Source organism: Neltuma alba, unplaced genomic scaffold, assembly GCF_004799145.2.
Source record: "Neltuma alba isolate B1F8T4 unplaced genomic scaffold, ASM479914v2 tig00011850_pilon, whole genome shotgun sequence".
Lineage (NCBI taxonomy): Eukaryota > Viridiplantae > Streptophyta > Magnoliopsida > Fabales > Fabaceae > Neltuma > Neltuma alba.
The window spans coordinates 355738-630550 of record NW_021636455.1 but is presented as its reverse complement, the minus strand read 5'-3'; the positions used below and the strand labels follow the sequence as shown (position 1 = coordinate 630550).

General features: G+C 36.2%; 38 protein-coding genes, 1 non-coding gene and 2 pseudogenes across 66 annotated transcripts in view; 24 read left to right on the top strand and 17 right to left on the bottom strand.

The window, feature by feature from the left end:
- LOC114718435 (probable small nuclear ribonucleoprotein G) overlaps positions 1-459 on the top strand; it is a 2215-nt gene extending 1756 nt beyond the window's left edge. For all 3 annotated transcript variants that reach the window (XM_028903739.1, XM_028903740.1, XM_028903741.1), the window contains 2 exons: positions 1-16; positions 110-459. The exon at positions 1-16 is cut by the window's left edge and continues 106 nt beyond it. In XM_028903739.1, coding sequence (XP_028759572.1) covers positions 1-16; positions 110-169 — 76 coding nt within the window. In that variant the 3' untranslated portion in view covers positions 170-459. The remainder of the gene's footprint in view (positions 17-109) is intronic.
- Positions 460-1265: 806 nt separating this feature from the next.
- LOC114718553 (probable polygalacturonase At3g15720) lies at positions 1266-3280 on the bottom strand. Its single transcript, XM_028903909.1, has 7 exons — positions 3140-3280; positions 2873-3013; positions 2572-2754; positions 2233-2440; positions 2060-2141; positions 1799-1907; positions 1266-1701 (listed from the first exon to the last, which is right to left on the bottom strand). Exons 1-7 carry the CDS (start codon positions 3278-3280, stop codon positions 1354-1356), a joined length of 1212 nt encoding a protein of 403 aa, XP_028759742.1. The 3' UTR covers positions 1266-1353.
- A 2746-nt stretch (positions 3281-6026) lies between these two features.
- LOC114718432 (putative pentatricopeptide repeat-containing protein At1g12700, mitochondrial) lies at positions 6027-9349 on the top strand. Its single transcript, XM_028903736.1, has 2 exons — positions 6027-8435; positions 8933-9349. The coding sequence occupies exon 1, from the start codon at positions 6408-6410 to the stop codon at positions 8262-8264; it is 1857 nt and encodes a 618-aa protein (XP_028759569.1). The 5' UTR covers positions 6027-6407; the 3' UTR covers positions 8265-8435; positions 8933-9349.
- Positions 9350-10362: 1013 nt separating this feature from the next.
- On the bottom strand, positions 10363-12849 carry LOC114718552 (probable polygalacturonase At3g15720). The gene is made up of 9 exons (XM_028903908.1): positions 12841-12849; positions 12641-12760; positions 12298-12378; positions 12014-12151; positions 11640-11822; positions 11344-11557; positions 11167-11248; positions 10840-10948; positions 10363-10698 (listed from the first exon to the last, which is right to left on the bottom strand). The coding sequence occupies exons 1-9, from the start codon at positions 12847-12849 to the stop codon at positions 10363-10365; spliced, it is 1272 nt and encodes a 423-aa protein (XP_028759741.1).
- Positions 12850-13803: 954 nt separating this feature from the next.
- On the top strand, positions 13804-17182 carry LOC114718433 (heat stress transcription factor A-5). Its single transcript, XM_028903737.1, has 2 exons — positions 13804-14222; positions 15722-17182. Exons 1-2 carry the CDS (start codon positions 13977-13979, stop codon positions 16946-16948), a joined length of 1473 nt encoding a protein of 490 aa, XP_028759570.1. The 5' UTR covers positions 13804-13976; the 3' UTR covers positions 16949-17182.
- A 1378-nt stretch (positions 17183-18560) lies between these two features.
- Positions 18561-19618, top strand: LOC114718541 (protein RALF-like 24). The gene is made up of 2 exons (XM_028903895.1): positions 18561-19111; positions 19343-19618. Exons 1-2 carry the CDS (start codon positions 18748-18750, stop codon positions 19438-19440), a joined length of 462 nt encoding a protein of 153 aa, XP_028759728.1. The 5' UTR covers positions 18561-18747; the 3' UTR covers positions 19441-19618.
- Positions 19619-24519: 4901 nt separating this feature from the next.
- On the top strand, positions 24520-27409 carry LOC114718540 (protein ACCELERATED CELL DEATH 6-like). Its single transcript, XM_028903894.1, has 3 exons — positions 24520-25535; positions 26065-26606; positions 26704-27409. Exons 1-3 carry the CDS (start codon positions 24740-24742, stop codon positions 27337-27339), a joined length of 1974 nt encoding a protein of 657 aa, XP_028759727.1. The 5' UTR covers positions 24520-24739; the 3' UTR covers positions 27340-27409.
- A 1193-nt stretch (positions 27410-28602) lies between these two features.
- Positions 28603-31054, bottom strand: LOC114718526 (adenosylhomocysteinase). The gene is made up of 2 exons (XM_028903872.1): positions 30264-31054; positions 28603-29659 (listed from the first exon to the last, which is right to left on the bottom strand). The coding sequence occupies exons 1-2, from the start codon at positions 30972-30974 to the stop codon at positions 28913-28915; spliced, it is 1458 nt and encodes a 485-aa protein (XP_028759705.1). The 5' UTR covers positions 30975-31054; the 3' UTR covers positions 28603-28912.
- Positions 31055-35010: 3956 nt separating this feature from the next.
- LOC114718511 (serine hydroxymethyltransferase 4) lies at positions 35011-37811 on the top strand. Its single transcript, XM_028903852.1, has 4 exons — positions 35011-35763; positions 36375-36765; positions 36864-36965; positions 37392-37811. The coding sequence occupies exons 1-4, from the start codon at positions 35086-35088 to the stop codon at positions 37634-37636; spliced, it is 1416 nt and encodes a 471-aa protein (XP_028759685.1). The 5' UTR covers positions 35011-35085; the 3' UTR covers positions 37637-37811.
- Positions 37812-39458: 1647 nt separating this feature from the next.
- On the top strand, positions 39459-43914 carry LOC114718547 (Werner Syndrome-like exonuclease). The gene is made up of 6 exons (XM_028903900.1): positions 39459-39840; positions 41058-41237; positions 42704-42834; positions 42942-43103; positions 43397-43507; positions 43642-43914. Exons 1-6 carry the CDS (start codon positions 39555-39557, stop codon positions 43711-43713), a joined length of 942 nt encoding a protein of 313 aa, XP_028759733.1. The 5' UTR covers positions 39459-39554; the 3' UTR covers positions 43714-43914.
- Positions 43915-52762: 8848 nt separating this feature from the next.
- Positions 52763-54642, top strand: LOC114718534 (UDP-glucuronate 4-epimerase 6). Its single transcript, XM_028903882.1, has one exon. The coding sequence runs from the start codon at positions 52947-52949 to the stop codon at positions 54303-54305; it is 1359 nt and encodes a 452-aa protein (XP_028759715.1). The 5' UTR covers positions 52763-52946; the 3' UTR covers positions 54306-54642.
- A 9368-nt stretch (positions 54643-64010) lies between these two features.
- On the bottom strand, positions 64011-66163 carry LOC114718424 (glycine-rich RNA-binding protein 2, mitochondrial). The gene is made up of 5 exons (XM_028903726.1): positions 66075-66163; positions 65260-65403; positions 65104-65172; positions 64445-64551; positions 64011-64351 (listed from the first exon to the last, which is right to left on the bottom strand). Exons 2-5 carry the CDS (start codon positions 65381-65383, stop codon positions 64208-64210), a joined length of 444 nt encoding a protein of 147 aa, XP_028759559.1. The 5' UTR covers positions 65384-65403; positions 66075-66163; the 3' UTR covers positions 64011-64207.
- Positions 66164-75243: 9080 nt separating this feature from the next.
- Positions 75244-77829, top strand: LOC114718551 (myb-like protein X). The gene is made up of 3 exons (XM_028903907.1): positions 75244-75324; positions 75407-76460; positions 76719-77829. Exons 1-3 carry the CDS (start codon positions 75244-75246, stop codon positions 77204-77206), a joined length of 1623 nt encoding a protein of 540 aa, XP_028759740.1. The 3' UTR covers positions 77207-77829.
- A 2978-nt stretch (positions 77830-80807) lies between these two features.
- On the top strand, positions 80808-89281 carry LOC114718533 (myb-like protein X). Of its 2 annotated transcripts, none has more exons than XM_028903880.1 (4): positions 80808-81009; positions 81485-82299; positions 86669-87740; positions 88051-89281. In XM_028903880.1, exons 2-4 carry the CDS (start codon positions 82222-82224, stop codon positions 88536-88538), a joined length of 1638 nt encoding a protein of 545 aa, XP_028759713.1. In that variant the 5' UTR covers positions 80808-81009; positions 81485-82221; the 3' UTR covers positions 88539-89281. The 2 variants fall into 2 exon arrangements, with proteins under 2 accessions (XP_028759713.1, XP_028759714.1); XM_028903881.1 differs by having other exon boundaries at positions 80808-81274.
- Positions 89282-94356: 5075 nt separating this feature from the next.
- Positions 94357-97277, top strand: LOC114718495 (protein ECERIFERUM 26-like). Its single transcript, XM_028903827.1, has 2 exons — positions 94357-94880; positions 96171-97277. The coding sequence occupies exons 1-2, from the start codon at positions 94449-94451 to the stop codon at positions 97059-97061; spliced, it is 1323 nt and encodes a 440-aa protein (XP_028759660.1). The 5' UTR covers positions 94357-94448; the 3' UTR covers positions 97062-97277.
- A 3221-nt stretch (positions 97278-100498) lies between these two features.
- On the top strand, positions 100499-107509 carry LOC114718494 (uncharacterized). Of its 3 annotated transcripts, none has more exons than XM_028903824.1 (14): positions 100499-100666; positions 101144-101245; positions 101703-102623; positions 102954-103054; positions 103159-103273; positions 103535-103612; positions 103806-103898; positions 104006-104089; positions 104889-104987; positions 105210-105272; positions 105736-105766; positions 106354-106400; positions 106603-106661; positions 107005-107509. In XM_028903824.1, the coding sequence occupies exons 2-14, from the start codon at positions 101192-101194 to the stop codon at positions 107225-107227; spliced, it is 1968 nt and encodes a 655-aa protein (XP_028759657.1). In that variant the 5' UTR covers positions 100499-100666; positions 101144-101191; the 3' UTR covers positions 107228-107509. The 3 variants fall into 3 exon arrangements, with proteins under 3 accessions (XP_028759657.1, XP_028759659.1, XP_028759658.1); XM_028903826.1 differs by having other exon boundaries at positions 101124-101245; XM_028903825.1 differs by having other exon boundaries at positions 100499-100678; positions 101125-101245.
- Positions 107510-112918: 5409 nt separating this feature from the next.
- LOC114718571 (chaperone protein dnaJ 20, chloroplastic) lies at positions 112919-114903 on the bottom strand. Its single transcript, XM_028903927.1, has 2 exons — positions 114328-114903; positions 112919-113427 (listed from the first exon to the last, which is right to left on the bottom strand). Exons 1-2 carry the CDS (start codon positions 114781-114783, stop codon positions 113278-113280), a joined length of 606 nt encoding a protein of 201 aa, XP_028759760.1. The 5' UTR covers positions 114784-114903; the 3' UTR covers positions 112919-113277.
- Positions 114904-119225: 4322 nt separating this feature from the next.
- On the bottom strand, positions 119226-126262 carry LOC114718517 (uncharacterized). Of its 5 annotated transcripts, none has more exons than XR_003737828.1 (10): positions 126065-126261; positions 125257-125953; positions 124300-124734; positions 123613-124132; positions 121646-123060; positions 121515-121575; positions 120847-121435; positions 120368-120444; positions 119981-120124; positions 119226-119484 (listed from the first exon to the last, which is right to left on the bottom strand). XR_003737828.1 is itself a non-coding variant. In XM_028903861.1 (7 exons), exons 2-6 carry the CDS (start codon positions 125780-125782, stop codon positions 121541-121543), a joined length of 2931 nt encoding a protein of 976 aa, XP_028759694.1. In that variant the 5' UTR covers positions 125783-125953; positions 126065-126261; the 3' UTR covers positions 120684-121435; positions 121515-121540. The 5 variants fall into 5 exon arrangements, 1 of the variants encoding a protein (XP_028759694.1); XR_003737829.1 differs by lacking the exon at positions 119226-119484 and having other exon boundaries at positions 119780-120124; positions 120847-120984; positions 121139-121435; XR_003737830.1 differs by lacking the exon at positions 119226-119484 and having other exon boundaries at positions 119780-120124; positions 120847-121341; positions 126065-126262.
- Positions 126263-130601: 4339 nt separating this feature from the next.
- On the top strand, positions 130602-150744 carry LOC114718516 (small subunit processome component 20 homolog). Of its 4 annotated transcripts, none has more exons than XM_028903856.1 (31): positions 130602-130917; positions 131459-131581; positions 132303-132460; positions 133019-133063; positions 133315-133393; positions 133481-133554; positions 134337-134443; positions 134718-134900; positions 136757-136960; positions 137472-137688; positions 137775-137846; positions 137937-138274; positions 138600-138807; positions 138947-139190; positions 139271-139610; positions 140123-140303; positions 140414-140554; positions 140767-141028; positions 141156-141614; positions 142365-142828; positions 143326-143462; positions 143549-143730; positions 143816-144196; positions 144527-144652; positions 145552-145617; positions 145692-147505; positions 147602-147881; positions 148385-148615; positions 149174-149698; positions 149810-149942; positions 150235-150744. In XM_028903856.1, exons 1-31 carry the CDS (start codon positions 130864-130866, stop codon positions 150489-150491), a joined length of 8085 nt encoding a protein of 2694 aa, XP_028759689.1. In that variant the 5' UTR covers positions 130602-130863; the 3' UTR covers positions 150492-150744. The 4 variants fall into 4 exon arrangements, with proteins under 4 accessions (XP_028759689.1, XP_028759690.1, XP_028759692.1 ...); XM_028903857.1 differs by having other exon boundaries at positions 134718-134891; positions 150235-150491; XM_028903859.1 differs by having other exon boundaries at positions 137937-138270; positions 138611-138807; positions 150235-150491.
- A 3585-nt stretch (positions 150745-154329) lies between these two features.
- Positions 154330-157903, top strand: LOC114718519 (probable magnesium transporter NIPA2). Its single transcript, XM_028903866.1, has 9 exons — positions 154330-154555; positions 154638-154841; positions 154953-155009; positions 156082-156172; positions 156317-156477; positions 156603-156730; positions 156817-156954; positions 157118-157210; positions 157289-157903. The coding sequence occupies exons 2-9, from the start codon at positions 154715-154717 to the stop codon at positions 157460-157462; spliced, it is 969 nt and encodes a 322-aa protein (XP_028759699.1). The 5' UTR covers positions 154330-154555; positions 154638-154714; the 3' UTR covers positions 157463-157903.
- Positions 157904-160484: 2581 nt separating this feature from the next.
- On the top strand, positions 160485-161973 carry LOC114718521 (chalcone synthase 1-like; annotated as a pseudogene).
- A 2158-nt stretch (positions 161974-164131) lies between these two features.
- Positions 164132-168877, bottom strand: LOC114718518 (uncharacterized). 3 transcript variants are annotated; one of them, XM_028903862.1, is made up of 12 exons: positions 168670-168877; positions 168481-168580; positions 168337-168400; positions 167833-167934; positions 167653-167735; positions 166806-166904; positions 166527-166606; positions 166272-166449; positions 165904-165959; positions 165340-165435; positions 165034-165214; positions 164132-164367 (listed from the first exon to the last, which is right to left on the bottom strand). In XM_028903862.1, exons 1-12 carry the CDS (start codon positions 168690-168692, stop codon positions 164242-164244), a joined length of 1188 nt encoding a protein of 395 aa, XP_028759695.1. In that variant the 5' UTR covers positions 168693-168877; the 3' UTR covers positions 164132-164241. The 3 variants fall into 3 exon arrangements, with proteins under 3 accessions (XP_028759695.1, XP_028759696.1, XP_028759697.1); XM_028903863.1 differs by having other exon boundaries at positions 166806-166895; XM_028903864.1 differs by having other exon boundaries at positions 166806-166895; positions 167671-167735.
- Positions 168878-171821: 2944 nt separating this feature from the next.
- Positions 171822-175419, top strand: LOC114718429 (E3 ubiquitin-protein ligase complex slx8-rfp subunit slx8). Of its 2 annotated transcripts, none has more exons than XM_028903733.1 (5): positions 171822-172171; positions 172916-173168; positions 173268-173352; positions 173899-174017; positions 174937-175419. In XM_028903733.1, the coding sequence occupies exons 2-5, from the start codon at positions 172950-172952 to the stop codon at positions 175150-175152; spliced, it is 639 nt and encodes a 212-aa protein (XP_028759566.1). In that variant the 5' UTR covers positions 171822-172171; positions 172916-172949; the 3' UTR covers positions 175153-175419. The 2 variants fall into 2 exon arrangements, with proteins under 2 accessions (XP_028759566.1, XP_028759565.1); XM_028903732.1 differs by having other exon boundaries at positions 172912-173168.
- Positions 173105-189448, top strand: LOC114718427 (beta-galactosidase 9). Of its 2 annotated transcripts, XM_028903729.1 has the most exons (20): positions 173105-173115; positions 177059-177313; positions 178357-178452; positions 178577-178689; positions 178901-178967; positions 179400-179492; positions 180082-180225; positions 180365-180453; positions 180919-181024; positions 181587-181674; positions 181783-181904; positions 182993-183196; positions 183444-183676; positions 184389-184504; positions 186066-186163; positions 186367-186477; positions 187354-187461; positions 187980-188185; positions 188354-188702; positions 189103-189448. In XM_028903729.1, the coding sequence occupies exons 2-20, from the start codon at positions 177131-177133 to the stop codon at positions 189244-189246; spliced, it is 2670 nt and encodes an 889-aa protein (XP_028759562.1). In that variant the 5' UTR covers positions 173105-173115; positions 177059-177130; the 3' UTR covers positions 189247-189448. The 2 variants fall into 2 exon arrangements, with proteins under 2 accessions (XP_028759562.1, XP_028759563.1); XM_028903730.1 differs by lacking the exon at positions 184389-184504 and having other exon boundaries at positions 186061-186163.
- On the bottom strand, positions 189395-197614 carry LOC114718428 (eEF1A lysine and N-terminal methyltransferase). Its single transcript, XM_028903731.1, has 16 exons — positions 197213-197614; positions 196218-196319; positions 196041-196107; positions 195128-195309; positions 194721-194981; positions 194357-194440; positions 194241-194288; positions 194076-194140; positions 193310-193358; positions 192428-192692; positions 191974-192095; positions 191673-191753; positions 191463-191537; positions 190620-190798; positions 190323-190473; positions 189395-189974 (listed from the first exon to the last, which is right to left on the bottom strand). Exons 1-16 carry the CDS (start codon positions 197573-197575, stop codon positions 189777-189779), a joined length of 2292 nt encoding a protein of 763 aa, XP_028759564.1. The 5' UTR covers positions 197576-197614; the 3' UTR covers positions 189395-189776.
- Positions 197615-204397: 6783 nt separating this feature from the next.
- On the top strand, positions 204398-211318 carry LOC114718409 (probable sucrose-phosphate synthase 2). 3 transcript variants are annotated; one of them, XM_028903704.1, is made up of 12 exons: positions 204398-205160; positions 205850-206082; positions 206505-206568; positions 206663-207361; positions 207660-207788; positions 207870-208001; positions 208089-208265; positions 208349-208402; positions 208493-208555; positions 208810-209754; positions 209843-209964; positions 210788-211318. In XM_028903704.1, the coding sequence occupies exons 1-12, from the start codon at positions 204882-204884 to the stop codon at positions 211068-211070; spliced, it is 3180 nt and encodes a 1059-aa protein (XP_028759537.1). In that variant the 5' UTR covers positions 204398-204881; the 3' UTR covers positions 211071-211318. The 3 variants fall into 3 exon arrangements, with proteins under 3 accessions (XP_028759537.1, XP_028759538.1, XP_028759536.1); XM_028903703.1 differs by having other exon boundaries at positions 204399-205160; positions 209837-209964; XM_028903705.1 differs by lacking the exon at positions 209843-209964.
- A 963-nt stretch (positions 211319-212281) lies between these two features.
- Positions 212282-214848, bottom strand: LOC114718550 (cation/H(+) antiporter 5-like). Its single transcript, XM_028903906.1, has 3 exons — positions 214672-214848; positions 213482-214492; positions 212282-213391 (listed from the first exon to the last, which is right to left on the bottom strand). Exons 1-3 carry the CDS (start codon positions 214846-214848, stop codon positions 212282-212284), a joined length of 2298 nt encoding a protein of 765 aa, XP_028759739.1.
- Positions 214849-216370: 1522 nt separating this feature from the next.
- Positions 216371-220781, bottom strand: LOC114718426 (actin-related protein 2/3 complex subunit 4). The gene is made up of 8 exons (XM_028903728.1): positions 220538-220781; positions 220327-220392; positions 219986-220038; positions 219721-219748; positions 218666-218740; positions 217801-217905; positions 217348-217437; positions 216371-216788 (listed from the first exon to the last, which is right to left on the bottom strand). The coding sequence occupies exons 1-8, from the start codon at positions 220742-220744 to the stop codon at positions 216699-216701; spliced, it is 714 nt and encodes a 237-aa protein (XP_028759561.1). The 5' UTR covers positions 220745-220781; the 3' UTR covers positions 216371-216698.
- Positions 220782-221082: 301 nt separating this feature from the next.
- Positions 221083-221175, bottom strand: TRNAY-GUA (transfer RNA tyrosine (anticodon GUA)). Its single transcript has 2 exons — positions 221139-221175; positions 221083-221118 (listed from the first exon to the last, which is right to left on the bottom strand). It is a non-coding gene; the product is annotated as a tRNA-Tyr (tRNA).
- Positions 221176-222100: 925 nt separating this feature from the next.
- On the bottom strand, positions 222101-227063 carry LOC114718572 (TBC1 domain family member 13). The gene is made up of 9 exons (XM_028903928.1): positions 226601-227063; positions 226379-226471; positions 226046-226150; positions 225118-225267; positions 224514-224612; positions 224276-224404; positions 223830-224009; positions 222871-222987; positions 222101-222546 (listed from the first exon to the last, which is right to left on the bottom strand). Exons 1-9 carry the CDS (start codon positions 226913-226915, stop codon positions 222385-222387), a joined length of 1350 nt encoding a protein of 449 aa, XP_028759761.1. The 5' UTR covers positions 226916-227063; the 3' UTR covers positions 222101-222384.
- Positions 227064-229822: 2759 nt separating this feature from the next.
- Positions 229823-230668, bottom strand: LOC114718446 (small ubiquitin-related modifier 1-like). The gene is made up of 3 exons (XM_028903756.1): positions 230586-230668; positions 230212-230361; positions 229823-229949 (listed from the first exon to the last, which is right to left on the bottom strand). Exons 1-3 carry the CDS (start codon positions 230640-230642, stop codon positions 229863-229865), a joined length of 294 nt encoding a protein of 97 aa, XP_028759589.1. The 5' UTR covers positions 230643-230668; the 3' UTR covers positions 229823-229862.
- Positions 230669-232035: 1367 nt separating this feature from the next.
- Positions 232036-233180, bottom strand: LOC114718450 (probable xyloglucan endotransglucosylase/hydrolase protein 23). Its single transcript, XM_028903762.1, has 3 exons — positions 232846-233180; positions 232566-232759; positions 232036-232462 (listed from the first exon to the last, which is right to left on the bottom strand). The coding sequence occupies exons 1-3, from the start codon at positions 233113-233115 to the stop codon at positions 232063-232065; spliced, it is 864 nt and encodes a 287-aa protein (XP_028759595.1). The 5' UTR covers positions 233116-233180; the 3' UTR covers positions 232036-232062.
- A 1236-nt stretch (positions 233181-234416) lies between these two features.
- Positions 234417-237240, bottom strand: LOC114718451 (mediator-associated protein 2). 5 transcript variants are annotated; one of them, XM_028903765.1, is made up of 5 exons: positions 237087-237240; positions 236552-236688; positions 236061-236145; positions 235813-235899; positions 234417-234990 (listed from the first exon to the last, which is right to left on the bottom strand). In XM_028903765.1, exons 2-5 carry the CDS (start codon positions 236678-236680, stop codon positions 234617-234619), a joined length of 675 nt encoding a protein of 224 aa, XP_028759598.1. In that variant the 5' UTR covers positions 236681-236688; positions 237087-237240; the 3' UTR covers positions 234417-234616. The 5 variants fall into 5 exon arrangements, with proteins under 5 accessions (XP_028759598.1, XP_028759599.1, XP_028759600.1 ...); XM_028903766.1 differs by having other exon boundaries at positions 236552-236715; positions 237087-237224; XM_028903767.1 differs by having other exon boundaries at positions 236552-236683; positions 237087-237223.
- A 147-nt stretch (positions 237241-237387) lies between these two features.
- Positions 237388-240361, top strand: LOC114718457 (general transcription and DNA repair factor IIH subunit TFB5). The gene is made up of 3 exons (XM_028903776.1): positions 237388-237527; positions 238795-238846; positions 239997-240361. Exons 2-3 carry the CDS (start codon positions 238809-238811, stop codon positions 240172-240174), a joined length of 216 nt encoding a protein of 71 aa, XP_028759609.1. The 5' UTR covers positions 237388-237527; positions 238795-238808; the 3' UTR covers positions 240175-240361.
- Positions 240362-242238: 1877 nt separating this feature from the next.
- Positions 242239-249284, top strand: LOC114718449 (UBX domain-containing protein 1). 2 transcript variants are annotated; one of them, XM_028903760.1, is made up of 12 exons: positions 242239-242490; positions 243137-243281; positions 243639-243734; positions 244274-244350; positions 244535-244614; positions 245262-245322; positions 246857-246924; positions 247011-247092; positions 247332-247412; positions 247513-247590; positions 248357-248476; positions 248877-249284. In XM_028903760.1, exons 1-12 carry the CDS (start codon positions 242323-242325, stop codon positions 249051-249053), a joined length of 1233 nt encoding a protein of 410 aa, XP_028759593.1. In that variant the 5' UTR covers positions 242239-242322; the 3' UTR covers positions 249054-249284. The 2 variants fall into 2 exon arrangements, with proteins under 2 accessions (XP_028759593.1, XP_028759594.1); XM_028903761.1 differs by lacking the exon at positions 242239-242490 and adding an exon at positions 243029-243047.
- Positions 249285-249306: 22 nt separating this feature from the next.
- On the bottom strand, positions 249307-252935 carry LOC114718447 (pentatricopeptide repeat-containing protein At4g13650). Of its 2 annotated transcripts, XM_028903759.1 has the most exons (3): positions 252573-252935; positions 251610-252481; positions 249307-251522 (listed from the first exon to the last, which is right to left on the bottom strand). In XM_028903759.1, the coding sequence occupies exons 1-3, from the start codon at positions 252792-252794 to the stop codon at positions 249383-249385; spliced, it is 3234 nt and encodes a 1077-aa protein (XP_028759592.1). In that variant the 5' UTR covers positions 252795-252935; the 3' UTR covers positions 249307-249382. The 2 variants fall into 2 exon arrangements, with proteins under 2 accessions (XP_028759592.1, XP_028759591.1); XM_028903758.1 differs by having other exon boundaries at positions 249307-252481.
- Positions 252936-254481: 1546 nt separating this feature from the next.
- LOC114718448 (purple acid phosphatase 15-like) lies at positions 254482-257986 on the top strand (annotated as a pseudogene).
- An 81-nt stretch (positions 257987-258067) lies between these two features.
- LOC114718454 (PLASMODESMATA CALLOSE-BINDING PROTEIN 3-like) lies at positions 258068-260140 on the bottom strand. Its single transcript, XM_028903771.1, has 3 exons — positions 259600-260140; positions 259451-259484; positions 258068-258646 (listed from the first exon to the last, which is right to left on the bottom strand). Exons 1-3 carry the CDS (start codon positions 259940-259942, stop codon positions 258415-258417), a joined length of 609 nt encoding a protein of 202 aa, XP_028759604.1. The 5' UTR covers positions 259943-260140; the 3' UTR covers positions 258068-258414.
- On the top strand, positions 258600-271920 carry LOC114718453 (uncharacterized RNA-binding protein C1827.05c). Of its 2 annotated transcripts, XM_028903768.1 has the most exons (12): positions 258600-258611; positions 264720-264725; positions 268936-269059; positions 269343-269452; positions 269550-269664; positions 269740-269795; positions 270327-270374; positions 270454-270551; positions 270882-270951; positions 271055-271165; positions 271311-271362; positions 271527-271920. In XM_028903768.1, exons 4-11 carry the CDS (start codon positions 269357-269359, stop codon positions 271356-271358), a joined length of 642 nt encoding a protein of 213 aa, XP_028759601.1. In that variant the 5' UTR covers positions 258600-258611; positions 264720-264725; positions 268936-269059; positions 269343-269356; the 3' UTR covers positions 271359-271362; positions 271527-271920. The 2 variants fall into 2 exon arrangements, with proteins under 2 accessions (XP_028759601.1, XP_028759603.1); XM_028903770.1 differs by lacking the exons at positions 258600-258611; positions 264720-264725 and having other exon boundaries at positions 268807-269059; positions 271533-271920.
- On the top strand, positions 265832-266872 carry LOC114718455 (protein YLS3-like). The gene is made up of 3 exons (XM_028903772.1): positions 265832-266294; positions 266374-266487; positions 266573-266872. The coding sequence occupies exons 1-3, from the start codon at positions 265952-265954 to the stop codon at positions 266704-266706; spliced, it is 591 nt and encodes a 196-aa protein (XP_028759605.1). The 5' UTR covers positions 265832-265951; the 3' UTR covers positions 266707-266872.
- A 942-nt stretch (positions 271921-272862) lies between the features above and the next one.
- On the top strand, positions 272863-274263 carry LOC114718456 (uncharacterized). Of its 3 annotated transcripts, none has more exons than XM_028903774.1 (2): positions 272863-273448; positions 273940-274263. In XM_028903774.1, the coding sequence occupies exon 1, from the start codon at positions 272944-272946 to the stop codon at positions 273445-273447; it is 504 nt and encodes a 167-aa protein (XP_028759607.1). In that variant the 5' UTR covers positions 272863-272943; the 3' UTR covers position 273448; positions 273940-274263. The 3 variants fall into 3 exon arrangements, with proteins under 3 accessions (XP_028759607.1, XP_028759608.1, XP_028759606.1); XM_028903775.1 differs by having other exon boundaries at positions 272865-273448; positions 273996-274263; XM_028903773.1 differs by having other exon boundaries at positions 272871-273448; positions 273973-274263.
- The last annotated feature ends 550 nt before the right edge of the window (positions 274264-274813 follow it).

Sequence of the window (274813 nt, the reverse complement as noted above, 5' to 3'; positions counted from 1 at the left end):
TGATATAGGCATGGTGGTAGGTTCTTATTCTTTGCATTTTATGTTTCATGATCGGCGTTCAAGATGCAGGCACCAATAAAAAGTTTGATGATTTGCTCTGTTGCTGCAGGTTATCAGAGGAAATAGTGTGGTCACTGTTGAGGCACTTGAACCTGTGAACAGGTCATAGGGACTTATCGGGTTTGCATATGTTTATGCTTTCAAAATGCGTTTGCTTAGGCAATGTGCTTCTGAGTATGACTTGTAATGATGGATCTTGAGAGAGCCGTGCTGGCCGCCATTAGTTGTGGATGCTCATCTGCTCCTTTGGATTCACAAGGAACTCATATATTGAACAATTTTCATTGGTAGAAGGATTTTGTAAATGAAAAGAATGGTACCCATAAAATTTTCTCATGTCATGGTCAGAACAAAAATGCAGCACCTTCATTACAAAAGGATACTTAAATTTTTTGCAAATTGTTGATTTTATGAAATGTAAGTTTTGGAATACAAGGGGCTAGAGCTCATCTGGTAATAAAATTGAAAATAGAGTGTAAAAATGTGAAAGGGTATAAATATCGTTAATGTGACTGATAACAGACGGAAAATTTAAACAAAATTTATAGACCAATTTATCTTAGAAATTAAGTATCTTAAGAGTATTTGAGAAGTTTTTAGAAAAATAAGTTCAGAGAAGTTGTCCCTGCCTGAGTTTAACCGTATCTTTTTGTGAAATTCCATTTTTTGCTATAGCGTGGTGGTCAAAGTACCGATCCATAACAAAAGACTTACGTGGGATATGATATCCCATTTACGTGTCCTTGGCCCCAAAAAAAAAAAAAATCCCCCATTTGCATAAGGCAATTCTCATAGGGGCAAAGCTCGATTATCTACCGGCTTTTGATCTTCTCTTTCAGATCCTATTCTCTGGCATTCTTCCTTTTTACAATTAATTAATAATTAGCGTATTTTTAGACAGTTTTTTTTTTTTTGAGTGCATCAAACTAATCTTAACCATATTTAGTGATACTCTTATTTAATATACAATATACTCTCTTGATTCATAATATGGGAAATTAGTTAACTTTTTTCTAATTCTAAGAAATAGAAGTTTAGTCATTAAATGTCTTAAAATGATAAAGTTACCTACAATGTTATACTTCTATTATCTTGCCTCTCTCCTATATTTTATAAGGGTGAATGTGGAAAAATAACATCAATTATTGTGTTTTATATTTTAAATTATAATTTTATTTTAACCAATGTCTTATGTTATGGAGCAGAGGAAGTACATGGCAATTTATACATTTTGAAGCAACCGCTCAGCCAGGTATTTTAAATCATTCAAATATGGAAGCTGCAAAAGAAGGGTCAGGTCAATAGGCATTGAGCTTGAGGAACATTAGATGGGGAGCTTTTGCCATGAGCGTTTAAGCACGACGCATCTGCTGTTTTTCCGGGAACAGAAGAAGTTATATGGATTTGATCCAAGACAATGTTGGTGCATCCTATGACTCGGTCGCACAATAATTGGATCGCATTCTCACTTGCCGCAGTTCCTTGAAAATTCCTAAATGTTACGTCGCTTACCTTCACTGCTTTGTTGTCGTCATCCTTCGGAGAATAAGCTCTATAATTCTGGTCGATAATCACCGGGTGTTGAGCTTCTACCAGTATCATGTCCTCAAATGTGATCTTTCTGGCAAACCCGGATCCTCCCTTATCATGAACAAAACACAAAATATGTATATTATCTGGTCAATGCGTGATCGTATCAACCTCCCATTTATGTCTGATATAAGAATGCATGGCATACCTTCCATGTCTTGATTCTTGCTCCATTTGAAGTTCTTGTGAAGGTACAGTTTCGGACATGGATCTCTTCCACTTGGGCATAACTTCCATCTTTTCCCAGGCTTCCAATGCTAAAGAGGCACATTGACCCGACAAAACATACCACAGAATGAGTCTTACAAATTTTTTTTTTTTAACAAGAGCAGGTTTTTTTTGGAAGTTTCAATGAAGGAAATAAAGAATAGGCCAAAAAATAAACAGAGATGATTGAAACCGTGATCACCTTATGCCGTGACCAGGCCCACAAAAAATACCGGTAATGTTGATGAAGGATGAACCTCCATCGATGGCGATGCAATCATCACCTGCAACAACAGAAGAGCAGGATAAATTAGGAACACACACGTGAGTCAAATGTGGGAGAGGGTAAGTGAATTAGTTAGGTTGGTTAGTTACCAAGTTGCATGGAAGAATGTGCAACAACAACGTTGGATGAATTTGCTATATCAATGCCGTCAGTGTTAGGGCTATCCTGAGGGGCATCAAGGCGCACATTGGATATATTGGAACCCTGGCAATCGTCCACGCTTATATGACCACCTGGACTGTTGACCACACGAAACCCCACAAGTTCCAAAGAAGCACACTTGTGAAAACTCAAAGCCTGCACCATTTCATCCCACTAGTTAATTTACAATATAATTCACTATTGTTTAAATTTGTTGCCTTTGATTTGATTTGCTAATTACTTCGAATATAGTATCCGAAGCAGAGGGTAAGTTTATAAACTTATACCTGCGGCCTTTGACATTGGTTCTTGGCAAAACAGTCCCACCACGGAGCACCTTGGCCATCAAAAGTACCATTTCCACGCACATGAAGTCTATATACCTCTAAGAATCGAATCCATGCGTCCATATCATCGTCTGGCCATTTCCAAGCATTGACACTTGCAGGAGCAATTATGGTCCCATTAATCTGGCAACATAAGAGAAAAAAATAAATACGTTGTGACGAGGTCCAGCGCTAGTATTCTGCATCTGGAAGTGTTGGGGTTGATCAAATGAAAAGGAGAAAATGTGTTTAATTAATTTACCCAGAAATAAATGGATGAAGGCTTGCAAGGACCCTGAAAAAGCACAGGTTGCAACATGAAGGTTTTGCCTTCAGGTATTAAGAGGGTCGAGGGCTTGCCTTGGGTTGAGTTACAGACATTCGTCCATGCTTTGAGAAAAGCCTTACAAGTTGTCACAAGACATGACCAACAAAAATTAATCAGCCAAATGGGCTATAGTACGATGAGATTAGTAGATAGAGAGTTAAGATTATGTAGATGAAGTTGGCATTTTCAGGGATTACATACTTGGGAATCATCAGTTTTGCCGTCTCCTGCAGCACCAAAATCAAGCACATTGAAGATAGGACCAGGTTGAGCTGTTATTGTTTCAGGGAAGAAAGGCGAGGCAACAAAGCATAGAAAAATGATAGCAATTAGGCCCTCCATTTTTGTTTTGAATTGGAGAAACTGTTGCAGTTCAAATCATGCGACCATCCGTGATGGAAGTTTGTGTCTATAACAGCTAGTGGGGAAAAAGAGGCATTATTACTTGGTATTTCTTGTATGAATGCTTTTGGTAATTTCAGACATGTTATCCTCGCATAGGATCATGCTTCCCTATAAAACACTGGTTTTACCATCTGATGCATTTATATTTATTCCTCCGGATCTTCAATTTGTTTGCTCAATCTTTAAGTGCATTGCACCATTTTAATGATTCGGTTCTTCCTACCTTAGCCATTTTTATACCTTTAATTTGAGAAATAAACAAGTGGTATGGATTAGTATAATCTCATCTTCAAGTCGTGCCTTGATCTTTTATCATGTTATGTTATCTTCATGTTTCAATTATTCCTCCAGATGCATATTTAACTATTTACGCGTCAGCTTAATTAAGCATTATTTAATACCGATAATTGTCTACTATAATTGGTTTCTTGTATTTATTCGCCTTCCTTCTCAGTTCATATATGCACAGAGTTAATTGGAAGATGATTTTGAGAAATAAAAGAAATCCATTATCATTTAAATGCATGAATTAATATCTATTTATTCTAGGGGTGTTCAAGGCCGGTCCGTCCCGGTCGGCCTGTTCTGGTCCCGGTCTTATTGGGACGGGACGGATCTGTCCAGAAATTTTTCGGGATAGGACAAAAAAAGGACCGGGATGGGACGGGACACGGGGCAGGATTGTCCTGTCCCGGTTCCTTTTTTTTTAATTTTTTATCCTATTTATATAATATCATTTTTTTCATATTTTTTTAAAGATTTGAGACTATTGTATGAAACTATAGATATATTTATTTAGAGTTTTTATATTTGTTAATGATTTGAGATTATTGATCATTAGAATTTTTAGCAAGTTTTTATTGTGTTAAAAGCTTTTATTTAGAGTTTTTAATGATTATTATATGTAATATTTTGAGCTTTTGTTTAAAAGTGCCCAAACAAATAAAAAAGAAAATAAAAAGATGTTTTTATAAGGTTTAAGCCCAAAAAAATATAATTAAAAAAATCAGATTTTTTAAAAAAATTTAAAAAATTTAAAAATACTTCGGGACGTCTCGGATCTGTCCCGTCCCGTCCCAACCGAGACCGGGACAATCCCGGGATGGGCCGGGACACGGGACAAATTTTTTGTCCCGTTACTGTTCATCGGGATAGAACCAGGACGGGCTTGTCCCGGTCCCAATCCGTCCCATGAACAGCCTTAATTTATTTATTATTTGGTTTATTATAGCTGGTTGCTAGTTCCTATCTTTGCTGTTTCTTATTTGTCTTTGTTATGGCTTTTGGAGGTTTTTGTCATCAAATGATGATCCACTTTTTAACAGCTAAACCCTTGTTTGTAGCAAGGATATGATAAGGTATACGGGTAATGATGAAAATTTCACTTAGCATCCTTAATTATTATAAAAGTCCGTAACTAATGAACAAAACTTCTTTAAATAGTGACTTTTACTAAGGGTAATTTTAAAATTTTACAAGAAATAATTAATTTTATTTACTTCTACTATTTTGTGTAAAGTTGTTATTAAGTGCTTATAATAAGGACGAAAGGTTGGCCCAAAAAAAAAAGGACGAAAGGGAATAATTTGTTAAAGTATATTATATTTTTCACGATATAATTTGTTATATCAAACTTCTGTTCCATGATATTATTAAGTGAAAGAAGTAAATTTGTAAAATGAGTATTGTACTCAACTTTTGATTTTTGAAATGATAAATTAATTGTGAATTTATGTGTGAAATAATTAAAGGGAAAATGTTAGAGAAATAAAGTCCGGAGACAAATATTCAACGATATGACATCATAATGAAGGTAGAAAATGTTAGTAGTCAACTATATCAACTAGAATTAGAAATGATTTTTTTAAAATGATTTTTACGGATGACTCAAAGTAATAGACAATGAAATGGTATAAGCTTTTAACAAAAATTGAAAATAATTAATATTAATATTAACATGATATCCTATCAAGGTCTTGAGATACTGTCAGCTTCGCAACCTTGTAAGTAATTTTCTCCTTCCACTGGGGTGTTTGGATAGAAACTAAACCATGGTTTCAGAAGTGCTTTTACGGATTACGAAGTAAATATGTGGAGGAGGTTATCTCATTTTGCGGAAAAGTGATTCTGAAACCTTGGTTTTGGTTTTGCCAAACACCCCCTAAATTTAACTTGGTTGTTAAGTGAGCTCATTGTTTTTGAGTCATTATTATGTTTTTGTTCAATATGCTCGAGTGTATTGGGAAGGCCTAAAAGAAGTTTGGGCCTAAATGTAAGAGTATAAAAATAACCTACAGTAACCATCCGTACTTATATTATTTTTTCACTTTCATAGTTTGTAAAATTTGCTATTAAAATTTTATAATCAAGTTGTAATTCTCATATTCACTTTCAATAATCAATAATCGATAGTTAACGTATTTGATTTTGTGGCATAATTAATCTCAAATAGGATTTACTAGATAAAATGCCAGTTTTAATTAATCTAAGCAATTTTAATGATAGAGTAATTTTCGGGGGAGGAAAAGCAAAAATGCCTTTTAAGAAAGCAAACCAAATTTGTGATCCCAAAATCCAACACGTAAGTGAGGCCTGCGTCTTCAAGCTAAACCCACCTTAAACCCACGTTGATGCGCTCTCACTTTCAGACTTTCAGACTCTCGGAAATCTTTGCATTTGCTCTCCAAGTTTTACCAGCCGCTCTCTGTCTTGACTCTTCTGGAAATTCCTTGGCTCGAAGAATTTGGAGCTCAATTCCAAATCCGCTTGCTTGCAGAACCAAGTCAACTCTTCTGTTCAGGGTAAAAATGTATCCCTCATTCTCCCTCATTCCGCTGGGTATCAAGGAATGAGCCGCCAACCCTGAAGAAAACCCTAGAATAAGTGCGGAGACATGTCGAATGTGCGGGTTGAGTTCGATGATATATTGCCTAGCAATTTTCTGTTCATTTCGATCCTTGCGATGCTTCGTAAGCGAAACGGTGGATCCTTGCAATTCACCCTCTTTTGCTTCTCGTCTCTGCTCCTGAGTTTTAACCCTATCGTATTGTAAGACCCAGAGCTGATGTCTAATCCCATTATACGAAGAACAGCTTTCTTTCCTTGGTTTCCTCTTCTTCTTCACGAGATGGGTGTTACTGCTCATTCCAGAACTCCCGTTTCTCCATCATGTCGTTCCTTTTACTTTCCATCTGCAGTCATCTCTTATTGTTGTCACACTTATTGTACCACTGTTAATGCTACAGAAACCGATCCCCAGTTCTTAAGTTTCATGAGAAGTCAGTGCTGGTCCGGACAATTGAAAAATGTTGATACTGCCGTAGATTTTTTTCATATGATGGTTAGGATGAAGCCTTTGCCATCTGTTTTTGACTTTACGTTATTGATTGGGGCGATTGTGAAGATGAGGCATTATACAACTGCGATTTTATTTGTTAAAGACTTGTATTCTTTAGGTATAAAAGCTGATGTCTATACTCTCAGTATTGCGATAAATTGTCTTTGCCATTTAAAGCAGACAGGTTATGGGTTCTCAATTTTGGGGACAATGTTCAAAGTTGGTTTGGAGCCCACTGTAGTGACATTTAATACTCTCATTAATGGACTTTGTGAAGAAGGCTACCTGCTTCATGCAATAAGATTGTTCGAAGATATGGAAAAGGTTGGGTATAAACCTGACATTCAAACCTTTGGAGTGGTAATAAACGGATTGTGCAAGATTGGTGACACATGTGCTGCTATTAAGTGTCTAAGGACGATGGAAGAGAGAATCGGGAAACCAAATGTTGTAGTTTACAGCACGGTTATCAATAGTTTGTGCAAAGGCGGATTGGTATTTGAGGCTTTAAATTTGTGTTCCGAAATGATTAGCAAAGGTATTCGACCTAATCATGTCACTTGCACCTGTTTAATTCATGGTCTTTGTGATTTCGGTAGGTTGAAAGAGGCTATTGCAGTATTTAATGAGATGAGGCAGAGGGGAATCGTGCCAGATGCACAAACATTCGGTATTTTAGCAAATACATTTTGCAAAGGGGGAATGATCATGGGTGCTAAAGCCATTATGGGTTTCATGATTCATATGGGGGAGGAGCCTGATGCTGCCTTTTATAGTTCATTGATGGATGGGTATCGTTTGCGAAATCAAATGAGTGAGGCCATCAAGGTATTTAATTTGATGATTAACAGGGGCTGTTTACCAGACATTGTAACTTATAGTTCATTGATTCATGGATGGTGTAAAGGAGGAGATATTGATAAGGCCATGCATCTCTTGGATGAAATGATTAGTAAAGGATTAATTCCAGATGTTGTCACTTGGACTACTCTTATCGGTGGGTTTTGTGAAGCAGGGAGACCACTTGCTGCGAAAGAATTATTTTTTAACATGCACAAATATGGCCAAATGCCTGATCTCAAGACCTTTGCTGTAATGTTGGATGGACTATGGAAATGTGGGCTTCATTCTGAAGCAATATCACTATTTGATTCACTGGAGAAGAGAAATTTAAATCTTGATTATGTGATCTACTGTATTATGCTTGATGGAATGTGCAGTTTTGGAAAACTCAATGCTGCACGGGAGCTCTTTTCTAGTTTGCCTGCCAAAGGATTTCAATTGGATGTTTATGCTTATACTGTAATGATTAAAGGTCACTGTAAAGAAGGGCTACTGGATGAGGCTGAAAACTTGTTAACAACTATGGAAGAGAATGGCTGCTTGCCCAATAGTTGTACTTATAATGTATTTGTCCAAGGACTACTTCTGAAAAAAGAGATTACAAAAACAATGAAGTACCTTCAAATAATGAAAGAGAAAGGCTTCTTTGTGGATGCTTCCACCACAGAAATGCTTATCAGCCGCATATCAACTAATGAAGTAGACAGTACCTTTCGGCAATTCTTGACGCAGGAAAAATAATGCATTTGAAGATTGGCTTTAGAAGTCTGTTTGAATCTAACCTTCAAGTTGATTATCTGATAAGCCTTTACAGTTGAGGCGTTACATGTCTTCTGTGCCTGCTATGTTGAGCAGCATAGCATGCTAATGTGAGAATCACGAAGTCATGAATACAGGGCATTCCTTTTAACAGTAAGTTCGTGGACGTCTAATTGCACATGTTATTCTGATAGATGTTCAGATGATTTAAAATAGCTCAGGCATTGACCTATATGACATTTAAAAATTAGGTTTTCACTTGCATTCTTTAGTAGTTGATTACCTGGTTTACATGTAGAGATATTTTTATTGGAGAGTCTTTGATTAACAATTTATCCAAAAATTCGGATATTGACAGAGCACAATGACATCTTGTAATTTATACAGCCAACTTGACCTAATAGGATAAGGTTTATTGTTATTGTACATTTGAAAATATTTTTCCTTCAACTTTTGAGAGTTAGTTAACCATCCGTTTGAAAAGTTATCTCTATAGGTTTAGCAGTGAGAAGAAAAATACCTAGGAAGCATTAAGTGGGTGCTTGCTGCCCTTTCTGCTGATCTTTTAACTGCAGTCTTGAACCTTCAGCAGATTTATAAAGAAAATAAATGATTGTTTGACTCCTGGTTCTTTTTTCCTTCCTCCCCAGATTGGAAGCTTTTCAACGCATGAGGAGGCTACTGGATGAGTTATGTCATCCACACCTGTAAGACATGTTAGTCTCAACAAAACTTGTTCCGCACCAGGCAAATATGCCCCGTAATTTCGGTGACTGTAGTTTGCGAAGACATCAACGTAAACTTGTTTGGTGTTAAGGCGATCATCCCTTGCCTTCATGCTTTGGAAAGCTTGACTTGCTGGTGACATTGAAAGCATATGACACTAATGTTAAATATATTATAGGGAAAAATTTGTACAGTTGTCTTATCCGAGCATGGTGCTGCAAATTCTTCAAGTTTGTGTTTTCTTTTTTGGTTTTTTTTTTTGGGGGGGGGGGGAGCGGTGATGGTACATGATTTATGAGCACACAAGGGTCATGAATTATTTCGTGTCATGAACAAATTTTTATCTTTAATTTGAAAAATAAACAGTGGATTTTTTAAATACATGAATTAATTCTCATTTTTTTATTACATGTTGGGTATCCTAGATCTACTGAACTGAATAAACAATGACTAGTGTATAACGGTCAATTTTGCGTCATATGGTTAACATTGCATATGGATCGGTGGAAGCTTACGTCAGAATATTAAACGAATTCGTTCCGTTAAATAATACACCCGGGCTTTTTAAAAATATATGCTTAGTGTGGCAACTCGCAACCTCTTAGGTGGGCCGGTGGGTAGTGTTACGGTTCATTTGACGCACAAAGCGTGAGTAAAGGAATAAGAAAATCAAATAGATTAGTTAATTATTTTAAGATACTCTTATATAATATAATATTATATATTAATTTATAAATTAGGTAAATTAATTTGAAAAATATAATAAATATGAAAATAGAGTAAACTAAATTTCTATACTGTGAATTCAACCCTAAACTAGTTCTTGTGTTATGAATAGAAAGTAATAGCTTATTAAGAGGGCAAAGGGAAGAGAGAATAGAATGATGCATTTCATTTTCTTTTTTGTTTTTGATAAACAATTAAATCTTGATTAATCACAAAAGAAAAAACCCTTAACATTACAACCTATAGCGCATCTTAAAAAACAAAATTAACCTACATATAACTAATGGGAATTGAGTTTAATAGATGAGACTAGAATGTGAGAAACCAAAATTAGGATCCCGAAAACATTCGTTTATCAATGTCCGTGCCTCACTTCAACTTAGTAACGGATATAACTTCATTCAATTAATATGATGCCATATTTTACTTAGATAATTCAGCCAAGTGTTGATTTGAGTGGAAAATATAGGAAATAAGTGTGTAGGGTTATGAAGTTAAGAGACATGGATATTCCTGGAAAGTCCATGCTATTATTAATTGCCATTAACAAAGCTGAGAAAATTGTTATTTAAACCCCATATGAGAGGGCTAAAGCTGCTATTTTAAAATCAAACTGAGATATCCGACATCAGACTTTAAGACAATCTGTATCAGGGACATTTGATGAAGAACTTGTGCCATGAGCATTCTCGCAGGATGCATAAGTGGCCTTTCCAGGTTGAGAAGAAGTTATGTTAATTTGATCCAACACTATGTCGGTGCAATCTCTGTTGACGTCACACACCAATTGAGTTGCATTCTCAGTAGCCGAAGTTCCCTTAAAATTCCTATATGTGATGTCACTAACTTCCACTGCTGTCACTTCATCTACTCCCCCATAGTATTGGTTTATAATTATTGGTTTCCGAGCTTCCACCAGTGTTATATCCTCAAATGTGATCTTCCTGGCATACCCATATCCTCCCTGCTCAAGAACAACTCATTATATGCATATATTTGATCAAAACATGATTGGAAGCTAATACTATATGTCAGTCTTCCATTATATCCGAGATATTATAACCATGCATGTATTGTTATATATAATATACAGATAGATAGATACCTTCCATGTCTTGATTCTGGCTCCATTTGAAGTTCTTGTGAAAGTACAATTTCGGACGTGGATGTCTTCCACTGTTGCATGAGATCCCTGTGGTCCGAGGCTCCCAATGCTATAAATAAGTTTACAAATGCATTAGTTTGTTCCCCAACACATAACAGAGGGGTCTGTTTTGATTTACTGAAGAAAACAAGCAAACTTTTATATGTATATACACCAACAACACACACCATAGACAGATAATACAAGTTTATTGAACAGAACCAAGTCTTTCTTTTTTGGTTGAGTTTCAAAGCAGGAATGTTGAAGGAAATGATGAATAATAATCACCTGATGCCATGACCAGGTCCACAAAAAACACCAGTGATGTTAATGAGAGATGAACCCTTATTAATGGCGATGCAGTCATCACCTACGGCAAATTATGAAGAATAAGATTAATGATTAATACATTGATATCTGCGGAGGGATAAAGATTCAGAAGGTTCCAAGTCGATGAACAGTGACCAGTTTCAATATTGGAATCCTGAATGATGATGTTGGAAGATGTGGAGATATCAATCCCATCAGTACTGTTTGACCTCTCCTGAGGCGCAACAATGTTCAAATTGGAGATGTACGCCCCGTTGCAGCAATCTAAGTGTATATGAACTGCTGGGCTATTTATATGAGTAGGCTCCTTAAGTTGTAGATTTTCACACCTGCGAAAACTCAAAGCCATCTGCAACATTTCATCACATTAATTTTCACAGAATCATTCAAATCTGTTAGCTTTATGTGCAGAAGCAGGTTGTGAGACTTACATCAGGCCTCTTACATCGGGATTCATGAAAACAGTCCCACCATGGGGCACCTTGGCCATCCATAAGTCCTCTTCCATTCACAAGCAGCCCTTTTATGTCACTAAAATGTATCCACCTGCCCTTTTTGACTCCTTCCCATTTCCAATCGATCACTCCTCTTGGCGCAATTAACCTTCCTTCAATCTGCCAACCCATAACGCTCAACCTTCAGCCTCATACCTTCAAATCTACTCTATATATACACACGCACAACTCTTCTTTTTCTGGGTTATATTATAACTTTACAAAAGAATATGAAAATGCAAAGAGTCAACTATCATATGACAGAGTTGATGAAATGAAATGGTGAAAATGCATTTAAGTTTATTGTTTACCTTGACGTTAATGGTTGAAGACTTGCACTCACCCATGAAAGTCACAGGTTGCAGCATGAATGTTTTGTTTTTAGGAATTAAGAGGGTTGGACTGTCTTGTGTTGCTTCACAAACATCCTTCCATGCTTTGAGAAAAGACTTCACAGGTTCCCAAATCATTCATATTTAATTTAGCCAGCAATTATACATTATCGTCATAATAATAATATGGCAGCTAGCAGATGGCATATATATGCTATAGCAGAAGAGCTTGTCACATTAAAGATGGTGATGAAGTATGTTACTTTTGAATCATTAGTTTGGCCATTCGCAGTAGCAGCATAATCAAGTACATTGAAAGTAGGATTATTAACAGGAGGCCCATTCTAGCACACAAGCAACGTGCATAAACTTATATATACTTAGGTTGGTGATAAAACAGAATTTATAATGGTAAATGACTCCTTTTTTTTTTTTTCCCCTGCTTCCATTTTGCCTTCAAGTAATGAAGATTTTGACCACCCTCAATTGGCAGTTGCCCCAAATTTTATTTCCACGCGTGGCATGTTCATATTAGTAAAATCTCCAATTAGATTTCTTTCCTTTGATGGTTTATTTTTGCCCTAATCAACATTCATAAATTATTACCAATGACTGGATTTTCACATTCACATCTCCTGGTGTGATTCTCTCTTTGATTTCTTTGCATTTTGACTTTAAGTCCTTGGCAGAACTTTTATGTTGCACCAATTCCTTCAGGTTTAATGTCTACATATACAGATATGAAATTTCAAGGTATGCTATATCCATTTTATTTAAAACGTTCACTTTTCATAAGTCAGACATACCATTTCCATCCATGCAATTTCAGAAATAAACAATCATGAGTCTGCGGTTAGAAGCATCCACTCATTTTTATTTGGCTTTTTTATCATACTCGTGTTTGGCAGCACCTTTGTTAAAAAGCCTAAACCATGGTTGTAGCAGAAGTAAAGCCTTTGGCAGCTTATGCTAAAGTCATGGTTTGAGTTTTGACCAACCCTTTGATTCATAAAAGCAAATAAAATTCTCACGTTTCAACTATTTGTGCTGAGCTGCCGTTGAAATTTGCTCACTCCCCCCGGGGGCAATTTTCCACAGTCATCGCCCTCACCATCATCCTCTTTCGCATTCTACTACTTTTCCTTGTTTGTTATTGAAAAAACAGTTATTTATAATGTGCAACTACAATTCAAAATCTCAACACATTCGTCCATTATACAATGTTAGACTCCGTGATACAATCACTGGCATACGTTTTATTTATTCTAAATAGTTAGTCAGCACTGTTATCATGCTTAATTTTTCTAGAATATATTGATTTATGGAATAGTAAATGAAAGAAGACAAATTTGTAAAGGTGATGTAAAGAGTGATTCCGTGGTAAAAACATTTAATGTAGATAAAAAATTTACAGTAACTATTAAACTATTTTCTCGGTATCCTATAATAAACTGTACGATTCATAATTTTTAACATATTTTTTAAACATATTTCTTATATTTGATATTTCTTTTTTTTTTATAAAATTATATTTTTTTGGTACAATGATATAATTATATTTGATATTTGTAACGCCAATGGTGTTGGTGGATTTTTCGTCTGTTCCATTTTTCTTTTAATTATCGCGATTTGGGCGCAAATTTGCGAGCTTTAGACAAGAAAAAGCGCCACCTACCAAAATCAGGTTTTAAGAAAAAAAGAAAAAGACAAAAAGGCCAAAACTAGATTGGCAGGCAGCGCACGGTAAGACGAAGTTGAAGTCAACTTGCTCTCATCTCTCTCTCGAACCGTATCCGTCTTGGGATCAGACGTCGTTGTTGTCCAATTTTTACTCATTCTCCGGCTCTTCCCATCATTTCTCGCAGTTCTCTCTGACTCTTCTTTCGTCTTTTCAGAAGATTCAGAACAGGTTTCCGGAAGATCTATTCTGATTCTACCCGATATGGACGGAGCGCCATCTTCGTCCGCCGGCTCCGGCGCTGGAGGCGGCGGAACTGGAGGTCCGGCACCTTTTCTTATCAAGACCTATGAAATGGTCGACGATTCTTCCACCGACGATATTGTATCGTGGAGCTCAACCAACAACAGCTTCGTCGTCTGGAATCCCCCTGAGTTCGCTCGTCATCTACTTCCTACCTATTTCAAGCACAACAACTTCTCCAGCTTCATCCGTCAGCTCAATACCTACGTGAGTATAAAGCTTACGCCTTCCGCGATAGCGGATGTCCTAATTATTCTTGAATTCAAATCAGTTTCAAAAGTTCATGAAGTCGATGGTTTTTTCTGCCCCATTTTTTATTGCTCGTACAATTCAATAGTGCAGGTCGTCTTTTTTTAGTCATTGTTGTCAGGAAGTCTTAAATTAGCTTCCTGCTCAGCAATTGTACCTTCATTTCTTATGGAGCATCATGGTCTCTTACTGATAGTCGGATGGAGTGCCAGTGTTTGGTGGTTATTATTTTCGTCTAGAACGGGGCTTAATCCTCTGTTAAACTTAAATTCCTTGACATCTGAATCTAGTGAATAGTTGCTACTTGTTTTAGCCGTGCAGTTCACAGGGTTCACAGTCACCCATTCAGTCAATGTGCATAAGTATATGCCTAGGCCCTGGACCATCAATTTCATGGTATTGTTAGTTTGGAGTTTAATTTGTGGGTAAGTTGGAAATTTGGTTGGTAACTTTGCAATATTCACGAATGAAAACGTTTGGAATTGTATCAAATTGTCAATATCCACTGTAAAATGGAGAGAGAGGCTCTTGTACAGGTTTCGCCCGCTCCCCCTAGCACTCCAAACCTCCCATATATGTTGGTTTTTTTTTTCCCTTTAATTTTTTATGGGTTTTTGACTTTGGAAAAGATTTTTTGCTAATCCTCAACCTGGTCCTCCAGCCCTTGCCATTCTTTATCTGCCTCTTGTCTGGTCCGGTGGTTCATAAATTTATGAGCATTTTAATGGAAGATTTATGCATTGTGTTTGCTGCCAGATCTTTGTTTTCTTGAAAGTGAAAAAGGCTTGAACCAGTATGAAGTTGGTTTCTTTCTTTGCATATTACATCACTTTAATCAATGATGACTTGGGTAAAATACTATAGGTTCTTTAGTTCTTTTGCAGTGCATTTGTAGAGTGCCAATCTTCAACTATACAGGTGTATACGGTACTTTTATCAGTTATGGTCCCTTCTAGTTTTTTCTGCAAAACAGCTTATTTGACGCATTTTGACTTTACTTAGAGGTAGTAGCTTATATCAACACAGGTGTTGTTGTGTTGTCATTGCTGCCTGCTGATGTGAAAATGGCTGGTTGTTTCTCACGCTCGTACGTCTACCAAGTTAGCCAATGTGTTAAGATTGTTTCCTCAATAGAAACCAGAAAGGGATAAAAATAGAATTTTAGGTGCGATAGCTTGAATAAAATTGATTGATGTTTTCATCCGAATTTCATGCGTTTCTTTTAACTTTTATTTGCATATACTTTTAAAATTGACGCTACCTCTTCATTCTAGATATTCCTTAAACCTGCCTCCAAGAAATTCAAGATAGATTTAAAGAATTGATTGATTCATTAAATAAAGATGCAATTGATCATAATTAGCCTTGTTTTCTCCACTTTTCTAGGAGAGGGAGTTTGTGAAGTTGGGGCCTCTTAGGTAACTTAATTTGTTCATTTGAATGTATTTTACTGTCAGGGATTCCGGAAAATACATCCTGAGCGATGGGAGTTCGCGAATGATGATTTTGTGAAAGATCAAAAGCATCTTCTCAAGAATATTCACCGCAGGAAACCTATCCACAGTCACAGCCATCCTCCAGGCTCTGTTGTAGACCCAGAACGGGCAGCATTTGAGGAAGAAATTGAGAAACTTGCGCGTGAGAAATCTGCTCTTGAATCCAACATTGTCAGATTTAAACAACACTCAGCTGTGAAGCTTCAGCTGGAAGATCTATTGCAGCGATTAGACAACATGGAGAAGAGACAGAAGAATTTGCTGAACTACTTAGAAAAGGCTCTTCAGAATCCTTCTTTTGTTGAACATCTTTCACGGAAACTTGATTGCATGGATTTATCAGCATATAATAAGAAAAGAAGATTGCCTCATGTTGATCACTTGCAGCCAGTTGGTGAAAATAACTTGGTTGAAAATCATAGCAATTTTAGAACAGAATTTGGCACTGTTTTCCACCAAGATTTCTCAAATAAACTCAGGTTGGAGTTATCGCCAGCCGTTTCAGATATGAATTTGGTATCACGTAGCACTCAGAGTTCCAATGAAGACGGGGAAAATCCACAGAAGAGGCTATCTGAAGGAACGCCCAAAGGAGTGCAGACAAGAACAACTCTTGCATTCGCACCTGAAACATTAGAGCTAGCAGATACTGGAGCATCTTTTTCGTTCAAGATGGATTCATGTCCATCACAGCGAGCAACAACTGCTGAGAGCACAAAACTGCACTCTTTGCATCTAAGTAATGAAGAAGGTGACAGTCATATATCCTGCCATCTAAATTTGACTCTGGCATCTTCTTCTTTGCAAGTCAACAGAAATCCATACTCGGCTAGATCACCGCAGATAGACTGTCAGGAAATAGGCAAATTGGCAGAATCAAGATTTTACGAAAACGATAAAGATTCTAATAGTGGAGTTCCTTCAACGAGAAATCCAGCTCATGAGGTTGCCAATTTAACTTCCTCACAGTCAAAGGAGACTCCGAGCAGCAACCAAGCGCCACCGGCTGCTCCAGCCAGAGTAAATGATGTGTTCTGGGAACAGTTCCTTACTGAAAGACCCGGTTGTTCAGACAATGAAGAGGCAATATCCAACTATAGAGCAAATCCATATGAAGAGCAAGACGAGGGCCGGTCAATTCCTGGAATCTCCAGAAATGTCAAGAATATGGATCAGCTCACACTTTGATCATGCTGTCCTAGATCCTCCGTCAGTTTTAGAGAAGTTTCCCCTAGATGGCATGTGAGATTTGCATCATAAATATAATATAATGATATGAACTTTTAGCAGTTGGATCTGAGTCATAGTGTATATTAGCTGCTTGGGAAGTTTTGCAGATATTTTAAGTACTGAACGATTTCCTGCTAACTATGCTGACTTCATCCACAAATCAATGAAGCACTTAATACTGTTAGTTAACTATGAATTAATTTTAAGCTGAATGTGCGAGTGTTATTGTGACTGAGTTGGTTTGGATCTTGATTTGAGAAAGTTCTTGTCTCCTCGTGTGCTGAACTGCCTGATGCTGCCTCTCTACATTGTACTGTGTCTGTAAAGTAAGATGAATTTTACTTCACAGTTCCTTTATTCAAGAGTATTTTGATATGCTACGTGCAAATCAAGAGAAACTGTGCAATCCGATATGAGCAATCTAAAAACAAGCGAGAAGCGTGCACTTGATGTCATCTTGCATTAGAATTTGTTTTATTGTGAGATTTTTTAGTGATTAAGGGTTTGTTTGGTTTTTTGTTTTTAAAAACAGAAAAACAAAAAAACTTGTTTAGTAATTTGTTTTTAGTTGATTGTTTTAAAAAAAACAAAAAAAAAGTAACATGTTTTTAAAAACCAAAAAGCTAAAATAATTTTTAAATGTTTTCTTATTTTTGTTTTTGTGTTTTTTATTTTTTGTTTTGAAAAGTTTTGAAAAATCTTCTTCTCTTCTTACCTACCATCCACCACTTATCATTAGTAAAGATAACTATCACTTACCATATATAGTTTTCTATATTTTTTTTTAAAACATAATTTTTTAAAATTATTATCCAAACAAATTCTTTTGTTTTTTTTTTTCAAAACTTATTCTAAAATTTTTTTTATAAAATTATTTTAAGAAGAAACCAAACAGACCCTAAATTATTTATATACGATTGCATAATAATTTTGTTAGTGAAATAACATCATCGTATAAATATACAAACAACCCGAAGCTGCATTACTTCCTTTAATTCCTTGCAATTTTTTATATTTAAATTCCCCCACATTTTATGACAATATTTAACTATTAGAAAGAGATATTATTGAGAATTTTTACATTATTCTCCTCAGTGTATTTTACAGAGAGAGAGAAAAAATCCAGTCTAAATGAATTTCGTGATGCTATGCTAGAATCAGCAGGGTTTGGATTAAATATTTTGACAATAACAAGCAAGCAAGACCAATGCTTAAATTAAATGTATGGAAAACTATAGAAGGCAATTTCTTAATTCTTGAATAAAAAGGATGCAAAGAATTCAATGTTTGAATCACACTATCACTTCCGGCCCCCACCCAAAAAAAAAAAACTAAAGAATCACGTTGTCAGTGCTCATTTGCATGATGATTTTCTTCGCTTTAAAAATATCGTCTAAATTTACTTATTTTAAAATTTCATCTATAAAATAACTTATTTGGGGAGTCAACAGAATATAAAATATACATATATATATATATAATATTTTGGGAATTTTTATCACACAATATATATAGAAAGTTTTGTGAGGAAAACCAGGCATCTTTAATTTGGTTGAGTTGCTTACAGTGCATCACAGCACTACAATGGTGGACTAAAAAGTGGAAACCTGTACAATTGCCTCTGCTGACTGCTGCTTAGTGCTTGCCAATTTATGACTCACCAACCCACCAAAGTCAAAAAAAGGTTCTCTCTTTCACAAAACTCGCAACAGTGACAAATCTGAAAACCCAGAAAGCTCCCACTCAGAAATCGAGCAATGTCCCAAGCCTCCTTCATTCTCTGGACTTGTCTCTGCCTCTCCCTCGCTTTCCAATACACCCATCTTCCTCTCTGCGACGGCCTCTCCGTAGTTGACCTCAATTTGCTCGAGCACGGCGAATTCCATGTTATGACGAAAAGGGTTTGCGCCAAAAGCATTGGGGAATGCCTCACAGATCCCCAGATGGATTCTGAAACCAATAGGAGACTTCTGGCGGTGCAGAAAAGGTACCTTAGCTATGAGACTCTCAGGAGAGACATGGTTCCTTGTGATAGGGCCGGAGCTTCTTACTACAATTGTCGCGCTACTCAAGCCAATCCCTATAATAGAGGCTGTGAGGTCATCACTGGCTGTGCCAGAGGTATTAAAGGAATCAACACTTGATCAATTTCATACTCCTTACTGTGGATTCGTGAAAACGAAAGTCGGTCCTGTCAATGTACGTTCTTATTTTCCCCCTGATTTTCTTCCTATCCTGTTGGTTTTGTTTTAAAAGACTCCCTGTGGTTAATATCATGGGTTTGCATTTGGAAAGCATATGATTTGTAGAATATAATAAGGGATCTAACTTTTCTTTCTTTCTTGTTTTTAGTAAATGACTGCTTGCAACATTTGTGCCCTAGAGATATGTACGTTGATTTGCTAAATTGCCTTCAAAGGCCCCATCAATTGGAATCTCTTTGCCAGTGAAGTTCCCTTTTTTTTTTTTTTTTAACTCTTGTGAAAGTCGTAAGACACAGTTTTCCGCATTCAGGAGGATCAAAAACAGTCTTTCAGCTTTCAGGAACGGAAATTCCATCCAGAAGCTCTTGAGAGAAAGTGAATAGCCTGGATTTCGATGAGAGTTGTTAGCTTAAAAAAGTGAAAACTACTTGTTCCAATTTTACTGTCGCTATCTCCACCCTGCTAACCATTTATTTGTTCTCACTTTTCACTCACCTCTCATGAATTCACTGTTCTCATTTCCTAAGCCGTCAATTTTCGTTCTCCTCCTAGACATCCATGATCCCTCCTACATCTGTGTCATATTCATTCATTTTCTTGATTATTTTCTACTGTCACGAAATGGAATATAAATTTGGCGTGGTTTTTCTCTACGAAATGCGTTTCTTCTTTTCCGTTAATAATTGTTGACTCCCAGTAATAGATAAATTCTGAGGTAAGGTTTATCGTTGGCATGCTTTGCTTTAAAACTTAATTTCACCTCAACTGCCTTAGGCAAAACCTCTTCACAGTTGCTTTGTTAATTTGATATAGGAATAGAGATAATGGGTCTTGAGCAGGTAATTGAAAATTGATGTGACTCGTAGTGTTCAATACCTGGCACGTTGAATTGCTGATCAGGGTGACACTTGTTGAAACTAAAAGCGGCTTGAGATAATCTCAAATGATTCGCACAAACCTTCCTCCGTTTCGTTGCAATTTGCAAATCCCAGGGGTTACTGCGATGGGTTGATGATTCACGGAGAGATGCCCCAAGCAAATCATAAACCAATGCGAGAGCTCGCTCGCTCGCACGCATCAGTAAGACGGCAGAGACGGGAGGAAAAAGAAGGATGAGGGGAATGATGAAATCTTAAAACGAAACAGATTCAAACACATAATCAAATCATTGAATGAAATTTGCATGAATATAAATAATTTAATTTCAATTTGACTGATAAGCATTCACTTTCAAGCCAAACAATGGAGCCGAACGGCATTCATAGAAACTGCCGTGAATGAAACATTGACCTAAGCGGTCAACTGAGTCTTTGAATTCAATTTTATTAACTTCAAAAGTTATGTTACGTAAATTTAGGGGTCTTGCAAAACTAACCAACATTCAACATGACCAGATTTTTTACCCCAAAAAAAAACAACATGACTAGATTTGCGTTTGATCGGTATGCGGGTCGGGTGAAGAAGCGTGACACAGAAGCAAATATTTTCGACCGTGGATATGTTCTTGTTATGAAAGTTTGTTTACCCAAAGTTACTTTAGAAAAAAAAAAGTATTATAACGAAAAATATTAAAATGAAAAAGAAAACCTTTTTTCAGAAAACTGTTTTTACTTAGTCACAGGTATCCTCTTATTAAAAACAATATTATTCGACACATTATTAGGCACAAAATATGAACACTTCTCCCAATAAAAATTTGAATATTGGTTAACATCTTAAAAGTTTATAGTAAACAATTCCTTATTTGGCTTGTTTTGAATTATAAATACAAGAAATAGAGGAATGCATATACTATCTCTGATTCTTAATATAAAAACTAGTTTGACTTTTAATCTACTCAAATTATTTAACTAGCTCTTATATTAAAAAAATACGAGTTAGTATAATCCACCAATTGCAATTCCCGTGATGCGGCCATAAATGGGTTTTTAAATGGGGTTGAAGTCCATTGAATGCTCTAAAGTAGTGATAAAGCATCTTTCGTCCTTGACAGATCACAAGGTCAGAAAAGCTATCATCAACCTTTACCCGATTGAGAAACCCAGAAACGTAATTAGTACAGAAACTAATGGAGACTACAGTTAACTTGCCTTTTAATAGAAGTGCTATGCTCTTCTCTTAAGACACTTTATCTTTAAATTTTCTCTTTCAAATAGAATTCATCTGAAGCATTGAAGAAAGGAAGCATTTGGCTTTCCCTTCCCGTACCGCCGCTGTTGAATATTTTTATTATCAGGAATTACATTTCTTCAAGTCTCTCACTCTGTTTTAAAAATCCAACACCGCTTTTTCATTTATATCAATTCAGTGGTTGAATTAGATATGAGTCTCGGGTGTTGCGTGGAATTTAAGATGAACTTTATTTTACCAGTGTGGCATTTGATAAATTTTATAAATTAATTAATGGTTTCCATGCATAAACATGAATTGATTTAATTTGGATTTGAGTTAAATGTATTTGATTTGTAATACCTCACATAATTTTATCCACATACATGATAAAATACTACCTCCGGTCCTAATTATAAAACCTAATTGACTTATTTGAGAAGATTAAGGAAGTAAGTTAAGTTAGTTATTTGTAATAAATAAGTGTTGTCATTCCTAAAATATCTTGCTAATTAAGTGTATTGGCTAGAACTATCATTATTAGAAAGATTATTTTGGAAAAAAATGTATAAATATAAGAGACAAAATGGATTGGGGTCTTATAATTAGGACCAAACAAAAAGTCAAACGGGGTCTTATAATAAGGATCGGAGGTAGTACTTCATTTAAAAGTATGTATGTATTTCTAGCATTCAAAACAGGTCCTAATTTCAAAATGTTTTTCTAACATAACTTATCAAAATAACCTATTAAAATCTTATAGTCATGTCAAATAAAAATATAATAGAACATGTACTTGAAGAGCACAAAAACCTTCACAGCTCACTCTATTAGTGCATTCCCTGGATTCCTACTTAATCCTTCGCCTAAAAATGTTAATATAAAAGATAAGATCTAATTCTCAGTAACGACTGAAATTCCAATCTATACAAACAAACCATATATGATAAACAAAAATCCGTTTACATGTGTGTGTATATTTGTGTATGGAAACCAAAAATTTATACATTCAACTCAATTTCACTTTTAATTCAACAATATGCCAATAACAATTTTCTAATATATCCAAAAATAATGCAATATGCATTCCTCTTTATATCATCGTCTACTCTTATATCTCTGGTTAGAGCCATAAGCTAACATATAGTCTAATAGAAACTAATTCATTTTACTGGATTACACTAATCTCACTAAAACTGGAGATATATCTGGCTAAAGATATAGAGCTTGAGTTTGGACTATAGCTCCTCTCTTTTGTAAATAAAATAAGAAGGTGTCACACGTTCTATAACTCCAATGAATTCCCGGTCAAAGAAAAACATGAAAGAAGAGGCTCTGACAAGTGTCATCCATTGTGTATCGAGTGATGGCATACCACGTAGTAATTTTATATCCATGCAAATCTCATATGCAAATAATGTTACATCAGAAGTATGTCCTTAAATATATTATTAAAAATAAGATAGCAATAAAATTTCTATATCAATAACTATCAATATATTTAAATATTGATTATAATTAATAGCAATAAATCTTAACAAATTAAAGTAGCATATTAAAATATTTATTTGAAAAGTTATATTACATACATATATTTCAATATTGTATAATAAAAAGGAAAAATCACAAAAAAAAGACCTTGAAATTTAAAAAACACAGATAAAGACCCGTCACAACTTCACTATGGGTTTTGACAACTTCATGAGATATTATTATTGTCAAAAGCGATATTGAAGTTGTCACTGGTCTCTATCTGCGTTTTTCAAATTTCAGGATCTTTAATTACGATTTTCCCTAATAAAAATTAGTAAATCCACAATATAATTATATACAATTCATATATACATGAAAGAATTTTCAAAGTTACCTGTTACTCTTTATCTCACAAATATTCACATAATGGTTACTCCAAAATTCTCAAAAGTCTACAAAATTGTATATAAATATTTATTAACATATAACAAAGCTCTTCTAAAATTCTAAGGCTACCCTCTAAACTAAAATTACAAAAAATATTTATAATACATACAATATTATTTTGGAAATAAAATTTTCATACGAGACTATTTAAATTTAATAACTTAAATAAATATATTTTTATTACCCAAAATCTAAATATTTTATATTAAGATTCTCAATTTACAATTTTTCAAGCCTTCAAAAATTATTTCAATAATAGATCTTTAATTTATTCAATATTCGAACCAATTAAAACCTTAATAATATATTAAATAATTCAAATAAATTATTTAACTTAAATTTAATCAGTAAAAACATTCTATATGTATTTGAACAACAAATTTTTCAACTAAAATTTGAATTTAAAATTCTCAAAACAATCATTAAACAAATATAAACCAATTAAAATTCCTTAATAATGTATCTTTAAATTTTTACAGTCATATATTGTTAAAACTTTATATTTACTCCATACCCAAATACTCCCTCCGTTCCTTATTATAAGAGACACTTGATGCTTATGCCATGTTCCTATATATAAGAGACACTTACAAGTTGTCTCTACTTTTTTGTGTTGATTTACTATTTTACCCATATTTATTATCTCCAACTCACACTCTCTCTCCTTCCCACTTCTCTTTCTTTTAATAATTTAATTGTTCTCTCTCCTTATTAATGAGGGCATTTTTGGAAAAAAATTATACTTTTTATACATTAATTGTTCTTAACTAACTTTAATTATTTTTTTGATCAACGTATTTCGGTTATTTGTCTCTTATAATAAGAAACGGAGGGAGTAGTAAATTTTTTTAAACTAATAATATAAAGCTATAAATATATAAAAAAATATTCATAAAAGATTTTACAAAAAGAAGTATTTTTATACCTAAATAATCTTTAAAGTTTGTATTACTTTTCAAAATGTTAACACTTTTGCTTCTCCTCACACTCTCTCTTCCCGTGCCTTGCCCTCTCTTTCTACCTCCCGCTCTGTCTTTCTCTTCTACGTTCACTTCCTCTGGCTTAAAAAAATTATTGGGATGAGAGTATTTAATACCTCCATGTTTAATTCCTTCTACTATTCCTTCGTATTTTTTCCACTTCCATCCATTCCTTCCCTTTTTTTCTTTCTTCATTTAATACTCCTTTCCCAAAATTGTTCCACCTTAATTACCTTTCTTTACCACCCCCACCCACCTTGCCACCGTCGGTGGAAAGGCGGGGTGGGTTTTTTTGTATATAAAATAACGATAAAATATTATTTTAATTATTTTTTAAAAAATATAGTATGTTACATGATTGGCCTTCCCATCACGAGTATTCCTTTCGCGTCACAGGAGCCGGTCCACAGCAGCACACTACTTTGACTATAACGTTGACCCAGAGGTCAACTAACAAAAATCCAATGCAACTATGCAAATGGAATTCCACATAAACCTACCACATTTGGTTGTCTGGAACAGTGGAAGGAAGACATATGGATCAAGTTCAAATTCCAATTCAAGGTGCTGAAGCAGAAAACTGGAGTGAAAGATCCAATCATCAGTTTCAGATCCTGAAAGCACACCAATTCTTTCTTACTCACTGTAAAAATCCACCTCCACAACCAAAGTTCCTTTGGGAGAAAAACACCCAGCTCTTATTTGAACTGAAAGGGGCTGTTCAAAATGGAAATATACAAAGGTTTGTTGACATTCTGGAGCAGGTATGTCTGGAGAAGAAGGTACTTTTGTCTACCATATTTGATCAAGCGATGCCAGCAGGTGATTCACTGCTTCATGAGGCTGCCTATTTCGGAAGAGAAGACATTGTAGAACTGATTGGCCTACACTTTCCCCAACTTCTCACCCACAGGGACATGAAGCTAGGTGATACTCCACTTCATGTTGCGTGTAGAGCAAAGAGCTCACAAGTTATCAGCATCGTTCTCTCCCTGTGTAGTGTACATGCACAAAGATCGGTATCTTCAATGGAGATGGTTAATGGAGATGAACATATCATAACAAGATTGGCCAATAAATATGGAAATACTGCTTTGCATGAGGCTGTTTGTAAGAAGAATGTTGATGGGGTCAAACTTCTCTTCACTGCAGATAGATATGTGGCCTATTATTTGAACAAGTCAAGTCAGTCCCCTTTGTATTTGGCAGTCCTGAACGGAAATAAGGAAATAATAGATGTTCTGTTGGAAGCTCCATTTCCGGGTGACAAGCTCCTCTCAAATTGCCAGGGAATTTCTCCTCTGCATGCTGCCATTGACACAAAGAATGGAGGTACATCTATTTACTTTCTTTACTCTGTTATCTGAAAAATAGGTTTCCTGTCTTTATCCACTCCCTCTTGATCGTATGGTAGCACTGTGCATCGTTTCTACAAATATAGAGGTAGAATTCTGCTTTAGCTATAGGTTATATGACTGTCCTTCAAGACTATGAAATCTGAAGCATTTTAGTCAGCAGTGTTATAAGTGCCATTAACATCAGTCAATCTTGGATGTACAATTCAGGATTTTCAAGTTTGGGTTCAATTAATTATAAAGCTAATGCTATCATTTGAATGCGCTTAGTAATCTTTTTGTCATGAATTAACTTTAGATTAGGAATTTCTTTGGCAAAGACACAGGCAAGTTATCAGATTCATCTGACTGTGCAACAGTGAAACTAGAAGTAAACTATTCTGAAAAATCCTATTGAGTACTGACATTAGAGACTGGTGTTTTCTCACTTTAACGTGAGACTCAAGAGACATCCCTCAGACAAATTTTCAATTATACTTTCAAAACAACATTTTCACTGATTGCAGATTTGATAAAGGAAATAGCAACAAAAAAAACAGAGCTAATGTATTTACGAGACGAAAATGGAGGAACTCCTTTACATTATGCAGCTTCTACTGGTTACGTTGAAGGCGTTCGTATCCTGCTAAACAAATCTCCTCTGAGTGCATTAGAACAGAATGCAAAGGGCCATCTTCCTATTCACCTTGCCTGCAAATGGGGTCATCTTAAGGTAGTCAGGGAATTTCTTGGACGAGAATGCGCCGATGATTCTAGATTATTGCTCAATCGTAAAGGTCAAAATGTTCTTCACGTTGCAGCAAAGAACGGACGACATGATTTGGTGAAATATCTATTGAGGAACTGCAGAAGAATTGATATAAACGAGAAAGATCAAAAGGGAAATACCCCATTGCATTTGGCTTCAGAAAACTCTTTCCCCAACATCCTTTTCTCTCTGACACGGGATAAGAGGGTTGATGTAAATCTCATCAACTATAAAGGTTTGACAGCACTTGATACACTTCTGTTAGAAATGTATCGTGAAACACCAATTTCACTAATACAGGTAATGTTAGATAATTATAACTAACTTTTGTTTCTATAGATTCAGGACTTGTATGTACACATGTTCTAATATTCTCACATTTTTTATGAACATGTAGTTCCTGTCCAAAGCCATATTTGATTCTGTAGATGCACCTATAAGTGACAAGGCAAGAAGTATGATTCGTGAACGAAGAAAAGCACCAAAACTGAAATGGATAAAGCAGGGAGCAAACACACTGATGCTGGTGGCTATTTTGATAGTAACAGTGACATTTTCAGCTGGGTTCACTGTGCCCGGCAGCGTTCACAGTTCTGAGGATACTGATAAGGGGATGGCAGTGTTGGTTAAGAGAGCAATGTTCAAGACATTTGTGATTTTCAACACAGGAGCCATGTACTGTTCTACACTTGGATCACTGCTTCTGATGTGGGCACAGTTTGGTGACTTTTATTTAGCGAGAAGTGCATTTTTCTGCGCGTTTCATATGGTGGGTTTAGCTCTGGTGACGATGAGTTTAGCGTTCGCCGCAGCAGTACGTCTGGTTGTGACCAATGTGTCATGGCTTGCTGAACTTGTAACGTCTATTGGAGTCATCTTCTTTTCCTGCATCTTAGGTCATTACGTTTCGGCTATTTTCCTGCTAGGACTCCACGGTGGTGTACTCCGCCGCCAAGTGAGCGATGTTTTTATAAGGATTTTCATTTTGGTGTATGAAAGAACTCCCAAGATAATGTCTAGGTTCGAAATTTAAGTGTATTTCAAAATGGATTATTGAGCTTCTCTGCTCTATTTCCAGACTAATCAACACAAACACTTGCATATATCGAGTTTTCTTCCTCAGAACTCACAAGAGATCCAAGGTTAATGTTGTATGCGTTACTAGCTACTGCGAGCACATCTGCACAGAAATAGCTCTATCATTCTTATTGCTATGGTGGATATGAGAACTGATGTTTTAGATTATATATTTTCGCTGAAGAGTGATGGCTGTCGAGATGATAAGAAGTCATAAGCATCTCGGGAGAATGAGGAGATTGCGATTCATATCTGACCAAGACTAACAGAAACAAAAAGAATACATCCTTCAATTTTACGGCGAAAGAGAAACATACCAACGACAGGGCAGGAAGGAGATGGCGATGTAGAAGTCATTGTTGTCACTCGTCTGAACCAATGATCGAACAAGTTACTGCAGTCTGCAGGCTGTTGGCGTCGAATGGAGAAGCTTGAAAGCACGGCGTGGTCGACCGTCCCACCGGGGTTGAAACGGTGCGCATTAGCGGCCTTGGTTGTCCATTAGCATCATATTTGGAATGGAGAATTATCGTTGAAAGTAAGGAGTCCTTTTGCCTTTTGCCAGCTAAAAAGGAAAGAGTCCCATGTTCTTGCGACATAAGGACTACCAGGCAAGACAGTTATTCAGGAAAAATACCACACTGAATGACCAGGGATGAGAGAATTGGTTAAAAAAAAAAAATCAGGTAATTTTGCTGAATGACCAAAATATACCTAGAGAATTTGACTCCTCCCTTGGGACAAAAAGGCGACCGCTCGGCGACATTGATTGGATAATTATTTGTGAAAATCCAATATACTTTTATTTCGAGTTTCGCTTTTTTGTGCTTCTGAATTATGCATTTACAACACAGTACAAGATCTTTGCCCCTCCAAGGAGCTGGATATTTTGGGCCTTTGTTTCGTATGGTTCAGGAACAATGCAAGTTTTCTTCACTCTCCTCTTGCCCGGTCCTCATTCTCTCTTACATTTTTGCTTCTTCTATTATTTTTTGTAAAAAGAAAAACGTAGAGTTTCTTATGAGACAGCGATGATTCGGAATTTGGGATTGGAGCACGGAGGAGCTAAACCATTGCAACTTTATCAGTTTTTATCATTTTCCCCAAGTTCGTTTCCGAACTTCAATATACTTCAATTGTGACGGACTTTTGCAGAAATCAGAACACCAAATGATATCAAAATACGATTCTAAGAGCAATTTAAGTTTACCAATGGAAATAAGAGGCAGTAAATAACTTTTGCTTTTTTCTATTCTTTTTTTCTTTCATGTTTTGGAGATCGCAACGATACACAAATTATATAATGCTAATCAACCGTAACCAGACACAACCCCAACCAAAACCTTATTCCAAACCTAGTTTGTCCTATCTGAAATGGACCAATAGGTTTCCTTTCCCATACTCTTACCACCCCATCATCAGAATAGAAATCCTACGAAGTTCAGAAACCTATCATTCTCCCACAAAAAGAAACAATCAAGCCGAGCGGTCAGCGTCCCTTTTTCTCGCAATCTAATGTCCCGGTCAGCTCAGTACCTGTAGTGAGCAGGCTTGTATGGACCCTCAATGGGCACGCTGATGTAGTCAGCCTGATCTTTCGAGAGCTTAGTAAGCTTAGCTCCAAGCTTGCCAAGATGAAGAGCAGCAACCTTCTCATCCAGGTGCTTAGGCAAGACATAAACCTTCTTCTCATACTTGCCAGTTGCCTTCTCCTTCCACAACTCAAGCTGAGCAATGACTTGGTTGGTGAAGGAGCAGGACATCACAAAGCTAGGGTGCCCTGTGGCACAACCCAAGTTCATCAAACGACCCTCCGCCAATACAATGACGCCTTTGTTAGTGTCAGGGAAGACCCATCTGTCAGTTTGAGGTTTAATGGTGATACGCTTCACACCAGGGTATGTCTCAAGCCCTAGCATATCAATTTCGTTGTCGAAGTGGCCGATATTGCAAACAATAGCATTGTTCTTCATTTTCCTCATGTCAGAAACCATGATAATGTCTTTGTTTCCAGTGGTAGTAACGAAGATGTCAGCCTCGGAAACAACATCATCCAGGGTCAGAACTTGTAAACCTTCCATGAGAGCTTGAAGGGCACAAATGGGATCAATCTCTGTCACAATCACACGAGCTCCAGCCTGCTTCAAGGAAGAAGCACAACCCTTACCAACATCTCCATACCCACATACAACAGCAACCTTCCCAGCAATCATGACATCAGTGGCTCTCATCAATCCATCAGGAAGAGAGTGGCGGCAACCATACAAGTTATCAAACTGTCATCAGGAAGATTCAATCAACCAATTAGTTGAAACGGAAAATGACAAGCATGAAGCAAATTATATTGGGAACTGGATACAACAAGCCCATAGAATCAATAGTAACCCAATGGTAAACATTCAAGCCCATCTCGTTTTCATGAATCTCTTCGAAAGAACTTAATCATTGTTAACTTGCAAATTACAAAGCCTAGCAACAAATACATGACAAAAAGCCAGTTACATATAAAAATATCCATTGACTTTATACATTTCACAAACTATTTTTACCGTAAATATCAAACACATTGTCTTATAGATTCGAGATTTAATCGGTCAACTGTATATTGCTTTCCCGCCAGTTTATCATACTGTTAATACCTAACTTCTGCTATGCCTAAGAAACCTCAGCAAATTGTCAACCGCAAATGGATGCATACAAGCCCCAGATGTCAGAATAGATATGATCTCCTAACAACAAATGAATACAGTTATGCAATGCATAAGGCCTAGACATCGTTAGGTCCGAATAACCAGAATGTATATTGATATAGCGAGAACGAAATCCCAGATATAAAATCATATGCATCAGAATCAAGGAAAAGGATCTAGAAGAGCTCACCTTGCTCTTCGTGACAGAGTCGTTGACATTGATGGCAGGGAACAACAACGTGCCATTAGCCTGCATCTGGTACAGCCTCTTGACACCAGTGGTGGTCTCCTCCGACACACCGACGAGTCTCTGCTTCATTTTGTGGTACCTCTTGGGGTCAGTCTTCAACCCATCCCTGATGATGGTGAGAACAATCTGAAACTCGGCATTGTCCGTAGAAGCCGGATCTGGCAGCTGGCCGGTCTTCTCGTAGGCCTCTTCGGCCTTAACACCCTCATGGATCAAAAGAGTAGCGTCACCGCCATCATCGACAAGGAGATCCGGCCCACCGCCCGGACCCCAGTCGAGGGAACGCTCAGTGCACCACCAGTACTCCTGAAGCGTCTCCCCTTTCCAGGCGAAGACGGACGCGCTGTCGCGGGCAATAGCGGCGGCGGCGTGGTCCTGAGTGGAGAAAATGTTGCAGGAACACCAACGGACTTCGGCACCGAGAGCGGTGAGGGTCTCAATGAGGACGGCGGTCTGAATGGTCATGTGAAGAGAACCGGTGATTCTGGCGCCCTTGAAGGGTTGGGAAGGGCCGAATTCAGTACGGCAGGCCATGAGGCCGGGCATTTCGACCTCGGCGAGATCAATCTCGAGGCGACCGAAATCGGCCTGAGACAGGTCCCTGACCTTGTACTCGCGGCCACCGGTGGTTTTGTCAACCAGCAGAGACATGGCTGCGCAGAGAAAGGAATGGGAAGTGAGAAAAGGGAGGGAACGGAATATGTCAGCGTCCCGAGAGGAGAGGAGGAAGTGAGGGGGGCTCAGAGCAAGGAGAACGGGGAGAGCGAGCAGGGTATAAATAAGGTTCGAAGGGTTGGAATTGGACGGACGGTGGAGATCCCTTGATGCGCTTTCCAGGTAAGAAATTAGGTGTGCGGAATGATAATAATGGTTATTATTAATAAAGGAAAGAGGTCGGATGCTATAACTGGGTAAGAAGATCCTTGGTTTTTGGCAGAGAAGGTGCTCTTAAGAAATGGGAGGCCTTTTAGCTTGCGAAAGTATACACACGTCGTGTGTGCGCTCATTGTGCTATTTATTCGCATTTAAGTTTGTAGTTTTACCGTTGTCAAATGAGATCTGTGCTTCACGGGAACTATTTGGGTCAAATTAATGTGGTAAATAGCCTCCAGAAAATTAGGGACGGAGTCAGGAAGCCGAAAGGGAGATGTATTGCGAAGCCGAGACCTGCGCGCAGAGCCACGATAGTATAGCTCTTTTTTTTTCCCCCCCAATTATGAAGCTTTTACAAGTAAGTAATATATTAAAATGTCATTTACTTAATGGTAGTAGGTGATATGATGCTTAGCGTCAACACCTGAAGCCTGAAATGAGAAGAACGAGTGTGATGGGGACGGGGGGTTGGTGAGCTTGTGATTAGTAAATGCACAGACGTGGAAGCAACCCCCGGATGACCTCGTCACGTCATTATATAAATGAGTTTTTATAATTAAAATTAGAAGAAGTATTACATATAAGGAGAATTATAGTAAAATCTCAATAAAAAAATAACTACTAATAAATCTGAATGACGAGTTATAAATTATATTTTTTATTTTAAGACTTGTTATTATAGACTGTTTAAATTGTTATTAAGATTTTTTAATAATTATATTTGTTTTTTAAGACTTTGAGATATACCCTAAATAAAAGTCTAATATAAAATCTGAAGCAAATATAGAAAGTTAACTATAGGGGGGGAGAAAAGATTAACGATGGATGGATGGCGGGGCCTGCTCATGTGATGCAATTTGCAGTTTGCAATTTGCAACTATATATGCAAAAGAACCCACCGACACGACACCAACGCCCGGGATATGAGAATATAGCAGCAATGGCATGAAAAGAAAAATGGATGGGAAGAGGACTCACAAAACAAGGGGCTCTCGGGAAGAGAGGAGGACACACACACACACACCCACCATAAAAGGAGCCAATGCTGGGGGGATTATTCAGAGATCTAGATCTGAGGTCGAGGAGTTTAGTGGTGGTGACAGAATGCGCAAGTGATAAAGTGATGAAATCATAAATGAGAACACACGCCAAATTCGACTGCACATTATCATATGAATATTGGTGATGTTTTGATTTGATGCTCCGTCCGCTTTTTCGTAATTATATAATAAGGACGTCTAGCATATTATGCTTCATAACATAACATATTTTATCTGAGAAACATTAATTTTGTTAACATAATATTACTAAATGAATTAGTTCATTAAATTCCTATAACTAATGATTTTTATTGAGAGTAGTTTTGATATATTTCGTAAAAAAATAAGTCATTTAATTAAGTTCGTTAATTTATGTAAAATTCTGCACATGGTTGGCCACTGTAGGCAGGTGAAGTTGGCGGAGGGAGTGAGTAGAATATGTAATAATTCAATTGACGCAAGAGGATTCAGTGATGGCATGGCATTAAGGCAGAGATGCCAAACCGAAGCCGATCGAAGAGAGGAAAGAGTATAGTTAGTAATGAGTTGGTCCACACATGCATATATGATATAAAAAGGGACGGCTTCCATATACGTTGCCCTCCTCACCTACTCCCATTCCATATCATATCAAATGGATTGGCCTTCGCAAATCGCAATGGTTACTGCTAATCTTCCTTCACTCACGGCTACCTGGCCGCATGTTTCTTTTGTTCCCATGGTTTGGGTTAATTAAGCACCAAAATTGAAGGGGGCCACGCAGTGGTTGGGAGCCTCCAAATATTGGTTTTGCGCTTCCTCAGCTAAGAGTAGGCCACCCAACCCTTAGCCTTCCTTATTATGTGTCCACGTCAATTTCCATACATACGCTTTGGGTCCACAGAGGGAAATGAAACGAATAAAAACGGAGATAGTGAAGCAGTTCGAGTGACAGGTACGTGGGATTTGGAGAGCCAGGGGCGGAAGGGGGAAGGCACTGGTGGGATTCTGGGGTTGGTGGGGGTGAATTGACTGTGATGCCCCCACCAACTCCCCCAGTGTTTTCGAGTGTTGAATAATTCCCCACCAAACATGGCCTAACGCACCACCAGATCTTACAGCGACGCCATCTCATCCCTGCTTCCCTTGCACCCTCTCGTTCTCTCTTTAATTGCATTTTTATTTACAGCGACGACGTTGCATGATTTAAATTATCAGCGCCAGCGTGCCTATTTTATATTAGTATTTGAATTGAATTCTCATCACTATATTCACAGTCAGATATATATTTACTAATAAATCATTCGACCTGTTTCATAAATTCGTGAAATTATTAGCTATACTGTCTTTCGAATTATTTGTGAATAGAACTTTTGTTACGATATTTATAATTTGCAGATATTAATGTCTTGATATTGATCATGATAAGTTCCATTAAGAACGCTGCAAAAGGGTGTTTGGAAGTAGCCAAAAGTACTTTTCAGAACACATTTTCGTAAAACGAAGCAAATTTCTCTATTATTTACTTCATATACTGTAAAAACACTTTTAAAATTATAGTTTAGTTTCTATCAAATACCTTTTTAGATTATGAGCATAATAAGAGAGTGGCAGGGGAGAAACATATATATATCAAGAACTCGTAGCAGCGATGTGCAATATAATGCCAGGGAAAATACATTTATTGACATGCATGCACGTCGTTTGACTAGCCATTTTAAAAAGGGTAGAATTTTACTGCCAGTCGACTATAATTTCGTCAGCATTTATATATTACATATTGAAAACTCGACTGCACCTTTATTTAATCACACGGTCGTATATAAAGCATCTGATCTCCCTCATGAGCATTTAAAAAAACAAATTCATCCGTCATGTGACAATTTTCATACTGTCATATCTATCGTGTAAATTATGAATATAAGAATTCATTTTAAAAAAAGTTATCAATAAAAACTGCAACAAAAATCATATGAAGTGGCATAACAAGGAAGCAATATATGTATATATAAATATGATAATATCGTCTAATAAGAAAACGAATCTAATTAAATCCAAATAACAGAAAAATGTTGAGCAGCATTATATGTACGTAGTCAACAAAGACCGCGCGCACAACTTTGTCTTTGTGTGTTTTTAATTAATGGGTTATTGTTGTTGAAGGGCGTCATTACCTACCCCCGATCGAATGCCCAGAACCAGGAACGATGACGCTTTCTAGTTTTCACATAATGACCTCATGCCTGCAGCAACGACTTCCAACCCCATGTTTTAATTTGTTGGCAGCTTTGCAACTTTATTGTCTAATATAATCCTTTCTATGTGTTGTGATTTTGTTTTGGGTGCCACACCAGTGTGTGCTTCATCGCCCCTGCCCATCAAAACTCGTATCATGTTCAAAATTGTTACATGTTTATCAATTTCCCCGAAATTCCACTTCATGGGTGTTTATTATCGGTCATCCAAATACTTGCGTTTTTAACCATTACATGTGTAAAATCATTATATTCACAACAACATCATTCAGCGCGTACCGGTATATTACAGTACAGACATGTTAATTGATATTCACGTATATTATCATCATCATCATTATTGACAAAACAACATATTGATAATTAGGAGTACATGCGAATAAGCATGACCATGAAATCGCTACTCCGATGCGGCACCCTGCCTAAAAGTTTGATAATTTCACCCGCAATAAAAAAAAAAATCTTATCGCAGAAGGCTAAAACCGTAAATTTGTGTGGGCTGGCACTCCTTAATAAGCGCCAGATCCGCCACCACATCACTCGTGCCTACCTCCTCTCCATCAACGCTTTGCTTTCCCCTCTCCGCATTCTCGTTCTATTTCCCCCTCTCCGGCCATGGATCCCGTTCCAGTTTGGGGAAACACGCCTCTCAAAGCTGTTGACCCTGAAATCCATGACCTTATTGAGAAGGAGAAGCGCCGTCAATGCCGCGGCATCGAGCTCATTGCATCTGAAAATTTCACTTCTTTCGCCGTCATAGAGGCCCTCGGCAGTGCTCTCACCAACAAGTACTCCGAAGGCATGCCCGGAAACCGTTACTACGGTGGCAACGAGTACATCGACCAAATCGAGAATCTCTGCAGGTCCCGTGCTCTCGAGGCCTTCCACGTCGATCCCGCCAATTGGGGCGTCAATGTTCAGCCGTACTCCGGTTCCCCGGCGAATTTCGCCGCCTACACGGCCGTCCTTCAACCCCACGATCGCATCATGGGGTTGGATCTGCCCTCTGGCGGTCATTTGACGCATGGGTACTACACTGCCGGGGGGAAGAAGATCTCTGCAACCTCCATTTATTTCGAGAGCTTGCCTTACAAAGTGAATTCAAGTACTGGATACCTGGACTACGACAAGCTGGAGGAGAAGGCCTTGGACTTCCGGCCCAAGTTGATCATTTGCGGTGGAAGTGCATACCCCCGGGACTGGGATTATGCGAGGTTCAGGGCGATTGCGGATAAGTGTGGTGCACTCTTGCTCTGTGATATGGCCCACATCAGTGGTCTTGTTGCTGCCCAGGTCAGGCTTTTCTTTCAGTGTTATCTCCCCCCCCCCCCCCCAAAATTATCTGTGTTGAGCTCTGATTAACCCTTGTATTACTCGACTCTGTTTGTTTGTTTCTGTTGTTTGCCTAACTTTTTATCGCTGGTGGCCGAACAAGAAATTACATGCTGGTGTGATTCTGATTTGCATCGCTTCTGCGAAGGAGCTCTCTACTTTAAATCTTGCTTTGTTTTTACTTTTTATTGCCTTGTTTCATTGCTTGTTGAAAGAAAAGAGAATAAAACAAAAGACGAAAGTGATGGTGCCGATCTACGCTCTTAAATATGCATAGAGCAAACTTTTTATTCGATCTGTACTTCTTGATCTATTCATTACATGAATGTGTGCCTGTTAAATTGATACCGGATGTGCATATGATTAGTTGCCCTTTTAATAGCATTTTGATAACCAGTGGACAGTTTCATACTCTTGTTACTATGCTGGTGCAATTATATTGGAGATACGGCGACCAATTGAACATTTCATTTATTTATTGAATCTTTGCTTCAGAAGTATCTTTGATCAATTATACAAATCTGGAAATTTGTGGTCTCACGGTCTCAGTGATTACTTCTCTTTTGTTACAGGAAGCTAATAACCCTTTTGAGTACTGTGACTTGGTCACGACAACAACCCACAAGAGCTTGAGGGGTCCTAGGGCGGGTATGATCTTTTACAGGAAAGGACCAAAACCACCCAAGAAGGGCCAGCCTGAGGGTGCGGTTTATGACTTTGAAGACAAGATCAATTTTGCTGTCTTCCCCTCCCTCCAGGGCGGTCCTCACAATCACCAGATTGGTGCTCTTGCTGTTGCCCTGAAACAAGCCATGTCACCTGGGTTCAAGGCCTATGCCAAACAAGTTAAGGCCAATGCAGTTGCTCTTGGAAATTTCTTGATGGGCAAGGGATACAAGCTTGTCACTGAAGGAACTGAGAATCATCTTGTCTTGTGGGATCTCAGGCCTCTTGGTTTGACCGGTAACAAATCGTTTCCTCACTAAAGTAGCCAAATCACTCGGTAAAAGTGGTTATCTATTTGTTAATGCAATTTTCGTAACCAATTTATATACTTGCAGGCAACAAGGTGGAGAAACTTTGTGACCTTTGTAACATTACCGTGAACAAAAATGCTGTTTTTGGTGACAGCAGTGCTTTGGCTCCTGGAGGAGTACGCATTGGTGAGAATACTTATATGAACTTGAATTTACAATTGATAATCTGAGACCATTCTATACCGATGGAAGGAAGATGCATACTTGGAAAACTATGTTATGATTATTGTTTGAGGAACTTGATTGAGTTTGTGTTTCTAAGTACTTCACGTGAGATGTGTCAATTATACCCAAGCTTTCACACAGGCCTGATAAAGCACCTCATAAAATTACATAACGTCTTTCACTAGAAAAGCCAGTGTTGGAAGTAATTTAATGGCAAACCCATTTTATTTGTTACTGATGGTTTTGGTGGAAGAGTGCTTATGCCATGGGATTGCCAAACCAAACTATAAAGATACGACAGTGTCTGTGGATGGATGATGTTAATGGCTTTCATGTATTGTGTGCCTGCATTATAAATGAGATATTGATGGAAGGGTCGGTTTACAGGTGCCCCAGCCATGACTTCAAGAGGGTTGGTTGAGAAGGACTTTGAACAGATTGGAGAGTTCCTTCACCGTGCAGTGACTCTGACACTGAAGATCCAGAACGAACATGGCAAACTTCTGAAGGACTTCAACAAGGGCTTGATAGACAACAAGGATATTGAAGCCCTCAAGGCTGATGTGGAGAAGTTTGCAGCCTCATTTGACATGCCCGGCTTCCTAGTTTCTGAGATGAAGTACAAGGATTAGGTTTCAGTTTTAGTCATACAACTATTTTCACCCTTTTTTGGGTTCCATATGCGTTGACTGAATGTTCTTTTCAATTCATTTAAGTTTCAAGTCTCTGTTTTGTAAGCCTGATATCATATTGCCTGAAGAAGAATAATAAAATATTAAATTTAATGTAAAATTTTGTTGGAAATTTCAAAAACTAGTTTTTTTACCGCCTGCAAATATAGCTTTTAGCAAGAACGATTATTTTAGTGTACTCATTTGTTCGTAATGAATAAAAGTAATCGTTCAATATTGTCTGGGATCAGTTTTGTTGTAGCTTGTCTGTGAATGGTACCTAGTTGACCTTCCCAGATTCGCTGTGGCTTTGTCTCTGGTTCCACAGAGGACCGATACTTTACAAAGCACGTGTACTTCAAAAAAATAAACATATTGAATACATCAGGTGGTTCTCTGTCTGAATGTGCGTGTGATACTTCGACATATTCGTCTATTTGCAATGCTTTGCATTTGTCGATATCAATTTAATTTTTTCCTCACCTTTTGGATTTTGAATGTAAGAGTGAAAGGGGGGGAAAAAAAAGTCTTGTGCGTTTGCAGTCATTTACGAGGTAATCATTTACATTTTTTGAGGTCCAATAGCAGTTTATGACAAGCTGATTCAGTGGAATTTGTTTCTGACCAAAGGATCCAATGGAATTGAGCTCAAGAAAAAAGAATAAAAGGTATGAAGGTATTTTTTTATACAAAGACAAATTTTATTCAAATAAAACTTTTACAGGTAAAAAGAATAAAAAATTTATTTACAAGTTTACTGTCTTGCCGTCTTTTACACTGTAGAAGGAATCTATATACTATCTCCGATCCTTAATATAAGACCCTGTTTGACTTTTATTTTGGTCCTAAATATAAGACCCCAATCCACTTTGTCTCTTATATTTACTCAATTTTTTCCAAGATAATCCTTCTAATAATTATAGTTCCAGTTAATACACTTGATTAGCAAGGATATTTTAGGAAAACCACACTTATTTAGACAAATAACTAACTCAACTTACTTTTTTAATCTCCTCAAATTAATCAGCTGACTCTTATAATTAGGACCGGAAGTAGTATTTATCACGTTCATGAATGCATATTTAATTGAGCCGAATGACTAAGATACAGGGAGTTGGGACGGATCAGGTGGTGCTGAGCCTAGGAACATGTTGTTTTAATTTGTTTGGGCTTTTGTCCCGTTTTTCACCCCAAAAAAATAAAATTTATTTGTAAGTTATAATTATTTGGAAGGATTCAAAGAAAATATTTTTGAATTTCAAAATTTCAAATCATTTTTATTTACTATATCTTAATAATAATTGACAACATTTGAAAGCACATGACAACACATATTTATAGTCATTCTTATTTGGGATTTTGAAATTTTTAGGGATATATTTTTTGGGATTTTTCTTAATCATTTTTTGGTATTTATAATTATATTATAATCTCAATGTTATGTGTCGATATTGATATCAACATTTGGTCGCTGCACGATAAGCTTTATAAAACTGTTGAGACTTCAGTAGTTTTCGAATTACTTGCACTTTTTCTTTTACGGGGAAATGATTCAATCGCATTGAAAGTAATTTTTTTTGTTTGACCAAAATGTCGAATGTTCAAAGAATTGCAAGGAATTTGTTAATCTTTTTAATGAATTTTGACTTAATTATTTGATGAATATTGTTGGCGAGAAAAGAAAAGGAATGAAATCAATGGAATCTTTATCAATAAAGAAGTGATAGATTATTGCGTTGCATTTTGGGCAAAACAGATGCTAATGGCAAAATTCAAATGCCGCCCCTGATTTCCATGCCTAGTGATTTACCGCGCTGTGCTTAGGTTTGATTGTTCGAACAATTCTCGGAGGAATGCTTCCCTGCATCCACTACACTGCATGACCAAAATGGAAAGCCGAGAGAGTCTTTCACGGTTCGCCTCCTTCACTTGTGACTTGGAAGATGAACCTTTGTCGGAACAAGATCTACATGCCATCCAAGCCATCGAGGCTCAATTTCAATCTTCTCCGCCAAGCAAACGTCCTCTCGATCCCTCCCAAGATCACTGCGTTCCAGGCACATCCACTCCCGCCTGCGATTCTTCCCGTCGCATCCGCCGCCGTTTGCCTAAATCTCTTGTCGCTCTTCAACACCCTCTTCCGTTTTCTTTGTCACCTTGCCAAGGTTTTCTTTTTCTCTCTCCCTCAAACTCGTTTCACTCCTCGACTTCATTCTTCCTACTTCCATTTTTATTGAAAAATGTTGGTCACGAGATTCTTTTTCCCGGGGGTTGTTTCCGGGGTTTTTTTTTTTTTTTTTAATTAAGGCCAATCTCTATCCAGCTCCGCAGCTTCGGTATCTCGCTCAATTTTTATTTTTAAGTCAGTTATTAGTCATTTAACTTTGCTCAACTTATATAGCGAGTATGTTCTATTTATGATGAGGCATTGTTTGTTTGATGCCGTTCGCAGGGTCATTTTTTATTTGAATTTTGCAACAAGTGCAAAGAATTTCTATGTAAGTTAGCTTAGAGCGCCCCCCGGGGGGGGGGGGGGGGGGGAAGGGACTTCTTTTCATTCTTAACAGAAAGGGACTTATTTCATTCTTACTTTCGTGGCTTCTAATTTATTATAGACAAAATGTACGTTACGCTAGGATCACAAAGTTTCGGACATTATATCGAACTAAACTCAATCACTTCATGTTTATTCCTTCCCTGCTGATTCTTTCCTTTGTTATCATGTTTTCAGCCGTTTTCTTTATTGAACTGCTCCTCTTATAGTGCTTTTAATTCTTGGCCTTCATTTGGAAATCATGTTATGGAAAGCCAGAATTTCGGGCATCGGCTTGCACCATTCATTCATTTCCTTCGGTTGTTGAAAGCGCATGATATTTATGCTCATATTTGTGCTATGGGGAAATGTACTCCACTGTTTACGACAGATGCTAATGGTGCATCAATAACCATCTAGTGTAGCTTATTCATCTTGGAATTATGAGCGCTTTTTTATTTGTCTTTTAACAATTGAAAAAATACGCCTATAGTCTTCACGTACTGGTCTTTGACAGCCTAAATCTCATTTCTCTGCCCTTAAGGAAGGGGGGGTGTTTCAACTGCAGTTTATTTTCAAAGGACCTCTTATTCTATCTACTATCTATTATGATGTTTTGAAAGGACCGCCATCTGATTATACAAGTGCAATGTCTCAATAGTTCTGAGCTGCTTGTGTGAGTGCGGAGTGGGGGAAACCTCTAGATATTGCTCACCTTGCGGAAGAGCCTTGATACGTGCCTTTTCTTCATCCCTGAGAGTTGCATCTTAAATAAACTGCTAAAATGAGCTTTATGTTTCCTCTCATTTTTCTGTTCGGACTAGGAATATTTATATTATTCTTTTACAGGCTATTCGAAAATGAGATTACCTATAATGAAGTTTGCTGGCAAAATCATGTACAGTAAAACTGCCAATGGTGTGGAGAAGGCTGCACTGGAGCTCCTAAATGGGCTGGATGCTAAGAAAAAAAACATGGAACAAATTGTACTTGGGCTTGACATTGAGTGGAGACCGTCGTTTAGAAGAGGTCAGTTCAGCTGTTCCTTAAGTTCATAATTTTTCTGTTTGCATTAGGTCTACAAAATTTGCCGCATTTACATCTCTATTGTTACATAATTTGTAGACCTAGGATGGAGGGTTGACGATTGATCTTGATATCCCATGAGCTGCTGTCATGCACGTAACTGGTTTCTTATTTAGGTGCATTTAGCGTTTTCCTAGAACATCGTAGGATCACACTCCTTGGATCGTTTACGTTTAAGGTCATATTCTGCTGATTTTGGGCTATTATATTTGCGCTTCACTGTTATATTTGTTATGTGACATTAAAGAAGGGGTATGATCCAACTACTTTAGCTGCTCTGGGAGTTTGTTTTGCTGCAGGTTTACTGCACTGTTCCCATATTGTCCATTCTCATAGTCTTATAGTTTGCAGTTTTCTTTAGTGAAAGATCGAGAGGGATATTCAAGTGTTGCTACTCTTAACGAGATTTTTTTTTTTGCGAGATTAGCTGACAAATTTATTTTAAGCATTCCTGTAATATTCTTTTTGGGTTATTCCATATTCATCTAGAAGAAAAGTGATCAGTGTCCTGGCCTCTTCTCCGTAGCATCTCAGACGTCCTTTAGCAACAAGGCCTGTAATTCCCTCAAATATGCTTACCATCGTCACAACACATAACTCCTCCCCTTTTTTTTTTTTAATGCAAAGGAATAGGCAAAGACCAAGCCAGAAACCCAAGGACTAGAAGCGAGGGCAATATGCCCTATATGAAGATCGCCACGCATGTAACTGCGGAAGTCCCTTTGCCTTCTGCATCTCCATTGCTAAGATGTGAACCTGCTTTGTGTCCATTTCCTTCATGTTGGAACGACCCACTCTGATATCACTGTTATGAAAGATGGGAGAGAAAGAGAAATAGATGGAACCTTTGGGGGGGGGGGAGTAGAGAAGTAGGAACTCAAGTTCTTCTACTTATTCAGAAGCCTGACACATGAGGAGTGAAGGATCCTCACATGCCTTTTATGGGCGAAGTATGATCCATAACTGCACCATTTAATCACAATTATGACATGAGTAGTCCTGGAACTTCCCTCCAAGCATTAGAAAATGTAATATGATTATAATTATAATTTTGCAATATAAGTCTCAAGATTTACTGCACCAAGTTTCGAACACTGACTTTCTTAATGTTGTTTATCTAAACTGGAGAAGAACTAGACTTGCAACGCTTTCCGATTATTACTCATGATTCATTCCTGTGAAGGCCCTTTGGACTTAAAATGCAGAGAATATACTATTGATTACTTTGTGTTGAAAATCTGTCTTCGCACAAAATTTGGTGCTATCTTGGAAATTAGGTTGTGTTCCTGTGGTGATATTTTTATTGGTTTAAAATGATCAGTGTCATCGTTGCTGCCCTGAGAAAACCTTAATTCTATGAAAGAGAATGTCACAATTACTGAATCAATATTATGTAAAACTTTCCATAGGTGTTCCGAATGGGAAGGTAGCAGTGATGCAGATATGTGATGACACTGATCGTTGTCATGTTCTACATATAATCCATTCTGGAATCCCACCAAGTCTTAAGCTTTTGCTTGAAGACCCTACAATTTTGAAGGTTCATGAATTTTCAAGATGAAAGCTTTTTCTTTTTCTCGTTTTGATCTTTCTATTTAAAGGCATTAATTATTAATTGTAACTATTAATACAATGGTATATGCACAGGCTGGGGTTGGCATTGGCGGTGATGCTCGCAAGTTTTTTAAAGATTATGAAATATCTATCAAAGGTGTAGAAGATCTTTCTTTTCTTGCAAAACAGAAGCTAGTTGGAGATATTCAGAGCTTTGGTCTTACATCATTGACTGAGAAACTATTATCCAAACAGGTTTGTTTCAAATCCGGTCTCCGTAATCCAGCCCAAAGCATCAAACGTGTTGTAAAAGTTGGAATTCGGATGCCATTTTTTTCATTGATGCATTTTTTTAATGCAGTCTTCTATGTTGCGTAAGCCAACTAATTATTGCGAACATACATTTTGTCATCATTTTCTAACGAGTCCCACATGTAGACAACAAACATGCAATTTGTGGGTTTTGAACCGGTGTGATCTTTACCTCCACAGTCTATGTATAACTTTGGAACATTCCAGTTGACAACATTGGACATGTAAATTTGCAGCTGAAGAAACCCTCCAAAATAAGACTGGGAAATTGGGAAGCTCTTCCGTTATCGGAGCAGCAACTAGATTATGCTGCCATTGATGCTTATGTCTCTTGGTATCTCTATCAGGTGAATACCAAACGCCACTCAAGTATTATTGTGATTCGATGCCACTTAATGTTGTGTTCTAGTCATATCATCGTCACTTTACAGTGGATATCCATTCTATCATAAAGCAGAAGAGTTACTTTATTCTAATGCAGGTGATTAAGGAACTCCCGGATCACCAACTAGCTGCTGTTGAGGGGAGAGTTGAAGATATAAAGCAACAATGAAACGAAATTGTTTGATCATCATTACACATTCCATTCAGTATTAATTTATAAACGTATAGAAAATATCCCATTTTGGAGACATTTCTCAGCTAATTGAAATCGAAATAGCCGTTACATGTGGCTATATGTATTTGTCTGTTCAGTTAAGATCTCATGTGAATTACTTTTATGGAAAGCAAATAATTTGGAAAAAAATACCCATCTGAAAAATCTTGAAGTTATGCGTAGGGGCGATTGAAAAAACCAGGGGGCGTAGCTAAACACTGTACACTCATCACATCAAAGCATCTAAAGGGCCCAGTGTCATCCACGTTTTGCCCCTCAAAATAAAAGGGTCCTGTTATTTGTCGTAAATTATAGTCAGACAATTCACATCAGTATTGGCATCAACACCAAACACCTTGAAAAGACCAACCATAAATTGCAATACGCACTTTAAAGACGCAAAGATAGCCACTGCCCAAACCAAATATCCAAAAGCCAGGTGTTAGAGGATATAACGGTTTTCAGGTGAGCCGAACTCTCCTTTAAAGTCCAGGTTTATAAATTGCAGTTTGTGATTATAACGATGAATCTATTATTCAAGAGGATATTGGTAAGAACGAAGGAGCAAAGACAAGAATAACAAGAACGAGATAAAAGAATATGTGAGCGAGAAGTGATAATACGTTTCTCAAAATTTGAAATGAGGTGACAATTGGTGCGAAGTCTAAGAAAGGGAATACGATTGAATGGAAAGGAGTATGACATGAAATGTGCAAATATTTTTTTTGGGGGGAGGGGGGGGGGATGAGAAGCCAACAAGTAGGGTCAGTGCGCGTGAAGTGTAGAATAAGTTTGATGTGGAAGCCAAAATACTTTATTTGATCAGTGTGAATGGCAGGAGAAGTACATTTGAAACTGATCATGAACCATGATATAATGAATCTGATGTCTCTTTAGCCAATTATACATATTGGGTGAAGTGGGTGGTCAAAGATTTGGATATACGTTCTCAGGTTGGCATCCAAAGCCTGCGGAAGGAACTAGAAACAGGGAAGTTTTGTGGGTCAGTTTAATCACTTTTTGTTGTTGTTAATAACGCCATTCTAGTTGCTTTAAACATAAAAGATCAGCCGGAGAATGCAAACGAACTGTGTATTCATAATTTCAGAGCTAGCTACGATAGTAACAGGTTTGGCGTGGTAAAAACTAAAAAGAGAAAGATTGGTTGGCTAAAGGGAAAAGTTAAAAATGGAAGGAAGCGAAGACGGGAGGGGTGCCGACAGAGAGAGAAGGATGGTGGAGGGCATTGAGAAGAGAAAACGACAAATGCAACAGTAAGTGGAAACGTGTTGGGAAGTGAGACGGGGAAAGTGAAATGATGTGTGGCATTTATATGATGACATTATCATACTCATAGATATATAGAGTATGTAGGAGTTACGTGAATGTGAATGAGCTCAAAAGCAACCAATTATTAGCCACGAAACTCACCCTCGTCGCTCTCAATCGGCCTCACCGTAAATCTGCAATAAATTTGAATCATCCTTTGCTTTTACTGCTCTGTTGTGATTCAAGGGAACAGCAATATGCTCACATAGATAGATAGAAAGGCTTCATCTGCTTCTCAGGTTTCCAGAGTTTAACAGCCCTAAGGCTTCCCCACATTCACATCCATCCCTATTCATTCATTAAATCTCTTGGCCATTCACATCAATTAATGCATTATATATTGACAGATCCTTTGTAGTGTCCTCCAATCCATCACGAACTCCTCTGCCCCTTCTCTGCATAATAACGTGATTAGCCATTGAGGTTTTCTAATTTGGTAAATTGGATTAATTTAGAAATATTAGTTGGAAGGAGCCAAGACTAGAGAATGGATAAGTGTTGGAGGAAAATGGAGATCATTGGAGTGGTAAGTGTGGAAGCACAGAAAGAAATGCGAGTGGAAGAAGCCAACCGAGTCTTTCGTTGCCCCTAAAATGGATAATAAAGTCAAATGTGGCCCCACCACTCTGTCGGATTTTTCAAAAAGCAGCTTAAAGGCCAAAGCTTCTAATTATTATTATTATTTTTTTTTTGAGTTTTTGGTTTTGTTTCTTACTGAAAAACGAGGACTAGTTTTGGGCATAGAATCTGTGAATTCACTTTTAAGCTTGATGCGGTGGTTAAATTTTGCAAATTCAACAAAGGACAAACGTGTTTCCACCAAGCGGCGCTTTCCGTGAGGTTGATTCAACAGAAAGCAAGACCTAAATATATATAAAATATTTGTTTCAAATTTGTATGTTTTGATGCAGCAATTCACATAATAATAATTAATTAATGGGAACCAAAACATACTTAACCCCACTTAATTAGGATCAGCAATCCAATTCAAAAGAAAACCGCAACAAAGTCAAAGGTAGCTCTGCGTTGTGTTACTTTGGCTGGAAGTAGATCCATTCTAAACACAAGTGCCGACTAAAATGGGATTTAAGCAAAAAGAAAACATTTAGAGGAAAACATTATTAATGCCCCATGAAAGGCCAGACCCAATTAGAATCAGACTTTTGTGACCCCAGTGAATGCTCTTGTGCTGCGAATAATGCATGATGAGATTCGCAGTAATCATTAGGTTGCTCAATTCCCATGTAATTCTTCATCAGACTTTATATTTTATTGGTTTGTCTTGCGATTGATGAGATATTTGAATAAACGAAATCGCATTAAAACGAATATGGATTGATGATTCGCACAATATATATATATATATATATATATAATGGTCTTCATTATTGGTATCTGTGGTCTCAGACATTCCCAAAGCCTAAAATATCAGCAAATTAAAGCCCAATCAATGATTTCGTGAATATACATACATATATATGCCACATTATATATATTTGATATATTTTACTCAATTATATACTCTAGATATAAGATTCTAATTCTCCCTGTTATCTCTCAGGTTTATAATTTTTCACAAATTATTTATATTAGTTACACAAATTAAAGGAAGATTTTTATGAATGGACACATTATTTAATTGATATAAATTAATTATCTAACTTGTTGAGGCAGTATATTAATTACCATGAAAAACGAAGAAAAGGAAGTGGTGGGGATGTGATGAAAATGGGAAAAAGTTAAAGAGGACACGGCCCTCCACAAGGCACCCGATGCCCTGTGTGTGTGTGTGTGTGTGTAATAGTACGTGAAGGTTCCTGGAGATTTCGCATATTGTTGGTGAGGGAGTGGGCCCATCCTGCAATTCAATAAAAGAGCCCCACACATACACGCGCCTTTTATCTATTACATCATCCTTCATCACTTCTCTTTATCAACACCAACTCAAAGCGGGCCTCCCTCTTTTACACCCAATGCTTACTAAAAACACACATCTGAACTGTGGATTATCAGCCTCAGAGTGGCCTCATTAAAAGAGTGTGCCAACTTAATGTTTTGAGATGCTCCTGCAAGCAAACTATATGCTACCTCCCATACTTAATATAAAAATTTATTTAATTTTTTTAATTTTAAATATAAGATCTTAATTTATTTTATTTTTTTATATTTATCTATTTTTTAAATAGTTATTGTAATAATGGTAGTGCTATAATCAATACACTTGATTGGTAAGAGTATTTCAGGAAAAATAAAATTTATTTATTACAAATAACAAACTTAACTAATTTTTTTAATCTAATCAAATTAGTCAACAAGCTCTTATATTAAAGATAAGAGGTAATATGTTTATAATAATAAATATGCATTTAAATATTTGGGATTGGTCATCTGGATCAGTATTAAAGACAAGGGGTGTTTGAATAAAATCAAAATCATTATTTTAAACATGTTTTTTACGGTGTACGAAGTAAATATGTGAAGAAATTTGTCTTGTTTTACAGAAAAGTGCTTCTTGGTTGCTTCCAAACACCCCCATATATATGTGGAACACACATCATTTCAGCATTGCATGTGCTCCATGTGAAACCCTTATGTACGTGTAATCCGTCCATTACCCTAGCATGCTTTCACTTCATATTTTGTCCCTTTTTTCTTGTTTGTTTTACATCTTTTTTAAATTCCACATATTAAACTATTTAACATAAGTTAAATTTTGATTGTGGACATTCATCTTTAAAATAACTCTCTCATTCATTCTCTTCCCAAGCGTCTACCTCTACGTATTAGATATATATATATATATATATATGGATTTTTTCTTATGTGATCGATCTCGTTAGATATTTATTATAGTATTTGACCAGATGAACGGAATATCAATAAGAAAACACGCACAATATTGAAATAAACTAAACATCAACTGAAGTCAAAGTTTAATTAACTCCATCTTCCTGCCCCAGCACCGCTGATCCATGTATCAGTACGGGACTACCAATCATTAATCAATATTACTTTAACAGCGTCTCAATATATAATATCAACTTATTCAAAAAGCAGTGCGTTTTATCAATTATAATCGGCGTATTGCCTCTAAAGTAAAGGAAAAAAATTTAAAAAAAAAAAAGCAGAGAGAATTATAATTTTTTGGAATATAGAGAATTAAAAGAGGAATGTAGAATATAGAAAAGTGGCTCATATTGATCAGTGACTTTCGGAGGCGTCGGTGATACCTAATCACATGCAGTGTTTAGTGCTGCTCCCTCCTTATTATCCCTCTAATCATTCATGCTTCCATCCCGTTTCTATATCTAAACCCTTTCAAATGATATCCCTCTCTCTCTCTCTCCATATATATATATATATATATATTGATATTATCATACATCATCTGTCAAAAATCAAGTGAACTTAATGACTGTTAAGACGCTTTGCTTGCTTGCTTTCTTTCTTTTTTGTGGTTAGGCATATATATCTTTTTACTATTAGAGGTAATTCAACTCGAGACACTGTTTGACAATAAATATGAGTATCTCTCTTAAACAAAGATTAAGATCTTGATTTGTCACATTATGAGGCACAGTTCCTGTTAATTGATGCTTTGCTTTCTATACACTTCCTTATGACCCTTAATCAAAACACACGGCCCATGTGTGTCCACTACATCATTCTCACTTGCCATTTGTGTGTGTTTTCTTTTAATTTGTCTATTACATGTCTTCATCATAGCAGAGTTGCACTTATAAGACATTTATGTATTACACACCATCCAATATAATATCCAATATTTTTTTAATTACTAATCGATTGACAACTGTAACGAATCAAGAAAATTCTAATTGAATTGATCTGCTGCAACACAAAATTGCGTGGATATGTCTTGATGTGGTAAAATACGCACGCACACATGTCGTCGTCTTCAATCGATTACGACGCAAATCTATCAATCACTTATATATCATATTAACTAGCATGCAAGTAAGCAAATCAGCTTTAATTTCTCCTCCACACACCCCTCTTCCATATTCGCTAAGTTGTCACTCTCTTTCAAATAGAAAGTTAAATCGCACGCAGTCTATGTTTTTTTTTTTGGTACTCTTCCTTTTGAAAAAAAAAACAAATGGCCTTAATCAAAGCATGCAAAGCACAGATACAAATATAAAATTAATGTTGGGATGTATATAGTAAAAGTTGAATCAATGCACATCAGAGTTAGGGATTGTATTAAACTTTGACAGGGAAGGTTGATATAAAGGAAAGAATATGAAAAATATGTAGGCCTGTGAAAATGAACGAGTGATCTGACGGCCTACTTACTTCAACGTACATGGATGGATGTCCAATGAAACTGCCTACGTGCTATTTCTCATTAAGATTCGTAAACGAAATGTAATAAATCAATGACAGATGCTGGGATCAAGTTATTATTATTGGAGGCAATTAATTAATTAAAGGCGAAAATGACTCCAAGCGTGTGTGTTAATTAATTGGCCTTAATCAGCACGCATCCATGCTGATCTCTTGCAATTTATTACTTATAGACAGATCATAATATACAACCTTCGGTCTTAATTATAAGACTTCGTTTATAGTCAAAAAACCATGTCTTATAATTAGGACGAGAGGTAGTACTTGTATTTTCGTTCTGATTTATTTATATTACCTGGTTTTAACTGATTCTATTTCTGTTAAGTAATTTGAAGTTTTGAACTGCTCTTTCATCTTCCACAGTTACTATATATTATTTGGATATGCATTAATTGATCAGATGTTACGGACGGACGGTTCTTTAATATTCCATGCCCTCTATGTATGTATGTCTCTATGTCAATTGAATGCGAATGAAAGTGCAAGCTAAGTATGATAAGCTAATTTTATATGTAATAATAAGTAACTTGCATTTGTCGCAATTATAATATTAATCTCTTGTTTGGTTCAAAAATGACATTCAGGTGTGCGTTGAGCTTAATTACGAGTTGCAAGTGTCTATATTACCCTTATGAACAACTGTGCATATGTTTTCCATCCTCCAACTTTAAAGGGTCACTCAATCTAATTAATTAGAATCCAAATCATTAGCAAAAATTAGTGTGCTTAATTAATTTGCTGATTTGAGCAACATGAAAAGCATTCGTTTGGGGCAAACATATACATATATACGAGGGAGGTGGCTAAGTTGAGTAATAAAATGTAGTCGCACCGGTCAGTTTACATAATTGATGCTTGCTAATTACCACCTCCGTTTTTCAGTATAAGATCTTATTTGACTTTTTATTTTAGTCATGAATATAAAACTCAAATCCACTATGTCTTTCATATTTATTCATTTCTTTCTAAGATAGTTCTTTTAATAATGATTGTTCTAGCCAATAAACTTGATTAGCAAGAATATTTTAGGAAAGACAACACCTATTTATTACAAATAACTAACTTAACTTATTTTCTTAATATACTCAACTTAGTTAACTAGCTTTTATATTTAGGGCCGGAAGTAGTATAATAGATATGGGAAATTTATGCTCTCCAATATTTTCTCTTTTATTAGTACGTAGCGATTAATATGATACGCATCAGCAAGAAGGGGAGCTTCAAGTAAATTTGAATAGTCTTTAATTTTTAATATATTTTGATTGTCAAATACAATTAAAATGAACCCATCTAAGTTGCTGTTGAATTCAATTTAGCAACAATATATGGTCATATCGAAGGTTGACTTGGTATTTTATTATTTTTATTCAACAATGCAAATCATATATATGACCATACATGCAGTTTGGCATGATTATACTATATATAGTATACGAGTGGTGAGTTTTGCATATGTGATGAACTCCGATTCTTTTTTGTTTTATTCCCACCCAAAAAAAAAAAAGTCAAGCTATCGACATCAGTTATGTTGAATAAAAAATTAAATAATATTTGGGATGCAAAAAAGTGCTTTTTTTGGGGGGTAAATATGCATCGAAATTAAAAAAGAATTTGGATCGGCGTATTTATCAGATTATTTATTATTTATTAAAAAAAGACCTTGATGTGTATTCCTAGTCCTATTTATAATTCACTTTTATCATATTTCACATAAAACAAAAAAAATTTAAATTTCATTAACTGTCATTTAAAATTCAAGTTTTTTTCAACTTTATCCGTATTTAATATACATTATACCTCATGTAAACAAAATCAATATACTAATAAATGAGAGGTAAAATTATACATCCATACAAAAAAAAATTCTTAATATCCTATAAATAGAAACAAAAAGTATATTCTCTTCCTGTCCTATAAATAGGACCAAAGGAGTATTAAACATCACATTTAACCATCACATTAATTAAGTTTGAACATGAAGCAGGGTAATTGTGTGTGATGGTGTAAAAATAATGTGAAAGGGAAGCAGAAACAAGGTGATGGTTGAGTGAAAAGGAGGACTAAAAACGGGAGGGGAATGATTAATTGGATTAATAATAATGCAGAAGCAGAGAGGCGACCAAGGAAGGGGGTGTTTGGTGTTTTTGCATGAAATAAGGAGGGGGCGTCATTTTAGGATTAAGACTCCCAAACTCAATCCCGCCCAATCTCCAGTCCGCTGATGTCCCTCCCCTGCATGCTCATCAATCCATTTCACAATTAAATTCCTAATCCTTTTATTATTACTGTCGGTGGCCCCTCATCATGACGCCTCATGTCATATCACTTCCCGTTCAATCTAATCCCACCTTCGTTGTCCACCTCCTCCTACATTCGTTATTTGTGTGCCTAATTATTACCTCTATTTGTGAATTCGGTCCGACATTGAGAGCGTTTATCAGCTGCTGATGTTAAAATAAGACATATGAACAGTGAGGTCGGAAGCGATGCAAAGGGAAGGGGTGGGGGGTGGCCTAATAATAAATTAATGCCAAGGGGCCAAACTCCGCGGGATGGGTCATGCCAATGGTTTTACCCCTGCAATTAATTATTATTATTATTGTTATCTTCAAGCAGTTAATCTAACACACGTATGCCTTTCTTTTATTAAACAAAAAATGGGTGAATATAAATAGGAATAGTGAGTGACTATGTAATTTATAGCACTCGGGAAATCAAACTTCACAAAAAATACAAAAAGTGGGAACACGGGATCCTCACATGGCCTCCCTGTTCTTCGCTCATCCATAGCTGTCCGTCTCCTTCCCCTCTCTCCCTTCCTTCTCCCCTTTTTCCTATTCACTCCGAATATGCAAACACATCAGAATTAAGTTACTGTACTTTTTATGTCACTCATTCACCCAACCAAAAAAAAAAAAACTATTTTTTATATCACCCAATATAACTTTCCCCTCAATTTTACATATTTTTTTCCAATGGAAATAAACGTATGTGGGAATGTGGGATTAAAATTGTTTTGATGCCGACATGATGACGGAGTAAATTTGTTGACATGACTCCATCACTTCAGACAATTCTTTTACTTCAACGCCAATGGGCAATGGTTACTTTCAAATACACGGGCGACTTCCGTGATCTATCCCTGTTTCTGGTTCTGTATTCTTGTAGTACATATTATGATTAATTATAATTATGAAAAATGATTTGCCAAAATAAAAACAATAGAGGAACAGGAAATACAACTTCCCATCGGTGTGACAGTGAGAAGAGTTAATAACAGAAAAAGGAAGTGGCCTCCAACCATCCCCCCCTCTCTCTCATCGCCTCTGTCTTTATATGACCCCTCTCATGCTGCTCTCATCTTCAGGGCTCTAACCTCAATTCTCTCTCTTCTTCCTTGGAGCCCCCCCTCCCTGCCCTGCTGATCAGCCCTTTTCATCTCCATTCCCATTCAAATCCATCCCTCTTCACCCCACCGATCCTCATCTTCCGTAATGGGTTCCCCGCCTGACACCAGCAAGACCATGAAACTCGAGCGTTACAACAGCTACCTCCGCCGCATCAATAACACCAAGCTTCTCAATGCTTCCTCCAAGCTTCTCTTCCGCGCCACTCTCCTCGTCGCTCTCGTCCTGGTCTTCCTCTTTACCCTGAATTACCCCCCTCTTTCCGACACTCCCCCCCACCATTTCCACACCCGCCACAACTTCCTCTCCTCCGCTTTCTACGGCGCCGGCGCCGCCTGGGAGAAGCAGGTCCGCCACTCCTCCGCCCCTCGCCGCCCCAATGGCATGTCCGTCCTCGTCACCGGTGCTGCCGGCTTCATCGGCTCCCACTGCTCCCTGGCCCTCAAGAAGCGCGGCGACGGGGTTCTCGGCCTCGATAACTTCAACGACTACTACGATCCCTCCCTCAAGCGCGCCAGACAAGCGCTTCTTTCCAAGCATCAAATCTTCATTGTCGAAGGCGACCTCAACGACGGGCCCCTGCTGTCTAAACTCTTCGACGTCGTTCCCTTCACGCACATCCTCCACCTCGCCGCTCAGGCCGGGGTTCGCTACGCGATGCAGAACCCGCAGTCGTATGTGAGCTCCAACATTGCCGGATTCGTCAACCTTCTGGAGATCGCCAAGGCGGCGAATCCCCAGCCCGCCATTGTCTGGGCGTCCTCGAGCTCCGTCTACGGCCTCAACACCGAAAACCCGTTCTCCGAACTGCATCGGACCGATCAGCCGGCGAGTCTCTACGCCGCCACCAAGAAAGCCGGCGAGGAAATCGCCCACACTTACAACCACATTTACGGACTCTCCCTGACCGGACTGAGATTCTTCACTGTGTACGGCCCCTGGGGCAGACCCGACATGGCGTACTTCTTCTTCACGAAGGACATACTGCAGGGGAAGACCATCGACATCTACCAGACGCAGGAGGCGAAGGAGGTGGCGCGTGATTTCACGTACATCGATGACGTGGTGAAGGGGTGCGTGGGGGCGCTGGACACTGCGGAGAAGAGCACGGGGAGCGGGGGCAAGAAGCGGAGGCCGGCACAGCTGAGGGTGTACAACCTGGGGAACACATCGCCGGTGCCAGTGGGGAGACTGGTGTCCATCCTGGAAGGACTGCTGAGCACAAAGGCGAAGAAGCACGTGATCACGATGCCGAGGAACGGCGATGTGCCGTACACGCACGCAAACGTGAGCCTGGCTTACAGAGACTTCGGGTACAAGCCCAGCACGGATCTGGCGACGGGGCTGAAGAAGTTCGTGAAGTGGTACGTCAGTTATTACGGGATCCAGTCGAGGGTAAAAAAGGAAAGCCACGGGAGCCACCAGCAGCCCGGGGAATCCTCGTGATTATAGTCATCCCATCATCCCGGCTTTTCTCTCTATATATAAATATTTTTTTTTTACTGGTTAAATTATTGCTTTTTCTTTGTTTGTGGCCGGGTTCAATGAAGTACCCTGTGAAGAAGACGGTGTAAAATATTGAGGCATATATATAAGATTGGCAGAGAAGGACGGAAGGGAGATAGGATGGAGGCGAGGATGTGAGAGGGGCGGTGGTGTAAGTAATAATGGCGGGTGGGGTCTGGTGCGAAGGCGGTCGATCTCAGCCCTCTGATTCATACTCTTTTAAGAACATCACAGAAAAGTAATTGCAACAAAATTATTACATGAGTTTCAATATTCATTTGCTGGCCCTGTTATAACATTTTGTTTTTCATTTATTTTGCAAAGGTCAATTTGGCTTAATTTATGCCTTTTGCTTTTTGGTGGATTGTCTTTGGCTTTTGGAGATGCCTTCCTATCATGATGAATATAATCAATCATGCCCAGCTGCACATTCATCTATAATTCATACATACTGGCTAATTCAATCTATGTACGTTTGTGTGTGTGTTGTGATGAAACACCACATGTCATGGGGTCGTTGTGGTATTTTGCAAATTGTATGAAGTGGTAATGTTAGTAGGGAAGCAGATAAAGAGTGAGAATGTAAGGCTGAGGCATTCATTAAACTGAGTTCTTACATGAAGAGTGTTGGTTGGGATAATAATGATGATGTTGATGCATGTGATGAATATTAATTATGATGCGGGAAGGCGTCAATGCTGCAGGTAACACTGATCATCAGACATCAGTGTCAGTGTTAAGACTAAAACATACCAAAACAGGAAATAGAAGGAAGGAGTTTCAGTGAACATCATTAATAGATAAGGCTGAGTGTGGCTGATTAATGTTGGCCGCAAATCAAACTGTGGGGGAACTCATCAAGAGGCATATTCATGTGGAGTACTGTACATAGCAACAATAATGGCTCATGACTCAACAGGCTAAGCACCCTATAACTTTACGCTGCCTTCATTATGCATTCATTTTAAGTTTATCTTACATATTCTTTCTCCAAATTTTATAAGCCTGCCTTTTTAATTTCTTTCAATCGAGCTTATCAAAATTGTTCATTTCCTCTTCTCCTCTCTGATTCTCCCCCAAGTGAGAAGAATTAGAAAATGGTTCGCACTATCTGACCCCAAAAAAAAAAAACCAAAGAAAATGGTTCGTACTTCCATCTTTATGCCTTATAAACTCACACACACACACACACACACTTTTGTTTCTTTTTTGATTCCGCAAACATGCATCCATGTGAGTTGCAATCATGGATTCCCCACTGTTATATCTTCTGCATCTATACATATTCCCAACTCCAGCTCACAATAACGACACACACACACATCATAATTCCGCATAATTTGTTTTTTTTGTATATATATTTAGTCTTTACAATTCTTAAAAACTAATAAATTAACGGATTCAATTTTAGGAACTTATGTAATACTACCTCCGATCTTAATTGTAAGAACTAGTTGACTAATTTGAGAATATTAAGGAAAAGAAGTTAAGTTAGTTATTTGTAATAAATAGGTATTGTGTTTCCTAAAATATCCTTACTAATTAAGTGTATTAGCAGGAACCATCATTGTTATAAAGACTACTCCCTCCGTTCTTTATTATAAGAGACAAATAACCGAAGTACGTTGATCAAAAAAACAGTTAAAATTAGTTAAAAACAATTAATGTGTAAAAAGTATAATTTTTTTCCAAAAATGCCCTCATTAATAAGGAGAGAGAGCATGAGAGAGAACAATTAAATTATTAAAAGAAAGAGAAGTGAGAGGGAGAGAGAGTGTAAGTTGGAGATAATAAATATGGGTAAAATAGTAAATCAACGCAAAAAAGTAGAGACAACTTGTAAGTGTCTCTTATATATAGGAACATGCCATAAGCATCAAATGTCTCTTATAATAAGGAACGGAGGGAGTACCTTGAAAAAAATACATAAATATGAGAGACAAAGTGAATTGATGTCTTATATTTAGTACCAAAATAAAAGTCAAACAAAGCCTTATATTAAAGACTAGAAGTAGTACTAATTACTTAACACGTTGTCCAAACATTTGAAATGGATATTGGTGGAGTCAATATGCATATTTTCAAACTATAAACAAGAATGCATGAGATTGTTGATGCCAGTGAGAATGAACGTTCCGTGGGTGGAATTCGGATGATTAAAAAGGAACAGAAATGCTGGAACAATTTTAATAAATAGCGAAGACGAGGCAGGCACATGTAGAGAGAGCATGGGGCGGTGTTTGGTGGAAATAAGAATCTGTGATGATGTTGTTGTCCAATACACGCTCTCAACTTCCAAGTCAAGCAAGTATATGCATATTTATTTAACAAGTATATTTTATTTATAATATTGAATTAACATATATACACATATATATTATATTATATTATATATTCAACCAAATAGCTCAAGACTCACTGAGATCGGTGGCGTTTTGTAATATTCGAGACAGCGTCATCCATCTCTGGTTCTACAATACAAATTTATATGCATCTAAATCTGAGGTGAAATCTAGCCAGGAGCGTATTTTCATTTATATTATAAAAATTCGGAGTCGCGTGAGAGAGGTCAATTAGCAGTTAAAACCATGAGGCCTTTTTATTTTATTGGGAGATTTAAAATGAGATCCCAAAACAATATAATGTCTAATTAGTCTCAATAACAAGCGAGTAATTATTATTTATTATTCTAAAACTTATTATTACATATTACTCTATTATTATTATGACTTTGTAGTAATTATATTCGTTATTTGAGACTTTGTAACAATCCTTTCTAGCATAAGTAGAGATGTGCTAACATTATATGAAAAGAATAGAACAAAGACACAATCCTAACAAGCTAGCTATCTCAATTAATTGCGAATCATGACTAATACAACTTTTTTTTTTTAACAAAAAAGGTTAATTTATTTTCATTGATTATCATCGTTGCTGTTGTTGTTATTATTATGATACATTTCACTTCATCCAAAATTCCACCCCTACAGCTGCATTCTTTGATATCCCAATACAAAATTCACTTCACTCACCACAACTTTTTGTCACCCCCTCAGTATTCACTATCCAAAGTTTATTATTAGCTCTGGTACTAAATATAAAAGTTAGTTAGTTAATCTGTGTAGGTTAAGAAAATAAATTTAATTAGTTAGTTGTAATAAATAGGTATTATCTTTCTTAAAATATCTTTACTAATCAAGTATATTGGCTAGAACTACCATTATTAGAAGAATTACCTTAGAAAAAATATATAGATAGGAGAGACAAAGGGGATAAGGATCTTATATTTGGTAACAAAATAAAAATCAAATAAAGTCTTATATTAAGGGTTGGAGGTAATATTTCACCGACTTGTGTTGCCATTGTACTCATTGATTTGTTTGTTTTTTTGTCAACATTTGACTAATTGAATTTTGAATATATAAAAATTGTGTGAATGAATCTCAATTTATATTTAAAAAAAGGTCCGTTTTCAATTTCCTTACATTAATAATCCAAAATCTCAATATTTAAATGTTCCGTGCAAAAAATGATAATTTAATTTCTCACCAATAATAGAAGATAAAAAAAAATATTTTTTTCTGTCAACCAAAAGGAGCGATTATCCATTGCATAGTACCCAGCTTACCTCTGATTCATTTTTTTTCATTAACGAAATATTCACCTGTAACTGTACGAATCATGATGATTGTCATCTCCAAGCCCTCCATTTTTAAAGGGGAAAAATTGATTAGGGTGGGTTAGGCTTGTGTCTGTGTTCAAAATTTAGCATGAATCTCTAGAGCATCAAAATCTTCTATTAATGACATTCTTTATTGTATTTGATAAGTTTGTTGATATATAAGATCATTTCCTACATATGAAAATAACAAAGAAATATATAAAATCAATGTGAAAATAATCATGATACATTCACTTTAAAAAATAGCAAAAATAGATAGATACCGTTAATAATAATAAATCTATGATGGAGATGATAAAAACAGTGATACCGTTTATATTTTTACCCAGTTTTCAATTTCAAAACCGACAAGTGTTGCTTGGTTCCATTATCAGAAGAGGAATTGGTACAAGCCCATTATAAATTTCAACACTCATTGCAGATACTGGCCGTCTAACGTAACCTAAATTTGATTATCATAAAATGAGAGTCAACAGATTAAGTTAATTGTCTATCATTCATTAAAATCAATTAAATTTAAGAAGTAGCTAGGGACATATGTCTAATACTAGATATTCAGATTTACCAACCATCTTATGAGTTATGGCCAATCTATCAATTCAATACCTTCCTTAATTGTGGCATGGCATGCGCCATGCATTAATAGAGAAATTAAAATTAAATGCATTTGATGTTTGGTGGAACATGAAATCAAGTTTAATTTACAGCATCATTGGTCCCCCAGTTTTCCATTCAATACATACGTACAGATACAATTTTGTCTCCCTGCACTTGATTCACGAAGCACATCAGATTGATAGTTTAGAAGAATAATCCTAAAATATTAATTGCTATTGAAACCCCACCTTATTATTCCACTATTTTTTTTTGGTTAATTAGGTTTTCATGCATGTTACAAAATTTTTTCAAATCTTTTATATTAAATACACACACACATCTAGTGGAAACACCACCACTTATAATCACCATAGTATCAATAGAACTGTACCTAATTTAGGTTGGAATTTTGACTACAATAATTTAAGCTTGCGTCGCGAGTAAAGGAAGATTCCCTGGCAAACTTTTGTCTAATTAAAAAACTCAGCATCACTTCAATTTCAAACTCCATTTAATGTGTGTGTGTGTGTGTGTGTGTGTGAAGGATCAAACTAGTTGACTATCCGGTAATTATTTCCAATTAAATATCGAATATTTTAACGATGGAGTTATGAGTATTTATGTGAAGAACGTGGCTGAGACTCCCCAGTTCATCTTCTTTAGAATGAATGTATTTATTAGCTAGATTGAGAAAGATCTGAGCACAGAAGAAAGTTGTTGGATCTACAATTAAAGTCAACCTTGTTAATATTGACCCAAAAAAATCTTTTTCAATAACTCTTTTTGTTTAAATTAATTGTACATACATTCGTCCAGGTTTATTAGGATTTTTAAAACTAGAAATCATAGCATGTACAATGCACAGGCATAATAATACGAATATTCATTATTCAAGCAAGAGATAAGTCATATGGGTCCATATCATATCATAATCAAAATAATATATAAATAATGGCATGGGCAGCAAAAAAAGATGGAACCCAATATAAGCTAAATCTGTTAAAATAAAATATATCACATCATTATTAATTAATTTTTGATATTATTAAATAGAGTTTACAGATATGATTAGATTACATGAGGAGTGCATCTTTCCATATTAAGTCGGTGCATTCTAAATTCTGTATATCGGTTACAGCATACTCTCTCAAAAGAAATGAAACCTAAGTTGAGTTGAGAAAATAACATTCAAGCAAACTAATTCGATATATCTGTTTGGAAGGTTATGTTCGCAATTAATTGAAGGATCCCATTGGTAAGGAAGCAGGATTTTGAGATTAATGTAGAAGCTACTTAATTTGGTAATATAGACAAGATTAATTAAGAAGCTCTTAGTGAGAAAGACATGATAACAGAAACAAAAGGCAAGAAGAGACTAATTAGAGAGCATGGAAGTGATTTTTTTTTTAAACTCCTTTGGAGCTCTCGGTGTCCGGAGGTTTTGTCTTTCTAAATCTTATTACCAGGTACCCCAGCAAACGACTAATTCAGATCAAGATTTTTTTTTATCAGAATCTGTGTGTGTATGACGAGAGTTCCATGAATCCAGCTCAATGGCACAAAGGGAAATGAGTATGAAATTGAGGGCCAAAAAGTTGTGTGAAGCATGCAAGCGGATGAGATGACAAGTGAGAAAGATGAGTGGATGGTGCATATGCAATGTGGTGATCCCAAGTGTTAAACACTGATTGGTACTAAACAGAGAGAAGGCTTCTTGTTTGGCTGTGATGACTGATGCTGCTGCTACCAGACAAACTATGTGGGACCAACCACGTTGTGATGAAGCCAGTTTGATGTGGATCGTAGTTTCGTGTGCGGTCACAAAAGGAGGCAAACGAAATCCCCAACCCATGAGGCGATAAAAATCTCACATAAAAAATGTATGTGGCAATATGGGTCTGGGGTATTTAGGTGTGATTTGTCGGTGTTTGACCAGTTTCACATGTTTAGAACCAATCACCGACACACACAGCAGGCCATTCATACGAGGAAAAGAACGCTCAAACGCAGACACCCGTACAGGCAAATGGGGAAAACATGAGAAATCTACAGCTGACATCGTCGTACAAGGACAAAGCTGCCAAAGGGTCCTCTGTTCATTTAGCCGTATGTGTTGCTACGGGATTCCCTCTTCATTCAATTTATTTGAGGACAAGTCGTCAATTCTCAAGACCCACAGGCCCACGTAGTTATATTATTTGCATGTTACGTTGTAAATGATGCTGTTTTATCTCACCCATGGAGCACAAATTAAGTTCCCATTGCATTTCTGGAAATGGGTGTGCGTGTGTGTGACTTGTATCTCACACCGCAAGAGACATTTCAACGGCAGAATATGAATGGAGTCAGATATGGTATCAATAAAGAATTCTGTGCCGATTACATCTAAAATACCATGTTTCTTCCATGGTCTTGGTGACAAGTCTGGGTTTGCTTTCATTTACTTATTCTGTTTTTCTTTTTCACCCTCCCGTTGGAGGTTCACCATCAACTTCCTTTTTAATTGGGGAAAAAAAATGAAATCATCACTTTCGAATTATCTTCAGAATAATTTGCATCGATTTTTTAAGGAATTAACCAGAAAATATGTGAGATTTCTTCCTAGTTGAATGATAAATTCTTAGACTTTACCATTCCGTTGGAGGTTCACCGGAAAACACTTGGGTTTCTCATTGCACTGAGAACTTTTGGAGCGAGACTCTCAGTATAGCGCGTGTATTAACTTACGAAATTAGAAAACGAGCCGGGTAATGGTTAATCATTAATTAGTAAATAATATAAATTGCTTTTATTTTTTCTTTCCTTTTGTGCATAATATATGATAGATTTTCCACATGACATTAAAAACATGAGGACCCATATCACCGAAAAGGAAAAACGAATCGGGCTCATACATCTCACCTGACAAAAAATACGAATTAGGAGGGCAGATATGAGCCCAGACTTGCCCGTCCTTCATGGCAAAGCCCAGACTCACTTATTTAACCCAAAAAATCCAAGGTTCAATGCTTCTCTTAGAAGCAGTGTTTTTAAAACCGGATCGGACCGGATGGTCAAACCGGTCCAGCTGGTGACCGGGACACTTCTCGGCTCGTTTCACATGATTCGGCCGCTTTATCATTTGAGCCGCCTTGGACCGCTTCAAGCCGGCCATTTAACCGGAAACCGGAGCGGTTTTTGAAAAACTGGCCGGCTCAAATTTGTGAGCAGGGATGGAGAAGAAGAAAGAAGACGCAGAAAGCTTTTTTGGATATGAATCTTATTCCCATCCTTTGTCCCTTCAAGAACAGCCATGGAGTCGGTTGCTAGGCTAGAAGAAGATAAGAAGCTTACCTTGGGTGCCCGACGATTCGCAAATCTGGACTGTAAATAAAACCTCCCTAGTCCATAACGAAGAAAAGAAGACGACGTGCAAGTGATGGAATGGAAGTAGGGGAGAAAAGAAAGTAAAACCTCGGGAGTGGAGATAGAGAAGCGTGTTTCGTACACAGACGCAGTTCTTTTTCGGGCCAACACGCAAAGGTAGATTGAGCAAGGATGACATGTACTATAAATGAGTATTAATTAAACCTTTTTTTAATGTTATTTTTCAAGGGAAAAAATTAAATTAATTGTGAGATAAAGTTATTTCTATTGGTACAAATTGCAAAAGTTAAAGATTTACTATACTATATATTAAAAAGGCTATAAAAATATTTGGTTTTTTGACCAGCGGCTAAAAAAAAAATATTTACGTTATAATATTGTAATTATTAATGATTATTATATGATTAATATATATAAAATATGTAATTTATCCTCTAAAATCATTCTTATTTAAGGGATAAAGTGAGCATACCAATAATTAATAGAGACAAAAATAAAAATATATATAAAAAATTTCAAATAGGGTATTAGTGTCAATGTATCATGGACCTTCATCCCAAAAAAAATTTCTTATATATAAGATTTAAGAAAGTATAATATTATTTTTATTTAATTATTATGTTCCGGTCCGACCGCCGGTCCGACTGGTTGAACCATAAGAACCGTGAACCGCTCGTTTTTCCGGTTCAATTTCCGGTCCGGCTTTTAAAACATTGCTTAGAAGTATAACCACTGTCAGCCATCAGTCCGTTCGGTTCGTCAAAAGTTGTCACGCGAATGCGAATGGAAATGTAGTGTAAATGAGAATGGAATCCGACGGAGTGAGATAACCATATGTCATGAATAGGATTATATTTTGATATTGTATTAGAAAATAATGTCCTAAGATATTAAAATACTAAGATTTAGTTGACTAATTTGGAGAGATTAAAAAAATTAGTTAAGTTAGTTATTTGTTGTAAATAGATATTATCTTCCCTAAAATACCCTTAATCATGTGTCAGAATTATAAATTAATAATAACTTCTTAACATATATAACTACTATATAGAGATTATTTGAAAAAAAAAAAGAGTAAATATTGAAGACAAAGTAAATTAAAGTCTTATATTTAAGATTAAATTAAAAATTAAAGTAATCTTGTATTAATAACCTTAAGGATTTCTCACGTTTTGAACACACGTACCTTCGTCTGATTATGGGAACGATATGGGCAAATGAAGAGCAAAACGGCGTGTTCCGGGAATCTCGTTCAATTCACTCCTCATCATTGACATTTTCTCGTACCATAGTCATCAACATAACAAGAGTCAGTGAGAATTTTTATTTAAATATAAAATCTTAATTCATTTTATCTTACAGATTTATTATTCATTCTTTATGTATATTAAAAAGATTAATAATACTTTTTAAAAAAATTTAATTTATATTTATTACAAATAACTAACTTAATAAATTTTTTTTTAACAAATTACTAAAATTACTTAAATAGATTGACATATGAATTACCATGGTCTCATTATTCCGTCCCTCCCATTTCACCACCATTCTCTCTACACATCGAGCAAAGCAGCATATGAAAATTGGCGGGCGGAGGCAACGTCAGGCAGCCAACAACAACGGGCACGGATCCAAGTGGAAGCATGTGCTGCTTTGCACCAAGATTATACATGCGTCTCAATGTACGTGCGTGTGATTCTGAATCCCATTCTTACTCACCCCCGCTCCAATGCCTCAATGATTCGCGTATTCACCCATTCAACCAATCAATCTTTAAGCAAAAATCCGTTAAAAAAGTTGCCAAGATCCTTTTGCGTAATCCAATGGAAACGCGCGCACCACTTCATATTGGATTAGAGAATAAGAAATGTTTCCTGTAGCACGGGACAACAGCCGTCCAATTCATAAGCCTCTAATCATCACATTTGATAGCAACAGCAATAACGATTGCTCGCGTAATTTCAAATGTGATTCGTTAACAAGATTCTTTTTTTTTTAGCTGAGATTCGTTAACAAGATTCAAATCAACAATTATCTGAACAAAAAATACCATTCGAGACAATGCGTCTGCATATGAACTTCCACAAATTTTAAAAGTTTAGGTGCTGAGTCACATAAACTTGACTAAAATCAAGTAATTCACGAACTAGCTAAACATAGCCACAGTTAAAGATCAAAGGGATAAGGTGGGAAATTTTTAGAAGGATTGATTGCCAAATCCTCCATCATCCCTCCCATTTCCACCAAAACCACCACCATATCCGCCGCCGCCACCAAAGGAACGAGGTCTAGCCGGTCTATCAGTTGCATAGCTCACCCGAATGTTTCTCCCATTTAGCTCCTGATGAACCAGACCACGTCAGTCAACAATTTATCACTAGTAATGAAATTCAACACGAATGATGTTTTTTTTGGGGGGGGGGGGGGGACCAACCTGCCCATCCATTGCAGAAAGAGCTGAACTTGCAGAGTCATCACTGGAGAAATTAACAAATCCAAACCCTCTTGACCTTCCAGTGTCTCTGTCAGTTATAACCCTTGCTGTGAAACAGAAACATGAATATCAATACGCCTAATAAACCATGATAGGACAAGGCAGACAACTATTACAACAGGCAAGGGGTCTCACCTTGACTCACGCTCATCCCATTCTTACTACACTATAACCAAGAAAAATGAAGCACTCACTTATCTCACCAGCTCCAATTACCCATGCCCGCAAGAAGTCATTTTCATAAACTCAGAAATATGCATGTCAGAACCCTGCTACATTGGTCATATCCTCGTGAAATACCCCAGTAAAAAAATAATGGTACCAGTGCCTTAATAACTATTCCTACATGGACAAACATCTAACGGCACATCTGAAATGACTTGTTATCAAACAGCAGCTGATCTCAGGCAAGGAGGCTGATACTCAATTATAAATAAAATAAGTGATACAATATAAACATGTACATGTAACAGAAGTGCGACATGCAAAAACTTAAGAACAAAGAAATCTATACAATTTCTCTGATCTTCTAAGATAACCCATACAGGATGTACAAAGCTTCATTATGTGCACAAACTACACAAAGTAGCTTAACTCACCCTCAACCACATCTCCAAAGCTAGCAAATGCATCCCTGAGAGATTGATCATCAACTCCATAAGAAAGGCCTAAACAATAGGAGAGTACTGGTCAGAAAATTTGCATCCATATATGATGCTTCAATCTAAAAAGAACCATTCAACGATAACCAATACCGCCAATGAAAAGCTTGGAGGAGGACATGCAGCGAACATAATTGAGCATTGATGCAACTGGTACTTGTCTGTTTTGTGCAGCACCCTGCCTTAAAAGATTCCCAAGCTTATTGCAAAATGCCATTGTAACTAAAAGTTTATGGCCTGAAACAACGAACAGAACCAACATAGCATTTAGCAGACAGACCAAAAACAAAGCACTGTCAAGCCAGCCACAGCCCACAGGCACCATGAACTGGTGAGCAAAATAAGCAAACGAGATAGAAAAATAAAACGGCAATGTCTGAATGACAAAACAAAGAGATATACAGCCAATTCGGGGAAAAAAAAGTAGTCTTAGCAAATAAAACCCTAGGACACTGTGAATATCCCGCTCCTCTCCTTGAAGCTAGCCCAACCGCGCATCGGCCGGGCAACGCCTAACTGTGTAAGCAACTATCGACGAAACTTCAGCGTCGCATCGACAAGAAAATAACTGAACCTAGGACTCACATCTCACCCAGCCGAAAGTAGCAGATAAACGAGTGAATAAGTGCGAAAACATACCGACCGATTACCACCAAACAACTTTCCAAAATAGCAAAACAGAATAAGATAAATAGTCATCCGGATATTAATTAAATCACATTAAACCCAAGCAGACTAGAAACAATAAATAGATTAACGGGGAAACAATAAAAATGCGATGAGAATGAATCCAAAAAATCAGAGGAATTCAAAGGAATGACCGAAGAAAAGTGTGCACATAAACGCATAAAATCGTTCGAAATATAGAAGGGATATCTACGAGATTGATGACGCCGGAAGGGGCTTACCACAGAAAAACGAGGACCGGGATTTGATGGAGAGCTTCAAAGAATGGAAGCGGCTAGGGTTTAAGCTTGAAAGCCGAAGAAGTGAGTGAGGAATGAGGGAGAGGAAAATATCTAGCATTTTATAGGATGAGGGGTTTTGGAGGATGAGATCACACACGGTCCACCTTAGCTACAACCTCTCTGATAGAGGGATTGGGGAATGAATGTGCGTCCGTCGATGTCTTGAAGAGATACAGCAACGGCTGTCATTTCAAAACAGGAGTAGGCTGTGACGCAGGTGATACTGTCTTCGTACTTATCCTATTCTTTTTTTTTTTTGAGCTGAATCGTACTTATCCTATTCGACCTGCGATTTTTCCAATTTGAAGTTGCATTGCGCATGCGGGGCCCCGGTGCACCACTTCTTTTTTTTTTTTTTAGTAAATCACATTTTCTTAAGTCATCTTTGTTTTTTGGACATTATAAAAAAATAACTCAACGATAATATCACACTTTTTCTACGGTGACTTCTCGCCTTGTTATTTTGGAATGAAACTCCTAAATAAGAGTCATTAGACATAAGAGTTTGATTAAGTACTTAAAATATTTGTAATTAATTAAGGATATTAAGCAAAAAAACGCATCAATCATCAATAATTTAAATAAAACAAGTTAATTATAAAACATGCACGCAGGAGATTATTTTTCGGGGTAAGGAAGTTTCCGTATGACTCGATGGAGCATTGGATAAGAATGCCCGTTTTGGAGGAGCCCATGGCAACACAAGAAAAGGAAGAAGCTAGCCCATCAAAGAAGAATGGACTCAGTGCTCTTTTCTGACATCGGAATATTGTGGGTTTTCTGCAGGTATGCGATGTGCCGATGCACATGGTCCAATTACTCGTTTGGTTGGATGCATGATTTTTTTTATTTTTAAAAAAGATGTTTGTGAAATCCAATTCAGTTTCCACAACTCTTAATGCAATTCATTGGGCAACATTTATTTTGCACACTCAGCGGCAAGTTCTTGCGAGTGCAGCTTATATATTAAATGCATGTATAATTTAAAAGAAAATTTAGTTAAAAGTCATTGTTTCAAAATTTAAGTGGCTAAAAAAACTTAAATTTGAATGAGTACAACCATAACTTGTAAGTGTAATTTTTTTTAATTGTATGCAACATTTATATATATACAGAAGTCAATTATATGTGGTGAAAGATATGTTGCATATAACAAAGGAAAAGTTACACTTACAGGTTATAACTGCAAGAGCATTTAAGTTGTCTCAGCCAATTAAGTTTTCCAGTAGAAATTTGTTTTACTAAAAATGGATTCGCGTTTTTTTTACCTTTTTGGTCTGTTTTTTAATAAGAAATTCTGAGCTAATTTTGATGTTGTTGAGATTGTGTTGTGTGTGATGGTGGAAGGCGGCAGAAGAGAGTAGGAGAGTGACACGTGTAAGGCAATAGAGGGGAAGCAAAAGGATGGGGTGGCGCCCCCTGGAAGCGCAGCGGCAATCAACTCACATGGGCTTTGCCGCTTTGGCGTTTTTCCTCCTTCCCTCCATCCCCACCTTCACTGCTCGCGCGTACCTCCCCCCCTGTTAGCTGCTGGCTTCCAAGTTCCACCAATCATATTCTGCCCCGTCTCCATTGCCCCCTTACAAAATACTACCTCCGGTCCTAATTATAAGACCTAGTTGACTTATTTAAGGAGATTAAGGAAGTAAGTTAAGTTAGTTATTTGTAATAAATAAGTGTTGTCATTCCTAAAATATCATTGTTAATTAAGTATATTAGCTAGAACTATCATTATTAGAAGGATTATCTTGGAAAAAAATGCATAAATACGAGAGACAGAATGGATTGGGGTCTTATAATTAGGACCAAATAAAAAGTCAAATGGTGTCTTATAATAAGAATCGGAGGTAGTATAAGGTATGTACATAGAAGGAGCTTTGTCCCAAATTAAATAAAATATGCTTATAAATACTTATATATAAATGGTGCCCAACAAGTGCTTAAACATGACTAGATCACAATTATTTAGTGTCTGTTTAGTTAGGTTGTGGGGTTTCAAATAAGTTCGTTTGAACTTAATTAAGTGATCATAGAGTTTATTTATTTTGTTAGGCTAAATGTTTTGAAATCTTAATGAATCGTGATTTTAATTCTGATCACACGCTTGAGTAATAAGAGTTTCTCCTAACTACCCCTTGTTAATAATAAATATCAAATTAAAATTATATTTAAATAATAATAATGATCTATACTTATAAAAATTATATTTCTCCCGCTTTTTGATAATTATGTATTTATAAGTAAATTTAATAAATAAAATCAAATTTAATTCACATTTTCGATATCACTCGTAAGAAAAGGTATCCAGACAAAAATCATAATTAACTAATACTCTTCCGGTCCTTATTATAAGACCCAATTTGACTTTTTATTTGGTCCTAATTATAAGATCCAATCCATTTTGTCTCTTATATTTATGCATTTTTTCCAAGATAATCCTTCTAATAATGATAGTTTTAGCCAATATACTTAATTAGCAAGGATATTTTAAGAATGACAACACTTATTTATTATAAATAACCAACTTAACTTACTTCTTTAATCTCCTCAAATAAGTCAATTGGGTCTTATAATTAGGACCGGAGGAGTATTACTTTTAATCAGTGTTATTTATAAAAATCATGATCATATAAAATCAAAGCTGTTCACTGCTAATCTAAGCGGATACTTTTTTCTGTTAAAAAAAAAATCCAAGCAAGTACTTAGTATCCTCAAAATAATCTTAAAACTTATTTCTTTAAATTCACAAAATTTTAGTCGTTAATTTCAAGTAAAATTAATTTCTTTTTCATCAATTGCCATGAATAAATTAGCTCAGTCTCCCATGTATGCAGATTCTTTTTCAACTCAAAAACTACGAACTTTATATGCTAAGTCAAATATTGAGATCAATAGTAGTGTTTTAGAAAAAAAATACTTATTTATAATAAATAATTAACTTAATTAGTTTTTAATATTCATAAATTATTTGTTTGACTAATAGATATGGCATTTTACTTGATCTGATAACCCTTGTAACTCGCCGTTCGCGTTGGATTAGGTGATACGAACATGGTCCTTTTTAAGTTGAATAAAAACATTGTCTTTGATAGATTTATAAAGTGTATTGATTATTTGATTATATTGGAGAGTCATAGGAGTTCTTGTCAGATTTACGTGTCACTTTATTTGAGATCCTTTAAAGAGGTCACATGAGAAAAAGTTCATATGCAATCAAACAAGTGAGGGAAAATATCACTTGTAAATCCACGAAACAATCAAATGAAGCCTAGTCCACAAATGAGCCACTAAACGAATGAATTTCATGACAGAGAAGGGGGAAATTGGACGCACTGAGACCCTTTAACGTGATGGTATGAACAGTGTATGCGCCAGAGAGAAAAAGAGCATGTTCAGCACGACAATTAATTAAAATGAATATGGATACAGGTTGTGCTATATGAATGCATGAACGAAAGTTCAGTGCTAATATTTACCTCAGTTCGCATATGTATCAATTTAAACTCACAAGTCTCAGATGATAACACGGATTACTTTCTAAATCGTCCATTTGCCGAGAGCATAATTAACTGAACAAAACTGACAAAGACAGTTCTATGTTTAAAATTCAAGGCTGTTGTGATGTGTACACATACACACACATATTTTGGCACCAGTTGTGATAGATATTTGATATCTAGACACATCTTTCTCAACAACAAAGCCCACACCCCTGAGATGGCTGGTTTAAAAGGAAAAAAAAAAGAAGAAAAAGGGAGAAAACGGTATTAAGATTTTCTTTCTACGGGTTCAATTTGAAGTTTAAACCCTCGTCACTATACTATAATTTGTTTTCACGTAATTTTCTTCTTTATCTAAGATATTTGTTATAAATAACGATGAAAAAGAAAACAATCATGCATTTAGAATTTTATTAGTCATGTCTTTGGATGACTAAATAATGCAGTCTAATAAAAGGAATCCGTCCCTTACAACAATTCAAATTAATATTTAAATTTTTATTAAGAGAGGTGTTCATATTTAGTATTCTATAATGTTTTGAATATAACTGCTTTTAATTAAAGAATACTTACACCTACCCCAAAAGATAAAAAAAACAGCGGAACATTGTTAAAGGGTGATAGCTCTATAGCCAAAGTGTCGAGATGAGACAAGGCGCAAACTGGGGAAGAGTTCAATGCTCGCCTTTTGTTGTCCAAAGTGGAGCGCATTTTGGTGCCTAGTTCTGAGTTTTGCGCATAGAAGAAGGGACTACCATGCTCCTTACTCACTCTCTTTTTTCTATTTCATCATCATTTCCTCATCTCTTCTTACTTCTTAGAGGGTATTTAGATGAAAATCAAATAATAGTTTTAAAAGTAATTTTACAGTATATAAAATTAATATGTAAAAAAATTTATCTCAATTTATAAAAAAAAATTTAGAAAACAGTTTTGGTAATAGTTAAACTAACTTTTCTCTTGACAAAGAGTTGGTTCGGTACCATTCTCTGGGACGCAAGGTCCGGCCCGATCTGGCCCCAGGTTAGTCTAAGCACCCGACCTAGTTTGTTTGTTTGTTTTTTTTTTTGGGCAGGACCAAAGGTACCCTCCCGCGAGATTTCTCATGCCCCGGCATAACATATATAATATTCATGTCGATTTCATATGGACGGATGTTCCTGTTGCCCTTTTTACCTCTATCCGCGCGTGAGAGAGATCTTGTACCTCCTGCCATGGGCACCTCGTAGTGGACAAGATATTCTCTCCTCATCAATTCCCTTGAAACTTCTCTCTGTCAATCCTATTTCGTTTTTCTCTCATCCCAGTTTTCCTCTTGACGCTTCGAATCAAGTTCCATCTCCCCTTTTGATCGATACCGATTTTTACTTGGGTATTTATTAAAAAAATAAAAAAGGAGTATTTGATTCTTTTTGTTTCCCTCAATCTGGGCACTTTTTCCACTGCTTTTTTTAATACATTTTTTCAGAAATAAAACTAGGGTTTTCTCTCGGGGTCGGTATTACTAAACTTGTGTCGCGGATTCTCTAGGGTTTTATTGGATCGTAACTGGATACTCACTCAATTCGAAAATTTCTGTTTGATCATAGCAGAAAACTTCCGGTTTGATCAGCTTACTCCGCATCAGAGCAGAGGAGTGTGCACCAGGCTCATTGTCTGCGGGGTTTGCGTGAAATGGGCATGCGCACTGATCTTCTCAGAGATTTGCAGTGTAGATTTGGAAATACACTGATTGAGCATTTGCACTTGGCGATTGCCTAAGATGGTTTTTAACATTGAGCATGGAAGAAGATTGCTTATACTAATTGATTAATTGTGTTGGTCGGGATCAAGACTTTGAGAAGTCAATTAGCAGTTTGAGTATTTTGGTCTTTACTGGGTGATGATTTTGGTATTGGACAACGGAAATAGGAAGCAGCGGATGATTCTTTATTGGCCTCCAAGATTTCTAGGAGGAATTGATTGATTGCAGTACACCGTTTCCAAATCTCAAGAAACCTTTTGTATTGACTTGGTTTCGGCTCAATACATTTACATTTACCGGGTTGTGTTTTTATTAGTCCGGTTCAGTGATTGCAGTGCAGCACATTGATTTAATTCAAATATCGGAAATATTCAAGTGAAGTAAACGTGGGTAGTTTCTCTAACTTTTGTCTGTTGGCAGTAAGAAGCTTATGGAGGAATACTAAAGTTGGAAATGAATGCATTGACATGGTGCATGGACAGGAGCCTTGTTGCTGGTTCGTTCCCTCACTGGAACAGCACAACTGTGGAATAATTGAAGCATTCTCAATTTCGGAAGGATCATACGCTGTGTATATCAGGATTTTGTACAATGTCGCGGTGCTTTCCATTTCCTCCACCGGGATATGAAAAGAAGGGGAGAATAGATGACGTAGACCTATTGAAAAAGGTTGTTATACTTTTCCTGTATTTGAGAGTGCATATATTTGGGATAACGGTAATTGGGATGCAAAAATGATTTTCTGGTGAGTTGCAGGGTTTTAACGTCCATTGACAATATTTCTGCTGCGTCTGAATTAAATCTGAAAATTTTTTCATGCATTGCTCCTGTGCAAGTTAAGTTTGTGTAGAACCAGTTATAAGATGGCTGAGGACGTAGAAAAGTTGAAATGGCATCTATCACAGTATATGTCTGAAAGGGTTAAAAAAAGGCCTTGTAAGATCTTTGTCTGCTGAGTTCAATTAGTGTTTGGTCTGCATAGTTAAGATGGCTGGAGGCTAATATAGCAATGGTTCTTTTCTAGTTATGATTAGCTGTGATTATACGTTTTTGGTTGATGGAAGATGGTTATTGGAATACAAAAGCGGGTCTGACTGCATGTCATATTAAATGATGGGTCTAATTTCATTTCATATTATAAGTGATATTTGGATTTTCTATGTGATGCTCAAAATTTGGACCTTGTGATCTGTACTATGACTGTATTGGCATACAAGTTTTTAAAAGGACAAATTTGAGCAAATCTGCCATTGCTCATGAGGCCGGAAGGATAACATGATAATTCAAAGTTGACATGCTCAGCTTACTTTTTTGACACTGATTTTATGAAATCTGATCACAATATCGGCTAGTGCTTAATATTTATTCCCTTAATTTAGTCCATCTGTGCTTCCTTGGTAGGATTGTTGATCTATTGTATGTGTAAAATCATATATTATATTCCACTCCCGGTAGAGGTGAAACAATCTTCGTGCAATCCGAGATGTCTCTTATAGCTTAATTTTGTGATTTCATGTAAAATTGTTTTTGGTTTTCTGACAACCTGCATATGTAGTCATGTCAAAGCAAAGTCTTTGACATCAGTTTTGTGTCATCATCAGTATATTTCAAGTGGCAACTCTGGCCAAAAAAAAAAATGGCAACTTATCTAGAACCTCTTTTCAATTGAGATCATACGTGATAATTGACGCTGGTTTCTATAGAGAGAGTGAGAGTGAGTACGAGTATGTATAATGCGTGCGCATGTAAAGCTTTGGACCCTTTTTCTACGAAAGGGTTCTAACTTCTGAGGCATCAGTATACCTGCATGCGTTTGTATTCACTTTCTGAAGTTATGAGTTGCGAACTTCATTGACTATTTATTTATTTATCTTTTTTTTTTTGGGGGGGGGGGGGCTTATATGGACCGGACTTTTTTTCACTGCTTGGAAATATTTTTTTAATATATTCTTATGGAATAAGCAATTACATGTCTTGAAAGCCCTTTAGGTTGGCAAAGTTCTATCTGATTGAAATAATCGTAGCTAGTTAGAAATTTCTAATCAAATTGACATTGTGAGGAGAAGTAAATCATTTGTCCTATTGGATATGGGAAGTATTCAGTGCTTTCCTTTGTGTAAAATATATATATGCATATGCATATATAGATAGATTAGATACCCTTTAGGAATAATGGTTTGGGTGAGGTAATATTTGGTACAAATAATTTCTGGTTGTGTCAGTAACATCCCGATTAATATTTGATCAAAATGCATAAATTCCTTTTTATGCAAGACAAGCAAGCTTTCAAGCTGACATTATTGGAAGTAACATCGCTTGGCTAGATGGATGACTAGCTCCCAGAAGCTCTTGGAGCAAAAATTTGTTGCAGATGTTGGTTGTGTGCCGTGTGCGCCTATTTGAACATTCTTCTTGCACTTGCTCATTTATTTGTTCAGATGATTTTTATTTTCTTGCTTTCTGTTCGTTACAGAACAAAGCTTAGCTTGCAAATGTTCAGGTTGCTTGCCCAGAATTCTTTCTTCCTAGGCAGTTTTGATGATTAGTTATAAAAATTGTAAGCGTTTAATGATATAATAGGGACAAAGGCACCTTTTGCAGAATAATGGCCATGTTTTGTGGTTTAAGAGTACACACGAAGGAGGTGTAGTTATGAGCTGTCCATGGCATGATCATTCTAGTCCTATTGATGGTGAAATAACACCAGTGAGGTTCAACTACAGTTCCAATTTAAAGATATCATGTCTTACCTGTTTAACCTGAACTATCTAAGGAAAAGTCAGATGCAAATTCTTATCTTAATTGTGGTAAAAAATGTCAAAATGACTACTGTCATCACTTAGGATGTTGGCCAAAATGTCCTCATAATGTTCTTGACTTGATAGTATCTTCATGCCTGCACTCTATTGATTTTGCATCAGCAAGAGTCTGACTTGTGAAATTAAGATCTCTGATCATTTTATTGTGTGCATCCATGCTAAACATTTGCTTAAAGAACTAAAGGGGAGCTCCTTGACAATTATTTTTGAAGTTTTTTTTTTGTCTGATAACTGTAAGTAGGTATGAGCTAATATTGATTTTTGGATGTCCTTTCGTATCACTACTCTGAATTTTTTTTTTTGGTTTCTAGTTGGGTTATTCTTGACCTGCAGAATCTGTGATGATTTATTATTTATAGTCATTATAATAATCCTTACGGAATCAAATGAGGTTTCAAAAATACGAAACGAACTTTTTGGCCTGGCTTTCTGGCAATTTTCTTTCCTTAGATATCAAATGTCTCATTGCCCAAAGATCGTTGGGTAAGGGAAGACTAACGAGAACGCTCAAATGGGGCCTTTTGGTCAACAACTTATTTAAGGATTTGGTTGTTGATGGGACACAATAGTATTGTGCGATTTATGTAGCCAACCCCACTTAGTGGGATAAGGCTGCTTGTTTCAAATTTCCTCACCCTGCCTCTTTTTGTACTTTTGGATAGAGTTCTCATTCTATTTTTGTAAATAGTGTTGGTTTTTCCTGCAATTGTGTTGTTAATTTATCTCACTTCTGCTCATGTTTGAATTAGGCAAATATTTTACCCCATTAAAGAATCTGTAATAATTAATTAAGTATGCTCTGATGAGTAAAGTGTCAAAACATTTTCCTATGGAGAAGTGGCAGTATGTGGTCAGAATCCCACAGAAGTATCTAAAAGTGGCCTAATAAAAATGAATAGATTGGCTTGGTGACCTGATTAGAGTTTATTTGCGTATTGCTCTGTTGAAGCTTCTTGCATTTTTTTTTCCGGAGAAAAAATGCACTGTCCATTGAGTCTGATGTCACTTGTTTATATAGATAAAATTTAATATTTACCTCCAGTGACATGATCCTCTCTGAGCTTATGTATGCTGTAAAATGTTTAGTTGCCGAAATCATTGCATTTTGTGCCTTTTACTGCGATACTGTGAAGTGGTTGTGGATTAATTTATTTCTTCCCCCATTTGATAATTATTCTTGATATTTGTTTTCCATCTGACGGTTTGCAGGAAAAACAAAGAGAAAAGAAACATAAAAAAGAGAAGAGGGAAGGTAAAGATAGAAGAGAGAAAGAAGGAAAGGATGGAAAGCATAAAGAAAAGAAAGATAAAAAAGAAAAACACAGAGATAAAAGGAAAGACCGAGACAAGGAAAAGGATAAGGATAAAAATAAAAGCAATACTGCTGATGAGAAGGGATTGCCAGCACAAACAGAAGGTCCCAAGGCAGTTAAACTCATCCAAAAGGAAATTAAGCAAAAGGATAGCAAGGGTATTTTGTTGGAGGAGAAACTTTCTAAACATTTTACAGATAATGGAGAGAAGGCGAGAGAGAAAAATAATCACCTGGCTGAGGAGAATAAAGATTCAAAATTCCTTAAGGAGCTGGGTAGGAGGATTAAGGAAGATGATGGGGTAGCCAGCAATCAAATGGGTCAGGAGTTGGGCAGGAAAATTAAGGAGGAGGATGGAAGGGCTGATAATCAGTTTGTTCAGAAGTTTACCTTTGCGAGCCAAAAAAAGGATGAGGGGACTGCTAGGCTGGCAGCAAAGGATAGCAGTACCTGGCTTGATGGCGAGGAAAAGATCAAGGATAAGAGTATTGATGTTAAGAAGATTGATGGGCAAGGATTCTGGGCCGAGGCCCGACCTATTGAAAATGCAACACTCCAGAATCATGCTGGAAATTTTCATTCCCTATTTGGTGAAACGCCCAGATCTTTGGAGAAAAACTTTAACAGAAGAATGGAAGCTACAGCACCAACAAGAGAAACAAGTAAGGAAAAGAAAGATGATAAACCAGGAGACAAAAGGAAGGATAGAGACAAGAAGAAAAAGGGGCATGGGAAGGACAAAGACAGGGATAAAGAGAAAAAAAGAGAGGAGAAAGTGAGGGAGCTAACTGAACATAAGAACAAAGAGCAAACTAATTTTAAAGTTGGTAACAAAGGTCCTATGAGTACTAATTCTTTCCCACAGATTACCAAGAACAGCCATGATAGTATTGTTGGTGGGGAATACCTCAAGAAACGGAAGGATATGGAATCAAATGGAATCCTGCATGGTGAGTGCATTTCATGACAAATCATATTCTCATTTCTCCTTAACGAGACCTTTAACCCTTTTGTGTTTGAGTAGTATTTTGTTGACCTCAACTCTGGATACTGCTTCCTTCAACAGAGTGTTGGGTTTCCCGTGGTGTTGTGTGTGTGTGTGTACTGAAATTCATTGTTTTCAATAATGTGGGTAAATTCTTTTCCTAGATCTGCTATTGCCTCACATGTTTGTCGTTAACTATTTTTTTTTCTTCCTTTCCAAACAGCCAGTGACAATTGGCCTAGTAAGTTGTCTAGACTATCCTCTTCCCCTCATCCATTCACGGAGAATGGAAGGATAGTGAAGCCTTGCCAAAGTTCCATTCTGCATCCCTCTGATGGTCCGGTAGCAGCCACCAATTTTAAGGTTGATAACAAGGAGCACAAGAAAAATGGCATCATTGGAGTTCAGCCACCTGCATGTTCCCCAAACAAGCCTATCAGTGCTAACGTGGGAGCTGATCCTGTAATTGAAGAATCTTCTGCAAAACCGCCCCATCCAGATTCAATGTACCTGAGCCAGGCATATTCAGTTCCCAAAATGGATGAGCGTCCTGATTTTGATGATCAAGAGTGGTTGTTTGGCAGCCACAGTTTACAAGAGAAAAAGCCACAAGCAGAGTCTTCAAGGCCTGGAGGAACAGTGCAGGTGTGGGCAGAAGCTCTCCATATAGAGCCAGATGTTTATGCTCTGCCATATGTCATTCCACACTGATTGGTTTTTGAGCTGCTATGGTACGGCAATTGTATCTGCAAATGGAGCCCTCCATTTTCTCAATCCCCATGGCAGAACAGCAGCATCAGCGTCTAGAAATAGATTCTGAGATTCTCCATTGTTATTTCACTCTTTGGCAGCAAGTAACGATTGACCCTCTGCGTTGATCTTAAAATTGTTGGGATGAAAACTTTTGACTTCATCATCTTGATCAAAGGAACTTCTGTCATGAATGGTTGGGTGCCCTGGTGCAAAGCCTGCAGGCCAAGATCTGGGGTTGCCGTTCGTGCTTCACACATCTTAGTACGATGACTTCACAAAGGCAACTGCAGGTTTCTGAGAAGGGTAGACTTGAGAGCCTGTGCTGCTTTGTTGTCTATTTTTGGTTGGAGCTGAGAAGCTCTTTCTAGTGGAACATTGGAATGTAAGAAAAACAGTCTAGATGTGGCTTCTGCAGCTCCGCCGCAATTTTGATTTGTAACATAGAACCGTATTTACAAAAATATGTACGATAGGAAGAATAGTAGTAGTCTTATTCATTGTTCAGTTTCCTGTAATTTCTGTTATTTCCCATCATTTTGCTCACATTTATGATGTTAAATGAGGAAGGTTGAAGGGGAAAACACGGATGGTCTTCTCTTTTGCACCCTAACAAGCCATAGGAAGTTTGATGTGGTTGTTGAGTCAATATACTTGTGTTTCATTAAAATCATATGAGCATTTTGTATTTAGGGTTTGGCATATGGTAGTAGAAAATCGGCAGTTATTGATGCTATTGGATTCATTGCTCCAGTTGAGGTCGTTATTTCATTATTGTGCATTTTTATTCACTTAAAAACGGCACGCTGGGTTTTTTTTGGTTTTGGGCTTTGGGCCCCCAACTTGCACCAAGGAAAACAGCACGCTTGCGTTTCGACTTCTTGACAAAGATTTTGACACAAGCCAGGCCATACATAGAGGTCCATGTTTTTCCAAATCCACTGTGTTTCATTTTGTGGAAACTAATTTTTTTCAGCGTTTGAAAGGCAAAAGGCCCTTAAATTTTGATATAATCTATATATTGATTAAGGAAGTCATTATTCTTGGGACTGAATAATAACTGATAAGCCCTATTTATCTAAATCCGTATACCGTATCAGAGAGGAAGCAAAGGGATGGGGTGGTGCCACCTGGAAATGCAGCAGCGGCTGCCCACTCACATGTGCTTTGGCAAATGGCGTCTCTCCGTATTTTATTCATTCCCTCCATCACCACCTTCACTGCCGGCGCGTGACTTCCACCTCTCTTCCTTGCTCCTATTAAATGATTTATATCCTCTCCCTCAACGCCCGTTTTCTTGGTCATTCCCTTTACAATGTTAGGTGATGTTTAAGTATTGTGGAATTCAATTGAAAATAGTTCTTTAAATATATATTTTTAATTCGAAATTTCCAACCTTTATTTTGAAGAAAAAATAGTTTCTTTGTCTTCAATCTTTGTAAACAAAACATCTCTCTTTATTTTATTAATTTCAAAGTTACCTTAAAAAACTCTCTTTAATTTATTGTGTGCAAATCTAGTATTCATTCAAATCGCCCCTTAAAATCCTTATCTGTTGAGTCAAATAATAAGGAAAAATTATTTTGTTGAGTGATCTTAGAATTGTATGTGATTGCAGTCTTCATGTAGACATTAATACGTTGACATTTATAGATTCAGTTTTGATGCGCATTGAGATACATGGCTTGTTAATATTTTCGCTATGTTTAAACGGGCAAAGGTCTTGTATATTGAAGAGGTATACGAGCACACATTAAATTTACATCTTTGTTTGAAACCTTTTAAATAAATCATCCCAGAAAAAGTTGGTACGTCGTTTTTGTCATTGATGAAAAATTCCACTTAAAAGATAGTATGTTGAAGTGTGTGTGAGACGGCAAGAGCGAGCATTTAATGTAACCATTGAAGTGAATAGGGACAGAAGTGGGGTGACATATTTACACAAGCGAATGTTTAGTGATATTTGCTTGTCTTGATCTACATATCAATTGAAACTCAAAAGTTTCAAATGACAATTTTTGAATACCTTCAATATATTGTGAGTAAAGTGAACAAAACTAAAACAAAAATACTATATAAATCGTACATTTTTAAAAGCATTTAAGGTATATATTTGTTCGTAAAATTTTTACTCAAAAGTAATGTTACATTAGATTTTTTTGTGTGTTCAAAGTTGCTTGGGAAATATGAAAATAAAGTAATGTTATCCTTTATCATTAAAAAGTTAACGTTAATTTTTTAATGAGGCGTGACAATATCTTGACGTTTTTTTGAATTTTTAGGATGACATTGAATTAAAAAAAAACTCCTAAACAACAATGCTTATAAAGAAAAATTTTCTCAGCAAATTTACAAATAAGCTCTTTTAAATTAAAGATTGTTAATATAAATATTGGTTCATAAACTGAACAAATACATCCTTCTAACAGTTAGGCCAACTATATTGGCATGATTGATTAAAGAGACTCAGGCCAAGAGAACAACAAATGTCATTAATTTCATTTAAGGCTTAATGATGGGAAATTTAAACCCTCGCTGTACTAGCATATCAGGGATATGAGCATGCCTTTAGAATTATTATAATGTATCTGCATGGCTACATACACGAGAGGGGGGAAAAAAAAGTTCAAATCGTGTTGGTTATAACCCTTCCTCTTTTGCTTTGCATGTATACACAAAATCCCACAATACAACAAATCCCAAGTACATGCTAAAATTGCAATGAAGGATTAACCTTTGCAACCAGCGATGATAAACAAATACTACCTCCAATCCTAATTATAAGAGTTAGTTAACTAATTTGATGAAATTAAAAAAAAAGTTAAGTTAGTTATTTGTCATAAATAGATGTTGTATTTTTAAAATATCCTTACTAATCAAGTTATTGGTTAAAACTATTATTGTTAGAAAACTATCTTAGAAAAAAATATATAAATATTAGAGACAAAATGGATTGAAGTTTATATTTAGGATCAAAATAAAAGTCAAATAAGATACTACATCCGGTCCTAATTATAAGAGCCAGTTGACTAATTTGAGGAGATTAAGGAAGTAAGTTGAGTTAGTTATTTGTCCTAAATAGGTGTTGTCTTTCCTAAAATATCCTTGCTAATCAAGTGTATTGATTAGAACTATCATTGTTAAAAGGATTACTTTGAAAAAATGTATAAATATGAGAGACATAATTGATTGGGATCTTATATTTAGGACCAAAATAAAAATCAAATAGGATTTTATATTAAGGATTGGAGGTAGTATTATATTAAAGACAGAAGGTAGTAAGATTTATGTCTATGTGTATACAGTGTAAAATTTGTAGCCAAAACTGAACAGATAAGAATCCAGGAATGTATCTTGGGGGGCAAAACTCAACAGAAAGCCCTTTTTTTGGTTGTAATAACATAATTTGAAGTTCTCATTAATATTCATTGAAGGAAGAATACACATGCGGGGCCCCACAGGGATTCGTTTCTGAGGGCGCATGAGACCCGGCTTCCCCGAATTGCCCCTGCTCGTCGCGTGTAGCTTCCGAACAAAAACCTATTCAGGAGTGAAAGGAGAGTCTCTCTCTCTCTCCTCCTCCCTCTCTCTCCCTTGAAAGAAAAGAGAAGAGAAACAGAAACACCCGCACACAAACGCAGACTTACCTACAAAGAGAGGTCACAGACAGACGCAGGAAGAGTGGGGAAGAAAAGAGAAAGAAAAACCCAGAATCTAGCTTCGGGAGCAATTAGCTCTAGCATACTACCACACCAACATAAAAAGTACTCTCCCGCGAGATTTCTCATACCCCTCCTGCATAACATACATATATTCATATTGACACAGATATATGTTACGATTTATCTATCCGTGCGAGAGAGATCCTGTACCTCCTACAATGCCCACCTTGCAGTGGACAAGATAATCTCTCCTTGTCAATTAGCTCCTGACAATCCAATTTCGTTTTTTTTCTCATCCAAGTTTTCCTCTTAACGCTTCGAATCAAGTTTCTTTTCCCCCTTTTGATCGATACCTATTATTACTTGGGTATAAAAAAAGAGTATTTGATTCTTTCTATTTCCTTCAATCTGGGCCCTTTTTCCACTGCTTTTTCGAATGCATTTTTTTTCAGAAATAAAATTAGGGTTTCCTCTCGGGGTCGGTATTACTAAACTTGTTTTAGTGGATTTTCTAGGGTTTTATTGGATCGTAACTGGATAGTCACTGAATTCGAAAATTTCTGTTTGATCATAGCAGAAAGCTTCCGGTTTGATCAGTTTACTCTGCATCAGAGCAGAGAAGTGTGCACTGGGTTCATTCTCTGTGGGGTTTGCGTGAAATGGGCATGAGCACCGATCTTCTCAAAGATTTGGAGTATAGATTCGGAAATACACTGATTGAGCACTTGCACTTGGAGATTGCCTGAGATGGTGTTTAACATTGAGCATGGAAGAAGATTGCGTGTACTGATTGACTAACTGTGTTGGCCGACATAAAGACTTTGAGAAATCATTAGCAGTTTGGGTATTTTGGCCTTCACTGGGTGATGATTTTGGTATTGGACAAAGGAAATAGGAAGGAGCTGATGATATTTTATTGGCCTCCAAAACTGCCACGAGGATCTGATTGCAGCACTCCATTTCCAAAATTCAAGAAACCATTTGGATTGACATAGTCTCAGCTTAATATTTTGCAATTACCGGGGTCGTGTTTTTATTAGTCAGGTTGAGTGGTTGCTGTGCAACACATTGATTTAATCAAATATAGGAAATATTCGAGGGGAAATAAACGTGGGTAGTTTCTGTAGCCTTTGTTTTAGCGAGTAAGAAGCTTATGGAGGAATACTAAAGCTGGAAATGAATGCATTGACATGGTGCATGGACAGGAGCCTTGTTGCTGGTTCGTTCCCTTACTGGAACAGCACTACTGTGGAATAATTGAAGTATTCTCGATTTCTGAAAGATCATACACTGGGTATATCAGGATTTTGTGCAATGTCGCGCTGCTTTCCATTTCCACCACCAGGATATGAAAAGAAGGGGAGAACAGATGACTTGGACCTATTTAAAAAGGTTATTATACTTTTCCTGTATTTGAGAGTGCATCTAATTGGGATAACGGTGACTTGGATGCTAAAATGATTTTCTTGTGAGTTGCTGGGTTTTTAACATGTATTAACAATATTTTAGCGGAAACTTGATTTACTTTTTAACAGGATTCGCTACTGCGTCTCGATTACCTTTGAAAAATGTTTTATGTATTACCTCTGAACAAGTTAAGTTTGTGTAGAACCAGTTATAAGTTGGCTGATGATATAGGAAAGTTTAAACGGCATCTACCAGAGTAGGTGTCTGAAAGAATAAAAGGTCTTGTAAGATATCCGTCTGCTGAGTTCAATTAATTTTCTGGCCTGCTCAGCTTAAGATGATTGGAGAAGCAATGTCTCTTTGCTATTTTATGAAAAGTTGTGATTTTACTTTTGGGTTGACGGAAGTTTGTTATTGGAATATGAAAGCAGGTCTGATTGCATGACATATTAAATGATGACTCTTTTTCATTTCATAAGTCTCATATTTGGATTTTCTATGTGATACTCAGAATTTGGACCTTGTGATTTGTAGTATGACTGTATAAGACATACGAGTTTTTTAAGGACGAAGTCGAGCAAATCTGTCAATTGTTGACGAGGGTGGAAGGATAACATGATAATTTAAAGTAGACATGCTCAGCTTCATTCATGTATTTCACACTGATTTTTATGAAATTCTTCCTGTATATTAGTTAATGATGAGAATTTATTATTTTAACTTGTCTATTATGTTGTAATGCTGTGATTCCATGTAAAGATGTTTTTGGTTTTATAACTTCTTGTACATGTTGTGGCAAAGGAAAGTCTTTGACATCAGTTTTGTGTCAATATCAGTATTTTTCTCATGAAACTTTTCTAGAACCTTTATTATATTGAGATCTCATGTGATAATTGATGATGGTTCGGGGAGGACATGTTTATGTTCTGACTTCTAGTATGAGAGTTCGCGTGCGTGCGAGTGCATGCGTGTATGTGCATGTGCTCCATGCACATTTAAAGCTTTGGAGCCTTTTTTCTGTGGAAGGGTTCTGACTTCTGAAGCATGAATATACCTGCTTGCATCTGTATTCACTTTCTGAAGTTATGAGTTTTGGACTTCTTTGGCCGTTTATGTTTTTAGGGGGGGGGGGGGGAATCTTGTATGGACCTGATTGTTGTTTGATACAAGGAAATATTCTTTGATATATGATAATGGAATAAGCAATTACGTGTCTTAAACTTGAGAGTCCTATAGGTTGACAAAGTGTATTTGATTGTGGTTATTATAATCAGTTAGAAATTTGTAATGAAATTGAAATTGTGGGGAGAAGTGAATCATTTGTTCATTGGATATGGGAAGTATTCAGCGCTTTCCTCTGTGGATGATATATATGTATGTAGTATATACCTTCCTAGAAACAAATATTATGCCTAAAAGGGGTATTTTTGGAAGTAAGTATTACATAGAAATTTTTATGAAGACGTATTTAGGGACAAAAGGAAGATTTCTTGTTTTTTGAAAACTTTTGTGTGCACGTGTGTAACCTACCCTTTAAGAATAAGGGCTTGGCAGAGGTAATATTTGGTTCAAATTGTTTCTGGTTGTGTAAGTAACGTCCTGATTAATAGTTGATCAAAATGCATAAACTCTTGTTATGTAAGATAAGCAAGATTTGGAGCTGAAATTCTTGCAAGTAACATGGCACAGTTAGATGGATGACAAGCTTCAAGAATCTCTCGAGCAGAAATTTATTGCAGATGTTTGTTGCGTGCCCTGTGCTCCTCTCTTGAACATGCTTATTATAGTTGCTTATTTATTTGTTCTGATGCTATAATTTTTGCTTTCTTGCTTTCTATTCATCTTAGAACAAAGCTTAGCTTTCAATTCGTTAGGTGGCTCACCCAGATTTGTGCCCTCCCAGGCTGTTCTTAAAATATATATATATAATAAAAGAATTTTTAATGAAATAATAGGATTAGGACAGCTCTTTGCAGAATAATAGCCATATTCTGTGGTTTAAGAGGACACGAAGCAGGTGGTAGATATGAGCTGCCAATATGGTATGATTATTCTGGTCCCATCAATTGTGAAATAACAACGGAGATGTTAAAGTACAGTTCTGTTTAAGAAATATCATGTGTCTTATGTGGCTTCAAAAAGGCCAAAATGGCTACCGTCTTCACTTGTGGCTTTGGCAAAAGTGTCTTCAGATTTGTCTTGACTCATATGCTGTCTTCACGCTTGCACGCCATTGATTTTGCATCAGTAGGAGTGAGAATTTTGAAAACTAAGACCTGTGCTCATTTGATTATAGGCATCCATGATAATCATTTGCTTAAAGAACTAAAGGAGCTCTCCTTAACAAATATTTTTGAAAGCTTCTTTCCCCTTTTTTTCCTTTTGGTTATTTGCCTAATAAGTGCAAGTAGGTATGAGCCAATATTGACTTTTGGATGTCATTTTGTTTTGCTAGTCGGATTTTTTTTTTTTTTTTATTTGGGTTATCCTTGACCTGCAGGATCTGTTGTGATTTATTACCCATCAATAATCCTAATGGAATCAAATGAGGTTTCAGTAAATGCAAAATGAACTAACTTTTTGGTCTGGCTGTCAGGCAACATTCTCTCCTTAGATATCAAACGATTCACTGCTTGAAGATCACTTTTGGCCTTTGCTCAAATTTCCTTGCCTTGCTCTGTCTTTTTCTACTTTTGAATAAACTTCTCATTCTATTTATGTAAATAGCGTTAGGTTATCCTACAATTCTGATTTTAATTTATTTCTTTCCCATTCATTTCGAATGGCCATAGATTTTTTTACTCCCATAAAGAATCTGTCATAATTAATCAATTATGCTCTGATCAAAGTGTGAAAACATTTTCCTGTGGAAGAAGTGGGAGGAAAAATGGCCTTAATAAAATGAATAATTTGGCTTGATGACCTGATTAGAGTTTATTTGCTTATTGCTCTTTAGAAGCTTCACGCATTTTGTTTCGGAGAAATAAATGTTGCATCCATTGAGTTTAATGTTACTTGTTTCTGTAGATCGAATTTAATATTTACCTTTAGTGACGTGGCCCTCTCTGAGCTTACATATGGTGTAAAATGTTTAATTGCTGAATTCATTGCAGTTTGTAATCGAAGATTGTCTAGATCGGATTAAGAGAAGTAAAATAACCAATTGGGGAATGCACGCTACTTGATAAGTTCAGGTTGATGTGTGCTGATGCCTTTCTAAAAACGATTGATATTAAATGACTCAGGAACATGAAAAGTGAAAATCTAGAGAAGTATGCCTGGGGGGATGGCAGAGTCTTAGCGTGGAGTGTAAAGTTAATGTATGGATAAGAAATGTGGTGGATGGCCAATGGAAAAACCTTGTCATGGCCAGTTATATTATATGCTGTTAAGTTTTAGCTTAATAAATGAATAACATTACTCATTGCTCATTATCTTCTTTGAAATTATGAAGATAGGCCCTATTAGATATGGAAGATCCTCTGAAGTGTCTGGTACTCTCTAAAAATGGAATGTGCATAGTAGATAACCTCACTTGTATAAGTGTTTTATAGAATAGGAGTAACTGGCATATCCAGTATGAATTTGAGAAAATTAATCCCCTTGATGCATCAATAATCAACAGTGAGCTCTTCTTCCCATCGCTTAATTGCAACCAATTCTAAACTAAATGAGAAGTTTTCTTTCTTTATTTGTTTTTTTTTTTTTTTTGTGATGCACGATAAATATTCTAGGTTTCTATATGGCTTAACACTTTTATGGATAGATGTTTTTATGTTTGTTTTTTATTTAAACATTGGATACATTGTGGTCTGCCGATCTCATCTGGTGGAGTTGTGAGTTGCTTGTTGTGACTAAGAAGATAATTGAGCAGCTAGTTTGCTGTTTGCTTTCTGCCTTAATTTGTTCCGATGAATATGATGAGTATCATTTTCTTGTTTGAGAAGATTTTGGTACTCTGGAGGATGTTCTACCTGTTATTGTTGGAGTTTCCTGGTTTATTTGTGGGTCATAGTGGGCTATGCAAAAATCTTTTACTTCCAGGAGTCTTTTCGTTAGGATATTTGAGAGAGGGGGACTTCACTTATCCAACGGGTTACGTATAAAGAATAATAATTACCATGATTTTGTGGTGGTTGGTATCTAGTGGTATAAGGTAATGGGGATTGCTGTGATATTTTCTCTTCAATCTGACAGCAGACTGCTTAAGTATGCTTGTCTATGTATGTTTTCCTTGTGAACATGATTTTATTGTACTTTTTACTTGATACAGCCAAGTGGTTGTATGTTCATTTATTTCTGTCCTCATTTGATAATTATTCTTGATATTTGTTTTGTGTCTGATGATTTTCAGGAAAAGCAAAGAGAAAAGAAACATAAAAAAGAGAAGAGGGACAAAGAGAAGAGGGAAAGTAAGGAAAAGAGAGAGAAAGAAGGAAAGGATGGAAAGCACAAAGAAAAGAAAGATAAAAAAGAAAAACACAGAGAAAAGAAGAAAGACAGAGACAAGGAAAAGGAAAAGGATAAAAATAAAAACAACACTGCTGATGAGAAGGGATTCCCTGGACAAACAGAAGGTCTCAATGCGGGTAAAGTCATCAAAAAAGAAATTAAGCAAAATGATAGGAAGGGTATCTTGCTGGAGGGGAGACTTCCCAAACATTTTGCTGATAACAATGGAGAGAAGGCCAGAGAGAAAAATAATCACCTGGCCAAGGAGAATAAAGATTCAAAATTTCTTCAGGAGTTGGGGAGAAGGATTAAGGAAGAGGATGGTGGAGCTGGCAATCAATTGGGTCAGGAGTTGCGCAGGAAAATTAAGGAGGAGGATGGAAGGGCTGATAATCAGTTCGTTCAGAGGTTTACCTTTGATAGCCAAAAAAAGGATGAGCCGACTCCTAAGCTGCTGCCTAAAGATAGCAGTACCTGGCTTGATGGCAAGGAAAAAATCAAGGATAAGAGTATTGATGTTAAGAAGATTGATGGGCAAGGAATCCGGGCTGAGGCCCGACCTATTGAAAATGCAACAGTCCACAATCATGCTGGAAATTTTCATTCCAGAGTTGGTGGAATGCCCAGATCTTTGGAGAAGAACCTTAACAGAGCTGTGGAAGCTACATTGGGAACAAGAGAAACAAGCAAGGAAAAGAAAGATGATAAACCAGGAGACAAAAGGAAAGATAGAGACAAGGGGAAAAAGGGGCATGGGAAGGACAAAGACAGGGATAAAGAGAAAAAAAAGGAGAAAGTGAAGGAGCAAACTGAACATAAGAACACAGTGCAAAATATGTTTAAAGTGAGCAACAAAGGTGGCCCTATGAGTACAAATTCTTTCCCACAGGTTAGCAAGAACAGCCAGGAGAACTCTGTTGGTGGGGAAAACCTCAAGAAACGGAAGGACATAGAATCAAATGGAATCCTGCATGGTGAGTGCTTTTCATGACAAATCACGTTCCATTTCTCCTCAATGAGCTCTTCCAGTTGTATGTGAATGCAAATAGGGCATTTAGTGTTTCGAGTAATATTTTGTTGACCTGAATACCAGACACTGAATCCTTTGACTTAATGTCGGGATTCCCTTGATTTCACATGCACGCGTGCACACACCAAAACTGTGTTTTCATTAATGTGGGTAAATTCTTTTCCCAGGTCGTGTGTGCTCTTTCTGATTTGTTATTGGCTCACAAGTCTATCATTAACTTCTTGTTTTGTTTTGTTTTTTGTTTTTTTAAACAGCCAGTGACAATTGGCCCAGCAAGTTGCCTAGACAATCCTCTTCCCCTCATCCATTCACCGAGAATGGAAGGATAGTGAAACCTTGCCAAAGTTCCATTCCACATGCCTCCGATAGTCCAGTAGCAGCCACCAACTTTAAGGTGGATAACAAGGAACAGAAGAAAAATGGCATCATTGGAGCTCGGCCATCTGCAGATTCCCTAAACAAGCCCATCAGTGCTACTGTGCCAGCTGATCCTGTAAATGAAGAAACTTCTGCAAAACCGCCCCATCCAGATTCAAAGTACCTGAGCCAGGTATATTCAGTACCGAAAATGGACGAGCAGCCTGACTTTGATGATCAAGAGTGGTTGTTTGGCAGCCAAGGTTTACCAAAGAAAAGGCCAACGGGGGAGTCTTCAAAGCTTGTGGGAACAGAGCAGGTTTGGGCGGAAGCTCTGCATATAGAGCCAGATGTTTATGCTCTGCCGTATGTCATTCCATACTGAATGGTTTTTGAAGCTGCAAGTGATACGGCGATCATATCAACACATGGAACTCTCCATTCACTCAACCCACATGGCAGGACAGCAGCATCTGTGTCTAGAAATAGATTCCAAGATTCTCGATGCAGTCTTCTGTTTCTTCATTCTTTGGCAGCAAGTAATGATTGATCGTGTGCTTTGATCTTTGAAATGTTGGGATGAAAACTTTTGACGTCATCTTGATCTTATACTGAATGCGAAGGAACTTCTGTCATGAATGGTTGCGTACCATGTTGCAGTGCCAGCAGGCCAAGATCTCGGGGTGCCGCTCTTGCTTCAGATATCTTGGTACAGAGATGGCTTCACAAAGGCAGCTGCAGGTTGCTGAGAAGGGGAGACTTGAGAGCTTGTGCTGCTTTCTTTTCTATTTTTGGTCGGAGCTGAGAAGCTCTTTCTAATAGAAGATGTAAGAGAAACAAACTAGATGTGGCCTCTGCAACCCCACCGCAATTTTGATTTGTAACATAGAACCCCTATTTACAAAAATATGTGCGAGAGAAGGAAAAGTAGTAGTCTCATTCATTGTTCAGTTTCCTGTAAATTCTTAATTCCCATCATTTTGCTCACATCCATACTGTTAAATGAGCGAGGTTGATTAGAAAAAACGGATGGTCGTCTCTTTTGCACCTAGCAAGTCATAGCAGGATTGATGCAGTTGCTGATATACTGATGTTTCATTAAAATCATATGAGCATTTTGCATTAAAATCTGTGGGGAGCGGGAAATTTCTTGAGAAACCCGAGCTTTTATGCAAATTTAAATTCTATTATAAGCTTGGGAGAGGGAGGCTGGCCTTGTTAACGAAGCCCAAAATATTTCCCCTCTCTGAGGAGGCCACTGTGTGCGCTCCTGGCAACCCCGCCTTATGTGTAGCCTACCAGCCTACGGCTTATATATTTCTTTTGTTCTTTTGTTTTTAATTGAAAATAGGAAAAATTTTAGAAAAAAGAATCCTAAAATTTTCATTTTTAATTTAAGCACTTAAAAGTTGAAAATGACCAAAAAGAAAGTAGTACTTGATCTGATATTTTACAAATATAGTTAAATAACTAAAATGTCTTTGGGTTAGATTTGGTAAAAAAACTATCAAACTTGTCATTGTCAGTATATTTCTTGTTTTTGGTTGTTCAACACTTATTATTATCAATTCACAATTTGTTAATAAATAATTTGTTATTACTAATATATTTTTTATCATTTGTTATTCAATATTTGTCATTGTCAATACCAAACTTATTAATAAACTTTTTGATATAAAGGTATTTTAGTTATTTAACTACATTTGCAAAATACTCCATCTGACATCACTTCTTTTTTTTGTCATTTTGAACTCCTAGGTGCCTGATTTGAATCATCATATTTTTCAACATCTTTTCATTTTCCCTTGAAAATATCCTTTGCAGCTGGGAAAACTAGTTGCTTTTTTTCAGGATATGAAAGATAAAAGGCAGTCTATCCTTTTGAATATCTTTATACGATATAAAAGTTTAACAAGTGAAATAATTATTCATGTTTCATGAATAATGAGATTTATTCATCTCGTTTCCTATGATGCATGAGACCTACATTAATTTTATAAATTTGGACCGTGAACAACATACCAAAAAAGGGACCTCAAGAAAACCAGTATCCTTGATCCTAAAATTTTAAACTGAAGAGTATTTAAAATGATAATTGTCTTATAAAAAAATTATTTTTGATTTTTATTAGAAATCAGATAAAAATTCATTACCAAAATTTTAATGATAATTACTAGTAAAAAATGATAATGATAATTGAAATAATGTAACTAATAAAAAATAATGATTATATAAGCTAACGTAAATCCTAAACCATAAACCAGAATCCATGATGACGAAAAGCAGATCACTCGCTCTAGCGTTTCCTAAGAAATAATCTTCATGTGCAGCTACTTTTGCATATGATGGGTCACTTGCATTCATGGTGCTCTTCAAAGAAAGCTCAATCGATGAACCCACCGCAGTCAATTATTTGTCCATCAAGTACCCTACAAATTAAGGACCCCCTCCCCGTAACCTGAAAATATCTGAGGCTACCGGCTAAAAGGGTCGGATTGATATTTGGGGCTGGAGGAAGATATTTACAGAGTTAACAACTGATGGGATTCCAACATGTTTCTCTCTGCGTGTATCAGTTATAATAATGAGATTAAGATAATTAGTTTGGAAACCTTTACTAGGGACCCCTCAAAGGGGCCGTTGGGGAACACAAACTCTCACATTCATGCTGTATAATTCAGTGCTGATTCAACCGACTTCACACAACTGGGACGCGGATGGGCCACCGGCATGGTTATAGAATCTCAGTAACTCTTTTTTAATTTCTATTTAATGTACACTGTGTCCTATGAATATAAATTCTATACAATAGCAAATGGAAGACATAATCATACATTTATATGAGAAGTTTAACGATATGACTTATAAATATCATTAAAAAAACACTTCTTCTTTTTTTCCCTTATAAATATGATGGGAGTACATTCGTACGTAGGAGCTTTATTTATATATGTCGGATTCATGACTTGCGTCTCTGCTTGGTTGACATACAAACATGAAACGTCAATTCCTTTATATGTGTGTGTGCGCGCGCGCGCGCGCGCTAATTATAGTAACTGAGACGTTCTTTTTGTATATGCTGTGCATACATACCATAAAAGAAATAAATGTAGGATTAAATGAACGAATAAAAATTAAATTCCTTGATCGCTGCAATGCAATGGGGAAAGCAAATGTATTATGATTTGAATCCATGAGTGGCGTGCACTGTGCAGAGACCGATTCTTGAAGGCGGAGACAGTTCTGCAGTTAGGAGAATGATGTTATGCCAAGTCATAAATTATTATCTGTGTGGTGAGCTGTAGGTGGGTAGACAGTTATTGTGGTATTTATGCTTCTCCAGTTCTATTATTTATGTTATATGGAACAAAAATACTATACTCTTTTTTCCCGACAGTCTGAAAGAAACATATATATGAATTGAAATTTGACGTGATGGAATCAAGGTAGACCATCTTTTACTTATTCTCACATTGTTCAGATAAGGAAAGCTTTAATGCGCATATAAACTAAAACACGGAAGTAAACGGATGAAGACAAAGGATGGGACCTGGCCAATAATTAAGCAGTTGGAATGAAAATATAATGTCAGCTTATTAAGAGATTACTTAGAATAGCTTATAAATAGTTTTTTAATTGTAATTTACGAAATAGAAAGTAAATATGTAAGAAAATTTATATCTCAGCTTATGTGAATATGCTTATTGATCATGAATCCAAGCAAGCCCTAAATTTTATTTTATTGATGGTTTCTGTGACTACCACTAAACTCACCAGTCAGTCACCATGGTAATATGCCTCTTTTTTTTTTTTTTGCATTTGATAGCTGAGATTTTTTTCTAGGGAAAATTACTATTAGATTCAAAAGAAAGAAGATAATTACTAAAAAATTTCAATAATAAGTGAACAGTTAAACATATTTTTTATTTTGAAACTTTTCATTGCAAGTTCTAAGTTAGCATTATAGAATTGACAACATTTTTCAATTTTGTTTTCATTAAAGTTTTCTCTCCCTATACTTACAAATCATTCTCATATCTCTCCGTCCTTTCTCTCTTTCTAAAAACTCATTACAAACTTGTCTAAAAATTAAAGAAGTTTCTTCTTTTGCCCATACTAAATACATTTTTAGAAAATATTTTTAATTTTCTGCATTAACATTAAATATGAGTAAAAGGAAAATGTTATAACAACTAAATCTATCGGTGCCTTATAGAAGAATCCTTCCTCTAAGTGTGTTATAAATAACAAGACTGGAGGGAGGATATAGCAGACGAGGGTTTTTTTTAATCATAAATCTTAAATTAAATTAAATATCAGTCTTCTCAATTAAAAATTATTTTTTTCCTGAGAAATGATATGAGACTAGTACAAACATGCACAGCTTATTTTAATTTTATATTTCATGATTGATTTAAGAAAACATATAAATATATGAATAGAATGCTCAAAAGCTGAAAAGTGAAGGATGAACTAGACCTCTGCCTGAATGAGAGGAGCCCCATATTTTGAAATGGAGGGAAGGATAAATGCATAGCATAACTATTGGGAATTAATCCGCAGCGTATGGTGGTTGAGATATTCGGATTTCATTTAATGACGCAAGTTGGCTCTGTGTCTATAGTTAGCTCGTGAATCCTCATTCAAAGCCAGGGCCCTGCTTTGCTCCGTGCTTTTCTTCTCTTTTTTTCTAAAGAGGAAATTGTGTTGCTATCATATTTTATTGTAGTTGACTAAATTGTACATTACTGTATATGCTATCATTTTTTGTTTAAGAGTCATACCTAACTTTCCACCATTTTATTTTTGTGATGATGTTACGATCTCATATGCAAATTAACTTAACTAACTTACCTAACTTTTTTAATCTAATCAAATTAGTTAAATAGATATTATATTAAGAACTAGAAGAGTAGTAGCTACTAATCTTGTGGCATCACATAACTCGTGGTTCCCATTCATGTTCCCAACAATAATCCACACAAAATATATACTAGCTCCGGTCCTAATTATAAGAGTTAGTTAACTAATCTGAGGAGATTAAGAAAAGAAGTTAAACTAGTTATTTGTCATAAATAGGTTTTGTTTTTCCTAAAATATTCTTGCTAATCAAGTGTGTTGATTAGAACTATCATTATTAGAAAGACTATTTTGAAAAAAAATACATAAATATTAGAGACAAAGTGGATTTAGATCTTATATTTAATACCAAAGTCAAACAAAGTCCTATATTAAATATCGGAGGTAGTATTTATTACAATTTCATACATAACTCCATTGGAAACCACCCTTCCCCGCTAAAAAAACTGCTAGCATCATAGTATAATAGTACCAGTAGTGTTGGATGGTCTGCGTTTTATATACAACTCCCTTATTCTCCATATAAGACATTTTCATCACGTATTATACATTGAAATTAAAAAAATTTTAAATCTCATTAATTATATCTTAAAATTTGATAAATTTAATTTTATCTCTATTTAACGTATACTTTGTATCTCAAAAAGTACAGGTATATACCCACACAAGAATGATCTCGCTAATTATGTGAAAATGAAAATAATAATATGATTTAGAGAAGACAAAGTAGCAAAGTCTATCTTATAAATGGAGGCAGATGAGTGCTGTTTTTGCAAATTTTAATATTATTTTTTTATATTAATAAAAATAGGATATGTATTATGTACAATTTTTCCCCCCAAAAACTGTCAGAAACAAGAAATCCGGGGCGGGGCGGTAATGAAGTGAAATGATTAGATACTCTTCTTATCCTTAATATAAGACTTATTTAACTAATTTGATTAGATTAAGAAAGTTAGGTAAGTTAGTTAATTATAAAAAAGATGACATGTTTTTCCTAAAACACCATAATCATCTTTCTTAATACCTTTCTCCTTCTTCAATTTGATTATGATTGAGAAAAAATTTATAAGATTAATTTAGAGAAAATTGATAAACATAAAAAATAAACCTTATATTTAAAACTAAAATTAATTTAATAATTAAGTTCTATATTAATAACAAGAGTATTACCGCAAGCTAGAGAGACGAGAACGATGGAGGAACTCAATATTTAAGGCTAGCGTGATCACTAACAGTTTCATTTGTACGAACCAATAGCGAGCCTACGCATAGTGACGTCCCATTAATTAAAAAGAGCCTAATTCTCCTTCTTAACTCTCACTTTCTGCTATATAGGTATATTTCTCACTGCGCCCCCTCGTAACTCCTAGTGATATCTATCTTCTTCATCGTATATTCCTGACTCCTTTTTCTTCCTTGTTCCCTCCCGGCCATGGTGTTCCCTCAGGAAGAAGAGAGCTTGGTCTGTGATATCGAGCTCTCCTCCGTCGGCCCCGCTCGCTCCTCCGGCACCGATGTCTTCCACAGCCCTACAGGCCTGGACCTGGCCATGAAGCTTCACTACCTCAGAGTGATCTACTTCTTTAACAGCGAGGCCGTGCGAGGGCTGAGCATCATGAAGATCAAAGAGACCATGTTCAGCTGGTTCAACCACTACTTCATCACCTGCGGGAGGTTCCGGCGGTCGGAGTCCGGCCGGCCGTACATCAAGTGCAACGACTGCGGAGCCAGGTTCATCGAGGGTAAGTGCAAGAAAACCCTAGACGAGTGGCTCCACATGAAGGATTGGCCTTTGCACAAGCTCCTCGTTTCTCACCAAGTTATTGGTCCTGAGTTATCCTTCTCCCCTCCCGTTTTATTGCAGGTAAGTAGTATGTATGTGGATTATTATCCCTTCAACTTAATTACTCTTCCGATCGTAAACATAAAATCCTTATACACACTGTATAAGGGTCTTATATTTAAGATTAGAATAAGAAAAGTAATTCATTAGTTATGACTGTTTGGTAATATCAATCAACATACTACTTTTGATCCTAATTATAAGATTTCGTTTATAATTTATGAGGTCTTATAGATAAGACGAGGTGGTAGTAACTAAATACTATTGCTAGATCAATGGATGTGGATCCTACAAAATGATAACCTGTAACTTTAAAACTTATACTAACCTGTACTTGTTTTAGATTTTGTTCCTGTTCAATTATTATTGACGCGGGGGTCAAAATTAATTTTTCTCGTAATTAATTAAGATCTTGGATGTTTGATTCTCCCAGCTAAATTTTCATCCTGCGTGCCTTCGTTTTCGTCACACTACTATAGCATGTGCGTGGGCGCTTATTACGCCTTTTCTTATTTGGGAAAAAAAAACGTAGTAGTAAACCGACTTTTTTTGGGGGGTTGTCATTTAATCTGACCTTGAAATGATTAATTAAGTCGAGTTACGCGCCTTTAATGCACACACGCACAAGTGTCCTCGTGGGCCAGTGCATGAATATTTAAGAGTCGTGCTTTATTAGACAGACATTATCTCCTAACTCTATTTATGTATATATGAAGCTTGTACACTTTTATTGGTTGGCATCCTTAAAAATTGGATTGGTTTTTCCTTATTTATACTTTGCCATGACTAGTACGTACAACTCCAGCAAAAGTACATGTATCGTTTATTTTCTACTAGCGTAGTACGTACAATCTATGATAGATAATGCATAATCTTACGCATGCCAGACTTCATTTTAACATGATCACGGGTTAAACATGACATAATTACATCGTTTAATATTATTTTATCATTGATAATCTGACCATATATGGTATGGTGCCCCATATGTTTCCTTAATTACCCATTATGATACCTAGATAAGGTCGTCTTCTTTAAGCCATGATGAATGTGCCTTTCATTCATTTATTATTTTACTGTCCTCGAAAAAGAAGCCCCACCTCATGGCAGTCGCTCTCACTCGCGCACAATTTTGCATATTTTAAATTTATAACTCAGCTTTTTATTTAATTATTTTTTAAGAAAATTCAGGCCAAAAAAAATATTTTTTAAGAAAATTACTCATTATAAATTTATAATAAATTCATCACGTAAAAGATTGTACCTAACCATTGATTTTTATCATTTTGTGTGCTCAAATTTCTTCTATAGGTGACTCATTTCAAGTGCGGAGGGATGTCATTGGGCTTAAGTTGGGCCCATGTACTGGGGGATCCTGATTCGGCTGCTGACTTCATGAACAGATGGGGCCTTGCCATGGCGGGTTTGGGCCTGAAGCCCATCAACATTCCGCGACCAATCCCAACAGCAGCCCCAGAACCCCACCCCCAGTCACCATCCGGACCGGATCCAATCACCTTAAAACGGGTTGACCCGGTGGGAGACCACTGGATACCCGCCAACAACCGCAAAATGGACACATTCTCCTTCCACCTAACAAGCTCTCAGATGAATTACCTTCAAGCACAGATCTGGGGTCCTACTATTGACCAAACCCCTCCTTTTGAATCTCTGTGTGCCGTGATTTGGCGGTCCATCGCGGAGGTCAGACGAGGACCCGGATCTGGATCCGAACCAAATAAAGTGACAGTATGCAGAAAAGATCCATCTCGCAACAACCACGACGTACTAGGCAACAAGCAGATCATAAGCAAGGTTGAAGCTGAATATTCAATAGTTGACTCAGATTTGAAGAGGCTGGCGACGATGCTGGCCGATGAAGGAGTGGATGAGAGGAAAGAGATTGAGGAAGCAGTAGATAAGGATGATGGGGTGAGTGATTTCTTCGTGTACGGGGCAAACCTGACATTTGTGGACTTGGAAGAGGTCGACGTGTACGGATTGGAATTGAATGAACATAAACCAGAATTTGTATACTGCAGCATTCAAGGTGTTGGAGATGAAGGGGTTGTTTTGGTGCTTCCATGGCCAAAAGGTTCAGTGAGGAATGGTAGTGAAGGTAGGTTTGTGACGATCATATTGCCGGAGGATGAACTGGGAAAGCTCAAGTCTGAACTCAAAAACAACGGTCTTTTGCTCTGACGCTGAGTTCATCTGCGTGTCTAAGTAGTATCAGTGTGCCTGTTGTTGCTTTGTAAGTGCTTATTTGCGCTATCAAAAGAGTTGTTGTTTTAGTACTAGCATGTACTTGTGCTTAATGATGAGTATTGAATAACTTGTTTTCCTATTCTCAACAACAACAACAACAATAAAGTTTTTTTCACGCGTGTGTAGTGTGCATACCTTAATTAGCTTGCAGATCGTGTTTTTCTCTTGTTCTCTAATTCCTTTTGTGGGATACGTTTTCCTTTTTTCCAAAAAGGGACAATAACACACACACACACACACCAAGCCTGTTGGTGAAAAATAATAAAAGATTTAAACACATGATGTAATCAAAAAAATCCTATAAATAAACGTTAGATTAAGTAATGTATTACTCAACAAGAAATGAGTAGTGGTTATTATAAATCATCACACACATATATATGGTATTAATTATATTTGTTCAAGATTACCCCTATTTAAAGTTTGATGTACGTGGTTTTTCTTTTCAACCTTTCAAGATGTAATTCATGATTTTGAATGATGCTGAGTTTAAAAAATTTTCATTTTCAAACAATTTTAATGACTTAACCACGCATCTCCTTATAGTTTTAATGAAATGTGGTATCTAACAACATTTAATATTTTATGTTATTGATAATGACAATAAATAGATAAATAAATTGGGAACCAAGTAAAATATGTGTTGATTCATCCGTTCGTTCAAATGCAGGAAGGGAAGTTGGTTACACATAACATTGAACATTTAAATACAAGCATATATATAGTTAGCAGCAGTAAAAAAGGACGGATACCAAACCCTTGTGTCTGGTTTTAAAGGAGGCGTGGCCGATGCATATGAGTTGAAAGGCCTGAAGGATAACATCACATAAATAAGAACAGAACAGATGGGATGGGATTTATATATACAGCAAGAAAATGAAATGTGATTAGATACATCAGGTAAGTGAAATCAATTATTAATTAATGACGGCTTAATCACAATCACTAGCTACTTTATTGCTTGAAAAGGCAACTTGAGATGATGAAGACGAAGCACTTGTTGTAACTTATTTAGAATGGAGGACCATGATATGATAAACGCATCAGAGACTTGGTGATGATCGACTATGGGATTACGCGTTTGTGGTTTTGGGTCAAAAGGATGTGATGTGGCTTGTTATGACAAAGAAGTGTAGAGGACCATGCATGCATGGGACAAATGATTTATGAACTTAATTGTTAGTTTAATTTAATTGTAGGTGACAAATCCCCTCCATGATCTATTTTATGGTGGTTGGTTTGATAATTAATTACAATGCCAACCCTTAATTAATTCATTTTTTGGATGCATCTATGATAATTGACTAAGTCGTCCAATTGCTCCTGTTTAATTTATATATACGTCGGTCCGGAAATGATTTTGTACTATATGAGCGTCATTTCAATAATTAATATTAGTTATTTGGATTTAGATTTTGTTTTTAATTATATATGAGTGAGGATTTGTATACTCTTATTTTTTGCTTTATAAAGCTTCACGTACAAATGTCTGTCTATAAGAGACCTGAATCCAACCAACTCAAATTCGTGTAATCTCCAAAGAGACACTTGCAGGCGTTGTTAATTAATGGCGTGATTAATATTACTATGATATTTCGAAGGCTTGCGCATCAGATTTTGGAAATTAAAGTAAGTGCCCAGAAGATGCTTCCTTTTCAGTAGTAAGGAAAGAATAAGGTTAATTTAGTTTGAAACTTGAACTTAAATTTCTTCCCGCGTGCCATACCCTCAAAGAAACTGATTAAAGTCGACAGAATATTTCTCTCCTGCTTAATGGGGATATAAGTAAAACATTGTAAGAAATGCTTCAAATAAAAGTAAATTATTCCTTTATAATTACGGCCAAAGATTACACTCTTGATTTATTTTTCATAGAAAAATTGGAGGGTGTATTTGCAGAACTGCTGAACTTTCAGACTTGTAAAGTGGTTGGGTTGCTGCAAATTCATGATATCTTTAACAACTAGTTCAGATATATTACTATCTCCCCGGTTATTTATAAATGAGGTGTTATAATTAGGATGAGAGGTAATTTTAATGATAATTTATGACTCTTCATTTTTCCCAGTTGATTAAGAAAATCTGAGATGTTAGATGTGGTTCATTTGTAATCTTTACGGATTTTTTGAATAAATATTTATATGTTTAGCATCGTCTCGTAATTATTTTAGTTAAGAATATGGGTAATTAACTTGCATTCAGCAAATATACCACACACACATTTGTATTCATCCTGGCATGGGAAAAAAAAACCATTGTTACACGTCTCAAAACAAACTAATCATAATTCATCGCAGGATTATAATTTTGTGGTCCAATTTTTTCCATGAGCCAGATGATAATTTGTTAGAATAAATTATACTTCTCCGGTTCTTAATATATGACCTAATTGAGGAGTTAATATTGGTCATATATGCAAACTTATTTTATAGTTATCAATTTTTTTTAAACTAACCCTATTGATATTCTTTAACAATAATCAAGTAAGAGAGGAAGACAGAATTAAGGAAGATGCTCATAGTGTTTTAGAAAATACATATCATATTAACTAATTTAACAGATACCTTTAATCTACTGAAATTAGTTAATTAGGTCTTATATTAAAGACTAAATGAGTATATTTCTCTTGATCAATTTCACCGATATAAAATTATTAGGTACACGTTTATTCTGTCTTCGGAGCATACACCTTTTTAAACACATCTTCTAAAATACTAAGCTACTAAGCATACATCTTCAGCTATCTTAACTATGCATTTTTTTAAAACAAGTTAATTGTAAAATATTTTGGTGGTACTTTTTAAGAAATTAAACTAAGTTATAAACTTATTTTTCAGAGGGAATTATACCTACGTTTGCAAAAATATTTTTCAAGAATTATTGCATTATATAAACTGAAAATCAAATTCGTTCTCTGTACGCCCCTGTTCTCCACGCAAATACTATGTGGGTGTATGTAAAGACCAGACGTCAAAGGAGTCAACCACATTAGGTGAACAAAAAGGTTTAAATACTACTACTACGTTTATAATTTTAATTCTTATAAAAAGTAGTACTTGATTCTCATAGAAGATTTTTCTTGCCCCAGAAGGTGAGTTTTTTGGCCTGAAAACAACGAAGATGAGTTCATGTACGATAGATAAGCGTTTAATTTAAGTAGATTGTCGGTATTTACGAATATGACGGGAAAAAAAAAGGGTGAAGTACAGTGCGAAGAGCCAACGAGCACATAGATCCAAATGAACTTAAAAAAATAGTGGTGAAGGAGAGTTTCTTTTATTTATGCGGCTGCGGTTTATATAAAGTGATATTTGGGGGATAAGGACAAAACCAGAATGAGAATTGGGATCAGTTAGGCTTGTTCCACCATAGCCTCTGTTTCGCTTGGATAACCTTCCAAATTATTGCGCACAAAAAAAAAAAATCATAAAAAATAAATAAATAACAAAACAAAGAATATTGTTCTCGCTCGCAAGAGAAGAGAGGAGGAGGAAGATCGGGCGAGGGGGAGAGAGAGCTGGGTGATTGTAACAGTCAAGGTCAGTTCTTTCTTTTTTCATTTTAATCTCCGAAATTTGAATTGGAGATCGATGCATCTTTACTTTGATTGAGAACCATCATTAACATCAGTATCGGGTTTTAATCTTTTGATGACAAAAACTTGCACAGAAATGATCTTAGATAAAATGGGCTTGTGGGCAATCACTTCCAGCTGCATTTGAAATGAAAATGAAATTTTAGAGCGTTTAAATCAGAAACAATTGATATGTTAGACTTGTTATATGGCTCGTGAGATTTTAGAGTGACATGCATTCTGCTTATTTTTGTCTGTAAAACGGAGATAAGCAGAAAAGAACTTAACTTTAAAGTGTACCAGTCCGTTTTAAGTCAAATTTGAAGTTTCAATTTGTTTGGTTCTTTTGTCTTCGAATCACTTCAATTCGGCCTCCATTTGTTTGCTTTATGGTTTATTATCTCCCCGGTTTATCCTTGTAGGCCTGTGTTATTTTCAACAGAAGAAATTAGTGGCTTGATATGTCCTTGGGGCTTTATCATTCGTCAATATGAGAATGTTGCCTGTTTGCTCAGCCACCCCAAGCTATTCATTGTCTTCCCAGGTGAAATTTAATTCCTTTAATCGTAAGATTCTGATGCTTTCTTTCTACAAGGTGATTGATTTCACATGCAGGTTCCTTAACAAATGAGATGAAAGAATTCGATATCAATGCCTAAATGGCTCAAACACTATCCTATAGTAAAACAATATCAATATTCAAGATATGACTTGTAACAACTACTAGTTGGAAAAGTTAAAGAAAGAGAAAGGCTTGGGAGGATTGTATTCTCATTGGAGTGCAGTCCCTTTGTTGTGAAATCAGTTCAGGATCATTGAACCTATAAAGTAGAAAACAAGAAATGCTTTATATTCTTTATCGGTGTGCTTGGAAATGTATTGTTGAATGAAAAAGAGAACAATCTGACAGTTTGGTGTTACCTGTGAAATTGAGATCTGTGAGTATCATTTTCTCAGGCCAATGAGCAGTGGTATTCACCTTGTAACAATGAATCTTGCAGATTCCATTGTATGGGGGATCTGTGTGTCCATTGCAGAAGGATTTTGAAGGTCGATGCACTGTGGATGATGTACATCTGGGTTTGCAAAATGGAACCCACTCCCTGAGGAATCCATATATTGCACAAGCTACAAAGTCTATCTACTCTAGCATTGCTAATAGTGCCGAACAATCGGTGTATGTGGAGTTCCCTGGCAGATTTTCCTGTCCAAATGAATCAGGACAACTTGAGTGCAAATTTACGAACACATGGAATTATTCACCAGTGACTGCAAGTGGACACCATTCTCTGACTAGTGGAGAGCTTATATATGTTGAAAATTATGATTCATCATCCGTCCAAGAGAGATTGATGGAAATAACTGAACAGTCAACTGAAGGATCAGAAACTTTATTAAGTACTGACATTGTGTCAGAGAAGCTCATACCTATGCCTGAATCAATTATAGTGGACAATGAATCATTAGGCAGCACAAAAGCAAGTATTGGTGATATTTTTTCTGGAATTAGCAAGTCATTTAATGCATCAATTGATGAGGGACAAAATGCTTTACAAAGTTCACTTGATACGGGCACTTCTTTGATGAGATCTATCATGGAGAATGCTACTAAGTCTGTAGACAATGCTTTTGGTGAAGCCTTTTCTTCTGTCAATCAAACAGGAGAATTAACTAATAAGAAATTGAGTAGCTTTTCAAGTGATCTAAGTGGAATCACAAGCAAAGTACCTGCTTTTGCTATTGACGTGTTGCGAAGCACAATCATAGTAGTGGAGAGTTCGTTAATAAATGGGGCTTCCTATGTTGTCTACCTATATGGTTCAGCCAAGGAGCTTCTTCCTGTAGGAATCAGGGATGCAGTAAATGCATACGAATCTAAAGCTTCTCAAATATTGAGGCCAATTGGGTCTGCATCTCAAGAGGTAACATTTGGTGGCTTTATAAAGTTTTTATTAGGGTTGCCTACTCTTAAGCCTTCCCTGATCCTAAGCCTTAGCTTAACTGGCCTCTTTGATGTGTGGTTAATGGTTGTTTGAACCTAGATATATGAATTATCAAATTAATACTATGATTCCTAGCTGGTCACTCACCTCCTCTGCCTTGGCAAATTTCTTTGTTGTGACTTGCAGTGGAAATCTCCCATATTCCATCTTCCAAATATGCACTGTCTGATTTCACAAACTAGACTAATTTGTTAGAATTATTGCAGCATTCTCTCTATTATAGGATAATGATTTATGTCCCATCAGCAGATATTCACAACAATTCATTCATTGGAGAAGAGTCTTGGCTTGGATCCAGATGATCCAGTTGTTCCATTTGTTGTTTTTGTGGGATCTTCAGCCACAATATGGTATGAATGTGTATTTTCCCAAAGTTCAATTTTTTGCTTGTCTATATAGGAGAATTAGATATCAATGAAGAGGGCTATCTAAAACAATTGTCAGATATGTGCAGGGCTGTCTATCGGTTGTGGGCATATGGAGGTTACTCTGGAGATTTATCTCCTAAATCAGCTTTGGATCTCTTGTCTGGGAATGAAAATGCTGCACTTATAGACATTCGAAATGAGGCAAGTGATGTTTAATTTTCTTGCTTGATAATCTATGGATTCTGGAAAAGTTTTAAAATATATGAAAGAAAAGTCAAGTCACCCTTGTCTCCTGATGCCCATTCTACCTCTTCAATAAATCTCTTTACAAATTCAAATCATGGTCCTTTTTATAAAGGAAGCTTTCTGTTGTGTTTGTTTAGGTTTTGACCAATTTTTTTATTTGATATCATAATTGATTTAATGTCTTATTGTTTTTTTCTGGTCATTTCCATTCTGCAGGATCTGAGAGAAAAAGATGGCATTCCTGATCTTCGACGGGCAGCACGGTTTCGCTATGCGAGTGTAACTCCACTAGAGGTTAGTTTTCATCACTATATTGTTAAAAGTAGGTGGCAGAGATGATTGTCACATGGTGTTGTTTTTGTTAAATTGAATCGTTAAACAAATCCAGAACACTAGCCCGTGCTTTATGGATCTAGATGTATTAGTGATCTGGGATTAGTGATATTTGTCTACTAACTACTAAATGGACATATTATCTTATCTTCAGGTCGATAGTTCTACTAGGAAGTTGTTCAAGAGTGAAAGAGACCTTAATGACTCCATGATCGCTGTTGTTATTCAAAATTTGAAGATTGTAAAGGTATGTAGACTAATGTCTCTGAAGTTTCTATCTGTTTACTCATCATATGTGACTGGGATTTGACGTGTGGAATGGTATCTAAGAATGTTGTTTTCTCTTACCTGTAGGACAGTTCCAAGGTTATAGTCATGGATGCTGATGGTAGTCATTCTAAAGGCATTGCAAGATCCTTGAGGAAAATAGGGGTCAAGGCAAGTCTAACTTTGCCTTCTGAGATAGTTCTGAGAAAATTTTAATATGGGTTCCCTTGTGATGAAGATGACAAGACATTCTTTTTATCCTTGTTAAACCCTCCTTTGTGTTATGATATTAGGGCCTGGGTAAAAGAGTTCATTGAAATTAAAATCTGTCTTTGAAGGCAAGGGTTGAAGATAACTGGCCTGGGGAAAAGTATTGTAGCTGATTGAAGAGGATTGGGATTATACAACACAAGTTGTTGATGTGGATGTAAGATGAAATCTTGATGATCTGAGTTTAGGGTAGAAGGAAAAATTGGGACGATAATTATATACTCTACTACCTTAGTTAATTAGTATGAGTAAGCTGGCACGCTCATGAATTTCGGTAATCTAGGGGATTGGGATTGTACAAGCTTTTTTATGTGCTTGTCAGCTTGCTGCTAATTGCAATTTCCTGATGAATGTACCATTTCTACTCCAAGTTATGGTTCAAAGTCTTGATAGTATTTGTTGCGTTGATTTCCTCCTCAGCAGCAACTTTGTCATGCATATATATTGCTATTAATTACTTTATTTTTTTGGTGAAAATAGGGCTAACTCAGACTGCAAAATTAATAGATAGTTATTTGGGAGATCTTATTGACAATGCTCAAGCTGACAATGACTTAGTGCTAACAGTGCTTTCTTAGCTGTAGATTATAACCCTTGATTGACCTAATGAACAAAATGTTCAATTACTTAATCTTAACCTGTGAAATCTAATCAATCCAAATCTTGGGGTATGATATAATAACTCTGCATGATATTACAGACTCCATACTTGGTTCAAGGTGGTTTTCAGTCTTGGGTGAAACAAGGCCTCCGCGTCAAGGAACTCAAACCTGAGTCAACGCTTACCTTACTCAATGAGGTATTACTCAAACTGTTGCTTTATCTATGTTCTTCAGTTATACCAAATTCAGTTATCTACGTTATCAAAAACAATGGGATGAAACTTCTATAGGGTTGGGTACATATGTGTGTAAATAAATAATTTTATTTTTAAGATAAACATATTGTTAAGCTTGCTTCATTTGGTAACAATTTACATTTTCTTGGAGTTTACATTTAAGCAATTATAATTGATTTACAGGAAGCTGAAGCAATTCTAGAGGAACTTAGCCCTTCTCCTTTGCAACTTTTAGGATATGGTGTGGTAAGTGACTAAGTGTAAAGTTACCTGTAACAAATCTTTTAGTTTTGTAAACAGTTATGTGCCACTTTGGTTGGATTTTGAGTATTTAAAGTTACCATAATAAGGATGACTAATTGTGGTCATTTTATTTTCCTTTTCATAATAATGAAGTTGAGCCAAATTTTTTTGCAGGGTAACCTGTGTTTTTCCAATACAACAAACAACTCAAATGAAAAAAGAATTTGGCTGTTATAGTTGATTATGTCATTTATTTTTGTTTGCTCTACCAGTTTCGGAAGTTAGCTTTGAGTTTCTTTAATATATAATCAATGGAATTTTAACAGATTATCAACTACCATCTTTAGTAAATATTTCGGCAGTTTTTTCGTTACCATGTAGAATTCTTCAATTTGATTTTGAAGCTATTGTGTTGCATGCTATGTTATTTGTTACTAGCTACTGAATACGACTGCTCTTGATTCAGGCTGTTATTGCAGGCTTGTACGCATTATTAGGTGTGTAACTTTTCTCCCTCAAGACTATCAATTTGTTGAGTATTGGAAAATGGTGATCCTTAGGATTACAACTAAAATCTGCTCAAAATATTCTTCTAATCAAGGGTCCATTGAAATCCTAATACTTTGAGGGGTCTGGGGATGGCATCAGAAATCAAAGTTCTGGCCCCATCGTCACTACCTCATAGTCCCAATTCATATTATCATGAAGTCCATCCATTACAACTATCTGCTAATCGAATGCGATCTGACTAGCTACTATATTCAAGTAAAGGCATCTAATATGGAGCTTGCGCCCGCCACTGCCTTAAGAATCACAATATCCTACATGTGCTATCATAAAATTTGTTCATCATACATTTTTTTCCCCTCATTTCTTGTAAGGCTAAAATATCTTGTTGCAAAGTACCCTAGTTTGCAAGGCATCGTTGGAGCAGAAAAATTAATTTGAAAGAAAAGAGGAAAAATTGTGATTCTTCTTATATCAAAATCTTATGTCTCATCTATGATATTGTTCATCATCTCGAATTGAGATTAAGCTACTTAAAATGCTCTGACATGACAAAGTATGATCTCTTTGGTCACAGAGTGGGAGAAGACATTACAGTTAATTGGTGTTTTTGGCCTCAGCCTGGTATGCATTATTCTTTCTGCAACACCTTCGTTTAAATTCTTTCGATGCAGTTTTGTTATGTGTGATCATAATGAAACCTTTAGGAGCAAGTAAAATGAGCTGGTTAGAAATAGCATTTTTGCTGACCTTATGTTGTTCAATTATGATTTCCGCCTTTATGTTCTTCTCGATTCCTCATAAACATTCGCTGTATATTCACCAGACAATCTATCAGAGAGTGACCTCATATGAAGATTCTGAAGATCTTAAGCAAGATGTCAGGTTAGTATACCTCATAATGCATGGTTGGTCATATGTGCAGTCATAAAACATCTGTCACGAGCTTTCCAATTCTTATGTTATGAATCTGTTGTCTATAAATTAAATTTTATATCTGGATAACTAGAGATTGTTACATGAGACTCTGGATTTTTGATGGGCGAGGTCAGCCCTGAATTGTCTTAACCTAATTTTGCATTGTATAGACATAAAATTCATGATTTGAGGCGTCCAAAAGATGGAAAATGATGAATTTTATTGGAAAACAGACAAATAATGGATTCTGAAATTACGAGCTTTTAACTGATGAAGACTGAGCTTATTATGTTGCTTTGTTTTTCAAAAGGTTGTTGCTTACACCTGTGAGGCTGGGAGTTCAAGCGGTTTCATGGATTTCTGGAAAAGTAGAAACGAACCGCATAGGGTTGCCTACTTCGCCTTCATCACTAGATGTTCAGAACCGAGTTTTGCAGGCGGCTGCAAAGCATGAATCTCAACCATCGGATTCTGGAAGTATCCAAGATCCATCTGTTCCTGAGCCATCACTTCCTCTCAATGAGAATGCATGAGTTTATACGGACGGATGGTCATGTGCTAACGTGAGAAGAGGGATAGTCACAGCAAGTTAACTTCCATGACTAATATTTTGCGACTTGACATTGTACGACCTTTGTAAGCATCTTTTAAGGTGATTCTGTACAATTCATTGGATGGATAAACAAGTTCTCTGCAATGTATTATGTATTTACCACTTAAAGCACTAGCTAGCACACCCTATACGGTGGAGAACTATAATTACATGACAATCTCGTGTTTAGAGTGAGAAGAAGGGAAAGTTCAACTTATTCATTCCTCATTATTTGGAGCCATTCAGGAAAATATGAAGAGCATGAAGGGTTAAATGAATCAGTTTTGTATATTCTAGAAGAATAAAGTATTCTGCACTTCAATAATCATAGACAAGTACAAAAGACGAACTCTTTCCTTGCGGTCCTAACTTTCACAACACATGCATACTACTTAAACTCTGATTTGAAATCAGCCTCAAAGCAACATGGCCATTGTTTTGCAGCTCAGACCAGGGGTTTCCCAGTTGAACCTCAGGTGATGTGATGATCACGAAACTCCCTTCACATCCATTGCTGGACAGAACCTTTTGGCCGTGGAAGCACCAAAACCACTGACAGTTCCTTCATCTCTAACCCCTCGAATGTTAAAGAAACACACCGCTTTAAAGTAATGAAGCTTCATGGCCAAGTCCAGGCCACTAGGGCTGTGGATGAGGTCCGACCCACTTACCCGACGACCGATTCATATATATACCACCACAAATCGAATGTGAGTATTAAGATGATCTTTGGCATTCCAATTACAATGCCGCGAGTTCAAGATTTACTGTGATAACATGAGAACAACAAAGTTGCGTGAATCACACTTCCATATGTTTATTAAATAGCTGAGAAAAACGGATGAGGAATCTTTGACTATAATGGAAGTATAACTCTAGCTATTTAGGTCCCGTATGGTGCAAAGCATTGAAAATGAAGGATAGAGATTAGGATTGCAATTAAAAATAAAAATAAAAAAGTCTTTAATATGAGTAATTGCTTGTTATATGGGATTAGACAAACCTATAGAAATCGGATTGGAAAATACCACTTTCCCCCATAATATTCCTCAATCCTACATACATGGGTTTGTCTAATTCCATAGAACAAGTAATCTCTCATGCTAAACACTATTTTTTCAATCTCAATTTCAATCCCTATCTCTTATTTTTAATGTTTCATACCAAATAGTACCTCAATGCAGTCACACTTTCATTATCTGACTAATATGGTGTTGTCGCCCCCAACTGACCAAAAAACTACTCTCTCTATCCCTCTTGAATCCTAAATAGACAATAATCACATTTATATAATTTCTTACTTAAGTTTATCCTTATTGATTGCATGGATCAAAATTTTTTTCCATCAATAAGTAGTCAATAGATAATAATCAAACGGAACGTTTCAGAAAAACTAAAACATATTTATTATAAATAATTAATTTAACTTATCTTTTTAATATTTATAAATTAGTTATTTAGTTCTTATATTTTAAGGCGGGTAAGCCTAGCATCGTGGTAACAGGAGCAATACAAATTTCCTAACTACCTCCAGCTATTATTAACACCAACTACTATTCACTTCACTCACACGGCTAATTGTGAATCTGGCTGTGAATGAAGCGGACCTCCTTCACTCACCTGGAAGGAAAATACTAATAAATTTATCGAACAAAATTCAAACAGGACCTTAGTACGCGGAGTACATCCTAACATGCGTCTGATTAATATTAGCTTAGACGAGATATTAATACCAACTAATCACGCGGAACAACCTAATTGGCCAAAAAACAATAGTAACAATCTTTATACTTGTATAACTGAGCAAATGCATTATCATATCAAAGCATATTTGTTGATGAGCCTACTACCTCGATTCTAAATATAATAACTAGTTGGAGATTTAATCTGATTCTAAATATAAGACCTAAATCTATTTTGTCTCTTATATTTATTTATTTATTTCCAAAATAGTTTTCATAATGATTGCACATATTAAAAGGTTTCTATTCTAATGCATATGATTAATAAGAATATTTTAGGGGAAAAAAAACAACACCTATATATTATAAATAACAAACTCAAATAATTTTTTCATATCTAAAAATGAGTTCTCCAAATCTTGTATAAGAACTGAAAGTAGTATTAAAATATAAAATTGTGCGAGAAGAGCATAAATATCTTTTACGTAGACCTGAAGTTGCACTGTCGAGGGAATCCAAAAGAGTTATTCTAAAAGTGTTTTTAAAAATTATTTTTTTACAAATTAAGGCAAATTGTTTTATATATTTATTTTATATACTGTAAAATTACTTTTAACATCATAATTTGATTTCTACCTGAATGTCTTTTAAAACGTGGATTTGACGCAGAGGCAAAATTATTGCTTGAACTGAAACTTGAAAGCGGAAGATAAACGACCAGCGAGAAAATGGTTAAAGGAAAGAAAAAAAATGCCACCAAGACAAAATCAGGAGTGGGCGCGTAGATTAACAGACCCCAAATTCTAACTTAAAGGTGCATTCACATGCCAAAGCAGTGGCTTATCCACGTTACTGACATGACATTATTTCCCTAGTTGGAGTTAGATCAATTACCTAATGCTACTAACAAATTCAGAAAATAATAAGACATCATTATCTCATAATTCATTAGGCAGCACAACAGGAAAAGAATGTCGCCGCCATAAATGACAAATTGAAGGTAAAATGAAGATGGTAAGAAAAAGTGACTTCTCATCTTTCCACTCCACTAATCCGCTTAGTGGAGAGATTAGTGCCACTGCGGAGTGTTGAATTGAATTTGATCATTTTAAGAATATAAATTAATACTCCTCCATACAGCCTAATTCAAGATTTAATGCTGGTCTTATATATAAAATCTATTTCACATGTTTATTATTTTTTTCTAATTTAATCTTATTGATATTCCCTTAACAATGATCAAGTAGGAGAGAAAGAGAAGGAATAAAGGAAAATGATTAAAGTGTTTTAGAAAAAACATATTATATTACTCCTCTGGTTCTATTTACACAGCAGAGACGAGATATTTTTTAGTCCTATTTATAGAATATTAAGAGAAATTTTTTGTATGGATGTATAATTTTTACTTTTCATTTACTCTTGTATTGATTTTGTTTATGTGGGGTATGATGTATATTAAACAGAGATAAAACTAAAAAGTTATTAAATTTTAAATGAGAGTTAATGAAATTTAAGTTTTTTTTTGTCTGTGTCAAACATGTTAGAAGTAATGTACAAATAGGATCAGAAGAATAACTAATTTAGCTAATATTTTTAATTTATTTAAACTAGTTAATTAGATTTTATATTAAAAAAACAGTATGATTGAAATTTGCTCTTAACAATTCACAATTACCCATTAATTCTAGAAGCAAGTGGAAAAAAGGAGGAGAAACAAGTAGAGTGTCGGCTGCTCCACTTGCAGTGTGGGGTGGAGTCGAAACAAACAACACCACTAATCAAATCCCAATACATCTCCATCTTTCACCATCACTCCCACCAATTAATTATTCACTTTTTTCTCTCCATCCACCCAAATTCCGCTCTTCCGAAATTCAACCACCGCCCCCAAAACAACATCCTCCCGGGACGTCTCTCCGCTTTTTGTAGTATACACACTACAAAAAACAAATATTATATTTAAGATCGGGGAAGTATTATTTTTTTAACATTTTTTCTCTTGTTTTTTTTTAATGTTAGTACTGAAACACTATAAAAAAAGATCTTATATTTAGAACCGGAAGAGTAGTTGAATTTCAAAATTCCAAACAAGAATTATTACAAAATGTGTTGTCATTTGCTTTTCAAGTGTAGTTATTTTTTTTACTAGTGTAACAACCAATACTGATTTAGAATTTTGAAATTTAACAGACATTTTTTTCAAAAGAAAAACCGAGAGAAACTTTTTATTAAAATTTTACTAGTGAGAAGGACTTAAAGTCTAAATCAAAATACCATTACTCTGTAAGCACAAAACTAATATTTTCTATATATAAAAATTTATCAGTTCCTTTTTCACTAGCAAATTTTTTAATGAATGATTTTTTCCAATTCTTTTTTCAAATAGCATAACGATTATTTTTATATTTAATACTCATAATAACATATTAAAACGTAATATCAATATGTAATATTTTTAATATTTATTTTACCTGTTTTTTTGACAATATTTTTTTAATAAAAGAATGCATTTTATTAATGGAGTAGCTTTATTTGACAATATTTGTTATGTCGAATACTGTTGACGATAATGTAAAACACGATTTTTAAATAATGAGATTGTGCGTTGCATGAAGTTTTAAACCAGCTATACTATTCATAATTTATAAATATGCAATTTACTATATAATTTGTATTTTATAATATTATCATATTCCATTTTATCAGATCCCTTCAAATATTATAAATATTTTTTACGATTGAAATATCATTTACAAAGTCATAAGGACAAGTTATTTTTGTATAGGGCGTACATATACATATCCAGTTATTTATGTGTGCACATATACACAAACATGATGCATATATGTTATACTCTCCCCGGAAAAGCTTCTTCTGTAACTTATGCAGGTTAAATGTGTTTCATATATGCAACAACTAACGGAGTAAGATAGTGTGCGCAGAAGGCAAATTGAGATGGTCAGGTTAGCCGGTATTCTCTCCGTCTTCATTCTGACTCTAATTTTCTTCTTCATAAACTACGAATTCGATTCTGTTTTCTGCATTTGATCCCTTTCTTTTTTCAGTTTTTGTTGTTAGACAATTTTGTTTGAGGTCCTAAATGTGACACCTCTTTATTCAAATTTTAATTATTGTATGTTGTGTGAGAGGCTAATTTTTTCTGTTAGATTTAATCTTCAATTTCTTGTTAATTTTTTTTTAATTTTTTCTAGTCATCGGTATACTCAAATTAGAAGTAATCCGATTCGATAAACTGTCGAACACTAAATATTAATATGTTTCTAATAGAGTGCGTTTGACTTTTTTTCAAAATTTTAATTATGATGGAAAAACATTTTATGTTGGTGGAAATAGTCCGGTACAACCACACCCCTGACAAAACAACTGTGATGCCAAGTTTCTAGAATATTTGCAGATTCAACGTAAATTATTATCTGACGTGTCTCTGCTAATCTCGTCCTAATAAGGTAAAAACCCTTCCTGAGCCGAAAAGACAACTCACCAATCACCGAACCCTATCCTCTGCTCTTCTTTCCACTACAGTCCACGCTCCAGCGACTCCAATATGTCCACTGTTTTTGACTTTTTCAACCCCCCCCCTTATTAATCTTGTATTCCCCTAAGTGATAATTTACAACTATGCACAATCAACGCAACAATTTCAAATTGAATTCCCTTTAGTTAATTTGTTGGTTACACAGTTTTATTGATCCCACGCAAAAAAAATGCTGTCTAGACTCTAACAATCAAATTTCTTAACAATTCTTCCTTGATCTAAGTTCATCCGCTTTTAAGCTTTAAATTTGATTCTCACATGATTCTATAATCGCTCCCCAGAAGGTCCTGCTTTTCAATCTGAAACGGTCCGATTATGTTGCTAATTAATGTATGATCAATTTAATTATGTCTCGACAATCGAAATGTTCTGATCAAACCACCAAGGACAGTCCTGACATGAAAGGGTCGGGTAGACTGCTGACAAGCCTTTCTGATGCAATAATATATACAATCGTTGCGTTCAAAGCCAGAAGACTAGGCTCATCAAATTGAGAAAAGTAAAGCTCCATGGAAGCAAACATGAAGATTTCTTGCAGGCAACGGCTTAAACACCGACCAACAGATTCGGAGAATCAGGACTTTATATTAAGGAGTGAGAAAGAGATAGGAACAACACTCAGCTACTAGTGTGAGGTGAATCCGACACAAATCTCTATCTCACTGCCCGATTTATCTTCCTTCTATACAAGGAAGAAACTAAGCTTATATCCACCTATAAGTATGCATATTCACACAGAGAGAAGCTAAGTAGTTATGATTCGTTACACGATTCTGCCCTTCGACGACGCATTCGAGCGGCCCACGACATATTTTCTTCATTTTCCTTGAGCTTGCTTCTTCGATTCAGCTCTGATAGCTGACTTTGCCAACGGGCTTTCCACTCACTTCTCTGTTCGATTACCTGACACATCCCAAAACCACAAACTCAGATGATTATATATAGAATATTGTAATAGCATCACGCACCCCGCACAATGAAAGGGACAACTGGGCAACCTAATTGTAATAAGTTTTAAGATTCATGTCCCTTCAGCATACAAAAAGCTCCAGCTACATCATCACCAATAAAGAAATAACAAGATCATCGATTCGTATCATCACAAGATATCCTCAATTGTCATTCTCTAATTTTTAATGGCCGTTGACATTGTCTGGTGTGCGTGTGTGCGCGTAGGTGCGCGAACGACATAGAAAATAAGAGGCAGAGCAGCTCAATTCTGCGCTAATAATATCCACAAAAAACAAAATTTGATCAAATCACTATCTATCAATTTTGTATAAATCTTCTGTCAATTAATGCAGCAAAGGTGTCGCACTTCTTGTGGGGCAACGAAACAAGAGCACGGTTTTATCTAAATCTAAAATTGATGCCAAAAAAGAGGCACTTGTGTCTTGTGACATCCACAGGATTGGAAGTCTTCTCTAACCTTGGCCACAAATACTCAAAACCTTCTCTCCAGTGGAAGAAAACCACCAGAAATTTATGCAGCATAAATTAAAGAACAAGGGAAAATCCCCAAACAAATTTCCAGCTTTCAACCCAATCAAGGTATGATTCCTAGCGACACCGAACATAAAGGACGAGGGGCATGAACAGGACCATATGACCTACCCTCTCTGACCAAAGCAATTAACACCTAAACTAACCGTTACAATCAAATAATCAACCATAGCAAAGTAAGAGAAAAATCAACCCAAAATATTAGGACAGCCAACGAGCCGTGACTATAAGAAATTCAAAAGGGGGCAAGAGAGATAAAGCCATAAATAATACAAAACAGAAAAAGCAAGAGTATAATACCTCGCCGTCGTAGTAGCACCGGCGAGCGGAGAAGGCCAAGTGGATCCCTCTGGCCATGTCTCTATCATACATAGCTCTCCTTCTAGGATCAGACAAGGTCTCATAGGCCTCCTGCACCTGAATGAACCTCTTCGTATTCTCCTCCACCCGATCTGGCGGCGACACATCAGGGTGGTACTTGAGCGCGAGCTGCTTGTACGCCTGCTTGATCTCAAGCAAGGACCCAGATTCGGGAATACCCAGAAGCTCGTAGAAGCTCAACTTGGAGGCCTTGGAGGCCTCGGCCACATAGCCGTCGTTCACAGCGGCTTTAACTCTCAGAGAGCCAAAACCGCCGGTTCGAAAGGGGAAACTGAGAGATTTGTGATTGGAAGTGGTGTTGGAGGGGACAGATACAGGTGCTGGGGAGAAGAAGCGGTAATCGCTTCCGGGAATAGTCACGACATGGCACCGCATCTCTCTTTGCGAACGTCTCAATCTCGTTCCTGTGATCCCCCTTACTAGAGTGACTGTGCGCGATCCGAAAGTTTCGGTCTTTATAAGGCTCAGATTTTTTTTATCTCCTTGTTTTCTTTGTGTTCATCATCCCTTCGGCGCGCCATACTTATAACAGACGGAAAGAATATTGTGGACTGTATAATTCCGGAGCTTCAGTGAACATTATTATAGGTTTCAATAAATATAGCATATATTTATATATGGATTTTAAAATTTAATATTGTGATAAAAACTTTATTAATTTTTTTTTTAAACGAAATCAACATTATCACTGGCGTTTTCTTAAAGAGAAGTTGTTGGTGATATCAAGCTCGTATAAAAATTTGTACAAAAGAGTGTCTGATAAACAATCTGTTGGAAGTGAAAGGGAAAAATAAAATTGTGTGAGAAATGAATCCGCTTTATCCTGGATGGAGAATAAGAAAATGAAGTGTCATTGTTAGAGATAAGAAAGTTTAATAGAAATCAACAATCAATAAAATAATTACAAAGTATACAAAAACGATTTGTTGGGATATCCATTACTCTTAGAGTCCTAAATATAAGACATATTTTGTAGTATAATTTATACTACAAATATATTAATTAATAGATATTGATGAGGAATACAATTATCAAAGTTCATACTGAACAAACTATCAAAGATATAAATGAGGAATGCTCCATTCGGTCTTTATTATAAATTTCAAATAACTAATTTGTGAATAACAAATAATCAATTAAAATTAGTTAAAAATAATAAATAGGCTAGAAATATACTCTCTTTTTTCAAATATGCCCTTATAATATATAAGAAAATTGGTGAAAAGAATGGGTGGGAAATGTGATAAGAAAGAAATAATTAAGGACAACATTAGAAAAAACATGTTAAATGTTAAGATAAACGTAAATTAAAACTTATAAAATAGACCACACATTGTCTCAGATTTTAAAACTTATAAATAGAATAGGATTGAATAATGTAATAATCCATCAGGCAGTTAGACACGTGTTAAAGTGTTGACTTTGGTGCCTTTCTTAAAATCAATTTTCCTATACTAATATTGGACCTATTTGGATAACATTCAAAAATATTTTTAAACACGTTTTACATAAATCAAGATAAAAATCTTCTCATATATTTACTTTGTATTTTGTAAATCATGATTGAAATCGGCTCACCATTGGTGGTCAAGAGTTTTCAATTAATTTAAAAAATAATACTACCTCCGATCCTAAATATAAAAGCTGGTTAACTAATTTGAGCAGACTAAAAGGGTCCGTTTGGAATGGTGGTGAGAAAAACAGCTTATTTCCAATCTGACTTTTTAGAAAAGTAAGATAGGGTAAAAGTTAAATTGGATAAGTTGAATTGTGTTTGGATTGGATTTTGAAAAAGCCAGTTTGTAAAAATGAGATTGATAAAAGATTGTTTGGATTATGATTGAGTAAAAATAAGTTTATTTGTAAAATTATCAAAATGGATGTGAGTTTTAATAAATAATGAAACATGATTAAAAAATAATTTTACATAACACAATGAATTTAAATTAATTTAATATGAAGAAGTGAAATTTAATGAGTGAACTAAATTTTAAAATTTAGAAAAATGATTAAAAAAAAGCACTTTAAATATAAAGTGAAACATGATAAAAAAAATAAATTGACATAATATAACAAATTTAAATTAATTTAATATGAAGAAGTAAAATTTAACAAGTGGATTAAGTTTGAAAACATTATAGAAATGAAAAAAAAATAATACCCAATATATTTATTATTTTATTTTCTGAAATATACTTTATTGATTTTTTGAACGTCCATTCTTCAAGTTTGATCCAAAAACATAAGTTAGAGGCACCCAGCAAAACATATAAACTAAAGCATCAGGAAGATCTTTTTGCTCATTAGTGAAGGTGGCGTTATTCTTTGCCAATAACATCTCACCACGTGTCTCAGTATAATTGGCAAAACTCGTACCATTAAGCTTCTGCCCACAGTTTCATAAGCTACTCTTCCTAGCTTTTTTAACAACTCACGGTCTGGCAGTTTACTTCTGAGAATAAGCCCTCCCAAACACTGGATGAAGTTTCAATGACATGAGGCAGTACTTTGATTGCTACATGTATAAAATTATGGGCCTGAACCAGCAGGAGCGTTTAATTACCTTCATTGCCCTTTTGTACTTCTCGATCCCTTTTCCAAAAAGGGTAAAAAAAAAAGGAGCCTGCGAAGGAGCAGTACGGTGGTTTCCTCTGTGAATCAATCAATGGCCTTTCTTCTGAACAGGGGCTGCCAAGTGGACAAACAAACATCAGGACAAAAAAAAAACAGAACACACAAATAATGTTGTTATAAATCATAATGATTGTTCTCTACGTTTGGAACCTGTCTATGAACGTGAGGAGGAACACGTCAACGAGGCCAGTAAACCAAAATTGCAGGTGCAGGCAGTTGGTTGGAATTAAGGCACCGGTGCCTAGTTTCCTTCCGCAACTTGAACTCTTCGTTTTCAACTTCTTGCTTAACTCTAACCAATATGATATAAAACCATGGTTTGGAATATAAAAAATAAATAAATATAAAAGATAAAGTAGATTGAAATCTTATATTCAAAATCAAATTGAATATCCAGTTAGCTTTTATATTAAGAACAAGAAGTAATATTAATTAATTATATTTTTTTATATACAACTTATTATTTCAAACAAAAATATAAAATAAAATCTATTTTTATATAATTATCATATCAAATTAGATCCTTTTTAGTAAGTTACACATGAAAAAAATAATTATGATAACAACCACTCAAACATTTTTACTTTATTAAAATCATTTTTTTCACAAAATCTATTTTTTCAAAATCTATTTTTTAGAAGCTATTCTCCAAATCATGATTTGGTTTTATCTAAACAGTTCCTAAGCATGGCAAAAAAATCGCTTTAATTCCCGTTCGCACAATATGTCAATATGATATGCTGTAAGGGAGGCAAGGCAACGCTTACATGTTACATCAAACCCACAGTCGGCACCGCTTCATTTGCGTTGCAGCATTATTTTGCAGAACCAAGTTGTATCAAATGGAAATGTAAGCTGTGCCGAGTGTCCACCATAATGGATTCCGAAGTGCGCATCAAAAGGCAAAACTAAATTGTCAAAGGAAAATTAATTTCTGAGAGAAATGCCGAAAATGGGCCCAAAAAGCCGGGAAATTTTGCGTGTTCATCTGATTATCCCATTGCTAAAGCAAAGGACGCCGTCCCTTAAAGCCGACAATAAAATGGACCAAATAAAGTAATTGAGTTAATTGACTGACCAACCAAAAACATTTAATGTATTGACTTAGCAACATGCTACTTGCGCCGAAGCGACTTTGATGTGGGGACGCAGACCCTTTCTTAATTGTAAATTTAACGAACAGAAATTTTTTGTGGGGACGCAGTATGAATATGGTTTAGGCCACTTGCATCTATTAGGCTCACAACAGTCCCATTATTATTACCTTCTTCACCATCATCATCCTTATCCCCGTCATTATCTCTGTCGTTGCCGTCATTATCAACAACGTTGGGCTGCCATAATTTTGCCTCCATGTCATTGTCCCTGATTACGCAATATCACTGTAACTTAATTTTATTTTAATGCGTTCCAAATCACGTCACATAAAATAAACCACCCCTCCACGGGACATCACAAGCATCAGTTTCTTTTTTTCCTACTCTGGTGAAAAAAAAAGTTTCTTTTTTTCCTACATCAAAATTCTCTGATAAATTATACAGTCCACCACTTGACATGTTCTTCTCAGGGGAGGAACCTTCAATTCCCAAATGGGAATTTTCTTAGATTTATCATTTATGCAGCGTAACTGATCTAATAATTTGACCTTCCCCAATCCACCAGAAATAAAAAAGAAAGGGAAGCTGAGCATGAACACAATCACGTTAATTTGGATCTGAGCATTAAACCATAGACTCACGGGGCCACCTCTCTTTCCACAGTACCAAGAGTCAGGACTAATAAAGCAAATATTCGACCCCAAGAAAAAAACCCCACACCCCGGCCATGGCAATTGGGTCCTCCCAAGAGACTTTCAGGTTCGAACACTGCCATGATTATTCCAACAAGGGGCTGTCAATAGTAAATTAACCCCAAAACCAACAACCGGCCGCTTGGGGTCGGTTACTTAACCTCAATTTCCTGGGATGACCCACAAGTGCAATTGCATACAGAGAGTCGCGACGGTAACTTACTCTCAACGCATGTGCCGAAATAATTATAGGGTGCTCTTGGATTTTTAAAAGCTAAACGATTACTACGGGCAAAATTGACGATTCTCAACTCTCCTTAATATACACTTTCCACACTTCCACTACGTTCTTCTCTCCAAATTTCCAAATTGCATCCTCAGGCAGAAACGTGTATGCGGGGCCAATAGAAACGTTAATTATTTTGAACAACTGCTCCAGCTGAGAACAAAATCTTATTTGATTGATAAAAGCTTAATCTGATTGCCAGGGAGACATACAATCGGCATCTCTGACAAACAACTGGTTATTAGACAAAACATTGAAAAAAAAAAAGGAAAAACAATTAGAACTGCAAAGGTCAAACTTCACACAATCATCTGCAGATGAGATTCATTGCAGCTGCTCTCAAGATCATTCATATCCACAGCTTATCCTAACCAAGACAGGTAAAAACAAGAAACGGGAGGGTCGGGCCAAAGGAGAAAAGAATAAAAGGGGGAAATTACGGTTGTCATTCAAACAATTTTGTTTTCCTTTCCTTTTTTCGTTTAAAATAAAATCTCATTTGCATTCAAAGGAACAGGGGAAAACAAAACATGTCTGTTTTCCAGCTTCACTGAGCAACAAGGCCACAGTTCAATACCTTTCCCTTGACATAGTTTTAAAAAATAATAATAATAATAACTCGATGAAATCATTAAGTGAAACTATCTGATACCACCAATATGTAACCAAAACCAAAATTTAGGGTATAAGACAAACCATCAATTTGAGTAGAATAGCATAAATAATTAATGAAGTGTGTAATAAGCTGACAAGATCAAGCTAATGCAGGAATATTCGAATACAGATGTTACTGGTAATTGGGATTGAATACGCTCCTAAACAACTAGTAGAACTCAAACCCAAATGGTTTAATGGAGAATTACCTGTCAAAATCAACATTTCCATTTCCCATTTACTTAAGTAATGTGTAACAGCCAATTTGCTCACATGCAACATGATGTAACTCATTGCAGCAACATCTGGTTTCACTTGACCTTGTGTGATAGCTTTACCTATTATGACAATTTCTTGGGAAGAAAGAAAAAGAAAAAAATGGAGAAAAAAGAAAAGAAAAGAAAGAAAAAGAAACAGATGCAGGACAACATAAGGAACCAGATGATGGTAAAAGCATTGGCAACAATACTGAGAGTAACAGAACTTAATGCAGACTAAGTAGATTCAGAACTCCAACTACTTTCAGCGCTTGACAGAAAAAGGGGAAAAAAGCGGAGATATATGCTCTAAGCCAAGAGCATCAGAATCTATCATACCTTCATTTACACAAGAGAAAATCAACCCAGCAAAATTGTATCTCAAAAAGCTCCAACTGAGTTCACTTGAATATAACCTGCATTTGTTTGGAGTAAATGAAAGGGATCCTATGGTTGCCAATAGTAAAGGACTCTTGCATCATATAACAAGCAAATTCCCAAAAGGGCATAGAATCTAGCTAAAATACCAAGACCAGCGATAGAGTGGGCAAGGTAGCTTATGTACAAGGTTCAACTTTACACATTATGGCCACGCTAATATAAGCCCACTAAGCTTTGGATAAGTCAAATGAGGATTATTAATCAAAAGGGTTTCCTTGCTAAATAATAAAATTACTGAACGGCATATGCTATGAAATTTCAGATTCCATCACATTCTAAAATCAAAAAATACATGTCAAGATCCTAACACTGTAATATGACCTTACATTAAATGAAAAGGAGAATAGTATATTTAATAAAGTAACAATCAAACATACATCAACCAAGCAGTAAAACAAGCATGTTATGCGTGTTGCATGGTTGATCATTAGACATTGCAAAAGCAGGACGCTTCTTGAAACCTTAAACCGTGTCAACTGGTCAAGGATTTTATCAGTGATCTGTTCCACAACCACCTGCAAAAAAGAAATAGACAAAGACATCCATAAAAACCAACACAGAATATTCCCAAGGCCAAATCAAACAGTGGAAGCATCTCCCATGTGATGTGAGCTTGTCCTAAGAAGTAACAGTTCACTCCTCGGAAAGAACTCGTTCATGAAATTTGACCTCCCTAAATCAGAATGTGGACTCATCAGCAGCCATGACTATTGCCTCGTGCAGAAATCCTCAATCATAGACAATCATAATTCACGTCATGATCTATCAGGAATTATCCTCTGTCGATCAGAAATCATAACCATCAAGGTTGACGCAGCTCTCCCCCACATGTCTAGGTGAAGAAACTAAATTACTTCCATCTCCCAGTACTTCTGAATCACAAATACAATAATACAGGTCTTTTGTCGTAGTTATTCCTCATAAAAACCTAAGTTGAATCTTCAAAAACATTTTGAGGCCCCACTCCTGAAAGCCACAAAAAGCAACTGAGCTTTAGGAAGTCTTATAAGCATAATCATTTTTTTTCTATATTCATCTTCATTACCTGGTGCGCAAAGCTTGTGTTCTTCATTATTCAGTTCCCATTCTCTTTCCACTTAGATCCCCTGCAACATATATGATTCTCAGATCTCAAAATACTCAAGTAACATCAGCAATTGACAGGACATATCATACCTGGGTTATCTTCTGCTTTTGCATTTTCAGTTGGCACCGCCGAGTTGCAGCTTTGATTTGACGGGACCAGCATCTGATCATCTCTCATGTTTGTTGAATTCTTCACGTCTATAATCACTTCCTGCATGGTATCTTCACGAAGTTTTGAATTTTCATCACTATGTCCATTCTCCTGATCACTCAAATGATGCTCACCTTCTCCACATCCAAAACCAGATGGGTTAGTGTCTTTAAATTCATGCCCCTTGAAACTCCCTGGGGATAACCCACTCCCATCACATTGCCGACAACTTTCTGACACTGATTTAGACAGAGATTCTGCTGGATGCTCTAAATTTTCATCTCCTCTTCCATTAGAGCAATCCTTTCCCTCAGGTGATTTTGATTTGTAGTCCTTTGTGTCTTCAAAACTGCCCTCATCAAAATTTCCTTGGGATGTGCCTCCTTTGCCATGCTTACGATCTACTGATGTTGACCTTGAACTCTTTCTATCTCGATGCTTCGCTTTCTTATCTTTGATTTCACCTGATTTATCTTTAACACGATGCTTTGCTTCAACAGATTTTGACCTAGACTTTTTAGTGTGACGATGTTTTCTGCTCTCATTCTCTCTTTCAGCAGTTGGACTCTTATTTTCCACAGATCTAGATCTAGAATGCCTTTTTTCACGATGCCTTGGTCTTCTATTCCTGCGTTCATCCACCTTCTCAAGAGAATGGTAATCGCTGTCTAAAGATTTTGACCGGGACCGCCTCCTGGACCTGGATCTACTTTCATCCCCCTTTCTTGGGGATGACCGGCTTCTTCCATGAGGCTCTGGTTCCACTGACTGCCGCCTCTCTCTATGTTTAGATTTTCCATCTGTTTTATCAATATAATGATGCTTATCCTCAGCAGATCTTGACCTGGAGCGTCTTCTCATTCTTAGTTTGCTCTCATCATCAACTTGAGATGACTTGACTCCTCTGTGATGACTTGGAGAGCCAGAACTACCACGTGATGACTTTCTTGGAGATGACCTACTTCCTCTGTGATGACGTGGAGAGCCAGAACCAGCACGTGATGACTTCCTTCCTCTATGTGGTGAACTTTCTCTGCGTTTAGGAGAAACAGAATCAACTCGATATGATTTCCTTGAACGAGGGCTCACGCTCCTGCTCCTGTTTCTTCTCAAACTAGATGAATGATGATCATATGATCTATCTGAATCCCGTCTTCTATATCTATCACTGTTTTCCCATTTGTCTCTATAAAACCTCCGTTCCCTTTCAAAGATTGAATAATGATGGGATCTCAATGGTGACCTAGACCTACGGTCCTTTGAATAGGGGGGGGAGTAAGAAGGAGATTTCCTCCTTCTTCGATGATTGACAGGAGATCTAGACTTTGATTGTGATCTACCACGAGAAGGTGACCTAAAAATGAGAATTGCATTTTCCAGATTTAGATGAGAAGTTTGGGAAAGAGTCATGAGCAATGATTAATAATAAATACCCAAAAATATCCGCGCCTTAAAAAAAGCATGCTATCATTAGCACCAAAAACAGCATTTTCACTTAACAATCTCAACCAGAAAGTACATTAAAATTGTACTACCTTATCTCAAGTATTGGAACACTGATATAAGCCAGGTTCTGCTTAATCAAAATCATAAGTAAAATACAATGCACTAAATTATGCAGAAAAAATGGATATCAAAATGACCGATTGCCGCCAACATAAAAAAGGAATAACTAAAAAATAGATTAGAGAGGGGAAGGGAAGGAAGAAATGATACGATGACTGGATCAGATTCATGGCGGAGCATTTATAATGAGAAGCATAAACTAGTTTGCTAAATTTGTGACTTCAAGAGCTCATAAGTTTCAAGTAGTACATGGCTAAATCATGCAGAGAACAAGGTAGATAAAGTATCAACAAAAAATATATATATTCTCATTTTGAAAGCATTGACAGAGTTATCAGACCTAGATTTCTGCTTTGCATCTTTCTCTTCGGTCTCATGGCCATCAGCTTTCAGTTTCTTACTTATCTCTGCAGCTCGGGCTGCTGCTAACTCTGTGGCAGATTTCATAGTTGCGGCTCGGTTAGCAGCTTGCTGTGCAGTTAAAGATTGTTGCATGAGCAATGCTTGCTGGAACTGCATCTGTTGCATAGCAACAGCTTGCTGCATCATCAAAGGAAGAGAAGATGAGGACAGTGAGGAATTCGATACAGATGGCTTCTGAGGAAGCGATTTTGCCATCTCAACATTCAAAGGGCGTCCCCCAACATCTATGTTATTCAATGCCAGAGCGGCAGTTGCTTCTTCAGGTTTTGAATATTCTATATAGGCAAAATGCTTTGAATCAGTGATTGTACATTCTACAACAGTACCACAGAAGCCAAAGAGCTGTTTCAGCTGATCCACTGTAAGAAGTGGACTGAGATTGCTAACTTGAAGAGTTTTCTTTAATGTTTCAGCCTTCCCGGCCTTGTCAGGTGAACCTAAATAAGAGAGCATAATTAATCGTGAAAAAACCATAGAACATAATAAAAAGAAACAAAAAATAACATCAAATAACAGGAAAGGAAAGTTCTTGTCAATGCAAAAGCAAAACCAACAAACTATGAGTAGAATACTACCAATAGGAAACAAAATAAATATAGCATACCGGCAGAATCTTTTACTGACTGAGCTTGAACCTGAGCTGCATGGGCTTGGAGGGCTTGAGCGGCAACTATCGCCTGAGCAGCAGCCATTGCAGCAGCAGAAGGTGCCATAGGAGCTTGGCTAAGTGTCCCCATGGAGGTTGTAGCAGCTAAGGCAGTCATGAGCAAATTATGAGGGGGGTGATTCAATTTACAATCAATTTTCGCACATTGTCCATTGAGATATTCTCGACAAACTTCTCCCAGTGATGCCCCTATTCCTGGCAAAATAGCTCCTCCGGAAGCCCCAGCAACAACACCTGGAATCATTCCTAATAACCCTGGAAATGCACCTGAAACAGATCCAGAGTAATTTGGCATGTTGGGCATGGTTTGGTTGACCAGATTGGGAAAGTTGGATGCAGGAGCTAAACCCAGGAGTCCTCCATTATTATTACCTACAAAAGAAAGAATTGAAGTCCAGAAAATTGGCGAGTTTAAATGTAAAATCAACTTGAGATAACTTGTGCGGCAAAGAATCTTCTTATATCCAAAAGAACAAAGATGAAGAATTTGTGATGCTTTGCACAGATAGAGACCCAGTTCAAGTATGATTAAAGTAGAAGTATAAAGCAATACTTACACAAAAAGAAAAAAAAGAAAATTCCCATCTATAAGTAAAATATATCTTTCACCAATACAAAATATAAAATCTATAACAAGCCACATTATTCATAAGTTATGAACAATATGGCCTCAGAATCTACACAATTTCCGGCTCCACATCTAGTTAGTCATCCATTTTTATTTGGACCATTGTAATCCTTATCATCATTATCTCTTTGAATGGCCTCTCAAGTTCTATCCACGTGTATAAAAGTAGAAAGCAGGCTAAGTTGTAGACCTACTAAATAGAAACAATCAAACCCAAAGTGTGCACAAGTTGATCTAGGGAAACGAGGACGGAGGAGAAAAGATACCTGCACTGAAAAACACAGGGAATGGACTGCCCAAAATTGGCTTGCCATTACACTCAACACTGACCATGTAGTTCCCTCGTTTTGGCACAACATAAGTAACAGTGTACGTTCCATCACCCATATCCTTGACAATCCCCTCTTGCTCCGACCCTCCAACACCCAATCCCGGGAAGACCTTGACCTTCACCTGGGCACCCCCCGTGGAAATCTTCCTCCCATCAGCGTCCTTGGTCACCACCATAAATGAGGATGGAGCACATGCTGTTCCCCCTGCAATCCCAGTACCAGCTGCTGTGCACTTTGCAGGATCCACGGGACCAATTGGCTTATTAGCCAAGTCCTCGAATTCCTCCGATTCACTGTCCGATGGAACAGTATCCTTTTCGCGATTCTTATCAACCCCTTTGAACGTGGCTTCAAAAGCAGCCTTCGCTGCCGCAGCCTTCTCGGCTTCACTCTTCAGCTTCGCCTCCTCTGCTTGCTTCATCCAAACCGGCTTGGCAACCGCTGAACTTCGGTCAGCCATAAAACCCAGTTTGGACAGAGTGAAGAATCTAGTGGTAAACTAAAAATGAGAGCCCAAAACCAAATCAATGGGAGACACTTGTTATTCAATTCAACTCCCTCAGCCAGACCCACAAGTAACCCTCAAATTCAAACAGCTGGGAGTCAAGATTATGCCTCACTTTCTAAAGAACTGCAAAAAATTGTAGATTGGTGTTAAATTCGAAGGTATTTCGTTAAATAAGACAAAAAATGCCCAAATCATGAGATGTTAAAAAGGTTTCGCTGGTTTGGAAGAAAATACAAGGGAACATTTTTCCTGCCCAGAATTCTAAAAACATTAAATCGGCAGACGATTAGAAATTCCCAGTAGATCGGTAAACAGGAAGGCAAAAGGAAGGAGGAGGATGATGAATTTTTCTGGCCAACCAGGGGATAGCGTCGACTCCAGAAAGAGGGGCCGAAAGAGCAGCCGCGTTGGAGGGGAGCGTATCTCTTCCTCTGCCAGAGTCGATTGTGGCTTCGAAATAGGTCATGGTGCTTTTGTTTTTTGTTCCCCCACATAGGTGTTAAACCAAAAATTCAAAAATGATTTCTAGTGGTGAGAAAAATAATTTTTATCTCGACTTTTACATACATAAATAAAAATAAAAATAAATCAGTGTAATATAATTCATATTTAGATTAATTTTTGAATTAATATAATCTTTGATCCTTTAAATTTACTCTCATTTTAGTTTTAGTCTTTTAAGTTTCAAACCATAATTTTGATATTTCAAGAGATAAAATAGTCTAAATTTTTATTGGATTATAAGAAGCAATGTTTTAAATAAAAAAAAAATTTGAAAGACTAAGACCTATTATTTAAAACTTAAAAAACAAAAAAAAATCAGAGTAAATTTGAAAGACCAAAGTTTATATTAACCTGTAATTTTCATAAAAAAATTAGAGGCAGTTTAAAACTTATTTGAATAAGTAAAAAAAAATTTATATGTGAATTTATTATACATATAAATAATATGCATAATTTGATAAATTTAACAGAAACACTAAAATTAAAAACATAAAAATAAAAAGAGCTAATATATTATAAGAAACGATTATAAATACTAAAAAAACACTTAATTAGACATATTTGGTGTAACTTAAAGTATTTAGTAGCACGTTCAGTATTCTAAAATATTTTTTTAAGTATGTCCAGCATTTTAGTTATATTTAAGTACATCTAATATTTTAAAATATTTTTTAGATGCATTTAACATTCCAAAAAAAATTTGTTCATCTAATACCTTAAATTACAAAAGGTAAAATTATACTAAAAAATATGTTAGAGTGCTAAATGCGTGTAAAGAAATATTTCAGGGTACTAAATATGCCACTAAATATTTTAAGGTGCCGGATATATGTGAAAAAATTCTTCTTGATGCCGGATATACCATAATCTTTTAAATAAATAATGCGAAGTATGTCATATTCTGTCCCTTTTATCACTGCTTGTTTTTTTCTCTCCACGTTATTAATGAACTTTTTTCATAACGCACCAAAATTTAACTTCAAACGCAACTCGTGATGAGGCTCAGAAGTTCATTTGAAAAACCACAATGTCAAACATTTACATATTACTGCTCTCGTCTTTAATATGAGACATATTTAACTAATTTGATTAAATTAAAAAGTTGGTAAATTAGTTAATTATAAAAAATATGACATGTTTTTCTGAAACACTATAATCATCTTTCTTAATTTCTTAATATCTTCCTTCCTTTTTCTACCTAATTATAGTTGAGGGAGTATCTATAGGATAATTAAAAAAAAATGATAAATATAAGAAATATGTCTTATATTTAGAATAAAATTAACTTGACAATTAGGTTATATGTTAATGACCGGAAAAGTAGCTTATTGCCTAGAACACCATGGTCTCCATTTTATCAGGCATGCTTGGAGTTCTCATCAGAGATCCAAATACACTATAAGTATCTAGCCCTATATTTGGCATGGGGAAGAAGAGGGGAGAAAAAATTTTCATGAGCTTGATTTAAAAATTTAAAAAAAGGGGTATATAAAAATTTAATAAAGAAAAAATATAAAACAAAAGAGTGATACAGATTAATCAAAAACTTTTAATTCCATTCTATTACTTTTTTAAATCAAACTTATTAAAATTTTCCCCTTCTTCCCTCTTTTTTATTTCCCTCGTATTAAATAGACTCTAAGAGAAGTTTGATATTCACTTATGTAAGCACTTTTTTAAATTGTTTTTCGAGTAAACCAAACTAGAACTAGTAAAGCGGGCACGCACCAGTCAATGAGCTATATATTTGTGTTACTATCTCTGCAATATATAGCCATATATTTAAAAACTGATAGTTGTGGGTGAGTTAAAAAAAATAAAGCTCCAAACAATACTCTAATATGCCACTATTTATTTATTTCTTTGATACAATATTTATTATTTTTTAGATAAAAAATTCTTATTATTGATATGGGTTGGGTTTTAAAATATAAAATATTAAAATTGGACTCAAGTAATAAATTATAATAAGATAATGTAAATATTAATTTATATATATAAATATAAAAACAAGTTAGCCTATAGCAATGCGGGGATGAGTTGGCATTTTGCCAATCTAAGCTGCCAGTTTTGGTGGGTTGGGCTTGTGGTCCCAGTTCGTATTACCAGCTTTAAACCAAACACTGTTTATGTCATGCTACTAATGTAAAAAAAAAAAAAACCAATAACAAACAAATAATTAATAAACGAGGCGATAGCAATCTCAGTGTTTACTTTTTTTCATTTTTTGCTACACAATATTTACCTTGCTGAATAAAAACTTGGACGAACTATCTACTAATGGGATTGATCCTTTATATTGATGATGGATGTTGCTAGTGCTGTTGATGTATTGCATGAAGGTTGCCTTATCTTGTTTAATTAATATGTTATGTAATGTTGAGCACAAAGGGAAAAAGGCTTAGGCTAAAACACATATTTGATCTTTTAATTTTATATAAATTCCAATTACTCTTCTTAACTTTAAAAAAAGTATGTTTTTAGTTATTTAATACTAAAATTGTCAGTATTAATCATGATTATTTTGAAAATCAACATTCAAGATATTAGTAGTCTTTTTTATTAACAATTTTAAAATTGAATTATTCAAAATATACTTTTTAAGGTTAATAAATTAAAATAAAATATTAGATAAGGTTAAAAAAATAAAATCACTTCGTAGTAACAAATTTATATACTTATGTTTTTCACAACATTTTTAAATCAAGGGACAGCGCCCCAACCCTTCAGAGCAGAAAAAGCCTGCCACCCAAACAAGTGGTGCGCATGATATTATATTTAAATAAACATACATGATTCTTGTGTACTACATATATAGAGTATAATATAAAGGAAAGCATGTCTCTTTTTGTTCGACTTATCTTACTAATTTCATCCTAAAATTAATAAAGTAAGAAATGATATATTTGTCAATTTTTGATTAATTTCTTTCCCTTCTCATTCCTTTCAACTAAACGAAAGAATCCGCACTGTGAGCACGGCATGCTCATCCCCAAACGTTGTTGTTTGGAAAAGATACGAGATACTCCTCCTCTTTTTTTAAAAAAAATCTATTAATTTTACTTTTTTATTTATTTGAGTTAATTTGTATCTAACATTCTAAAATATTTTTTCTAATTTAATATCCTAAATTAATTAATTTTTAATGAATTACATATCTTGAAATATTTTTCCGTAACAATTGATATCCTAAATTATTTTTTAATTAATCTATCATCTCGAAATACTTTTCTAATAGCAGCCACCCAATATTTTAAACTAATTAATTTTTAGTGTATTCATTATCTTGAAATATTTTTACAGTAATGCCCAATATTTTAAATTAATTATTTTCAGTGAATCATGCATCCAGAAATAATTTTTTAGTAGTACCTAGTATTCTGAATTAATTAATTATGATGTATTCGGCATCCTAAAATATTTTTTTAGTAACACGTATTATAATGAAAAATCAATTAATTTAGGATACTGAATGTTACTAGGAAAAATTTTTAAAGTGCTAGATTTAAGTTAACATGAATAAATAAAAAAATTAATAGAAAATATTTATAAAAAAAAAAAGTAAAAGAAGAAGGTATCTTATCTCATCTCCAAATGACAGTGTTTGAGAGATGATCATGTCGTGCTCAGAGATTTGCTAAGCACGACGAGCGGACTCCCAGACGAAACCATAACCTCCTAGGCCTTTCACTGAACCAAACACAGCGCACATCTTGAGTTTCATCTACATACACAGCATCGTGTGGAAATTAATGCTAACCAATGCGACCAGACAGTGCACTTTCAATTAAAAAGGTTCGGACTTGTTTGCATGTGTGGTTCACATGTACTTATAAATATTTTTGTATAAATTAAGACAAAACTTCATTCATATATGTACTTCTTATTATGTAAGAGTCCATTTGGTAGTAATGATCTGGAGGAAAGGGGAGTAGATAAATTTTTTTGATGAAATTGATTTAAAATTTTGAATTAGCAGGTTAAAAGCTTTTAATTAACCCTTTTATTATTTTCTCACATATTTTTTATTAAAATTTTATAACCCTACTTTACTTATTTTTTAAATCGGTTTTATTAAAATTTTCTCTCTTTTCCCTTCTTCTCCAATTCCCCCATTCCGAAGGAAATCAAGATTGAAAAACTATCTTTAAATTTGACTAAAAGCTAATTATTAAATAATTTTTTATTTTTTAAAAATAAAAGATGATAGGGCGAAGTAGCCGGGTTCAAACCTGTTCTCTGCTCGTGCTTTATATTTGCAGGGTGGGGAACTTGGTGTTGCTGCTCAAGAGTGGCGCGCCCTCTCTTGTATGGAGCCGTTGTTTCCCTGCCTTCACTCATACCATATCTCTCGTGCTCTCGTATCATCCTCTCTATCCAAAAGCCCTTTCTTTCATTCACTACTGCACTAGTCACAGCTGCCCACCATAGTTTATTTTTGTCCATTTGCTCGCTGCACCGCCTTTATTGAGTAATCATTACCCAGCCGCTGCACTCAGACGCACACATCTTCTCTTTCGTCTTCAAACATGGAAACGAGTGTCAAGTCTCTTAACAACTCCACGGGGCGCCGCCGATTTGTTGTAAGTTTTCCGTATCAGTCACACAGTGCATGCCTTCTGCTCTATTTGTTCTTTCCAGTGGAAGCCACTGGTGATAGCTTTTTCCCCTCTAGTTAATGGTTCATATAGGTTGCTACACGAGCTAGAATCCAAAAAACTCTGTGCCATGAGCAAAAGTTGGTTTTTGGTTTGGCGAAGATTAATGCCTTCTGCTTTTGTTTGTGATTTTCATGTCATTATCTAATTATTTTGGTAGTCTGCTAAAACCCTGAACCTTTGTTCGAGGCAATTGATTTTTTTTGCGCTTATAGTTGGTTCGTTTTTATTTTGATGTTCGGTTTACGAGAATGTACAAGGTATACTCATGTCTTTTATTTGTAGCTAGACATATCTTGCTTTTGAGATTTGGTGAGTTATCTATTTACTTTTGGTGTCCTTTAATATTGAATCTGTCACTTCTATTAGAAGAATTTCTCATATGTTTACTCTGTTCTATTCAATTTGTTTTTAGTTGGCCATTATTTTGGACTAATTGTTTGGCATACTTTCCTTTGATGTACAGTTTAAGAAGTTCTACGAGAGAATAAATGATATAGATATAAACGTCTATCGGAGTCTTGAAAAAGTCAAATCTGAGCCTTCAGAGGGTTCCTCCTTCTTTAGAGACTGCCTGGTAGAATGGAGGGTATGGTTTCAAATGCAGAGCTAATATATCTAATTTTTTTTTTTTTTGGCTCTTTGCGCCAAAGGTTATTGGTTTTGTTAGATGCATGCAACTATTGTAGTATTGTACTGCTTTTCACTGCTTTGTATGGTTTGCATACTATATGAGGTAGAATTGGAATGGGAATAGAACTAACTTCCTGTTCCAATTTTATATTCCTATGAGAGTGGAATGGAATTTTGTTTCTCTTATGTTCTGTGCATGGAATTGGCGCAGAATGGACTCATATGGTGACTAAATGAACTAAAAAATTTAGTATTGACTCATTATTGGTTGAGATATATAGCAAAATCACCACTCCTCCTTCCGGATGGATCAGTGATTCTAATCTTTGGGGGACGTGGAATTTCACAGACCGTGTGTGCCTCTTTCCTTTACCAAACTGAGGAATTACAATTTCTTGGGGGTGGAATTAGAACTTGTGTCGACATGTGTACAAACATGCTCTTTCATATAAAATGTATTTGGGTAAATATGCTTTCAATATTATTATATCCCATGTTTTTCATAAAATTTTTTGCAACTGAATATTATCCTTTTCTGCTATTCATTCCCCTGAACATCTGCTGAATTAGTTCAATGTCAACTCAATTATTTTCCCTTTTGTTTTCTAATGTGCACACATCATTTGCTTGTTCATGGCTGGCAAATTTTTTTATGCGCATTAATTATCGTGAAACAGGAGTTGAATACTGCTGAGGATTTCATCTCATTGTATGAAGAAGTTATGCCCTATACACAAACATTGCCCTTGGTACTATTGCACAAAGAATCTTTAATCTCGAAACTTCTTTCTAGGTTGCAATTAAAAGCAAGGTTATCACTTGAGCCGATTTTCAGGTGTGCGATCCCTTTTATGCATTGCTTCATTTGTGCAGTTGGGCATGTGGATTTGTTTAGTGATAGAAAGGCTATTACAGATGTCATTGTTTAAAATTTTGAACAAGGCATCATTTTGTATTAATAGGACAAAGATCTTTTTTTTATTGACAATTTTGGTCTCTCTGACTCTAGTTTGTAATTGTAATTATTTAGAACTTCACATGGTGTTCAATTGACTAGGGATTCTGTTTGGGCCACATTGTTTTGGTTGGAGTATATGTGTGTATATTACAGAGGATAGGAATGATTTCTGTCTTACGACATACGTCAACACAGTCTAATATCACAATCTAGCCATAAAAGTAATAGTAAAAAATGTTTCCGACAAATACCAGTTACTTGCAAAAAATAGTTACTGCTTGTTTTATGCTTAATTTTCTGATTTCTTCAATCACAAAACCTTTGACCTAGATGACGACGACGGACCAGATCTTATTTTATTTAGGCCTCTTTCTTTCTATCTTATGCTGTCTAATTTTGCACTTCTTGGTGAATTTTAAATTCTTTTTTCTGTAGGTTAATTGCAGCTTTATCTAGAGATCTTCTGGAGGAATTTGTTCCGTGAGTTGCTTATCTCTTGGACTGGATTTAATTCAGTGAATGCGTGTTCTTATAACTATAAGGCTTCTGTCTTCTAGAATTTATTTTAATTGTCAGGTTCCTGTTCTTTTATTGATAGTAGGCTGTGATATTGGTTGTGAATATCCTTTTTTGCTTTTTATGAATGATTTTTAGTGTGGTTTCCTGTGCTTTTCCTTTCATTAATATTCTCACATTGCTTGCTTAGTCACTGTGCATCTTGATTTTACCAGGCTTTTGCCAAGAATTGTTGATTCTTTAGTATCTCTCCTAGAAAGTGGTGCTGATAGAGATCCAGAGATCATTGAGTGGGTAAGCTAACATCTTGGATGTTTTCTTATGAGGAGAGTTATGTGGCTTGTCATTTTGAGAATGCTAAAACTACGTTTTGTTATGCAGATGTTCATTTCATGGTCACACATAATGATGTATCTGCAGAAGTATCTGATACATAACACATTACATGTGCTCAAGTGAGTGATGAAATTCGATTTCTGTATACCCATCCAATTAAAATATTGAATGTTTAGCAAATGCTGATTTGTTCATTCATATGTTTTTTTTTGGGTACTTTCACCTCATTGATAAATGCCAACTTGATTAACGTTTGTGCAACTCAATGGACTAAGATGGAACTCTCTCAGTATTGGAATGTTATTAACGTTGATTACCAATATCAATATTATTGCTCTGATATTCTCCTAGTGGACTAGGTTGACATAGCATATTGGCTTTATTTGCTTTTATATCTGCATTAGTTTTTTTGAAGCTGTTCTACGCTGTATGATTTCCCCATATCTTGCTGAGACAATTGGTATATAAATTGCAGAGCTGTTGCGATCTTTTCCCGTCTGTGTGGAACTCTTCTATGAATAATAAAACATGAAAATTATCCTCCATGCTTACTCACTCACTAAAGTTAGTCACATTCATAAGTTGCATTAACTGAATTTGACAAGATACCGTGTAGATAAAGCCTTCAATTCCTTAATAAACGTAGATGATTGTTGTCTCATTTCAATTTGATGTGCATGCTTATCTACACGAGGTAGCTTAGGGCACATCAAAAACTTTTATGGTTCGGAAGAATTAAATTATATTTATATGTCTGTCACCAACGGGATCATACGATTATGTTAGCCAACCATATTTCACTAACATGAAAAGATCTTTGAACTGCGTAATAAGTGGATATTATGCACAAACTTTATTTATTGAACTTTCAAGTTTCTTCTATTTGTTTTGGCACTTCAAGGGTCACAGCGAAACTGAGATATTACCCAAAGGAGTATATCCAACAATTCATGGCTGAGGCTGTGTCATTTGTTCTGAGAAATGCACCAGATGAACATCTTAAGAGAGGTAGTGACCCTAGCGTTTTTTTTTTCTATCTTCGATTGCAGACCAATTGGGAGTGAACTGTTTATATCTCTCAAAGGCTTTAACTCTATCTTTTCTTTTGTTTTCTTAATCGATCTCAAAACGTTTTATGACTATTACACTGACTTCTAGTTTGATATTGGTATGTTTAGTTCTCATTCTCCTTTTTTTTTTTTCCAAATAAAAATTTATGATTATGATTTGGAGATTCATTTTTGGATGGTTGTAAAGCTTATAATACTGATGGATTGGGCAGGAATTGGAAAGATCATGCTGGAAGCGGTGAAGAAGCTTTCTCCCTGCAGAGAATTAGGTGTTCAAGCTCTACTTTATCATGTTATGACAGTTTCTTCACTAAGACTCCATTCAAAAGCAGAACGGGTATTGAAACTGCTGACAAGCAAAGCAATATATTCTATTGGTGATAAAGGTAACCAAGGCAAGCTTGCTTTCTACTTTATATTATATATATTTATAATTTTTTTGGGGAGGGCCATGCATCTATGTGTGTCTATGTGTCAGTCTCTGGTCAATGGAATTCATGCATTTGTGCCTGTGTGCACCTGTTTATCTGTCTATTTATTGATGCATGCATCTCCTCATCTGTGCTTGCGTGCATTTCTCTATGGGTAAGTCAACGGAGTGGGTGCATGCATTTGTCTGTGCATCTGTCCATCTTCATGCGTGTGCATCTGTGCATCTTCATGTAAATGCATCTATCTCTAGTCAAACGAATTGTTGGTCACAGTTTTGAGGCATTGTTGTATATGCATATGTTGATATGTTATAATTTGACTCTGCTGATCTCAGGATCTCAGACATAGTTCAAGTTTTTTACTTAGTAGTTGTTGGCTAACTGTTTAGCTTCATGGTAGCATATAAAGAACTTTTTTTTTTTTTTTTTGGGGGGGGGGGTAGAATGTGAACTCATTGATGCTGGATTGTGGTGTATATGGTTAGAACAGAGTGCTTAAAGTGTCATCCATCTCATTTTCTCTGATAGTTATTTTTTTGTTCTCCTGAACAAATGATTGTTCATTTATTCATATGGGTTCCTTGCCTTCTTTTCTTGTTTTGTTTTCTCTTTTCTTTTTGTATTAATAGAAATTGTTTTTGATAGTAAAATGACTGTAGAAAAAAACTTGGGTCCAGTGTAGTAACCAGCCACTTAAATGTAATCCTAATTACCTATAAAAGTGAGGAAAAGCCGTGAACCCATGCCTGAGATGGCTTACACACATTTACATGGCGAGGAGTATGAACACACATTTGCTTCTTCTCATCTTCATTGCTAAACCGAATTTTGCTCTCTTCTCTAAATTGAGATGGCTTCCACACCTATGTCCTTGCTCAAGTTGAAGAATGAAACAGTGATGAATGTTTGTTGGGAACTTGTCAGTCTTTGTGATGAGGATTAGCTAGAGTCTGACAGTGGTGGCCTATTAATCCTGGTGATCTTGTGTTTTTTTTTTCCTTTTTTCTTTTGTTGACAGTTTAGGGTTTGATAAGGGTTTTTTGATGTTTTGAAATAATAAAAATTCAATCCCATCGATTTTATGCCGAACGATGACAATACAAGGATTCCATAAACTTCTCTGACATGCCAAACATATTTTTAAATCCTGATTCCCATTCTTTTTCTTTTTTCAATTTTTATTCTTTCTCTATTTCACTTCACTCAAAAAGGTTTCTGGGAAACCAAATGGAGCACAGTATTTGCAAACTCTTCTTAGCACATAGTTCGCAACCATTAATTGTTTGAGTACAAAAGTCAGTTTAGTTGGTGAGAGGATGTTATTGATACATTGCGTGTAACAAACATTTTGAAGGTTTGTATTGTTGATCTGACTTATCAGCCCTTCTTTTCTCTAGATACCTTCTCAACTTCAATCCTTTCCATCTTTGTGTGATAAATACAAGACTATCAAGTTCTAATATTATGTCTTCCAGATAAAAAAATTTGGCCTATAATTTCATGATTAGAGCACTAGTCAGCAGTTGCCGCCGCCGCCACCACCAATATTACTGGTGTTATTATTCTAATTTGAGAGCCTACAACATTCTTGTTTCTATAAAGTTGAAACTCTAAAATTGATAACATGGCAAAATTAAATATGGATTTTTATGGCGTCCTGCAACTTTTCTGTCCTTGCGTGTTCTCCCTTAGGTTTTTTGATGGATTCTTTATAGTTGGCTATTGTGGCTGTTTGTAAATATAGATAAGTTTTTCAACGATTTTTAAGATTTTTATTGTGTTGGTTCATTACTTTGACTATTGCTCTCTCCCCTATCCAGAGTCAGGTACTGTGCTGAGAATCATACAATCTGTCTTTGAGAAATTATGTGAGATGATGGAGCCTGACGAATTGAATTTGGTCTGGAAATGCTTATATGAGGAGGTTGAGGATTGTGCTTGTACTGGAGGGATTTCACATTTAAGATGCCTTCTATCAGTGCTAATTTCAGCAGTAAAGGTGCATAATGGACGAAAAGTTTTGGGTGAGTTAATATATACCTATATATATATACACATATGAAGTATCTTCTGCTTTGTATATTTTAATTAACTATAAAAAAGAGCAGTTCGGTGCACAAGTCTCCCACCAAGTGGGGTTTGGGGAGTATTAGATATATGCAGCCTTATCCCTGCAAGGGGAAAGTCCGTTTCCAAGATGTGAACCTAAACCTCTAGGTCACATTGAAGCAACTTTGCCATGCTCCGAGGTCCACCCTCTGTATTTTTTTAATTAACTATATTACTTAAAAATAATTTATGCACATTATTCCCTGTGTATTTCGTAATATTTGTGGCTCATCAAAATGTGCTGGTGGAATAGGCTAAGGTGCCAACAGGTTCCTTCAAATTCTTCTTGTAATTTGTGTTTGTGCTTGTGTGCACTCGTGGTTGTGTTTTCCCAGTTTGCATTCTTATTAGTGTATTTATTTTTGTTTTAATTGTTTATAGAGTCTGTGAACAATGTTCTAATATTATTTGCCATTATATTGCCAGATTATAAACCTATGCTTGAACTAGTCTTGTTGCTTGTGCGGAATTACATCAAACCTTCAGGCGTGATTGAGTCCCAAGATGAAATACCTCTGGTTGTTGACGAAATTTTGAAATTAATGTTGTGTATTCTTAATGGACTCCGTGGCTGCAATGACAAGTCTGTAATATCTGAGTGTGCCTTGCAGTGGTCTCCTATTTTTAAGTTACGAAGCTCTAGGTATTGACCGGACTAATGTGTTTGTGATATTGGCTTTTTCTTCTGTTTGTTTCTGTTCCTTCTTGATGTTTTTATGTTTGTTGCAGTATACTTCATTTTATTAGGGAGTTGTTACCTATGGAACATTGTTTGCATGCATTCAGTGGGGGCATTATAAGGTAACCTCAAAACTATATAACTATGCATGGATCTTTTATGGTTTGGTTCTTTGTAAGTGTGATATTTAACTTCTATAACCTGATTTTTAGTGCAATAGATGATTTAATGGAGAATTCAGAGGAAGAAGTAATATATTTGTTACAGTCCTTCGGTGAAAAAATGCAATTAAATTTACGGAATGGAGACTTTGTGGATAGTGCAAGTGCCAAAGCACTTGCAAGGATTTCCAGTCATTTGCAAGGAATCATCAATAAAGCAGTAAATGATATTGCACATTGTGATATGTCATGCCAAATTGATGAAGGAAAGTTGGCACTTCTATGGGGAGCTGTTAACTGCTATTCCCATATGTCCGTTGTCAAGGCCAATCCATCTTTGTTAGTGGATCTTGTCGATGCAGTAGATCAGCTTGTGAAAGTTAAATCTGGTACCATCTCGATCCTTCATTCGTAACAGTTTACTTCTTCAAAGAACAACTTATTTGAACCTTGTGCTGTTAATTATATTGATCAGAAGGTGAAGACATGGTGTTTGCTATTATAATTGTGGATGGGATTGATCCATACCCTTAAAAAGAAATCTGGCCCTGTTTATACATCACAACAGATGCATTGATTTGCTGCTATAATAATTCTCTTTCTGATTCTCATGTTTTTCCTTTTAACCTTGTGGACAATAAAATGGTAGAGTTTCTTATAACTTTCTTGCTTCTGGCTCTTTTTCTCTTTTGATGTAGTTTTTCTTAATTGCAGATGCTGTTTCCTCTGGCTACATTGCAGATAATTCTAAAAAAGCTTGGGAGAGCATTATAGGTGCTGCATTAAGTTCTTATAACAGCCTATGTCACAACAGTAGCTCTGGAGTTGATGCGACTGAAAAGTTTTTGAGTCTTGCAAAAAGCTATCCATCATCTTCGCAAGTGCTGTCAGCTGTTGCTGATCATTTGGAATTCAAGAATGGGTAAGTGGATTTGTGTTTATAATTAAATGTTTGTGGATATACTTGCATATCTTCTTTCCGTGCTTAGTGTTCAGCTTTTGCATCTTGTTTTTGTGACAGTCAAAGCTCTGTTCTTATCACTCTATCTATTGAACTTCAGTTCCTCTTTAGAAGAAGCTGGCTGTACAAAAGTTCATTCAGAGATTGAAGATAGGATTGACAGTGTGGTGACCATATTTGCTGATAATCTGAGCCATTCAGATAAGGAGATTCGCATGTCAACTCTCAAAATACTCTGTCACTATAAATTTCTGGATAGGGAAATTCCTTTAATAGAGCATATGGCTGAGAAGAGAAGGAAAACTGAATTTTCCCATATTCCCAATGTGGGCTCACCGAGTAATGTATGTATTCTGTATTCTGAGCTGTTATCTTTTTACTTCAGTTTCTGGATAATGGTGCCCTAATGTTGGTGATAGAACAGGTTCTTCAGCTCCTCCTCTCAATTGAAACAACTCCTATTTCAATTGCTACCAGCAGATGCATTCAACGAGTGATATCCAAGATCCAGATGGACCTATCTGCTGGAAGGATCTCTGACGTTTATGTGCCCCTTGTTTTGAATGGATTGCTTGGCATCTTGCATAATCGTTTTAGCGACCTCTGGGATCCTGTGCTGGAATGTCTTGCAGTCTTGATCAGTCAATATTTTGCTCTTGTGTGGGATACCTTTGTGTGTTATCTTGAACGTTGTCAATTGATATCACAGACCTCTTCTGTGGGAGGTCATTGCGTGAATGCTGTGTTGCCTGATAAGCCAACTGGTATTGTCCAACTTGATTAATACTTTTGGATGCTATATTTATTTATTGAAGTTTGTCTCATACATTGGTGCACGTGTAAAAGAAGACAAATTTCAGAGTGGATGATGCTACAAGAGTACAAGGCATCCTTCTAGAAAAGTTAAACTATCTATGTACAGCAGAAACACTATGTTTAGAAATGATGCATGCAACTAATAATTGATAACTGAATCTGTCTTGATTCGTTCTGTGAATATTGCAGTTGATTTAATTAATTTTATACTTAATTTTATTGGTCTTCTCTTCTTGCCAACTAATTATTACTTATAAATTATGTTTTGGCTTTGTGGAAATTTAATGTTACAATCATTAAAGATAAACTGAGAAATTCATTGTGTTGCTATTCTCGGGCCAATGAACCCTACAAAATAAATAATAGTATCAGGAATGGCTTATCCTTGTGCTTTGTTTCAAGCTTTAGCTGCCAATCTGCTTTCCTTTTGATTCATTATTTAAGCTCGCTTGTTTCTCAGGTCTTTGTGACTATTTCAAACAATCTGTCAATTGTGCTTCTGATAGTACTCCTTCCGTAACAATCTTGTCATTGTTGCTGCAATGTTTACAAAAAATCCCAACTGTCACTGAATCCCAGTCTCGACAATTCATTCCGTTATTCCTAAAGTTTTTAGGATACAACACTGATGACCTTATGAGGTATGTGGTTGATTTTGTCCCTTTATCAGTACATTTTTTGAAGTCTGAATATGTTTTACTCAAATTACCTAGTTTGAGAGTTTGTTTTTCTTTGTTATATGTCATTACAGTGTGGGATTGTTTGACAATTATGCTTGTAAAGGCAAAGAGTGGAAGGCTGTGCTGAAAGAATGGTTAAACTTGTTGAAGCTGATGAAAAATCCCAAGTCATTTTACTGTAGTCAATTTCTTAAGGAGGTTTTGCAGAACAGGTTAATGCGCACTTTTTTTTTTGGTGGCTATCTAACAGTTTCATCTCATTCAATTTCATCTAAGTCATTGGTTACTCGCAACCTCATGTTGGATTTTTTTTGGTACTACTTAACAATTGTATCTTGCACAATCTCATACACTCATCATCTACTTGCTCACTTTATATTGGATACCTGCCTACTCAAGACATTATTTTTTGTGCTTTTGGTAGGCTTATGGAAGAAAATGATCCTGAAATTCAAGTGAAAGTTTTGGATTGCTTGTTGACTTGGAAGGATGATTACCTTGCACCATATGATCAGCATTTGAGAAACTTGATCAGTTCAAAATATTTAAGAGAGGAGTTAACAACATGGAGTTTATCTAGAGAAGCTGGCATGATTGAGGAATGTCACAGGATGCATCTTGTTCCACTAGTTATACGTCTTTTGATGCCTAAAGTCAGAACGCTTAAGGAACTTGCTTCTCGAAAGGTATATTTAATATGAATCTCTGTGTTGGTTGCTTTCGTTGGCCTCAAACAAAGGCACTGATTATTTGGATGTGCATTTTATTTGGCTAGTTCTAAACTGATAATTTATTTTCTTTTTATTTTGATAGAATACAAGCATATATCACCGGAAGGCTATTCTGCAATTCATTGCTGAAGTTGATGTCAATGAGCTGCCAATTTTCTTTGCATTAATGATAAAACCATTGCAGATAGTAAATAAAACTGATGGACCTGCCAAGTTGTTTTGGACTCTACCCGGAGGTTCTGTTAGTGAGTTTCAAACGTCATCTTTGTTAGAGTATTTTACCTCAGAAAATATAGCAGGGATTTCATTGAAAAAGAGACATGCTTTTCTGCATGTTATTGAAGATGTCCTTGGTGTTTTTGACAAATTGCATGTTAGACCTTTTCTTGATCTATTGATGGGATGTGTGGTTCGGGTATTGGGAAGCTGTGCATCAAGTCTTGACAATGCAAGATTGAATGAATTCCCTTCAGATCAAGGCGCTGCTAGAACTGATTCGTCTTCAGAAAGGGAAGATGTCACTCCAGTAAATAAAAACCTGGTAATGTTTTGATCATCATCACTGTAGAAGGTTTTTTGTTTTGAACTTTTCTCAGTTAACTTTGGTAATTAATGAATGATGGCTGGCTGATGTTGGCCTCAATAGCAGTAAGTACTATGTATGTGTGTGTGTACATAAAATTAATTTTTGTATTATCCTGTCAATATTTCTGTGGAAGTTTTACTGGCAGCAGTGTGATACGTAATGGCTTGAATCACTATCCCCCTAGTGAAGTGGGAAACCCCTATGCGGATATTCAACTTGACATTCAAACATCCTTGTATGATAAACCTTTCTGCAATTTTTATGAATTACAGTAATGGGAAAGAGAAGCGGACTATGCTCCATTTTGCTGTGGCATGGTTGTAATTCATCGATAACTATATATCCCCATCTAATCTATGATGCTTAGCTAGAAACTTTCCCTTGAGGGTGCCCAAAGAAAACTTAAGACTGCCAAAGATAACAAAAAGAATTCTATCTAAAAAGGAAGCGCTAAAATGGGATTCTAACCACATCAGTCCGTCTTAAAATATTCTATTGAACATTTTTTATTGCGTTATTCATGGCCCTTTCCCTCACATACACATAGGCTAAAATTTCCCTCATATTTTAGAACTATAAGTTTGTAACATTTAACTTTGTAATTATCAGCATATAATTCTGTATGGGAATCTATTATTCTCTTCCAACCTTGTAATTTTGTTATGTTTTGTTTAGTTTCTTTTAACCTTCAATTTATATGTGCAGACTATCACAACTTTGAAGCAGCTCAAGGATATGAGATCTTTGTGCCTGAAAATTGTTGCATTTGTTCTTAATAAGTATGAAGACCATGAATTTGGTTCTGGTTTTTGGGACTTATTCTTTGCCTCAGTAAAACCTTTGATTGATAGATTCAAGCAGGAAGCTGCTAGTAGTGAGAAACCAAGTTCGCTTTTCTCTTGCTTCGTGGCCATGAGTAGAAACAATAAACTTGTGTCTTTATTATGCCGGGAAGATCGTCTTGTATCTGATATATATTCAATTCTCTGTGTCAAATCAGCTTCTGAGCCAGTTATAGTTTGTGTTCTTAAGTTTGTTTATAACCTATTGAACCTTGACAATGAATTGGATGATGAAGACAATCCTGCACAAAGAGTTTTATATTCCAACATTGTGGGACTTGTGGACAGCTTGTGCTTTCTGTTTGGAAGCGATACTACAGCCAAGAAGTATGAGCTCATCTTACTGATGCGCCTGTGTAGTTCATTATAAATATATCTGATGTTACACATTGCTTCCATTATCTGTTCTAGATGTGCAGTCAACTGAGATTTCTGATGTCTTGTTACTAGTTAAGTTTGTGAGATCGTATATTCTGCCATTTTGTGTGAAATCAAGTACCTATGTTGTGGATAATAGGCACTTGAGGTTGAATATTTGAGATCTGGAGAGAGATTTTAATATCCATTGTTACTATATTTTCAAAGCTAGAAATATCACTTACTCTTCCTGATAACATTCTAAAGGGGGAAGAGAAGAAAAATATTTAGGACATGTATGAACGGGAAACTTTCATCATATTAATAACTAAAAAACAAATACAATGTCCTTTGATTGCACTGTTTCCATATTGTGTCAGAAAGAAACAGTCTCCATATAATCATTAAAAAAGTCAGATTAGATAATTTGAACTTCACTCACAGTGTTTTTCTGTTTTTAATGGCAGAAAGCTGGTCAAGTCTCCTGGGGAAATGGTATTGAATATTTTAAAATTTTTGCCAAAGTACATCAAGGATGTAGATCTGGTAAAGCAATTTGTTGATATTTTGCTTCTGTTCATCGAGAAGAAATCCCTTACTCCTGGTGAGTGCATATCGTATATTTTCTGGTTTTTTGTCCCCCCAGACTGGATTGCTGCTTTGATATTGAAATTCTCTTGGTTGTTGTAGATGCCTGTGCTGAGGTTTTGGAAGTCATTCAAAATTTCATACCAATACTGGGAAATAGTTGCACTACTAAAATTCTGAATGCTATCTCTCCTTTATATATATTGGCGGAGCTGGATATGCGGTTGAGGGTTTGTGATCTTCTTGATGCACTTGCAACATCTGATACGTCTGTTCTCTTAGTGGTAAATTTTACCCCCGTCACTTTATTTGACAGAACTCTATACATTGTGAATTTCTGTCATACTCTGCTATTTTGATGCAATGCAGGCAAAGCTTCTTCGCCAGCTTAATGCAACATCTTCGATGGGTTGGCTTAATCATGATGCAATTCTAGAGGCTTATGAGAGCATTAATACTGACTTCTTCGGAAAAGTTGAGGCTGATCACGCATTACTTGTTTTGTCACACTGTGTGCATGACATGTCATCTAAAGAACTTACATTTGTGGTTAGCGCCTGTGGTTCTTTGCTGTCCTTTGTTGATTTTTCTGCCCTGATCTTTAATAAAGAAGGAAACAGTGACGGAGAGTTGTCTGTAATGAGAGACACTGATGGTTGTTGGACAAGATCATGCATCCAGCGTATCGCAAACAAATTTCTTTTGAAGCATATAGCTGATGCAATGGATGGAGCACTTTTTGTTAGAAAGGTTGTTCTTAATTTTATTCATTTTTATCGTAATATTTTATTATGAAATTGTGCTTTGTAGATCTCCAAGTTATATAAAGTTAGATACGCAGGTGGATATATCAGCAAAACTTTCACTTCTCTCCTCTTTATAATTAGTCCTTAGCTTTCCTTCTCCCTTTGTCGTCATGGTCTAATTCATTTAGACATGTGATCATGCACCTTCTTAGTTCCATGCATTGTGGGGTTGGGTGATTAGACCATTCACAATTATATATTAATTAATCGTATTCTTGTATTTGTTTTGTTTACTTGTTTGCATTCATGTGTATGCTGAACAATATTGTTTCAGGGATGGATAAAATTGTTGCGTCAAATGGTGTTAAAGCTCCCAGAAGTGTCAAACCTTAAATCCCTTGTGGCTCTGTGCAGTGAAGATGCTGAAGTAGATTTTTTCAATAACATTGTTGACCCAAAGGTATGTTTCTGTATTAAGGTGAATTTTGCTTAGTTGGCACTCTCGATTTCCTTGCTTTCATTTGTTTATATAGGCATGAAATTTTTCATTTCCAAATACATTAAGCTGCATTAAGTATTCAGGGTTCCTACTTCCTAGTTACTCCTTTGGTCCTATTTATAGGGTATTTCCAGTGTGTTTGATACAGAACAAGGAAAACCTTAAAATATATTAACTCTCCCTTAAAATATAACAACTTTTCAATTTTATCGCTATTTAATATATGCACTTTTTTTTCTTCAAAAAAATATCTACATTATAATAAATGAAGAACAAAATGGTACATTCATGTTAAAAATTAAATGAGGTGACTTATAAATTGGACCAAGAAAAACCTTTCTGCCTTATTAATAGAACAAGAGGAGTACCTGTCATTCATCTTTTTGGTGGACTGGATCATACATGGATGGTAGCTGGAGTTGGTGGATCTCTTAGAGTTTCCTCATCTAGGATCCCTAGGGAAGAGGATTAAGTTTGCCTTTGAGAACAGCCTGATGCACTACCTACCTTCAACTCTTTGGGCGACATGCAGCAAAAAGAAAGAAAATCCATGGACTGACCCCATTGTCTCCACGCCATAGGAACTATGAGATCACCCCAAGGATGCCTTCATTTGTTTATGTAGGATGAAGAATTTTCATTTCCAAATATGCATGATTGTTTCAAGCCTAAATCATTTTATGCTGTTTTTCTTTGGCATCATTATCCACTGTAATGCTTACTTCATCACTTTACTAAACTGTTTTACTTTGTTCACCAAAAAAAACTGTTTTATTTGTTATTCAGTTATTACTTTCTATATTTTCATAGGTATTTAAAATGACGCTACATCTCTTAAATTATTACATTTGATGCTGCAGATGCATAGGAGAGTAAGGGCTTTGTCACGGTTTAGAAATGTTATCAGTGCCAACAAGATGTCCGAGGTAATGGCTTTTTCCTATGATATGGATGAATATTCTTCTGCCATTGAATTTAATGTGGTATTGGTTACTTCTAGGGCATCATCAAGAAAGTTTTTTTGCCTCTCTTGTTCAACATGTTATTTGATGAACAAGAAGGAAAGGCTGAACATATGAAAAATGCATGTATAGAGACCATTGCTTCTGTGGCTGGCCAGATGGAATGGAAGTCATACTATGCATTATTGATCAAATGCTTTCGGGAAATGTCCAGAAGTCCGGACAAGCAGAAAGTGTTTATTCGGCTGATATGCTCTATTCTGGACAGATATCATTTTTCAGAAATCTCTTACCCTAAAGAACCATCATTGGGTGCTGATTCTGATTTTGGGGCTGCAGTCACTGTGTCGTCTGCTGAGTTAGGGGACTGTAGTACTTCTGTTGTGGACAGAGAGATACAGACTTGTCTGTCTGAAGTTGTTTTCCCAAAGATACAAAAGCTGCTAAATTCTGATTCAGAAAAGGTCAATGTGAATATCAGTCTTGCAGCGTTGAAATTACTCAAGTTGCTTCCGGGGGATGTAATGGACTTGCATCTTTCAAGTATTGTTCATCGAATTTCAAACTTCTTAAAGAGTCATCTGGAGAGCGTTCGTGATGAAGCTAGGTCTGCATTGGCAACCTGTTTGAAAGAGCTTGGATTGGAATACTTGCAATTCATTGTCAAGGTTTTACAAGCTACCTTGAAGAGAGGATATGAACTTCATGTGTTAGGCTACACATTGAATTTTATTTTGTCTAAGTGTCTTTTGAATTCAGTAAATGGAAAGTTAGACTATTGTTTGGAGGATCTTCTTCGTGTGATAGAGATGGATATTCTTGGAGACGTTGCCGAAGAAAAGGAAGTGGAAAAGATAGCGTCAAAGATGAAAGAAACCAGGAGGAGAAAGTCATTTGAAACCTTGAAATTGATAGCCCAAAGCATTACATTCAAAAGCTATGCATTGAAACTTCTTGCACCAGTGATGGCTCATATGCAGAGGAACATCACACCAAAAGTAAAAGCAAAGTTGGAAAATATGTTGCAGCATATAGCTGCTGGTATTGAATGCAATCCATCAGTAGCTGAGACTGATTTGTTTATTTTTATTTATGGCCTTGTTAAAGATGGGACTAAAGATGAAATTTGTCAGCATGAGAATAAATTAACTAACACGGTGGATAAGGGTTCTTGTATTGATGGTAATAAAAAGTCTACAGGCCGTGGAGTTGAATGTGGCTCATTATGCTCGCATCTTATTAGGGTGTTTGCTCTCAGAATATTGCATAAACATGTTAAAGGTATGAAACAAGATATGAAAGATGCAAATATGCTGTCCCTATTGGATCCTTTTGTCAGGATACTAAGCGATTGTCTATACTCCAAATATGAGGATATTTTGTCTGCCTCCCTTGGATGTCTTACTATATTGGTAAGGTTGCCCTTGCCATCCCTTGAATCCCAAGCTGAAAGAATAAAGGCCGCCCTGTTGAACATTGCACACACTACAGTGAACTCTAACAGTCCTTTAATGCAATCATGTTTGACATTGCTGACTGTGCTTTTGCGGAGCACCAAAATTACACTTACATCAGACCAGCTGCACCTTCTAATTCAGCTTCCATTGTTTGTTGACCTTGAAAGGAATCAATCTCCTGTGGCCCTTTCACTCCTCAAGGGTGTTGTCAATCGTAAGCTTGTCGTACCTGAAATTTATGATCTTATTACTAGGGTTGCTGAGCTGATGGTGACAAGTCAATTGGAATCAATTCGCAAGAGGTGCAGCAAGATTTTGTTGCAATTTTTGCTTGATTATCGCCTTTCAGGAAAGCGCTTGCAGCAACATCTAGATTTCCTTCTTGTTAATCTAAGGCAAGTGATCTAGAACAGTCAACATGATGGTTGGTTATTTCAGCTTTTTTTTTTACCCCCAGTATTCATATGGTTATGAATATTTAATCTTTGTAGGTATGAGTATTCAACTGGACGGAAATCTGTTCTTGAAATGATTCATGCTATCATAGTCAAATTTCCCAGAACTGTTTTGGACCAGCAATCGCAGCTACTATTTGTCAATTTAGTGCTCTGCTTGGCCAATGATAGTGATAGTTCTGTTCGTTCTATGAGTGGGGCTGCTATAAAGGAACTCATGGGTTCAGTAAGCCCAAATTCACAAAACTCCATGCTCGAGTATGCTTTATGTTGGTATTTGGGCGAGAAGCAGAAACTTTGGGGTGCTGCTGCACAGGTAATATCTTCTTGATTATAGTCAGTCATAAATTTAATATAAAGCATAGCTTTGGGGCTCCCCTCTCATTATTTCACCTTATGCATATAAGTATCTGATGCATTATGTGCTAGGAGGCATTCAAGATGATTTATAGAAGCTTTCTAGGTTAACTTGTAGTTCGGGTGGACGTGTCTTTTTTGTGCTCATAGAATTTATATAGAGGTAGATGGGTTGTTTTATGTACACTCTCTGTCTTTCAAGAATTGCTTTCTGCTTTGTTATATTGACATAGAATTTATATAGAGGTAGATGGGTTGTTTTATGTACACTCTCTGTCTTTCAAGAATTGCTTTCTGCTTTGTTATATTGACCTTTTTTTTTTTTTTTTTTGTTTCGCACCTGTTTGTGTAATTTAATTGCAAATTCTGTTATGTTCTGTCTTAGGAGCTTTTGTTTTTGCACATACTTCTTTATGTTCTTGAGTTTATTATGTATAATGACATCTAAATATGTTGCTACAGGTTTTGGGACTGCTGATTGAGGTATTGGGGAAAGGATTTTATAGACATGTCAATAGTATCTTACCAGTGGCTCATCGCATCTTACAGTCTTCTATAGAGGTAATCGCTGACAGGAAGGTTGACTTTGCTGAATCTGTTATTCCCCATTGGAAGGAAGCATACTATTCTTTAGTTATGCTAGAAAAGCTGATTCATCAGTTCCATGAGTTGTGCTTTGCTGGGGATCTCGAGGTAAATCATCAACAATTTTTTAATGCATATAAGGATTTAAATGGAAGTATGCATATTTCTTTCCTTTGATTCAAATACACCCGTATGTGTCATTGCTTTCAATTTTGTTTGTTTCAATTCATTTTATTCCTCTTTAAAATGAAACCAGTTTCGTAAAAAGCTTTGTCATGAAGAAGCAGTTAAGATTCGGTCTATTCATTTGATAAACATTTTGATCAGTCTCATTACTGTTTAGCTCTTTTTTTTTTTTTTAAAGCATTTTTTAAATTACTAATAAGAACATGTTTTAGTAGAAAGATAATGTTGGATACGCACATATTTTTAGCTGATCGTTGGGAAAGAACAGTTTGTGTTTCAAATCAGGAATTTCATATTCCTGACCGTCTTGCTTGAACAGAACATTTTTTGCTAACACTTGGAAGCAATTTGTCTTGGCCAAACAAAAATTCTTAAAAAGAATTTCCTTTTTAAAAAATTAGCAGTATTTTTCTTTTTGAAATTTATGCCAAATCGACTCTAAGCCTCCATGGTCCTCACATATAAGTGCACAAATTTCAGGTTATTTGGGATGCAATATGTCAGATGCTTTTGCACCCACATTCATGGATACGCAACAGATCGGTCCACCTCATAGCTCAATACTTCACACATGTAGTTGATGCCTGCAAAGAACATAATCAAAAGTCTTTGGCAAGTTATTATCTTATGAGTCCTAGTAGACTATTTCATATAGCTGCTTCGCTTTGCTGCCAACTTAAAACAACACTCATGGAGGGTGCGGATGCCAACCTGATGAACCAAAGTGTTGTCTTTGCCGTTTGCGGGGTCCATTCTGTGATGGGACAAATTGCACCTGTAGATCCTTCTGCATTCTGGTCTTCTCTTGAGCAGCATGAGAAAGACCGGTTCCTTAAAGCTTTTGACTTGCTTGATTCAAAGAAGGGAAGGAGCTTGTTCTTACCTCAGACATCTCCTGTACATGAACAAAACAACCAGCAGAGTACAGGTAGTATCCAACATGTTCTCGTCTCAGCAGTGCTCAGGAAAATGGGAAAAATTGCCCTTCAAATGGAGACTTACCAGGTTTGTATGCAAGTTATGTAATTTCTTTTTTTTGCCCCTTCGTTTTGTGTGTATTACCTTTCTCTTGACAGATGTGCCTACTAGCGAAATTACTTTGATTTTTGAGTGCAGATGGGAATAGTCTTCAACAGTTTTAAAAGTATAATGTCACAGATTAGTCAGGATGACTGTCTGCATTATGCGTCTGAAGTCTTGCTACCTCTGTATAAAGTCTGTGGAGGACTTGCTGGCAAAGTGATCCCTGGTAGGTTCCTTTCTTCCCTCCTTTTAATTAATCTGGAGAAGTAGGAAAGCAACGGAAATTCCATTGTTTCTTTGTATATTTTACTTTTTCTCTGCGAGCCAGACTCTCACTTTCAGCTTAAGTGATTCTGAGTTTATCTTTTATTGAAAGAAGCAATGCGTCTAGAGTGCAGGCATGCTTGGTCAGAAATTCTGGTGGGAAAGGAAAAATCACGATTTATGGATCCTTTTGTCTTGTTTTGTTATGCGTTGTTTATTGTTATTTAGTTGATTAATTTTATCCTCATTACCAGATAATATGAAGCAGTTAGCGGAAGAGAGCCTTGAGAAAATGCAGACCATTTTGGGGACTCAAAACTTTGTGCAGGTGTACAACCTTATCGGGAAGAAGCTAAAAGCAAAGAGAGATAAGAAGAAACAAGAGGAGAAGATCATGGCTGTCATCAACCCGATGCGAAATGCCAAGCGCAAGATGAGAATTTCTGCCAAGAATCGTGCCAATAAAAAGAGAAAGATTATGACTTTGAAAATGGCCAGATGGATGCATTAGTTTATTTCAACTTCAAGGTTAGTATTCTTTTGCAGGTCATGTGCAGCTCCCAGTCTTAGGATAGTACTAGTTGCGCATTAAAGCAACAGCCTTTTTGTTTCGGAATAATTCTTACGATCCTTCTATTGTATATTCTATTATTGAGTTTCGGATGCTTGGCCCGCTATATACCATTGCGTCTATTCATGTAACCTCATGCCCTGAGCATTTCATCAAATATGAAATGAAATTTCTCTTCTTGATTTTTTGAAAACACAATTATCCTAAGTTTTACCATGATCTGGGCTTTCTTATCCCTTACCATTAAACAAACCCGAATCTTAAGGTGATGATTATAATTATATGGGTTAAAATCCAAATAAAAACTAAGCAGTTGATAATATAATTCGTCAAAGCACATTTAATCTCTTCAATTCACGTATTTTTTATTTGATTATTTGATTTAAAAGTCAATAAACTTAAACTATTTAATATTATTAAAAACCCATCATTTGGGAAGTAACTAGAAATTTGCCATAGGCCAATCACAACATATTAAAAATGTTCCGTATTTCTTGAGCAGTATGAAATATATCTAAATAATGTTGAATTATTGAGGAAGTACTTAAGATTTGGATATCAAACAGGAATATCCTCTAAAATTGACAATCTAATAGGGATCATAAGTTTATTTATTAATATGATACTGAAAATATGATGGTTACGTGGTCGCATGTATGTGTCGATGAATTCAATTATCCCACGGCAATTCAGGGCCCACGCGACACGGATTATTAAATCTAATATTTGGTTGTCCTACATTATCTTCCCCTTCGGAAATTATTTGCTCTCCACGTAAGCATATGCTCTTTTTTTTTAAAAAAAAATTGTGATCTTTTAATTTTTATCTGAAGCCTGCCGGCCGTATCTCCTTTCTTTTGACGACGTCACGTGATGCCCATGTTCATGTACATTTAACTTTTACTTTGACTAGTATGCTAACTCTGATCCTAAGCCTCATTTATCATTTCCGAACAAGATTTTATAAATAGGATTAGAGGTAGTATATAGTTTGGTAGCATCTAAAAGAGGTTAAATATTACTAACCTGGTTTTAATAATAAGAACTAGTTGACTAATTTGAGGAGATTAAGAAAAGAAGTTGAGTTAGTTATTTGTAATAAATATATATTGTCTTTCTTAAAATATTCTTATTAATTAAGTGTATTGGCTAAAACTACCATTGTTAGAGGGACTACCTTAAAAAAATGCATAAATATGAGAGACAAAGTGGATTGAGGTCTTATATTTAGAACTAAAATAAAAGTCAAATAAAATCTTATACTACCTCCGATCATTAATATAAGACCTTGTTTGACTTTTATTTTGGTCCTAAATATAAGACCTTAATCCACTTTGTCTCTAATATTTATATATATTTTTTAAGCTAATCTTTCTAACAATGGTAGTTCTAACTAATACTTTTGATTAGTAAGGATATTTTAGAAAAGACAATACATATTTATTATAAATAACTAACTTAACTTCTTTCCTTAATTTTTTCAAATCAGTCAACTGGCTCTTAGTACTAAGGAGAGGAGGTAGTAGGTTTTACATTGTGTCAAAGTTAAAACTTTGTACAGGTAGAGGGGCGTTAAAAAGAGACGGAAAGAAAAAGATGTTAAGCTCCTGGTCAAATGTGCAATATTATGTTTGAAGTGGTTAAGCATTGGGCATGAAATAGCAATTAATTGTTTGAAACTTTACTGTATTTTGAGTCGTTTATATTTCTTAAATTATTTACTGATAAAATAATATCAAATCGATGATTAGGCCGTACATCAAATCGCACATTATTGGCAATCATACAAATGGAGTGTCTTATAAAATTCTTCAACCTCATTTATATTAGGGAAAATTGCAAAAAAAGACCTTGGAATTGCAAAAACGCAGATAGGGACCCTTGACAACTTCACTTTGGGTTTTGACAACTTCAGGGCATATTATTCTTGTCAAAACCCAAAGTGAAGTTGTCAAGGGTCCCTATCTGCGTTTTTACAATTCCAAGGTCTTTTTTTGCAATTTCCCCTTTATATTACTTTCGAAATAATTTTTAACATTTATTCTAGTCATAAATATAAGATCCTAATTTATTATCTCTTACATTTATCTATTTTTTCAAAATAGTCATCATAGTAGTTGTATAGGTTAAATGTTCTATGAAATGATAGTTCTAACTACTACACATTTACACCTATATATTATAAATAACTAACTTAATAAATTTATTTAATCTAATCAAATTAGTTAACTAACTCTTATATTAAAAAAATACTACCTCCGGTCCTTAATATAAGACTTTGTTTGACTTTTATTTTGATCCTAATTATAAAACTCTAATCCACTTTGTCTCTTATATTTATATATTTTTTTCAAGGTAGTCCCTCTAATAATAGTAGTTCTAGTCAATAAACTTGATTAACAAGGATATTTTAGGAAAAACAACACCTATTTATTACAAATAACTAACTTAACTTTTTCCCTTAATCTCCTCAAATTAGTCAACTAGTTTTTATAATTAGGATTGGAAGCAATATATTACAAGTCACAACAATTGCCAAGCGTGCATTTAGATGCAATATGAAACCAAGCATGCGCCTAATCTAGCCAGAAATAATTAAAGCATGTTTGGACATTACACTTGCGTTTAACTTTTTGAATTTGACTAACAAATTCTTGTGAGAAAGAGAACCTTTAGCAGAAGTTTTTTTTTTTTTTTGGAAAAATAACAATTAAATACCTTCTGAATTTCAAATGACAAAATAACAAATAAGGCATCCAAATAAATAAAACAATAAATAAGGTATTAGGTACTAATCTGGAATTTTGATTTTTGGTCTCAAAACATGTTGCAAAACCTATTGACGAAATAGTAACTCTCACTATGAAAGTTGTAAATCTCACTATGTGTTTTGTAAAATTCAGCGTGGAATTGTATTATTTTTTTACAGAAAAGTTGCCCAACTTCTCAAAACAGGTTGCAAAACCCATTGACCAAGTAGTAAATCTAACTATAAAAGTTGTAAATCCCACTATGTGTTTATAAAATTAGACAAAACTTGCCCAGCCCTTCAAAACAGATTGCAAAACCTATTAATGAAGTAGTAACTCTCACCATGAAAGCTGTAAATCCTACTGTGTGTTTTGTAAAATTCAAAATCAAAATCCCAGATTGGTACCTGATGTCTTCTTTGTCATTTTATTTATTCGGATGCCTTATTTGTCATTTTGAAATTCAGAAAATATTTTATTGTCATTTTTCTTTTTTTGGTTGCTTGAAAGTTGAAATGTAGCCTACCGATTTTATATGGCATCCCATATAATTAAAAAGGTGTTTTGATATAAGTGGTGAACAATTTCTTTTTACATATACTTTTGTAAAATTATTTCTAAAAAACTAATACAAGCACATGAACAGACCAAATTTAACTTCAGATAAAAAGAAATGGATGATATGGTTGGGGGTTCAAGGCATGAAGAGGAAACAAGCTCTCGATAACGGCGGTGGAGATATGGTGAAAAGGGGGGGAAAACGGAATCAATGTTCCTCAATAGTTTCCTTGGATCATAATCATTATCCGAGAGTGAGATTCGAAGCCAACGGTCTGGATTATGCATAGTCCCCGTGTGAATCCATTAATATTGGGTGGCATAATGGGATCCGTCGATTAAGAAAACGGCTAAGATCACAAGCGAGTAAGAATATATATCAGGGAAAAAAAGCAGCAAATCTGGATCCGCGGAAAACTTGTTAAATTGTGGCTGTATTTTCCCATTTGTTCGTGGGATGCATATGTAACGGACTTACCGTTGCGTCTTGCTCCCACCTCTACGTTTCTCCTCGTGCCCCTCTTCCACCACCCGCCCTGCCCTTCTTTCTCCGACTGGCCTTCGTTCTTCCTCCGCCTCCTCGCAACAGCTACCTGAAGAACCCTGCTCCTGTGGTTTTCGATTCACAAATGCGTTTTTCTCTTCTTTTCGGCTTACTGTTTATCGCTTGATATCTGTTTGCAGGGTGCCAAGAAGGTATGCTCTGTTTGTCAATCCTACCTTGTTTTGTTTTTGCCCTTTTGGATTCTTACTTTTCATTTACGTGCCATATTTGAAGAACTTCTGCTCATCTTGGCGCTGCCTGCAATCTTCGGCGAAGAATCTTTGGGTGCTGTTGTTCTTTTTTCGTGATATATGGGGATATCGTCTGACAACGTAAAAGGCCTTGTTCTCGCTGTGTCTTCGAGCGTTTTCATTGGGTCTAGCTTCATTATCAAAAAGAAGGGTCTCCAAAGGGCTGGGAATACGGGGAACAGAGCAGGTTCACCTTTTTATTTATATATCTATTTTTTTTTTCATTTTCTTGCTATCTTTATTAAACACAAAAATTTGCCCTCATTTTCCATTATTTCGTGCTCTTTAATATAATCAGCCTCTGGAGGCCATGCATACCTGTATGAACCATGGTGGTGGATGGGAATGATCACAAGTAAGTGAGTTTTAATCGTCACTGGTTTTTACAGTATTTTATTACGTCATGTGGCATTGCACAATATAAGGGTGTTTTCTGTATTTTCCAGTTAACAAGTTCTATTATAAACAGATTTCACGCTTTTCTTCTAATATTAAAAGGTTCAAGTGTTACCGTAGCTCTCGTGTTTCCAATTAAGTAAATTGTTTCCTTGCGTGGCCGAAAGACAAGGATGTAAAATTTCCCTATATTAAGTTCAAATGAGTGCCCGCAATCATATTCACTTGTGGCCTCTGAGGGGTTGGACTAGAGTTATAGAAACAGTTCAGTCCTTGAAACTTTTACTTCTCTGACTGAAGCCGCGCGCGGGAAGATGGCTATTTCTATCATTTTATTACACATATATAGTGAATTCCTCCTACTTCTTTATGTAGCATAAGTTATTTCTGGTAAGGTTCTGTTCTTGAAATTTTTATATTGTTGCTCAAATAAAATCAGAATAGTCGATTGTTTTTTTTTTTAATGTAGACTTTAGATGTTGTTTACTTTTCCACTTTAGATGTTGTTTACTTTTCCAAGATGAGAGGAAATTGAGAGATGCAGTGTGAAAGAGGAAGTATTATATTGCATTGCCTTTACTTTGTCCCCCCACCCTACAAGACTATGCATGAAGAAGACTACTGATATACACAAAATCAAACTTCACTACATGTTGATGCCAAATGGATCCTAGAGATTTTCAAGAGATTAGCTCAATTAATCCGGAGCGGATTTCTTATTTTTTCTATAGATAGAGGATAGCTATGAATTATAAACTTCTAATCGGTTCCAACATGTTTGCATGAAGTACTGTGCGATACCATAGACTTATGTTTCTGGTCAAAGGCCAGGTGAAAAGGTGGAGAAGTGGTTATTACGTGTTTGAGTTTTATTGTCAATGGAAAAGATTCCAACACCTTTCGAAGTGCTAACTGCTATCAGAATTCTGTAGCCGTAAACATGTCCTTTGCTTCTGAACAACTGATGCACATAATATTGGAAGGACTAATCCTATGGATGATGCTAAATTCTGTGGTTATGTTGTTTCTAGTGATATTTGGGGAAATCGCCAACTTTGCGGCTTATGCATTTGCTCCTGCTATACTTGTAACTCCTTTAGGAGCTTTAAGCATCATTTTCAGGTAACCAACGGCATTCCTCACAGTAAACTGTTAAGAACCCTTTCTTTTTTTTTCTTTCGCTTTGACCCATTGTAGATGTGCATTTTCAATCCTTACCTTCAATTGGATGCGCCCATCATGAAAGAAAACATTCACAATGCGCAGTGCAGTGCTAGCTCATTTTATCCTCCGTGAGAAATTGCACGTGTTTGGTCAGCTTGGATGTGCTCTGTGTATGGTGGGCTCTACAACTATTGTTTTGCATGCACCGCATGAGAGAAACATTCATTCTGTTAAGGAAGTGTGGGAACTCGCCACAGAACCAGGTATATTTTGTGCCTTATTTTTGTTTTAACAACTTCTTTTCACAATTAACAAATTCAGTTAGGTCCGTAGTATACATCTATTTCATGCTAAATCTAGCTAACAGCAAGAAATTGTTCACGAACAGGCTTTCTTGTGTACACTATTGCTGTTGTGATTGCTGTTTGTGTTCTTATTTTCTGGTATGTGCCACGTCATGGGCAGACGCATATGATCATCTATGTCGGAATATGTTCTCTCGTCGGCTCTCTTACGGTACGGATTAATTATATTTTTGAAGCTCACCACGTGTCATGGCTACTGCCGGAAAACCTATCCTCCCCTTGTTTTAATTTGTGCAGGTTATGGGCGTGAAAGCTGTAGGAATAGCGCTGAAGCTTTCATTTGAAGGGATGAATCAATTCAAATACTTTGAGACCTGGTTTTTCACCTTGCTTGTGATAGGATGTTGTCTTTTGCAGATTAATTACTTGAACAAGGTAAGATGCATCATATCTATTAGTTAACAGTTAGTTAATGGATTGTTACTGTCATTATGCTACGTCCACAGTCCACAATTGATCAGGCCAGGTAGACTGGAAACCAGTAATATGCTAGAGTCGTGGTTTGACTTTCAATTTCATTTTGGAATAATTTTTGCAGGCTTTGGACACCTTCAACACAGCTGTCGTATCACCAGTTTACTACGTGATGTTTACAACATTTACTATACTAGCCAGCGTAATCATGTTCAAGGTGCGTGCCTAACGCTCATTACTACACACTATTAGTTAGCATTCTCACTGAGCTAGTTGGTGGTGTTGTTGGATGAAGGAGTGGGACTCACAAAATGCATCTCAGATAGCAACAGAGTTGTGTGGCTTTGTGACAATATTAGGGGGCACCTTCCTTCTTCACAAAACCAAAGACATGGGGTCCAAACCCACGGAACCCAGTACTCCTAATGAAAGTCCTGCCATCTCGTACGAATCTTTCACACGAGCTTAGATAGCCTGAGAGAGTTTTTGAGCCAGTCTTTGTTTCTCATGGACCAGCAGCAGAAGCTAGTGTTATAGAAAGGACATCTGATGAAAGGTTTTATTAAAAAGAATTGAAACCGCAGGGCCAGAGTGGCGGGACAAGAGAGAGAGCACCTTGTTCTCTCTATCTCCCTCTCTCTCTCTAAAAATGAACAGGGAAAGAGACATCTTTCGTGTTCTTGTACAAGACTTCAGCAGCAACTGTCTCACAAATGTCTTTAGGGATGTTGATCACAACATGTCATTTAGCTCTCCTCTAGTCCTCTTTGTGTCTTTTCTCATTATTCTTCGTTTTCTCGAGGGATTTGAACTGAAACTGGCACGTGCGCGAAGGGCTGTTTTTTTTTTTTTAATAATTATTTAAAGAAACAAAGAAGCCGATGCAGCGCAGCAAAGGGCTTCATTTTCATGCATAATCATTAATAAGAAAAAAGAAACAAAGTAGAAGGCATAATAAAACTATCATATAGAGAATTCACATCATCTCGTCGCATAGGGACTAGACTAAGCTGTTTGTCACTGAACCAATTATGAATCTATTAACTTGTTAACTAGCAAGCAATGAATCTCCAAACTTATAGGAGAAACATATATGTGCCAATAAAAATAAAAAAAGATTAACTACTGATAAGTCTTATCTATTTGCAAACATAAAGTTTAACACTACATTCGGTTCTAATCATAAGATCTTATTTATAAAATGAATCTTAAAAAAATAATCAGTTTCTTTATTTAGGATTTATTTTTAATTTTCCCAATCTTATAACTGCTTATATTTTTTTATTAATTAAGTAATGCGAACTTTTGTGTCTCTCTTCCATTTGTGTAATATTTAAATATTCCGTGATTATTATTTCAATATTTTTAATTACATTACATTTCCTCTTCTATTTTCAACCAGAACCAGATTTACAATTTCAAACTCGTCACCACTTTCATCTTTACCATGGATTAATCAAGATTTGGACATGGATGGAAGTAGGCGATGAAGAAATTTCCAATGACACAGAATTATGTGGAAGAGATGCGATGGTCTGTGTCTCCACTATTCCGTGATTAGGAGCAATGAAGCAATAATGTAAAAAGGTCACAAAGAAATTCTTTTTAATTCTTCAAGATAAATAACATTTTTGAGGGATTTTAGATTAAATATCTCTCTGTATCGGTCCTTCGGGCTAATTTTCTCCTATATTTATTTACCAGTGTTTTTTCAATTGCATTTTAACGCTCACAAACCTCTTTTTCTGTAAGAAATTTCAATAACTAGAAATAAAGGATTACTACAACATAGGAAAAAACGGAATCGAACCTCCGCGGCCAGAGCCACGAACAATCAACCACTCCGACAACGCAGCAAACCACCCAAATTACTTTTATTATATTAAATTAGATGGTTCTGTGGAAATATCGCCCTCCCGATTCCTGCGCGAACCTGCATCAATCCCTCCCATATCTCCCCCCGTTTCCTCGAGAAAGTCACTCTTCAGCACTTCCGCTGCTCCATCTTCTTGCTGCAAGCGTCACTTGAGCTTCTTGTGATTTATTCACCATCACAGAAGGTAAGTGCCATCCATTTGCTGCTCTCGTTGTTGGTCGTATTGAATTGTGGTGGTTTCATTTCTATTATGCTATAAAATTCTATATCCGATAAGCCTGTTGTCTTCGAGGAGGATCCTGGGGTCGGTTCCCGATGGTGCCTCCAAGAAGAAAGAAATGGACCGAGGCTGAGGAAAAAACCCTAATTGATAAGTATGGCGACATGGTTGCTGACGGAACACTCGCCAAGATGAAACCCCGTGAGAAAAAGTTCAAACCCATTGCTTGTTATGTCAATTCGGTTCACCATCTTCGCGATCCCGTTGCCTATCCCTGGCAGTGGACTTGGAAGGATGTGTCCACTAAGGTCCAGAACATGAGGCACCAGTTTTTACTTGTCAAGCAAAAAATTAAGAAGCCTGAGTTTTCGTCAATGGAAAACTCTGGTGGGGATTCCAATGGGAATGAGTTTGATTGGGTTGAGGGTCTTACCCATTGGTCTAATTTTCTCAGGTATAAGGAGGTTTTCGGTGATGTGGCTCTTGGTCATAGTAATAACAATGAGTTAATGACTTTGGCAAATGGGGATCGTGAAAATGGAGGGTTTCTGGGGCACAGCGGGACGATGGATATCATTGAGTTTGGCCAAATAGGTCATTCAGGGGAAGGGGACTTCACGGCTGGGATTGATGGGGTTGAGAATGAGGTAATGAATTTGGGTTTTGATTATGATGCTGAAGAAGGGGTGAAGTGAATATATAACGGAAGTGATCGATTGAGGGAAGATGCAGACAATGGTTATGTGTATGAAGAAGTGGAATTGACTGGGTCCAGCTTAAAGAAGAAGAGAAAGGTGGTGAAGGGGTTGGAAAAAGGCATGGAGGATGCTTGCAAGCCAACTTGGTCAATTGAGAGAAATGGAGGCTCGGTTTGAGCGACAAGAGATAGACAGAGAGCGGGAGAGGCAGAGGAGGGAAAACTTTCGAATTGAGCTTGAGAAGCAATGGGAAAAGAGACTGGAAAAAGAGAAAAGGAGAGGGAGGAGAGGGAAAAAGAAAGGGAGAATTTGAGGAGGCAGAGAATGTCTGAGTGGGAAGCTATAGAGAAGGAGAATGAAGTGATAGAAAGAAAAAGAAGAGAAGCAGAGTTAATATATGAAAGGGACTGGGAGGAAAGAATGAATAACAAAAGGTTAGAATGGAAGAAGAGGATTGATGATATTTTAAATCAGCACCGTGCCGAAATGGGCCAGATGCAAACACGCATACTTCATGAACAACAAAATCTTACTAGCCAATTGCTTGGTATTTTCTCACAGTGGACTGCCCAACCTGCTGGTTTATCTGATCATACTAGTGCTAGCAACCATTATCTTTCACAGATGATGCAAAACTTGCATCATGTAAATGGTGTAGTTCACGGTGACACTAGGGTTGAGGGAGATAATCAGAAGATCAATTCATTGTTGATGGATAATGCATCTCCTTTGTTGCTTGCGGCTACACTTGGCTATCTAGGGTCTTGTGTTATGGTTACGAGAAGTAGCCGAAAGGGCACAGATTTGCCGAATGCATTATCGAGTATATTCTTCCATTAGGTGAGACTGTACACATCTAGTGTATCTTGTAACTTGTAATGGTTTTCTAGTCATTTTTACTTATATTTTTATGTAACTACCTCTGTTCTATATATAAAAGAAGGCATTTAGTTCTCTGTTTTCTTTCTTTTTTTCTTTTTTATCTGTACTGAGCCTGAAATCATGAGCGTAACGTCATTTTGTTCGGTCTTTTAAAATGCTTCTGTTCAAACTCTTTATTACGCAACAACCATAACGCACCTGCAGATCCAAGAACGGATTTTGTAAAATCCGTTGTGTGCAGGAAACCTAAAATCTCCTTCAAACTAGGGCCAAGTTTTGTAACCCCTAACATGTGTGCTTACATTGTGCCCTCAATTAATGCTAGACAAGACATTGTGGTTCTGGAGGTCCCAAGGCTGGGAAAAGAGGCGGCAACCAAGGCCATTAAAGAATGGGGTCAACCCAGATCCAAAATTACTCACTCACTCTTATGCGCCCATGGTGTCAACATGCCCGGAGCTGATTATCAGCTCGCCAAGCTCTTGGGCCTTTGCCCGCCCGTGGAGCGATACATGATGTACCAGCAAGGCTGCTTCACCGGCGGCACGGTGCTCTGGTGGGCCAAGACTTGGCTGAGGATAACCAAGGAGCCCGGGTGCTCTGCCGTCGCGTTTCGTTGGCCCAGTGATAACCATCTTGATGGCCTTGTGGGCCGATCTTTGTTTGGTGATGGAGCGGCAGCGGTCATTGTGGGCTCCGACCCGATTCCACGAGTTGAGAAGCCCATATTTGAGATAGTATAGACGGCCCAAACCATAGTTGCTGACAGTGAAGGGACTATTGATGGGCTTGTTGGGGAATTGGGCTTACTTTCCACCCTCTCTTTGATGCTTGCCCAGAGCATTTGAGATCACCGGTGAACAATGATTGTAGTGGAATTAACTCAAGACATTTTGTAATCTGGTAGCCCTCCTTCAGAAACAAAAAAATGAAAAGAACATTGAGAAGGCCTTAGGGGAAGCATTCAGGCCATTGGGAATTTTGATTACAACTCCTTTGGATCGCGCATGCAGGTGGCCCGGCCATCTTGGACCATTCGGGCCACCCAACATATTCTTACTGAGTACGGGAACATGTCCAGTGCTTGCGTGTTGTTAATCTTAGACGAGATGACATGAGGAAGAAGCCGCTGAAGATGGGCTTAAAACTACGGGTGAGGGGCTTGATTGGGTGTCCTGTTCGGATTTGGGCCTGGGCTCACTATAGAGACATTTGTGCTTCATAGTATAGCTTAGGGGTGTGTATGGACTAGATTGGATATAGTTTGTTATCAACTCAAAGTCTGGTCTAGTAAAGATCTCGGACTGAAAAAGACAGTCTGAGGTCTGGTCCAGTCCAGTACCAACCTGAGGTCGATTGGACTGGACTTTGATCCTCTTGACTGCTTAGACCAGTCCAGGCAGTTCAGAATCTAAATTTATTTTAAAATTTTTTTTTTTCTTCAATAGGATACAAGATTGTAACTTACTATATAAAATTTTGCAAATATTTCAATTTAAAGTTCATCAAATTTGATCATTTCCTTTCAATTTCCCAATATGTCATGTTTTATTAATTAATCCTCATTAATATAGATTTTATATTGTAAAAAATATATATGCATGCTCTTACTTAGGAAGTCAATAGATAAATCTTGATTATTTGAATAGACAAAAAACTTATATAGAAAAATTAAATCAAATTAAGATTATATAAATAATAATTTTAAAAAAAACCGGGCTAGACTGGACTAGATTAACTGGTCTGAGGGGCTAGTCCCTAGTCCAGTCAACCAAATGAGACCAGTCCGGTCTAGTCTAGTCCAGTGTTATTTTGAGCCAATTTTTTCTGGACCATACTGGACTGCGTTTGCTTGGGTTAGACTATCGGGTTTTTGCATAGCCCTGGTACAGCTCTCTAAAATGCGAGATTATTTCCGATAAAAAGATACCCGTACCTAAAAAAAAGTGTTTTTTAACCAAAAAAAAAAAAAAAGCTGTGTTTGCCACGTACAGCAGCATCCTCACAATTCTTCTGTTTCGTTAAATTATATATATTTATTTCAGAAATGCTTCTTCAGAAGCTGAATAATGTTATTTCTTACAGTCTAATTTTCATTACAAATTTGTCAATCAATTCTGTAACCTGCGAGTGAAATATGTAAGGGATGATGTATAACTTGAAATTTTGTACTGCATTACGAATTCTCACTGAAAGATTTTAATTTGTGGAGTACAATTTACCTATTTCTGTAATTTTATTATAAATTTTTTTTAATTGAGATGACAGCGAACTTGTGAAACATTATGAAACAAATTAAAGATGATGTTTAAGAAGAGTCTATCGTTAATAAATAAGTATTTTAATTCAATTGATTGCAATTTTAGTACCAAAGAGATTTTTTTTTAAAGCAAAAACAACATTTTAGGTGGCAATAAAAACCCAATTTAAAATCACGTTTTATATAAGTTGAGATAAAACTCTTTTCATATATTTATTTCATATTTTATATTTTATAAGTCACAATTAAAATACTATTTATAAGTCCAAAATGTTACTCCCAAATGATCATCTTCACAGCCCGATAAATAGAACACAAACATCTCTTTTCACATATTTATTTCATATTTTATATTCTATAAATCACAATTAAAATACTATTCCCTCTGTTCCTTATTATAAGAGACATTTGATGCTTATAGCATGTTCCTAAATATAAGAGACACTTAAAAGTTGTCTCTACTTTTTTGTGTTGATTTCCTATTTTACCCATATTTATTATCTCCAACTCACACTTTCCTTCCCACTTCTCTTTCTTTTAAGAATTTACTATTGTTCTCTCTCATGCTCTCTCTCCTTATTAATGAGGGCATTTTTAGAAAAAAAATTATACTTTTTACACATTAATTGTTCTTAACTAATTTTAACTGTTTTTTTTATCAACGTAATTCGGTTATTCGTCTCTTATAATAAGGAACGGAGGGAGTATTTACAAGTCCAAAATGTTACTCCCGAATGATCATCTTCACAGCCCGATAAATACTCCTCCGGTCCTTAATGTAAAACCCATTTAACTAATTTGATTAGATTAAGAAAGTTAGGTAAGTTAGTTAATTAGAAGAAAAGTGACACATTTTTCCTAAAACACCATACTCATCTTTTTTAATACCTCATTTCCCTCTTCTATTTGATTATGATTGAGGGAGTATCTATAAGGGTAATTTAGAAAAAATTGATAAATATTGTAAATAGATCTTATATTTAGGATCAAAACCAACTCAATAATTGGATCCTATATTAAGGACCGGAGGAGTAGAACACAAGCATCGTAATTATTTATGAATTAATTAAATTCATAAGTTTATATATTATTAATTTGAATGAACTCTTTTCCATGCTTGGCCGTTAATTGATGAATCGTTCAATCATCAGGTGTGCCGGTTCAAATTGTTATGAATATTGGCTAATACACTTACGGAAGTATGCTTGAGCAAAAGGAAAGATTTCAAGAATATGAACGAACGATTGGTGATTCAACAGACCAAAAGCAAATAGACTCTAGAGGCATGTACAATCTGAAAGTATCACAAATATCAATGGGCCGAACTATCTTCGGCATGAAGGTCTGACTGCATCTGTTCTATCAGTATCTTTTCAATGGCATCCACGAAGCTTGGTATATTTTGCCGAATATGAGAATCTGATGAATTGGCTAACTTCTAAAGAGTCAAAAGCCCCACGCCAAAAGAAAACACGAGAAGTAAAAGAGAGAAAAAGTCAGTAATCTTGACCATTTCCAGTCGACAAGATTATGATCAGCAGTCAGAATAGCACTAGAAGGCGTGACAAAGAAGATTCAGAGAAGTCATCTAGAGGAAAGACCACCTATCAAGTATTTGAATGCAATTAACAAGGAGTAGTTAAATAAATCATACCATGCCAAGAGCTTATAACTCACATGGCACCCCACACCTCCCATAGAGGAGATTGTGGTTTTCATACCCCATGTTGCTAGAATAGAGGTGGGTGAGTGTGTGATGGGTGTGTGGGTCCCCTCCTCTATGGGAGAAGGGGGTGTTAAATTGTCTAAATAAAAATAAACAAAAACATTACATGAGACCGGAAACAAAAAAAAAAAAAAACGATGAGCAACACGGACACAATAATTATGGGCAGATTTTGAAGCGTTTCTGGCTATCAGAAGGCATGAAAACGACATAGTGGTATTAGCTACTCTGATTTCAGTAGGTCTAACAGAATAGAAAACAGGAATTCTCTGAGATCAAAACTCAGCACACTAAGAATACCCTTTTACAACCAAAAGCAAGAACAAAAATTTCAAGGAAATCATTAAAAGGAGGGAGAAAGGAAATGATATCGCTGACCTCAACTTTGCAGAGAAAACTTAGAGAAATTTCCTTCAGATTATCTGATCCCGTGAGAGATATAAGCTTCAATGGAGGACCATACAGCGGCCAATTTTGAGATACCTTTATGAATGCATCAATTCCTCCAGCGACATGAGCCACTATAATTTCATCTCTATCCAAGTATTCAAGCGAATATCTGTAGTCGAACATAAAATGAAGTACGTTTCAAATCATAAGGTCATTGTATACTAAAAATCGATCAAAAGAATTAAGAGCCAAATTTTAAGTACACTAAAACTAGGCTTGCATCAAAGGTCTCACCTTAATTTGTTAGCATCCTTTACTGCAAGACGCCTAAGTGAGCTAAGTATAACTCTATCTTGCACTTTTCTTATAAGCCACTGCAATGAAGAATTGCTGCACAGTAAATACAGCACAGTGAAAATAATCAGATCTAACTTTCGCAAAATCTGACACAATAGAAAGCATTTTTTGTCCTTCACTCCAATTCTTTTTTCTTTTTCTTTTTGTGTGAGTTTGTGTTTGTAGTTGTTTCACTGAAGGAAAGTATTTGTTTATACTTTATAAAGCATAAAGTTGAGACTTGTGTTAGGGTAGTCAACTTTCTTTGAGGTCATGATTTTTTTTTTTTTAAAAAGAATAACCAGTACGACTCTTATGCATAATGAGATCTGATTTGGTTAAGAAATTGAAAACAAACGTTATCAGCTGATACATATATTTAAATACAGCATTGAATTGACTTGATTATAATCTTATTATCTTATAGGGAACTGAGAGAATGATAGCCAAGAATCCATAGATGTAAGTTAGGGCAGCAAGGAATGGAGCAGAAGCGAGGCTGAGAAAAAGAACAGAGCAAACCTGAGAGATTTTGCAGTATCAACAATGTCGGTCACATATATATCATTCGGAAAAACCTATATAACAAGGATTATAAATTAAAATTGAAAATAAATGGAGACCAAAAATTTAAGGCAAGACTCTAAGGAATGAGTATAATCATATAATGTCACAAAAATAAAAAGTATAACCATATCACACATCCAGCAAACATAAATTCAACATGCTTTGTCGCTCAGCAAGCCCAAAAGGCTTTGCATGAGAGCATGTCAAAGATATGGATAAAATCAATCCCAAGCTTTTACAAACAACTCAAGTTTTTGGGGCGACAATCCTTGACAAATGTTTAACACAGCCACTTACAAAAGCAACCACATATGTTTTGATACCTGAACATTCTTTAACTTCATAGTTCCTTCTAAAACTTCGATTAATAACTCATGGTTCACTTCAGTTGCATCAATGTTTGGCATGTGGGTTTGTAATGACAACCTGATGCAATTCTCATCAAATGCAAGCACTTTTAAGCCCATCAGTGCATCCTCAATCTGATCCACCATATCAAACCTAAACAAAGGAACAAGGATAAGCATGTCAAGATGTATACAAGTATCTAAAGTGTACGAGGAGGCGGACAAAATTACCAATTGACCAGATGCTTAATATCCTGCAGAGACTTGACATTTGACTTCATTTCATCAATCTTATTATCAAGTTCTAATAGCTGCCAAGAGGAAGCAAAAATTTATTCTTTAGAAAGAATTAAAAAAAAAGGAAAGTCATAAATGCTAATTAACTACAGAGAATCACTAGAATAATAAGAACCAGAACAACAGATCACCGATTGTTTAGTCAATATATCTTACAATCTCATACAATCCTCAAGAAGCAAACAGAAAAGTAGTATGATTAGTTAAAAAGACCTCTAAATTATCGTCTTCATGTGCAGTGGTCAAACTTGACTGGTTATCGTCTAGCATATGAGCATCAACACCTTCACTTGCCCTTGCAGTCTTTAGATCCTCGTAATATAATGAACCAAAGCCAAAATATGATTACTACAATGAAAATCTCATATGCCTCACAGGCAAGATTTCAACCAAGACTGGAAAAATTGACATGTTTATTGTACAAAATCACCAATTGCTATAACAACGCAATGACTTAATCAATCAAGCACAACTTGAAGTAGGTTCACAAAGTTCATCTAAATCATTGAAAACAGAAAATGGAAATATAAAACTATATGATCAGCACCAAATCCAAAGTAAGAACAAAAGAAGCCAGAAGGATTGGTATTATGACCATACAGTCAACCGCTGTCATTCTATAGGTAATTTGGATCGTTGGTGTAAATATAAATGTTTGGTATTCTATCTAAATTCTGACGTCGCTTAAATAATTATTCACTTGTAAAGAGGCATATTTATAAATCAGCAAAGCTATTACTTCTGATTGTTTATACTGTTTGGCATCTGTTTTTAGACGCCAACCAGATGTCAACCCCATACATTAAACAAGTCTGATAAATCAATTACACTGTTCATGGCTTATGAATAGTGTAGCTTGTCAAAAATATGTATTTTATATTTTATCCAGAAGATGCTGCAAGTGTATTCCTTTCAAACATCAAACAGAAAATTTGATTCCTGAAAGCATATCATTGAGAGGATTTCATTTCAATGAAGGATAAAAAAATGCCGCACTAGGTTTCAATTTAAGTTTACAGCTTCTTAGTTGACCAACAAGAGTAAAATATAGTGAATTCACCTTCAATCGACAACTAACCTTTAATGTGGCATAATCTAAAGAGCATTTCAGTTCTTCAAGTTTAGCCTCCAACATGTGTGAATCTGGAAAATCAAGAAAAGTAAATGAATGACAAAAAGAGAGGGGGGGAAGGAGGTTCCATCTCCTGATAGACATGCAAGACACAGTCAAAGGCATCACCTTCTTTCTGCATTTTGGTAAGCCGCTCAATCTCTTTAGCTATATTGGAGCTTTCAACTTCCACCTTGTTATGTTCCTCCTTCAAATGCTCTAAGTAAGCATCTGTGTGAAAACCGACCAACTTATAAAATCTCACCATGAATTTTGTAACTCTCTGCTTCACCTTAATTCCCCCTCTAAGGTTCCACGCGTAAGCGTCAGGGTGAGAATGGAACGACGGAAGTAAAATATCCAGACTCAGATGGCACAAGAAAACACAGCAGTGCTTTCGAAGTCCATACAGCTGAACTCGATTACCAAATTACTAATTCTAGCGGACTCTAATCTATTGAACCGCCTCAGGAAAAAAGCTACAGAAACAAGAACAAGAAAGGCGAAAACCCACTCCTTCAATGAAGGAAACCCGATGGGAAGGCTGCTGAAAGTCATATACTATACCCGCTATACAATTCTGCAGAGAAACTTGTCTCACCAGAAATTCAGAAGAACTAAAAGAGTACTCACCTATATCACCATCTTCTAAGAAACCCACATCAGAGCACTCGGACACAATCTGCTGTATTCTGCTCTGTAAATAAGAAAAACACAATATAGTATTTAGTGACCGGGGAAGAGACAAAGAAAGCAATGCTAATAATGCAACGATACCTCCAATTCAAGAGCAGAATCCTGCAGTAATTTCTCTGTGTCCAGAGAGTTTAATTCAGGAACGTCTTCGCCGCAACACTCGTGAAGCTCCTTTAATCGACTGAAAGAAAAGTATGAAAAAGAATAGCGAGCAAGTAAGAGGAATTGCAGGAACCAAACAAAAAAAAAAAACAGAAGAGGGAGAACGACCTGCGAAGGGCGGGGAGCTCCATGGGTGGCAATGACGATGGAATGGATTGAGATTGTTCTGCAATTTTTTATGGAAAATGCAAATAATTTAACTCAGTGGACTCTCGGCTGTAGCGAAATGTCTCTGCGATGTCGAACTGCTAGGGATCACTAGAGGGAAATTTGAAACCGAGGTGACGCACGCTCTAGTTTGCTCTGAGAGCTCGACCAGCGGGTGCCCTTGCTAGTTGCCAGTGAAAATTGGCGCTTTTCTTCTTTTCTTCCCTTGAAAATTCAAACGAGCCTTGATTTTTTTTTTTTTTTTTTAAGCTACGATGGGAGGAGGGTGGACCTTGATGCCAAAGCGCAAAATGACAAAATGAATTGGATTTGGATCCTTCGATTGGGGTTAGTTGCAGGAAACTTATTTTTTGGGCATAATCCCGTCAGTGAAATAGGATTATAGAGTCCATCTATTTCTAATCTCCAGTGAAAATCGAAAAATTGGATCCATTTATAATTCTCCGTTTTTATTTGAACCCAATTGAAAGAATTCAGATTCACGGGTTATTTTAAGACAAAAATAATGTTGAACTTGAACATTGGCTAATGGTTATCCATTTTAAACAGGACCCATTAATGTGATAAGTTATAATTACCATAAAATAAATATTTTTAAAGAAAAAGTCAATACAAACAAACAAAACATACAATGTAACCAAAACAACGACGCAACCATTAAATTCTACTATTATATATTAAAAAAATTATATAAAGATCGATATGAGTATTTATTTTTAAAAAATAGACAAAAATTATGTTGATAACCAACAAAGCGATATTATTTTTTAATTTTATCATAAATAAAATTAGATGGATCATTATACAAACCATGAAATTATTATTATAAAATCTCAATGCAAATCATTATAGAATGAGTTAAATCTACAAAACATCCACTTATTTTATTTTAAGTTATTTTTGGCATTCATGTTGGGATTAAATCAAATTTTGATAACTCTCAATTTTATGAATTGCTTCTTTTTTTTTGTAAAATTATGATAACACTCTCTATAATTGATCGAGAGGTTTTCTTTAACTCTAAATATAAAGTCTCAATTCATTTTATTTTTGAATTTGTAATTTTTCTTTAAGCTGTCCTTATTAATGTTGCATATTAGATAATGTCTCGTTAATTGGATAATTTCCAATGCAAGATAATTAAATGAAGAATTTGAAGAAAATTAAATTACAATTTTTAGAAATAAGTAACAATTTAACTGATTGCTTTAATATGTATAGATTGACTACATAACTCGCACATTTAATAGCAAAGGAGGTCCTTTTCAGTTATATTAAAAATTTACTTGAAAACATATAGTTGCACTACATCCTGTTCTTAATATAAAATTTTGTTTGACTTTTATTTTTGTCCTAATTATAACATCTCAATCCACATTGTTTTTTATATTTATGCATTTTATTTTAAGATAGTCCCTCTAATAATGGTAGTTCTAGTCAATAAATTTGATTAGTAAAGATATTTTAAGAAAAACAATACCTATTTATTACAAATAACTAATTTAGTTGTTTTTAATCTCTTCAAATTAGTTAATTAACTTTTATAATTAGAACCGGAGGTAGTATGTAGGAAGAAATATGGAGTCAGCTCCTTCCACTGAATATCACCTAAAATCTGAAATAGATTTTTTTTTTTCTCTTGTGGTTTGTAAACCCGCCTCTAAGTAAACATGTATCGAGATTAGCTAATCTTCAATGGTCGCACAGAACGAAGGGTCTGGTTCGTTTGTGCAGAAGTCTAGCTGTGTGTTGGAAGTATGGTGTTTCCTTTCCTCTCCCAACACAGTAGTAAACTCAATTCTAGTGTCAATAGCCTGTCCTGAGCATCTTCTCTTTATCGCAACACAGGGCAACATTTTTTGCCACACCTTTCTCAATGACAGCAAAAATGATCAGCCCACGTGTTGGGAGTCACTTTTGCATAAAAAGTCCCCTTTAGTAATTACTGAGTTTTTAATATGTTTTTTATTAAGAAAAGAGTGTTTTATTATCAGACAATTATCAAGGTTTATATTAGCAGGGTTACTATTTTGTACATGGCTGAGTTTTCATTTGAGTATCACGTGATAACTATCATAGTTTCTCCTCCTTCCTAAGCCTATTTGGTGACGCATCTATGGTTTCTTTCGACGGCCTCTCAGTGTAATACAATTGGTTTCTCAATTTTATTTTAACTTAATCAAATATAAAATAAAATCCAATTTCTCCTAATTTTTCCCCATGATGAGCGCTTCATTGTCACCATTTCCGGTAACCTGACAGGTCCAAGTCTCTATAATTGTTTGTTTGCTGAGCGCTGCTGCTCCAGCCCTGCGTAGCCGCTACTTGGAACTCCAATATGCTTTCCCCCTTAAACTTTAATTTGGCGGGGCTTAAAGCCGAAGTCAACGTTTCACACCGTCCCATGCAATGGGGGCAGGTACGTTGCCCTTTTATATATATATCAATAAATTAAAAAAAAAAACATCTTCACTTATAATTTACATTATAAAATAAATTTTATACCATCTCTAATTCTAATTATAAGAATTAGTTGACTAACTTGATGAGATTAAGAAAATAAGTTAAGTTGGTTATTTATAATAAATAAGTATGATCTTTTTTAAAATATCCTTAATAATCAAGTATATTAGTTAGAATTATTATTTTTTAAAAAAAAAAAATAAATATAAAAGATAAAGTGAATTAGAATCTTATATTTATAATTAAAATAAAAATTAAACGATTCTTTAGTATTTAGAATTGAAAGAGTGTAATAAACATGAGGAGGCAGGTTAACTCATGATAATGTTTTGGCCTCGAAAGCTCATGATAAAGTATATCGTAAATTTTATTAAGTTAAGGTTCATTCATGTGAAAACACATTGGAGTTCGTTCCTAGAGTCGGCTTATGTGTATTGACGTTTGACAGAACCCCCTTATCTGGTCAAATCTCAGCTTAAAGCAGAAATGAATCTTTCAAAATTTGTTTGAAACGAAATTACGTCGTTGACTTTACAGCGTGGTGCCCCCAATTAGGACATGGATGTAATAAAGAGGAAAAAGAAAATGCCAATTTTCCATCGGGGCGCTGGGCTGACTTCTGCAAGAGCGGACATCAAAGCGCAAGCATAGATGATAGATGGATAGATACATGCCATAAAAATAAACAAGAAAATGGAGAGAGAAAGAGCATTGAAACGGCAAGAAAGAAGGTATTTCCAAAATTGCGTGAAGGCAGAAAAGCAAGGCAAAGGCTGTATGGTATTCTCGATTCAAATACATTCACACATGGAAAGTTTGAACTTGCCATTATTATTAATCTCTCCCTTCTCGTTTCCTTTCCGTTCTCCTCGTCTTCCTAACTCTTCTATAAGACTCTTCTTCTAGCACTTGCCGCCGCTCCGTCTCTTCTCTTCGCCTCTTCTTTCTCGCGACTCGGCTGCTCGTTCATTCCGCTCAGGTACCGATCTTTCTTCCTGGTTTTATTTGTTTATATGCCTCTGAACTGATATAAGGATGACGGACTTTTATAACGTTCTGATTTCTCTCTTGCTCTTTATCTGCCTCTGCCTCCCTGTAAGACACCTTGCCCTGTTACGGACATTTCTTGCATAATTCTTCTAACTGGGTTGTGAAATATTCGAAGAACTTCTAGTTCTCCCCGGACTGAAATTTTTAGCCTTACATTCGTCCTAAAAAAAAAAAATTTAGCTTCTTGTACGGACCTTAAAAAGGTTCTCGCCACCCACTCCTCTTTATAAGCTCTCAATAAATCTGAAGAAGCTTTTTTTACCCGGGGGGGGGGGGGGAATCTTAAGAAGCTTTGCTTTCTTTCAGAACAGAAGAGGACATAACTTGTAAAATCAACTATATGTATACATTCCATCTAACTCTGGGGAATTCAGTTGAAATGGCGTCCGCTTCATGATTAACTCTGAGAAGCTCATAGAAGTTCTTAGTTTGTTTTCCTTCATCTTTTTGCATTCATTAAGTATAAATTGCAATTCGAAAAGGGTGTTATTGAAGTGTAGAAAACATTAAGGATTAATCATGAATAGAACCATTCATAGTACAGGTATAATGCATGTCTCTGCAAATAAAAAAATTATAAGCATTTTTTAACGAAGTGAATTGAGGAAATTGAGGGTCAGCTTAAGTCTTCACTTGGCTTACGATAATGCACATTTATGGATGATTAAGGCAGCTAGGATTTGCATTTCCGAGAGCTCAGTTTTAATATGAGCAGCTCAGGACCTCGGGAAGGCCAAGAGGCTGCTAGAGATTTTCAAAATCAGCAAATCGTGGTTTTTGACTTGGACCTCAACCTTCCTCTTCTTGAGGAGAGCCTGGATGCAGCAGCTCAAGGATCAGCCCTTGGTAATGAAAATTTGCAGTTGCAGATAGGTGATGCTGAACTTGATGATGTTGTTATAATATCCCCAAGAAAATTTGAAGAAGTATGCTATCCTTTATTCAAACTTCGGTTCTCGTCAATTCTACATGAAACTACAAGTTGTTTTGAATTTGCTTCTTATAGTAAGCTCTTTTCCTTTTAGGCCAAGAGCAATTCTCGAAGAAAAAATGCTTGTCAAAGTTATGCGGTTATACAAGTGTTTGATGAATATAGAGGAAACATTTCAGGTTTGTTAGATTTTCCGTACATAGTCATTGTTTTGTCCTGCTCGTCTCATCCTGTAGTTTTATCGTATTTAACCTTGGTGGTTGTCCCCTTTTCTTTTCTTTCTTTCTGTCTTTCCGTTTTTTTCTTGGGAAGGAGGCGGCAGTGGGGTGATATTGGTGTAATAGGCTAGACTTGTATGGCGTTAGAAACTGCCCTTTATTTTGATGCTATCCGATTGTATCTTCAGGAAATTTTGTTTAGTCTTACACTTGACTGCCTGTTGTTTTCTCCTTCTCAATCTCCTTCAAATGATTGTTTTGGTTCGAAATACTCTTTGATTTTTTTCTTTGGTTCAAAGGGTACCATTCCTTTTTACCTTATTGAATCTTTCTCTATCCATTTCTCTCCTTAGTGCCTCCCTCTTTGTTTGTGAAGGGAAAGAAGCTGCTGGTCATAAAGCATTTGGTCATTTGTGGAAGTCCTGTGAATGTTGTCATATGACCTTGATAGCAGTACTCTTTCTTCTTTTTATGAGAGGTTCACTAACAGATTTTCCGGGTTTGCAGAAGTGACAGCTGATGCGGTTTGTCACTCTATTAGTGACAACAGACACGAAAATCCACAAAACCAAGCAGTTGTGGACTGTGAGCTGCACCTAGGTGTGAAAGACAGTAGGGTAGCCAAGGTAGCATATGCTGCTTTTCTTTTATTATAGCCACTTATCTCTAGCCTGCGATTGTTTCTTTTACATCTTCAGCATGCAGATAATTGCTGGCAATTATCTATTTAGAGATCATCCCAGATTCTTCATGGACTATATTTTACTTGATTATGGTAATTGTTCAGCTGATGGCCTTAGATGGGTCATTTTAGGCAGCTAACTATTTTCAAGTGTTGAAGTCTTATCTGACTGGAGTTCTAGGAGTGCATCTTCACCTGCTTATTTAAAGTGAATAATGAAGACATTGGACTGCTCAAATGATTAATTTCACACTGATCTCGGAAAACAAGTAAACGAATACCGTGTGCCGTTCCTCTGCTTTTAATTGATTCCATTTTCTTCTTCAAGATAATTCAACTCTTCCCAGCTAAAGTGAACTATGTGCCCTTTAACTGGGAGAAGTATAATTGTGATTGGGAGATGTATAATTGTGATTTTACCAATTTTTCCCGGAAGACTAGTAAACTTATTAGTTTTTTTTTCAAATTCATTTAGCATAGTGTTAGTTCTTCCTTCAGCTGGCTACCATGTATCTGTGCATTTTTCATGTACATTTGATTTTATGACTGCGGTGTTGCTAACTTTGGCTACTCACTCAACATATTAAGAAGCTGAATGTGTGATATTGGTAGTCAATAGTCAAACCAGGAGCCTAGGACAATAGGAAACTAAAACCTATATTTTCTAATTTTAATCTAGGAAGAAAGAGGGGGTGTAATTGCTGCTGTTTCTCGGCCTTATTTAAAGTTTGGTTTGGTCTTTGGTGTCTGACGAAAATGAGATATTAATCATAGTGCCTACTTGTATTTGATCCTTGTGTCTGACGAAAATTGAAATGGATATCATTTGAATTTTATGGCTGATTAATGTTGCTGCTCGTCAGGTGCTGTCTCCGCGTGAGGTGCTGCCCGAGGAACCCACCTTCAGCTGCACAATTTGCATGGGCCAGCTGATTGAAGAGACATCAACTAAGTGTGGCCACATTTTCTGCAAGAAGTGCATTCAGGCAGCCATAGCTGCTCAACACAAATGTCCCACCTGCAGGCGTAAACTCAGAAAGTCTGACATGTTTAGGGTTTACCTTCCAACAGCTAACTAGTGAATTCTCTTTCATAGGAAGATTTACACAGCTTATGATTAGAAACCCAATTCATAGTAAAGTATGATTATTATTGCTGCATTTGGTGTTGGCCAAAAAAGGGGAGGGGGGAAAGACTGCGTTTAGTTACAGGAAAGCGGACTATAGTATACGTACGCAAATTCAATGGCCGGATGTAAATGGGAAGCTGATGATCAAGATTTCTGATTTGATTCTCTTGTTGCACAACGCATTCTGGTAATCAAGTGATTGAAATTTTCTGAGGTCTTCTAAAGAGCACTAATTTTCACTAATTTGTAGCTTTTCTGGCCTATGATAAAGTTCTGGTTATGGTTTGTTGTGGTTAGAATTAAATTCCTAATTCTCTATGTGCACAGGTACATCCTCCTTTATGCGATATCAAGTAAACTGTTACTTTCTTGTCTAGGAGACTAGGAGTTTATTTTTCTTTCATTTTATTTTAGCATTTATTCCATTTCAATAGACTTTCCGTGCTTGTTTGTTGATGTGATGGGGAGACTCCTGTCCTGCGTAGTCTCCCATTAATTTCTTTTTTTGGTTCAGGTTTTTGGAATTTATAATTAAAAATGTAAAATGTTAGACTATATTTGTTAAAGCTTGGAGTAATATAAATAGAAAAGAAAATTAATTAGGGAAAATTAAGAAATTATTGAATTCTTTTTGAGTAATATGACGCTTCGTAAGGAAGATAAAAAAAAAAAAATTGTGTAACATGCACAATTTTTCTTTTTGTATATTTATAGCCTTCGCAACATGCGGGAATATTATTATGTAGCATTGTTATTGTAAGTGGTATAGTTTGGATAGCTGTTTTGAGAACGACGTTCTACCTAGCTGCCTTCTCCAGATACAATGAGTCTGATGGAACACAAATACGGTCAATTTTTTATGGCCGGAGCGTACAAGTTTCCGTAGCTGTACCCTTTTTCCTGGCATAAATAGATAGAAGACTTCAATTTCGAGTTATTCGAAGTTTCATTTCACTAAGTGGATTAAATTAATCATGTTGGCGAAATAGCATTTCAATTTAACTAACTCCGCGTTGCTCCGTCATTTACAGTATAAAACACATCACAAAATTTGTATCCATTAGACTAGATTACCACCTATTACTGGTGGCAAGAGTGGGAAAAAAAAAAAGAAAGAAAGAGTGAGATTGCTATCTATTACTGTTGTTCTTGGTTTTGTGGCACCTTTAATGTTGTGTGAATCATGTCCCATTGGGGAAAATTGAAGTTAATCGGAAAGCTTTAAAATCAAATATCCGGCTACAGTGAATAAAAATATATCTCCATTTATTTTTTTCAAACCCCATAAGAAGAATTAATTTTTCTGTTCTGTTACTTGTCTACTATTAGCTGAATTGCTGGTAAAAAAAAAGAGCTGAATTGACTTTGGCGTCTTTAAATTTATACGGAAGTGATGACTACGGAGCATGGCAAAATGAGTTCTTAATTCTGACACCACTTAGAAAACCCAGGACAAAAAGGCAAATGATAGCATCATCGAAAACAACGTAAAATTTATTTGGTTTTGTTCGTCGAAAGCTTTACTTTTTTTTTTTTTTTTGCTTTTAATGGAGCACGTTAAAAAATGTTGACTTTTGTCGATGTCATGATTACAGATGAAATTATTAAGATTTTCTATTAATAATAACAGGTTTATCTGTTTTTTCCCACGTATTTATACGGTCTGCCGTTACGGGTACGGCCTCTTCGGTCAACGTTATGACTACAGCCTAAGCGAAACGCCGAAATCTATTTATATCAATTCATTTTTTCCTACACTTGTCGGATTATCAATATCCGACGTCAATTCCTATTACTAGCTGCAACGCTGATCAGTAATCACTATCGGATTCCACTGGAACACGCTTCTTCTCTAGCTATATCCACCAACCTCGCTCTTTGTAGTCTTCTCTATCACAGCGTCGATCTCTTCTATCTTCTCATCCAAAATGACTCCCAGGAAAGGATTGTTCTATTTCCTTGCTCTGTATCTATCAATGCACTCTGAGTTAACAACCGCGGCATTCTTCAAGCCCTTCAATGTCACCTACGATCACAGGGCTCTTATCATCGACGGGAAGCGCCGCATGCTCATCTCAGCGGGAATTCACTATCCCCGCGCCACTCCCGAGGTGCGCTACTAACTTCCATGGCTCGATTGTGTTTTGAGAGGACGGAGCATATGTACATGGGCGGTCTTCTGTAATTCACAGAGAATAGCATCCATGTGAAATTTAAAGAGGGCACCTAGAGGTTGCTCCCGTTCTGTTCAATCGCATAATCTCAGCCCCTGTACTTTTTTCTTTTTCTTTTTGTTTTTTTTTAATATTGAAGTTGCATTCTTCAGTGCTTCTTCTCCTCTCTCATTGGAAACTTCCCCTGAACGAAATCAGCGGTTCTCATTCTTTAGTTCGCATTATCTTTGCCTAACTTAACCTTTTCACTCTCACTCTCCCAAGAAACTAATGCTCAATAAAAATCATAAAAGATTCTTGAAACTTGCAGAATTGCAGCAATCAGTGCGTTGGCTTTCCGCCCAATTCTGTCTAAACCATACTTTGAATTACTTGGTTCCATGATGGAGTAGTCTGTACAGGAAAATGCCACAGACATTTGGCCGCTAAAACAATGTTTTTCTATATCAAATAATCCCCCTTGATTGATTTTCAGAGTTGCAATAAATTTACCGACCCACAACATGGTGTTTTTCCCATTTGCTCAATCCAGAACAAAGGAAGTTCCTCATAAATTCGTCTATCCTATGAGCTACAACCTGAAAATTTTGGAAGCGAAAGGTAGTAGAGGGGAATGCTTTTGAACGCTTGTAAGCATTTTGAACAATGGATCCATCGGGGTTTAGCAGCCAAAAGAACACAAGGAACTACTACAAAATTGAACCTATAAATCATTGCATGCGAGAAAATTATGTTTACTAATCTATGCCGAAATTTCGACCACTGTTAAATTATTCAACTGAGACAACTTCAGTCAATGATCTACTGGCCAAAATGGGGGTTATAGCTAAAACTTTTTTCTTAAATACGTTAAAGAGTGATGTGATACCTACCTACTGGGATAAGGCTTTCATCTTTTTTTTTTTTTAAAGAGTGATGTGGTTAAATTTCTGACGACATTTGATGAAGTTGGCCATATTATATGCTTTATATCATGCTAGATGTGGCCGGATCTGATTGCAAAGAGCAAGGAAGGAGGGGCAGATGTAATCCAGACTTATGTTTTCTGGAATGGACATGAGCCAGTTAGAGGGCAGGTGTAACATTATATTTCTTGCTGCTCGTATTGTTGGCTGCCTTGTATAGTTTCTTTAATTGTATACATATTATTCATGCTGAATTTTGATTTCTTTTACATTGACAAATTTTGTGCCTGTGCAGTATAACTTTGAGGGGAGATATGATCTAGTGAAGTTTGTGAAGCTGGTTGGATCCGGTGGACTTTATCTCCATCTTCGTATAGGTCCTTATGTGTGTGCAGAGTGGAACTTTGGGTCTCGCCTTCTTCTGCACTATAATCTTAAAATCATTTTTATTTTTAGAAATAAACATTTCCATCAATGACTAAAAGAGGAAGAAGTTCTTGGCTATCTTAGTCCACTTATACATGACAGTTATTCAAATGCACGTCTGAATGAAAAAATTTCTTTGCTGGCCAATTGAGATATATTTTTCCCTTCCATGATTTGTTTGTTATTCTTGTAGGGGTTTCCCAGTGTGGTTGCGGGATATCCCGGGTATTGTATTTCGAACAAACAGTGCACCTTTCAAGGTAGAATGCTCTGTCGACTTTGGTCATTTTTTTTCATAACAACAGTCCTGCCAAAGTTTCCGCCCCTTGTCTCTCCTTTTTCAGTTGATCCTTTATGTTGTCTCTGCTCTAGCCTTCTAGGAGGTTATCTTATCCGTTATTGTATCATCCTTTCTTTCTAAAATTTCATTTCCATGAATGAAAAATTAAGTCGGCTAAGCAATTTGTTGGTTTTACAAAGTCATTATGTACGTAATTTCAAAATTTCATTGACTTTCGTTTTCCTTTATACAAACTGAAATCTCATACATACATCAAAATGAAATTGTCCATATGCTCAATATTTTCATGCGATAGTGCTGTTTAAGACTCTAATTTTGTATTTATTGTTGTCATTGGACTTTAAAGGATCACCGTAATCACCATCTTGATCTACTCGTTTTTTTCCCGCAGGAGGAGATGGAGCGGTTTGTTTCCAAGGTGGTGAACCTGATGAGAGAGGAAAAGTTGTTTTCATGGCAGGGGGGTCCGATTATTATGTTGCAGGTCTGATAATTATGGAGTATGGATATATGTGAAGTAGTGGATTTTATTTTCTTAACTTAGATGAGATTCATGAACCTGTTGAGTCACCGGAATAGGCAGTAAAATTTAAAGTTGTCTTTTAATTCTTGTATTTCCTTGTTGCACTTCTGCTTAATGCATCTCCAGGTGAAACTGGATCATTTTTACCCAACGAAGTACCCAAGAGTCATAGCTATTATTATTTTGTTGGTTAATTAGGGTTCAGACTGAACTGAGCACATATGTAAGTGCTATCTTACATGCATGAGATATATCATGGTTGATAGCCTTTAGGACGATTGCCATTCCTCTTGCTTTATTTATTAAGATATCCATCATTTACTCTTGTTTTACAATATTAATTCTAGCTAATTGCTTCACCTTTTATTTTAACAAAATAAATCCATTCCAGAAATTAATTTGTTGCCTAGCTTATGAGCTGACCTAACTATTCTGCTGCAGATGATTTATTCCGTCATCTTGGAATTGCCAGATGCAAGTATAAATCTGATAAAATTCCCTTTATAATTTTTAGTGCCTAATAATGCATTTCTTGGTTGAATTTGATCAGATTGAGAATGAATATGGGAACATTGAAAGGTCCTTTGGTAAGGGAGGGAAAGAGTATGTTAAATGGGCAGCTAGAATGGCTCTAAGTCTTGGTGCTGGTGTTCCATGGGTCATGTGCAAGCAACCTGATGCTCCACATAATATTGTAATCTTCTATGACTTTCTACAATTGAAAAATGAACTGGAATTTGCACTTGAATACTGTTACTTACTTGGACTAGCATATGTTCAGGCTTCTCTTATTATTTGCATTATTATCCATATATTGTATATTTCCTCCACAGATCGATTCATGCAATGCATATTACTGTGATGGTTTTAAACCAAACTCCAGGGACAAACCAATATTCTGGACAGAGGACTGGGATGGCTGGTATGAATTATGAAGACATCCTTCTCATATTTACCTTTAACATCATTGATGCTGACGCGTTAAGGAGTTCAGGAAAATATTATGCAGTTAGGAGAATGGATTGGGAATAGGAGGGTAGTTACTTCATGGGATAAAAGTGGCTAATCATGGTGCAATGAAAGCTAAAGGGCACAAGCATAATTAAGTAGTCATAGTATCGATATTAATGCTGGCTAAAAGGTCAATATTGTGTGCATTTTTCTGCTCCTCACCTTTTGCTTTACTTTTCATCCTTTACCAATATTTCTTAGACAGAATACGTTTTATTTGATGCTCTTCAGATAAAGCATTGGGGAGGGGAGTTAAGTTCTTATCGTATGTGGGCTATTTATGTGTTCCAAAGAAAAAAGAAACAAAAATGAGAAAAGGCATTTACATCTTAACTAGTATTTGATTATGAAGTGATTACGTTACACCAAATTGAAGGTACACAGAGTGGGGTGGAAGGTTGCCTCATCGACCTGCTGAAGATCTTGCATTTGCTGTTGCTCGATTTTTTGAACGTGGTGGAAGCTTTCACAATTACTATATGGTATGACAGTAGCTGGATTTCTGGTTTTGATGAGTATAAAAGAACTTTGATGTCTTTTTTCTGTTGCGGCAACTTTTGATGTCTTTATAGCTAAGATGATGGTTCTACTTTGGAGTTTTTTACCCAGAATGATGTTACTGGATCGCTATATTACATAGATGTTCTCTCACCTGTCTCTTTTTCACTCTTTCACTTATTTTTCAAAATTAACTTTTTGGCCAATTGGCAAATATTCCAATCACTCCTAGGCAGTTTTCGAGTTTAGTAACCATGCCTCTCAAAGTTTCAACATTTGGGTGATAATCCTTCTAAAGTGCTATACGTTCATGAACACTAAGATGCAATTTCCTAGAATCTATGATTTCCATGACTAACACGAGAGAAATAAGATTTTTGGACATTTCCCATTTCCCTTCTTCAACATCAGTGTTTATTTTAAAAATAATAAATATGATGTAATGCCATCAAGTTTGTCATATTTAATATGAATTTTGGTTTTGATGATATATAATATGTAATTATGTACGATCCATCTCTTTGACAATCCTGCCTTGGCTTGCAGTATTTTGGTGGAACAAACTTTGGCCGAACTTCTGGGGGGCCCTTCTACATTACAAGCTATGATTATGATGCTCCAATTGATGAGTATGGTATGTAGAGGGAAAAATAAATATTTTTTCCTTCTGTTGTTAGCTGACCTAGGGGTTTATACAATTGCTTTCATGACTGATAATACTTGAAGAAGCTTCTTTATCTAGGTCTGTTGAGTGAGCCAAAGTGGGGACATTTGAAAGATTTACATGCTGCTATAAAGCTCTGTGAGCCTGCTCTAGCGGCCTCTGATTCATCAACCTATATAAAATTGGGCCCAAAGCAAGAGGTTTGAGCCTACCCCAAATTACCTGACCAAATTTTTAGGAAAGCGGTTAACAACATTGAGTGGGATAAACTGTCTTTTTCTGCAGTTGGTGTTCGTTTATAGCACGGAATGAATTTAACATTTGTCATGAAGTGATGCAGAAAATAGATATAGGATTATGTGGGGGAATGAAAAATAGATATTGGTTTTGGCGTATTCAATTTCACAAATGCAGATTTGGTTTGTTTGATGTCTTTTCTAAAACAATTGACAAAATTGTTTTTTATTCTCGGTTTTTAAAAATGGTTTTCTATTTTTCCACCCTTCAGAGCAGAAAGCAATGAACAACTTTATGATGTCCACTGTTTTTTATTAAAAAGAATGGAAAAGACATATTTTATTAATTAAACCAATGCAGTGCATATGGAACTGTAGCCTAAGCCTCACTCAATGTTCTTAGTTAACTGTTGATTTTAAGGGGGTACCTTATCCTGCTACCTTGTATATTTTGCAAGATTTCCTATCAAAAAATTACCAGCCCAATCTTAACATCAGCTAAAGCAAATTTCTTTCACACTGCGCTGATTTCCTGCTTTACTTTGTGATGTTATAAATTTTTAATTATATAATTGGTGTAATTTTAAAATTTAGTTGAGTTATCAGTTAGAGAGATATTGTCTCACCTTTTGTTTTGTGTGAATTGGAATTTCCCATTTCAGTTGGTTATGTATAGTGCTTTAGTTAAATAAAATAATTACCTATTGATTATTGATCAAATTGATATTTTGAACTTCCAATAATTCCTTTTATTCCATCTTATCCTGCACGATTATTATAAAAACATTGTGCATTTATCCTACCTACATGGGAAACCTTTTCTTTTTTCCGTTTTTTGGTGTCAATCAATCTTTATGAACGTTTCTTGGTACCATATTAGGGATTTTGACATATTTTTATTATATCGATTTCTTAAGGAAATTTCCTGAATTTTGCTAGTATGCAAAATTATATAGGTGAGTTATTTGTGTAATCTGAATGCTTTCCCTGAATTTTTCTTTTATTTTCTTTTTTGATAATATCAATCGATTTGTTTTGTTTCTTAATTCCAGGCACATGTCTACCACACAGATGTTCACCCAGGTGAACTGAACTCATCTCTATCTGAATTTCATGGCAGATGCTCTGCATTTCTTGCCAATATTGATGAACGAAAAACTGCTACTGTAATATTCCGTGGTCAAAAATATACCATACCACCATGGTCAGTGAGTATATTGCCAGACTGCAGGAATGCTGCTTTTAATACAGCCAAGGTAGGTTTAATGACTTGCTTGACAAGAAGGCCCTTCCTTGAACTAATAATTTTTTTTTTTAAAATTTGTTTTTTTGCTAGTTAGTTTTTCTTTTTAAGAAAAAAAAATTCTTGGAGGATTCTGTGTTCTCAGAAGCACTCTTTGGCAGGGAAAATATTTTTTTAAAATGTCATTGTACTCATTGTGGAAATGTTCATAATTATTATCTTGTTGTTCTCAAATTTCTTTCTTGCAAAACTTTGCATAGGTTGGAGCTCAAACTTCAGTCAAACTGGTAGAGTCTGATTTGCCTCTAGCTTCTGATCTTTTTCCAGCCCTGCAATTAATGAGCTACAATAGCATGCCATACATCTCAAAATCATGGATGACAATAAATGAGCCAATCAGTGTGTGGAGTGAAAACAATTTCACTGTACAAGGTATATTGGAGCATTTGAACGTCACAAAGGACCAATCTGACTATCTGTGGTATGCAACCAGGTAACTATGAACTCCTGATGATTTTGCAGTGAGATTCTGTGTTCATGAAAGATATTGTGGGACCTGCTGCAGTTTGAGTTTAATTCTTATTATGTGTCATGTATGGTATGTATGCTTGTTGCCTTTTTGAGTCCTTTTTATGCCATCGTCCACCAATATAGAAATAATCTTCATTTTCCCACTCTTTCCTCTTATTAAATGAATTTCACTTTCAAGTCTACACAGAATTCAGTTATTCCTTGACATGGCGGTATTGGATCCTTTTTTCATGTAATTGTCAAGAGCGTGATCCTTGGTGAGGCCATTGATTGCCTAATTAAATAAAATCTAAGCTTATCATAAAGTAGGTCAGTGTTTTGTCCATGCTTCAAATCCAATAGGTTTTCTGGTGAGGGGTGTCTCAATGATCCTGAAAAGTGCCTTTAAGCTTGTTTCAGGATAATTGGTTCCTTGTAGAAATCTCAAGGAGGAAACCTATTTCTTAAAAGGCCTAGAACCTCAGCCATCTTAACCCACGCTACAGTACAATGTATCATTTTGTATAGGATAGTGGACTAAATCCTTTTATTTTGAAATTGCAGCGAATACTGTTCAGGAGAAGAAGGACATCCTGATATTTTTTATAGCTCATTTCCATGCCTAGTTGGACTAGTCAATTATATATTGTGATTTGATTCCATTTGAAGTCTATTGACATTTGTATCAAATGCAGAATTTTCATTTCAGATGGTGACATCTTTTATTGGGAGAAAAATAACATTCGTCCAAAACTTACTATAGACAGCATCCGTGATATTTTGCTCATCTTTGTTAATGGCCAGCTCATAGGTATTGGATCTTATATTTCACCAAATCTAGGGTGTATATGTATTTGGAGATTTTTGTTTTAATCTTATGTTCATTCCTACTATTGGAACTCTTGGTGATAAAATTTTCAATTTAAGAGCACAAAATTGGTTCCCTGAGTTTTTTTTTTTTTTTTTTTGGCGAAAGAGAGAGTCATGTGTGTTTTACATCTTAACTAAGTAGGCGCTCTTCAAGCTCATAAATCACTCATGTAGTTGTTCTTAAATTGGATTTTTTTTATTTTAAATATCCCTAAATCATAATTCTTCCATGAAAGCTCTAATCTGACTATAGAAGAATTTATAATCTAGCTGTCTTAGAAAGGCTTTTAACATATGTTTACTATTGAAACTAAAATGATAATTAATAAATTACTATATGAGATGTCTACCACCATCTAACCTCTGAAAAGTAGCTTTGGGTTAAAATCCTACTTGTTACTAGCAACATATTCATTAGTATTGAAGCCCCCCACCCCTTTCTTCTTAAATTAACGCTATCCATCTCAATTTTATTGTCTTTAACCTCCATACATCAAACTACCATTCATCTTCTCTGATAAGGTCTCCATTTCAACACAGTGGCTGTTTCTCTTTCTCAAACAAATTGTACTACCTCCGGTCCTAATTATAAGAGCTAGTTGACTAATTTAAGGAGATTAAGAAAGGAAGTTACGTTAGTTATTTGTAATAAATAGGTGTTGTCTTTCCTAAAATATCCTTGCTAATTAAGTGTATTGGTTAAAACTACTATTGTTAAAAGGACCACATTGGAAAAATATATATAAATATGAGAGACAAAGTGGATTAGAGTCTTATATTTAGGACCAAAATAAAAATCAAACAAGGTCTTATATTAAGGACCAGAGGTAGTATTAGTTTACTTTTCTTTTCCTCTTCCATGCTGTTCTTAAGCTAGTGCATGAGATGACTATTGCGTACATTCTGAATGCTTCAGCCACTTTAAATGACCTTGTTAATGTTACAACAAACGAAGCACGTATATATGAAGTTTGAACGTTATAATTCAAATGCTTCAATGATACGCCAGCTATCAATTTTCCTTTTTCATCAGCGGTTTGTTGGTTTATGCTATTTACATTTTGGTGTGGAAAATTGTTGATTTATACTATTCATATTTTGGAGTACAAAGTTTTTCCCCTTCAATTAAGTGTTTTTTGGGTCTCTTGGCTGGTGAAAGAACCGCTTTTTTACTCCAAGGAGAGTGGCATATCATCCTCAGTATAAGCACCAGATGCGCAATAAAAGAAAACGCAAAAATGAGAACTGAGAAAGTTATTAATGCGGAAGAACTTCCAATGCTTCTGCACGTCTTCTAAGGAATCTCTTTAAAACAAACCATCTGCCGAATACCAAAAAGAAGTGAAGAAATTAATCCTGTTCCATCGCAACTCTAAGAATAAAGATTTTCCCTTTATCATTGTTGTTATGCCTGAGATGTTTTCTCTTTATTTCTTTCTTTGTTTTTTTTTCCTTTTTGGTCTTAACTCTTGTGAAATTTATGGTGTCTTTTCCAAGTGAAGGCAATGCAATTGGTCGCTCAGTCACAGTGGCCCAGACTGTTCAGTTTTCCCCAGGACACAATGATTTGATACTAATAACTCAAACAGTGGGCTTGCAGGTAAAGTTTATATTTTCTTATCCATAGGACTAGGATCAAGTAGCACCAGTTTATTGTGACCGTCCTATTTGAATTTCTTTTACCAGCAATAGTTTTTCTCAAAATTTCCACATCAGTGTTGATTTCGTTCTGGTTTTTACCCAGAAGAAATATTGATGATTGATTCTATATATAATATTACTCTATTCGATACAATGCTACAGAATTATGGGGCCTACCTTGAGAAGGATGGGGCGGGAATTAGAGGTAAAATCAAGCTCACTGGATTTAAAAACGGAGACATTGATCTTTCAAAGTCATTATGGACCTACCAGGTATGTATTTAATATTTCAGTTAGTATGATTTATGTAGGTCTAAAAAGGTATTCTGTATGTTAGCTGGTAAAATTGAAAATGCCCAAGTTTGGAAGTCGAGAAATCGAAACAGTACATCACTAATTCTGGTGAAGGTCATGGGGGTGTCCGGTGTTAACACGCCCTTAGATGGGAAGATGTACGTAACAAGAAGAAAGAACAAGACCTAGGACGAAAGTTATTGGTGAGGTGAAAAGAGGGGCAGGAAAGGAATATCTGGCATTATTAACTAATTAAATCACATGGGATATGAAGTGCGTGAGCTGGATGAGAGAGAGTGAGAGCCATTGATGTAATTATCTGGGTAAGCAATGGTCTGAGGGGAGGCTAAGGAAGTTACTCTATGCATGGAGAGTGTCCTTGTCTGATAAAGGTTTATTTTCTGTCCTTCCATATGCCTGAGCTGCTAATTCTCCTTCCTTTTTGTTCTGTTTGGGAAGAGAACATAGTTTCACACACACACCCAAACAACCCCCCCCCCCAAAAAAAATAAAATAATTGCAGGTTCCATTAATCACATTTTGATTCGTAGGCCAGATGCATTTGCATGGAGCCTGAAATAAGCTGTATTTTTGTATGACTTGTAAATAATGCAACTTCCTACTATAAATAATCTAAAATTCTATCTGCTATGATTATAACTTCCAAAAAATCTGGTTAGCCCATATTTGTGCAGGCTTTGGAGCGATTTTGGTTTTTTCCCTGAAATTTATCAATAATAAGTCACGGATTTATCATTATTGATTATTGTTTGTGTATCTTTTTTTTTTTAATACCGATTTCTGAGTATAAAAAAGTGGTGCATACTAACTTTAGTTTATTCATTTTGGTACAAGGTTGGGCTTCAGGGCGAGTTTTTAAAATTTTACCTTGAAGACAATGAAGAGGCAGAATGGGCTGAATTGACCCACGATGCCGTTCCATCGACATTCGCATGGTACAAGGTAAAGGGGCTTTTGAAATCGGTGGTAACTTTTTCTAATGTTGTCTCTCCATTCTCTTTATGATTGTTTACTCCTGTTCTTTCCCCCTTTCTGGTAGTTAGCACACACCATGCATAGAGTAAATCCTATGACCCCTGATCTCTGATCGCAGAACGTATGAAAGTGCTCCACGGCACAAGGGCTTCTTGTGCCAAAAGCTATTACTACTTCCGGTACTTAATATAAGAGCTAGTTGACTAATTTGAGTAGATTAAGAAAATTAATTAAATTAGTTATATGTAATAAATAGGTATTGTCTTTTTTAAAATATCCTTACTAATCAAATGTCATTTGATGAAATGTTTAATATGTGTAACTATTATAGAGACTATCTTAAAAAAAATGGATAAATATGAGGAAAAAAATAAACTTGAGTCTTATATTTAGGATCAAATTTAAATTCAAACTAACTCTTATATTAAGGATCGAAAGTAATATGTTATAATAACTCACCTAATCTTTTCTCTTATATCAAGCAGACATATTTTGATGCCCCTGCCGGAACGGATCCAGTTGCTCTCGATTTGGCAAGCATGGGAAAAGGTCAGGCTTGGGTGAACGGCCACCACATAGGAAGATACTGGACTCTGGTTGCCCCAAAGGATGGATGTAAAGCATGTGATTATCGTGGGCCATATAATTCAGACAAGTGTGTAACTAATTGTGGAAAACCTACCCAAACCTGGTAATCCTGTACTTCAGCTAAAACTGCTAGCTTCTGGTTACAAAAAAATTTAACGCCATAATTATGATAAGCCCCTCAAAGTTTCATCTTTGACCTGACATTCATTTTCGTACTAGAAATATTTCGACTTCAGGCTTTCCTTGACTCAAGTTATTGATCAATCTCCAGGTATCACGTGCCACGTTCATGGTTGCAAGCATCACACAACTTGCTTGTCATTTTTGAAGAAACTGGAGGAAATCCATTTGATATTTCAGTTAAGCTACGTTCGGCCAGAACTATATGTGCTAAAGTTTCAGAATCTCACTATCCTGCTTTGTCAAAGTTCGGAGGTTCGGATTTTTTCGGTCAAGAGTTTCTCAAAAGCAATATGACACCTGAAATGAACTTGTATTGTCAAGGTGGAGATGTAATCTCGTCCATAACGTTTGCTAGCTATGGAACTCCTCAAGGTAGCTGTCAAAATTTTGCTAGAGGAAGCTGCCATGCACCTAATTCAGCGTCCGTGGTTTCCCAGGTAAACTCTGCCAACCAGTGAATTTTTCCCTCTTCTAAACCAGTACTTGTGATAAAATTGTTACGGAGAAAGAGTCTTTGGACCACAATGAAAAGGAAACTAAAGTTCCTATGCATTTAGTGCTGTGGAGTTAAGTTAGATTCTTCATATCTGACATCTTGATTTTTTCAGGGATCGTGGTAGTGATTTTCCGTGTAAATGATAATGCTAGAGTTGATTTGACACGGTTTAGGGTTTTAACCGTAGTGATTTTCTGGCTTTTGGTCTTGTCAAACCAGTTATGGCACGGTATACAAATGCCTGATCCTTCCCCCCCACCCCCCAAAAAAAAGGTTAATTTGACATAATTTAGATTTGTATACTTTTTCCGTTAAGACAAAGGTATTTGTACGTTTTATAGGCTTGCCAAGGCAAGAGGAGCTGCTCCATTGAAATCTCAAACAATCTATTCGGAGGTAACCCGTGCCAGGGTGTTGTTAAGACTTTGGCCGTGAAAGCCACATGCTCATCACCATCAAGAACAGATGGATCCTCCCAACTTTGAGGCTGCCGGCGAATCCAAACGAGGACCTTACAAATTCATGCGCTACGGATCAGTCCATTATGTGTCAGATGTTGTCTACTCTATTCTCAGTTTGATTCGTGTAAACTTGTGCTGATTATATGTTTGTAATGGAGAAGAATGTTCCGCGTTTGAGCTAACCTGTAAATAAATTTCTGGCATGATGGTTCCATTCAATTTGTTCACATCCAAAATGACATCCTGGTATCTCATCCCCCCACCCCACCCCTTTAGAAAGATTTCAGAATTTCTTGGGCAATGGACTGACAGATCCACCAAGAGAAACGTTGAAGTCGCTTGAATCTTTTTACAAGAAACTATCTGTGTGATTCAACAAAGTATCTTGATATGGCACTAGACAATCCAATCTGCAGATGAATAAGATTTCCCACGCACCATGATCAGCTGGAATTGCTTCGTGGGGTTCAACAAATCCATATGGCTTCGCAAAATCATTTTATCTAAAGAAGCACGTTCATAGGGAGGATTAGGGAACTCCAATGTGCTGGGTTTCACTTCAGACGTCTGATCTTCCCTGTTGCATCAATAACATTTTTGCACATCTTTGGGTTTTCAAACTTCAACAATTGCTCAAGCTTAAGAGCAGCATCAGAAAAGTGGTTATCCTCAATGCAGGACTCCGTGTTGAGAGCAAAATGGACTTCATTGACGTCCTCGTCAAGCTGGAGGCAAAAGAGGTGGCTGAAGACCTATATGGACAATAAAATTTGAAATTTAACATTAATAAAAGTTTCTAAATACATAATTCAGTAAGCAAATCTGCTGCCGATGCAAAATAGAAACATAATTTGCACCACCTTTCAGGCTATTAGGGAACAGGAAATGTTCACCCAAGTGTCGAAGATGTTCTTTTCCTCACCCATTGTATTTATATTTATATGATAAAAACAGGAAAAAGAAAAACAGAACAGAGATGTTGCTTCAAATGAGCATGAAAGTGGCGAATTTTTGGTGAACCTTCAATTAACCATAAGATTCAGAGGAAGGAAACCAAAAACAAAGACCAAGATGGATAATAATGGAATGTTCGTAGTCACCTCTTTCATTCTCACAAGAACAAGGTCTTTGATAGCTTGGGATCGGGACACCATATTGACAACAAATAGACCTTCCTCTGAAAGTTTAGCCTTTGCGGTCTTGAGAAAAGAATCATCCAAAAAATCTGGAGCAGGGCATGTCATTCCAAAGCTGTACAGAAAAAGAAGATTACGCAAAATGTAAAATTTTTTAAATTACAAAACAGTTTTAAATTTCTCTAACATCTTGATAACTGCTTCCTTGGTTATCATATAACAGCTTAATATTATTGCACAAATGTTTTAATTCATATTCACCTTGGATCTGAAGAATCGACATCAATAACAATAATATCAACTTTAGAACCCCCTTTGCCTTCTACATGAGATGTAATGCAATCCCCACTAGAATGAGATGGAGCAGTGCTAACTTCAGTTGTTGTAGAAACAGCAACCTCTATGTCAGTGACAAATTGGATCCCATCAGTTACATGCACCTGGGTTCCAAAAAGCATAGAAATTTAGCACACAATGTTACGACTTGCCTCAATGAAGATTCATCCACCATATCCATGCGTTACCGTTAGAATAGAATATTCATGCTATGGAAGGATTTCTGTAGGAAATCCATTATCATATTAACAGTAAGCCACTTGACATGCCCAGCCAGGAAAGGGTTTGGGTAGTTTGCACTTTGCAGGAATGGCTTAGCTTCACTTCTTTGGCCTTTTGTTTTATTTTCCCATTGATCTTTCTGACTACTATTTCAGATGGTTAATTCAAGACTTCTTTTGGTGTTCTTAGAGAATACATACTATCACCCCCTTGATACATGGAAATCGGGAATAAGGTCAGGAGTAGTTTGGGAATATGGGTAATAAGACTATAAATAGGGAGTTAGATGGGTGAAATCGGTGTTGAGTGAATTAGCATTTTCTTGTTAGTTTCTTCTCCCTTCTCAATGCTAACACCCCTACCTCCGGTTCCCCCCCCCCCCCCCCTCCGTTTCATCTTTTCTCTTCCTTCCCATTTCAGCTTGCATTCTTTTCCTTCCTAAAGACAATCGCATGTCAAGGAAGTCCTCAGAAGAAAAATGTTTTCAGATGACCAAGATGTTTCTTTAAACCTTGAGAAGGAAAACAAAGGGGTACCTCAAATTACCTTTAAGCGTTCATCTTCAGCAAAATTAAAGTAACCCCTTGCAATATCAACAATGATAGGATCTAACTCCACAGCCTGCGCACATAAATTCTTATCAAGCCACATGATATCACGTAACATAGTTCTGATTTCTGAAGAATAAAATATCCTCCAATCTAGGAAGGGTCTGAGTCCTTAATTTTAACCACCTTTGGGGCATAACAATGTTACCTCAATATGCATAAAGGGGATGCATCTATGAAGAAACATGGGAAGTAAACCAGCTCCAAGACCTACTATGACTGCTTTAACCTGAGAAATATAAATTGTATGTATAAGTTATTCTGGATAGCAAAATAATTATTATATGAAGACTACTCATGTTGCAGATAGAAAAAGGAAACCATCTTTGAACTATCTCCACAGAATATGAAATTCAATAGCAGCTTCCTCAAAAACCCTAAATACCGATCTTTATTTCTTCGTATGATTTTTCTACACAAATAGAAAAATAAATGTTGCAAATACTTACCATCTTCCCACTTGATGCGATACTTTCCATATAGGAAGATATTAACATTAATCCAGAAATAATTCCTGTGTGATAAGAACTAGCTAGATATCCATGATAAACTGCTGACTGGTTGGTTGCTTCTACAACATCAAGAGGAAAAAAAGTGAACAGCTAGAATGGAGTAACTTCAAAGAAATATCAAATTCAGGCATGCTGACAATCACTCTTTCCATTCCCTAATAATCCCCCCCAGGCCGTGCCCCCCACACCAAAAAACACAACACGCACTCTGAAGAACTTCAGCCACCAAATATACAACCAGGTACACCATAAATATCTAGCAATGGATCCTTTTCTATAGCCCTTTAATGAAATGCTGACAGAAGGAAAATAATACATAAAAGGTTTTAAGACCCACCCACCCAGAGTTAGGATCACTCTTTCTATAGCGTTCAAGAAAAGGAGTAATTACCACCAACTTTTCTCTGAGATCCCTTTTTCCGAGATTTGGAAGCTGAGTTGGTCTTCTTCTTCTTCTTCTCTGTCTCACCAATCAGTTTGCTAGGTAACTGTTCCTCTTTTAGAATAGCTTCAGACTGCACTAGATTTGCAGCTCTCTCAAATACAAGGCGTCGAAACACCAGATCACTCGAAGGAAAAACATGACTGACATCATCGTCTACATTTTCATAAACTACATCTTCAACAATAATGGGTCCAGTTAACGATGATGTGACCTGCAAAACCCAGACAACTTTTTGATGATGACAAGAATATGAACATCTAAAACCAAGTAGCAAAATCATCCATGTGATAAATTTAGGTAATAACTAGCAAAGCCCTCGTGCTAGTGCATGGGGAGAGAAATTTTCCATTTAGAAAAATAATAATAAAAACATGTCAATCAAGCACAGTTTCAAAACAGTGTAACATCATTTTACTTTTATAATATACAGATTTTCTAACAAAGTGAAAAACCTGTAGTTAACGGGCAAAGGAAAAGAAAAACCTGTGGTTAAGAGATGATCTTTTCTTCCATTGTTGATAAAAACAGAATTTATTGAATTAAGAGAAAATAATAGAACAAAAACAATAATAAGACAACCCTACAAGAATGAAACCGAACTGATAGCCAAAAAATAGCAAACTTGGAAGTCAGAAGCAGTGTCGCTTAGATTATTTAAGGATTTGATAATCTTCATACAAACAAAGCAAGAATTTATTTTTTATGGAAATACATCTCCGAATGAAGGCAATATGATGTCAGGCAGACAAGGGCAATCCTCCCCTCCCCCAGAGGGAAAACTCAAGAAAATTACAAAACAGAAAGATTATTAAGTAAATTGTCAAAAACCTGGTGAACAATATTTCGTTTCTTGATCCCATCACTTGCCATCAAGAAGCTGCATGTGTACATTCAAGAATTTATGAGAAAGCAGCAATTTCAGAAATGTAAAAGGATATAAAAGGCATAAAATATATGATTGGACTTTTGTTTTAAATTGTAGGATACTCAATACTCATAGATCAAAATGGTATCCTAATCAGAGATTTCCCAGAATAATGGATAAACAAACAGTGACAGCTCTAATGTGTGAATTGTAGACACAAGGAATTTACAAATTCTTTTCTTGCTTCATGCCTAACAGATTCAAAAATAACTCGATAAGTTTCTAATGCTTCAACAGAAATGGGTTCAAACAAGACAAGAACTAGTACCAAAGTCTAAATTAGAGTCACCTACAGCTTGGTGCACTTTGCTTCATTACAAATTAGTCTACTTGGGATATTAGCCATTCTAAGTTGCATCATACTAGCTGTAACACTTGAATAGCACTCTCAACATGAAGTTGAGGATATAGTCGATCTAAATTTTCAAAAAACAGTGTTGTATGTGAGTCACAGATAACATGATTATACTGCCGATAGTAACAAGCAAAGACTGCCCTCAATAAGGTTTTCCTATTTTCTTTTCTTTCACTTAGGGCAGGGGAAGCCTATACACACACTCTGTTGGCATCAATTCAATAAGAATAAATACTGATTCAACGAAAAAATATTCAAAATGAACACCATGAAGAAAAAAATCAAGTATAAGCAGTAGGTATAAAAAAACAGACGGTATCTGAGCACCACTCTGATTTTTGGCAGGTTCCAGTTGTTTAACCAGGGGAGATAAATCCTTCTGAAAAGAGATATCAAGCTCTTTTTAGTAAAAAATAATGCATTAAATCTGTTAGAATGGCTTGTGCGTAATCAAGTAAAATTTAAGGGGCAGATTCTACCTGAATCTCATCCATGCTTGCATTAGTATGGCTGGGGTCTAGGAAAACCTAATGTAGATGGATTAGGTTAGAAGCTTTAAAGGTGATGCAACTAATCCAAGTACCAATATTCTTACCATTACAAGACGTGCTGCTTTTGAGCTCCTGACCACCATCCACTGTCCTTCTTCAGAGAAAAACAGCCACTCACGGGCACGAGTCTGAAATCCAACATATACCTAAGAGTTAAGAACGTCAAATAGAACTATAATAGTTTCACTAAGATAAGTTTCTCAATAACAGTGAACTATGTAGTTTTAAAAAATCCACAGTTTTACTCCATTTAATGTCTTGGCAGTGCTGGAACGCACAAAATTGCAGGGAAAGTTTGTTGATTTGCACAGCAATTTATGAGCAGATATGCTAACAAGATTCTTTCCTTGATACAAAATCAGACGGAATGCCATACAAACACCAAAGGCAGTCTGCACTAAGACATACATTAGGCACAATGAAAACCCCGCAGTGATATGTAAATGGGTCAGAGGTTTCCTCAGCATCAAGAAGTACAGTTCTGTAGGAGAAACGAGAGCTCCCTTGTCCGCCCAAAGTTAGTTGTAAACGTCGACCTTGGGAAAGCTTTGTCAGTTCCCCTCCTACTCCAAGTTGCAGTTCTTCAAGAGAGTATAATATGTCAGAACTACTGGAGTATTGTTTACGGATTTGATTCTCATTTTGAAGAGCTTCACGAAGTCCACAAGCCTTGCAAAATGAGAAATCAAAGCATACAGAGAAGAGAGTCAAAAATTAACACTGATTAGCAGCAAGCAGCCAAAGCTAATAATCATTGATCTTTGTTTCAAGAAAGTACTCATCCTTCAAAGATCAGGCAAGCTCATATGTTCTACCTGTTTTGAATTACACTGAAGAGAAGAATTATCGAGTAAAGATGTAATCTGGTGCACCAATGTAGATATCTCCTTCTCCGCTACAACTAAAAATGTTTGAAGGCTGGGTTTAGTAGAAGACTCCATAGGTACAGCATCAACAGTCATTTTCCACCCAATTCGGAACTTTGAGAAAAGAATATCTGAAAAGAGTACATGAGTTATATTATCCTCTAGCCATGCAAAACCAATCAGACCCAGAGAAATAAACAAATAAATAACATGATGCTGCAGTTCCAGAAGGTCTTTTGAGAAATAATAGACATGCCCGAGTCCACTACAAGCAATTTAAGAAGAGAGCATAGAATTCCTTCAGTAGCAACAATTTCCTACTTAGCTGTAAGAGTTACACAAGATGGGGGAGTTGTTCTGCCAGAATGTTGATAAGGGGTATGCATATGATTTTCACATTAATGCTATTGCGTAAAGTAATTTAGCACCATAAGAAAATAAATAAAATTGTGATTAGCATGAAGGTGGGTTCTACATATCAAGCCTCTCCGTTGTATCCATTGCCACTAACTAAAGGAATGTCCAACACTACCAAACTCAGCAATGGAACTAGACTATCTCTCTTCAATTTCCATCAGTAACGTCAATTATCATATATTGCTTCTGTCTTCTAGATGTATGTTATATTATTATGATTTTCACTTTATCAAAAAGGAAAAAACAAGTACATAGGTCACAAAAAATATGAGGCAGCTAGCATATTAAATTAGCGGTAGTCTATGGCCTATTTTTCATCCATGCTTCCAACATATGATTAATCACCCTTCACATACCCCCACTACCTCCAATTGGAATTCTTAGATGTCAATGATTTCTCGCTAATAAATAACTATGGAAAAAAGGCAACATTCAGGAACCTTACCTAGCACGTGAGATTCAGCCAAGGTAAGGCACACATATTTTCCAGCAGATTTCAAAACTCTCTTTACCTATAAATAAAAGTTCACTTGTGTTAACAAACAATGAATGCACAAAACCGTCTGCCAATCAGACTATATTGATCTTCAGTTACATAGAAATAAATAAAATCTTAGAAAACCTCCGATAGATACTGATTTCCCAACTTTGGACCAAGCTTCGGCTCCATCAGAGCATCCAGTCCGCCTTTATCAATGACAGCATCAAAAGTGCCCTCTGCAAACTGCACCCCGTGGGGCGGGGGGATTATATAGTCGAAAAAATGAAGATAGAGTGCAAGAAAAATAGTTAACGAAGGAAGTAGTCGGTGAGAATATCTTCAGAACCTACTTGTTTTTCCCTGGTAAATGATTATTCATTTAATATGGTTCTTTTAATGGTTCTTTTACAATCCAAATCTCTCAAATAACAGTGTTCCAAATCATACATCAGGTAAAAGTAGCAGCTCTCCTGATGCTGTCGCCATGGTTCTTTTAAGAGGTCTACATGACGCACCAAACCCAGCTCAACTTATATTTTATTAGGTAAAGATGGGGAGTGAGAGCTCCCTTGGATTGGAGTCTTCTCATCATGCTTGACTTCGGCTTCTTCCAATTATAGAAGTATGAAGACTTCAACATTGGTTTCCACAACAAAAGTAGGTAAACTATTCCCTCTCCCCCCCCCCCCGGCAGACTAGCAGAGAATGAAGATCACAATGCAAGAATCTCCCAGCTATACAGGACCTGTAGATTAAATCAGCTAATACCGTCACCTAAGAGAGGTTTTGTACGTTCGAAATAGAAGACTCTTGACCCTGAGGCGAATGTTTGGGCAAAGAAGCTTGATAATGTAACAGAAGGGTCAATAGAGTAGTATGCAACCATAGTTTCCTAGACTACATCCCTTTGCAAACACTAACTAGCCTGGCATGACACGGCTACTGCAAAATCATCGAGCTCGTTTTCCTAGATTTTGAGGTGGAATGAAATACCGCTTACAAATGTTACGAAAACGTCAACTTTTCATCACTTCATATTTCCAGCTACGTCTTCTAACGTAGGAATTACTATAAAACCCATGATGAATATACTGCAGATGTATACAGAATTCAGAATTCCACATAAGCAATGGTACCTGCATGCTGGTCATGTCCATGACCCGCCACCGCATATGGGGGCGTTGCCGGATGTTGCGGCGCAACATATCTCCGATAACAACCTTGGAGAAATCGATATTAGTAATGCCAGGAAAGCCGGCATCGTAGAGATGCTCGGAAAGGCGAGAGTTTCCGCAGCCTGGTACGAGTAGCTGAGGAGTGGAAGCATGGGCGAGAGAAGGGAGGTTGGAGAGATGAGAGAGGAGGGGATGACTGAGCTGAGGCCACTCGGCGTACCACTCGAAGGAGTCATCGCTGCCTCGAATGGTGAAGAACTTGTCCCAGTTCTCTTTGCTCGTGAAGTCCCCTAAAGTTTGCAGCAGATCTTCCGAGCTCGCCATTTCTTCTGCTCTTGGAGCTGTGAGGTTTTAGGAGGGATTAAGCCACGTTTCTCATCACCCGTGCCTCTGGCCTAAATAATATGGCCGGTCGCTCTGACTTGTCTGCTTATTTTGATTTCTCTTAAACGGACCAATTGAAAATTTAATTAACGTGAGAGTGCTAATTAACATAGTAGTACTCCTTAATATACTAGTACAAAAGTTAGATAAATATGTTAAGTAAGCTGAATAAATTACTTAGTTTTAATAAATATGACCTTTTTTATAATATATATAACATTAATTCATTAAATCATATATCAATTGGATAAATTAATTTGGAAAAAAAATAAAAAAAATAAAGAACAAAATGTATTAATATCTTATATTTGGGGATCAAAATCACTTTTTAAACTAACTTTAATGACTAATTTGTAGGATATTTTTTATAATACTATATCCGTTCCTAGTTATAAGACATAGTTGACTAATTTGAAGAGATTAAGAAAGTAAGTTAAGTTAGTTATTTGTAATAAATAAGTGTTGTCATTCTTAAAATATCCTTGCTAATTAAGTATATTGGGTAAAACTATCATTATTAGAAGGACTATCTGAGAAAAAAATACATAAATATGAGAGACAAAATAGATTGGAGTCTTATAATTATGATCAAACTAAAAATTAAACGGCATCTTATATTAAGGATAGAAGGTAGTATGTATTAACACTTAATGACTAATTGTGTATGTAATTTTTAATGGCTAATAATGTAACGTGAGTTTTGTTGAAAAGTACGCATACCGTGACATGACCTACTTAATGACGTGTTGTTTATTAGTACAAGTTATCAGTGGTTAATATAACAGCTGGTTTAACTTTTAATTGGGTCTTAAATATAATATTTTAATATTTTTTGTTTTTCATATTTATCCATTTGTTTTTGAGGTAGTCATTATAATAATAATAGTTCTAACCAATACATTTGATTAGTAAAAATATTTTTAAAAAAAAACCTATTTACGCATATCAAAATGACGGGAAAATATCAAAATTTATAAGCCACAAAAGTATCATTTTTCTTTTTATTTTCTAGGTAATGGATCTTTCTTCTATGTTGAATGGGAAAAAATCCTTCACGTGCTTAGTGCCATGGAAATTTTAATGTACAAATGGAACAATTGCCATGAAATTGAGAAACCCTATTCGTACTTTTTTTTTTTTTTGTGGATAAAAAGACAACTTCATTGAAAAGACGAAAGGTTACAGGTAAAAATGTGATAGATATATATTATTAAATGATAACCCTTTGCATTTATCAATGTACTACCTCCTCCGGTTTTTAATATAAGAACTCGTTTAATTTTTATCTTGGTCCTAAATATAAGATCTCAATCTATTTTATTTCTCATATTTATATATTTTTTTCTAAGGTAGTCCTTATAATAATAGTATTTCTAACCAGTACACTTAATTAACAAGGATATTTCAGAAAAACACAACATCTATTTATGACAAATAACTGATCTAACTTATTTTTTTAATCTTTTCAAATTAATTAATTAGTTATTATAATTAGGACCGGAGGCAGTATCTCTTTCCGGCTAAAAACTGTTTATCTTCACCTTCATTAGGCCCAGCCCATGTATTGTCTTGATTGCAAATCTGAACTGCTGGGCCTTGTTAGGCATTGAGAAGGCCTAGTCCAAAGCTTGATATTTGTGGCCCAAATAGTGTTTTCAATCTTATGGGCTTGGAAGCTTGGGGTTAGGTCCAGTTCATGTCACAGAACGGCCGAACTCCGCATCGTGCTTTTTTTTGTTTTTCCTTCCCTTTTCTCTTTGATTTTTCAGGCTTTGCCCTCTCCTGGATTTAAAAAAAAAAAAAAAAAGCGAGAATTTTATTAAGTAATCTGTAAATATATTCCTGAGCTGAGATATTTTTCCTATTTCTGGTAAGTGTGATAACTCAAAGAAGAAAAGAAAAATGAAGAATTGTGGCGGTTCAATCTGTGTCTTCGCGGGGGATTCTTTTTAGCTTGATAGTGTCCGTTGCATTAATAACGAGAAGCGTGTCGAGTTCAGGTATTTTTGCTGATGGCCTTCATTAGATCCCCTTTTTTTCATTAATAAAACGTGAATTATTACGAATTGTGAATTAAAATGTAAGTCTAAGCAGCTAAGTTGTTGACTTCCTTCTTGAATGTTATGAAACTAGGGAGGCAACATCCTGTGAAGCTAATCGTTTCCCAGAAATTTTAAGATAGCAAAAAATTTCATATTTGTATAATGGATATGATATTACCTCCGGTCCTAATTATAATGTTTTGTTTGTAAATTATAAATAAAGTCTTATAATTAGGACTGGAAATAATAATATGCGGGCTAATGGTTGTTTCCCTGAGTAATGATCCTAGTTAGCTTGCTTGCTGTGCATAATAATAAATAAATCTCCTGGCATCTTTTGTGATGTTAAATACTCTGTCTGGTATGCGATTCAAATCAAATTTTCAAGAGTTCAAATTTAAAGAAAATAAATGCGGGTTGGGTGTACTAGTAGATTCTAAGGATATTCGATAGACATCAAAATTGAGAAGGAAGAGAGCTGATTTGGAATTATGGTGGGTTTGGAATCTATCAATCGAAAACAAAGTAAGACAGAAGCATGGGAAGAGGACGACAGGAGCAACGAAGCGCCCAGAATTGAACCAGACAATATTGTGTCAGTGTATGCCAATTGCAGGTTGTGTGGTTGCGGGGCCACTTGAGGACTTATGGAAATGAACAGCACTAATTAAATCAAAAACGAAAAGAAAGAATAATGGGTGGTTCAATGAAATAGTACTGCCTAATTAGACGGGGGGGAGTGAAAGCAACATGCGGGCAAAAGGGCGGAGAACGTTTACTAAGGAAAAAGATGATGATGATGCGATAAAGTTTGGTTGATGCTGGTTGACAAGGGGAGGGATGATGTGTCTCGTGCCACATACTCTCGCATCACCACTCCACTTGCCCGTCTCTTTTAACCATTTCATTTCACCCTCCATCCATTGTTTCGCCTTTATTCAGTGACACCCTGACTCACCGCCTTGGTAATTAGTTGACACGTATCATACCTTAAACATCAAATACTTCATCACGCGTCATAAAGTTTCCCAAAGAAAAAACAAACCATTATTGAAATAGAGATGTGATTATGTATTTTTCCGTCTCTTATTATAAGATTTAATTTTTTGAATTGTTTTATTCCTATTTATAGAATCTCTTTTAAGTTTATCTACACAATAAAGACATTTTTATTGACTTTATCTTTAATTAATATACTCTCTCTCATTATCTTTTTTCCATGCATTCTCTCCTATTTTTTCCCCTCACTCACACCTATCCAATTACAAATAAGGACATATTTAAAAATATATATATTTTCAGTATATTTATTACTTTTAACTAATTTTAACAGTTTCTAAAATTATGTAATATAATTAGGTGGATCTTGTAATAATGAGTGAGGGAAGGGAGTAAGGGTAAACAGTACAACTCCATCCATTATCATAGTAGTATTTAATATATTTATAATCATGTGAGTGTCTCTTGATTAACATGGATTTGAGTTCGAATTCATAATTTCACATTTTAAAAACTCCAAAGGAGTTTGAAATTATTGGGTCATAAAACCCTAATAAAGGCGTGCATTGCCATTTATACACATGCTTCCTTTCATCCATGCTGTAAAAAAAATTTCTTGATCTAGTCAATACTCCTCCAGTCCTTAATATAAGACTCATTTAACTAATTTGATTAGATTAAGGAAGTTAAGTAAGTTAATTAATTATAAGAAATGTGACATGTTTTTCCTAAAAAACCATAATCATCTTTCTTAATATCCTCTCTTCCTCTTCTACTTAATTATGGTTGAAAAAGTATCCATAGGGGTAATTTAGAAAAATTAATAAATATGAGAAATGTGTCTTATATTTAGAACCAAAACCAACTCAACAATTAAGTCCTATATTAAGAACCGGAAGAGTACTTAAATATGACTCTTTGTATATTTCTATCATCCTCACAATCTCATTTTATGAGTATAGTTAGAAAAAGTTTTCACTTTAATATAATTATAATGAGTTAATTATTATTTCTAATACTAAATGATGGATGAAGTTCACTCTCTTATTTATAACTTTTTCTTCTTCTTCTGTTTTTGGACATTTACAACTTCTTTTACTTCACATCACATTTATAACTTCTTTTCTTATTATATTGATATGATTAATAAAACTAGTTGTCTTTCTCTTGATGTTGCTAATATAAATTATTTGACTGTTTATAATATTTGAACTCTCTTTTTTCAATATATCATTTTGTACTAATTCAAAAAAATAATATTATTGTCTAGTTTTAATAATTAGTTAAAAAGATTTGTACAGTAGATGGGAACGAATTTATTCATAGAATACAATAATATATCCATCCCTTTGTTATTTGAGGTCAATCGGTGATTTATTCATCACTGCAAGTAAAAATCAATGAATGCGTACCTACGTACTCGTTAATTAATCATCAATGCGTGCACAGGGGCCGCTTTTGTGCTTTCAATTTTCATCTTACTTTATGAATTAATGAGCAAATACCCATCTTATTTCTTTTTATATACTATTTCCTATCCTTAATATAAAAATTCGTTTGAGTTTTAATTTGGTCATAAGTATAAAACTTTAATTTACTTTTTTTTTATATTTATGTATTTTCTTTCAAAGTAATCTTTCTAATAATGATAGTTCTAGTCAATACACTTGATTAGTAAGAATATTTTAGGGAAGATAACATTTATTTATTACAAATAACTAATTTAATTTATTTTTCTGATCTACTAGAATTAGTTAACTAGTTCTTATATTAAGAACGGAGATAATAATTAATTAAAAATCAAATTAACTCTTATATTAACAACAAGAGTAAAACATAAGTTGGCAAAATATATACAAACACGCACATGAGCTCCCCCCCCCCTCTTTTTCAATTAAAAGGACTGATAATACTTCTTAAATTTATCGTAAATCATATGACAACGCCGATAAGTCCTCCAAGTTTCATTTAATATTAACAGGTTTCAAAAAATTTAATGTTTATTAGTTGAGTCACATTATTCGAAAATCAAATTTAACAATCTAATATCTACACGTCAAACTTTTTATTTACGCGTCAAATTCTGTTAATTTTAAATCAAACCTGTAAATATAAGATCTTTTGAAGCCTATGGATACGGAATGAAATTTGAGAAACTTATGTGTTAATGTTTTCATGTGCATTTTTTTCTTAAAAGTCATCCATAATCTGTTATACTATCTCAGGTTCTAATTATAAGAACCATTAACTAATTTGAGAAGATTAAGAAATAAGCTAGTTAGTTATTTGTCTTAAATAGGTGCTGTCTTTCCTAAAATATCCTTGCTAATCAAGTGTATTAACTAGAACTATAATTGTTAGAAGACTATTTTGAAAAAAAAATATAAATATAAGAGACAAAGTGGATTGAGATCTTATATTTAAACTAAAATAAAAATTAAATAGAGTCTTATATTAAGAATCGGAGGTAGTATTTATAAACATTTTACTTATCTGGTCTTAAATATAAAAAGGTCGAAGGAGTATTATTTTTATTTATATATTTTTTTTAGATACAAGAGGAGGCAAAAGCTTGCAGAGAAAAATAAAGACAGAATAAATGAACCTCACTGCATGGGATCGTTCATGTCCGATAATAACCTGCATTCTAGTGGTGGGTAGCTAACATCACTTGATTGATGTTCCATATTATGCAGATGCCCAGCGAGTTGGTGCGTAGTTGGTTTGCTGTATTTATAAAAATGAGTAGATATGTAGTTATGTACTACCTCTGATCCTTAATATAAGACCCTGTTTGACTTTTATTTTGGTCCTAAATATAAGATCCCAATCCACTTTGTCTCTCATATTTACTTAATTAGTCCTTCTAATATTATAGTTTTAGTTAATACACTTGATTAGCAAAGATATTTTAGGAAAGATAACATATTTAGGATAAAAACTAACTCAACTTACTTCCTTAATCTCTTAAATTAGTCAACTGGCTCTTATAATTGTATTTATAAACACTTGATATAAAAAAGGACCTCAGTCGGCACAAGCGTGAGCTTTTCTAAAGACCCCATGATATGACACTTTCCAATTTCGGATTTGTTAGAGCAGCGATCTATAAGCATTTTCATCTAAATCAAAATAAAATTTTATTTACATACTTACTTCATATTTTTTAAATTATCATTAAAAAACTGTTCGTCAATTATTCCAAACAAACAATCTAATATTGGGTTTGGGGAAAAATGATATTCAACAGATATGTATTAAAAAGTTATTTAAAGATGAAAAAATAGTAAAAAAAAACTGTCGAATAGAAAAATTGTAAATAAAACTCATGATAATATTAATATAAGTTTTAATAACAATTTTTACGAATCTGTCTTTGTATGTAATTTTTTTATGTCAACAGTTTTTTTTGGTCATTTCTTCATTAAAGATCCTGCAAGTGAATTATTAATATCGATTCCTCATATTGCAATAATATTTTTAAATTCGCGTGAAAAGTAATAAGTATTTTCCATTAAAAACAGGGGCCAGCTGGGAGGAAGCAAGCGTAAGGATCGCATTGGGAAGCGGACAGCGCTGATAGCAACAGAACGCAGCAAGCAATGCTGGAACTCCTGATGGATGTGATTTTCATTCATTCTTCCTTTCATTATTCTCAATCCCAAAGCACCACACAACACAACAAATTCCATCTCTTCTCCTTCATTCAATGCCTCAAGTCTAGCTTCCCACGTGTCCTTCTCCTCCTCCCCATCACTCCTTCCTCCTCTCCCTCTCTCTCTAATTTTAGCCTCGTTCACTCTTTTGCTTCTTTTACTACCTTTTAGAATTCGACTTCCTTTCATTTAAACTCTTTTCCCATAATTCCTAACTCAACCATTTTTGCACCTTCTTTCCTTTTACTCAACACCTTTTTTTTTCCCCCCCTCCCCTGCATGCAAATTTACCCAGAAAAACAAAATACATGATATCGATTCTCCCCCCCTCCACACACCCCTATAAAGAAAGCACGTCCGCGTTGGATATCTCCCAAGCTTGCTCCAGGCTTCCGTATAATTCAAGAAACCGTAAACTATTCACTCTGTTCTCACAGAGCTTTTCCGCTAGATAAATTTTTGTTTTGGTATTTGTTTCAAGGACTCTGTTCTCGTCTTATTTTTGCTGAGCAAAGGCAATCGAGATTATCGGCCAGAAAGTGAGGGAAAATGGCTGGGAATGAGTGGATTAATGGGTACCTGGAGGCCATCCTCTCGACGGGGGCTTCCACCATTGATGAGCAAAAGTCAGTGCCTGCTTCTCTCAGAGAAGCAGGGCATTTCAATCCCACCAAGTACTTTGTGGAAGAGGTGGTGACGGGTGTGGATGAGTCTGACCTGCACCGTACGTGGATCAAGGTGGTTGCCACACGCAATTCTCGCGAGCGCAGCTCCAGACTAGAGAACATGTGCTGGCGCATTTGGCATCTTGCTCGCAAGAAGAAGCAGGTTCTTCTTTACAAATCTCTACGCATGATTAAATGTGCATAAATAATGATGGAACGCATAGATATCAGCATCACCTGGAAAATTAATGTGTGTTCACGACATTTAAACAAACAGAAAACTTTTCGAGTATTCTGGTTCTCTCGCAATTGAAGGGAAATTTTTTTCTCTATTTCGAACATTTAAGGATTTTTATATCTTCTTAAGAAACAAGTTGCGTCGCTGTGGTTGTTTCGTTCTTCCCTCTTCCATCCATCTGTGATTTTCTTTGGTTTGGTACCATAAGAAAAAAAAAAAAAAAGAAGCTTTTTTGCAAAAAAAAAAAAATCTCGTGTAATTTCAACTGACAATAAAAATGCCAGTCCTATGCATGTCCATGCATCGATCTGACGCTCTTCATTTGTTCGAGGTACCTGCCACTTCACTGATATAAGCAACCTTACAGTTTTTAATAAATAAGAATTCTTAATCCTCATATTTTTAATTGTTCTGGATTAACCTGGGGAAGGCAATTTATGTTTAACTTTTTAATGCAAGGAAAAATTAGACTGTTCTACACGTGGAATACAATCTGAGTTACCCAACACTCTCTGGTTGAGGTTTTCAAGTCAAGGAACAAATCAAGGAAAGTTTTATTTATTGGGGAGTTAGTGCATTTGACGCTAATTACCAATCTTGTGTGCTTTGTATAGTTGGAATGGGAGGAAAATCAGAGGTTGGCAGATCGAAGGTGGGAGCGAGAACAAGGACGCAGGGATGCTACAGAGGACATGTCCGAGGAACTATCAGAAGGAGAAAAGGGGGATGGTTTGGGGGAGAGTTTGCAAAATGAGTCCCCAAAGAAAAGATTCCAGCGCCAAATTTCAACCTTGGAAGTATGGTCTGATGACAAAAAGGAAAAGAAGCTTTATATTGTCCTCTTAAGGTATACACATTTTTTTGCCATTTGCTTTATATTGCCATTCTTGAATTGACACCTTCTCTTTTGCTAAGGGCGTGGAAGTCAGTTTCTAAGATTCTCACCTTCGGAAATAAAAATTGTCATCAAGCCATTATTTCTGTTATCTTCTATGGCTTTGCATATGGGGGAAGTGGTCTTGGTATGGTTGAGCACTCTGAAGATTAATCTGGTTTAAAGATTATAAATACAAGAAAGACGGAATGGAATTGCATTGTGGGCAGTGTACTATCAGGAACGCGCACCTTCACTAATAATTTTGACCTTCGTTTTGTGATGTAGACCTAGCCTTGCTTTGTTGTTACTCCTATTGTGAACGCTTTAAATAATAAGTTCTAGAAATATATAATTGCTAAGTTTTGCTATAAAATTGTTCTTTTGTTCCCTAGTTTGCATGGATTAATTCGAGTAGAAAACATGGAGCTTGGTCGTGATTCGGACACCGGCGGACAGGTACCTGTCAATCTTACACGGACAAATGACAGAGAAATTCCATTTATACCTTCCATCTAATTGGTGTATAATGCTTGAAGCAATTTATTTCCAGATCAAATATGTGGTGGAACTTGCTCGGGCACTCGCACAAATGCCTGGAGTGTATAGAGTAGATTTGTTCACCCGTCAAATCTCATCACCTGAGGTTGATTGGAGCTATGGAGAACCTACGGAAATGCTAACTTCAGGTTCAGGTGATGACGATAACATTGATGCTGGAGAGAGCAGTGGTGCTTATATCATAAGAATACCCTTTGGCCCACGTGATAAGTACCTCCGGAAAGAACTGCTTTGGCCCTATGTTCAAGAATTTGTGGATGGGGCTTTAGCTCACATTCTCAATATGTCAAAAGTGTTGGGTGAACAAGTTGGTGGGGGTCAACCTGTTTGGCCATACGTAATCCATGGACATTATGCTGATGCTGGAGATAGTGCAGCTCTTCTTTCGGGCGCTTTAAATGTGCCTATGGTGCTTACAGGTCATTCACTTGGAAGAAATAAACTCGAGCAACTTATTAAGCAGGGGCGTCAATCCAAGGAGGATATCAATTCAACGTATAAGATTATGAGGAGGATAGAGGCAGAAGAACTTTCCCTGGATGCTGCAGAACTTGTTATCACTAGTACAAAACAAGAAATTGAGGAGCAATGGGGACTTTATGATGGTTTTGATGTCAAACTCGAGAAAGTCTTGCGTGCACGTGCTAGACGTAACGTCAATTGCCATGGGCGGTTCATGCCAAGGATGGCGGTAAGACTGCAATTTTATATGTTAATGCACCCGTCCTTAAATCTGGAATGCTTTAATTCAATTTACAACTGTTTATGCGTCACAGTTCCCTTGCATAAAATCCTCCTCCGAAATATCTCTTTCTGAAGCACTTTGGTGAAGAGTTATTTGCAAAGGCATTACCCATGCTTGCCAACTTTACCAACTGAAAGTATTCTTCCTTTGTTTAGCTATAATTTTTTGGGTTTTGTGTTACTCACTTGAATTGAATACAATTCACTGAACGTCTTAATGATCTATTGATGCATGTATTATTCAGGTTATCCCACCTGGCATGGACTTTAGCAGTGTTGTGATCCAAGAAGATGCCCCAGAAGTTGATGGGGAGCTCGCACAACTTACAGGCGATGGGTCTTCACCTAAAGCATTACCTCCAATTTGGTCAGAAGTGAGTAACCTATATGTGGGCATATTTTCTTCAATGAACCTTTGTTAATGTTATGGGCATTCAACTTGCTACCGCTCGCAGGTGATGCGTTTCTTTTCAAATCCTCACAAGCCAATGATCTTGGCATTATCAAGGCCAGATCCAAAGAAGAACATAACCACTTTGTTAAAAGCCTTTGGAGAATGCCGTCCCTTAAAAGAACTAGCTAATCTTGTAAGTGCACTTAATGTAATTGTCCCTCTTTTCCAAGTGGAACCTACAGTAAGTTACTTGTTAAAGGACTAATATCTTTTCAAACAGACGCTTATAATGGGAAATAGGGATGACATAGATGAGATGTCATCTGGGAATGCTAGTGTGCTTACAACAGTGTTGAAACTAATTGACAAGTATGACCTATATGGGCAAGTAGCCTACCCCAAACATCACAAGCAAGCTGATGTTCCAGATATATACCGACTTGCAGCAAAAACAAAGGTAAAATGAAGATTTCATTACACAGTTGTACCTTCAATGTTATAACTGTGAGGAGTAGTTAATTAATTTAAAATTTGTCTCAGGGTGTTTTCATAAATCCAGCTTTAGTGGAGCCTTTTGGTCTTACTTTAATTGAGGTTGGTTGTAAGCAACTGGTCGTTTTTATTATTTTCATTTTGATCTTAAAAATGTGTACCTTTCATCTACAACTGTTCAAACTTATCCAGGCTGCAGCACACGGGCTTCCCATGGTGGCCACTAAAAATGGGGGACCGGTGGACATTCATCGGGTAAATGAAGAGTGACGTTTATTTTTTTCCCTATCGGTTGCATCTTTTATGTTACAGTTTAGGAAGTTTGTATTTGTTACAACATGAACTATTTACTTGAACGTAGGAAGGACATCTGAAAATTAATTGTACCCATCCCTAGTTGCTGAATATTGTTAAATTTTAATTTTTCTTTTTCCAGTTATTTATGGTTGTCAAGCGGTATCAAATATGCATATAGTCACCGTTTTGCTTGTCTTCCTGCAACGTTTCAGACCCTCAACAATGGTTTGCTTGTGGATCCCCATGATCAACAAGCGATTGCTGATGCATTGCTTAAGTTATTGTCAGAGAAAAACCTATGGAATGAGTGCAGGAAAAATGGTTTGAGGAACATACACCTATTCTCGTGGCCTGAACATTGCCGTACTTATTTGACTAGGGTGGCAGCCTGCCGAATGAGGTATCCACAATGGCAAAATGATACTCCAGGGGATGATGTAGTTATCGAGGAGTCTTTGAATGATTCGCTAAAAGACGTGCAGGACATGTCGCTAAGGCTCTCAATCGATGATAAATCTTCACTAAATGAATCACTTGATATGGCTGCAGTCAGTGGTGGCCCCGAGATGCAAGACCAAGTGAAACGTGTCCTAAGCAGGATGAAGAAGCCAGATTCTGTTCAAAATCCTGATGCTAAGAATAAGCCACTTGATAATATACCAGGAAAATATCCTCTCTTGAGGAGAAGACGTAGATTGATTGTTATAGCACTTGATTGCTACGACAATAAAGGAGCTCCAGAGAAGAAGATGGTCCAAATTGTGCAGAAAATCATGAAAGCTGTTCAACTAGACCCTCAAACTGCGAGAATTTCAGGATTTGCTCTGTCAACAGCGATGCCAATGCTAGAAACAATTGAGTTACTCACATCAGGAAATATTCAAGTGAATGAGTTTGATGCATTAATATGCAGCAGTGGAAGTGAAGTTTACTACCCGGGTACTCATGCAGAAGATGGAAAGCTTTTGCCCGATCCAGATTATGCTGCACATATTGACTATCGTTGGGGATGTGAAGGTCTGAAGAAAACCATTTGGAAACTAATGAATACCATTGAAGGTGAAGAAAATTCAAATAAACCTTCCAGTCCGATTGAGGAAGACTCTAAATCAAGTAATGCCCATTGCATCTCATACAAAATGAAAGAACTTAGCAAGGTATGTGAAATCTACTCCTGTACATACATGTTGATGTGCGAGCTATGTCATTTTATTCAAAATGCTTCTTTTGCTTTTGCAGGCAAAGAAAGTCGATGACTTGAGGCAGAAGCTTAGGATGCGAGGTCTACGATGTCATCCTATGTATTGTAGGGCATCAACCAGAATGCAAGTTATTCCACTCCTTGCATCTAGAGCTCAAGCACTCAGGTAAACTGTTCATGATGAACAGCATAGGGCATTTGATAACAAGTTACCATTTAACTATGGCTCAAACCAAGGTTTTGATCCTTGCTTTCATGACTAAGGGAGCATGTAGAAACTATTATCCTTAACCTTGTAGAGAGGTGCTATAAGAGAAACGAAAAAGAGCTTAGGAAAATTCATTCTAATCACTTATTTTCATGTGTTCTCACAAAGCTAACTAGTGCTGTGGACCGGAGCCTAACCTAACTTACCATCTTGTAAGAAAATACTAAAGTAAACTCAAGTAGGAAGCTTACCTACCGTTGAAAAAGGTAAGAAAAAAATGACTGACAAATTATAACCACGATAATATTTACATAAACTTTCGCAATACTCTTTTCATTTTATTTGTTTGAACGCACCACTTGCTTTTGAGCGTCTAATTGTTGAGATTGCTGTGATATTATTGACGTCAAATTTATGTCACTGCATAAAAGTATATTATTGTCTTAGTATTATAGGATTATTGGCTTCCATATAACTATTCTTTTCCTATTAAAAGAGAATAATTTATTTCACTCACTAAATTTACATGAAATCTCCAAACAATTGCCAATGTGATATCAATCATCCAATCTAGATGGCACTATGGTATCCATTGAATGAATGATTACCATTAGTTTTAATTCTCTTTAGTTTAATATTCAGAAAGATAACGTGTTATCAAGTGGTAGAAGCAATATGGAAGTAGGTAGGTGTAGAATTTAATTCTGCTTGTCCGAATCATACTGAGTCAATGAAAGTGAGTAATAGTCAGTAATCGACTGTTTGCTATGGCTGATTTTAGGTATCTGTTTGTCCGTTGGAGATTGAATGTTGCCAACATGTATGTCTTCCTTGGAGAAACTGGGGACACTGATCATGAGGAACTGATTTCTGGAACTCACAAGACCATAATCCTGAAGGGAGTGGTGTCCAAGGGTTCAGAGGAGGTACTTAGGAGTCCAGGAAGCTACCATAGAGACGATATTGTCCCAACCGAGAGCCCACTGGTCACTAGCATTAGTGAAATAACAGAAGACAAGATTGCTGATGCTTTGAAGCAAACCTCTAGATCTGGGGGAATGTGAGGTTCCAGAGCGATGGGTACATATTTTTCTTTTCCTAATACATCGACCTTTTTAGACCACAAAATGGAAAATGAATGTAATTCTGTTACTTTTTAGCATAGGGTTTAGCCAAGGTGTACCTAGATTGTGGCTCTGTGATTACAAATGCTCTTGTTATATAAATTATAAAGTTGGTTCAAATCCTTACCTCTGCAGTGCTGGTACAGATAATGAGTAATTGGCAAATTTTTCATGTCTTGGGATGTATTTAGTCCTGAGACCCAAGTGCTTTGTATGATGGATGAAGCTCATATGAAGTTTCTTCTTTGTGGATACCGATGGAAATCAGTGCTTGCAAGCAGAGAACGTGTATCTAACATGGCTTGCATTTTAGGCAGCCTTCCTATTGGTGACGCCTGACGGTTAAATGGTCTTATTATTTTATCGTTTTATCATGTCTAATATTTTTCACATAAAAGTAGGATGCCGATTCCCTTCAAAATTATATTCCATTTTCACTGGTTGCTCTGATTTTCCCGATACTTTTCAACGAGGCTCATTCCCATTCCCATCCCTCCTCCGACCGTAACTCCAATTACAAGACCTTGATTTGCTTATAATATTCGATATCATCTTAGCCCTTTAGCACGGAACTATCCTTGAGAGATGAAATAGTTCAAAAGAGTGGAATTGATTATAACTAGCGAACTGTTATTTGAATTTTAAAAAAAAAGTGAAAATGATGTGCCCCAATTTCCCAAAAGACAAGCATGCTTAAAATAAGAGAATGGGCAATTGAGCAAATATAAAATAAATGGCTGAGCCAAAGAAAGAACTTGTAGAACTAGATATCGATGTACTATCTCCGATCTTTAATATAACAGTTTGTTTAGCTTTTAATTTAGTTTTTTATATAAGACTCCAATTCACTTTGCCTATCATATTTATCCATTTTTTTTCCAATGTAGTCCTTGTAACTAATAGCTGCACATATTAAATATTTTATCAAATGACATTTGATTAGTAAAGATATTTTAGAAAAGATAATATTTATTTATTACAAACAACTAACTAATTTTCTTAATCTACTCAAATTAGTTAACTAGCTTTTATATTAGCAAACTAAGGTAGTATTACTTGTCAGAAAGCTGGAGCAAAAAGGATAAGAAAGAAAAACAAAAACAACATGGATGTGCATTCTTTCTCTGTCTCCCTCTGTGTAGGCAAGACAACTAAAACTTCCACGTTATTTTAGGGTTGGAGACTTGTTGTTGCACCACCAACACAGAAGCCCTGCCTCCATAATCTGATGAAGCAAGCAAATCGCCAATGGAGCCTAACTCTTGAAATTCACTCCACTGGGAAAGCCCAGATGTTTGAGGCGTGTTGATCTCATGCCTTCTCCCAACTATGAAAAAGTCATGCCCGTTTACTATGTTACGAAGAAAAGCAGATGTTTCTGTCCCGTCATTAGAAGAAACCTCTCTGTATGTTACATTACTCAGACCAGGATAATCTTGCCTCACATCTTTCAGCGACGATCTGTCGAGGATGTTTTCCAAGTCTGATGTTCCTGAATCTTCGTAGCCAACAAGGTGGTACACAACAAGGGTGACCTTTGGATCCTTAGCTGCTCTTTTGGCTAAGCACAAAGCCTCTCTATCATCATCCCCTCCCAGAAACACCATGGCTAACCTTATCGAGGAATCTTTTGGAAGTGAAGCACGACCTACGAGAATTCCAACGGAACAGGGAGCTCTTTCCAGGAGCTTCAAGTTTGTTGACCTGGTGTTCTTGTCATCAGACTCAATTCTACCATCAGCAGACCATCTTCGATGGAATGGAAGGATTATCATGGATGCAAGTTTGTCCAAAGCCAGGATACAGACATCTTCATTCATCAGGTGAGGTGGAGAGATCACTGTGTAAGTGTTTACTGATACGCCTGGGGTCTCACGTTCGTAAAGATCAAAAGCTAGAATGACCTTGTCTGAGTAAGATTTGAGTGAGCCTGAGACTGTCTTTTGAAGACGATGTGGGACGAAAACGGGCAACGACCTCCCAACTAGTTCAATTAGATGCAATACATCCACAGTGATAGGATTTTCTTCTGTTGGATTGCAGAGATCAAGGAAATCCGTGATAGGAGATATGTGGGGTGCTTTATGAACGCAAGCGACCATTCTCAGCTCACCGCCGGATCTCAGACTCATAATGTTCCTTTTCTGATAGCCAGTGTATTTTCTGGCAGGATCATACAAGTATTTCACCAACAATTGCGTAATGCTTGCTATGATCGGGACAGACACCATCAAGACTCCATAAGCCTGACCACTCAAAATCTGCACAAGTATTTGAAGAGGACTCGATCACTCGTTCAAACAAATTATTAAAGCACGTATTTTGATGATTATGATTTTATACTTAGTTACCTTTTCATCATATACACCATGGTACCAGAATACTTCCACTACTCCTTTACAGTTCAAAATGAGGGCAATTATCAAACCATCACGTAAGGGCATCTTGCAACACAGGGAAGTTAGCAAATGGGCTAATATTTTGACCAAATGGGTCATAAGGATGAAGGCAACAATGGTTAAAACCTGTGTCAATGTATAGTCTATTGAAAAATCAACCTTGATGGCACAAGTTGTCACAAAGATTGGCAAAAGGAACCACATGCTAAACAGCTGAAGCTTCTTAACCAAGGCAGAGCCCAACGGAGGCCCTTCAGGGACAGACAATCCAAAGATGAAAGGTCCTAAGATGAATTCCTGGTGCAATATTAGTGAAATCCAACCAAGAGCTAGGACCACTCCGATGATGATAAATATGTAATGATCCTTCACAGGTCTTCCTTCCGGAGTACGTTTAATGACCCAAAACATAGCTGGTCTGGATATTAATGGAATGAGGACAACAAAGGCGGCACAAAATGCCAAGCTCACGAAGTCCATTTTACCGTCAACGTTGTATGCTAAGGCAGTCCCAAGACTTATTATTGTTAAGCTAGTTATGTCACTCACCAAGGCTGTGGTTAAAGCCAGCCTCCCCAATTCAGAGTTTACGATTTTCAGGTCATTGAGAAAACAAGCAACCACAGGAAATGCAGTTACACTATGTGATAACGCCGTAACCTTGAGGTCCCATAAATGTGGTCCCGTGGCAACCTTTAAGGGTTCATAGAACCATGACAAGCATGAAAGACCGGCCAGCACAGGCGCTACCAATCCGATTAAGGCAATGCCCCAAATTTTGTTCCCTGTTCTTGTGATCATGCTAAAATCCATCTGCACAGATGTTACAAATGCGAAGAAAGCATATCCAATTGATGTTACTCCTGCAAGTACGTTTTGACTTCCAAATGGAAACAACATCTCCCTGTAGCGATTCAAATTGAATGACTTATTATCAAACGAAGGCCCTAAAATCAGACCAGCCTGCATATGGGACAGAATTAATGAGCTTCCAATAATGACCCATCTATTTAAGAAATGGTAATAGCCAATGGGAAATAAATTCTGTAACACCCTACCATCATTTGGGAAAAGAAGAGAGGGAATCCCAAACGCTTGAAGAAAAAATGGCAGATGTGGGTGATTGCGAAAATGACCATAACCTGCAATTGAAAAAGAGGTAAAGCAGACCTCATTGGGGTCCTACCAGTAAATTGGCCACCCCAGAGGCCATCTGAAACTATGTCGGGTGGAGTCTTCATGCAAACTTCATACGTCTCATCATTATTCGATGCATTCAACAGCTTCTGTGTCAAAAATATTGTCGCATTGGCAGTCATTTTGGAAGGCCTGCGCCCCCAACACACGCACAGTCGAAAAAGAAAAGAGGTGTTGGGGAGGGGGTGCTGTAATTGGATGTTGGAATGAAGCTCAGGGGAAGGTAACGTACGTACGTATATGCAAGGAATATGATGTCATGGATCATACAAGCTGCTAAATTTGAAAAACGTGAATGGGTATAATAACGTTGTATTTTGATTTTCTGGTCATAGTTGCTTCGGTGTGAGGGTGAAGGAGTTTGCGGTCATAACATGTTGCTGCCAATGGGACAGACAAGAGACAACTCCTGAATTAGGCCGACCCCAAAAGAAATTTCCTTAAATAAAGCTTCTAGCATTTGTTGGCAACCAAAGATTTCTCTTTGAAAATTGGAACCGTTATTGTTGAACTGATCGCATAATATATTCTTAATTTCATATATTGAAATATTGTGTAAACATACACAATAATACCAATAAATTTGAAAAACGTGTCACAATCAGGTCACAATTAATCTGTAACAAATTAATCTTTGAACAAGCAAGTAACAATCAATCATCATAATATTCATTAGGTTTAAATGTTGGTCCTATGTATAATACTTATTTTATATGTTTACCAATTTTTTTTCAAAATTAACTCTATTAATATTGATCAACAATAATCAAGTAGGGAAGAAAATGAGAAAATTAAAAAAGATGTTTAAGATATTTTTTACAAAATCCTATTATACTCCTCCGGTCCTAATTATAAGACCCAATTGACTTATTTGAGGAGATTAAGGAAGTAAGTTAAGTTGATTATTTATAATAAATAAGTGTTGTCATTCCTAAAATATCCTTGCTAGTTAAGTATATTGACTAAAACTATCATTATTAGAAGGATTATCTTGAAAAAAAATACATAAATATAAGAGACAAAATGGATTGGGGTCTTATAATTAGAACCAAATAAAAAGTCAAATGGGGTCTTATAATAAGGACCGGAGGAGTATTAACTAATTTAGCTAATATTTTTAATCTTTAATCTTCTCAAATTTATTAATCACATCTTCCATTCCATTAAGCACATAAGGAGCATATTGAAAAGATCACAATCGCGGTCAACCTCAAGACTACCAAGTTCATGATTAGAGGGCCTGCACTATCCAGGCTCTTATGACTGTGAGAATAATACTTACATGACATTACAATATAAGAAGGAAAAAGATATTAACCCCAAAAATCATGTCATCCAATATTATCAACAGAAAGAATAGAAAAAGCATGAAATCTAATAATCCCTATTATGTTTATAATAGGAATACAGCCAGTTAGTTTTAGAACAATGTTGAGAAACTACTTTTAAATCAACAAGTTTTGATCATCTAAAATCCGAAGCGAAATATATTTTTATTAATTCTAACTTTAACAGCTGTTCTTTTTTTAAAAAAAAAATCTTTGACAATGTAATTTTCTATACTGCCTGTAACATTTTAATTAAAATTATTAATTTTACAGTACCACTATATGGGATACAGTAGTCAAAGTTCTCACGTGGAGGAGTGATAGTTTGCAATGCTTGATACTTATATTTAAGCTTGGAACCCTTTTGTTCAGGAAGCCAAGAAACCAGAGTTGACTTTAGCTTAAGGCTAGGGAAAAGGGCGTTTAAAATCATAAGCTAGCTTAAGCTATATTTCTCTACATCAAGTAACTGCTCTGTTTTTTGCCCCTTCATATATTCCGCTCAAACTTTACAAACAAAATTCTGCACAGATGCTAAATTTATAACGATCTTCAATATAAAACACAGGTTTTAAGGGGGCGGGCGCTTTTGAAGCAAGGCAGGAACAGATCTGCAAGGCTTGGATTTGGCATTCCTAAAAGCATCAGGTGAATTGCTTCAGAAACTCTGTAGCTACAAGCCTCCCTCGTGTGTTCACCGACATTTTAAGTTCGCTTATCTCTTTATCAATATCCTGCGAGTTAGAGAGCAGTGGTCTATTAGCCTCACATGACAGGCATGCAAAAATAATAAGTTGACAACAGCAAGGACAACCACAATGGCGAGAATTTGATAAGAGAGCATATCTAATTCAACAAGCAATTAGCCATATGTCAAACCCCCAGAGATCACGGGGTTATAATCATTTATCCTAGTTTTAGTCCCTTAAAAAATGTTACATTACACTTATGGTTGCAAGTTACAACCATGAGGGACGCCATCAATCCCTGCTTATTTGAGCAGGCGACCACAATAAATGATACAGGGCGATAGGTCTATAATTTGTGACGCAACATTCCGTTCCTTGATGAATCCTTTTGTCATGTAGACCCATTAAACAAGAGACTTGAGATCTCTAGAATCAAAAGCAAATATTTTCCATGTGACACTCTCATCTTATAACCACATCACTATTTGCTGCATTCAGATAATGCTCATGAAAAAATTTATGAAGTTTGTGGAGGCTCATCTTCTGGCATATAAATCACAAAATGAAAGCCAAATCCAACTTAAAGGGTTAAGTAAACTCTTGCCTCCATAAATTGCACTATAAAATCTATGAGTTTGTGCTTCTGCATCTCCTCACAATGGTAGTTTGTTATGAGGAAGCTGATGTCATATCCCTGCAGATGAAGCAACAAAAAAAGTCATTCAGATGCTATTAAATAAATTACATGAATAAAAAAAAAATTGTCTTCTACCAATTGCATCAGAAAATATTGACACTTCACTCTTGCTAACAGCATGCGGAGAGTAAAGTGCATCAGCATTGATGCGACTTGTAGTAACTAATAACTGGTCTGCATAAGGATCATAACATTGCACGGAAGCAAATAGACCGGCTGTTTGGAATTAAGAGAAGTACTTGAATTTTTATGCACACAGAAACATGCAGTGAGGACAAATTGCAGTCAATGCTCAGAAAAATAATCGCCAGGAACCATCAGGGTGAAGAACCAATGTCTAATTGATCAATAGCTACAGACCTGTACTGGCTTTCTCCTCAATACTTGGAAGGCCTCGGCTCTCATAGACAAAAATCTGAGAAACTTCTTGGTCAGAATATTTTCAAGTTCATCAGCCTGCTTAACCTACACAAGACGAAGGGAAGTTATAGTAAAAAGGTGAGATTGCAGTCAATGTTAGCGAGTGCACACACGTGCTATGCTCAGAAAAGATTATTTCATTCAAAAAGTTGTAAGCTAACCAACAATAAGAAGCCTTATCCCACAGGGCAGGGTTGGTCATTATGCTCTATCAACAACTAAATCTTCAGATGTATTGTAAGCTAACCAACACAGAAAAATGGTGAAAAGAATTTACTGCCTTCTGGAGGGTCACAAGTCGACTGAAATCAAGTTCAAGATGTCTTGACAATCCAAAACTAAATTGATCAAATTCCATCCAAGATGCTCTAGTTTCAGGCTAGAAAGAATAAAGGTTGCCTCCAAACAATGTGATCTCATCCTAAGATGTTTGAACTTCAATTAGTAAAATTCTATGGCCTCATCAAATTAGTCCAATAAAGGTCAGTGTTACCTCCTTGAGAATTTAGACTTACAACATTGGTCCTATTTCATCCATTTAGCAATGATACCAAATTCATCATCATTTGAACCCACAAATGTCTCTATATTGGTTTCTCAACTTTCAATACTTAGCCAGTGCCCTTTTTTAACTAACACACACACACACACACACACAGATATATATATATATATATATATATAGTCTTTTTAAACTCTTCCCAGACAATTCAACCATTTCACTATTTGCAGCCAACACTAACCATCATTAGCAGAAACTTCACTAGAAATCATTTCAAATAAATTGATAATTAAAAATTTTTACCTTGAGACTTATCCGCAGTGAATTAATAGATGTTTCTATTAAGCATTTTTCAGCCTCATTTCGACAGATCAAAACCTGTAACAATTGCAGAGTTTTCATATGCAGCAGTGATGAAGAACACTATTACTTATCTGAATATCATTTGGAAAGGTATAGAAAAAAGATAAGGAAAATCAGATTTGACAAGCGATAACAACCAACAAGAAGCAGCTCAGTCCAGAAACCAAAAAGCCATTGCTAAACTTGTATTATCTTTCCCATTTTACAATTGATCTGCTTAAAAAGAGGTTCACAGATGCAAAGGAGGCAAACCATCAAGTATGTAGGTTTCGCACTTAAACATGACTTTAGACACTGCTACAAATATCTAAAGTTCAAAACTAACCTAAGTATGTTACTTCGATCCATTCAACGAAGGAGGAATACAATAAAATCCCTGATCATAAGTTCATCAAGAGGAAAGCAAGTAACACCCCAAGGTTGAATATTCAACAAAAGCTTGCAAGTGAATGATCGTAACTTATCCCAAAACAAGACTCCAGAGTCTAAAAGCATTGATAAATTGATGAAAAGGAAGCAACTGAACAAACAATGCCACGCAATCATTCTCATTCTTAACATAAAAGACCTCAACCCATGCAACTTCAACATAAGGCCAAGACAAATGTAAATAATATATACTCAGAAAGCCCTGCAAGTCTTCTCACTTACAAAACCGTGGTTTTAAAAGCACTTTTAACGAGGTAACCTCCTATATTTACTTTATAATCCGTAAAAGCACTTCTGAAACCTATCCAAACACTCCTTAAACTTTAGTAATATGAAGCGAACAAACAGAGTATCTTCTAGAATTTCAGAATTTAACCGCCATATAAGACCTATATATGGGAATTTCTACCAAGTGCACATTCCAGGAGGCAAATTTTAGAGCACATAGAAGCTCAAAAGGAGGAAATGGAGCACATAGGCCAAGGGATTATTTTACTGGATCTGATTTTAGAATGTCATTTTGCACCCAAAAACGCAATATTAATTTGAAATAAGATGGATCTTACAGGATTTAGCAGGAGCTCTGGGCTGGTCCTGCAAATAAATGAAGAAAGAATTACAAACTTCACGCAGGAAAATATTGCTTTACTGGCTGTAACAGAATATCGTGCATTGGTCAATCATAGTAAGGAGGTTAAATGTCTAGAATAAGGAACATCCATGTTCAATATGTGCTTTTTTCCCCTTCCCTTTTGAATGTTTCAATATGTGTATTTTAGTTATCCCTTTGATCACTCGACGACTCCGAAGTCAGAACTAGTTAGGGCTTACTTTAGTTCAACCTCTGGCTTGTTATGCCTTTCAACCTCTTGACATGGGAAGTTCTGCAACCAGGATGAAGACATAAAAAGCTTGTTACATGATCTGTAAGAACCTATAGTACGATATAGAAGATGGTTTTGCCGGAGCTAAAGTAACAATTCGAAGACATAAATTGGATCACGAGAAGCTGAATTCAAGGACATAATAGCAGAATCAATGATGCCAATGCCGGTCTGAATCTCTCCAAAGCAATAATCAGCACAGAATTGTCTCCTTTTGAGACAAAATCCAAATATATAGTCTTGACAATTATCGTGCTACAAATTCACAACCTCTGCAACAATGCGTACCTGCAGGCACATTGCAGCCTCGAGTGTGTTCCTTATGCAGGTCAAGTATAACCGTAATGTGCTAGCCTGAAAAATTGTCCGTATAAAACAGAAAGGATCACGCACTAGCAAAGTGAACAAAGAATAATTATTATGATTTGCGGCCAACATAGACAGTGGCAAACTCTTAGCATGATTACGAATCAGAATTCAGAAAGGAAAAGGGTGATACCATGTGCGAGAAGAGGGGATTCAATGGGCTCAGAAGTCTGCAATCTTCGATGCGTCCATGAATGAAACTGCTCCCAGCAATGATCAGGGGTCTTGCGAATACGGATTCCCTACTCCTCAGAATTGAGCTCCTCAGCCCATCATAGTCGTCTCCTCGATCGAACACTCTTCTTGGAACCACGTGTCGAATCAATGAAATCCCAAGCATCTGTTATGTCGAAACGGTGCGTTTGTAGCCAACGAGTTCATTACCTTTTGCCGCACAATTCCAGGCATCCATATTTACAATCGGCGACAAAGATACCAAATCAGGCCAAAATAAAAACAACTCAGATCCTGCGATGGGTTGAGGTAGACGGTTGTGATGGGATGACGAGCACGTCCAGCCACACATGTCGGAGGATTGAGGAGTAGGAAATCCGCGTACGTTCGTAGAGTGCAAGGGAAGTTTTGCGCGAAATAGATGGGGAAATTAGAAAAAGAAATAATGGCCGAGTAAAAAGCATCCGACCTGCCGGATTCGAACCAGCGGCCGAGTAAAAAGCATCCGACCTGCCGGATTCGAACCAGCGACCTAAGGATCACATGCGGGTTGATTCCGACTACAGTCCTCCGCTCTACCAACTGAGCTAAGGTCGGATGATTAAAGCATGCTACCTCAAACCTTTTAATACCAGATAAAGGTTTGCAGTTACTTCAAATTCTCTCTTCACAGTCACATAAATCTCTGACACAAGTCAAATGTGACAATACAGGTTTGTACTAGAGTTTAAATAACTAACCACTGGACTTTGGACATGGATGTTTCGATTTGAGTTGATTTGGGTAACTTCAAGTGCAATTAAGCATTTGAGCTTTCATGAAATTAAAAATGTTGTACATCTTCATAATAATATTCATTCATAGGAAGAGGGTAAAATGAGAAAGATCGAGAGACAAATGGCATGGAGTCTCCATTACTAGCAAGCTTGCATTTGCGTGGATAGATTGGAAGCCTCACTAACCAAATTTTCTCAAAAGAAAAGGACAAACGCAAAAGAAAAATTAATATTTGTTTAACATCACTTAGTATAAATACTTATAAATGTGCTTCATAGAAGTCAAGATACAATTTTTATTATATATTTATTTCATATTTTATAAATCATAATTAAAAAAATTATTTATAAACTATTTCAAACTAAACCTTAAAAAACAGCTAAGCATGGATGACCACACAAGAAAAATTAGTACTTGTGTAACATCACTTAGTATAAATACTTGTGATTAAAAAATTACTTATAAACCATTTCAAACTAAACCTTAAAACACGGCTAAGCATGCATAATCAAAATTGAGGTTATAAATGTGATCACACGAGAACAGAACAAGGGTCCTGCACAGCAGAATACCAAGACTGTTGCATGTTGAGAAGAGTCGGGATGATTCTTGGCTCACACGTCAATGATGTCACCACGGAAGGACCATTTCCTATGTTACTTGAAACCGTATGAATAATTGCTCACGTGCATAGTCACGTCTTCCACGGGCGACACCGGTGGGGACGATCCATGTAAAACAAAGCTAAAGGCTCAAAAACATATAATAATAATAAGCGAGCAACTCCATAACCTTTACGGATACAGAACACAATATAGAACATAGTCTAAATCCGAGACCTCAACGCCAATCTTTCTCTTAGGAGAGCAGTGAATCAAGGCGCACTTCAACAAGATCTCATAAAATAAAATAAAAAGCCACCGGTTGCTACTCTGAACCAACATTTACAGAGTGATTTACAATCGTTGAACTTGAAAACACTACATTGCAGATTTAAAACTGAAGTGCAAAAATAATGCGCTGTAACCATTACATTCCTTGTACGCGTAACTTATTGGCAACGTAGAGCAAATGGCTTATGTTTGTAGACGGGTAATTTTGCAGCAACTTGAGATTGGATGTGAAATCACCCGCTAAAAGGCGCCTCCGAACAAGAATTAGCATTGCACAGCATATCCGTAACAGAGTCTCCTGCACAGTATTAGGATAGTTAGTCTCCCTAACAAATTATACACACTCATCAACCCAACTGATATGCCATCGTCAGTTCTACAAACAAATTTCGTAAAGCAGCAGTTTCAGAGGGAGGTAACAAAAAGCATAAAAACTTTAGCATTAGGACCCGATTACTTTCAACCCGCAGATATTAGAAGTTGTAACTTCATTATGTCCTATAAATGTAACCATCCAGCATGATTAGAATTCAGCTTTGCTTTATTATTTTCTATTATTCATGAGTAGCTTTTAAACTTCAAACACTTACTAATGCCAGGGTAAATAGTAAGGTTATCATACCTGTGGACCTTCTGGATCACTTAGAAGAGTGTCCCAAATGAAAAGGCAGTCAGCAAAATTGAATTCCTGAGTCAAGAGGAGTGTAATCCACCTAAACGCATAGAATTGGGGATTGACCTGACGATCGGTACCAGAAAAATTAGGCTTCTCTAATAAAACCACACAGCAGGCAAAGCAAAAAATAGGAACCCACCCATTACTACTAGAACAAAGATGCGGCTACAAAGCATACTTTTTATGTGCATTTATTATTAATTATTAATTCTTATTGGAGGGACAAATGAACAATCAATCGAAACACATCTAAGAACCAAAGTGGCAAAGTAGACTAAAATCTTAAATCCAAGTGCCAACCACATTTAGTGATTGACAAATGTTCTGTGTATAATCTTCCTCTGCTCACCCTTTTTCCACCCTCAAAATGCAATGATTTCGTTGCATTAGTTCTAACAGTCCATTTTGTCCAGTGATATGAATATAACAACTTTAAGGCATGCTTGCAGCATTTTCTGCTACATAATCTCTGGAAACCGTTTTGATACTTTGGTAGATTTGTGACCATATACAATAACCACTCATACACTTATGTGGGGAAAAAAGGTCCCAGGCAGTAACTTTCATGTTTCGAGCTGTAAGTATTTATAATTTCTAAGCATTATAAAGCCTTGATTAGAAGTGTAAAAATCTTCAATGGCAACCCTACCAACCCCTAGCAACATCCTATAGACACATATAGTAGATATTGCATCATATGCACGAATTGTTCAGTAACCAACCAACACGAGGAAGCTGTAATAAGCAGGCCAAAAGTGACTTACGAATTAATATAATCAACCACAAAGTGCTGCCTAGACAATCAAACAGTTGCCTAACCAAAATGATCCCTGCCTTTTACTAAGATGGAAACTTGCAGAAAAACTGTTATAAAGCCATGAAAGTTATACTTAAAATCCTCTTACCTTGGTTGTAATCTCAAGATGACGCCACAGCTCTTCGTCATGTTGTCGCAAGAGCTGTGATAATCGAGCAATAGTGGAACGGATTCCCACAACACTGTTGTCTAGTTGTTGACAAAAATTATCTCGGAACCCACTTAATAGCTCAACAAAACAAAAGAATGTGTCTGCTTCAACAAAGGCCTGAACATGTTGGAATAGGGGACTGTTAATATGATTAATAAATTAATAAGCACATAAAATCTTTGCAAGCTTCAGCTGCCAAAAATTAAAGATGGTTAACACTAAACTGAATTGAGATGTAAAACCATATCAACCAAAATAAAAAATGAAACTTAGACATGGATAAGGAAGGTAAGAATAGACTGTAAAGACAAAAACTTATCTAGAAATATGACATTCAATTTAAGGGGGAAAATCTACTAAATTTTAGAGAAGGATATACTTACTGTATTTTCTTCATCAGAATCATTTTTAAACACATAGAACAGAGGAGCCAATATCTCATTCATCCCTTGAACATATCTTACACCTGGATTTAACTTCGCAAAAATAATCAATATGTTCTTCAAAGCCTCCTGAAAATACCCCCAACAAGAAAATGTCAATAAAAAGGGTTGCTGTTGAAAAAAGAAAAGGCATGAATGTGGAATTTTTGTAAATTTTACGAGAAATGAATGGGAGAACCTGATTTGATTTTGCAAACTGCGAGTCACCAGAAAAAAAATTCATATCTGGATGAGTGCGCTTTACATCTCGATCAATTTGATCTATTATCTCTGTGTCCTACCAAATGCAAAAAAGAAAATTTAACACCGCAATACAAGGCATCTCACCACCTTCACGCACAAAAGAATCAGTCATAGAGTTTTTAAGAAGTGAGGGATAATTATGTTCATAATAGCATCATAGCAACTGGCAGTACAATAAGTTTGATAAAGCTAACTAGCTAATTATCATAAGGCCAAAGAAATATACGAGTCACGTGCATAACACACACATACTACATCAACATTCAGTTTTATCCCATAATAGACAACACTGTAATTATCATTAGTCAGTCATACATTAGCAATGCACCCTTTTACTTTTAGGCAAAAAAGGAGGGTCATGAGACAAGTTTGCAGTCATGGAAGCAACATAGTTCACCCAGCATCACAGACATTAGAAGTTCAACCTTCCTGCATCCCATAAAATAATCACAGTGTGTTTCTAATAATATTTTGTAATCTAATAAGCACATGATGATTTTGCCTCCAAATAAATTTTAACACAGCATGTTGCATACTACCTGGAAGAACTGATTCCATATGCTAGTCTTTCCAAGACTCAAGGGATGTTCCCCGTGAGTGACTTCAGATCTAGAGAGCAAGCCTCGACTCCCACATTTTGCATCAGAAGTGTCACTTGTAGAGCTGTACATCCTCCTCGTAATTTCTGACTAACTAGCCACAGAAACGTTCAGAGAGCCAACCGGAAGAAAATAATTTATACTTTCACGTTAAAATTAATAATACAACCAAGATTCATTGTTCTAATACGTATAGTTGCATTTGAAGCGTTGAGCAGGTATACACATCCACTCCATTATGTAACAAACATAGTAACCACCAATTAAAGTTAAATCAAAATTTGATCAAATAGAAAATCAGATCAAAATTCTGATGATTATGCTGGAACAAGTTTTCCGTTTGTTTAACCATAGAAGTTTTTGGTTTGTTAGCACTACCATTAAACAAGGGAATCCTGGATCCCATCAAGCAACACCCTTATCTGTTTCAACTCAAGTGAAAGCTGCTATGAAGATGCCGCTAAAAATGTGGATTATCACGTTGAATACCAAAATAATCATTAAAGGACCGGTTTTCCACAACAAATTTCATTTTTCCAGATTGTTACCCAAACGATTTATAGATTGTCTCAAAGAAGATTATATGAAAACTGTTGTGTAATAATAATATCATGAATACCAGAATGAGAAATTATGAATATTAGTTAGGAAACAGCCGTTAGAATTATCGCTGACCATAAATAGATGTACTTACCTACTTGAATTTCAGATCATGTGTGAATAATACAATCGCACTATTCAGTCTAATTTTTCTGTTTTCCTCTCTCAAAACCTTCTGGTCTTCTCTCTACTCTCTCCCTCTCTTCTCTCTTTCTCTCTCCTGTCTGAATTAAAAACCTACATAAAAAACACTTTGATCATAACTTACAGGATTCGTCAGGACCTCCTCTTTGAAATGCTTATATTGAGACCTCTTCTTAGCTAATTCAGATGACCAAAGACCTCGATCCGGTGGAAGATATCCAAGCAAAAGCTGCACGTGTCAATACCAATTTCGCTCCTTAGCTCTTGTTTATAATGGATATAAAAAACACACGATCATGTAGACCAACTAAAAGCACCCAAACTAAACCCCGAGACACAAGCACGACAAAACAGGATTCCAACAAATATCATTTATCCGCAGCCCCAAAAACTTGTACAGTCACTTGACTCGACTTCAACAACATCATCATTTCCAACAAATCTCCGAGTAATTTACCTTCCATACAGTAGAACGTATCCCAGCACCATCAGGGATACCTTGACATGCAATTCTTCGCAGCTCCCTCATATCTATCACCTTTCTCGATAGCTAACCAGTAGAGAAATGAAGAATGCAACGAAAATGAAAAAGAACAAAGTCACAGATTCAGTAATCAAGAGTTCATTTTGTTAATTGGAAGAAAACTCGGAGTTCGAGAAGACAAAGTAGAGAGTAAACCTCGGCCAGCAATTGAGCCTGGCGAGAGATGTCATCTGTAGAAGGAATAGAAGAAGTGCCATTGTGATCATTTGCGACAAGATTGGCTCTTGAATCTTTGATTATCTGCGGCTGTGGGGGATCTTCTCTGATAGGTGGTGAGGGAGGAGAAGGTGCAGGCAAAGGTGGGTCCGCCGTAGAGCTCTCTCGTTCTTCATTGGCGTAGGTGGTGGTCGATGTGGTGGTAGAGTGGCGGAGATCACGGTGGTCGTCAGAGGAAGGTGTGGAGGACCAGAGAGAACTGTTAAGCCAATCGGGGACCCGCTTCTTCACCATTTTGAGCGTACACAGATTTCTTGAAATCTATAATTTCTAGGGTTTTCCCGATTTCAAGCTTTTGCTAGCATATGATATTGAGAACGAAAGAGGGACGAGTCGACGAGAGATTGAGGAAACTGACACCATCAGCTCCAGATGGCATGTTTGGCCAGAACAAACGCAGTTAATTACAGTCCGAAAGATCCCTTGTAAATTGTAATTGCTGGCAAAAAAATTATTAAACATAAAACAGTAACATAATGTGTGTGATTCTAATTATAAGAATTAATTGATTAATTCGAGAAGATCAAAAGACTAAGTTAAATTAGTTATTTATAATAAATAGATGTTATATTTCGTAAAATATTTTTACTAATCAAATATATTAGTTAGAACTACTATTATTAGAAGGGTTACTTTAGAAAAAAATAGATAAATATGAGAGACAAAATAGATGAAGGTCTTATATCGAAAACTAAAATAAAAATCAAACAAGATCTTATATTAAGGACTGAAAGTAGTACTCAAATTTTGCTAGCATTTTGTTTAATTATATCAACCTAACCTCTATTCTAAAAACATACACATAAACCCAAATTATTAATTTCATTAAAAATATTCTTAAAAAAGACTTTCTTGATTAAAATTTATATTAAAATACTTTTTATTTACTAATTTATCTTTTATAACACTAGATTCATAAATTCTGACTGAAAATTTTTTAAAAGTTTAAAAGTTTTTTACTTTTCCGTAATTTTATTTTTTATTTTTACCAACAGTTATTTATTTAGTGTTTTTTTATCATATTGGATGGAAATTAACTAATTTACTGAATGTAGACATAAAAAATTTAAATAAAAATTTGACTAATTCTTTAAATATATATATAATAGACTAAAAACGATATAAATACTTCTAACGAAATTTCTATTTAAAACTTTTAAATTATAAATTTAATTGATTTCTATAGCCTGTCAAACTTAGACAATTTATATGATGGAAAAGTATTTATTTAATATTTTTTTGGCATTTAAGAAAACTTAAATAAATAATTTTTATTATGACGTGAAAATTTTAATTATAAAATTCTATAATATAATCCAAAATTAATAAATTTTATTGCATACTAAAAATTTGAAAATACATAAATTAAAATTATTTCTTGTTGCATCAAAAATATATATTTTTCTAATGTAAATGTTTAAATATTTTTTATATTAAGAAAGGGTATTTTGGTTGAAATAAAAGTCTAAAAATCAAACTTAACGGTTTGTATATATGGAAATACAATCTCAAATATATAATGAAGGTTTGTGTAGCACATATTTTTGTTTTCAAGAGGGGTTTATATACATTTTTAAAAAATAGAAGAGATTTTTAAATTTTACGTAAAATAAATGGATGGTTAGAGTTTTTACTTAAAAAGAAATGAAAAAGTGACAAAAAAAAGAAGTTAAGAATTATTAAATTCCAAATCAAATTCGGTAACAACACTTTATTTGATGTTGACAATACTGAATTTGCAAATGATAAGAAATTTTTGTTGACATTTCTTATTTGATATTTACAAATTTTCAGCTTATTTTCTTGTTATTTAAAAAAATCCTTGTTTCTTTAAAAAAAAAACAAAAGCTATATGAAAAATATTCTCATTCCTAAATATAATTAATTAACGTTAGACACACTGAACATATAAGTGGGTCTCTTGAAGGAGCAAAACTCACTTATATAATTTAATTTCTGCAACTCAAATGAAAGAGGACAAAATTGAGTCTTGCATTTAACAGCGAAATAAAACTCGCAATTAATTTTTGTAGTATTTAGATAGAAAAGTATTTTGATCGAAAGATTCTTATACTTATCACTATATGATATAAAATATCTGATAACAAGAAAATAAAAAATAACAATCATTTATTATTTATTAACTTAGTTGTTCATGTATTTAATTTTAAATAATTTAGTTATTTAAAAAAATTATGTGATTTTGAAAAATTATGCATCTCGCATAAGATCAGTCATTACTATTTCACGTAAAATTTGAATTTTAGTTCAATTCACAGCTTTCAATTGATATCATGTTTGTCTTTCTTTCTCTTTTTTTTTTTTTGATGAATTGTTTGCCTTTCTTTTTAATTCAATGCTCTGCTTCGATTTTTTGGTATTTCGAAATTATTTAAAATATTTAGCATTTCAGAAGATTCCATGATGAATGTACTAAAAACTTAGGAAAAAATAAATTAACTGAGAAGTTAAAATCTATCTTTAACGAGTAACATGTTATTATTTGATCAAAATAAATAATCATCTCTTAAAATTCTAGAAATACAATTTGATTAAGCTCGAACTTAGATAATTTGAGGTCTGTAATGCTGTGTATCATAGCTATTTTAGCGGCCCAAAACCTCTCAGCATGAGAAGGGGGACAGCAAATTTATCTACTTATTTAGTCATCATCCACTAATCAGAATTCAGAAATAACTCGCGCACTTGTCATCTTTATCCCTGATAGGAAGAGGGGAACAAATTTATCTATCTAATTGATTGACAGTTAATGATTATCCAACATGTGATTTACTGTTTTCGGTTTCAATTTTAACATCATTATAACTAAAATGAACCGATGGGACGCGGCTATCCAAGACTCAAATTCGTTATGCCCCCAAGGATCAAGCTGCTCCAATTATTTCAATACTCAATTAGCTGCTTCAATTTTCCGATGTGACCGTAGAATTGAGATGAATCACAAGCTCAGCCAAAATAGGCCTGAAGGCTTTAGCAAACATTTAAAACTAAAATGTCACAAGAAAACTCCTTGCGAGCATAAAAGGAAAGAGTAATACGCTAACACTACTCCCTGCTTTGGTTAATTAGCATCAAGGAAACTGAACTACTTGGTATTGCATTTGCATACACATGTAATTAAACGATCAAGCCTAATTCCGAAAGCAAGAAAGCTTAGCAGTTAGCAGTTAGCAGTAGAGCAACTAAAAGGAGCGCCTCCATCTTGGTCCGTCATGGCGTCAATTTGGTCTCCATCTTTCATATTCAGCTAGCCATTCCAGTATGAGTTGTCAAGTCAGCGTATTACAGCTTGATATTTTGAACACAGCTCAAAACAAAAGATAATGATGAATCAATGAAGGTCAGAACCAAAGCAAAAATGGTTTCCAAAGGCTCAACCTTCCTACAATTCTCACTCTAACCAGCGTCTGCCTTAAACCCAGACAGAAACATTTCTAATGTATTCCATATATACTTCCAGAAGATGTGACCAGACAGAAAGCGTAATAAATGCAGAAAACAAGACTTACAAGATGTGGTGTTTGTTTGCCCTTAATGCGCTTCCCATGATACAAGAACCGCATGAATCTGTAGCTGACTTGCTTTCGCTCACAGAAAGCGTGCAGAAGCTTGATCAGCTTGTTGTCACGCTTCATCTTGAAAGCAAGCGTCTGGCCGTCCTACAGACAAATGAAGAGCAAAATAATGAAAGAAAAGGAGAGAACTTGCACCAGAGTGTGCGACGCTACATGCATGCGCAAGCCAACGATTTCGAAGTTTCTTTTCACCTCATTTATATTTGCTGCCTCATTTACATTCCGCGTCAGATTTTTTAATTTAAACGAATAACAAAGCAGCAACGAGTTCAAAAGAGAAAGGAGGGGGAAGAAAAAGAGAATGAGACCTGAGTGGCGATTCTCAGGATTATGGTTGGCTTTTCATCCCCCGTGTCCGCATCCATGGCTCGTTAGCTAGTCCCAGTTCTCACTTCTCACTTCTCAGAAACAGAAAAGCACCGGTACAAAGAGGGAGAGAGGAGAAAGCAGAAGAGTGAGAAAGTAAATATTGTGTTTTGTCACGGTCAATATTGTCATTTCAGATGGTCGTGGTGGTTTACCCCGCAGGGACGGCGCTGCAGTTTCGGCGTCCTCGCTGAGCAACTCCCTGCTCCGTCACATGGGGCCTTGATTTGACTGGCCCTCCGTACTGTAGAAGTCACTATCTTGCCTGCTTTGTTTATGAGAGCGTTTGAGATGTTAAAAAGCAATTTAAATAAAATGAGTTGATATAAATTTTGATCATCTCAATTTTTTTATTTTAATTTTAGTTTTTAAAATTTAAAATTATAAGTTTTGATTTCTTGTTTTTTTAATTAAAATATTAGTTTTTATAATTTGGTAAAAATCTAAATTATTTTACCTCTTAAAAGATAGAAACTTATAATATAAAATTTAAGAGACTAAAATTAAAATAAAAATAAATTTGAGGGATCAAAAATTAAATTAACTCTTAAAAAAATTATTTTTATATAAATTGAAATAAAATTCTTTTCATAAACTTATTTTGAATATCGTGAAATTATTTTTAAAGTCACAATTTTGTTTTCACCTGATCACTTTCTATATTTAATATAAGATTTACTAAATCACTTAATTATATTTTTTAAAAATTATTTATATACGTCATTAATTTATATATCAATTTATAAGTGAAATAAATGAGTTTAAATAAAAATGATAAATCTTTAATAACTTTTTAAATTTTTTAAAATTAATTAATTAATTTTTATATTGAAAATTCAAAGTGTTAAGAATTTTTGTCCAAAAGCTTTTTCATTACCGCGTCTAAGATACAAAGAAGGACCGTCTACGTTAGTTGTTATTCCTGCATAACAGGATTGGTTTCCAGGGAAAACGCGGAATGAATAAAATGCGGTAAAAATGCGTCTTAGCCATTTATTTGCAATTACCTTCATTTAATTGTGAGCAGCAAATTACCCTCACCCGGAATCTCGGTCTTCGCCGACAAAATAGCAATTCTAGTCAAACTCATGCCAATAGTGGCCCAAGCTAGAAAAGCTTGAAACTCATTTTAATTAACCTGTAATCAAGCTCATTGAGACTTTATGTGGTATGCAAACTAAGCCAGGAAATTTTTTTTAAAAGATGACATTAACCTCAATAAAATTAACTCGTAGCAGGCACATTCTATCAACTCCCCTTGTGATCCATACATGAAATAATTTGAAAAAAAAAGGATGAAAAATTAAGAAATTGAACCATTAAAAACACAGGACATTATTCAATGATATCACGACGACAATGAAGTGACAGTGACAAAGAATTGAAGAACAAGAACCAAGGTTGGGACATATTCAAGATCTAGGCGTCGCCGGTGAGGTAGCATTCGGGAGGGAGGCCTTGAGGGAAACGTTTAAAGTCAGTGCAATAATTGTAAATCATGTAATTAGTCTGAACCCACTGCATTTGGCCTTGGCCTGCATAATCAAGTTGTTGCTGCCACAGCCAAGTGTTGACGTCCACGTCATTGTTGCAATTAGAATTCCCAGAGAGCCAAACACACCCACTGGCTCTGAATCCCTTGTAGGACGCAATGAAGGGTGCTTGGCTCCAATCAGTCTTCACAAGTCCCCCTCTTGTTGCCCAATCATCAGCATTCCACAGGCTAGAGTGCACTCTCATCGCTTGGCTTTTTGGGTATGGGATCCCATTTGACTCCAAGTTCTTGAACTCTCTGATCGGAATTCCATCCACCAAAAACCTATGAAATGCCGCAATTTATTTGTATTTAGCTATGACCAGTCAAACCCTTGTTATATAAGCCATATAATAATTAATAACTAGAACAAGAAAATGTAACTTACAGAATGACTTGAGGATTCCAAAGGATGGTGTAGTTGTGAAAATCGGCGGTGGGATCAAACCAAAGATAGAACTGTTGTTCTTTGTTTCCTTGTCCTTGGCAGAAGACGTTAGTATGAAGTATGTATGGATCGCCACTTAGGTTCCCCAAGAATTCAAAGTCTATCTCGTCATGCAATTGCCCTTGGGATGACAACTGCATTTAAAAACACAGAAGAACTCAGTCTAAATGATGTTGTTAAAAGACTTGGAAATAATATGGCTAACAAAAAAATGATATACAAAGAATGAAGTGACGGTGCCGGCGGAATTTCCAGGCACAAGCTTGATCTGCATATCGATTCTGGCAAAAAGGTACTCGTTAATGGACTCAAAGCCTGAGCCAGAGGCGTTATCGAGGGAAAGGGTAAGAAGGTCTCCATTTTGAAGCACTTGAGGACGTTCACCTCCCCACGTCACGTAAAAGTTTTGGTAGAAGGAATCAGCAGAGACAGATAAGAACAACAAACTGCAAATAAGCAGCAGAGAAGCTAATGATGGAGCAATACTCATCCTACAACTCTGATCTTGCGGGTTTTGGTTAATCTGACGATCACTTTCAAAACTGGAGGCCACAGTTAGATGGCTAACATTAGAGATATGTAACTATTTATGGGAGCCAAAGCTAAGGAACGTGTGTGCATGGAAAAGCCAGGAGAAAGTAAGAACAGGGTTCTTAGTCAGAGCCAGTTGGGTGAAGAATATAATAATTATGTGAGCTGGGAAAGTTGGCTCTTTGGACGCGATAGTGCGCTTCCATGACCTAAAACAATGACGAGTGATGAGCGGACTATATATCAAAGAGTTTATACAAATTGAAAGAATATGAATTCGAGCAAAAAGGAAAAAAAAATTACAAACAAGTCAAAGGAAATCGTGGCTGTCTTCTTACAAAGACATGGAATTTCTAGACAGATTCAAATGACAAATAATATGCGCGTTGAGCTGTTGACATTTGGATCTAAGCAGTCACATATCGTTGTGGTGAGCGCCAAACAGCCAAGAAAAAATATTTTAGAACGTATCTAACGGGAAACACGCATAAAGTATATTAGCCAGGCGGACTATGATATCATTTTTATTAATTTTAAAAAAATATAATTACGATAACCGTTTTTTAATCTAAACCTTTATTTACCTTTTCTCCGCACGATTAACATTACATCTTAAGTTTATTGACAAATAAAGGTGGCAATTCATCAGTATCAGGAAAATATCCACGTACAAAACGTTCTATTTGGACCCATGACAGTCCAAAAAGACCTTCCTTAACCCCACCAGAAATCCTTTGAATCTAAGTAATGATCTTATAGAAGGTATTCTTGAAACTAAGAATCTGTCACGGAGTAATGGCCATCATCAATACCTGACAATCTCAGGATGCTACTTTATTTTTAATTTCGGAGGAGAATGACACAACTATGAATGATAGATCTTCCTAAACGAACAAAATTCAGGACAGCGGAGGAAAAGGAGAACAAAACAGAGCAATAAAGAATTCCCAAGGCCGAAAGATACGAGAAAGCCCCACACGAAATCCCGGTTGTAGCGTTACATCGAAACAAGAAAAGACCCCTAAACATAAGTATTCTGTTCTAGCCATGCATCTCAATCAACTGTCTAATCACTCGGGATGCTAAAATATACAATAGAAAAGGTCCTGCCATAGCATGCGGCTGCGAGAACCGGCGAAACAGCATTATTCAAAAAATTCCTAAGGCATTAGGCATCATCATCAAGAAGGGGGCAAGTTTCAAGATCATATTAGCTTTCTGCAAAATTGAAACGGAAAGAACTAAAATTAAAGAACCAGAAACAGCGAACGAATGACTTCCATTAATCATCACTGGGTTGCAGAATTAAGCATGTTACTACATGTTTTTATGAAATATTAGAAAAATGGCTTCGAAAGCCAGGTGCAAAGAGGGTAACAGACGGCTTTAATTGCTTAAGAATCAAAAACAATAACCTATAATTCTAAGAATACAGACAGCCGTGAGGAGTGAAGAAATCCCTACTCCTCGTCTTTGCATCTTCTCTTTGACTTTCCTCCAGGGGACTGGCCAGAGGATGCTGAGGAGATACCAGAGCTATGACCACGAGAGAGCTCAGGTGCGCGGTCTTCAGATCCAGCTGTACGTCTTCTTTTTGAAGTATTTGATGGTTCACCAACTTCAGATACAGAGCTTCTAGGTCTGCTACCTTGAGTTGAGGCTGCACGTCCAGACCGTGAACTTTGCAGCTTACCGCTGTGCATAGGAAAATATTGGGAAGACGTTGTCATCATGGTTCCAGAAGAATTTCGTCTGGGGTTGTTTGAATTGACCTTTTCAAGTTCTTCAGGATCAGGGTAATGGACAACAGAAACCCGCCGGCATACCTTTCCAGCTGTGAACAAAAACATTATTTGCTTTTTTAGTGTAAGTTCTTGTCAAGATGAAAGTGTGGAGCATAAAACAAACTAAATATTTACTAGCAGTATAAACACGAGAGATTAAGAATCCAGTGCTCTACCCATAACAGAAGAAAATAACAATAAACAGAATCCAGTCAATTTCATGCCTCTCGAATTGATTAATTGCTAAATAAACTAGAGCTTCTGTACATATTAGATTTCAGCACAAATCTCATATTACAGAAGAACATGGAGAGAGAAAAATAAAAACATGTCCGGCCACAGCCCACACGTTTCTAAAAATACGGGTTTTCCCAAAGACCCAAACATAATCATACCAGCGTCTGTTCAAATATTATTTACATACAAGAATAACCACACAATGGTATTAATCGATGCTGGCCATTTCTAAATATCATCATTATATCAGATACATGCAAAATGTAAAGAGCCATGCTATTTACACAAAGCAATGATAGGTGATGATAATAATAATACGGTTCATCTTGGGCTTCATGCAGATGCATGGGGCCTGCTCTAGTTGTAAATACCAGCACAGCAACAATATAATTAATTGGTAGTCTCTAAGATATTAGAACGATATTGTTTCATAGCACAACTGTCAAAAAATTCTACAGTGGACATAAACAATTAAATGACTCATACTGCTTAATTGACATCAGATTCACTTCACCTTGGATATCATCCATCAATTCTCAATATTATTCTTTTTAATGAATAATATTGAGAAAAGACACATATAAATTAGAGGTTAAAAGAGAGAATAAATGAAAGAAGAACACTCAGTTGCATACCAATTTTTGGCTCTTCAGCAGGAGAGGAAATAAACACTACTTCGTCAGCCTCTTGAGTATCAAAGCTGATAAAATCGTACACTTTCCCTACCAAACAACAAAACATAAAAGAACACATCAATAATAAAGCAATCAATTCCAGTTGCAGATATGAAGACTTGTGCAATTTGCAAATCTGGAGATAAATAAAGCAGTTGTGAGGAAGAAGGTTGGATATTGATTAGAGCTACTATTGGTGACAAATTTACCAGATGAACCCTCAAAGCTTGACAGTTGGCCATCACCATGAAGCTTGAGAGACAATTCCTGCCCTTCAATGTCAGTTAATAAATCCTGGTCAAAGTGAGACCAAGGTAAAAGTAAGAAAACTAAATGCAAATATTACTTTCGCAGGGCAACTGAGAATAGATGGAGTTAAATGACAAAAACATGAAACTTCTGTTTTGCTGGTTGGCTAGAGATGAAATGTTAGGACAAAATATGGAAAAGCCAGGATCATTTGATTGATGATACAGAGACCCTAGGAAGAGGCTGCAAATCATGCCAAACTTCTAATTAAATTAGTTGACAAACCTTTTCATACCTAAGACTTTTATTTATACCATATCACATAAGCACCAAGGGACTAAGGAAGTGCTTGCAGGTATGACAGTAGATAGTTGATGGAACCCCAAAGCAAGTTACTCGAATATAAAAAGAACAAAAGGATGACACAACGTAGAGGAAAGAAGAATCTTACTTTACCGGAAGGCAACTGAATGAGCCAGAGCTCCCTGGAGTCCGTCAAGTTAAGATCAATAAGTGGGCCATTGGTATCTTCTTCAAATTCTGGGGGAGGCCTGTAACCTTCCATACCCTCTACATCCATTGCCCAATCTACTTTCAAATCATTCAATTATCAAACTGAGAGAAAGCAGAAAACGAAAAGCTGAGGAAGAAAAGAAAACAAAGAACAGATATTTAGCTATCAGTGATTACCAAACAATTCCAAGTTAAAACTCAGGTTGGTTTCTGCCAGCAGTGGCAGAAAATAAGAAAGAAATTGGTTCTCACAAAAAACAGCAACCAATCCCTTTGCAAATTGTGGAATCATTCATCAATTCAAAAATCATAATCTCGTCATAGGCATATAAAAACAGATAAAAGACTTGAGCAGATAAATATGAAAAAAATGCACGTAGGGATGGGATAAAACAATCAGTAAGCAGACAAACAAATAAGAAAAGAAAGGATAATACGAAGCGGGGACGCGACGAAGAAGAAAAGGCTCTTACCGTGATTATGATGACGGCGACAATGGCAGCGATGCAGGGCGAGCGACTAGACGGAGGGAGCGAGGCGTGGTCTGTCCCCGGACGAGGAGGCTATCTATTTATTTATTTATTTTCTTTTAAAAAATGAGATTTTGATTGATAGGGTTTTAATTGGGGCAAATTCGTCAACTTCGCAAGAATGAAGAAAAAGAAAATTTCACGGATTAATCATCTAAAACATTTTAATTTATCGTTATAACATAAATTTAGTTTTTTTTTTTTTGACCGGAATAACATAAATTTAGTTGAGCATTTACCATTCAGCAAATTTTCAAGTAGCACCCGATCAAATAAGCTTTCTCCTCTTTCCAGATTTCCCCGCCGTCCCTCCCTGTCCTATGCAGCTTGACGCCTCGTCCCTTGCTGCTGCTATCGCCGCCGCCGTAATCACCACTGCTGCTGGTAACAGCACTTTCTTCTCATCGCATCCCTTTTCATGTTATTTTTTTTTCCTCTTCGTGAATTCCTCGTCAGCTTCATCTGTGCCCTTCGTGCGTCTTTTCCCATGTTTTTTAAGGGAAGTATGAAGCAGGGGCAAAATTCGTACAGTAGCCTCAGTTGTACACTATGCCTCCCCTCCTCTATCTATCTATCTATCCCTCTCTCTCACTGAATCTATAGTTATATAAATATATCAACAAAATATATCGGTCTAAAACTAGAAATGAAGTACTTAGATTCATCTTATTAAAAAAAATGTGAAACTTAATATCATATAAGCTAACTTATCTTTTTACTAAATTTTCTGATAACATTCATGTGAAGGTATAAAGAATTATAGAAATAGGTTGATTGCATGAATATAAATTTTTTGTTATTTAATTTATACATAACGTTATGTAAGATGAGTTTAATTATGTTAGGCATAGCCACACATGTAATGGGACGGGCCCGTTGCATCCGTCCTGAAATGAATGACTGAATAATTGGCTAAGGGACCAGTGTGCTCTTTTCAAAAAAGAAAGAAAGAGGGGATGATATGTTGGTATCATCAGGAAGGGTACGCTGGCACAATGGACGCAGGTGGCAGAATGCATCCTTGCGCAGTGATCATCACTTGATACCATACCCTGAACTGAGCTGCTATATCATATTTAGGTTTTTAATACTTTCTTTGGAGCCTTTGTTGATAGAAAATCAAACCTTCTATTTTTGCTGTATTATACAATAAAATATTTGTGGGTGAACTTGAGGTCTAATTGCGAATAAGTTTCTTCCTTAGGGACATATTTTTAATTGGGAGCAAACATGAGGATGAAATGGGATTAAGTTTCTGAATGAACCGGAACTCTTCTTTCTTTCTTTCTTTCTTTCTTTTTTGGGGGGGGGGGTGTGAGGGAGGTATTCTGAGTGAGAAGAAACAGCCTTAGAATGCTGGTGTTTTTAGATGATGTTCTAAACGACAACAAGTCAAACTTCGTTGTAACGCTCGGTGGTGACTTGGCTCGATCTTTGTCCCTGTTTTGTTTATTAGATGGTTTGTGATCAGATCAGTCATTTCATAGTGATCAGACTTTTGGATTATTTCTGTTCTTATAAGCATTAAACCATGCTTCAGCAACAACTAGATATTTTTAGTTTCATTGATTTCTCGTTTGGTGCAGAGGATTGGCTATTTGATGAACGGAGAATATTATTTGACTAATATTGCTTTCTCTCTTGGTCGCAGTTTGGAGATAGGTTATGATGGTTAATGCTACTAAAGGAGTTTTTATATCCTGGTAACTCCTTCTTCCTACCCATGCACTTTGTACTTTTCTGAATTCCTGTTTTTTTGTTGTGCTGTATGGGATAGTTGGTTTTGGTCGTCGAAGCTTTAAATCACGCAATAACTAAACTACAAGTATGGCTTGCATGTGATCTTTGACTCTACTTCAACCCTTGAAGTCTCAACTGCGCAAGGGCTATCATCCCCGTCTAATCTTTTGTGGAGATGAAGTTGATATCTTCTTATGGGAAAGCAGTTGATTAGTATAATTATGTGATGTTATAAGTACTGCTTTCATGAGGCAGCAAGCCCCAAAACATCACTTCTTTGCCCTGAGGCAGGTTGGCTACATCACTGCATGACTAAATATCACTACAGTGATATGACTTGATTGGAAATTAGTAACAAAGCACAGAATTTTGATTGATTTATATAGACCCATTGAAACATAAAATAATTCTCAATTTAAAATAGCAACAGAATCTGAAAAATGAACAAACATTAGTGTTGCTTGGGGAGAAAATACTGTTGGCCTACTTGTCATAAGTGGAGACGGAATTTTACAATGTTGACTGTCTCCTTTGGCCTTGGGTCAGCCAAGAAGAAAAGAGCAGGGAGTGTTTTGGCTTAAATAAAGACGGGGGATAGCTTGAAAAAATGAGGCAAAACCACATTTCTCATGTCAAACCCTGAGCCAATGCGTATAGAAGTGTTTTCTATAAAAGAAATGGGAAGGTGCATTGCCTTACAACATAAGGCAGTATATTTTTCCGCACACCAAACATTGCCTTAGCCCTTAGTTGATGCTTTCTGTCCAATCACAAGCACCAGAGGCCAAATTTCCTGCTTCGATATGTTTTTACACATGGCATTAATGTGATTGGGATCATCTAAATCACTCTTTTAATTTTCCATACCCACTGGCTGGAGCCTGGAAGTGAGTTTAAATGGGGAAACTGCGCCATTTTGCTGAAACGACCCCCTTGCTGCATCAGCTTCCTTTGACAACGCAACAACCCCCACCCTCCCCAAAAGAAAAAAATGACACAACTACCTCAGAAGTTCGTGGTTTACACGTTTGCATAGCACTACAGTGAATTTTATCATTGTTCTAGACCAGATTTCTGCTTGTATGCTGAAAAGATTGATGTTTTCTTGTGCAGTGACATACCTATGGCACAATATATCATCAATATGAATGCCTCACTGCCTGCGTCTGAGAAGTTCATTATCCATATCTTGGATGGTACTCACATTTTTGTTCAACCCCATGTCGAGAGTATGATACGAAGCCAAATTGCCAAGTTCAGAGAGGATAATACATACGTCAAGCCTAACTGATTATCGACATCTTCCCTGTTCGTCAAATAAAATCTCCCACCGGCTGCAGAGAATTTGTACTTAATCGTTCTATCTTGATGGTTGCTCGGTTTTGTACCATTCTCTTATCATGTCCTCTTGCAATGAAAAATGATATAGCTGTTGTCTAACTAGTTTAATGAGAGACCTGCAAGTTTATTTTTGAGAAGTATGTACGTATTTATTATTTATTATTAGAAATTATATATATTGTGGTTTTATTGAAAAATTTTAATCAACACTAAAAGGATGAAAAATTATATAACACGTGTATCAATAGCGCGCATATAGAAACCATGGGTTTAGAAAAGTTAGACTTGAAACTTGATTTCACATTCCCTGAATCTTGATGTCTTTGTTTAAAAGGAAGATTCGGTGGATAAGCTGCCACATGTTGAAAGGATTGTGAGTTATTGTGAGTTTTATTATATTCTAAGTGGTTAAATTGTATTAAAAAAAAGTCATAATTCTTTATTGATAATATCAGGGCTAGTTCCTCCTTCCCCACTATAATATGAATCACTTCAACTGATTTATTAATATAAAAAAAACAGTAGTTAATTCATTAAATATGTTTTAAATTGAAATATTTTTTCCCAACATTAAGGTTGTGAAGTAAAGAGAAAAATGTAAAGTGAGTGTTAATTATAAAGACAAAATTGATAAATAAGTATTAGGAAAATTACAATTAGATCCCACCTAAGGGAATTAAATACAAAAAAGTCGCTTAAAATTATAAAATTATTTTAAAGTCTCAAGGGACTTTATTGCAATAAATTTTATTTGTTTAATTACCAAATTATCTTTTTTTTTTAAGTTTGCATTAACAACTGAAAGAGCAGTGGTTGACAACTTAAGATGCAGAGATTGACAATTATCATGACAGGTACTGACAATTCATGCATTATATCTTGTGATGTACTGGAAAATGTGTTGTCGATACTTGTCGTGATAATTGTCAATCTTTGCACCTTAAGTTGTCAACAATTGCTCTTTCAGTTGTCAATGCAAACTTTAAAAAAATGAGTAATTTGGTAATTAAACAAATAAAATTTATTGCAAAACAGTCTCATGAGACTTCAAAATAATTTCATGATTTTAAAAGATTTTTTTGTATTTAATATTCTTGGATGGGACTAATTGTAATTTTCCCATAAGTATTTAGGATGAAGCCATTTCTTACCCTTTAATACACAATAATTTGTAAATAATAAGTTATTTTTGTAGCAATTGAGATTTAGTAACCTCGGGATTCTCCTTTTTTAAAAGAATAATTATTGTCTATCATTTATAAAATTATTATTTCATACTTGTTTTATACATATTTGTTTTATATACCACTTTTAGTCTTTAATATAAGAGCTCATTTGAATTTTATTTTAGTTGTGATTATAAAACATTAATTCACTTTGTCTCTCATACTTATCTATTTTTTTTCAAAATAGTCCTTGTAATAATGATTGTTTTAACCAATATACTTGATTAGTAAAAATATTTTAGAAAAAATAATATTCATTTATTACAAATAACTAATTTAACTATTTTTTTAACTTATTTAAATTAGTCAACTAACTATTATATTAAAAATAAAAAATAATACTCATCCGGTCCTTATTATAAGACCCAATTTGACTTTTTATTTGGTCCTAATTATAAGATCCAATCCATTTTGTCTCTTATATTTATGCATTTTTTTCCACGATAATCCTTCTAATAATGATAGTTTTAGCCAATATACTTAATTAGCAAGGATATTTTAGGAATGACAACACTTATTTATTATAAATAACCAACTTAACTTACTTCTTTAATCTCCTCAAATAAGTCAATTGGGTCTTATAATTAGGACCGGAGGAGTATATCATAAAGTTATTTTTAGAATGATGATTTTATTCCCTACCCGAGCTACTAGGCGGGGCGGGGTACGGTGCAATTAACCCATTTTATTTTGCGGTTTTATTGATTTGGATGTCTGGTGAATTTTTCCTACCTGAGAAAGATAAAGATTACTTAAAGAAGCGGTCTCCAAAAAAATACTACAGGAATCTGAACCTAAAGCAAACCTCTGGAGAATCTTGAATCGAAGAGGAAGAGGTTTTAGAATTGCCCTGGCTTGCGAGCTTCCCATCGATGGCTGGCGTATCCCTCCAGTGCGGTGACTGTGGAGCGCTATTGAGGTCCGTACAAGAAGCTCAGGAGCACGCAGAGCTCACCTCCCACTCCAACTTCTCCGAATCGACTGAAGCTGTTCTCAACCTTGTTTGCACCACTTGTGGCAAGCCATGCCGATCCAAGACCGTATTGACTTTAAAAGATCCTTTCTTTTTAGAGCTAGAGATCGGAATATATGATTTTTGATCCTGGATTCTGGTTATGGGAACACATGCAATTCCAAGTCCGTCTAAACTTTGCATTTTAAGATATTGGAAAACTAGGTCTCGCGGCCCGAAAATTATTTAGCGCCACGAGCGAATATGAAATTCCGCTTCGCGTGAAGCAATGGTGCCACATGTCACAAGAAAAATATTACATAATTAAAACTCTTTATCTTTGATGAGATTAGTGAGGGAAGCCTCAATTACCTGGGTCTTGGAATTAAATGAAGTCTTAACTCTTGCTGCTGCAGTTTTAAATCATTCCAAAATTATCTGAATATATATATCTGGTAGGTGGTGACTGAAAGGGCTCAAACAAGATGGGAGATGAATATACTGTATAATGGGTAAATCTGCAGAGAGCAAATGAATTGATTTTTTCCTTTTATTTCATTTTTTTAATGTCAGTCTGAAGAAAAGAAACTTGATTCCTGGGCGTAGTGACTTTGAGATCTTGACAAAACAAACATTGAAGTAAAGGTGTTAGCGCTGCTTCAAATGTATGTTATCATTCATCACTACTGGCATGACTCATTCTATGTTCTTTCGCAATTTCTTTGGTAATATAGGAGAGTGATTTGCATGCAAAAAGAACTGGGCATAGTGAATTTGCTGATAAGACATCTGAGGCGGCGAAACCAATAAGTTTGGAGGCTCCAAAGGTGGATGCAATGTCTAACGAGGTTGTCACTGCAACCAATGACCAATCTGATGGTACTTTTCCACAGCCTAGTGTTTGTTTTCTCAAGATCATCTCAGTTTGGACGTAAATTGCTGAATTCTGTTGCGTGTATGGTTTTCTATTCCTACAACAATCCTGTGGGAAGTGGGAACAAATTATCTTCATGTAACAAAAATTGTTCTTCATTACTTGCTCTTGCTTCTTTTGTGTGACTTTTTCTCATCAAGATTGCTTCCAATGAATCATTCATTCTGCGGTTTGTAGCATTTTAACCTTCCTCTTTCGGCAATTGGAATAAAATAATATATTCTGACATTTGTTTTTCGACCACATGCAACTGATGTCAATTCTTTTTCTTCCTCTCATATAATTTTCATTGTAAAATACAGAAATGGTTGTTCCTGAGGTTGACAAAAAGGTGCTTGTGGAACTTGAATCAATGGGTTTTTCAACTGCGCGTGCGACACGTGCACTTCATTATTCTGGTGAGCTTACATGCTATCCTTTCCTCTAAACCATTGGTTCACAATGTCATTCATTAGGGTGATGAAGATAGTATCTTGCCCTGATCTGATCTTCTACTTGATCACATTATTTTATTTTGGTCGGAAAATTCTTCTTTTGATTGGTATGAATGACATGTATTTTGAGTATCAATATTGGCACGGATGTATGATTGGACATTATGTTGGAGCCAGTTTGTTGTGTCTTCCAGAAATCAATCATACTGAAATTTTTCCCACCTGAAGGAACCATGCTTCATAAGACATTTATGAAATTTGCTTAAGCCAAGATACCTATGGATCCAGGATGAGAGGGACTTGTGAGTATAATTTCGTTTTCTGACAATTCATCTTCAGAAAACCATTAGATGCAAATCATAGTTATCCTATTTATGTTTCATGCAGTCAATCAGGATTTAGCATATGTGTAATATTCAGTCAATTTTTAGAGTCTTTCTATGATCTGGATGTTGATATTATTAAATCTCTGGACTTTAGAGTTTGTCTCTTCTCATCGGCAGGTAACACTAGCCTTGAGGCTGCTGTGAATTGGGTAGTAGAGCATGAGAATGACCCTGCCATAGATCAGATGCCCTTGGTACGTTTTAGTTTAAAAATTTGCATGGTACTTATTGTGCTTGCAAGCGTGTTTCTCGTTAACATTAATATATACATATATAGTACTAAGACTTGTTCATGTTTATATTTATATACAACTTGTTTATGTGTAAGTTGTGCATTTAAGTTGCAATCTCTAGCTTCTCATCTGCTTGTTTGCATAGGTACCTGCAAACACCAAAGTTGAGGCTCCTAAACCTTCTCTTACACCAGAACAACTGAAAGCTAAACAGCAGGAACTCAGGTATGAAATTAAATATCAGGTCGACTTGCTTGCCATTACCTTAGGAAATGAATAAAAAAACTTCCGTTGGTTGTTCTTATTTTATCAGTTATAACACTGTGAACTGGCCGCCATGTCACCCTGTTGTGTAATGTCTGTCAGTCTCTGGATTATCATGTCTCATATCTTGTTTATTTTAAAAGTCCAGACAATGGAAAGGGAAATTTTCTATCAACCATCCCTTCTTTCTCCTTCCTTTTTTCTTTCAATTCCTTCCCTTCCTTTCTCCTCCCAACTCTCAAAACATATTCTTGTATTATATCATATTGTTGAGGCCTTTTGTTGCTTGCTAGTATCCTTTTTGTGGAATTATTTCTTGGCTTTGCTAAGCTATTTGTATGAAAACTTGAGTTGGGTGAGCACTAAAATCTATTAATTATAATCTGTCTAGTTTTGTATGCGTGAACACTTGCTTGCATATACGTGTTTATCTATCTTGGGAGCGGAATAGATATAGTTGCTGATGCTCGTACATCCAATAGCCTTGAAATCTGGCCTTTATCTTTCTTCAAGGAACTATGATTTGCACCTAGTAATTTTAAATCCAAGATGTTTTTCTTGATTTGCATTTAGTCTATTGAAATGTTTACTTTCGTAATAATCTTAAGGGAGAGGGCTCGCAAGAAGAAAGAAGAGGAAGAGAAGAAAATGGAGAGAGAAAAAGAAAAGGTACTGTGCTGTTTCATCTTTCCTTTTCTCTTATTGCCGGCTGGCTTTCATTATTAATAAATCTGGCTATTTTAATTGTTTACTCTGTAAAAATTTTATGGATGCGGGCAGAATTGATGCATACTACCCTAACTGATAACTTTTCATTAGATTTTTTCCTGTTCTATCTATATCAGTAATGATGAGCTATCATGTCTGTCATGCATGGATTCCTAGCTTTTTATATACTTGAATGAAATTTTTTGTTGTCAAAATGTGAAAAATTATTCTCTTGCAGGCCAAGGTATTTTCATATCTTAATTTTTGAGTGACAGGCCTGAAATCTAGCTGACTTTTGACTAACCCTGCCTTTGCCAAAATAGAATTATTGTCTCTTTCAAATTTTGTGGTTGATGCATAATCTCTGAAATACTACTCTTTGAAGATTACTTGTTAAGTATTTGACTTTGACCGCTATAAGGAGGTTGTTGAAATTCATGGTTAAAACAATTATATAGTTAATGGGAGGGCTTTCCCACTGGTATGCTTGCACGCACAAAGTCGCAATGTGCATCGCCATTCTTATTATTTAAACTAAACTGGATGAATCTGAATACAACAGATAATTGTCACAGAGGAAGACCACTTCTAAGATTATAATAGGGATAACTACAAGACTCCTAGATTGTGATATATTCCCTAACTTGAATGTCATAATATAAGCCCAAAAAATCTCATAATTACCTCAAACTATCTTTTATCCCTTGGCATTTCCTCTTTATTTGCACGAATTGGTCTTGAATAATTGATAGACTTTCCAACACGTCCTTTAATAATCTTAGAAAAATGAAAGGAAAAAAAATGGGAAACTAAGCCATCAACTTAATTTTACTGAGGCTACTTAAGATAGACGAGATGATGCTTGAATGACTGCCTGGTTGGCTGAAAACATGCTGTCAAGCTTTCAGAGGAAGAAGGATAAATTGATAAAAACCTGCCTACTGTAAAATAAATCAAGTCAACTGAGAACTGCCTTCAGATTCTCTGAATGCACTCCTAATTAGTGATTCCTGAGCAGCGACCTAGACTATAGAGTCTTTTAATATTTCCAACATGCCTTGTCAAGCAAAAGCATTTGAGCTTAAGATATGGACAAAGCACGTGTCCACGTTGTAACTTGTTCTGAACTTTCACTTTGACTGTTAAGAATGGGGCACGCTTGTTTAGGAGGGCTCATATTGGAGGATACCATGTCAAGGTCATTTAGACTCAAGCTGTTAAGACTGGTGATTAGTATTATCTCTATCAAACTCCTTGAAAATATTTGTTATAAATATATCTTCGTTAATGACTAATGAGTGGCCCTCTTCTGCCAATCATATTCCAACAGCAAATATTTCTTTGTTTATCCTCTTGAAGAATGTCTCCGCCCCAATTTATGCCATGCTGTGGTTGGACTAGTATATAACATCAGATTACAACAATTCTAGGTGAATATTTTCTTAAGCTTTTTTCCTTATGTGATATGTTTCCTTATTCTTTATTCTTTATTCAGGAGAGAATTCGTATAGGAAAGGAGTTACTGGAAGCAAAAAGAATTGAAGAGGAGAATGAGAGAAAACGGTCTGGCTTCTCTTGAATATCTACAATCAAGTATTGCATTTTAGCCCCCTTTTATCAAGCTTTTGCAAATTTGTTGCCTTTTGCAGGCTGCTGGCTCTACGAAAAGCTGAGAAAGAGGAAGAGAGAAGGGCTAGAGAGAAAATCAGGCAGAAATTGGAGGAAGACAAGGTCTGTGTTTTTAATTGTTTTATTATTTTTAGTACCACCTTTTTCTTAGAAAGCTATTAGAAAATTATAGCATATATCTAACTTCAAATTTGAGTTCACACCTTTTTAACGCATCTTTCTACATTTTTATTGGAAGACTTGAAGTGTACATTGAGAACTGGCATGGCAATCGGAAAATTAAAAAAATTTGTAATTGGCAGACTTCTGTATAACATCATTTTGTTACTATATTGTGACAGGCTGAAAGAAGGCGAAGACTTGGATTACCTCCTGAAGAACCATCGGCTCCCAAACCATCAAATGTCGTGGAGGAGAAAAAGGTATGAGCCTATCTGCCGTATAACAGTAGTTTTTCTCTTTTAAGAATTTAAAAAAAAAAAAGGATGTATTGATTTTAAACCTTGAAATTTCTATACTCAGAGTTCATTGCCAGTTCGGCCTGCCACAAAAGCTGAGCAAATGAGAGAGTGCCTGCGCACTCTCAAGCAGAACCACAAGGTACATTCATATGTGACTTACGATTTATGATACGTTTATGTGCAAAATGCAAACATGTGGAGCTTAACATCCCCAACAAGCTTTGCCTTCCTAAGCTAAGGTTTTTTCTTATCTAAATGCTTATTGCAATTCACTGAATCATTATGGACCATGTTTTTCAAGAAATATACGGCCGGATTGACTGTCATGTCCAATATTCTGATGTTATTACAGGAATAATTTTCCCACAGTTAATATATAGCTAATAAAGAAACGTGCCCTCTTAGTATTTCTAGCAACCATATTTAACCACGTTGCATGGTCAAAAACTAAAATGATTCCATGAGTTTTTCAATTAGATTATAGGAATGCAGTTCCCCCCCCCCCTAAAGGTTTAATGATGGCCCACAGTTTGTTGAAATCATTTTTTGAACCGCACGCAACACATAACCATTTTCTTGAACTTTCTAGTGCTTTCATTTTAATCATATTATGCGGCCCTGCGATTATATCATGTCCACTGCAATTTGCGGTATAATATGATTGTTTTTTTTTTCCCCAAAAGTATCATGATGCATGATGATATGTTAACATTTTATTGCCTGTTCTGTGATAACTTTAGTGGGCCCTCTGCATAGAGTTTGAGATGGATAACACTACTCCCAACTGTAACTAGTGCAACTCCCTAAACGTTTTCTGTTTTTATATCTTATAGTCATATTTTTTATATCTTCTGACCAATTATTAGGACACATTTATACTACATAATTATTTATGCTTGAATTAGGATGATGATGCAAGAGTAAAGAGAGCATTCCAGACACTACTAACTTATGTGGGGAATGTTGCCAAAAGTCCCGACGAGGAAAAATTTAGAAGAATAAGACTTAGCAACCAAACTTTTCAGGTAAGTAACTTTACGGGCATCTTGAGCAAATTTTATTTAGGTCTAGCTTGAGTTATACGTTCATGGAAAAAAAAAAATTAAGTGTATTTCTACCAAAAAAAATAATAGAATGGTGTAGGCTTCAACTTACGATGCCGTGTGTGGGATGGTTCCCTACTCTGTTAAAGCTCAAACATTGTGAGATCTTTCTTGTTTATAGTGTAAAAGCAGGATGATGCATGCATATACGATCCAGGACTTGCGTGCATCTGGATCGTTAAAAGAGAAACTGTTGTGAAATCATGTCATACTCAGTAAAGGCCTGCGTAATAGAGAAGTCAAAATATTTGCTTGCGGCATAGATGAGCATGTTCTTGCTATAATTTGCTAGTTAGTAATGTTCATTCCTTGACTCGAACAGGAAAGAGTTGGTGCCTTGAAAGGGGGAATTGATTTCCTGGAAATTTGTGGGTTTGAGAAAATCGAAGGGGGAGAGTTTCTGTTTTTGCCTCGGGACAAGGTTGACAAGGCAGTCCTCAATTCTGCTGGGTCCGAACTCGACTCTGCAATCAAAAATCCCTTTTTTGGAGTTCTTTAGTCCATATCTTACAGACAACTGTAATATCGTTACTCTAGGCTGGAAACTCAGCTTTTGATGTTTCGAGATAGAGGAGAATTCTGACTTCTTTGAAACTTCTGCCCGTGGTTTTATGTTTGATTCTCAGGCACGTACTGAAACTTATCCTTCCCTTTGTAACAAGAAATTTCGAGAGAAATGCGGATATGTACACACATTTTTCCATTTGTGCAAAGCACTTGTTATTACAAAGCCATGTTTCATAACGATTTTTTGGCTTGGATTACTTGCAATCATTTTGTGGTCTACCGAAGTCCTGATCAATTCATATTTGTCAGCCTCCTGCTAGTTTACCAGTAATCTTGACATGAACACTCACCGCCTTCGAAATGATGAAAGCGATATGCGTCTCTCACTATGATCACCCGATCTGATATCTTGGAGACATGCTTAATCCAGTTGTGGCAATCACCACAAACGCGAAGATTCTTAAAAACACGCACAGGACTGGAGCTGGACAAGCAAAGCAATCCAAAAGCAATTGCCAGTTTCTCGCTGTGAATAATTTGCGTTGGGTCTTTCTGCTCTCGCTCTGCATCACTCAAAAGGCTATTTCTCTGTGGCTCATAACCATTGTCAGCTGCCCGCTCATCAAGATCTCTGAGACGAGCATAAATCTTATCTACAAGTGGATGAAGCTGATCACCAGCAAAAAATGCATGAATTGAGTTATTAACTTCTATCCAGCTACGCCCAGGCTCTTTCTTAACACCTCTATCTTTCATCATTTGCCTTGCCCGGTCCCTGCAACCCCATTTCCCAGTTATTGCGTACATATTTGATAATAGAACATAGGTTGCCGAATCTTCAGGTGCTAGTTCCAAAAGATGGCGCGCTGCAAACTCTCCAATGTCAATATTCTTATGAATAGTGCAAGCACTTAAAAGAGTCCTCCAAATCATTGCGTCTGGTTGAATTGGCATCGTCTCTATAAATCTTTTTGCACGACTTAAAAGACGTGCCCGACCAAGAAGATCTACGACACAAGCATAATGTTCAGGTTTAGGCACCAAGTTGTGCGCTTCAATAATTGATTCGAAGTATCTAATTCCCTCATCTACCAAGCCCACGTGGCTGCAAGCCGATAATACTCCCACAAAGGTTACATGATTTGGCATGACACCAAGCTGTTTCATATCCTCAAAAAGACTAAGTGCTTCATATCCAAGACCATGTTGAGAATATCCTGTAATCATGGAATTCCAAGAAACTTCATTCTTTTCAGGCATTTCAAAGAATTGCCTTTTGGCATCATTGATGTTACCGCACTTTGCGTATAACGAGATCAAAGCATTAGAAACCTCAATTTCTGAATCATAACCAGTTTTTTTAATCATAGCATGAATCTGCACCCCTACTTTTATGTTTGCCATATTGGCAGCAGCGCTAACTGCAGAGCCAAATGTGAAGAAATTGATTTCTACCTCAGATTGATGCATTTTAGCAAATAGACTCAGTGCATCCTCAAAATGTTCACTTTGAGCGAAGCCCGATACCAATGAGTTCCATGATACATTATTTTTATCAAATATTTTTTCGAAAGCTAAGTATGCTTCACGTACTTTCCCATTCCTAGCATAAAGAGTAACAAGTGCATTACCAACTGAAAGATCATTCGAGTAACCAGAGATGCATGATTGAGCATGAATCTGCCGTCCGAGATCAAGTGCTTGAATGCCAGCGCATGCGCTGATTGCACTAGCAAATCCTATGTTATCAGATTGGATCCCTCTATCTTGCATTTCTTTGAAGAGCTTAAGAGCGTTGGTATGCATATCATTTTGTGCATACCCAGCAATCATGGCTGTCCAAGAAACCACATCATCTTCTTTGAGTCTTCGTAGGATTTTCAGAGCAGTATCTAGCTTCCCATGCTTAGCATACATATCAATAAGCACACTAGAGACATACACATTGAACTGAAAGCCAGTTTTTAATGCTTGAGTATGAATCTGTTCTCCCAGATCAAGCGCCCCCAAAGAAGTGCATGTTCTTAAAATGCTTGGATAAGTAAATTGATTAGGTTCAATGCCTTTTATCAGCAGTTGTCTAAATATGTCAAATGACTCATTTAGATTATCAAGTTGGCCATAAGCCACGAGCATCATGTTCCACAGCACCACATTTTCAGTTTCTGATGTGAGGAAAAATTCATGGGCAGTCTCAATATCCGAGCATTTTACATAAAGATCAACTAATGAACCCTCCAAGATTATGTCTGAAGACATTCCTGCTTTAACTGCAAATGAATGAAGTTGTCTCCCCTTGAGCAGATCCCCAACTGATGCACATGCACTTAAAAGACATGCAACTGTTACACAATCTGGTTTAAGGCAATCATGATACATTTTTTTAAACAACTCTAAAGCTCTGTCACTGTATCCTTGCTGAGCTAGACCTGAGATAAGTGAGTTATATGAAACCCGATCCCTGTGAAACATATCATCAAAAACCTGTTCTGCAGATATCAAATTTCCCTTGCGAGAATACAATGAAACAAGAGCATTGCAAACATACATTTCAGAAGAAAGCCCCATCTTGACAGCCAGACCATGGACCTGCTCTCCGAACTTGAATAGTTCTATTTTGGTACAAGCACTTAGCACACTTGAAAGTGTATAAGGAGTGGGGAAGATTCCTGAACTATGCATCTGGGTGTATAGAAGAATGGCTTCTTCTTCAAACTTGTTTTGAGATAAACCAGATATCATAGCCACCCAAGAGACGCTGTCCCTTGTTTGTAAATTATCAAAGACTTTCTTGGCAGAATTCACAAAACCATTTTTGAAGTAAATTTCAATCAAAGGGTTACATATCAGGGTGCTTGTTTCAAAACCATGAGTTATGATCCTAGCATGTAATAGCTCCACATAACTGAGAGGAACATCATTACCACCACATGCCCTCAAAACCCCTGCAAAAGTTTTCTCATCAGGTTTAACCATTTCATCTATCATTGCCCGAAAAAGACCTGGAACCAGATTGCTTAACTTCTTGGTGACAGATCCTCTAATCAATTTATTCCAGCATGACACAGCTCTAGTCGGCATATCGTCAAAAACCTTGATTGCGCCATTTAAATCATCAAAAGAAATGTACACATCCATGAGTTGATCACACAAGCTCTGTTCTGCATAAAAGCCCAATTTTAAAATCTTCCCATGAAGCCTCCAGGAATCCATACGAGACCCAGAGTTTAGACACCCTTGCAGCAACCATAAATAGGTTTGACAATTAGCTCGAATTCCACGATCTTCCATAAGAAGTAAGAAATCAATATCCTTTGTTTCCCTTTCATTTTGTTGCCCAGGAAGTTCATCGTAAGGATAAGAAAGCGCAGTGTTACTGACAGCTGCCAAACTAAATCTCCTCACATTTCCACATGTGAACTTAAAATCAAGGGAAAGAGAGGAACTTAAGCCTTAAGAATCTCATAAATAACCAAAAACCAAAGCCAATGAATCGTTTAGCGTACATTACCTTGAGTTTCTTTCTGTTGAGCTTCGCGCAAATTTGAGGCCCAAATTTGCACGGGAAAGGACTGAACTTGGAACTTAAGAAGAATCTGTGAATAGAAAGGGGCGTGGGACGCATAAAATGCTGAGGCAACATGTAATGCGAACACGGTTTGGTGCTTTCACAAACATGAAAGCAGACTTCCGGTCCTTCCAAGAGGCATTCGAAGTCTCGGTGTCCCGCCATATCTCATCCACAAAAAGTCACGAGACATCTCTGTAGCAACACCGGTATCCTCGACAACAGCGTAACTCATCCAAATCAGATAGTCTGAGAATGAACAGGAAGGGGTCGCAGTGCAAAGCCAGAAGGAGGAATTAGGAAGTGTTTTGGGGTAACCCAGAAATACCTTATCGTAAATTTTTTATAAATCAGAAAAGAAATTTCTATATATTTATTTTATAAAAATATTTTTAAAATATGATTTTATTAATTTATTCCTAACCAAAGCCTCTTTTAACGCGAGACCTCGACGCGCAATCTCCCCAGAGGTTTTGGTCCACTTAGCCGAAACGACACCGTCTCTGTCTCCGCAGCTGCGCCGTTCTACCGTTATGTTCAACAAATTGAGAGTATGATCAGCAGGGGTTAATGAGAACGATGTCGTGCACTTCCCTTTCAAAATACGATTATTACATTAACATATTAATTATATTATTAAATTTTTGTGTTATTAGTACTTTAAATAAATTAATTTAAAGAAGTAAATAAGGGTATAACCGTATAAGAAAATTTTTTAATAAATATTAATTTGAACTCTTAAAAGACACACACATATATATAAAGCAAAATAAAAAAATCCGCCAAAGTGCATGCATATACGTGGGAAAGATGGTAATTTGATTGTCTATAATTTATAAATTATAAACCTATCAAACACGAAAGGCAATTTAACAAGTTGTTTGCTCTTTTTCTTTTTTGGCCTGGAAACAATTTGTTTGCTTGTTGCGGCCTGGGAATTGAAGTTTTTATTTATTGATGAGATTATTAAAAGGGTAGCATGTATGATCTGAAGCGAAGAGCATGCGGCTCCAAATAGATTAGGTGAGGAATTTGAATTTGGCTGTGCATTATTAAAAAAAAAAAAGAAATCAAGAAACGCGGTCTTTGCGCTTCACAAAAAGTTCGGTTGATTGACATTTTTCATGTTATCATGGATATGTATTAATTAATATCGACTTTAAACATGTATGTTAAAAAAGACCGTGATGATTCAATTTAAATGAAGACTTGATTCTCTAAAAAGAAAAATCCTTATTATGAGACCAGATCAGCGATGCTTGAAAAAAGGAAAACAGATTTTTATAACAAAATTACAAAATACTCTTCTGGGATCTTATATTTAGAATTGAAAGAATATTATAATATTATTGCTTGGATGAACCCTGATGACCGAATAAACTAATTAGTTGTGACAGGTATGATCTATCAATCTTCGCTATCACACAGCAGTAAAATTTTAAAAATTTACAGATTGATATGCTAGAGTTTTGATATATTGTTGAGCCAAAATGACATTATACTCCGTGAACTTCTATATTCATTCTCACTAGAAACTACAATTAGACTTCACCAAAAAAAAAAAAAAGAAACTACAATTAGATATAAATATTTTTACATGTTCCAATTAAATTATATTATTTTAATTGATCTCACTCTAATTAGACGACCAATTAAAACACTAGCATCTGAGCGCGGTTCAGTTTAAGCACTTACTCTGAACTCGTTCACGCGCCGTTCTCATCGAATGTTATTATGAATTCTTTGACTCTCCCCTTCGTCCCTCTGCACTAGCTCGCTCCCTCGCTATATATAAACAGCAGAGCCTATCAGCCCTGAAGAACAGACACAAGTCACTAAATTTTTTTCCTGGGATTCTTTTCATGCTTCTGTGCATCGAATGAATCCATCCTATCATGGGCTTGAATCTACTAACTGCTCTATCTCTCTTGCTTTCTCTAAGCTTGGTGGATGTTGGAGCTGACATACCGACCACTCTGGATGGACCCTTCAAGCCTGTGACCGTTCCTCTCGACCAGAGCTTCCGAGGACAATCCGTGGACCTTCCAAATTCGGATCCTCTGCTTCAAAGAAAAGTCGAAGAATTTCATCCCGAACAAATCTCCGTTTCTCTTTCCTTCAACTATGATTCTGTTTGGGTTTCTTGGATCACTGGTTCGCCTCTTCTTCCATTTACTGACCGTTTGCTTCCATTTTTGTCTTCTCATTAAGTGGGGTCCATTTTCAAACGATAGCTTCAGGAAAATGGTGTCACGTGAATATAGACGTTAGTTGCGGCACTATGAGATGTCCACCACACTTTTAGAGGCTTGAATTGAATGTGAATTACCAAAGTCTGTCTCTTTAAATCCTATGGGCTGAACAAGTCTCTCTTTTAATTCCCAACATTAATGTTGCTCATATTTGAATGCGTTCAGAAATAAGACTGGGGGCATTCTTTCGGCCATAAACTCAACTGGTTTCGTACGTTAATTCAAGCCTATGGTTCGAATTATGCATTGTATAGTAAATATCTGGTTCGATTGTGCTTGCAGGAGACTTCCAGATTGGACACAATATAGAACCATTGGATCCTAGTTCGGTTGCTAGCATAGTTCAATTTGGAGAATTCGGAAAGCCGATCACTGAGGAAGCCGAGGGCTATTCCCTCGTTTACAGCCAACTTTATCCTTTTGAAGGCCTTCGAAACTACACTTCTGGAATTATTCATCACGTTCGTCTCACAGGTATTATTTTTTAACTGATTTCTTTATTTATCTCACAAGTTCCTTTTTCCCCTCTTCCTCTTTCATCTAAAATCTAGTATCATTTTGTAAACTTGGTCCAACTAGATGTCGTTGTCTTAAAAAGGAAGAAAACTTGTTATGCCTTCGCATTTTTGCCACTCATTCACAAGGGCTTAAACCTTGTTCATGAATCATAATTGATTTAGCAGTGCCTGAAGATATTGGCTAATTTCAGAAGTACGTTGTGTTTGCTGGCAGGGTTAAAACCCAACACACTATATCAGTATCAATGCGGAGACCCAAACCTGGCTGCAATGAGTGGTGTTCACTATTTCAGGACCATGCCAGTTTCTGGCCCCAGCAACTACCCTAGCAGGATAGCAATTGTTGGAGACCTTGGTCTTACGCATAATACCACATCTACTGTGAATCACATGGCCATCAACATCCTGAACTGATCCTACTGGTTGGGATATTAGTTGTGCTAATTTGTATCTTACTAATGGAACTGGGTCAAATTGCTACTCCTGCACATTTTCTGATACTCCCATCCACGAAACCTATCAGCCACGTTGGGATTACTGGGGAAGGTAAATTTTACTTTGCCTGATTTGTTGTATCAACGCACTTCTCAGAAAAATAAAATACTTTTAGTTGGTTGCATGTTAATACTTGTTACATGAACCTAGACGTGAATTTGGACGCCTAAGAGCAATGAGAAGCTGAAGTCCGATAATTAATTTTTTGTGTTCAAATGTATCGACAAGGATCTGATTAATCTTGGTTACTGTCATCAGGTTCATGGAGCCTCTCATTTCTTCTGTTCCAGTAATGGTGATAGAAGGGAATCATGAGATAGAACCACAAGCTGAAAACCAGACATTTGTCTCTTACAGTTCTCGATTTGCATTCCCATCTGAGGAGAGCGGATCATCATCCACATTCTACTATTCTTTCAATGCAGGGGGAATACATTTTATAATGCTTGGTGCCTACATATCATATAACAAATCTGGTAAACTCGGCTCACACTTTTTCCATTTTTCATTCTGCATATCATATCATATAACATCTTGCTGCAACTGTTTCATCGTTGCCTTCTCCTCTCTTTTGGCAGGAGACCAGTACAAGTGGTTGGAGAGAGACCTGGCTTCTGTTGATAGAGAAGTAACCCCCTGGTTGGTAGCTACATGGCATCCACCTTGGTACAGCACCTACAAGTCACATTATAGAGAAGCAGAGTGTATGAGGGTAGAGATGGAAGATTTGTTGTATAGATATGGTGTTGATGTGGTTTTCAATGGACATGTAAGTGTGTTTTTATTTTCCTTGACCCTACTTCCAAAAGGTCCTGTAAGTACTTAAACTTTCAGAGGAAGTAACATGAGAATGCGTAAGCAAATTTCATATGGGAACATTGGACAGGTACATGCGTATGAAAGATCAAACCGAGTCTATAACTATACATTGGATCCCTGCGGTCCTGTTTATATCACAGTTGGTGATGGTGGTAACTGGGAAAAGATGGCAATCACACATGCCGATGAACCTGGAAACTGTCCAGAACCATCAACTACACCAGATGACTTCATGGATGGCTTCTGTGCCTTCAATTTCACGTCAGGTCCAGCAGCGGGTAAATTCTGCTGGGAACGGCAGCCTGATTATAGTGCGTTCAGAGACAGTAGCTTCGGTCATGGGATTCTCGAGGTCTCTCTCTTGCATAATTGCACTTCATACGATCATCTTTAACTATTTATCAGTTTTGAGCAGCATCCCGCTTGTTTGATTTAATTTGATTTCCCAAGGTATGAATCATTTGAATAGAACTATGAGTAACAGGTTAGGTTACATGCAGGTGAAAAATGACACTCATGCGTTGTGGACATGGCACCGTAATCAGGACTTGTATAACGCTGCTGGAGACCAGATATACATTGTCAGGCAACCTGAAAAATGTTTAGCGAAACCACAGGTACATAAAACATTCATATCTTTCATTTTGCCTGTTGATAAATAAGCCCTTTACATTCAGACCACAGAAAAAATGGAGATTCAGAGAAGGGGTTTGGAGCCTGGTGGAGTTGTTGAGAGATTGCAGATTGCTCCTCTTTAAGAATTACCTGAAACAACAAATTTTATTGACAGCATGGAACCTCAGGTTCCCAACAAAATAATGAATTTCAGTGTCATGATTTGAATAGAATTTTTCACCTCGACAATTTTTTCCTTTGGTTTTCTAGGATCCTTGAGGAGTCAGCTCAAAAATTTAACTTGGAAAAATACAGAACAAGGAGGCAAGTTGAAGAACAGAGGAGGCAGAGGTATATATTTAACATGTCAGCGGGTTTGAGAAACCAGATTTATGGATAAGCGTTAACAATAATCCGGCATTTTTCAAAAGATATTTTCACAGAAAATGTAACTATTGACCCATTGGAAAGTTACGTGTTAGAGGTAAAAATAAGGGTTTAGATCTCAGGTCTAACTCACGCGAGTCCCACTTTCTGTTTTTTATATGTAAAAAATGTGCTCATATTGCATTTCCATAGCAGTAAAGTGTTATAGTCAAACTTGCGCCTCACTCATTGGATTTATGATTCGCGTATTCATTATGTTTCCATTCTTGTCTTTGTTCCAACAGTTACCCAGTTCTTTATTTTGTAACAATTCCGAGTACTCATGGAAGCACGCATTAAGAAAAATACTGAATAATATACTAATACTGAAGTGTCTGTGAAATACTGAAATATGATATCTGTAAGATAACATTTTTTTTAAGGGAAAAAAAACTATTTGAATTGATTTTCTTCTTCTGTTTGTGTTTTTTTTTGGGGGGGGGGGGTAACAATCTAGAATTCCTGGTAAAGGCCTAGCTACAACCCTACCTATGCTCATGTCCCCTGAACAGCCAACCTTATTCATAACCTTAAAAATGGAGTATTTAAGAGCAGATATATTTCAGACGCAGCCGCGCAAAGCTGTGTGGTTATGAACAAGAAGAGGCTTCTCTGAACTCTTGACAAAACTTTCACCGTCCATCTCTCCCCGAAACCCTGCTACGCCATGATGAGTAGGAAAGGAACAGGAAAAGAGGAAAAGAATAAAACTAAACTGGCGGAGGCCGTTAACAATGTTGCTCTGGAATTGTCAGGCACAGGAGACGTCATCCCCGGATTGATTCCGCCGCCGGCGCCCCCACCGTAGAAGGGTGATGTTGTGGTCGGAGTTGGCACATTTGGGTTCATCAACGGCGGTGTTGTGATTGGTATATTCGTCCCTCCAGCCGTGCTACACATTATATATATATGTATCAGTATCAGATACTCTAGTTTAAAAATGGCACTTAAAGTTTGTCGGTACTCATTAACAAAGGAAAAGCATGCTCCTAGCTGGTTTAGTACAAAAATCGATTTCATTAGACCAAACTTGCAGTTAAATGTTCTGCTTTGGACGACAAACCACCGACGTTAATGAACAAAGAATGCAGCTTTATTTGAGACCTAACAATGAATTTGAGCCGTTAGATCTCATTATACCAAATGCTTTATTTAGTTCAATGGCGTCGCACACTGTCAGATGACAGTCAAATTGAAAAGTTTAAAACTGAGCGCTCAAACTTCAAAGATGTTTTGGAAAACCAGGCCGACCCCCGATGCTGGTTTTCGATTCAAGATAACTAGCAACTACAAAACAACGTCTATAAGAATGGTGGGGTTAGGAGGATCCGTGATCCATCCATGCACGAAGCCATGTGTCACAATGTGACCCACGCACCTCCCTCGCTTCACATCCAAACGAAATCGGTCCCCCTTGTCTCTGTCTTAGTCCAGAAAACAAAGCCCAGGTTCTCAGGCTGTCTCTTGTATCATAATGTGGGACGAGGCCATTGGATCCGGAAAGTGAGGGGGGGGGGGAGAAAAAGGAAGACAACATAACAACGGAGAATCCATTTTCTTGTATATCAAGGAAGACCCGAAAGTGTTTTTTTTTTTTTTGGGGGGGGGGGGGGGAAGCGTCCGTAAGCTCCCACAGTTCAGTTCACTTAAACACAGCCTAAAGCACGTAAATCCCAGAAGAAACAGGAGAGCATACCTGGAAGAAGTCGGGTACACACAAGATCCATAGCCTACAGACACAAGAAGATTTATAAATGAGCGAAAGAAAAAGTAAGGGAAAGCATGCATGGGTAGATAGATAGAAACTAGAAAGAAAGAAATAAAGGTTTTGAAGATAAACAGTACTGGGGTCAGTCTGGGCAATGGTGGCAGTGCCGGCGAAGTCGCAAGAGCCAGGGGCGCGGGTCTTGCGCTGATAGTAGCTGTTGAAGGCGTAGGAGGCGTGAGCTTGGATGGTGTTTGGGAGGAAACAGAGGCCGTCGGACTGAATGGGATGGCAGTCGGCTCCGGCGCCGCATGCGTAGTCCAGAGCGGTTTGGAGAGCCTGGCTGCTAGCGTCACTTCTGGCAACACACCAGCTGCCTCCTCCGCCTCCCAGAACTTGGCCTTGGACGGCCATGCAGAGAGCGGCGGCAATGGAGACCAGAAGAGAGAGGGCAGGTGGTGGAGCCGCCGCTGGAACTGCCATTGGAAGAGAGAGTTATAAGCGGCGAGTGGGTTGTGATTTTGCTTAGTTGGTAAAGGAAGAGAGAGAGAAAGGGAGGCGCTTCAGAGAATAAGAGCAAAATATTAGGAGTGAGGATGGATGCGGAGCCTGTCTGCCTCGGTCGGAAGCCTCTTTTGCTTTCTTCCTTCCCCTTCACTTTTCTCTTTTCTTTTATGATATAATAGTAATGGGAGTCTGAGTCTCGTAAAATGAATAAGTAGGATATATCGAAGAGCATCAAACATCCAAGTTGCCGTTTTTCTTTTCCTTGCCCTGTGAATTTCTTTCTGTAAAGAAAGAGTAATGAAAAGCAGAAATTTAAAAAAAACAAAAACAAAACAAGAAAACAAAAGGAAGGAATGGTTCCCAGCGTTCTCTGTGTCTCTGATACGTCATGTACGTTCGTTCTGCAGTTAGTCCTTTTGAGTGCAAAAGAGGGTCCTCATCCCTCTGTATCTCTGTCTTCCTGTCACTCAGGCTTTGCTCAATATTTCATCATTTTGATTTTATTTTATTAAGAAAATGGGGCGAAAAAAGTTCAGAGTTTAAACACACAAAAGTTACCACATACCTAAATGTCGTGAGGAAAAGTTATGAGGCCAAATGATAATAATAACAACTACTCACAGATTATAACTCTTTTTTTTCCTTCAAGGTTAGGAGAATCTTGCTAATTTTCAGTATATGAGAAGTAAAAAGAAAACCCAGTTATGAATTTTTTATTATTAGATCTCTAAAAATATTTTTTTTATTATTTTGATCTTTTGTGATATATATATTGCAAAACAAAGCATCGAATATAATGTAACTAGGAAAAATACACCGGAGCCTTGAGATTTAAGTAGATAATCCAATGTTACTTTAGAGAAGTTGGGACGTCAATGGATTGATTTGGGGTTAGGAGGGGAATTGCATCAAGAATATCTGCTACTGAGACATTTGCCCTTATATCCATTCCTCTTTTTTTATTTTTCCACTGCGATATTAAAAATAATTCTATTAAAAACATCATTAGGCATTAAATATAGATATTTCTCACAGTGGGTATTCAAACATTGGTTAATAATATTATAAGGACCTGGCTTTTTTTTTAACTAGATTCAATCCAGGCAATATATTCATCCCCGCCAACAACCCTCATGCAATATTCCTCGATCCATGACTTCCATTCAAAAATTTTATGAGAAAATTGTAATAGGATCCCATCTAAGATAATTAAATACCAAAAGGTCCTTTCAAATCATCTAATTATTCTGAAGTCTCAATAGACCTCATTGTAAGAAATTTTATTTGTTTAATTATCAAATTGTCCTTATTATTTTTTTAAGTATGTATTAAAAACTGAAAGAACAGTTATTAAAAACTTAAAGTGTAACGATTAACAGCTATCGTGGTAGGTATTAACAACATGTTTTCTTAGTGCATCACAGAAATGTAATGCATGATTTGATAATATCTATCATGATAGTTGTTAATCATTACAGTTTAAGTTGTCAAATACTGCACTTTCAGTTGTCAATGCATACTTTAAAAAAAAAAGTAGTTTGGTAATTAAACAAATAGAATATCTTACAGTGAGATCCCTTAAAACTTCAGATTAATGTGATGATTTTAAAAGATTTTTTTGTATTTAATTCTTTTAAGTGGGATCTTATTGTAACTTTCCCAAATTTTATCACCAATTTCATGTTACATTCAGCTTATGGGCTGCCATTTGCTTTGTCTAATATGATGGGCCAAGCCCATTTCAAGATATGCCCAGCTCTCATAACGCGGTTTGCTTTCTTTGCAGATCAAAACAACCTTTACCCAGAAAAGAAAAGGAAAATCAATTCATGTATTGCAGATCAAATGATCAAAGGTGGCCCCATTTTCCTTCCCAACATTCTGCTGGTTTTTGGGTGGGACTGTGAATTAATTAGAGTAAAATGCCTGTGCGTCTCTATTAAGATTTGGCTACATGATCAAACCCACAGGATTGAAATGCACTGCACATGACATGAGGGGGAATATACTTATGTTGATATTAGGAGGGCTATTTTTGTTTGAATTTGATAATACTTAAATCTGACTTTAAAACATCACATATGAAACCATCATGTCGAAAATGAATGAACACAAGTTATGACCAAAAAGGCTTAGTTAGTATGACCATCTCTCTTGTTCTTGTAAGGATAGAATCGATATATTGTCCTAAGCATATCTAGATTGTCTATATTAAATTCTGTGCGTTTTATATTTATTTATTTTAAATTTTAAATTTGAAAAACACACACGCACAAACACGCAGTTTTTTAAAACAAGGGGGCAGAAAGTGTTTGTAAAGCAGCATGAAGTAAAAAGAGAAAATGAAAGAAAAGTCAACTTCTATCTCAAAGCGTGATTATTGCTAATCAAGAGCAACCTTATCATTACTTCCCTCACAAACCCGTCAGAATGGACATTATAAATGTGTCCATTTATCTTGCATTTCCATGTCTACACGATAAAAAAGATGGGAAAAGAAAGTGGAATTGCACGTGAGTGCAGATACATTTAAATCCCGTTTGCATATAAACATGATTCCATTCAGAATATAATCAAGCCAATTCTAAAGCAAATGTACAGGGAAAAGACAAGAACTAACAAATTTTTTTGCAAAATAAAAAAAAAGGTCAATGTATAGAAAATCTATTATGCATCGTGGCCATGATTTTATATCATATATTGATCATATTGGCTAAAAAAATGAACAGAGGCAGGCTTATGATGGATTCCACCGAAGAACTCACGGGCAGATCTAAATTGATCACGGGCAAGAAGCAATAAAGAATTTGCATAATTCTAAATTCTAATTAATTTGTCCCGTACTCACGGGTTGTTAAAGGAGGAACCATAATTGGGGAAATGGAACGTGCGTTCTCGTTTTTTTTTTTTGGGGGGGGGGGGGACGTGAGACAGTGAAAAGTCAGGCCGCTATTTTTCCTTGAATACAAATTCACAATGACGAAAATTCAACAATAATATTTGAGTATCGGTACATATACTACAATTCATATATATGGTCTTTCATAATTCAAAATAAATGAAATTTATAATTTCAAGGCACGTCGATAATCTTTTTCAACAGGGTGTCTGGGCTTTTATAATAAAAGACAACTTACAAACGATGTCTTATAATTAACCGGGATTAGTATTATGGCAGTAGCATAGTTTAAAGCATAATTCACACTTTATTATTTTGGAACTCTGTCCACGTTTCATCTTGACTAGGAGAGGCAAGGACCGCCAACACCCGCTAGATCTGTACCCATACACATAATATGTATTCAAAATTTGAGTGGCAATGGCAAACAGTTAATAAGTACTCTGAAATTGTCTTTCATTAAAAAAAAACAATTGATAAGTGGCGAATCAATTAAATTTTAAAGAGTAAGGTGCTTGCTTTTATAATTAAAAATGCAAATAATAAAAAAATATGTTAGAGACAAATTAAAATTTTTTGAAAGAAAGTGTAGTGGAAATTAGTGTTTTTAATCATTCTTTGTTTGTTTATTTATTTTTCGGTTTTGTATTGATTCATTTAGTGAAACAGCTGTTATGAAAACAAAAAGGCTTTGGAGACGATACACCAAATAATTGGAACTTTGGACAGGACAGGACAAGCCTAGACACCCCATGCTCTCGCGGAATCTTGTGCCTCCTGCCGCCAACAGTTATCTATTTGAACCACCAATAAGGGTTCATGTTAGGTCTAATAAAAAATATTAGTCTTTCATAACGTGACAAATTAAAATTAAAATTTTTATTAAGGGAGGTACACACGTTTAGTATCTAACAGTACTTTTAACAGGATTACCTCTAATAGGATACTTATGCCTAGCAACAACCAAAAAAAAAAAGAGTTAATTTAATCAATAAGGAATGAGTTTATAATCTACAAGGTCATGAGTTCGAATTCTCTTGTTAGTAAATACCTCTATAAGTACTTTTTGAGTTTGAAAGAATAATCTGGCCCTAATGAGTCCCCATACCTAACTTTCCTCCACTCTTTCTTGTCTAGGAAAAGAAAAGTTGCCTATTTGAACGTTTCTAAAATGAACTTTATATGAGATATAGCAGAATAAGGAACGGCTCAATTTGCAGGTCACGTAACTATTCAATGGTAGTATGGGACTGCTCTGAGATTTCGCATGGTTTTTTATTTTATGTTTGAAATAATTATATCTATCTATTTCCCAATTTAAAGACAGTCGTTTTGGGCACACATGTTAAGGTCATTCAATATTTTCCATTGAATGTGTGTGTATTTCGATGGATTTTGGAGAGTATCCATGTTGAATCATTATGTTGATATTCTTTCCTGCTAACAATACTTTATAAATAACAAACATTATCCAATCCAAACTAGATGGCGTAGTTTTTTTTTCTTTCCCCTCGAATGGGGGAGTTAGTTTTGGAAAAGGGGAAAAAAAAGCGCAGTCATTCAGTGCTCATTAAAGCAACACTTGGTTTTGAATTAGTGAAAATAATCATGGCTTTTTATTTTCAGCACCGTGTCAGTTGTTCGGTGGTCGGATGTTCCCTCATCTGAAAGAAATAGTAGTTCGCCTTCTTCTAAATTTCCTAGAGGGAGCAGAGATGGGTTGCTTGGGATAGAGGAGGAGAAACGAAGAGAGTGCTTGGAAATAGAGGGGGAAAAAGTGAGAGAAAGATTGTTATCAGCTCAGCAAGGGGCAGAAGGCCAAAAAAGAAATGGAACACCCAAGAGTTCGACAAGAAGGTGGTAAAATTTTCACTGATCTTCTCTCGCTGAATAAAACAAGCCTGGTGATTATTTCATATGGTTGTTAATATAAAAGTTAGAGGTGATTTGGTTTTTCTCCAAACACAAATTTTTTTCTCTCATATACTTATTTTATATATCGTAAAATCATTTTTAAAATTATAATTTAGTTTCTATTCAAATACTCTTTTAGTTGGATTTTTAACTTAATCCTAAATACTACAAGACCCGGTTCTTTTTATTTTTAATATTTATCCATCCCTCTCTAAATAACCCATATAGTTATTGCACATATTAAAAAGTTTTTATCGAAGACAACTCAAAGACACATTTTAAGAAAAACATTGCTGATTTTTTATCGCTAAATAATTTGGTGACTTTTTTTTAAAATTTTTTAAATTAACCATCTGACTTTTATATTAATACTTGATGCGGAATTCAGTAAACTATACACACAAGCTAAATTGAAGGCAAGCATACAAACCAGGGCGTATGACTACAATTTATGAATAACCACCATACATTGGATGAGTTGTTGCCGCACACAATGAAAATAAAATTGAATAAAAGATTTTTTTTAAGTTTAGAGTTAAATATAGAAAGATAATGCTACATCCTATCCTAATTATAAGATCTACTTTGTGATATAATGTATATTATAAATCAGATTTTATAATTAAGACTAAATTTTATTATAATTTCAATTTTTATGATTTTATTTTAATTTTGAATATCTGATGTTTTTCTTTTTTTCTTTTTAAATATATGATGTTCTTTGTCGTGCGTTGGAACTTTATGTTGAATGATACATGGAATCCCCAAATAGGAAGAGGGCTTGAAAACTAGGAAGAAATATGAAACTTTTGATAAGATCATGCTAAATCAAGACATTAAAATAAAGAGGAGGAAGAAGAAGAATAATTCGAATCTTAATGAACGGCGGAGAGTATTTGGAATTTCACGGTTTAGATTTCTCTACAGTAATCAAGACGACGCAGTTTCACCGATGAAAACTGGGTGGTGATCAGCCTGATAAGCATCGCATGGGAACGCCGAAAAATGGGGAAAATATTGCATATCGGTATGGAGTGAAGAGCGAAGCAGGGTAATGAATGTGGGGTGGAGGTAAATTTCACGGCGAAGCAAGGCATAAAAGCCCTGCTCACTAGTTCACTTCACATTCACACAAGGCGCTGTTTATTGGATTCTCTCCTCTCTTCCTCCCCATGGACTTAACCCATCATTTTCCCCTCCCTTCCTGCTTCCTCCTCCTCTTCCTTCTTCTCATTCCTTATTTCGCTTCCTCTGATTTGGCCAAGGACAGGCAAGAGTGTGCCGATCAACTCGTCGGCCTCGCCCCCTGTCTCTCTTACGTCGGCGGCCAGTCCAAAACTCCCACCATCGATTGCTGTACTGGTCTCAAACAGGTCATCGACAAGAGCAAGAAATGCCTCTGCCTCCTCATCAAAGACCGCAACGAACCCGACCTCGGCTTTACCCTCAACGCCTCTCTCGCCGTCAACCTCCCCTCCGCCTGTCACGCCCCCGCCAACATTTCTCAGTGCATCGGTAACTTCACTACATATCATCCAATATCCCTCTGCTTTTCGATTTAAGATTTGATTCTCACCGGCTGTTCTTGTTTCAGATCTTTTGCACTTGGCTCCTAATTCTTCCGAGGCTAAGGTGTTCGAGGGCTTTGATAAAGCCACTACTAACAGTTCCAGTCCCACTTCTAGTTCCCCCCCGGCTGCGCCTACTGGTAATTAATTCACAAACTACTATCTATGCTTTGTTTTGTGGATTATTTTATGCTCATCTGAAATCTGCTGCGAATAATAATCCAGGGAAGGGATCCAACTCCAGCACGAGTGCTGATGAGAAGAACGGTGGCGTCTCTGTGGCTGTGTGGGAAGAGAGGCGGTTGGTGGCTCAAGTGGTTTGTGTGATTATACCCTTTGTTTTCACCTTTCTTGTTTGAGAACTCGACCAGATTGGGATTGCTATTGCTATTGCTAGCCTCTGTATCATCTGTTTCTTTTCCACTTTGCCGATTTTTGCATTGTAGATTTGCGTTATTTTTATTATTGAACAGCAAAAGTAAACAGTAATGATCTATGGTTTAGTTCCTTGAATTTATGGAGCCAGCTCATGTGTGGTCTGTTTCTTTCCTATTTTCGAGCATCGGGCTCTATAAATTTTGCAACGAATGAATTCATTGAAGGGACCCGGTCAGATCCCAGACCTTTTTACAGGAGGGCTTTTAATGACACATTTAAGCGAACGAATGGTTGGTTGCTCTGTTCCAATTTTAAATGTGAAATGAATGTGATTTTAGACCCACCATCCGAATGTGGCTTCGGACATTTGCATCAAAGGAAAGTTTTCCGACAAACCGAGAACGTGATCAGTGCCTTCGTAGCGAGCTGACCTTGAAATCGTGGAATACTTTGCGATCGGATGAATGACCCAAATGGGAGGGAATTGAGCTTAAATCATGGGGAAAAGCCAAATAGACAGGACAATGTATATCAAACTAAAAAAGTCATCCGACTTTCGGGAATTTGAATATATAATTTAACTTTCAAATTTTAGCACAGCAAAGTTCTCTTCATCGCAGTTTCTGCTTGGGAGAATGGAGTTCAGGACCATATACGCAAGGAAGCAGGTACACTGAAGAACCTGAGCTTTTTCAAAATATAAGGATGTACGTCCTTATTTAACGTTAAAAAAAAAGACGCGAGTATCCGCTCCCTCCCTTCGTCGCCATCGCCACCCCTTTCGTCACTATGATCTTCGTTGTGAGAGTGAAAGCTAGAAACGGGGTCTTATTATTCACGAGCTCTCATGTGGGAATCAGCAAACTCTTTCTTAAGTGATTTATAGGTGATCTTTAATTTTTGCAAGTGCGATCAGCGGGCTGAGAATAGGGGATTTGTAAGTCACGTTTACGAGTTTCTAACTCTTTCAGATGATTAACAAGCCATCCCATTCCATTCCTAGGTAGCAATTTTCAAGCAAAAATACGTACGAGTCTGAACATGGAGTCCTATCACTTACGAGTCCAATTGTATTGTTTGCAAATTACAATTGTAGTCCCTGGATTATTTTTTTTGTTAATGCATTGATATCCTCCTATTAAATGTAATCCTATTCGAAACACTATTAGACACTAAATGTGAATACCTCTCTCAGTGAGAATTCGAATATTAGTTCGACATGTTGTGAAAAGCTAGTCCTTTTTACTGGATCCAATCCTTATTATTTGGTCTCTGGATATTTGAAAGGGAGATATGTGATGCTATGAAGGTGAGCCCATCATTTACGAGTCTCAACTACGTGCCAAATCGGTCCAGCTCAACCCAAAAAAGTCGAGTAACGAAAGAATCATGCGAGGGAAGTAGCCCAAGATGGGCTGGAAAGTTTGGGATGGAATGGCTTTTATACCATTTGCCCTCCCTAGCATTGCTACTCTCTTCGTAAAATTTTTCTCATAAAAAAATTCTAAGGGATAGGTTTACGCATCTTTCAAATACCTACTCTGCATGCCTCTAACGATATAGCTGTATTGAATTTTAATATTAAATTCTCAATAATATTTATTAAAAAAAATCTTTATAATGTTATTTTCAATACAATGGAGTATAAAATGTTTAAAAATCAATTTAATTATTTCGTGATAAATAAATTTTCATATTTTTGACATAGGTTTTTTCTTCATATATTTATTTTAATATTATTATATTGTTTATTAAATATTGTTTAATATATTTTTAGATTTATTTTATATTTTTATCTTATTATTTTCCTAATAAAAATTAATTATAATAATAAATTTTTTCAATATAGAATTATAATAATAATTTTAAATCTTAGTCATTATGGTTTAATTTTCGCCAACTCCCCCACCTAAAAAACAAACCATTGCGTATAATTCTGGTCCATCCTTGTTGGAAGTTCGGGCCCTTCTGGATTTTGGGTCAAGGGTGTCATAAAATACTTGGCCTGTCATTCTTTTTCCCAAAAAAAAAATCGAAGCAGCATCGTGTCGTTCAGGAGCTTTTTGCGTAACCTAATTTGGTTAGCCTTTCACTGGAAGCACGAATTCGGACTTTGGAGGCCTAGCCCACTCGCACCCACACCGTCAGCTCCTTCTCCCGCCTCCACCATCGAAGGTTGCAGCGCTGCGTCCACTCTCGCCGTCGCTGAGGACGAAGGGTCGGCAACAGGTTCTCTCTCCACCTTCCGCTCTGTTCAGTGCTTACCCGGTGGTTCTTCTAATTCCTGCCTCTCTTTCAGCAAACCTCAAGTATTGTATTAAAACCCTGCAGGAGGTATCAGCCGCCACTATTATCATTGTTGGGTTATTGTTGTAGGCGCTTTTCTGGCCTTATGTCATTCTGTCTATTCTGTTTATGAAGAGGTGGATAACCCCGCTTTGCATATAAAATCCTTTCTCATAATTTGTTCTGTTGATTTGGAAAATTAGTGGAATCTTATAATTGCTCTCTGCTTTGAATCGATGTTTATGTTTTTATCGTTTCGGTACTTCTACTATTTTTAAGCTTGACTGATATGGTTATGGCATGTATGGCGGTGTGAACTTCTCCCTTCTAGATTCTCACAGGGAGATGGGGATCAAGGCTAAGAAGGCAATGAAGAAGAGTCTGAAAAAGGCCGCGGCTAAGGTAGCAGTTCCGAGCAAGAAAACAGAGCGCGACTTCTTGGTATGTTGATTCCAGTGCCTGACGTCCTTCGATTTTTTCTTGGCGAGTTGTAACCTGCAGTATTTTATTTGTTTTCTTTTCCTCTCAACTACTGAAGCCATTGGAAGGTGGTCCTGCACGCAAACTTCCTGAACATAAATTGCTAGAGAACACGGCCACTGTTTTATACATTGGTCGGATACCACATGGGTTCTATGAGAAGGAGATGGAAGGTACAGCTAGATTTTATCTTTCTTCAGATCAAAGGATTTGTAGCTGGGTCTTGCATTAATGATGGGCTGCTGTAGGTTTTTTTGGACAATTTGGTACCATCAAGAGGTTGAGGATTGCAAGAAATAAAAAGGTTAGGCTCTTGAACTTGTTACACATCAGTATTTTTTGTGCACATTATGCAATGTGAGATGCTTTCGCTACATGCTTTGTTTATGTTGACCCTCTTTTTTTGTTTTTTAATTGGGCATTTCTGATGGGGTAATAGATTCATAAATTAATTCTGGATGTTTCCATCTTTTGTAGTTGTTAAAATTAGTGAATGCTTAAGAATGCGAAATGTTCCAACATTTTCTTAATATCCCTTGAACAAAGAAGGAAGAGCTTCTTGGCCTGAGATGCCCCTAGAAATGGATAACAAGATCAGTGTTTTCTACGTTTTAAAGAGGATTAAGAATAATATCAAGATGAGATCCAAAGCACCTATTTCTTTTGCACCATCACCATGATTCCAAAAAAAAGTTGTGGACAAAGAAGTAAAATCCTCTTACTTATCTTTGAGGCATCAGTTAACTTTTAGAAAGAATCATGCGTTCCTTTCGCATAGTATTTTGTGGACTTATATTGATTGATATTTACAATTTCTTTTCTTGATGTTTTGCAGACTGGAAAATCTAGACATTTTGGCTTCATACAATTTGAATCTCCTGAGGTTTTTTTCCTTCTTCATCTTATCACCGTTGTGTTATGGCTTATCCATTAAAACTAACAATTCAACACTTTGCTTATAGGTGGCAAAAATTGTAGCTGAGACCATGCACAATTATCTGCTGCAAGAACATGTTCTGCAGGTTCATCTGATACCTCCCGAGGATGTTCATCCAAAATTGTGAGTGATTGGTTATTTTAGAGAAATATAAATTCCTTATTTTTTCTCTTTATACTGAACGTTTGTGCAAAATGCCATCTTCAATACTCATTAAATCCTTCATGTTGAATCATGAATAGTATGCACTCTGGGGTCGACTGTCTAAGTATAAATTTTTCAAAGAGGATACCTTCATTCCTTCTCTCTACACCTTGAAAGAAGTCTCTAGTCCCCCTTTACAGAATTAATGGAATTTAATTATTTTATTATTAATGTAAAATAACTTTCTTCTCCTGAATATGAATAAGCTTGTATGATTGTCTTTCTAAGCCATAGACTTTCCTTTTACAGATGGAGGGGCTTCAATTTTCAGCACAAGCCATTGGACTCCGTTCAAATTGAAAGAAAGCGGCTTGGCAAGGTACCGATGGAATAAATTAAGGAAAAGTGTTTCTTTGGAAAATTGGTTTCTCTGATATGCAGTTTTAAATGGAGTCCTTTGGCTATTTTGCTGTTTTGTTCAGGAAAGAACATTGGAAGAGCAACAAAAGCTGGTTGAAAAGATCATGAAGCATGACAAAAAACGAAGAAAGAGGATAGAGGCTGCTGGAATTGATTATGAATGCCCTGAGATTGTAAGCTTTGCTTTCGTGTGCCTATTAATTCTGGTGTTGCTTGTGCTTTTGATGTAACCAAGTGAGGTCTTCTGAAGGGGGCAGGTTTCTAGCCTCATCTTAATTTTCTTTCTTTATTGGTTATTTGGTGTATTTGTTCCTGCAGGTGGGCACCATCCAGCCTGGTCCTAAGAAAATCAAGTTTGAAGACTGAGTTGGTAAGCTCTCGTTACATCCTTATAGAGGGCATGTTACATCGGGATATGTTTTGGTCGTTTGCCTGCTAATATTTTGATGACTTCTTGATGGCTGTGTGCATATCTTTTTCCCTTGCTATTTTTCATGCACTTGTGGGTCGTGAGAGCTGATTTTGCTTTATTAGTCTCAGGTATGCCAAGCTGATGGCGGGGCGGACAAAGCGGGTTAATTGAGGTGTTTTGTTATGTTTCCTGCTATGCATGACTAGTGACAACATGTTGTTATCAGATTTCAAGAATCGGCCCTCAACCGTTATCATCGCGCGAAGGAACTGCAGTTTTGAGACTTCATACCCATAATACCGTAACTCCGTGCTCTGCTCGACCTCCTTTACACAATCTGACATGCTATTTCTTTTCGTTACTAGAATTTATAGAATGTCGATGCGTGTTTGTTTTGCTTGCCTAGCTTTCTTTTGGACAATAATCAATATCATCTTATATATAGTATATGTGATTTTGCACATGGCTTGGACGCTATATTTACGTCATTGAAGCGCGGTAAAATTGTTAGGGGAACCCATTGTAATATTTTTCGCAGAGGTTCCAACAGAATTTCATTTTTGAAACAAAGTCTATTGTCTTTGCATCGCAATGTAAATTTAATCGAAACTATCAGATAATAACGAAAAGCAAATTTTGGGAAGCGTATTCATTGAACAAATTGAAAGCTCTGTTGTCATTGTTTTGTCTTCAATAAATATTGAAAAACGTGACGGGTACGACCATAAAATATACATCTAAAGCCTGCAACGGATAAATTTCAACGCATGCATAATTGTCGTGTTCCACGGAATCAAACTTCCAATGGCTGACTATTTAGCTGAAGGATAACAGTGGGGACGTATGATGTGAGCTGTCGGTCCGTACAAAAAATGAAATAAAACAGTTTGTGAAAGGAAGAAACAGGGGAGAAAGCGACTATTTAACGAACAGCTAGTTTGAAAAATGTTATGATACTACATAAAATCACCTTGCAAATCTTGGTAATTCCATTTTCCCCTCCCAAGAATATTAAACTAAATGTGTTAGGATCTCACCAAAAAGAAACCTATTGCTAATATGATGTGCCCAAAATAAAAATTGGTCTGAATGTTTTTAATGTTATTGCTCCGGGTACACGCAAGTTTCCTATTCGTTATCTCATCGGCTTGTTTGATCTCAACCTCGTTTTTGGGTTGACTTTTTTTGTTCTTGTTTTGCCAACACTAATCATGAATATCATCGTGTCATTTTATTCTAAATTTATTGAGAAAATAAATTATAAAACTCCTTCAACGCTACCATTTGACGTATATTATGGCTCATAAATATCATTGTATAAACTTTTTAAATAAAAGTTAAAATGGAACAGTGAAGGTTACGTAACTTGGCGGGTTAATTAATTAGCCGGGGGATGCCAGCAATGCAAATTGTCCCATTTAGCCTTGTCCGTTGTTATTTATTTATGCGAAGAGGAGCGTTTCAAGAGAGGAGTCCACTTTAATTCAGTCTCACATCTCTAACCTCGTAAAGTCTGAGAAGCTCTCGATAGTGTCATCCATGGCTCCCCCAATTCGCATCTCTCCCATCTTCTGCTTGTGCTCACTTCTTCTGATAGCGCTTTCCGATGCTTATCTCCCCCTACCTTCCCGGAACCTTCCTCTGCGATCTGATCCCAACGTCCACGATTTGCTCACCAAATACGGCCTCCCCAGGGGTCTTCTTCCCAACAACGTTAAATCCTACGCTCTCTCCAGCGATGGCTCCTTTCGCGTGGAACTCCAAAAGCCTTGTTACGTCCAGTTCGATCGTTTGGTCTATTACGATAAGGTAATCACAGGCAAGCTTACTTACGGATCGGTGTCCGATGTGTCTGGAATTCAGGCGAAGAAGCTGTTCATATGGCTGCCTGTAACCGGAATCAAAGCCAATGAGAAATCAGGTACTGTTGAATTCTACGTTGGGCCGTTGTCGGAGGAGCTTCCTGCTCATCAGTTTGATGAGGTACCTTCGTGTAAGCGTGAGGCATGTAGAGGGAAGGCAATTTACCCAGAAGCCATGTGAGGTATTCAACTTTTTCCTCCTTCACATACAAAAATAAACGATCTGGTGCTTCGGAAAATTGTTCCTGAAAGGAGATCAGACTTATTTTCTCCGTTCTGCATCCGTCAGTTAACTGTTGTGAATCTCTAATTAGCTGTGAATGATACTGATGAATTAAACTGACACTTGGCTAAGTTAATTCTACATATGATACCGAATTATGTATTCTGAATTACACGTTTCTGAATGATAATTGAGAATAGAACCTATAATTGTGATCGAAATTAGATTCTTCTTCACTTGATCACTTCGAATAAAATCGAAAATTTTGATTTCGAACCAAGTTATATCCATATAACCTGACTGCTTTAGTCCCAAGTAAAGTAATCCAAAGGAAATATCTACAAGAGGGTTTGAGATAATGCTCCTCCGGTCTTAGACTTACACACTAGTATAAGGGTCTTAACGGAAGAGTAGTAGTTATGCGAAAATAAAGAAGTAAATTTATGACAGGAATAATTACTGTTGAATCTGGATGAGTAACAGGGCTTAAGCATGGTGAAGGACAGGTGGAATGAATATGCATAAGTGTGGCGGGACAAGAATAAAGTGGGACGCTTGTGCTGTGCCTTGCAGGGGAGGACACCTCGGTGCATGGAAATGGAATTGAGTTGATATGTGTTTGTTGTTTGTTTGCATTCAGAGAGGGAGGGAGAGAGATACAAATTGTAAAGAAAATCCTTAGAATGGAATTACAATTCCGCACTCAGATCCCACTATGTATGAATGTTGATGTTTTACTTTCTTTCATCTAAGTTCAATCTATACCTCTGTATATCTCCTGCTCGCTCTCCCAAATTGGTATTCGACTTGTATAATATAATGGTGAATAATGACTTCTGAAAACATGAAGAAAGTAAGTTATATTTCAGAACAAAGTAACCGCGCCGGCGAACTGCATAAACCGATGCCAAACTTGGAAAGTGAAACTTTTTTTTTTTTTTTTGGTTCTGACCAGCAAATAAATAAATAAATTGGTGTGTAGTGGAGAGTTTGGTTGGGGGAAGAAGACGGGTGATGAGTCATCACGGTGTGTGGTTGGAAGGAAGATAGGTGTTGCAGTTTCTTGGCTTGCAAACCATATGAATATGACAATTGATGCTTATATACGTACTATTTTCATCGCGAATCACCTGACTAATCCTACTCGTTCCCAGTTTCATCCCTTGCTTTTACTTCACATGCATCACCATTTGACTAATTAATTAAACTAATTTTGGCGATCATGTCATGGATCACCACATTTCCTCCCTACCTTGCAAATTCTAAGAAATATCATCCCGACTTCCACGAAACCCAAAGTAAGGTATGAAAAAACAGTTTGGGC

Excerpts from the sequence above, each read along its gene's own strand:
- LOC114718553 (XM_028903909.1), bottom strand. The coding sequence starts at position 3,280 with ATGGAGGGCCTAATTGCTATCATTTTTCTATGCTTTGTTGCCTCGCCT. Across the intron at positions 2,441-2,571 it reads ACCAATGTCAAAGGCCGCAG|GCTTTGAGTTTTCACAAGTG; the intron begins GTATAAGTTTAT and ends GAAATGGTGCAG. Across the intron at positions 2,142-2,232 it reads ACATTCTTCCATGCAACTTG|GTGATGATTGCATCGCCATC; the intron begins GTAACTAACCAA and ends CTGTTGTTGCAG.
- LOC114718432 (XM_028903736.1), top strand. The coding sequence starts at position 6,408 with ATGTCTAATCCCATTATACGAAGAACAGCTTTCTTTCCTTGGTTTCCT.
- LOC114718552 (XM_028903908.1), bottom strand. Across the intron at positions 12,379-12,640 it reads ATGTGAAAATCCAGTCATTG|AATGGGCCTCCTGTTAATAA; the intron begins GTAATAATTTAT and ends CTTGTGTGCTAG. Across the intron at positions 11,249-11,343 it reads GGATTCCAATATTGAAACTG|GTGATGACTGCATCGCCATT; the intron begins GTCACTGTTCAT and ends AATTTGCCGTAG.
- LOC114718433 (XM_028903737.1), top strand. The coding sequence starts at position 13,977 with ATGGACGGAGCGCCATCTTCGTCCGCCGGCTCCGGCGCTGGAGGCGGC. Across the intron at positions 14,223-15,721 it reads TCCGTCAGCTCAATACCTAC|GGATTCCGGAAAATACATCC; the intron begins GTGAGTATAAAG and ends TTTTACTGTCAG.
- LOC114718541 (XM_028903895.1), top strand. The coding sequence starts at position 18,748 with ATGTCCCAAGCCTCCTTCATTCTCTGGACTTGTCTCTGCCTCTCCCTC. Across the intron at positions 19,112-19,342 it reads CATCACTGGCTGTGCCAGAG|TAAATGACTGCTTGCAACAT; the intron begins GTATTAAAGGAA and ends TCTTGTTTTTAG.
- LOC114718540 (XM_028903894.1), top strand. The coding sequence starts at position 24,740 with ATGGATCAAGTTCAAATTCCAATTCAAGGTGCTGAAGCAGAAAACTGG. Across the intron at positions 25,536-26,064 it reads CATTGACACAAAGAATGGAG|ATTTGATAAAGGAAATAGCA; the intron begins GTACATCTATTT and ends CACTGATTGCAG. Across the intron at positions 26,607-26,703 it reads CACCAATTTCACTAATACAG|TTCCTGTCCAAAGCCATATT; the intron begins GTAATGTTAGAT and ends ATGAACATGTAG.
- LOC114718526 (XM_028903872.1), bottom strand. The coding sequence starts at position 30,974 with ATGTCTCTGCTGGTTGACAAAACCACCGGTGGCCGCGAGTACAAGGTC. Across the intron at positions 29,660-30,263 it reads ACTCTGTCACGAAGAGCAAG|TTTGATAACTTGTATGGTTG; the intron begins GTGAGCTCTTCT and ends TCCTGATGACAG.
- LOC114718511 (XM_028903852.1), top strand. The coding sequence starts at position 35,086 with ATGGATCCCGTTCCAGTTTGGGGAAACACGCCTCTCAAAGCTGTTGAC. Across the intron at positions 35,764-36,374 it reads GTGGTCTTGTTGCTGCCCAG|GAAGCTAATAACCCTTTTGA; the intron begins GTCAGGCTTTTC and ends CTTTTGTTACAG. Across the intron at positions 36,766-36,863 it reads CAGGCCTCTTGGTTTGACCG|GCAACAAGGTGGAGAAACTT; the intron begins GTAACAAATCGT and ends ATATACTTGCAG.
- LOC114718547 (XM_028903900.1), top strand. The coding sequence starts at position 39,555 with ATGACCAAAATGGAAAGCCGAGAGAGTCTTTCACGGTTCGCCTCCTTC. Across the intron at positions 39,841-41,057 it reads TTCTTTGTCACCTTGCCAAG|GCTATTCGAAAATGAGATTA; the intron begins GTTTTCTTTTTC and ends ATTCTTTTACAG. Across the intron at positions 43,104-43,396 it reads AGAAACTATTATCCAAACAG|CTGAAGAAACCCTCCAAAAT; the intron begins GTTTGTTTCAAA and ends GTAAATTTGCAG.
- LOC114718534 (XM_028903882.1), top strand. The coding sequence starts at position 52,947 with ATGGGTTCCCCGCCTGACACCAGCAAGACCATGAAACTCGAGCGTTAC.
- LOC114718424 (XM_028903726.1), bottom strand. The coding sequence starts at position 65,383 with ATGGCATTTTGCAATAAGCTTGGGAATCTTTTAAGGCAGGGTGCTGCA. Across the intron at positions 65,173-65,259 it reads CTCCAAGCTTTTCATTGGCG|GCCTTTCTTATGGAGTTGAT; the intron begins GTATTGGTTATC and ends CCTATTGTTTAG. Across the intron at positions 64,352-64,444 it reads TTTCTGCAATGGATGGGCAG|GAGCTAAATGGGAGAAACAT; the intron begins GTTGGTCCCCCC and ends CTGGTTCATCAG.
- LOC114718551 (XM_028903907.1), top strand. The coding sequence starts at position 75,244 with ATGATCCTCTCTGAGCTTATGTATGCTGTAAAATGTTTAGTTGCCGAA. Across the intron at positions 75,325-75,406 it reads GTGCCTTTTACTGCGATACT|GAAAAACAAAGAGAAAAGAA; the intron begins GTGAAGTGGTTG and ends GACGGTTTGCAG. Across the intron at positions 76,461-76,718 it reads ATCAAATGGAATCCTGCATG|CCAGTGACAATTGGCCTAGT; the intron begins GTGAGTGCATTT and ends CTTTCCAAACAG.
- LOC114718533 (XM_028903880.1), top strand. The coding sequence starts at position 82,222 with ATGTCGCGCTGCTTTCCATTTCCACCACCAGGATATGAAAAGAAGGGG. Across the intron at positions 82,300-86,668 it reads ACTTGGACCTATTTAAAAAG|GAAAAGCAAAGAGAAAAGAA; the intron begins GTTATTATACTT and ends GATGATTTTCAG. Across the intron at positions 87,741-88,050 it reads ATCAAATGGAATCCTGCATG|CCAGTGACAATTGGCCCAGC; the intron begins GTGAGTGCTTTT and ends TTTTTTAAACAG.
- LOC114718495 (XM_028903827.1), top strand. The coding sequence starts at position 94,449 with ATGGTGTTCCCTCAGGAAGAAGAGAGCTTGGTCTGTGATATCGAGCTC. Across the intron at positions 94,881-96,170 it reads CCCCTCCCGTTTTATTGCAG|GTGACTCATTTCAAGTGCGG; the intron begins GTAAGTAGTATG and ends TTTCTTCTATAG.
- LOC114718494 (XM_028903824.1), top strand. The coding sequence starts at position 101,192 with ATGAGAATGTTGCCTGTTTGCTCAGCCACCCCAAGCTATTCATTGTCT. Across the intron at positions 103,274-103,534 it reads TTATAGACATTCGAAATGAG|GATCTGAGAGAAAAAGATGG; the intron begins GCAAGTGATGTT and ends TCCATTCTGCAG. Across the intron at positions 103,613-103,805 it reads CGAGTGTAACTCCACTAGAG|GTCGATAGTTCTACTAGGAA; the intron begins GTTAGTTTTCAT and ends TCTTATCTTCAG.
- LOC114718571 (XM_028903927.1), bottom strand. The coding sequence starts at position 114,783 with ATGCGGTGCCATGTCGTGACTATTCCCGGAAGCGATTACCGCTTCTTC. Across the intron at positions 113,428-114,327 it reads GGTGCTACTACGACGGCGAG|GTAATCGAACAGAGAAGTGA; the intron begins GTATTATACTCT and ends GGGATGTGTCAG.
- LOC114718517 (XM_028903861.1), bottom strand. The coding sequence starts at position 125,782 with ATGGCTGACCGAAGTTCAGCGGTTGCCAAGCCGGTTTGGATGAAGCAA. Across the intron at positions 123,061-123,612 it reads GATGCAAAGCAGAAATCTAG|GTCACCTTCTCGTGGTAGAT; the intron begins GTCTGATAACTC and ends TCTCATTTTTAG. Across the intron at positions 121,576-121,645 it reads AAAAGCAGAAGATAACCCAG|GGGATCTAAGTGGAAAGAGA; the intron begins GTATGATATGTC and ends TATATGTTGCAG.
- LOC114718516 (XM_028903856.1), top strand. The coding sequence starts at position 130,864 with ATGGAAACGAGTGTCAAGTCTCTTAACAACTCCACGGGGCGCCGCCGA. Across the intron at positions 138,808-138,946 it reads CATTTGGAATTCAAGAATGG|TTCCTCTTTAGAAGAAGCTG; the intron begins GTAAGTGGATTT and ends ATTGAACTTCAG. Across the intron at positions 149,699-149,809 it reads TTCAAATGGAGACTTACCAG|ATGGGAATAGTCTTCAACAG; the intron begins GTTTGTATGCAA and ends TTTTGAGTGCAG.
- LOC114718519 (XM_028903866.1), top strand. The coding sequence starts at position 154,715 with ATGGGGATATCGTCTGACAACGTAAAAGGCCTTGTTCTCGCTGTGTCT. Across the intron at positions 154,842-154,952 it reads GAATACGGGGAACAGAGCAG|CCTCTGGAGGCCATGCATAC; the intron begins GTTCACCTTTTT and ends TAATATAATCAG. Across the intron at positions 156,955-157,117 it reads AGATTAATTACTTGAACAAG|GCTTTGGACACCTTCAACAC; the intron begins GTAAGATGCATC and ends TAATTTTTGCAG.
- LOC114718518 (XM_028903862.1), bottom strand. The coding sequence starts at position 168,692 with ATGGAGCTCCCCGCCCTTCGCAG. Across the intron at positions 167,736-167,832 it reads TACCAAAATGCAGAAAGAAG|ATTCACACATGTTGGAGGCT; the intron begins GTGATGCCTTTG and ends TTGATTTTCCAG. Across the intron at positions 166,905-167,652 it reads AGGTTAGTTGTCGATTGAAG|GATCTAAAGACTGCAAGGGC; the intron begins GTGAATTCACTA and ends TTATATTACGAG.
- LOC114718429 (XM_028903733.1), top strand. The coding sequence starts at position 172,950 with ATGAGCAGCTCAGGACCTCGGGAAGGCCAAGAGGCTGCTAGAGATTTT. Across the intron at positions 173,353-173,898 it reads ATATAGAGGAAACATTTCAG|AAGTGACAGCTGATGCGGTT; the intron begins GTTTGTTAGATT and ends CCGGGTTTGCAG. Across the intron at positions 174,018-174,936 it reads AAGACAGTAGGGTAGCCAAG|GTGCTGTCTCCGCGTGAGGT; the intron begins GTAGCATATGCT and ends GCTGCTCGTCAG.
- LOC114718427 (XM_028903729.1), top strand. The coding sequence starts at position 177,131 with ATGACTCCCAGGAAAGGATTGTTCTATTTCCTTGCTCTGTATCTATCA. Across the intron at positions 178,690-178,900 it reads TGTGCAGAGTGGAACTTTGG|GGGTTTCCCAGTGTGGTTGC; the intron begins GTCTCGCCTTCT and ends TTATTCTTGTAG. Across the intron at positions 181,025-181,586 it reads GCTTTCACAATTACTATATG|TATTTTGGTGGAACAAACTT; the intron begins GTATGACAGTAG and ends CTTGGCTTGCAG.
- LOC114718428 (XM_028903731.1), bottom strand. The coding sequence starts at position 197,575 with ATGGCGAGCTCGGAAGATCTGCTGCAAACTTTAGGGGACTTCACGAGC. Across the intron at positions 196,320-197,212 it reads TGGACATGACCAGCATGCAG|TTTGCAGAGGGCACTTTTGA; the intron begins GTACCATTGCTT and ends CACGGGGTGCAG. Across the intron at positions 189,975-190,322 it reads TTCTTGTGAGAATGAAAGAG|GTCTTCAGCCACCTCTTTTG; the intron begins GTGACTACGAAC and ends TTGTCCATATAG.
- LOC114718409 (XM_028903703.1), top strand. The coding sequence starts at position 204,882 with ATGGCTGGGAATGAGTGGATTAATGGGTACCTGGAGGCCATCCTCTCG. Across the intron at positions 206,569-206,662 it reads ATTCGGACACCGGCGGACAG|ATCAAATATGTGGTGGAACT; the intron begins GTACCTGTCAAT and ends ATTTATTTCCAG. Across the intron at positions 209,755-209,836 it reads AAATGAAAGAACTTAGCAAG|GCAAAGAAAGTCGATGACTT; the intron begins GTATGTGAAATC and ends TTGCTTTTGCAG.
- LOC114718550 (XM_028903906.1), bottom strand. The coding sequence starts at position 214,848 with ATGACTGCCAATGCGACAATATTTTTGACACAGAAGCTGTTGAATGCA. Across the intron at positions 214,493-214,671 it reads TACCTCTTTTTCAATTGCAG|GCTGGTCTGATTTTAGGGCC; the intron begins GTTATGGTCATT and ends TCCCATATGCAG. Across the intron at positions 213,392-213,481 it reads ATGGTGTATATGATGAAAAG|ATTTTGAGTGGTCAGGCTTA; the intron begins GTAACTAAGTAT and ends ATACTTGTGCAG.
- LOC114718426 (XM_028903728.1), bottom strand. The coding sequence starts at position 220,744 with ATGCTTGGGATTTCATTGATTCGACACGTGGTTCCAAGAAGAGTGTTC. Across the intron at positions 220,393-220,537 it reads ATCCCCTCTTCTCGCACATG|GCTAGCACATTACGGTTATA; the intron begins GTATCACCCTTT and ends ACAATTTTTCAG. Across the intron at positions 219,749-219,985 it reads AAGCCAGAGGTTGAACTAAA|GACCAGCCCAGAGCTCCTGC; the intron begins GTAAGCCCTAAC and ends ATTTATTTGCAG.
- LOC114718572 (XM_028903928.1), bottom strand. The coding sequence starts at position 226,915 with ATGGTGAAGAAGCGGGTCCCCGATTGGCTTAACAGTTCTCTCTGGTCC. Across the intron at positions 224,613-225,117 it reads TATGGAATCAGTTCTTCCAG|GACACAGAGATAATAGATCA; the intron begins GTAGTATGCAAC and ends TGCATTTGGTAG. Across the intron at positions 224,010-224,275 it reads ATTCTGATGAAGAAAATACA|GCCTTTGTTGAAGCAGACAC; the intron begins GTAAGTATATCC and ends CAACATGTTCAG.
- LOC114718446 (XM_028903756.1), bottom strand. The coding sequence starts at position 230,642 with ATGGATGCGGACACGGGGGATGAAAAGCCAACCATAATCCTGAGAATC. Across the intron at positions 230,362-230,585 it reads TCCTGAGAATCGCCACTCAG|GACGGCCAGACGCTTGCTTT; the intron begins GTCTCATTCTCT and ends ATTTGTCTGTAG. Across the intron at positions 229,950-230,211 it reads GCAAACAAACACCACATCTT|CTGAATATGAAAGATGGAGA; the intron begins GTAAGTCTTGTT and ends TGGAATGGCTAG.
- LOC114718450 (XM_028903762.1), bottom strand. The coding sequence starts at position 233,115 with ATGAGTATTGCTCCATCATTAGCTTCTCTGCTGCTTATTTGCAGTTTG. Across the intron at positions 232,760-232,845 it reads GCACCGTCACTTCATTCTTT|TTGTCATCCCAAGGGCAATT; the intron begins GTATATCATTTT and ends TTTTAAATGCAG. Across the intron at positions 232,463-232,565 it reads TGGAATCCTCAAGTCATTCT|GTTTTTGGTGGATGGAATTC; the intron begins GTAAGTTACATT and ends GGCATTTCATAG.
- LOC114718451 (XM_028903763.1), bottom strand. The coding sequence starts at position 236,905 with ATGATTCCACAATTTGCAAAGGGATTGGTTGCTGTTTTTTGTGAGAAC. Across the intron at positions 236,689-236,790 it reads TTTTAACTTGGAATTGTTTG|ATTGGGCAATGGATGTAGAG; the intron begins GTAATCACTGAT and ends ATTTGAAAGTAG. Across the intron at positions 234,991-235,812 it reads TGCTGAAGAGCCAAAAATTG|CTGGAAAGGTATGCCGGCGG; the intron begins GTATGCAACTGA and ends TTTTGTTCACAG.
- LOC114718457 (XM_028903776.1), top strand. The coding sequence starts at position 238,809 with ATGATGGTTAATGCTACTAAAGGAGTTTTTATATCCTG. Across the intron at positions 238,847-239,996 it reads AAAGGAGTTTTTATATCCTG|TGACATACCTATGGCACAAT; the intron begins GTAACTCCTTCT and ends TTTCTTGTGCAG.
- LOC114718449 (XM_028903760.1), top strand. The coding sequence starts at position 242,323 with ATGGCTGGCGTATCCCTCCAGTGCGGTGACTGTGGAGCGCTATTGAGG. Across the intron at positions 243,735-244,273 it reads ACGTGCACTTCATTATTCTG|GTAACACTAGCCTTGAGGCT; the intron begins GTGAGCTTACAT and ends TCTCATCGGCAG. Across the intron at positions 247,591-248,356 it reads CTCTCAAGCAGAACCACAAG|GATGATGATGCAAGAGTAAA; the intron begins GTACATTCATAT and ends TGCTTGAATTAG.
- LOC114718447 (XM_028903758.1), bottom strand. The coding sequence starts at position 252,794 with ATGGCGGGACACCGAGACTTCGAATGCCTCTTGGAAGGACCGGAAGTC. Across the intron at positions 252,482-252,572 it reads TCAACAGAAAGAAACTCAAG|TTCACATGTGGAAATGTGAG; the intron begins GTAATGTACGCT and ends CTTGATTTTAAG.
- LOC114718454 (XM_028903771.1), bottom strand. The coding sequence starts at position 259,942 with ATGGCAGTTCCAGCGGCGGCTCCACCACCTGCCCTCTCTCTTCTGGTC. Across the intron at positions 259,485-259,599 it reads CATTGCCCAGACTGACCCCA|GCTATGGATCTTGTGTGTAC; the intron begins GTACTGTTTATC and ends TTGTGTCTGTAG. Across the intron at positions 258,647-259,450 it reads GTGTACCCGACTTCTTCCAG|CACGGCTGGAGGGACGAATA; the intron begins GTATGCTCTCCT and ends TATAATGTGTAG.
- LOC114718455 (XM_028903772.1), top strand. The coding sequence starts at position 265,952 with ATGGACTTAACCCATCATTTTCCCCTCCCTTCCTGCTTCCTCCTCCTC. Across the intron at positions 266,295-266,373 it reads CAACATTTCTCAGTGCATCG|ATCTTTTGCACTTGGCTCCT; the intron begins GTAACTTCACTA and ends TTCTTGTTTCAG. Across the intron at positions 266,488-266,572 it reads CCCCCCGGCTGCGCCTACTG|GGAAGGGATCCAACTCCAGC; the intron begins GTAATTAATTCA and ends ATAATAATCCAG.
- LOC114718453 (XM_028903768.1), top strand. The coding sequence starts at position 269,357 with ATGGGGATCAAGGCTAAGAAGGCAATGAAGAAGAGTCTGAAAAAGGCC. Across the intron at positions 269,453-269,549 it reads AAACAGAGCGCGACTTCTTG|CCATTGGAAGGTGGTCCTGC; the intron begins GTATGTTGATTC and ends CAACTACTGAAG. Across the intron at positions 270,952-271,054 it reads AAAGAAAGCGGCTTGGCAAG|GAAAGAACATTGGAAGAGCA; the intron begins GTACCGATGGAA and ends TGTTTTGTTCAG.
- LOC114718456 (XM_028903774.1), top strand. The coding sequence starts at position 272,944 with ATGGCTCCCCCAATTCGCATCTCTCCCATCTTCTGCTTGTGCTCACTT.